The sequence below is a fragment of the Equus przewalskii genome, chromosome 4, assembly GCF_037783145.1.
Source record: "Equus przewalskii isolate Varuska chromosome 4, EquPr2, whole genome shotgun sequence".
NCBI lineage: Eukaryota > Metazoa > Chordata > Mammalia > Perissodactyla > Equidae > Equus > Equus przewalskii.
In genome coordinates, this window is record NC_091834.1 from 15,201,541 (window position 1) to 15,485,443 (window position 283,903).

Sequence of the window (283,903 nt, forward strand, 5' to 3'; positions counted from 1 at the left end):
TGAAATATTTATATGTATGGGTGGTATACGTACCATGCATACACATACATATGTGTATGCATGGTATACATACGCACACTGCATATATACGTGTCTTAAATATCTATCAAAGTATAATCTTCAAAAAGTTAAAAGCCTAACACTCATACAAATATATAATGATCACGTCAAAGATTTTATTCAATTTAATTAACAAAGTAACCAGTGATATGATAAAGCTGATTCAAAGAGCATTTGGAGAAACTGGGTATTTATAGCATTTTGAGGAAACGTTAGCGTAAGATTGTTAGGTTGGATACAAAGCTAGCTGATGTCCTACAGAATAAAACCCTATGTTATCTTTTTTTTCTTTTCTTTTTTGAGGAAGGTTAGTCCTGACCTAACATCTGCTGCCAATCCTCCTCTTTTTGATGAGGAAGACTGGCCCTGAGCTAACATCCATGCCCATCTTCCTCTACTTTATATGTGGGATGCCTACCACAGCATGGCTTGCCAAGCGGTGCCATGTCCAAACCCGGGATCGGGGCCGGTGAACCCCGTGCCACCAAGCAGAATGTGCGCACTTAACCACTGAGCCACCAGGCCAGCCCCTACGTTGTCTTTCCTAATGTATAGAAATAACTTGCATCTCTACTGGACTAAAATCTACGTTACCATATGTCTTCATAGTGTATGGGCTCTAATAAACTGCAAATAAACTCAAACTCAGGTAGATTGCCCTAGAGCAGTGCTTCTGAAACTTTTTGGACTTAGGACCCATTTACACTCTTAAGATTGCAAAGAACTTTTATTTATGTGGGTCGTGCTTATCAATAGTTACAATATTAGAAATTAAAACTGACAAAATTTAAAAATGTCTTTATTCATCTATCATAATCTTAATTAAAAAAGTCTTTATTCATTTTTAAATAACCATAAAAAGCACATTACATGTTAACATTTTTATGAAGAAATGTTCTTCAAAGCAGTAAAAGTTTAGCAAGAAGAGTAGCATGATTTTACATTCTTGCAAATCAAGACAACAAGATTCTCCCACTTGCTGCATTCACTGCATTGTAATATGATGTTTTTTGGTTTTCGTTTTTTGTTTTTTAAAGATTTTATTTTTTCCTTTTTCTCCCCAAAGCTCCCCGGTACATAGTTGTATATTCTTAGTTGTGGGTCCTTCTAGTTGTGGCATGTGGGACGCGTGGTTTGATGAGCAATGCCATGTCTGCGCCCAAGATTCAAACCAACAAAACACTGGGCTGCCTGCAGCGGAGCACACGAACTTAACCACTAGGCCACGGGGCCAGCCCCAAATATGATGTTTTGATTGATGTAGGTGAAGAAACCCAGACTCACACAGACAGTAGTTGGAAATGACAGGAGTGGTTTAATTGTCTTTACAAATAAATGTATTATTCTTTGAAAGTACACCAAAATTCACTACAGATGCTTGTTTCTTAATGGTTAGTTGAAATATGGAATCTGCCACCTTACCAATAAACACGTCCTACTTTGTCATGTTAATCTTCATTGGTCCATCTTGCACTTTGCATGCTCTTTCACACGCGTTATTTTGTAACGCTTTGTGTGGCCATTTGAAAATGTTTGTCCACTGAGTATGCAGTTCTTCCAAATGTTCACTCATTTCATTATACAATACCAACCCCCCCCCAGGATACTTTAATATCATTACTGAGAAGTCTTTAATTATTGGGAGTCTCATAGAGACAGGATGCAGATTTTCAAAAATTCTAATTTTTGCTTGAAGACTTGAACTTTATTATTAGCAATAAATACTGTCAATTGTCTTCCTTGAAGTGACAGGCTCACTTCATTCTCTTAGTTATTCATTCATTAAAAATGGTGTTCCATGGAGCCTGCCCGGTGGCGTAGTGGTTAAGTTTGCTCACTCTGCTTTGGCGGCCCAGGGTTCACAGGTTTGGATCCCAGGCATGGACCTAGTACTGCTCGTCAAGCCATGATGTGGTAGCATCCCACATAAAGTAGAGGAAGATTGTCACACGTTAGCTCAGCGACAATCTTCCACAAGCAAAAAGGAAGATTGGCAACAGATGTTAGCTCAGGGCCAATCTTCCTCACACACACACGCACACACACACAAAATTGGTGCTCCATGAAAAGAGGTTCGGCTATTTCAGCTGGCAACCCAATCACACAAGTGCTGTGCCTCTAGCAGCCATCATACTACAAAAGGAAGTGGAAGTATTTTACGTGTACTTCTCTTTTCATCACACAGAATATTTAAAAGACTTGTTCTCAAGTGTTAAGATACAATAAACTTAATAATTTTAACACTTCATCCGGAACATTCTTAAGTGAAATTGGCTTTTTTTTTTTTTTACTACAAGTATAAGGCTGTGAAGACTACAATGCATACTAGTAAAGATTGACACCTGTCATGGACTGAATTATGTCCCCCCCCAAATTCATATGTAGAAGCCCTAGCTCCCAGTGCGATTGTATTTGGAGATGGGTCTTTAGGGAGGTAATTATGGCTAAATGAGTTCGTAAGAGTGAGGCCCTGAGCTCATAGAACTCCGTCTGTGCCTGTTTATAAAGAGTATAAATAGACACATTTTGTCTGGTCAGTTTTCACCACCAAATGAGTTTGTCCCAAACTTACAAAGGAAAAAAGACAAACAAACTAGGTTTTCAGAGCTTTGAGGATTTGGGAATTCCAAATAATGACTGTGGACCTATGGTAGAAAAAAATTGGGAACAATCTGATTGCTGGGGAATGGATAAAAACAGTGTGTTCATTCATACGATGGAATACCACGAGGCAGTTCAAATGATGGGCTGTACGTGTACCACCATGAACAAATCTAAAAAATGTATGTTGCATAAAAAAAACTCATTTCCAAAGGATAGTCAACTATGATATCATTTATAAAAAATTTCAAAACATGAAATGGTACTATATTTGTTTACATAAACATATGTGTAATTAAAGTTTAAAAACTTGCATGAGGAGGACACACGTCAAATTCAAGAGACAGATCAGGAACAGTTTATACCCATGCCGTCGCATGCCACCTCCATCATAATCATGTGTCCTTATGGTACAATCTGCTCCTGGACTTTCTATTCTTCCTGTTTTTCTATTTGATCTTCAGTGTGCCAAAATCACTCTATTTTTATTCCTGTAGCTTTATAATATCTTGATTTCCAGTAGTCTAAGTCTTCCAATTTTGTTTTTCTTCAAGATTGTCTTGGTTAATTTTGATCTTTTGTCATTCTGTATCAGTTTTTGAATCAGCCTGTCAGTTTCAACAAGAAAATCTGCTGGGATTATGACTGAAATTACATTGAATCTAGAAATCAATTTGGAGAGAGTTGACATCTTTCTAATATAGAGGCTTCAATTCATGAACATGGTATATACCTCCGTTTATTTAGATCATTAATTTCTCTCAATATTATTATTATTATTGTTATTATTATTATTGAGGAAGATTAGCCCTGAGCTAACATCTGCTGCCAATCCTCTTTTTTTTTTCTTTTTTGCTGAGGAAGACTGGCCCTGAGCTAACATCTGTGCCCATCTTCCTCTACTTTATATGTGGGATGCCTGCCACAGCATGGCTTTCTAAGCGGTACCATGTCCGCACCTGGGATCCAAACCAGCAAACCCCAGGCCACCAAAGCGGAACATGCACTCTTAACTGTTGTGCCACCAGGCTGGCCCTCTCTCAATATTATTCTGTAGCTTTTTGTGTAGTTTTACTGCCAGTCTTTTGTGAGATTAATTCTAATCATTTATATGTGGATTCTTTCGGATCTTCTTTACACACAATCATATCATCTGTGAATGATTACAGTTTCATTCATTTATTTCCAATCCCTATAACCTTAATTTTTTTTTTCTTGCCTTATTGCAATAGCTAAGACCTCCAGTACAACATGGAGTAGAAGTGGGCATCCTTGTCTCGTTCTCAATCTCAGAGGAAATGTTTTCACTATTTCAGTATTAAGTATGAGATTTGTTCAAGTCTATAAGGTTATTAAGGCTCTGGCTAAGATTTATTTTAGCTATAATTTTTGTTGTTTTCAGTGGGAGAGTTAGGCCAAATAGCTCAATCAACCATTTCCTCTCTTTGTATATTCTTGATTTTAATCTTTTTCTATAAAACATGTTGCAGATATTTTTCCCAGCCCATCATGTGTCTTTCAACTTTATTCACTATTTTTTTGTTTGTGTTTATGTGTTTAAAGAATTTTTAAGTTTTTATGTAGTCAAATCTTTAGTCTTTCCCTTTATGGGTTCTGGACCTTGTGCTTAGGAAATTTTTCCCACCCCAAGATTATAACATACTCTTCTAGGTTCTCTTCTGACAGCTGGATCGTTTCATTTTTATGTTTAGCTCCTTAATCAATCTGTACCTTTACTTTTGCATATGGTATGAGGTGTAGATAGGACTTTACTTTGATCCAAATGATCCACCAACTGCCCTACACCCTTTATTGAATGGTCTAGCCTTTCTTCTGATTTGAAATGTCACTGTTATCAAAAGCTATTTTGTTAGTCAGATTGATTTGTCTATCCCTGAACATGTGGAGTTTTTGTTTTGTTTTGATTTAGTTTTTTTATTTTATTTTTTTTCCTTTTTCTCCCCAAAGCCCCCGAGTACATAGTTGTATATTCTGTGTTGTGGGTCCTTCTAATTGTGGCATGCGGGACGCTGCCTCAGCGTGGTTTGAAGAGCAGTGCCATGTCCACGCCCAGGATTCAAACCAACAAAACACTGGGCCACCTGCAGCGGAGTGCGTGAACTTAACCACTCGGCCACGGGACCAGCCCACGTGTGGAGTTTTAACCGGGCAACTTATGTGATTTCTCCTCAGCCTCTATTCCCTGGTAATGCTCCCATTTGCCAGACCTGCTGTCTATCCTGGCCAGCCAGTGACCCTCCCAAAGGTGGGCTAATGATGCCTGGTGCATGGGGCTCCTGTGAGGACTGGAGAGGAGATAGTAGGTTCCAGAAATTTCCACCCCATTTTCATGTCCTCTGAGCATACAATGCCACAGCAACTCCTCAGCCAAACTCCACTCAGTGAAAGAATGTACAGAGCCCAGAGGGGAGCTGGGACCCAGAGGGGAGCAGAAAGTTCTTGAGGTCGCTCTGGAATGTCACATTCCTTGACACTTTCATCCACTGTCCCTGCACAGGGCCTTCCTGGGAGCTGGCAGTTTGCACTGTGGGTCCCTCCCTCCCCAAATGCACCCCTGTCTTCTCTGGCAGGTTCTCCAGATATTGCCTACTTCACGGGCTGTTCCCAGAAAGGGAGCATCTGTAGGTCCTACCACTGGCCAGACCCACCAGGCTCTGTGCCTCTTGGTTTGGAGGAAATGGCTCCCCACTCCTCAATGGCAGGGGCCGACAATGGCCTGGCTACTTTCTTGAAAAGGAGGAGGAAAAACCACAAACTAATATCTCCACAAATCACCCTCCCAAACATGTATTATTTGTGTAATTTACAAAAATGATCTTAAGCCCAAAGGCAATTGGAATAGGACATGTGACATAAAACACCATTTCTGTTCAACAGACATTTACTAAGCACCTGTGTGCACAGCACTGAGCAAGGCGCATCCCTCTGCTTCTCCGTGGGGTCTCAGGTGGAGCTAGTTTGAGGCCCTAGCAGGGTGCTCCAGGTGTGGGACAGAGGTGGCAGGGCCAGCCCATCTCCAGGAGCTCACAGCCTTGCAGACGCGGGCAGCCTCTATACTGGTGGCAATAGCCTTAATAATCATTGGACACGGAGGTCAAACTGAATGCCATTTTCCGGGTGGGGTCCATCTCTGACCAGAGTGTTTTCAAGAACGTTCTCCCTGGCTCTTCCCTAGCAGGAACCATGGCTTGGGGAGCTTCTTAGGCAGCTGCCATGCCTCTCCCTGGCCTCGTGTGGTGTCTGTAGCCTGGAGTGGGGATCATGCTCTCTGTTCTCAGGGATACTGAAGAGTGTTAAAGACTTACTGACACTAAATTGGAACTTTTTTGCCGGAATAATTAAAAGAGGGGAAAAGTTGGATAAGAAGTAGGCAGCTATAGAAGAGTTCTGAGTCTAGAACAAATCTGGGAGAGTGTGTCTAATCCTGGAAGCTCCAAGACCCAGGTACCCCAAAGGCGGAGGCAATCACGTGCTGACTAAGGCTTGAATAACTTGGAAATCAAGGACCTGCTGTCGAGGCAGAGGGCCCATCAGGCACCTGGCGGCCAGAGGGTGTCCTGTCGTGGGTATTCCCATGGGGACAGCCTCTCCCAAGCCCTGAGGGGGAAGATGGGTCAAGGAACCCCACAGGGGAACTCCCATGAGCCCTCGGGTCAGGGCCAGTGAGCCCAGATGAGGCTCTGTCTCCATCAGAATTCCTGCCCACTGTGGGGCAGAAAGCCGCTGCCGCCCGCACTCTTGGCAGGAAGTTCAAAGCCATAGTTGACATAGATGCTGCTGACCATGTCCGTTGGGGTGGGGTGCTTGGGGCAGGAGGCTGTCCTAGCCGCAGCTGCCTCCTCTGCCCGCTTCTGCTCCAGCACCAGAGCTGGGTTGACCTCAGGCCCTGCAGAGGGACAGACACAGAGGATCTCAGTCAGGGAGGTGGCGTGCAGGGTAGGAGGTGCAGGCAGGTGGTGCAGCCAAGAAAGGAAGGTCCAGAAAGCAAGAGCTGAGCCCTGAGCCCCCCACGTTCGTCCCTGCACCTCACCACGGCCCTCACTTCACCCTACCCCAAAAAGCCAGCAACCATTCTAGCAGTCACCTATGCTCTCCCCAGCCTGCCCCTGGCAAGTCTGCCTTCCAGAACAGATCTTGAAGGGGAAGTTGCAAGACCCCCCTCAGGCCTGTGAATCTCTCTCTCTCCTTTCTTCCTAGAATGTTCTGTGCCAACACCCACAGCAAGCACTCCTTCCTAAGAGAAGCTGTTCCTCACTCTGTTGACAGACTCAGCACAGGGACGTACACCAGGGGCCTCTGTTCCCACCACCAGCCTTCCTGGGACACTGCCCATGGGGCCCACGCTTCAGGGAGGTTCCAGACCACTCTGCAGGCAGCAGGGCCTGCGAGCTCCTTCCTCCCTCCCTGACACTCTGGGAAGACCCCAGGGGAGGCCACGCCCTGCGGCTCCCTGCTTGGCAGACCTCAATCCCAACACACACATGCTCCTCTTCCAAAGAGGGTGAGGAAATTCCAACAAGACTGAGGTGCCCCAGGTAGGGGCGCTGGAGCTGTGAGGCCTCCAACTCTGCTGTGTTTGACCAACCCTGTGAGGGGGGCAGGAGACTCAGTTTCCTCATCTGTGAAGTGGAGATGAAAATATCACCTGCCCCCAGGGGTGTACAAGGATTAGGTGTACGCGCACTGGAGCAAAAACACACGCTGCTGCACGTGCTCTCTGAGATCACCACGACTGTCAGCACGGCTGGGGGCAAAAGTGAACCGCGCCCCCCTTGCCCACCCTGAGAGGGGGCAACAACCTCATCCTGGGGGCTGGTTAAACCGTCGTGCTCCGCAATGAGGAAACAGAAATGGGCACTTGCCGTGTTGCTGGTAGAAGTTTAAATGGTAAGCTTTGTGGAGGGCGTTAACAACTGGTATGAACAATCAACATCACACGCTGGACTTTCTCCAAACACCAGAGGGTGAGGGCAGAGAGTCAGCCACAAGAGTGGTGACCACAGCACTGACGGTAAGAGTGGGAGGGAGAAAAACTCGAACGTCTAGCAGCTGTTTGCTGGTTAAATGGATCCTGGTTGATCCACATGACAGGAAGGATTTTTCCAACTGTGAGCTGTCACCCATTGATGAGTCATAAAATCAATTTTATAGATAACACCAGCAGTTTAAAAATTAATGATATGGGGCCAGCCCGGTGGCGTAGTGGTTAAGTTCGCGTGTTCTGCTTTGGCGGCCTGGGGTTCCCAGGTTTGGATCCCAGGCACAGACCTACACACTGCTCATCAAGCCATGCTGTGGCGGGGTCTCACAAACAAAATGGAGGAAGATTGACACAGATGTTAGCACACGGACAGTCTTCCTCAAGCAAAAAGAGGAAGATTGGCAACAGATGTTAGCTCAGGGCCAATCTTCTTCACACACACAAAAAAAATTAATGATAGAATAGAACAGAAAACATCAGAGTGCTTCACAGCAGAGCTATTTTGTGAAACGTTTGTTCTACCCTGCACGTCTGTGTCTGTGCCCTTGAGCATCAACTCTCAGTGTGAAATATATGTCTCACTGAAGGTCATGGTTAAACGTTCAACAGCATGCAGTGGAGAACAATATGGCCACCAAAACAGTGTTTGAGACACACTCTGCTGACGAAGAAAGATGTCTTCACATGTTAAGTGAAAAGCAGCAGCTTCCAAACCAGGAAGAACTGTGTGCTCGCAATTTTGGCAGTGGCTGTCCCAGGTGAGCTGGACCAGCATACTCCCTGCACCTTGCCTGTGGCTTGGAGTCCCTGAGTCACCAGAGGTGCCCGCGGAAGGAGCCTGGCTGTGCGGGCAGGGAGCCTGCGCACTCACCCAGGTAGCTGAGGATGACCGGCAGGAAGACCAGGCCGTGCAGCAGGCCCAGCAGAGTGATGAGGAGGTTGAGGCGGAAGAAGAAGATTTGGATGAGCTGCGCACTGGCCAGGCCCAGGACGAGGATGCCCGGTAGGTTGGTCATGGCCACTCCAGCAAACACCTGGGGGTCAGGCAGGCATCAGCCTGAGCACAGGGTGCCCGGTGGCGGGCTGCGTGTGGCGGCCCACCCACTCACCGCACTGCCCATGGAGATGGTGGCCTCCTTGGCCTTCTCCAGCCGGGTGGGCTTGGTGCTGATGGCAAAGGAGCGGGTGATGTGGGACACGAACTCCACAGAGATGCCCACCGCCTGTGGGCAGAGAGGGGTCTTCAGCCAAGAAAAGGCCAGGGTCCGGGGTCTCCACCCAGGCCACTGGACAGCACCTAGACTCTAGAGAGACTGGGAGTGTCCTATGAGGCTGGCGCACCTGCCTGCCACAAAGCCCCGACCCTGCGTGCAGCGGTTACCGTGACCAGGTTGATGAGGGACACGGCATTGTAGCTGATGCCCCACAGGGCCATGAAGCCCACGGTGTCCACAAGGATCATGACAATGGAGAACAGGTTGAGGAGGCTGGAGCGGAGGTCCATGCCCAGCAGGAGGTAGCAGACAGCGAAGGTGGGCACCAGGCAGAGGCTGAGCATGAAGAGGCCCTCAGGGATCACGGTCAGGTACTGCTCGTAGAACACGTTGGTGAGCCTGCCGACGCAGAGCGCTGTCACCTCTCGGGGTGCGTGGCCTCCCTCACCCAGTTCAGGGGAGAACTCAGCTCAGAGAGGGTGTGGGGGCGCACTGGCTGGCAGAATCCCATCCTCACACCATGGCCGCCCTCGCCAGCCCAGTACCTGCCCCCCAGCCCACCTCCGTGTGCCCAGAGCCCAGGGCCTCACGTGTAGGGGAAGACCTCAAAGGCCGGGTCAGTGCCCGGCACCTTCCGCAGGTCGGCAGTGATGTTGGCCGCCAGCACCCGAGCTGCCCGCAGAGCCTCCGTGTAGTCCTGCGAGTTCTTCAGGGGCTTGTGGTAGGCCATGAACCGAGAGGCTGGGCCACAGCCACGATGAAGGGCAAAGGTCAGAGCCCAATCCAGGTACCTCAGGACCCCAGAGGGACGAGGGACAGCACCTGGCTGGGATCCGGGCACTGCCGCCTCCATTTTGGAATTGTTAATAACTTTTCAGCAAGGGACCCTGCATTGCGACTTGGCAGCAGCCCTGCGGACTCTGCAGCTGGTCCTACAGCCATGTGAGACCCAGCCTCTGCCCTGCCTCTGATGAGTGGAGCACAAAGTGATCTCCCAGATAAACCCAAATGCACTCTGTATGGTTTCAAAACATGCACTGGGGTTTTTAAATTAATTTAATTACTTTTCCAATGTGCATATTCCTATAGCAAAGGACCAGAAAGGGAGACAGAAAAATGGAAATGATTGACTTGACAGAGCTGTACTTTAGGGCGGCCGCGGGATAAGTACAATAGTCACTCGTGTAACCAGCTGCCCACAGCCCACATCTGGCTGTGAACTGTGCATGAGAGAAAGGGGTGTGGGTGGCTCCCAAGTGTGGCATCAACCCCTGAAAGAATCCGTGAGTGCCGCACTGACCATGGATTGGGGGGCAGGGTGAAGTGTGAGGACGTGGAGCTGATAACGTGACCTCTGAGGACAGGGCTGGGATGGTTAGAAGGCCCCCGTGAAGCAGGAAGGAGAGAAGATGCGAGATTGAGAGGCCAGTCCCTGCGGCTGCTAGGAGCCCCCCAGAGCAGCTGATTCTGGTCTTCCTCCCCAGGTGAAGCCATACTTACCTAAAACCTGGCCCTCAGGGCCCAAATCCACAGAGGTGCTGTATGCTGCCAGCCCACTGCGAGGAGAAGGCCAGAGCAAAGGCTTAGCCAGGGACCAGGCCCCTCCATCTGCCTGGCTCACAACCGCCCCCTGAGGCCCCGCACAGCCTCCTGCCACTCGTGCTCCCCCTGCGGCACACACACCATCATCCTCCCCTGGGGATGCCCCACCCAGCCTACCCTTTGGGACAGTTGGTGTTGGGCGGGTCATTCAGGAACCAAGGAAGATACTTGTGGAATTGCTCCACCGATGGCCGGATGGGGCCCAGCGTGAAGCTCACACAGTACTTCAGGCAGGCCAGAGCGTCTGCAAAGAGAGCAGGGGCTCCGGGCAGCGGCACCCCCAGAGCTGGCAGCCCCTGCTCCGCCCTTCCTTCCGCTTCTTTTCCATCCCAGTCCCCGAGCACGCCTGTCCCCTGCAACAGGCATGCGGCTGTGTACTCTGGAGGGACTTGCACTTGTCTAACTTTGGGAGGAGCTCCCCTCTCAGTTATGGAAATGGCCGACACCTACGGGCGGGTGAGGAAGGGAAGTTTGAGGCAGAGAAACAGTCCCCATGGGGCCTCCCCACTCCACTGACAAAGGTGGCTACTCCAGGACAGGGTCACATGCCACGCTCAGCTCTCACTCCCAACTGCCACTGCCATAAGCACCAGCGTGCCCAAAGAGTGTGAGCACAAGTCAGGAGGGGCATGAGTGCATGAGTGCCCAGAGGTCCAGCTGAACCGCACATTTCAGCATGGTCATCCATACCTGTGCTCCGAGCCTGGCCCACCCAGACTGACCCTGCATGGAGGGGTGGGAGTGGGGGTGCTAAGAGAGCCTCTCCAGGCCTGTCCTTTCTCTTGCCTCAGTTTCCCCAAGCTGTGGTCGGCCATGAGCCCCAAGAGGCCCTACACTTACTGATAGTTGAGGGGCAGAACTCGTCTTTATTGGGGCCAGAGGTATAAAGGCGGCAACAGGAGGATGGGGTCAGCCAGTCAATGAAGTCGTCCACCCAGGAGGAAGCTGGGATGGCCAGGTAAGACCTGAGGGAGAGAGGGTCACAGGGCAGGGCCAGGCTAGCCACACTGGGCCTCTCCAGGCACATGGCAGGAGGTGGGCATCAGGGCAGGAGAGGGCATCAGGGTGGGCAGAAGGGAGGACTAGAGGGGGTGGAGGGCACAGACAGAGGCAGGCCAGGGCACTCACTGCTCGGGGAACTCAGTGGCGTACTGGATCTTCTGGGTTAAGGAGTAGCTGTCGCAGCCTGCACTGGAGCAGATGGCATTCATACCCGCCTCACTAGAGAAGTTATAGCCCCCAGTGGTGACAAAGTAGACCGGGGCCCCCACCTCAAAGTAGCGGTTCAGAAAGAGGAAATAGTCAAGCAGGTACGAGTCCTGGAACAGAGGACAGTCAGTGAGGCTGGGGCCAGATGCACCCCAACAGGCTTGCTCTGACTCATGCTCACAGAGGTACATGCGCACAGAGGTACACACAAGAGGTAGACACATAGAGGTAGACACACAGAGGTACATGCACAGAGGTACTCACTCACAGAGGTACAGGCACAGAGGTACATGCTCACAGAAGGACACACATGGAGGTACATTCTCAAAGAGGTACACACTCACAGAAGTACATGCTCACAGAGGTACACATTCATAGAGGTATAGGCACAGAGGTACACACAAGAGATACATGCATAGACATACATGCTTACAGAGGTACATGTACAGTTCCATTACAGAGATACACAGCTGGAGGTGTACTCACTCTAAGTTACACACATCCAAGTATAATCACAGGTACATGCACAGAATACACTCATGTAGGTTTAAGCACAGAACAACACATTCCACCCTACATGAACACACTCACACACAGACAAACATGCACATACGTGTAATTTTAGCCCCTCCTGTCATCCAAATTGGCATAGCCACAGTCTAACAAGTTGGTCTGTAACAAAAGCCTACATATGCACGCACATGTAAACATCCATGTGCACACCCTCAGGGCCGTGCACAGGGCATCTTCATGACCTTCTCTTCTCCCACGACATAAAACCTCAGAGTGATGTCAGGGAAGATGGTGGAGTAGGAAGCACCAGGAATCCATCTCCCCACCTACACAACAACTGCACTGGTAGAATCTTTTTTATGTAACTATTTTGGAACTCTGGGGTCTATTGAGGGCTTGAAGCTTCTAGGGAAAGACTTGGATTATAAATTGTAGCTAATTTCAATCAATTTCAGCTCTTAGCATGATAGCAGCTATCCACCCCTTGACCTTCCAGCCCTGTGACAGGCAGACACACATACATTCCAGGAACAGTTTGCACACAGCTTGCAGGATCCAGGGTGGGCTATAAGGACTCCATCCCTTAAATATCAGGGACCTGTGTTCTGATCACTGATTGCTGCTTCTGATCTCAGTGGTGCAGACACAGAGTCAGCCCACCATTATAACCTCCACCACCTCAAGCTCAAGTGACTTCCAAGATATTTAAAGGACAAGTGCCTGATTTATTGTTTTTCCCCCTTCATATTTCCCTTCTTCTCCTTTTGGGAGCCAGACATTTAAGGAATAAGACATTCAAAAGCAACTACACATATGGGAAAATTTAGACAGTCACCATACATACCCAGGGAAACTCATGGGCTTAGAAAAGACCTAATAAGACTTCAACTTTACACCTCAGGATGATCCCCAGGACAGAGACACCAGCAAAAATAAAATTAACAAAAGAAGCAAACCATGGGGAAGGAGAGAAGCTGATCTCTAGCATTATCACAAGATAAGACCCAGCTGCCCATTTTTTAACAAAAAAATCACAATACATACAAAGAATCTGAAAGGTATGACCCATATCGAGGAATAAAAATTAATCAACAGAAACCATCCCCAAGAAAGACCAGATAATGGATGCATTAGATAAAGACTTTAAAAGAACTGTCTTAGAGAAGCTCAAAGAGTTAAAATAAGATATGGACAAAGTCCAGAAAACAATGCATGAGCAAAATGGAAAGGTCAATATAAGAGCAAACATAAAACGGAACCAAAAAGAAACTCTGGAGCTGAAAAGTACAATAACTGAATGAAAAATTCACTATAGGGATTCAAAAGCTTATTTGAGCAGTCAGAAGAAGAGTTAGCAAATATGAAGATAGGACAATTGAAATTATCAAATGGGGAACAGAAAGAAGACAATAAAGACAAGTGACCAGAGCCTAAGGGACCTGTGGGACATCCTCAAGCAGACCAACATACACACCATGGCAATGTCAGAAGGAAAAGAGAAATCGAAGAAATAGTGGCAAAAATTTCCCCAATTTGATGAAAGATATAAAGGTAAACATTCAGGAGCTTAACAAATGCTAAGGAGGATAAACTCAAAGAAACCTACACCATGGCACATTACAATCCAACTATTGAAAAGGAAAGACAAACACAAATTTTTGAAAGCAACAAGAGAGAAGAAACTCATCACATCCAAAGGCTCTCTCGATGAGATTATAACCATATTTCTCATCTGAAACCTTGGAGGCCAGAAGGCAGTGGGTTTGTATATTCAAAATTCTAAAGGGAAAAAAAACCCTGTCAACCAAGAATCCTATTTCTGGCAAAATTGACCTTCAAAAATGAGGGAGAAATTGATACATTCCCAGAGAAGCAAATGCTGAAGCAGTTCATTACCACAAGACCTGCACTGCAAAAATGCTTGAAGGAGTCCTTCAGGTTGAAATGAAAGGAAGCTGGATTATAACTCAAAGCCACATAAAGAAATAAAGATCCCTGATAAAGGTAAATACACTGAAAATTATAAAAGCCAGTATTATTGTAACTTTGGTTTGTAACTCCAGTTTTTTATTTCTATATGATATAAGAGATCAATACATAAAAAATTATTAGTCTATGTTTTGGGGTACACACTGCATAAATATGTAATTTTGTGACAGCAGTAACTGAAAGGAGATGGGATGGAGCTGTAAAGGAGCAATTTTTGTATGTTATTGAAGTTGAGCTGATATAAATTCAAATTAGAGTGTTATGATTTTAGGATATTTAATGTAACCCCCATAGTAACCACAAAGAAAATAGCTATAGAATATCCACAACAGGAAATGATAAGAGGATTTTAAAGTTTCCCTAATAAAAATCAACTAAACATAAAAGATGTCAGTAATAAGGAAATGAGAGTCAAAAAAGGGACAGGGCATATAGAAAATAGCACAATGACAAAAGTCTCTCCTCATCAATAATTACTTTAAATGTAAACAGATTAAGCGCTCCAATCGTAAGACAGGATTGGCAGAATGGATAAAAACACGTGATCTAACTATATGATGTCTACAAGAGACTCACTTGAGATCCAAATATACCCACAACTTGAAAGTGAAAGGATGGGAAAAGATAATCTATGCAACCAGTAACCAAAAGAGAGGAGGGGTGGCTATACTAATATCAGACAAAATGGACTTTAAGTCAAAAGTTTACAAGAAACTAAGAAGGATATTATGTATAAATGAAAGGTTCAATAAGACAAAAATAAGTGTGAATAAACATCTACACACCTAATGACAGGCCATCAGAATCTATCAAGCAAAAATTGACAGAATTGAAGGGAGAAATAGAACATTCTACCATAATAGTAGGAGAGTTCAAGACCCAACTCTCAATAATGCATAGGACACGCAGACAGAAGATGAGTAAGGAAATAGAAGATTTGAACAACACACTAAACCAACTGGATCTAACAGACAAATACAGAACACTCCACCCAACAAGAATGAAATACACCTTCTTCTCAAATACATGTGGGACAATCTCCAGGATAAACCATGTGTTGGGCCATAATTTAAATCCAAACATTTAAAAATAAGTATATCATATGATGTATATTCTCTGACCATAATGGGATGAATTTAGAAATCAATAACAGCAGGAAAACTGGAAAATTCACAAACTTGTGCAAATTATACATCACTCATACAACCAATGGGTCAAAGAACAAATCACAAGGGAAATTAAAAATACTTAGAGGCAAATAAAAATGAAAGCATGACATACAAACTTCTGGGACACAGCAAAAGGGAGGCTAAAGAAGAAATTTATAGCTGTAAATGTTTACATTAAAAAAGGAAATCTCCCCATAAATAGTGTTGGGACAACTGGAGAGCCACATGCAAAGGGATGAAAGTAGACCATTACTTTCACTATACACAAAAATTAACTCAAAATGGATCAAAGACTTGAAGGTAAGACCTGAAACCATAAAACTCTTAGAAGAAAATATAGGCAGTACACTGTTTGACATCGGTGTTAGAAGGATCTTTTTGAATACCATATCTACTCGGACAAGGGAAAGGAAAGAAAAAACAAACAAGTAGGACTTCAACAGACTAAAGAGCTTCCGCAAGGAAAAGGAAACCAGGATCAAAATGAAAAGATAAACCACCAACTGGGAGAAAATATTTGCAAATCTTATACACAACGAGGGGTTAATCTCCATAATATATAAAGAACTCACACACTGAACAACAAAAAAACAAACAACTCAATCAAAAAATGGGCAGAGAATATGAACAGACATTTTTCCAAAGAGGATACACAAATGGCCAATAGGCACATGAAGAGATGTCATCAGGGAAATTCAAATCAAAACTACACTTAGATATCACCTTAAACCCATTAGAATGGCTATAATCACCAAGACAAAAAATAACAAATGTTGAAGACATTGTGGAGAAAAGGGGACCCTAACACACTGCTGGTTGGAATGCAAACTGATGCAGCCACTATGGACAACAGTACGGATATTTCTCAAAAAAATTAAAAATAGAAATACCATATGACTCAGCTATCCCACTACTGGGTATCTATCCAAAGAGCTTGAAATCAATAATTCAAAGAGACTTATGTACCCCTATGTTCATTGCAGCATTATTCACAATAGCCAAAACATGGAAGCAACCCAAGTGCCCATCGACTGATGAATGGATAAAGAAGATGTGACATATATATATACAATGGAATACTACTCAGCCATAAAAAAGACAAAATCGTCCCATTTACAACAACATGGGTGAACCTTGAGGGTATTATGTTAAGCAAAATAAGCCAGACTGAGAAAAACACAGTATGATTTCACTCATATGTGGAAGATAGACAAAGAGAGCAGTTTAGTGGTTACCAGGGGAAAGAGGGTTGGGGATTGGGCACAAGGGGTGAAGGGGAGCACTTATATGGTGACTGAAAAATAATAATGTACAACTGAAATTTCACAATGTTATAAACTATTATGAACTCAATTGAAAAAAGAGATCTCAAATCATCATCCTAACTATACAACTTAAGGAACTGGGGCGGGGGGCGGGGGGGAACTAAACCCAAAGCTAGCAGGAGGAAGGAAATAATAAAGATTAGAACAGAGACAAATAAAATAGAGAATAGGAAAATAATATAGAAAATCAACAAAATCAAGAATTGGTTCTTCACAAAAATTAACAAAATTAACAAACCTTTAGGTGAACTAAGAAAAAAAAAGACTCAGATTACTAAAGTAGGAACATAACTACTGACTCTATAGAAATAAAAAGAACTATAAGTACTACGAACAATTGTACACCAACAAATGGGATAACCTAGACAAAATGGATAAGTTCTTAGAAACACAAAGCCTACCAAGACTGAATCAAGAAGAAATAAAAAATCCAAAGACTGGCCTAGTGGGCGAGTGGTTAAGTTCCTGTGCTCCGCTTCAGCAGCCCAGGGTTTCACGGTTCGGATCCTGGGTGTGGACATGGCACGGCTCATCAAGGCATGCTGAGGCGGCATCCCACACAGCACAACCAGAGGCACTCACAACTAGAATATACAACTATGTACTGAAGAGCTCTGGGGAGAAGAAGAAGAAGAAGAAAAAAAGAAGATTGGCAACAGATGTTAACTCAGGTACCAATCTTAAGAAAATAAAAAAGAAGAAGAAACAGAAAATCTGAATAGACTTATAACTAGTAAGGAGAGTGAATCAGTAATAAAAAAAAAAAATCCCCAACATAGAAAAGCCCTGGTCTTGATGGCTTCACAGGTGAGTTCTACCAAACATTTAAAGAGGAACTAATATCTGGGGCTGGCCCTGTGGCCGAGTGGTTGGGTTCACATGCTCCGCTTCAGTGGCCCAGGGTTTCACCGGTCAGATCCTGGGTGTGGAAATGGCACCACTCATCAGGCCATGCTGAGGCAGCGTCCCACATCCCACAACTAGAGGGACCCCCAACTAAAAATATACAACAATGTCCCGGGGGGCTTTGTGGAGAAAAAGGAAAAATAAAATCTTAAAAATATATAAAAATAAAGAGGAACTAATATCAATACTCCTCAGACTCTTCGAAAAAATCAAAGAGGAGGAAACACTTTTCACTCATTCTATAAGGCCAGCATTGCCCTGATACAAAAGCCAGACAAAAACACTACAAGAAAAGAAAAACTACAGACAAATATCCCTTATGAATATTCATGCAAAAGTCCTCAACAAAATACTAGTAAGTTGGATTCAACAATATATTAAAAGGATCATACAACATGACCAACTGGGATTTACTCCTACAATGCAAGAATGGCTCAACATATGAAAATAATGTGATGCACAAGTTTAATAGAATGAGGGGAAAAATCACACAGTCATCCCAATTGAGGTATAAAAAGCATTTGACAAAATCCCACATCCTTTCATGATTAAAAAAAAAAAAAACTCAGAAAAGTAGAATACAAGAAATTTCCTCCACATGATGAAGTCAGATACGGAAATCCCACAGCTGACATCATACTCACTGGTGAGAGACTGAGAGTTTTTCTTCTAAGATCAGGAACAAGACAAGGATGCCCACTCTCACCACTTCTATTCAACATAGTACTGAAGTCCTAGCCAGAGCAATTAGGCAAGAAAAAGAAATTAAAGGCACCCGAACTGGAAAGGAAGAAGTAAAATGATCTCCGTTTGTAGATTACATGATCTTACGTACATAAAACTCTAAAATTCCAGTAAAAATCTGTTTGAACCAATAAACAAATTCAGCAAAGTTGCAGATTACAAAAGCAACACACAAAAATCAGTTGCAGTTCTATACATGAACAGTGAATAATCCAATAAGGAAATTAAGAAAACAATTCCATTTACAATAGCATCAAAAAGAATAAAATACTTAGAAATTACCCTCGCCAAGGAGGTGAAAGACTGATACACTGAAAACTACCAGACATTGCTGATAGAAATTAAAGAAGACAGAAATAAATGGAAACACATCCCATGTTCACAGGTTAGAAAACAATATTGTTATGATGTCAATATTGCCCAAAGTGATCTATAGATTCAATGCAATCCCTTTCAAAGTCCCAATGACTTGTTTGCAGAAATAGAAAAATCTATCCTAAAATTCATGTTGGAATCTTGAGGGACCCAAATAGCCAAAACAATCTTGACAAAGACAAACAAAGTTGGAGGACTCAAATTTGCTGATTTCAAAATTTGCCACTAAGATACAGTAATCAGAATAGTGTGATACTGACATAAAGACAGAGATATAGACCAGTGGAATAGAATAGAGAGCCCAGAAATAAACCCTCACATACATGGTGAAATGATCTTTGACAGGGTTGCCAAGACTATTCAGTGGGGAAAGGACAGTCTTTTCAACAAACGGTGCTGGGAAAACTGATGTCCACATGCAAAAGTGAAGTTGGACCTTCAAAAATATACATACTTACAAAAAAAAATCAACTCAAAATGGATCAAAGACCTAAACTTAAGAGTTTAGAGTTAAAACTATAAAATTCTTAGAAGAAAACGGGAGAAAAGCTTCAAAACATCGAATTTGGTGATGATTTCTTCTTGAATATGACACCAAGGCACAGTTAACAGAAGGAAAAATTGACAAATTAGACTTTATGAAAAAAAAAAATTTTGTGCATCAAAGGACATTACCAATAGAGTGAAAAGGCAACCAACAGAAATGGAGAAAATACCTGCAAATCATGTATCAGATAAGGGATTAATATGTAGCATATTTAGAGAACTCTTAATACTCAACAACAAAAAAACCCTGATTCAAAAATGAGCAAAAGATTTGAATAGACGTTTCTCCAAAGAAGATAGAGGAATGGCCAATACATGAAAAGATACTCAACATCACTAACCATTAGGGAAATGTAAATCAAAACCACAATGAGATACCACCTCACACCCATTATATGGCTACTATAAAAAACAAAACAGGGGCCAGCTCCGTGGCTGAGTGGTTAAGTTCGTGCGCTCTGCTTGGTTAAGTTCGCGCGCTCTGCTTCAGCAGCCCAGGGTTTCACCAGTTCGAATCCTGGGTGCGGACATGGCACCGTTCATCGGGCCATGCTGAGACGGCATCCCACATGCCACAACCAGAAGGACCCATAACTAAAACTACACAACTATGTACCAGGGGGTTTGGGGAGAAAAAGGAAAGATAAAATCTTTTAAAAAAAATCCAAAACAAAACAAAAAAACCAAAAACAAGTGTTGGCAAGGATTTGGAGAAATTGGAATCCTGTGCACTGTTGGTGGGAATGTAAAATGGTGCAGCTGCTGTGGAAAACAGTGTGGTGGATCCTCAAAAAATTAAAATGAGAATTGCCATATGATTTAGCAACTCCACCTGTGGGTATATACCCAAAAGAATGAAAGCAGGGTCTCAAAGAGATATTTGTACACCCATGTCATAGCAGCATTATTCACAACAGCTAAAACGTGTAAGCAACCCAATTGTCCATGGACAGATGAATGGATAAGCAAAATGTGGTATATACATATTCATATATATATGAATATATATTCATATATATATATATGAATATTATTCAGCCTTAAAAGGAAGGAAATTCTGACACATGCTACAGCATGAACAAACCTTGAGGACATGATACTCAGTGAAACAAGCCAGTCATAGAAAGACAAATACTGTCTGATTCTACTTATATGAGGTACCTAGAGCAGTCAAATTCAGAAACAGAAAGTAGAATGGTGGGTGCCAGGGGCTGGGGGGAGGGGGATGGGAGTTTGTGTTTAATTTTAATGGGGACAGAGTTTCAGTTTTACAGGATGAAAAGAGCTGTGGAGATGGATGGCAGTGATGGTTGCACAACAATGTGAATGTACTTAACGCCACTTAAAACTAGTTAAAATGGTAAATTTTATGAGTATCTTACTAGAATAAAAAAATTGAAAGAAATAAAGTTTTTGAAAGTAATAAGAAACAAACAAATCTCCCCCAAAGAAAAATCAACAAAGGGCATAAACATAAAACCTCGGCTGGGTCTTGCAGCCCAGCAGCTTCCTTCTCACCCCCCCCGGCTTGCCCCTCTTGCCCGCTTCTTGCACCAGATCCCTGATACCCGCTCTGGGGGCCCTGGGAACCCTATTCCCCTCAGTCCTGTGAGCAGCCCCCAGGGCCACCATGGGTGGCAGGATTATTCTGGACTCTTGCTGGCTTTGCCACCTCCTCTTGTTCCCTGTGGTGGCTCAAAGGTGCCGTCCTGGTTGTCCACTCTCTTCCCTCCTCATCTCGCTTCCAAGGCCACCTGCAGATGGCGATCCAGGCTGCTCATTCCAGGCCTGCTGCCAGCACCCAGACCCCCGTCTCTGTCCCCAGAGTGGCCCTGAATGTCTGCGTCCCCAGAATTCTCTTTCTCTCTGGTAGCCCAGGCACACAGACTTTCTTGCCCCAGCCACCAGCTCACGCAGCCTCTGGTTGCACACGCAGAGGAGCAGTGGGTCCCTGGACTCGCAGATGTGTGGTGCCTGTCAACCCCATACACTTGCTGGCCCTGGCCTGGGGGTCAGCACCCTTCCCCCTGGCCTCCAGCTGTGGGGCTTGGTCCACACTCCTCCCACACCCCCACCCATGGTCACTCCCATGCCCAGGAAATGTGCCTTGGCTCCTGCCAGCCTCCCATGGGTCAGTACTGTCACCCTCGCTGCCTCCCTCTGCAAATCCTACACATTCTCGGAACCCCCAAAACCTCTCCTCCACCCAGGAGCCTCTTAGACCCCTCGAGCCCCGGGGGTCTTTCCTTCCCCAGAGCCCACGACCCTCGATGGCTATCAGGGGACCGTTCCATAGCGAGCTGCTGTGCACCCAGGCCTCAGGATGTGGAGCAGCCAGCACAGGGCGGGCGCTGAGCCAGCTTTGGGTCCTTCTGCCTGGACGATCATCTCACATGGCCAGCCCTCCACATGCCTGCCCGGTCATCTCCCTCACACAGCGTGGAGCTGGGCTCCTGAGCTTTTTGCACATCGATGCAACTCCTTTCCCCAGGTCCACACAGTGAGCAGTCCTGGGCCACCGTCTGTGTGCTGCTGAGCCTTCCCGAATCCCAGGGGACTGAGGGCAGGGGAGGGAGGGCACCCACTGGAGGTCACGGGGCACGGCTCACCTTGGGCAGGGCCAGCTCCTGGTCCAGCCCCACGCTGATGTGGCTCGCGAGATAGAGACACCCTCCAAACAGGGCCAGGAACCCGAGCAGCTGAGGAGGAAGCCACCGCGTGAGAGCCGCCCTGCCCAACGCCTCCCCACCTCCTCCCACTTGGGGTCTGGTCAGGGTGTCATGGGAAACAGTCTGCAGTCGGGCAGACCTGAATCCCAGCCGCCCTAGCCCCTCCAACGACAGGCAAAGGAGGATCAAGTCTGCCAGGGACAGCCTCCCCCCGGCCCCACTCACCACGACGGCGCGGGTAACCGGGTGCAGCAGCAGCGGGGCGTAGAACTTTCGGAAGGACCGGAGCAGGAGCCCCTCGCTCTGGGCCGGCGGGGGCAGCTCCCCGGCGCTGCAGCAGCAGCAGAAGTCCAGCCGCAAGGCCTGGGCGGAGGCAGCGCCTCAAGGTGGCCCCAAAGCAGACCCCGGGACCGCCTCCCTCCCGTGGGTGGCTACCTTCCTCAGGTGCCCCTGCCAGCAGCGTGCCATGGGGACACACCAGTGTGCTGTTTTCTTTGCTTTTATTTACTACCTTTATAAAATATCTTTGAATTTTGCACCGTCCCGGAAACAACAGCTCCCTGTCAACCTCCCATTTGTATTTTATTTCGTGACCTCTTGTACTTTAAGAGGTTTCATCATATTCCCCAAAATCACCAAAATGGAATTACTTTTCTATAAGACATTGGGGACCACATAGCTAAATATTCCAGCATGTTGTTGCTGCACCCAGCCCCGCTCTCTGAGCCTCTCTGCAAAGTGGAGGTATCCCACCCCTGCCAAAATGGGGCTGGGGATGGGTGCTCGGTCCTGCCGCTGCCCCTACCTCCTGCCTCCTGCAGTCGAGAGAAAGCAGGGCCACAAAAGCTGACATCTGCAGCAGAAAGTCAAGGATCACCGCGAAACCGGAGGTCAAGGCAAAGGTTCGCACAGCCGGCATGGAGGTCAAGGCCCCTGGGGGGGGCAGGAGTGAACCTCAGGGTGGGAAGCCTGCTCAGAAATGGGTGCAGAGGGAAGGGGGCTGCCCGCACCCAACTACCTCCAAGTGGCACTTGGTGGGGAGGAGCTGCCCAGGCTCACCTAGGAAGAAGCAGATGGCCTCAGAGAGGCTGCACAGCAGCATGCTCGGGCCCACCCTGCCCAGGGCTCGGCCAATGTGGGCCTCCCGTTTCTCCCCGGCCCTCCGGGGCAGTCTCTGTGTGAAGAAAGCAGGGACAGGGTCCAGAGCCTGCCAAGGACTCCGTCCCTCACAGGCCAGCAGAGAGCTGACACGTGCCCTCACTCCCCGAGGCAAGGCCATTGCCCACAGACTCAGCCAGGCCTGAGGAACTAGCCTGACCTTCCCTAGTCTGGAGCGGACCCTGCTAACACTCTGCTCTGCCACGTCTTCCACTTCTCAGGGTCTGACCCAGAGGAACGCTTGGCGTGGTTCAGGATGTGCATGGCATCCTTGCTCCAACACATCACTAGAACCCTAAATGTTCACCAATGGGAGAGGCTAAATCTACTGACTTGGCCTTCCGTGGACTGCTGTGTGTCAGCACAAAGATGGGAGGTGGCTCCAAAGTGCTGCGTGACTCCCTTACCAACAGCATGTGGGGCTGACAGAGACCAAGTTCAGGTGACACACGTGGTATGAACGTATTTATGTGAAAGATAAACGCAAAGCACTGCGTTTTCTGCAGGAATTTTAAACATGAACGTCAATGCCTAAGAAGAGTCTGCAAGAAGCCCAACAGGGTTGTGTCTGGGAGTGGAGGGGTGGCTGGGGGCATGCAGAACTCCTGCCCTCTTACCTGGTACTCAAGAACAAAGATGAAGATGTTGTCAGCCCCTACGGCGAGCACCAGGAAAGGCACCACTTGAAGGATCACCAGCGAGGAGGGGATGTCCAGGTAGGAGAAGAAGCCCATGGCAGCCACAACCGCTCCCAGCACCACAGCCACTCCGCCCAGGCCCAGTGTGGCCTTAGAGTCCACCTGCAATGAGACCAGGCTCAGCCTCCTGGCTGCAGGGCTGCCCAATGTGCCCCCACCCCCAGCTAGAGGAAGGCAGTGGGCAGCAGGCGGGCTTGCTCAGTGCTTCTGTGTTCCAGCCACTCCGCAGAGCAAGGGCAGGCCCACGCGAGCCTGCCACTTTTTTCTTGAGCACACATTGTAGGACATTTTAAATATTAGCTTTGCATTTGCACAAGTCGGGGTGTCAGGGAGCAGAATGAAAGCTCAAATGGCCTTTTGAATCAGAAGACTTCCAAGAATTGTCACCCCTTGGGGGAGCCACTCTGAGTGGTCTGCTTTGCTGTTTCAAGATGCTCTAGTTGGAAAGCTTCTAGACACCCTTATGCGCCATTCCACCCTCGCTGTGCCCCTCCTACTTCTCACCCGCACTCGGCACCAGCTGGAGTAGCTGCCCAGGGCCAGGGAGATGTACAGGAAGATGACTATGTAGCTGACAGCAAAGATGGGCAGGTCCTGGAATGTGGTGCGGTTGATCTCATCCTCCAGGGAGCGCTGTGGACATACACCCGACCAGCCCCACTGACCACGCCAGCTCCAGCCAGCCTGGCTCCCAAGAGCTTCGCCAGTGGGTGCTACATGCGTGGCCCACTGTGAGCCCAGCAAGGCTGCAAGAACATTGTCACATCACTCCGTCCTCCTGAGCAGGCGGCCACTGGCCCAGGGTCACTCAGGAGGGGGGAGGCCAGGACGGGGACACAGGAACCCACCCGAAGACACCTGGGTCATCCCCTGGAGCCGGGGACCCACAGCCCCTACCTCTGCCATGAATGTGACCTGGAACATGCCGGCTGTCCGACGCTGGAAGGCTCGCATCTCCTCTAAGAAGCCCCACTCCCAGAGCTTAGCCTGGGCCAGCCGGGGGTCCCCAGAAGGGTAATTGTTGAGGGAGAAGGTCATTATCAGGGCATCAGCCTCAGAATAGTCCTTCCCTGGGATGAGAAATGCTCAGCCACCCTCCGGCCACACTCCCGCTCCCCCTCCTCCATCCTCACCCCTGCCTCCTCCACCCCCATTCCAGCCTCACTCTGCCTCTCCTCCCTGGCTCCAGCTGCACCCCTGCCTCCCCTCTCCCCACCTCCCTCAACCGAGTCATTGTCTGACCCCCTACACCCCACTTCCCTCTCTCAGCCAAGGGCAAGGCCTTTGGGCCCAGGCACAAGACCAGAGGATCTGAGCAGCACAGGAGAAGATGCAGGAGGTGGCAGAGAAAGGCAGGACAGGCAGGTCTGCAGCCCCCTCAAGCCCACCCCAGGCAGCAGGAAGCCCATCACCACCCCACCTTCCTGTCCATTACTCCTGCCCCATATTCCCCCTTGTTGGCCTCCCCTGGAGCCACTCAGCTTACCTTTGTAGCCCCCTATGGCGAGGAAAGGGAAGACGGGGGCCCCATAGTCAGCCATGCAGCTCAGTGCCAGGGCTGTGCCATCTTTAAAGGTGAGTGGGGCACTAGAAGGAGAGGGAAAGACCATTCCTAGCCCATTCCTGCTCCCATCACCACAGCCCCAGCACCCCGCCCCAGGCCCCCAGCACCATCGCCTGACCCTGTGTCAGAACCATTTCTCCCAATAAAATATCACGCGGCCCAACACAGAGTGGACTGGAGCTCCCCAGAGCAGGGGCTGCCCGAGCTCTCATCTCCCCCTACACCAGCCTGATCCTGCAGGCTCCATCATCATCTCATTCCAGATGATATGGTTGGGTGAGCATCACACACAAGGTCCCCCATGGTGGGGGCCAGGACCTGGGCCCCCAGACTCTGCCACAAGCCCCTGAGTCCTAAACACCGACAAAAGCAGGCAAACCAGGCAGGCCTCAAGTGCCCACAGCCTTCTTCTCCCACTGACCCAGAACCCTCCAGGCCCTGAGTTTGGATTTCTTTTTTTTGTGGACAGTATACCAGCCTGGCAACCTTGGGCAAGTCTCTACACCCTTCAACTGAGCCCTTTCTGGAAGCGCATCACAGGTACCTGGACAAGGCACTCAGAGCAAGTGAGCACACTGGCCACCAGCTCTCCTGGGAGTGCAGGCTGCTGTGTGACCTTGAGCAGCTCACCACGTACACTCCCCCGAGCCTCAGTTTTCCTGCCTCTGAAATGGGGATAATTGGATCACCCAAGAGTTGTTGTGAGCATCTAAAACCGAAATAAAGCCGACGCAAGGACTGGACACATGGGGCCCGACCTGCCTCCCTGACCTGCCAGTTCTGAGAGCCAGCCCGGGGGCCAAGGCTCCCTTGAGGGGTGGGGACTGGGGACAGAGAGCCCTGGCTCTCTCCTCAAAGTGCACCCTGGGGTCCCTGGGAGCCCTGGAGACCCTTTCAAGAGTCTGCAAGGTCAAAACTATTTTCATAATAACACTAAGAGGCTATTTGCCCTTTTCACTCTCGAGTGTATACAGTACAGACAATTCACTGATATGGCTTCAGATTCCACATTGCAGCTAACATTGAAGAAAAGACCACTTGTTGAGTTTTGACGTAGCATCAAAGAAGACCCACAGTTATCTGGAAAGGATATTACAGCCCTCCTCCCCCTTCCGGCTCCATGTGTGTGAGGCCAGGAATTCCCACTATGCTTCAACCAACAGACCGAACAGAGAACCAGATGCCATAACCCAGCCATCACCTATTAAGCAAAACACTAAAGAGATCTGCAAAGATGCAAAACAATGCCATCTTATCACTGATTTTTTTTTTGTTTGGAAAACATTGTTATTTTTCATAAAAATATGCTATTTGCATCAACATGTAATGAACTTATTATTCTTAAAGAATTAATAAATATTTTCTCATTTCTCAGTTTTACTTTCTCACGTGGGAAATGTCGGTAGATAGACCCTCTACCCCAGCTGGAGCTCATCGTCTGAGTGTGAAGGGGCCCTGAGACCAGACATTTGAGGACCTCAGCCCACTCCAACCTCGGACAGCCTCGGCCGCTGCCCGCCCACCCGTTCCCCTCCAGGGAGCGGCAGCTCACGGACCTTCACTCTCGGTCCTGAGGCCCAACGGACTCATTGGCATCCTGTTTGCACCACAGCAGAGTGGAAACAGCAGAGAGCGATCCCTGAATTGTGTGAGGGTTTGTGGCCCAGGCCCTGCCCTGGCCTGAGGGCCCCTCATGGACTACTTATGTGATGATGGCCTGCCCAGGCCCTGCACAGAAGCAAAGAGGAAACGAAGAAGCACAAACATGAGAGTGGGGCCAACAGATTGCTCTGTGACACTTAAAGCAGAACGTGCAAGGCTGCTCCCTGCAGAAAGGCTGAGTGGGCTATGGGCTGGGAAGGCCAGGATGGCCATGTGCAAATCTGTTACAGTGAGCGGGAACTCCACTGAGGGAGTGGGGCCCAAGAAGGAGTGTGGAGAGAAACGGCGTGTTGTGGCCCTGAGACTGAGACACAGAGCACGCAGGGTCCTTGGCCAGGCTGTGTGCCTGGCCTGGGTTCCGGGAGGCCCAGATGGCCCCCCCACCCAGGACAGCCATCAAGGACTCACTTGGCACAGTAGAGAAAGTGGTCCCTCCAGTCCACCAGGGAGGTCTGCCCGGCCAGCATCTGGTTGGCCGTGAGCAGCAGGCGCGTCCGGTTGTTCTGGAAATACTGTAGGAGGCTGTTGACGCAGCAGTCAGAGAGACTGGTGTTGTGCGGGTTGAGGGGGGCGTAGCAGATGTCCTGCAGTGACACATGGCGCTGCTCCTCCGGCGACCACACCTGGAGGTGCCGCAGCTTCTCCTGCAACTCCAGCAGCTCCAGCAGCAGGTCAGGAGCCAGGACCCCACTGAAGTTCTTGGGCCCCAGCAGCAGGGAGTCATACTGGTAGCTGGGCCGGTTAGGAGCTGTCAAGATCACCTGGTTGGTTCGGAAGAAGGGGCCAAAATGCTGGTCATGGAATGCCTTCTCGCTCCGGGCTTGGCTGTTGGGGGCCGACCACAGCTCCACGGGGTCCATGGTCAGTTCCATAAAGCCCAGGCCACTTGCCAAGGCCACCACCACAGCGACAGACACCACCAGGATGGTCACCGGCCACGAGGCCACCCATGTGCCCCAGCCCTGGAAGCACTGACTAAGGAAGGTGTGGGTGGAGAGGCTGAGCCTGTCGAAGAGGCTGGTGCCCACCTTGGGGTCCAGCGTCCTGCCCTTGCCCCCGCAGGAGGCCAGGCGGGGCCGCACGAGGAAGGCAGTCAGCACAGCGAAGAGTGAGCAGAGGATGATGACGACGGCCAGCCAACCCGCCATCCGGCCCAGGCGGAAAGTGGTGTCCAGGGCCTGGGGCTGTGCAATGACCGGGCAGGAAGCAGCACAGTCCTGGCAGGAGCAGGCCGCCGTGCCGTCCCCTTGAGACTCATTGCAATGTGCAGTCTCCCCATTCAGAGGCTGCATCCCGCTCCCTGGGGTCTGGCCAGGCTCCCACAGGTGGAAGGTGATGTCCAGGGGTGCCAGGCCATTCCCTGTGTCCCCCTGGAAATTGAGCCAGCGCTGGGCATTGCAGAGGGCAGAGCCATAGACGCCACACATGGTACTCACGGCCAGTGTGGCGGCAGCGGGGACACGCACCCGGCTGCAGGAGTCGTAGGTCTGCTCAGCAAAGCTGCGCTGGTAGGAGGCCTCATAGGCCACCACAGCCCGGGGCTGGCTGCCCCCCTGCCCGGCCACGCGGGTCACGTTAATGAAGAGGCTCTGGTTAGGGCTACAGGTGTTGTGGCAGTGCAAGTTCACGAAGTTGTCAGAGCAAGCCGGGCAGCGGGTCAAGAGGGCCTTGGTGACCGCCAGGCTGGCCTCCAGGGACACCAGCTGCTGGAGGGAACAGCAGGCGTAGGTGGAGCTAGGGCCAGTGTAGAGGCGGGGGCAGATGTGCTGTAGGAGGGTCAGGTGGTCGCCTGTGACTTGGCGGGCAGGCGTGTTGGACAGACAGGACACATTGGACAGCGTACCCAGGCCTCCGGACAGTTCTGGGTTCTTCCCGCACTCATCATAGAAGGCGCAGTAGCCAGGCTGGTGAATGGGCGTGTACAGCTCACCCTGGGCCTGAGGAGCAGGGCAACATCACCATGGGGCCCAGCACTGGTCAGCACCACCAGGTGGCTGACAAGGCAATAGGCGGCCGGCAGTCAAGGAGGGCATGGGGGGTAGGAAGGATGCAGAGCAGGAGAGGTGAGGAGTGATGCTGGGCAGCTCCATGCTGCCAGGGGACTTAAGGGAGATGGGTGCCAGAACAGCACACAGGACCTCCCTGCAGTGTCTGGTGGTGATGGGTGGATGGGCACACCAGGCCTTCATCCTGAGTGACAGGGTCACTGAAGAGAGGGAGGTGACCTGACAGAGCTACATTTAGCAAAGTCACACCAGACAGTGAGGGGTTGGCCAGGAGACTATTGGAGGCCACTGGGGGGTCCTGCAGAGAAACAGTGGCCCCTGGACAAGTCAGGGGCTGACTCCATCGGGTCAGGTGGGTGCCAGGCCCTGTTGCCATCACAGTTGGCCGAGGTGATGCCCAAGCTGCAGGCCACATCCGGAATCTCGGGGCCCCTCTTGGAGCTCCTGTGCAGAGCTTCCCCTGTCCTCACCTGCTCAGGGCCGAAAGCCTTCACCCACCCTCCCAGACGTGCAAGCAAGTGAGAAACGCAAGAGGCAAGAGCCCCAGATCTCCTCCCAACCCCAGATGCTAAATCCTCCTTAGATGATCATCCCCCTGAACCCATCCCACCAGCACCCCAGGACTGGAGCCTCCCTCGATCTCCCATCAGCCACCTCAGGCCAGGACATTCATGGCAGACTGGGGATGGGAGGCACTCGGTCATATTGGGTGCAGATGCCCCCTCCCCAACACTTGTGTCCATCTAACCCCATGACCTGAAAACTTGGACAACCCAGGACCCCCGACCTGCACCCCTCCTCTGGGGTGCCTGGGATCCCCATCTGTCCAGAGACCGGCCCCCTAGACCCCAGGCCCTCCCTCACTGTTGCCAAGCAGCCTCCTTCCCAGTACCCGCTATGGGAGGCAGCGGGGGCCTGGACACAGGCTCCGGGACTCACCAAGTGCAGGAGCAGGACCCAGAGCAGCCAGCCCCTCAGGTTGGCCTCCGCCATCCTGAAAGGATCAGAGGGGAAGCAGGGCCAGGCTGAGGGGACAGCAGGAACAGCCGAGGGCTGGCTGCAGGGGAGGCACAGCAAGGCAGCCTCCTCACCAGGGACAACCTGGCCTGACTGGGTTGGGGACCAACGGAGCTGACCATGTCACCTCCCAGGGCTCCCAGCTGGTTAATGATCTGCCTCGTTTGTCCCTCCCACCTTTGGCCCCACCCTCTTAGATGAGCCTCCAGGTGGAGGTGCCAGGGTCTCCCCTTCATCCACTTCCCAAAGCAATCGATGACAGAAGGGCTGAGCCAGCCAGAGACCTGCAGTGAGTTCCCATTCAGCCTCTGCTGCAGGAGGTGTGGCAAGGGAGACGTGGATGGGCCCAGGCACTGGCCCCCTAAACTTCCACTTGCCGCCCCCCACCCTACCCCTGGCCTCAGACCCCTCCTCTCCCCAGCCCCCTCTTGGAACTAGGCCAGTTCTGGCTGAGACACACCCTTGCACTGTCATCCTTAGCAACTGTTGTTAATATTAACAGCCTGATAACAGAGGAGACAGTTAGGGGTAGAGTATGCAGTGACACCACTCTCCTCCTCTGGGCGGAGAGAGAAGATCAATTCACTGGGGTCTGACAGTGCACCGAGACCCCAGATGTGACAGCCACGGTCCCCGTCCCCATGTCCCTTGCCCAGGCCTGTCGCCACCAACCCTGGAGGAGCAGAGTGTCACTGGGAGTCCCAGACCATAGGCCCACCCTCCCTGGGCCCAGGTGGGCGGCACTCGCCTTCTGCTCCCTCCTGATAGGGATCTGCGAGGCTTGCCTTGAACTCTCCCTATCACCAGAATGGGCCAGACCTTGGCCCCCACGCCAAGGCTGAGCTGATAAAGGCAGCCTGTGGGGGACACCTCTTGTGTGGCCACCTGCCAGAGGCAGCTGGAAGAGGGAATCTGCTATCTCTCCGTTCTTGTGTTTCATGGACCCTGGCCTGACTCAAAGGGAGCCACCCACTCAACACATGCTGGGGAAGACAGAGGCCAAGGGGAGGGGGACCGGGACGACAAGGGGGGTGCCAGGGCAGGTTCAGGCTGATCCCTAAGCCCTCAGTCAGCCATGGTAGAGAGGAGAGTCAAGGGCCCAGGGCCTGCCCATGTGCAGTGACCTTCATCTGGCACCTTCCAGGCCCTGCCCCAATACACCCAGCCAGATGCTCAGACTCCAGCCCCAACTTAAGGTCTCTGTCCTCTCTCCTGAGTGTCTTCCCAGAGAAGGAGACCCTGGGACAGGGATTCCAGTGCAAATAGTTTATTTGGAAGGTGACTCCAGATGGCATGAGTGGGGGGAGGGGGCGGTGAGCCAGGGGACAGAAGGAAGCAACGAGGGTGCATTAAAGAGGGGCTCCTGTGGGCTCACCAGGGACTTCCAGGAGACAGTGGGGAGCATGCCCCAGAGGGTCCCCTCCAGAGAACAAGGTTGCTTGCCCACTGTTGAAAATACTTCCACAGCTCTAGCCCCAGGATCCTCTGGCATATGTGGAGCTAGTCCCCTCTGCAGGGACCCCTGGCACACCCCATCAGTCCTAGGTTTGTGCCAGGGCAGGCCCAGGGAGACAGCGCAGATGCGTGGTCTCCAGGGTTTTCTGTGAAACACACACGGGGTGAGAGCACCACCATCCGACTCTGAGTAAAAGATGAAAACGCTCACCCACAGTCTCACCACCGGGCTCCCTTCGCACACGGAGTCTCCAAGGTGGCAACCCAGGCACAGATTTAAGTTGTGAGCACAGTATACACACACTCTTGTATCCCACTTTTTCTCTTGACTTTTAACACAAATACTCACCTCAAATGCTTGCCAGCCCAGGTGGTCTAGTGGTTAAGATTCAGTGCTCTCACTCCTGTGACCTAGGTTCGTTTCCCGGTCAGGGAACGACATTACCCATCTGTCAGTTGTCATACTATGGTGGCTGCACATTGCTGTGATGCTGAAAACTCTGCCACTAGGATTTCAAATACCAGCAGGGTCACCCATGGTAGACAGGTTTCAGTGGCGCTTCCAGACTCAGACAGATTAGGAAGAAGGACCTGGCCACCTAAAGACTTGGCCGTGAAAACTCTACGAACAGCAACAGAGCATTGTCTCACACAGTAGCCAGAAAGTGCGAGGATGGTGCAGAATGACCAGACAGGGTGCTGGCCTGTATCAGACTTGATGGCACTAACAGCAAACTCAATGCTTCCTTCACGCTCTGATTAGTTCGCTTATCGCCAGATTGTGTCCCACGGAGCAACGGATCTTCTCTCAAACGTCAGGCTGGTTCCAATATTCATTACTATAAATAAGCTTTTGGTTAATATCTTTGTGTCTATATCCTCTATTTTGCATTTATGTCCTTAAATCAAGATCCCAGAGATGAGATTAGTGTATCAAAGAGTACCATGTTTATTACCCTAAATGCACAGCTTATCAGCTCTTCTCTTGGGCTAATCTAGGCCACATCAAGTAATCATCAGATTCTTACTTGTTGGTGTCTGGTGAAGGGTTCAGATGACAGACACACACTGATTCCCCAAGGGTTGTTTTCACTGACACCAGCAATTCCCAAAGGTGCCCCGTCATTTCACTGGGTGTTATATCTGTTGTCAGACTTCACAAATTTCATAACTGTAAAACGATGCCTCAATTTCAACTATCCTTCATTCCTAGTGAGAATGAATATGGCTCAGCAGACCCAGAGGGAACCGGAGCTGAACACAGTCACTAAGCTCAGGAGGCAGTGGGGAGGGGCCAGCTGCCAGCAGAGGAGCCTCCTGTGGTCAGGTCAGGTGGACGCCTGGCAGAGTCTGCCCCAGGTAAGTCCTGCGCTGATGGGCCTGCAGACTCAGGACCACTCACGGGCTTGCTCTGCTCCCCACGAGCATTCAAAGAGTTTGCAGTCTGGACTGAGAGGTCAGGGTAAGGTGACTTACCTTAAAGTGACTCAGCCAGTCACCAGCCCAGGCCATGGCACCTGGTTAGTGGTGTGTGGTGTGTGCAATGCTCCGACCAGCATGGATGTGAGCAATCTATTGTAACTTCTGGCTCACTGGGGTAACCAGCCTACAGGTTGAGATTTGGGGTCTGGTCACCTAGTGTCACCCTTCATCTTCCTTGTCACCAGAACACTGTTGCTATTTGGTGAAGGATTTTGTCCACATCCCAGGCGAGAGATGCTGCTCCCTGTTCTCCCAGCCTCCTTTGCAGCTAGCCATGGCCCTGTGATCTGGTTCTGGCCTTTTTTTATAACAGACAATTTTTTTTAGCAATCTTATGTTTACGGAAATATTGAGCAGCAAATACAAGAGTTTCCATATACCTCTTCACCTCCTCAGCAGTTTCTCCTATCATTAACACCTTGCATTAGTGTGGAACGTTTGTTGCAATCAATGAGCCAATATTGACACGTTATTAACTAAAGTCCACAGTTTACTTTACAGTTCACTCTTTGTGGTGCCCAGTCTATGGGTTGTTTTTTTTTTAATAGATTTTTTTTTTAAGATTTTATTTTTTTCCTTTTTCTCCCCAAAGCCCCCCAGTACATAGTTGTATATTCTTCGTTGTGGGTCCTTCTAGTTGTGGCATGTGGGATGCTGCCTCAGTGTGGCCTGATGAGCAGTGCCATGTCCGCGCCCAGGATTCGAACCAACGAAACACTGGGCCGCCTGCAGCGGGGCGCACAGACTTAACCACTTGGCCACGGGGCCAGCCCCATGTCTATGGGTTTTGACAAATGTGTAATGACATGTATCCACCATTGAATATCACAAGAACAGTTCCTCTGCCTAAAAACCCCCTGCACTCCACTTATTCATCCCTTCTTCTCCCCAAATGCCTGACAACCACAGCTCTTTGTGCACACATTTTCTGTGTGTGGTAAAATAAGATAATGTAAAATTTACCATCGTAAGCATTTTTAAACATACAGTTCAGTGGCTTTAAGTACATTCACATTGTTTGGCAACCATCAGCACCATCCATTTCTATAACTTTTTTCTTCCTATAAAACTGAAACTCTGTACTCATTAAGCACTAATTCCCCATCCCTCTCCCCCAACCCCCGGCAACCACCATTCTACTTTCTGTGTCTATGAATTTGACTACTCTAGGTATCTCATATAAGTGGAATCATACAGTATTTGTCCTTTTGTGACTGGCTTATTACACTCAGCATAATGTCCTCAAGCTTCATCCACGTTGTAGCATATTCCAGAATTCTTTTTTTTTTTTTTTGAGGAAGATTAGCCAAGAGCTAACATCTGCTGCCAATCTTTCTCTTTTTGCTGAGAAAGACTGGCCCTGAGCTAACACTGTGCCCATCTTCCTCTACTTTATATGTGGACGCCAGCCACAGCATGGCTTGCCAAGCAGTGCCATGTCCGCACCCAGGATCCAAACTGGCAAACCCCAGGCAGCTGAAGTGGAATGTGTGAACTTAAAACACTGAGCCACCAGGCCGGCCCCATCAGAATTCTTTCCTTTTGGAGGCTGAATAATATTCCATTGTATGGATATACCACATTTTGTTTATCCATTCATCTGCCAATGGACACTTGGGTTGCTTATACATTTTAGCTATTGTGAATATTGCTGCTGTGAACATAGGTGTACAAACACCTCTTCAAGACCCTGCCTTCAATTCTTTTGCATCTATACCCAGAATTGGAATTGCTGGATCAAATGGTAATTCTCTGTTTAACTCTTTGAGGAACCGCCATACTGTTTTCCACAGTGGCTGCACCATTTTACATTCCCACCAACAGTGCACAAGGGTTCCAATCTCTCCCCATCCTCACCAACACTTGTGGTTTTCTGGGTTTTTGATAGTAGCCATCCTAATGGGTGTGAGGTGATATCTCATTGTGATTTTGATTTGCATTTCCCTAATGATTAGTGATGTTGAGCATCTTTTCATGTGCTTATTAGTTACTTATAGATCCTTTTTAGAGAAATGTCTATTCAAGTTCTTTGCCCATTTTTTAATCAGACTTTTTGTTTGTTTTTGTATTTTTTTTTACTGTTGAGTTTTAGTTCTCTATATATGCTAAATATTAATTCTTTATCAGATATATGGTTTGCAAATATTTTCTCCCATTCTGTGGGTTGCCTTCTAACTCTGTTAATGGTGACTTTTGATACACAAAATTTTTTAACTTTCATGATCAAATTTGTCTATTTTTCCTTCTGCTAACTGTGTCTTTGAGGTCATATCCAAGATGTCATTGCCAAATCCAATGCCATAAAGATTTTGTCCTATGTTTTCTTTTCTTTCTTTTTTTTTTTTTTTTTTTTGAGGAAGATTGGCCCTGAGCTAACGTCTGCTGCCAATCTTCTTCTTTTTGCTGAGGAAGATTGGCTCTGAGCTAACATCTGTGCCCATCTTCCTCTATTTTATATGTGGGATGCCTGCCACAGCATGGCTTGATAAGTGGTGCTAGGTCTGTGCCCAGGATCCGAACCAGCGAACCCTGGGCTGCTGAAACAGAGTGCACGAACTTAACTGCTACACCACTGGGCTGGCCCCATGTCCTATGTCTTCTTCAAAGAGTTTTATAGTTTTAGCTCTTAAGTCTATGTCTTTGATCCATTTTGAGTTAATTTTTGTATATGGTGTTATTAAGGGTCCAGCTTGATTCTTTTGCACGTGGAGATCCAGTTTTCCCAGCATTTTTTGAAAAGACTGTCCATTCCCAATTGAATGGTCTTGGCACTTTTGTCAAAGGTCATTTCACCATATATGTGAGGGTTTATTTCTGGGCTCTCTGTTCTATTCCATTGGTCTGTAGCTCTGTCTTTATGACAGTACCACACTGTTTTGATTAATGTATCTTTGTGGTAAATTTTGAAATCAGGAAATTTGAGTCCTCTAACTTTGTTCTTTGTCAAGATTGTTTCACCTACTTAGGGTCCCTTGATATTCCAATATAAATTTTAGGTTGGATTTTTGTATTTCTGCAAAAAACATCATTGAGGTTTTGATAGGGATTGCATTGAATCTGTGTATCACTTTGGGTACTACTGACATAATAATATTAAGTCTTTCAATCCAAATGTCTTTCCAATTATTTATGTCTTCTTTAATTTCTTTCAGTAGCATTTTGTAGTTTTTAGTGTACAAGCATTTCACCTACTTGGTGAAATTAACTCCTAAGTATTTTATGCCTTTTGGTGCTATTGTAAGTGAAATGGTTTTCTTAATTTCCTTTTCAGATTGTTCATTGTTTATGTATAGAAATGCAAGTGATTTCTGTGCATTGACTTTGTATTCTGCAACTTTGCTAAATTTGCTTATTAGCTCTAACAGGTATTTTTGTGGAATCTTTAGGGGTTCCACATATAAGATCACATCATCTGCAGAAAGGGATAATTTTACTTCTTCCTTTCCAGTTTAGATGCCTTTTATTTCTTCTTCTTGCCTAATTACTCTGACTAGAACTTTCAATGCTATATTGAATAGAAGTGGTGAAAGCGGACACCCTTGCCTTGATCCTGATCTCAGAGGAAAAGCTTTCAGTCTTTCATCATTGAGGATGATGTTCACTGTGGGTTTTTCATATCCGACTTTTCTTATGTTGAGGTAGCTTCCTTCTATTCCTAGTCTGTTGAGTGTTTTTATCATGAAAGCATGTCGAATTTTGTCAAATGTTTTTCTGCAGCAATTGAAATGATCACGTGGGGTTTTTCCTTTGTTTTATTGTTTTATTGTGGTGTATTATATTCATCAATTTTTGTATGTTGAACCATCCTTGCATTCCAGGAATATCCCATTTGGTCATGGTGTATCATCCTTCTAATACACTGCTGAATTCTGTTTGCTGGTGTTCCATTGAGTTTTGCACCAATGTTCATAAAGGATATTTGTCTGTAGTTTCCTTTTCTCATAGTGTCTTTGTCTGCTTTTGGTTTCAGGATGATGCTGGCCTCACAGAATGAGTTAGGAAGTGTTTCCTCCTCTTCAATTTCTTTGGAAAAGTTTGAGAATAATTGGTGTTAGTTCTTCTGCAAATGTTTGGTAGAATTCACCAGTAAAGCCATCAACCAGGACTCTTCTTTGTGGGGATATTTTTGATTACTGATTCAATCTCCTTACTAGTTATAGGTCTATTCAGATTGTTTATTTCTTCATGATTTAGTCTTGGTAGGTTTTGTGTTTCTAGAAATTTGTCCATTTCATCTAGCTTATCCAATTTTTTTGGCATACAATTGTTCATAGTATTCTAATCCTTTTTATTTCTGTAGAAAGGTAGTAATGTCTCCATTTTCATTTCTGATTTGGTAATTTGAGTCTTCTCTTTTTTTAAAGGTTTGTCAATTTTGTTGATCTTTTCAAAGAAGCAACTTTTGGTCTTATTAATTTTCTCTATTGTTTTCCTATTCTCCATTTATCTCTAATCGAATCTTTATTATTTCCTTTCTCCTGTTAGCTTTGCATTTAGTTTTTCTTATTTTTCTGGTTCCTTATGTTAGTAAGGTTAGGTTGTTGGTTTGAGATTTTTCTTTTTTAATGTAAATGTTTATAGCTATAAATGTCCTCCTTAGCACCCCTTTCACTGTGTTCCATATGTTTGGTATGTTGTGTTTTCATTTTCATTTGTCTCTAAGCATTTTCTAATTTCCCTGTGATTTGTTCGTTGACTCACTTGTTGTGTCAGAATGTGATGTATAATTTCCACAAGTTTGTGAATTTTGCAGCTTTCCTTCTGTTGTTGATTTCTAACTTCATCCCATTGTGGTCAGAGAATATACAACATACAATACCTGTATTTTTAAATGTTGGGACTTAATTTGTGGCCTAATCTGACATGTATTTGAGAAGAATGTGTATGCTGCTGTTGTTGGGTGGAGTGTTCTGTATTTGTGTGTCAGATCTATCTGGTTTATTGTGTTGTTCAAATCCTCTATTTCCTTACTCATCTTCTGTCTGGCTGTCCTATCCATTATTGAGAGTGGGGTCTTGAACTCTCCTACTATTATTGTAAAATTTTCTATTTCTCACTTCAATTCTGTCAATTTTTGCTTCATAGATTTTGATGGTGTGTCATTAGGTGGGTAAATGTTTATACACACTTATTTTTGCTGTATTGAACTTTTTACTAATATATAATGTCCTTCTTTGTCTCTTGTTTGATTTAGAGTCTTTGATTTAGAGTCTAATTTCTCTTAGTATAGCCACTCTTGCTCTCATTTGCTTCTATTTGCATAGGATATCTTTTTCTATCCTTTTACTTTCAACCTATTCATGTTTTGGGATCTCAAGTGAGTCTCTTGTAGACAGCATGTAATTGGATCATGTGTTTTATCCATTCTGCCAATCTCTGCCTTCTGATGGTAGTTTAGTCCATGTATATTTAAAGAATTACTAATATGGAGGGACTTACTTCTCTCATTGTGCTATTTGTTTTCTTTATGCCCTATCACTTTTTTGTCCCTCATTTCCTGTATTTCTGTCTTCTTTTGTATTTAGTTGATTTTTTGTAGTGAAATGTTTAAACTCCTTAATTTTTCCCTTTTGTGTACATTCTATAGATATTTGCTTTGTGGTTGTCATGGAGACTAAATTTAACATCCTAAAATTAAAACATTCTACTTTGAATTTATAGCAGCTTAATTTCAATAACATACAAAAACTCTGCTCCTTTATACTCTGTCTCCATCCCTTTTGGTTGTTGTGATTGCAAAATTACATCTTTATACAGTGTACCCAAAAACATAAACTAATAATTCTTTTAAATGCATCAGTCTCCTAAATCATGTAGAATACAAGATTTAGAGTTACAAATCAAGATACAGTGATACTAGCTTTTATACTAATAATTGTTTTTATCTTTAAATGTATTAGTCTCTTAAATCACGTAGAAAATAAAAAGTGCTGTTACAAACCATTGTTACAATGATACAGCTTTTATAATTGCCTATGTATTTACCTTACAGAGATCTTTATTTCTCCATACACCTTCAAGTTACTGTCTAGTGTCTCTATTTCACCTGCAGGACTTCCTTGAGCATTTCTCACAGAACAGGTCTAGTGGTCAGGAACTCCCTCAGTTTCTGTTTATCCGGGAATGTCTGAATTTCTCCTCCACTTTTGAAGGACAGTTTTGCCAGATATAGGATTCTTGTTGAGAGCTCTTTTTTTCTTTTACCACTTTGACTACATCAGCCCACTACCTTCTGGCCTCCAAGGTTTCTGATGAGAATTTTGATGATAATCTTTTGCAGATCCATTCTCTGTGACAATTTGCTTCTCTCTTGCTGCTTTCAAGATTATCTCTTTGGCTTTTGTAGGTTTGATTATAATGTATCTTGGTATGGGTCTCTTTGAGTTCATCTTACTTGGAGTTCATTGAGCTTCCTGGATGTTTATATTCATATGTTTCATCAAATTTGGGAAGTTTTCAGTTATTATTTCTTCAAATCTTCTCTCTGCCCCTTTCTCTCTCTTCTCCTTCTGGGGTTCCAACAATGCATATGTTGGTCCACTTGATGATGTCCCACAGATCATTTAGGTTCCATTTGCTTTTTTTAAATCTTTCTTCTGTCTTTTCCTCAGCCTCAATAATTTCCATTATCCTATCTTCAAGTTGACTGATTCACTGTTCTGCCCACTCAAATCTGCCTTTAAATCCCTCTAGTGATTTTTTCATTTCAGTTATTGTACTTTTCAGTTCCAAAATTTCTTTGGTTTTTTTTTTCATTTAGGTTTTCTATCTCTTTATTGATATTTCCATTTTGTTCACACAGCATTTCCTTGGCTTTCTCCAAATCTTCCTTTAGTTCTTTCAGCATCTCTAAGACCATTATTTTAAAGTCTTTGTCTAATATATCTTCCCCTAAGTCTTTTTCCAGGGACAGATTCTGTTGTTTTATTTATTTTCCTTTGAATGGGCCATGCTCTCCTGTTTCTTTGTGTGCCTTGTGAGTTTTTTGTTGAACATGGACATTTGAATCTAATAATGTGGTAAATTTGGAAATCAGATTCTCCCCCTTCTCCAGGGTTTCTGTTTTTTGTTATTGTTTTAGTTTTTTAATACTTATAGGCTATCTCTGTGCTGAGGATCAGCCTGAGGCATAAACTTACGGTCTTCTCAGGTCTTTTCTGAGCCTTTCCCTGGGCAAGCACAGTCACTTTCTAATTTTCCCTGTATATGCAGTTGTTTTTGAATGTCCTAGTCTTTAATGTCTGGCTACCAAAGGGAAAAAAGTGAAAAATGAAAGGGGTAAAGGGTATTGGCCTTTTAAATCCCCTTGAAGTCACTTCAGCTGGAGGGGAAGGGGCTTGACACAAGAAGGGGAGGTGTAACAACAATGACTGCCCCCTTCTTTGCAGCTTTGTGACCAGAAGCAGCAATCAGCAATGAGAGAAAATACCCAATACTTGGAGGACAGGGTACTTTTTGCCCACCCTGGCTCTTGCAAACTGTGTGAAAGCTGCTCCAAGATCATGTGAACAGCTGCCTCCCACTTGGCTAGGAGTAGAAGATAGGTAGCTGCTAATATGCTGAGAGCTGAAATTGACCAAAGTTAATTCCAATACACTATCCACGCCTTCCCCCAGAAGTTACAAGCCTTCAACAGACTCTAGAGTTCCAAAATAATTACATCAGGCAGATTCTGTCAGGGCAATTGTTGTCCAGGTAGGGGGACAGATTCCTGGTACATCTACTCCACCATCTTTCCAGAATCCCCTTTCCCCAATGTGAAGGCTTTTTTTCCTCATTAAAGGGGATGTATGCAGCTGGCATGGTACTCTAGCTGTCTTCCCTTTCCACTACCCTCAGTGGGATTTCTGGACATAGATGGGATTGCTGGAGTTGTAGCAACCATCTTGTGGTCCTGAGGCATCAAACAGGAGGAAAAGGGCAAGATTCATTACAATTGCAGAGGGAGTAACATCAGAAAAATGGTGGATTAGGAAGCTGCATGTTGTTTCCTATCCTTGTTTTCCTATCCTTGTTTTCCTATCCTTGTTTTCCCCCACGGAAACACTGAAAAACAAGAAGAACTGTTAGAATCAACTTTGTAGGAGCTCTGAAAAATAGTCAAAGGTCTACAGTAACCAAGCAAATGCTCAATTAAGAAAAAGCCATCTTTGAGACAGGAGGAAACTTTTGAGGTGTTTTTACTCACCCTTGCCCCACCTCCTCCCTGGCACAGTGACGGTTTTGGTTTTGAAGTGATGGTAGCAATTCCTAATTCCTTCCCTCAAACCAGACAGAGCAGAGGCAGCCTGATTTGCAAATCACTGTGTATATTCATTCTAACCTGTCTAGAGGAGAACTAAAGGATGATGTGAGGTGCTCACCTCTCTTTCACCTAACATGGAACTCAGGTGGGCAAAGCAGCAGACACTGTTCATAAGATACCTAATGCAAGGGATTATGGGTGAAGACATACAACAGATCATCTAAGGCCCAGAGGAGAAGCTTGGGAAGTCAGGACATTCAAAAGCAGCTGTGTATAAAGGGGTATTTGGAAGCATGCATGCATAGGAAAAGACATATGCTCAGAAGAGACCTGTAAAGACCTGAAGCTTTCACCCTGGGCTGATGCACAGGCTCAGAGCAAGCCCAGCTAAATGCTAAAAAAGGATCTGAGCACAGAGCCAATCTGAAAATAATGGGAAAGGTGAGGTTTTTTGCTTGTTTTTCTGTTTCTGTGTGTGTGTGTGTGTGTGTGTATGTGTGTGCATGTGTGTGTGTGGTTTGTTTGTTTAGCTCCTGGAATTCAAGGAAATCTCTACCAAAACATTGGCTGATCATGAACTAAAGGAACAGAGACTTCAGGGAGCACACACAAGAAATAGTCTTTGCAAAAACAGTTTGGAAAAGATAACAGACTACCACAGCCTTCAACATTAAAAACAAAAACAAAGTAAATGCTAGGGAAAAGGGATAATCTGACTTCAAGAGTTACCACATTATAATAGCCAAATGCCCAGTTTTCAACAAAAAATGACAATGCATACAATGCATACTGTCAATCTTAAACAAATAGTCAGCTAGTTATTTCTCCAGCAAAACTATGTTTATTTAGGATCAGCAAAGAATTGCAATTCAAGGTCTGCAACCATGGCAAGCCATGTGCAAGCCCTGAGCAGTAAGGGGGGTAGAAACTCTTTTATAGAGGGGAAGAGGAAGTTGGGAGGGATATTGTAAACAAAAAGTCCATTGGAGGAATTGAGAGTTTGATGTGTAGTGCTTTTCATTGGTTGAGCTGTGACTGTCTCTCATTGGCTAAGCTTCTTGCCAATCAAGAAAAGGAAGTCTTTCTTCCTCCTGTTGGACTCTGCTGTTGACATAGGACATGAGAGCTCCCTGTTTTGGCTTCCCAACTTCAATTTAATGAGGTTTTTATTTACTAATTTCCACAATACAAATAAACAAGAAAATATGCCCATTCAAAGGAACAAAAATAAATTGATGAAACCATCCCTGAGAAAGCCCATAGACAAAGACCTTAAAACAACTGTCTAAAATATGCTCAAGGAGGCAAAGAAAAAAAGGTACAAAGAACTAAAGGAAATCAGGAAAACCATATATAAACAAAATGATTTTATCATCAAAGAGATAGGAAACCTAAAAATAAACCAAAAAGAAATTCTAGAGCTGGAAAGTACAATAACTGGAATGAAAAACTCACTAAAGGAGTTCAACAGCACATATGAACAGGCAGAAGAATCAGTGAACATGAAGACAGAACAATTAAAATAATCAAGTCTGAGGAGCAGAAATAAAAGAAGTATAAAAAAAGTGAACAGAGACTAAGAAACTTTAGGACACCACCAAGCAAGGCAACATATACACTATGGGAGTCCAAGAAGGAGAAGAGAGAGAGAAAGGGACAGAAAGATTATTTGAAAAAATAATGACCAAAAACTTCCTAAATTTGATGAAAGTAATAAATCTATAAATCCAAGAACCTCAATGAACTTCAAGTAGAATAAACACAAAGAAATTCACAGCAAGGTACATTATAATCAATTGTCAAAGGTGAAAAATAAACATAATCTTGAAAGCAGCAAGAGAGAAGTGACTCATCACACACAAGTTTGCTTCAATAAGATTATTGGCTAATTTCTCATCATGAACCCTAGAGGCCAGAAGGCAGTGGGCATGATATGTTTAAAAAGTGCTGAAAAAAGTAACACCAAAAATACTATATATGGCAAATTAGCCTTAAAAATAAGGAAGAAATTAAGGAATTCCCAAATGAATTAAAGTTGAGGGAGTTCGTTACCACTAGACCTGCCCTACAAAAAATGCTAAAGGGAGTCCTTCAGGTTCAAATGAAAGGACACGCGACAGTAACTCAAAGCTGTTTGAAGTAATAAAGATCTCGGATCTCCTAAATATGTCAATGTAAAAAGACCTACTGCAAGGCATATAGTAGTGAAACTGGCAAAAGTGAATGACAAAGAAAAAATACTGAGGGCAGCAAGGCAGAAGAAAATAACCTACAAAGGGACCCATATCAGGCTTTCAGCAGATTTCTCTGCAGAAACCTTACAGGCTAGGAGAGACTGGAATGACATATTCACATCTTTGAAGGACAAAAACTTTCAGCCAAGAATACTCTATTCAGTGAAAATATCCTTCAGATATAATGGAAAAATAAAAATTTTCCCAGGGGCTAGCCCGGTGGCACAACAGTTGGGTGCACACGTTCCACTTCAGCAGCCCAGGGTTCTCTGGTTCAGATCCTGGGTGCGGACATGGCGCCGCTTGACAAGCCATGCTGTGGTAGGTGTCCCACATATAAAGTAGAGGAAGATGAGCACAGATGTTAGCTCAAGGCCAGTCTTCCTCAGCGAAAAGAGGAGGATTGGCAGCAGATGTTAGCTCAGGGCTAATCTTAAAAAAAAAAAACAAAAAAAAAACTTTCCCAGGTAAACAAAAGCTAAGGGAGTTTGTAGCAATGAGAACCTCCTACAAGAATCCTCAAGAAGGCCCTCATACCTGAATAAAAAGGGGGAGAAATGGGTTACAAAGCATGGAGTAAGGAGATAAATAGGTAGACAAAATCAGAAAATTGTAGCTATACATCAGAACAAGTTAGCAGATAAATCAAGTATAACATTAAAGATAAAGGGAAGGAAAACACCAAAAACAAAGATAATCTTGTCATTTCAAACACACACTCACAACACAAGATGGAATAAGATGTGAGAAAAGTAACTTAGGAGGGGAAGAGGAAAGGAACTGAATCCATTTACTCTAAGGAAATAAGAGGCCGTCAGAAAATGGACTATCTTATCTACGAGATTTTGAATACAGACCTTATGGTAATCACTAAACAAAAAAGGAGAACAGAGACACAAATAATAAATAAGGAGAAAACAAAGAAACACAACATAAAAAACTACATAACTCAATTGGTAGACCAAAACACATGGGACGAGAAACAAAGGAAATGCAGGAGAACTGGAAAACGAGTGATAAAATGGCAGCATTAAGCCCTCATGTATCAATAATCACCCTAAACATAAACAGACTGAATTCTCCAATAAAAAGACATAGAGTGGTGAGATGGATTAAAGAACAAGACCCAACAATATGCTGCCTCCAGGAAACATATCTCAGCTCCAACAACAAACACAGGCTCAGAGTGAAGGGATGGAAGATGATACTCCAAGCTAATGGCAAACAAAAGAAAGCAGGTGTCACAATACTTATATCAGACTAAGTAGACTTCAATATAAGACAGGAAAGAGAGACAAAGAGGGGCAGTATATAACAATCAAAGGGACACTCCACCAAGAAGACATAACACTTATAAATATCTATGCACCCAACACAGGAGCACCAAAGTACATAAAGTAACTATTAACAAATCTAAAAGGAGATATTAATAACAACACAATAATAGTAGAGGACCTCAACACTCCACTTATATCAATGGACAGATCATCCAGACAGAAAATCTACAAGGAAACAGTGGAATTAAATGAAAAGTTAGACCAGTTGGACTTAACAGACATATATAGAACACTCCATCCAAAAACAGCAGAATACATTCTTCTCAAGCACACATGGAACATTCTCAAGGATAGACCATATGTTGGGAAATAAGGCAAGCCTCAATAAGTTTAAGAAGATTAAAATAATAACAAGCATCTTTTCCAATCACAATGCTATGAAGCTAGAAATTGATTACAAGAAAAAAGCTGAGTAAGGGACAAAGATGTGGAGACTAAACAACATGCTATTGAACAACCAATGGATCATTGAAGAAATTAAAGGAGAAATCAAAAAATATCTGGAGACAAATGAAAATGAAAACATACCATACCAACTCATACAGGATGCAGTAAAAGCAGTACTAAGAGAGAAATTCATCGCACGACAGGCTTACCTTAACAAACCAGAAAAATCCCAAATAAGCAATGTCAAACTACACCTAACTAAAGTAGAAAAAGAAGAACAAACAAAGCCCAAAGTCAGCAGAAGGAGAAAAATAATAAAAATCAGAGCAGAAATAAATGCAATTGACACAAAAAAGACAGTAGTAAGGATCAATGAAACAAAGAGCTGGTTCTTTGAGAAGATAAACAATATTGACAAACCCCTAGCCAGACTTACAAAGAAAAGAAGAGAGAAAGCTCAGATAAATAAAATTAGAACTCAAAGAGGAGACATAACAACGGATACCACAGAAATACAATGGATTATAAGAGAATACTACGAAAAGTTATATGCCAACAAAATGGACAGTCTAGAATAAATGGATGAATTCTTAGATTGTTACAACCTCCCAAAGCTGAATCAAGAAGAAATAGAGAATCTGAATAGACCAATCACAAGTAGAGAGATTGAAACAGTAATGAAAAGCATCCCAAAAAATAAAAGCCCAGGATCAGACGGCTTCCTTGGAGAATTCTACCAAACTTTCAGAGAGGATTTAATACCTTTCCTTCTCAAGCTATTCCAAAAAATCAGGGAAGATGGAACACTTCTTAACACATTCTATGAGGCCAACATCACTCTGATACCAAAGCCTGACAAGGACAACACAAAAAAGGAAAACAAAAGGCCAATATCACTGATAAACATAGATGCAAAAATCCTCAACAAAATATTGGCAACCAGAATACAGCAATACATCAAAAAGATCATACATCATGATCAAGTGGGATTTATTCCAGGGACACAGGGATGGTTCAACATCTGCAAATCAATCAATGTGATACACCACATTAACAAAATGAGAAAGAAAAAACACATGATCATCTCAATAGACACAGAGAAAGCATTTGACAAGATCCAACAGCCATTTATGATAAAAACTGTTAACAAAATGGAGACAGAAGGACATTACCTCAACATAAAAAGGGCCATATATGACAAACCCACAGCCAACATCATACTCAATGGGAATAAACAGAACACAATCCCTCTGAGAACAGGAACATGACAAGGGTGCCCACTATCACTACTCTTATTCAACACAGTACTGGAGGTTTGGGCCAGAGAAATTAGGCAAGAGAAAGGAATAAAAGGAATCCAAATAGAGGCTGAAGAAATGAAACTCTTGATGTTTGCAGACAACATGATCTTATACATAGAAAACTCTAAAGAATCCATTGGAAAACTATTAGAAATAATCAACAACTACAGTAAAGTTGCAAGGAAAAATCAACTTACAAAAATCAGTTGCATTTCTATACTCTAATAATGAACTTACAGAAAGAGAACTCAAGAATACAATTCTATTTACAATCACAACAAAAAGAATAAAATATCTAGGAATAAATTTAACCAAGGAGAGGAAGGACTTATACAATGAGAACTATAAGACATTATTGAAAGAAACAGATGATTACATAAAGAGATGGAAAGAGATTCCATGCACACGGATTGGAAGAATAAATATAGTTAAAACATCCATACTACCCAAAACAATCTACAGATTCAATGCAATCCCAATCAGAATCCCAATGACATTCTTCACAGAAATAGAACAAAGAATCCTAAAATTCATATGGGGCAACCAAAGATCCCAAATTGCTAAAGCAATTCTGAGAAAAAAGAATAAACCTGGAGGCATCACAATCCCTGACTTCAAAATATACTACAGGGGCTGGCCCGGTGGTGCAGCAGTTAAGTTTGCATGCTCCACTTGGGCAGCCTAGGGTTTGCTGGTTCAGATCCTAGGCACAGATCTATGCACCACTCCTCAAGCCATGCTGTGGCAGCATCCCCTAAAGTAGAGGAAGTATATACATCACATAAAGTAGAGGAAGATGGGCACAGACGTTAGCTCAGGGCCAATCTCCCTCAAAAAAAAAAAAGGTACTACAAAGCCATAGTAATCAAAACAGCATGGTGCTGGTAGAAAAACAGGCATACAGATCAATGGAACAGAACTGAAAGCCCAGAAATAAAACTGCACATCTACGGACAGCTAATCTTCGACAAAGGTGCCAAGGACAAACAATGGAGAAAAGACAGTCTCTTCAATAAATGGTTATGGGAAATCTGGACAACCACTAGCAAAAGAATGAAAATAGACCATTATCTCATGCCATACACAAAAATTAACTCAAAATGGATTAAAGACTTGAAGATAAGTCCTGAAACCATGAAACTTCTGGAAGATAATATTGGTAGTACACTCTTTGACTCTGAACTTAAAAGGATCTTTTTGAATACCATGTCTTCTCAGACAAGGTATTCAGACAAGGAAACAAAAGAAAAAATAAACAACCAGGACTTCATCAGACTAAAGAGTTTCTCCAACACAAAAGACTAGGATCAAAACAAAAAGACAATCTACCAATTGGGAGAAAATATTTGCAAATCATATATCCTACAAAGGGTTAATCTCCATAATATATAAGGAACTCACACAACTGAACAACAAAAAAACAAACAGCCCAATCGAAAAATGGGCAGAGGATATGAACAGATATTTTTCCAAAGAAGATATACAGATGACCAATAAACATTTGAAAAGATGTTAAACATTACTAATCATCAGTGAAATGCAAATTGAAACTACACTAAGATACCACCTGACACCTGTTAAAATGGCTAAAATCACTAAAACTAAAAATAAAAAATGTTGGAGAGGGAGAAGGGAACCCTCATACCCTGCTGGTGGGAATGCAAACTGATGCAGCCACTGTGGAAAACAGTATGGAGATTCCTCAGAAAACTAAAAATAGAACTACCATATGACCCAGCTATCCCACTACAGGGTATCTACCCAAACAACTTGAAATCAACAATCCAAAGTAACACATTCGCCCCTATGTTCATTGCAGCACTATTCACAATAGCCAAGACACAGAAACTATCCAAGTGCCCATCAACCAATGATTAGATAAAGAAGATGGAGGGTGTGTGTATACATATATATATATATATATATATACACACACACACACAATGGAATACCATTCAGCCATAAAAAAAGACAAAGTCATCCCATTTGCAACAACATGGAAGGACCTGGAGGGAATTTTGCTAAGTGAAATAAGCCAGACTGAGAAAGACAAACACCGTATGATTTCACTCATATGTGGAATATGAACAAACACATGGACAAAGAAAACAGTTCAGTGGTTACCAGGGGAAGAGGGGTAGGGGGGGTGGGCACAGTGGGTGAAGGGGGGCACTTATGTGTTGACAGACAAGAAATAATATACAAATGAAATTTCACAATGATGTAAACTATTATGAATTGTCGACGAAAATAATCCATATCCAATCTATAAATGAAAATTTGGGCGAGTTTATTCTGAGCTGTAATCTGAGGACCATGGCCCAGGGCCTTTCTTCCCGAAGGAAGAAAGGGCACCAAAGAAGTGAGGTATACAGAGTGGTTATATACCCCCAAACAGGGTGTTTCACATATGATTGAAATGTCTCTCCCACAGTAGTCACAAGATTGCCCTGTCAGCACAGCACTTGATGGACACAGCAGGTAGTGGGTCTGCTATCTCAGAGGGCGTAGCAGGAGGCAAGTCTATTGTCTCGAGCTGGGCAGTCACAGGTGAGCGCAGCAATCAGTTCCTAGCCTAAGGAGAGATGCTTAATCCTTAAGGGAATGCCAGCGTCAGGAGGGGGAGGGAAGTTGCACCTTTATCTCAAGGGCCTTTGTTCTTGCCATAGAGAATATCTAAAGCAGATATACAATGCATGTTCAACGGCCTCAGTCAGGCCCTTTTGGAAAGACAAGGTCAGGCTGAATTAGGTTTACACAAAATGGCTTCCTCATATACCCCAATATATCCTATTACTTGCCATTTTTATTTGTCAGAATGCAACTTAAAAAAAGGATAGCAGGCATAAAAGAAAAATAGTAAGCTTCTTCTCTCTAGGATCTTCTAGGTAGGAATTTTTGAATGCTCAAACTGTCTTTAGTTTCTGGACTATAACAGTGGATGCTTAGTGTCCTAACAATGGTGTAACTGGAGGGATGCATGTGACTTGGAGGAGGTGACCTGGGTGGTGAGAAGTGACAAACTGAAATGGCATGTTGAAATTGAAATGTTCACCGAGACAGCAGACCTACCTGCTGTGTCCCTCAATCGCTATGCCGACAGAGCAGTCTCGCGACTATTGTAAAAGGGACATTTCAATCCTATGTGAAACATCCTCTCTGGGGGTATATAACCACTCTGTGCACCCCACTTCTTCGGTGCCCTTTCTTCCTTCGGGAAGAAAGGCCCCGGGCCATGGTCCTCAGATTACAGCTCAGAATAAACTCTCCCAAATTTTCATTTATAGATTGGTTATGGATTATTTTCATCGACAGAAGAGTTGGCAGGGTGTATAAACTGCCAGACAGGAGAAAAGGGAAAGCTCTTTTCCTATATCAGAAAATGGGGACAAAATTTAGCCTTGAACATCACTAACTCAGGTGGCCCTCGGAACTTATCCAATAAAGGGAACTTAGTACTGGCGAAAATAGTAAATGGGAGCATCCTGATTGTTGACTGCCTGAGAGTTGACCTGGCCTGCGGATGGGGATGCAAAGACCTCTGTAGTCAGCCCACATAAACTGGACACCATTGAGGGGAGGGCATGAGGGAAGTCCCACCTTACAGAGAACCCTGGCCATTTCAAAGGTGCCCACAGTATCCATTTTGGAGGCAAGAATGAGGATCCCAGTGTACCTCTGCTTTGAGTTCCGAAATGAAAAGGATCTTGTGAGATCCACCTGCAGATATAAAGAGGAAACTAAGCATTTCATTTGTTTAAAAAAACTATATAACAGGCCCATAGTGGCCCCCACAAGAGCAAACAAAGACTTAATTACAATTGCAGCCCCTCCCAGGAATGTGACCTTTAAACAGTCAATCTGAAACTTCCTGAGTTGAACTAGATGAGGCAATCTGCATGATAAAACCCGTGCCAGTTCCCTTCCTGCTCCCCAAAGAAGATATCCTGGCCCCAGATATCTCTTTTTTTTCTTTTGTCAACAATTCCCTTGCCCCACCCCTCTTCCTATAATAATCTTTGATTTTTGTACAACCCTTGGAGCTCCCTTCTAGTGGCTACATGGGATGCTGCCCGGTTCACAAAGCATTTAATAAAGTCAATTAGATCTTAAAAAAGAAAGAAAGAAAGAAAGATCTTGGTAAAGGTAAACACAAGAGCAAATATAGAAGCCAGTGTTATTGTAACTTTGGTTTGTAACTCTGTTTTTTAATTTTCTATGTGATTTAAAAGACAAATGCATAAAAATTATAATTTGATGTTACTGGAAAAACAATGAAAAAAGTGTAGGGGCCAGCTTGGTGGCGCAGCGGTGAAGTTTGCATGTTCCACTTCTCGGCGGCCTTGGGTTTGCCAGTTCGGATCCTGGGTGCGGACATGGCACCGCTTGGCACGCCATGCTGTAGTAGGCGTCCCACATATAAAGTAGAAGACGGGCACGATGTTAGCTCAGGGCCAGGCTTCCTCAGCAAAAAGAGGAGGACTGGCAGTAGTTAGCTCAGGGCTAATCTTCCTCAAAAAAAAAAGAAAAAAGTGTAATTTGTGACATCAATAACATAAAGAGGGGAGATAAGGTGTTATAGGAATAGAGTTTTGTATTCTTTGAAGTTAGTATCATTCTAAATAGATAGTTATAATTTTAGGATGCTGGATGTAGTCCCCATGGCAACTACAAAGAAAATAGCTATAGAACAGACACAAAAGAAAATATGAAGGGAATCAAAACACGTAACTACAAAAATATAAACACAAAAGAGGGCAGTAATGAAGGAAATGAGAGGAAAAAAGCTATAAGACAGAAAACAAACAGCAAAATGGAGGAAGTCACTCCTTATCAGTAATTAATTTAAATGGATATGGATTAGGGGCCGGCCTGATGGCACAGCGGTTAAGCATGGACATTCTGCTTCAGCAGCCCAGGGTTTGCCAGTTTGGATCCCAGGTGAAGACACGGCACTGCTTGGCAATCCATGCTGTGGTAGGCAACCCACATATAAAGTAGAGGAAGATGGATGTGGTTGTTAGCTCAGGGCCAGTCTTCCTCAGCAAAAAGAGGAGGATTGGCAGCAGATGTTAGCTCAGGGCTAATCTTCCTCAAAAAATAAAAAATAAAAAAATGAAAAAACAACCCACCAAATGGGAGAAAATATTTGCTAATCATATATCCGATAAGGGGTTAATCTCCATAATATATAAAGAACTCACACAAATGAACTACAAAAAACTAAACAACGCAATCAAAAAGTGGGCAGAGGATAAGAACAGACATCTTTCCAAAGAAGATATACAGATGGCCAATAGGCACATGAAAAGATGCTCAACATCACTAATCATCAGGGAAATGCAAATCAAAACTACACTTAGATATCATCTTATGCGCATTAGAATGGCTTTAATCATCAAGACAAAAAATAATAAATGTTGGAGAAGTTGTGGAAAAAATGGAACCCTCATCCACTGCTGGTGGGAATGCAAACTGGTGCAGCCACTGTGGAAAACAGTATGGAGATTTCTCAAAAAGTTAAAAATAGAAATACCATATAACCCAGCTATCCCACTACTGGGTATTTATCTAAAGAACTTGAAATCAATAATTCAAAGAGACTTATGCATCCCTATGTTCACTGCAGCATTATTTACAATAGCCAAGATGTGGAAGCAACCTAAGTGGCCATCGACTGACGATTGGATAAAGAAGATGTGGTATATATATATAAAATGGAGGGGCCGGCCCCGTGGCCGAGTGGTTAAGTTCACGTGCTCCACTGCAGGTGGCCGTGTTTCGTCGGTTCGAATCCTGGGCGCGGACATGGCACTGCTCATCAAACCACGCAGAGGCGGCATCCCACATGCCACAACTAGAAGGACCCACAACTAACAATATACAACTGCGTACCAGGGTGCTTTGGGGAAAAAAGGGAAAAAAAATAAAATCTTAAAAAGAAAATTTTAAAAAATAAATAAATAAAATGGAATACTACTCAGCCACAAAAAAAAAAGATAAAATCGTCCCATTCGCAACCACATGGATGGACCTTGAGGGTATTATGTTAAGCGAAATAAGCCAGACAGAGAAAGACAAACACCACATAGTTTCATATAATTGTTTATATGTGGAATACAAACAAACTTATGGACGAAGAGAACAAGTTAGTGGTTACCAGGGGGAAGGGGCATGGAGGGTGGGCACAAGGGGTGAAGAGGCACACTTATATGGTATATGACAAATATTAACGTACAATTGAAATTTCACAATGTTATAAGCTGTTATGACCACAGTAAAAAAGAAAAACAACAACACTCAGTAAACTAGGAATAGAAGGAAACTTCCTCAACATGATAAAGGATATCTGTGAAAATCCCACAGCAAGCATCTCACTCAATGGTGAAAGACTGAAAGCTTTTCTTTTAAGATCAGGAACAAGGGTGTCTGCCTTTACCACTGCTATTCAAGATTGTACTGGATGTTCTAACCAGAGCAATTAGGCAAGAAAAAGAAACAGATGGCATCCAAACCGGAAAAGAGGAAGTAAAAAGGGCAAGTATAGGAAATCCCAAAGAACCCAAAAGAAAGCCACAGAAGCTAATAAACGAATTCAGCAAACTTGCAAGATACAAAATCAGTTGCAGAAAAATCAGCTGCATTTCTATACACTATGAACAATCTGAAAAGAAAATTAAGTAAATAATTCCATTTGCAATAGCATCAAAAAGAATGAAATTCTTAGGAATAAATTCAACCAAGGTGCACTGAAAACTACAAAACATTGTTGAAACAAACTAAAGACGACATAAATGGAAAGACATCCCATGTTCATGGACTGGAAGACTGAATATTGTTACGATGTCAATACTACCCAAAGCAACCTGCAGAGTCAATGCAATTCCTATCAAAATCCCCATGATGCTTTTTGCGGAAATTCACGTGGAAACTCAAAGAGCCCTGAATAGCCAAAATAATCTTAACAAAAAATGACAAAGTTGGAAGTCTCACACTTCCTATTTCAAAACTTACTACAAAGTTACAGCTAACAGAACAGTGTGTTACTGGAATAAGGACAGATATATAGACCAGAGACAGTCTTTTCCAACAAATGAGTCTGAGAAAACTGGTTACATGCAAAAGAATAAATTTGGATCTTTGCTTTACACCATGTACAAAAATTAACTCAAAACGGATCAAAAATCTAAATAAAAGAGGTAAAACAATAAAACTCTCAGAAGAAAACTTAGGGGAAAATCTTCACGACATTGAATTTAGCACAAAAGCACAGGCAAAAAAAAAAAGATATATTGGAATTCATCAAAATTGAAATCTTTTGTATATCAAAGGACACTATCAAGAGAGTGCAAAGAATGCACAGAATAGGAGAAAATATTTGCAAAACATACATCTGATAAGGGATTAATATTAACATCCAGATTACATAAAGATCTCATAAAATTTAATAACCAAAAAACCCACCCAATTCAAAAATGGGCAAAGGACTTGAATAAATTTTTCACCAGAGAAGATATACAAATGGGCCAATAAGCACATGAAAAGATGCTCAACATTATTAGTCATTAGGAAAATGCAAACCAAACCATTATGAGATACCACTTCACATCCATTAAGTTGGCTATTAAAAAAAATAGAAAATATCAAGTGTTGTTGACCATGTGGAAAAACTGGAACCCTTGTGCATTGCTGGTGGGAATGTAAAATGGTGTGGCCACTGTGGAACAGTTTGGCAGATCCTCAAAAAGTTAAACATAGAATTACCACATGACCCATCAACTCTACTCCTAGGTACATACCCCAAAGAATTGAAAGCAGGGACTCAGATACTTGGACACCAATGTTCATTGCAGCACTGTTTACCACAGTCCAAAGGTGGAAACAATCTAAGTGTCCATCAACAGATGAACAAATAAAATGTGGTATATACATACCACGGAATATTATTCAGCCACAAAAATGAATGACGTTATGACACATGCTACTCCATGGATGAGTCTTGAGGACATTGTGCTAAGTGAGATAAGCCAGACACAAAAGGACAAACACTATATGATTCTACTTATATGAGGTACCTGGAGTGGCCAAATCCAAAGAGAAAGAAAGTAGAATGGTGGTTGCCAGAGGCTGGTGGAGTGGGGTTGGAAATTATTGTTTAATGGCCACTGAGTTTCAGTTGGAGAAGATGAAAAGTTCTGGATATGGATGGTGTGATGGTCGTACAACAATGTGAATGTACTTAATGCCGCTGAATTTTACACTTAAAACGATTAAGATGGTAAATTTGTGTTACGTATATTTTATCACAATTTTTTAAAAACATTGCAGGGTAGGAAGATGGAAGAGCTTGGATCCCTAATGGTGGTACAGAGATGCTGCTCCATGGCTGCAGCAATCTAGCTCGTTATCATGACACATCAGACAGACAAGAACCCTGTCATGTGGTCTCTTGCTGCAGCTGGGCACACCCCATAAGTGCTGTGCCTGGAAGCCCTTGCTCTCTCCCAGGGGGCTCTCAGCACCCCTCCCTACTGCTGCTCTGCAGGGGGCTCTGCACGTCAGCATGATTGCTCTTCATTGTGGGGGCTACCCTGGGCACTGTGGGATTTCAGCAGTATCCCTGGCTTCTATTCATTAGAAGCCAGTCCCATCCACCCCTCAGATATGACAACCTATACTGTCTCCACTCCTTGCCAGATGCCCCATTGAGGCAAATTGTCCCTGGTTGAGAACTACTGCCCTGTGGAAGCTTTTGCTAAGCCAACTAACCTGCTCACCGCTCTCCACATGCCCTGTGGGTTCCTTCCTCCCAGCTCTGCTGTGGCCCCGCAAAGGCCCCCTCCAGCTATTTCCAAATCCTGTCTGTCCTTGACAGCTCAAGTCAAATTCTCCATCCGTGGTGGGGACTTTACCTACCACCCCCTGCCCAGGCGGTCTCTCCCTGCTCCAGCCATCACGGCATTTGGTCTATCTGTTGCCTTGGGTGTGTGCATTTTGCTCCTGGAGGCTGAGTTCCTGGTTCCTGGGGCAGGGATCCTTGCACATATAAGGGTTCCATCTATACATGTCAGTGAACCTATCAGATTGCTTATCCCTGGAGCTCAGCTGCAGTCAGGACCCACTGGTGCAGAAGCTGGACAGCTCACGGCTGTCTGGTCCTTTGTCCCTATCCCCCATGGGGCAGCCACCCTCCCACTGGGCAGGAGACCAAGCCACCAGCATCTCGGGATCCTGTTTCTCCAGCCTGCTACTGAGGTGGGGAAGGGCTTGTGGAGCCCCCCAGAAAGGATGACTCAGGCCCGAGGCAAGCAGAAGCCAGTCACTTGCTTTACGGAATCTCCAAATGGACCAGATCCGGGATCCTTCCCCAGGGCTCCCTGGAGGGGGAGGGTGGCAGCTCAGACAATCCACCTGACTGCTGCCCCCACAGCACCCCTGGCCCAGCTCCAGGACCTGGCAAAAGGCCTTAGGTCTTAACAGGCCAGGACCTGGGCAGGGCTAAGAACTCAGAAGCCAGACCACCAAGCAGGGACGGTGGGAAATGGCGTTCACACACGCAGGCTGAGTGGAGACGAGGTCTGGGAGGCTGACCTTGATGCTTATTCTCCACAGCATCACGCTGCTTCTCACGTTCACGCCAGCCCTGCGAGCTCGGTGGGTGTCTTCATAATGGGAGCTGCTTTCTATGGCAGTTCCTCTCAGCTGCACCCTCACTGTCTAATCTGGAGCCAATACCTTGGAATCCAAAGGAGCTGGGAGAGGGGCCTGAAACAAGGTTCCCCAGGTGGGGGGACAGCCCTGCCCAGGGACCAGGTGAGGGCGGGCAGGAACAGGGCTCTGCCTTCATCTGATACGCCCAGCTTGGCAATCAGCCCCAGGCTGGGGCAGCCCCATGACCATGGCCTTTAACCTGGGTCAGGGAGGTGACGTGGATGGAACGTCCAGTCCAGCGTCAAGAGGCAGAGTCCAGCCATGCCTGGCACATCCTTTCATTCCTTTTAACTGGAAATAGTCCTCAAGAGCCCCAGGCAGGAGAAGAGGTTGTGAAAAGAGAATGACCCCCAAGGTACCCAGGACACTCTCAAGGGAAAAGCGCTAATGAACCACTGAGTAAGTTCCCACTGGGCCCAGGAACGCACTAACAACCTGGCATGGTCCCCGCCTCCAGGATTCCCAGGCTAGGGTGGAGACAGGCCACAGAGAGGAACCTAACAGGGTCAAGGTAGTAAGAAAGACACAGAGAGAGAAGGGCGAAAGGTCAGGAAGGCTTCCTGGAGGAGCCTGTGCCAGGGCAAGAAAGGTTCCACACTCTAGGGTCGCCAAATTTAGCAAATAAATAGCAGCTACATTTGAATTTCAGATAAACAAGTACTTTTATAGTGTAAGTATATCACATATAGTGTATGGGACATACTTATGCTAAAAAGTTACACCCTTCATCACTGCACCCCCCCCAGATGAAGATCAGGCTCAGAGAAGGGACGGGACAGAGCTGAACCCGGCTCTCTCACCTTGGGTTCCAGAGTGCAGCCCACAGATCTGAGCACTCTCCCACTCTGCCTTAGCTGGTAGTGTTAGGCTGGCTACTTACTCTCTCCAAGTCTCAGTTTCCCAAACTGCAAAATGGAGGGGTGTGCAGACATTAAAGCTTGCCTCTCAAAGGTGGTCTGGAGTCCAGAAGCATCGGCCTCCCCAGGGAGGGATGTTACTAGAAATGCAGACTCTCAGGCCCTGCTCCAGACCCGCCGGATGAGACCTGCATTCGGAGAAGCCTTTGTGATTCAGGTGTACGTTAAAGTTTAGGCGGTGCTGTGTGCACAGCCGCCCCACAGGGCAGCAAGGGACTGGCACAGAGCCAGGGCTGGGGGCTCCCAGGCTGCCTGGCCTCACCGGCATGTCCCATACATAGGCACCTCAGGGGGCATTTCCCCCTCACTTGGCCCAGGGGGCCAAGGGAGGCGCCTCCTGCAACCATGCTGGCACATGACAGGCACCACAAAGGCAGCTCTTAGAGCTGGTACGAAGACCCCCTGACGTGCCCGTCCTCTAGCCTAGCCATGGCCATGCCAACTCACTGCTTCTCAGTGGGCTCATGGGTGGACTCGTAAGCTGTGATGTTTCAGAGGAGTGAGCCAAGTGCCAGGAGTTGGCCCCACCCCTGTAGATAACCACTTCTTCCTTCTCCATGTAGAAACGGCGGTGAAAACCACACGAGAAGTGTCTCACGGCCCCTCCTCGAGGTGAGAGGTCCTAATGCTGCCTTCTGGGACAAAGTGGATGGCATTTTGGCAGGGGTGCCTCTCTGCCTGAATTCCACTAGATCACCATTACCTCCTGGGGACATTGCCCTTGGGGACCAAAGTCTCAAGAACAAGTAATTTCCGAAAAGCTGAGTCGTTGATCCTCAACAGAGGGGGGAGAGTTAGCTGGGACAGGAGATGCACTTGAACAGGTTCCTGCTTTGGGTCCAGATGTTCCTCGGGAGTGTCGAGACAATATGAGTCAGTAAACAGAACACTCAGCAGGGGTCTTGGCACACAGCTGGTATTTAGCACTCAGCCACCAGGCCTCCACCCGGCCCCCTTCTTTGTCCCCAGATGGGGATGCAGCCCAGACCACACTCCTTTGAGAACATCAGTGGGGAAACACAAATTGTCCACTCTCCTGCATCCGGGCTGGTTCTGTGTTATAAGCTCATTGGCAGGGGGCACCTGCAGGTGGCAGTATCAGACAGACAAGAACTGTTCCAGGCCAAGGCTGGTACACCATTTTAGAGCAGGGGGCTTCCTAAACATCCAGGGCTTCTCATGAAGCAGGCGGGATGGTCCAACATGACTGAAGCCCAGCAGCCCATCTCCTTCCACAACAGAGTGACACACGTGAAGCTCGGGTGCTGTTCCAGCAGCCAGCAGATGCTCGTGAAGTTGCTGTCTTTGTTCAGCTCCATTAACTGCTTCTCCTTAACGCCCCTGAGCCATGGTGGACTGCAGGAATTCTGGCTGCATTGCCCTGGCTGGTATGTCACAACATTTGCTGATAATCCCACCTGAGCACCAACGCTACCCCCATCACACAGCCTGGCTCACGGGGAATCCTCAGAACCAGAGCAGGAAATGCGGACACCCCAACCCAAGGCCCTACCACACCCTGACAGCAACCAGAGGCCCCCTCCTCCCGGCCGTGTAGACCAACCTGTGCTGACACCACAGCTTGGTTTTCTTTGTGAAAGAAATACTCAAGCTCTTCTGATTTTCTTTCTTTCTCCCAGTCTCCCTCCCCTACCCTAGGTCTTCTCCTCACCAGCCTGGCCTGGGGAGGCCTGAAAAGCAGGCGATGGTGAAGCTGATAAGCAGGCCAGTGGGCCCATCAAGGGCACAGTCAGCAGTCCCCTCTCCTCCAGACAGCAGGAAAAGCTGGGAGGCCCAGCCTGCAGGCTGAGGAGGTCTGCTGCCGGGGCCTTGCGGCTGAGCGGAGAGCAAAGGAACAGTGCGCATGTGCGCGTCACACCACCACTGGTGCACTTAAAATACTCAAGGTGTGCTGAAGGATCAGAGCAGCTCAGAGAGCTCAGGAGACGGTTGCCCGAGGAGGTGGGAGGCTGAATTTACAATGGGCCCAGATGTAGTCAGGAAGGACTGTCTTCCCTGTGGCGGGACGTCGTTTCTGAGCTTCAGGGGACGGAGGCTGGTTAGCCTGATCCCAGAAAGGAAGGCCACAGGAGCGACAGTGGGCCAGGCCAGAGACCTGGACAAGGGCAGCTGTCTCCCAGGACCCAAAGGCCCCTAGGCTGCAGCGCTGCATGGCTGACCTCTGCTGGCCAAGGAGGCTCCACTCACAGCAGCAGAAAGCCAGGCCCCACCTGCTGGAAGCGGTTTCTGATTCCCAAGGTTTCCAGGATGGTCCCTTCCTACACTCAGGAGGCACAAACCGTGGCAGCTAGAATCTTTATTCTGTTGTTAAGAGTAAAATGCCAGGCTGGCAGTGCCACAGAGCTGCATGGCCTCAGTTCTGACTGCCCTGGAGTCTAGTCCATCCAGGGCAGGAATCCAACTATGTCCAGGCTGGGAAGGGCATGCTCCGTGCTCAGCCCTGTGAGGCCCGGGAAGACGGCAGAGGCTGCCTGGAAGACCTCAGGAGGGCATCGCTGTGGGTCTGCGTTTCTCTCTTCTGTGCTTGAAGCTGCGCAGTGGGTTCTGGGTTTTCGCCTTCTACAGGGGCAAAGTTGCAGGTTAGCTGAAGGTTAGCTGCCCAGACTAAGACAGACAAAGAGAAGTGGGTGGAGTTGCCACTTGGCACAGCCCTGTAGGCCACAAGCCAAGAACAGAAACTGCTGTGGTCACCACAGAGGGCAGCCCCCCACTGCAGCCTGAGGACAGGGAGGGAAGTGGGGACAGAACAGCAAATCTTCCTTTGCACTTAAAGTTGCTTGTGGGCTGCTGAAGGAGAGTCCAGGCCCCCATGACTTTGACCTGGCAGGCAGGAGTCTGGAGCCAGTTCTTGGGGCCTCTCTCCTCCCTCTCAAGGGCAGGGCATGTGCACCTTGGTGACAATGAAACGAGGTAAAAGATGAGCCCTGCAGCTGTCGCCAAGGCCCCAGAGAACATACCTTGGCCTTCTTAGAGGAGGACGGCTTCTTTCGTTTCTTGCGAGGGTGGACAAGGCCACGAAGAGCAGAAGGAACTGGAAGAGACATGTGGCCTCAGCAGCTGCCACCTCGTCCCGTTGTGCCCTGATCCCACCCCCTCTCAGCCCTTGGCACAGTATCAAGTCCAATCTGACCAGGCCACCCGGGTCCCAACAAGCCCCCAAGTACCTGGCCGCCCCACCCTGGCCCCTCAGCCTCCCAGACACACGCTCTTGGCAAATGACCTTGCTCCTCTGTGAAAGAAGATGGAGTCTCGTCCCACCCCTCCTCTCTCTCTCCCTCCTCGTTCCTTGGACCAGGACCCCAGCCGGTGTCCCCTCTAGCTCACTGTCCTTGGGGAACCTGCCCTCACCATTCTTCTCCCTTAATCCATTGCAAGCATTTTCAGCATAAAAGTCACACATGCTCATAACCAAAGATATCACATACAAGATGCAGCCCAGGTGTAACGGCTGCATGAAGGAACCAGCTGGTCGGGCTTTGGCCTTGTCTGCGCCACAGAAACTACTCACAGGGTCCATCCCTGACCTCCCGACTGCAAGCTGGGCATCCCGCTGACACAAGGCTCAGGCAGGTCCTCTCTCTTCCCGTGCCGACTACTCTAGAGACTCCAGCCACCCAGCCCAGCTTCGCCAGGTTACGAGTTCCGAGTCTTCTCCAGCACAAGCACCACTGCCTTGAGCCCACAACCCTCTATCACACCCGGTAACTCCCTTCCATACACAGGTAGCTAAGTGGCCAGTTATGGGCTCATTCTTTCAATGCGCCAGGCTGTGGAGCAAGACCGCTGGCCTTAAGCGCCGGGTCTGCCACTGCATCAGGCACAGGGCCTCTGGACTGACTCAGGTTCCTCGACTCCCCAACAAAGAGAGAAACAGCTACTGGGGGAATTGTGCAGGTGCGTTCAAGCGAGTGATTGTCTGCACATTTGTGTCTGCGACGTGTTTGCTGGCCAGTCTCCACGGTCCTGTGTCAGCCCAGCACACAGACCAGGAAGGATGCCATTCCTGCCCCAGGGCTCCCCCCAGGCTCTGCTCACCCAGGTAGTCGGGGACGTGGCCCAGGTGAGGCTTCACGACGGCGGGGTGCAAGGGCAGGTCATGCCGCAGCAGCTGGAGGTCCCTGGGGTTGTCTTCAAAGTATGTCTGACGGGGGAGAGAAGCAAGCACTGTGGGGTTAGTCTTCCTGGTGCCAGTTCACAGCGGGGTTTTGAGCGGCTAATCTGTGTTTCAGAATTTTGGACTGTCTGTCTTCTCGTTTCCCCTCAGGCGCTCTGCGTCCACATTCACAGCCCTCTTCTGTGAAAACATAGCACACCGCACCCCTCTCCCTGGGTGCCATGCTAGACATCGCTCCGCAGTGTCACACAGACTGCCACCTTGACCTTTCCTGTCTGGGTAATGCTGCACCTGTTTGTTGAGTGCGTCCCTATGTGACACTCAAGCGGTTCCCCTTTGAAATCCTAACAATGCTGTGACAAACACAGGCACATGTGTGATCGCGCACATTCACAACTCTGTCAAGAGCAGAAACTCCAGAAGTCATTGTTCTGATGAACATGGCAACTGTCTACCATGACTGACCTCCAGGAGAGCCGTGGGCTGCCTCACCTGCTCCTGGCCTATTTCCTCCCATCAACCTGATGAAAGCACAGCTCTCTGCCATTTGCTGCCCCTCACCACTCAGAGCTCGGCCAGTCTCCAAGGGCAATCTCCAAAAGTTCCACGCCTCTGCCCCTTCCTTCCTCCCCCCTGACCCCTCTCACCTTGAGCTTCTCTGAGTGCAGAAGCTCCTCCTTGATCTCCTTCAATCTCGCCTCTCGAATGGACTGTTTAGTCACTGAGCGCATGGCGTCCTGGGGGAGACCAAAGGTCAGCACAGTGCAGCTGCACGAATCCTCCGCCATACCCGGCCACTCAGCAGCAAGGGTCGGATCCCCGGCCCAACTACTCCGCTCCCCACCCTGTCCCACTCACCCTGCAGCGGTAGCGGAAGCCCTCAATCTCCTCCATGCGGAACTGGTAGGGAAGCAGGACAGGGGCTGTGCTTTCTGTGGAGAAGGCAGCAGTGAGGGCCCCCTGAAATGGCTCAGCACAGGGTCTACTGGGGGCCTCGCACTCCGAGCCTCCCATACTCCCTGGGGTGAGGCAGTCAGGGACCCAGTCCACACCTTCCCGGGTTTCACGACAGCTCACGAAAGGTGCTCCATGATGCCGTGGCCAGGGCAGCCTGTCGTCCCCAGTCCTGGTGCCCAACACATGCCTCAGCCTCAGGACCTAGTCACCCAACCACCTCCCTCCCCCTCAAGGCTGCTCTGGCTACAAGGACACCATGGCAGCCCAAGGCAGTAAGGACCAGTGGCACCTCATGGTCAGGCACCCTTCTAAGCTGTCGTAGCAGCAGACAGGACTACCCAGCATTCATGACAAACCAGCATCACCCATTCCAGATGAGGGAACCTGGCACAAAGGCAAGGCCCAGTGTCACCTCTGGCTTCCCCACCAAGCGGTACCCGAGTCACCTTCCCCACGAGCCCAGAGGCTTGACACCATCTCAGTGAAATGTATCCTTCCCTGGCCCCCTGCCTCAGGCGTTGAGTGAGGCCCCACAGGAGCCCTGTCTGCACCCCTACCCATAACCTCCTGGGTGGTGGGTAGCCCTGCCCACTCCTCCTCCACCGTCCGCTTCTTGCTGCCTGGAACTGGCTGCCCCAAGTGCAGCACAACCTCGCTGTCTGCACAATCCAGGGCTGGGGCTTGACACAACTTGAGTTAGTGAAGAGCCCCAAGCAGCTCCCTCTCCCAGGGTCGTCTCCTGAGATACCACCAGCCACTTCCCCATCTCCCAGAACTATCTTCCTCCCCTCCCTCGGCCCTTCTGCCCTTTAAGGTAGACAGTAAACATGACTTTGGACTACCTGATGGCTCTAGACGTCAGCTGACTCATCTGCAAAGGGGGACAGTACCCGCCACCCAGGGCAGGACAAGGATGGAATGTGGGACATGGTACACAGCTGTGCCAGGCATGAGAGTGGCTGCTGCTCACACCAGTGTCCCTGCTGCCATCACCATCACTGGGTCTAAGGCATCTCGGGAGAAGCCTGGCCCTGGCACAGGCCAAGGGGAACAGGGTTCTTACCTCCGCCGAGAAGCTCCTCGATCTTGCCCAGGTGGGACTGCTCTGTGGGCAGCACGAAGGTCAATACAATGCCTGGGTTGTTGGCGCGCGCTGTCCTGTAAACATATGGCCCAGACTGTGTCTCCAGCCCGAGTCCTGCAACGTGCCCACTGCCCAGGTACCCAGCCCACCTCGCCCCAGCTCTCCCACCTGCCAGCTCGATGGATGTAAGCCTCAGGGGTTGGGGGTAGATCAAAGTTGAGCACAGCGCACACGTGGTGGAAGTCTATGCCCCGGGCCACACCTGCTTCTGGATCAGAGGCCCTGCAGGGAAATGTCCTAAAATCAGTCTGACCCCTCCTCTTCTCCGGGCAGGTCTTCTCAAGCAAATTCAATCAGCAATACCTCTAAGCAAAGCCCTGTAGGGAACCCCAGGACCCTAATACACATAAGACTCTATTGAGACAACTGTTCCAGGAACGAGGGTAGCAGGGCGGCCAAACTCTTGCCCTGACCTCAGGTCTTCGGCAACAGCGGAACTCACTGGCCCAGAGGGCAATCCAAGAACCACCTCTAGCCAGCCAACCCATAAGAAGACAAACTGGGGACTCCCCTCTCCCCGTCAGAAATATATTCCCCGCAAGTAACAGCCGCACACCCAGTGCAAGCTGGGCCATCTCCCCTCACAGGACGGTGTGGCAACAACTCAGGCGACCTTGCCCTCGATCCTGCCCAAGGAGTACACACAGGCCTGCGCTTCACTCCCCTTCTCCAGACCCAGGCAGCTGAGCAAGGGCTCCGTGGGCTACGCTAGCAGCCAGGCCTGGAATGTCTGGCTCCTGCTCCACTCTGCACTCTGGTTTCAAAGTCTTCTGAAAGGCTGAAAAACAGGTCTCCCTGGGAAGGGCGGGGAAAAGGAGAGAAACGAGGATCACCTGTCTCCCTTGGGCCCTTTGCCCTGACGCTTGCCCTTGACTGGGGCCCCCAGGACTTCGGCATCAGTTGCTATGACACAGTCGTAGAAGCCTTGGTTGAACTGTGAGATGATGTGGCATCTGTGGTCCAAGAGCAGAGGGAGGGTCAGCCCCAAGAGCAAGCTGGAGGCCCCTCTCCCACCCCTAGCACCACTGTAACCATCTCCTTTCTGACTCTTTCCTCTTCTTAAACTCTTCCCCTACTTAATCTTTGTGCTGCAAGTGCCTTAGCTGAAGATGGAATAACAGCATGTAGCTCGAAATTGCTAAGAAATAAAGTCAGTAACTGACAGGCCAGCCCAGAGCCTTGCCTTTACCAAGCGCCTAAGGAACAGGAACATCACTGAGTCTCCCCTTTCCAATCCCCAACTTCAACGGATCAACCAAGACATCGGACGTGGCACACCTGGAGCGCAGTGGGAGCTCTCCATTGAGCACGCAGGTGGGGATGCTGAACTGCTCCAGGAACAGGCGCAGCCGGTAACTCCGCTCTAGAGTGTTGACAAACAGCAGAGACTTGCCCCGAATCAATGACAGCTTGAGCAGGGCATACAGCAACAGAAATTTATCTTCCTCAGTCTCACAGACCACCTGAAACTGCTGTAGCTGCTCTGGCCCTGGCAGCTGAGACTCCTGTAATTTGAGGGTAACCTAGGGGATGACAGGCCTGTGGTCAGGAAAGAAGAGAAGACAGAAGTGCTGCTGCCAGCCGCTGGCTCAACAGCCACAGCACAAACATGTTAGTGCAGCACACCGGGGGCCCCTCAACTGTGTGATGTAAGGACTCAAAGCACCCTAACTGCTGTGGGGTACAGAGGACATAAAACTACACAAAAAGCACTTGGGGCAAAAACAAAGAGGAACACGATACCGAGGATGAAAGCCCTACAGCAGCAACCTTTCTGAAGAGTAAACTTCACATAAGGTGAGAACTCCGGCCTTAGAATTTTGGCCCTGCTGTTCATAGCAGCCTTCTGCCCCTTGGGGGTCCCTGCTCAGGCCTTTAGGCCTGTTTGAAGCCCCCAGTTTGAAGCCCCCAGGGGACATCTGGAACAATGTAGTGACTTTAGATTGGGGGATGGGAAGGTTGACAACTACCAGATTCTAGTGCCTGAGAACCAGGAAAGCTAAACCATTAACACTTGTTCCACCCGAAACACCAGAGGGCTCCTTTGAGTAGCACATGTCAGCAGCTCCAGACACTTCCATGGGGTCCTTACCGGGTTATGTAGTACCAACTCCTTGAGTGCTTGTACATCCTCGTTAAAAGTAGCCGACATCAGAAAAGCCTGGTAAATCCGGGGCAAGTGACTAAAATGAAACAGAGCCCCATGAGACTCCAGCTCTAAGGGCCTCTAATTGTGGCAGCTGAACTTCTGGCCACCTCATTCCAGGCTCTAGTCTCCACTCATACCCTCCAGCCACACACCTCTTCCTTACCAGAGAAGACTCTTGAGTTCTTCCTCAAAGCCAAAGGAGAAAAGAAGATCAGCCTCATCCACCACCAGCAGCTCCAGGGAGTCTCGCAGTTTTAAGCTGTCTTGCTGCAAGTGGTTTAATATGCGAGATGGGGTCCCCACCACCACATCAGGCTTCTCCATCAGCACAGCTCTGCAAGTGGGCAACACCTCAGGATTGGGGAGAAGGTAGCAGTTGGGACCTCACCCTGGACCAGCCCTCTTTCTTGCTGCACACAACCCAACCCCACATCTTTGTGCAGCTTTATTCTCCCGCAGTCCTGTTGTTGTCACCCACCTCTGAGAGGCTGAGTCTTCAGCAGCCGAGACATTGGCCACCCGGATGTCTCGAGCACAGTAGGCAGCCAGTTGCTGAATCATGGACTGGGCCTGCCGGGCCAGTTCCTTGGTGGGCACAAGAACAAGGCCTCTCACAGCCTGCTCTACTGCAGGACCTGTCTGCAAAAGCACGAATTAAAGGCTTCAGCCTGCCAGCTTGTGTCATCGTGGCCACCCGATGCTTTTCTCTACCTCTTCCATGCAATCTATACCAACTGTTGTGACTGCAACACAACAATTTAGTTGTGTTCTGATCAACTCTCCACCTACTTTTACCCACCTTAGAAGGTAGAAAGGATGACTCTTTCCCCAGGCATTGACTCTCACAAAAAATAACTTACTCGATGGTTACGAAGTTACTTAAAATGCGCCAGTTAGGGCACTGGAGTTTCACAGTAATTCCATAAGTAGACGGAGGAGATGTGCCCACTTTTTAGAGTAGGAAAAAGAAGGTGATTTACTCCAGAATACACAAACAACGGTGGTAGCAGAAATTGCACTACAAGCCAGGTAACCTGAGTTCCAGCCCAAAGTGTCTGCCACAACAGCACCAGGTTCTCTCAGGCCAGCCTTCATGGATAAGAGGCCAAAAGAAAGCCTGGTTCTTGGGAAAGACTAGGGAGGGAAAAGGAGGACGACACGGAGTTCCAGGAGGGCAAAGCGGGCAATCAGACGCCTGCATCTCAGTTGCCGGCTTTGGGGGCCCCTCCTGCCACCTACCGCCTTCCTGTGGAGCAGCAGCTGCAGCATGGGGATGGCATAGGCAGCCGTCTTCCCCGAGCCTGTACGGGCCCGAGCCAGGAGGTCCTTCCCCTCCAGGGCCAACGGGATAGCCTTCTCCTGGATCAGCGTGGGGCGTGACCAGCCCAAGTCGGTGACGGCCTAAGAGAGACGAGAGGGGTTAAGGTGGCGGGGTGCCCTGCCGCGGCCGCCCGCCACGTCGGCCCGACTCCTCAGCCCGCGTGGTACCTGCAGGAGCCGGGGATCGAGGCCCATGTGTTCGAAGCCCAACGCTTCTGGCTCCGCCATGCTGCCGGTTTGGAATGACAGCGCGCACACGCGGCAGGGAGACCACGCCACGAGTGGGCGGGTCAAAGCAACTACCAATCAGCTTCGGAGGAACCCTCACCTCCCGGAAGTGCTGGGCGCAGGCTTCCGGTGCTCCGGCGGGCGGGGTTCTGAGGCTGCAACGCCGAGCGGGACCCGGGGGTTTCACGGGAGAGGTGGCGGATGGCCGGGAGTTGGAGGTCGTCTAGGAGCCCCACGGGTCCTCTCCTGTGCCCTGACGTGCTTCCTAACGCCTTGCTGGGTCACGGTCACCTGTGGTAGGGGCCCTACCCACAAGTCCCCTCCGTGCCTGCCTCTGCCCACCTCCACGAGTCAGACAACCCGCAAGTTGGTCCACGTAGTTGTGTGCTAATGGCTTTACTTTAGTTAGTGCTTGTCTCAACAGTGTGGCCCACAGGATTATGCCAGTAGTTATACGTACATTAACAAATACATGAATGATCAGAGAGCTCGTATGTATTCTCCCTAAGAGCAGGCATACCGGCAGTGGTGGCTTACGGCGTTATTTCCCACCGATTGTGGAGTCCCGCGGCTTCTCCTACCCTGATGTATCTAGGGCATCTCTCTGCGGTGTGTCTAAGCACTAAATTCTCTACTACCTACTATGCTCAGAAGTGCACTGGCAGATGTGTTCCAGGGCTGTAATGCCTGTAGCAGTCATGGGGACATAGGAGAATGAATGGGGCTTTGAAAACAGAAAGCAAGTGACACTGGGTGTACCAGCATGTGTAAAGGCCACCGAGTGGCTGGGGTAAGGTTCAGGGCCACAGACAGTACAAAGGACAGGCCACAGCAATTGGATTGTACAAAGAGGAGGATCAGAAGAATGAGTAGCATGAGAGAAAGAGGAAGGTAGGTTGTCTGGGGTTCCCAAATTTGGCTGCCCATCAGCTACCTGCACAGCTTGGTTAAAAAGGATGCTTGGTCCCCACCTGTATTAGTTTCTCATAGCTGCTGTCACGAAGTACCACAAACTTGGTGGCTTAAAACAACACAAATTTGGGCTTGCCCCACGGTTCACCATGCTCTGCTTCAGCGGCCCAGGTTTGGTTCCCAGTCACAGACCTAAACCACAGCCATGCTGTGGTGGCAACCCAAATACAAAACAGAGGAAGATTGGCACAGATGTTAGCTCAGGGTGAATCTTACTCTGAAAAAAACCAAAATTATGGTTCTCTAGGTCAGAAGTCAGATACAGGTCCCACTGGGCTAAAATCGAGATGTTGGCAGGTCTGCGTTCCCTTCTGGAAACTCTAGGATAATTTGTTGCTTGCCTTCCCCAGCTTGGCTTGTGGCCCCCTTCCTCCATCTTCAAAGCCAGCAACAGTGGATTGAGTCCTCACATGGCATCACTGTGACCTTCCTTTGCCTCCCTCTTCCACTTCTAAAGAAACTTGTGATGACATTGGGCCCACCAAGATAATCCAGGATGCTAATCTGACTTTAAAATCAGCGGACAGCAATCTTAATTCCCCTTTGCCATGTTAGGTAACACATTCACAGGTTCCAGGGATTAGGACATGGACATCTTCGGGGGGCCATTATTCTGCCTATTACATCACCCCAAACATAAGTCTACTTAATCGGAGTGGACCCGTTTCCCAGATGACCCTATGCATCTGCTCTGACATGGGCCCAGCAAGAGTACTATAGGTTAGACTCTGGTGGTTGTTATGGTGAGAACAGAGAGCAGTTCATGCACCTCAGGTAAAGTGAGGCTGGGACCAAAGACAGCTGGGGACCACACCAGGACAGAAGGAGTAGAACTGCTCCCTGCTCACCTTTTTTTGTGTGTTAAGGGGGTAGAAGGCTGTATGGTAAGGATGTTATATAGTCTAAGAAAGCAAAAATTTCACAATGGAATCAAGGTAGTATTGGGGGGGAAATCATCAGAATTCCTTGGATGTAGCCAAGCTATTTTCTAAAAAAATTTTCTTAGGCCATAATTTATCTCTGAAAACCACACACCAGTATGGAAATCCTTCTCTCCAGAGCCGCCACTTGTTGGCCCATCCTCTGGCCATCGATATTCCACCTGCCTCATAAGTGTAAAAGTGTAATGCACTGCCACATTTGTCCTTACTCCACCCCCTTTCCTATCAAAAATTCACAAGAGGAGAAATCCAGGACATACTGACCTATTGGCATAATCAAAATGCACTCGATTTCTTCTAATGCTGGACAGACCTGTTGAAGTTACCCCAGCTCTTATCTGTAGTTTTCTGTCCTCATACAGCCCAGGCTCCAGTGTGTGCTTTGCTTGCTGGACTTCTATAACAGCCAGAGCAGAAACGTGTTCTCTTTGTGACATGTCCCATACTCCAAGAGCCTCAGGCCAGAGGTCCCCACAGTTAACTAGTTCCAAGGGCATCTGACTTTCCCTGTGTTAATTCTAACATGAAGAAAACTGAAAGCTATTTTAAGTAGCTAAAGATTTTGAATAAATTATGGCATTTCACTTCATTGGACTGTTACATGGCCATCCAGAATTAGAAATGAGGAATATGTAGAATTTAAAAACTACTTACAGAAATATTAAATGACAAAGCCTATAGAACTAAATTGCATATATTTTTATAAGTAAAAATAGGTACATATATGGGACAGCATAGGACATAAAAAGAAAAACAAGAAGAATTTAGTTCTTTAGGTCAGATAAAGAATAAATAATGTATTTTAAATAAACATGTAATAAATAAAACCATAAAAGAAAATGTCAAGTATGGATAATTAATGGTATTAAGTTTTATACAGCAGACAAGCATGAGGGAAGTGTACTTAGATCTGTTTAAATTTCTGATTCTGGGGGGCTGAGAAACAGGTACTTAATCTCCTCACATGACTCCTTGCTGACAGGTCTGCTTGGCTGACCTCCATGAATGGGTGAGCAACCACCCTGTCCGTTCCCACACCCCTGGAGACTCCTGTCAGGCCAAACCCTGCCTCGGGAGCCACACGTGGGAACCCACTCCAGGTCAGCCACAGAGGGAGTCCCGGCCACGAGCCTTTCCTCCATTTCCCTTTGTGCCTCCCCTCTGCCCACAACCTCTTATTTCATTTCATACATAGTTACTACAACACCTTTTATTTCACTGGAAAAACCTGTATAAAGAACCAAATCTGGTTCCCATGAGGAAAACATTTACAACAGCTTAAATAAAGGTAAAGGGGAGAGGGAGGGTAAGAGTGCCCTGCCCGTGCCAGCTCTGCCACTACCTTGCTTGGACTCTGAGGTCCTGTGTCACGGAAGTCACAGGTGTCTCAGAATTCTCTGCTTGGCCCTCTGATAAGGCCCTGAGAGCAGCAGTGACGTCTGCTATCTGGCCCACACACCGCTGACATCCTGAGAGTTGCCATGGTAGTTATCAAAAATGTGTGTCTAAACAGAATGCAGAGGGGACCGCCCTGATGTTTTCATCTAGTCACACACAGGCAGGAACACTTCAACTAGGAAGGAAAATATATAATTTATCAAAAAATAGTTCTAATACATAGAAAAAACATTTCAATTCTCTGGGGCCAAGACCTGCCCCTTATTTACATTCACAAAGCCACTGAGTGAACCCAGGACTGATACGGAGAGCAATGAGGCGGGGCCTCCTGGGTGGGGCATTTCAGTCGCCTACTGTGTAAGCAGACAGAGGGGGAAGTTAAAGGAGTCGGAGAGATTTTTCATTTGCTCGTTTTGTGACAGGATAGAGGGGAATCCCTGGAGGTGAAAGAAGACTGAGTCCTGGGTCAGTTCCAACTCCGCCCACATCTCAAAACAGATCTTTGAAAGTTTGGACCAATGTCTTGTGTCCTTGAGAACCAGTGTTAACAAGTGGCTGATCTGAATGCTTTGCCACCATGGAACCAGTGTGGCTTATATTCTTTTTTCATTTTTTTCCCTCAAAATCCAGGTGGATAAGGTATTATTGGGTGGGGAAAGTACCAAATAGTTGGAGAGGGAAGGGTCATTCGGAGAGGACACTACACCAGCTTCTTGGCTTCAAAGAAGCTCTTGAGGTGACGCATCTGCCAGATGCCAGTGAGGATGAGGATGACAGTCTGAGCAATGGACCACCACAGGACTCTCTGGTTGGTGCTCTCACTGGTCAGACGGAAGCGTTCTTCACGATACTGTGTGGCATAACAACCCAGGATTAGAAGTGCTGGAGAGATGGTCCCGGCTATTGCAAGGCCCCTCCCTCCCTTGTGACTACTCAACTGCGAGACCAAATGCCTTCTGGAATGCTGCCTGATTCCATTGGGAGTGCCCCAAGAAAGTATGTCAATACTGCCCATCCTCAGGCGTATCTGCTAGACCAGAAATCATGCTCCTACCATTTCAAGCAAGATTCCAAGGTCAATAAGCAGGCAATGGCTATGCTACATTGTGACCTCTCCTCTCCTCACTTTAATTTGCAAAGCTTAAAAATGGCTATCTAGGGCCAGCCCCCATGGCCTAGTGGTTAAATTTGGCATGCTCCACTTCAGCAGCCTAGGTTCAGTTCTGGAGCATAGACCTACAACACTCATCAGCAGCCATGCTGTGGCAGCAGCTCACACAAAAAAACAGGAAGACTGACAACAGATGTTAGCTCAGGGTGAATCTTCCTCAGTGATAAAAAAAACAAACCCCACTATCTACACTGATCTCTCCATTCTATTCCCCTAACAACTGATCTCCCATGCAGAGAAGGCCCCAAGCAGAAACTTCGAGTAGGTGTGGTGGGTAAAAGATCAACTGCCATGTCCAACGACAGTGATATGCCCTTACCCTTTGGTAATCCTGTTCTTTCTGGATCTGTTCCACCTGATCAAGCAACTGGCGGGCTCGGAGCTGCAGCTCTGTCAGTTTATCCTTGGCAGCGATCTCAGGGTAGTTGTTGGCATGCTCCCCAACCTGGATGTCTAGGTGCACACGCTAAAAGGAAACGGGGTTGGAACCCCATAGCAACAAAGTCAGAAACGCTCTGAAGTTACAGTGTCAGAGTGGTGGGGCCTCTGAGTGTCTGTTCCAGGCTATGGAACCCACTCTTGTCCCTGGGTGCTGGGCCAAAGGGCAACATCTGTCTCACTTGTGACTGTGCCACAAAGTGTCACAAATGATGATAGTGGTAAATCAAAACTTTGGAAGCAAGTGAGAGAGTCCCAGTTGTGGCCAAAGAGAAAATTCTCTTACCAGCCTGCCACCAGCGAAGAGAGCCATCCTGGTAGAGTTGGAGTGCAGGCAAATCTGATGTTCACCAGGAGTGTGGGAAGTGAAGGTGAAGCGTCCCTCTGAGCCGTACTGTCGGGAGAGCACCACCTGCAACAGAGCAGTCAGTGAAAGCCCCCACCTGTACTCTGACCTCTCCAACCGCAGCGCATGTCCCGAGCTCTGTACGTCCCAAACGGCTCTGTGAAGGATGCCTGATACAGTCTGCAAGGCGCCCATGCCACAGCGCAGGGTGACCAGCGGTAGCCCTACCTTGCCTTCAGGGTCCTTCACCTCCACGTGCATGCCCAGGCCGGGGGTCGAGGGCAGGAAGACCTCCTTCTGCTTATCCCACATCTGGGTGCGGTAATTCCCTGCGGAGCAGACAGAGCTGTCACAACCCGCCAGCTCTGCCCGGCTCCCACACTCCCGGAGCGCCGGGCAGGGGGCGCTGCTCGACCCGGCGTCCTCCGGGCGCCGCCAGGAGCGGGGAGCCGCAGCCGCGCCGGGGGGACACGCAGGGCCCCGTCCACCCTCGCCCCGCCTGACCGATGACCATGGTCTCGTCGGGGATTTCCTCGATGAAGCAGCGCTTCTCGGTCTCGCCGATATGGAAATAGAGGCCCCGGGCGCCCGCCGCGCACAACGCGAGCAGCAGCAGCACCGGCCAACCCATCACCAACCGTCCTCGGGCCCCGACACCCGCCATCTCACGCCCTTCGCCCGGCGCGCATGCGCGCGCAGGCGCCTCGCTCCCAGGTGACGCAGTACGGCCTGGCGCAGAGCGCGCGTGCGCGGTGACGACCGCCCTGCGTCGGTCTTCTTGGCCACGCAGTACAGCCGAGCGGAGAGTGCGCATGCGCCACACGCCCAGATTGGTGGAGTCGTCCTCCAGCTTCCCGGATGCGTAGTCGCGCCCGACGCTTGCCAGCGGGCGCCTTTCACCTAGGTCGCATGCGCTTGCCTGCGCCCAGCTCTCAGGGGGCGCAGCGCGGGCGCTCGGGGAGTACGCACGCACAGACAGATACCCTCGCCCTGCGTAGCTTCGCCTCATTCCCCTCGCGCCCGGCTTCCAGTCTGGCCCGCGCGGTGGGTGAGGGTCCCGCGGCGCTGAGGGGCGGGCTGACGGTGCCCCGCGCCCCAAATCTGGAAACACGGATCCGCGGAGCGGCCAGGGTCAGGGTTCTCGCACGGCCGGGAGAGATGGAGTCGGGGCACCGACGGGCCCTCACCAAGACCCGGCCAGGCGGGCGCCGGGGTGAGCGCCCTTTTGGGGGTGCAGGAGGGCCATGTGCTGGCTTTGGGGGCCGTAACCGGGGGAGGGGGCGCCTTACGTGGACGGAGATGCAGACCGACCAACACGGACGGGGCGTCTTGATAGTGAGGTGTCGTCGGTTTTGTTGCATGTAATCACGGTATTGCGGTGTGATTTTCTGGCCCTCCCTGTTAGGGGTACACACTGAAGTATTGACCGGTTAAAGTCACCTGGGTGCGCTCAGCGGGGGGAAGAGGTGGGGGACACGGCCCCAATGTCCCATTTTCAGTATTTGCTCTTAAAGCCAGGGCTTGGCAGCGTCTTCGCCTTTGTACCCCAAACCCCTAGCAGTTTGTGTCAACTCGTCAGTCCGCTCACTGTCCCCGCGGTGAAGGTTTGGGACACGCAGTCACGACAACTGGAGCTCATCCACAGTTGGGGGCCCGGGTCTCCGCTGGCCTGCAGTGATTTGGGTCCCAGTGGATAGAGATGTTGAGCAGAACGAAACTGGGCTTGGTGGCTCCGATAGGCCAGTGAGAAGTGTGGGTGGGGTCCCAGTGCTTGCTCTGCCTTCCTTGCTGAACATAGAGAAACCGTGTAACGTCATGCTTACCGTGCTTACTGTCGTATATGCTGTTGTTTATCCTGTAAGAACTGGATTGAACCAGACAAAAATCCTTGAGCATTAAAGAATGAAGTTTTACAAAGCAAGCCTCCCTGAGCAGCAGCAGTTCTGTGGTGAGAACAGAAAGCCTCTTCTTGGAGAACTCGTTTTAAGAAGCTGGATGAACAAATAAAACGAAGGTGGAAATTTGGGTTTTGATATGAAATCTCCGATTTCTAAATATTAGCGTTTGGCTCAACTTTTGTCCAGTGGAATGGACAAGGCACAGTCTTTGCCATATTCAGCAGTCAGTGGAGAGTTTGATCTCCGTCCACATCTGGTGGGGACAGTCTTCAGGTTTAAGTGGCTTGACCTGTCTGCTGTTGCCCACCCTTCCCTTGGCAAGCTTCTCTGCATCATTCTCCTCCCTTCTTCCTTTGAACAAACTGCAACATGAGACTGAAAATCTCGGCTAAGAAAACTGAGGAAAAGAGAAGTAGGAGGAAAACTCAGAATGAGCTGGGTCGTGGGGCATGTTGACGTCCTCTAGTTACAGCACCCATTTTGTGTTACAGAGGACAATGAAAAACAAACCAGAAAGTTAATTATTGTGTCAGTGTCGCAATGCAATGTACACATCAGGATAGATGTGGAGAGGGCTGATGGCCACTCTGAGTTTATTGTAACCAGCGTTCCAATATATACACAGCTTACATCTGTTAAACATACACAGGTGTCCTGGATGAAGTAATTAGCGAATGCCAAGAATTCTTAGTGATTTCTCAAGGAGCCCTCCCTCGGCCTCTGTTTTGATATTATCATGTTACTGCTGTGCTCGTATATTTTTATCTCTGAGCAGGCAGGGTCTCCATCTGTGCCCCCAGGCGACTGTGCCTGTCTTAGGTTGCCTCCCCCGGAGGTCTTACCTGTCATTGGCTGACCGGCCTTCTCACTTCTGGGTCACAGTTTGTTGGCAAGTCATTTCCAGTGATTATTAACCCTTCCTGCATCAGGGGTGGCTACATATTGGACATGACATAGAGCAAAGGGAGGTTGAAACTTTGTTTTTAATTTTTTATTAAGAGAATTTCCAGTCACACCTAAAAGAATAGTTACAATGAACTTTCATATACCCGTCATCCAATTTCAACAATGATCAATTTTTTGCCTTTCTTGTTTCATTTATCTTTCTGCATTGTTTTTCCTGAAGTATATTAAAATCCCAGACATATCATTTCACCTATAAATACTTCAGTGTGTGTCTCTTTTCTTTCAAAGATTGGCACCTGAGCTAACATCTGTTGCCAATCTTTTTTTTTTTCTCCCCAAAGCCCCCTAGCACATAGTTGTATACTCTTTATGTAGGTCCTTCTGGCTCTGCTATGTGGGACGCAACCTCAGCATGGCTTGATGAGTGATGCTAGGTCCTCCCAGGATCCAAACCGGTGAAACCCTGGGCTGCCAAAGTGGAGCGCATGAACTTAACCCTTGGTCATGGGGCTGGCCCCATAGTGTGTGTCTCAAACAGATAAGGACTTTAAAAAATACCATTAGCACACCCAACAAAATTAAACATAACTCTTTAATGTCATCTAATACTTAGTATATATGCAATTTTTCCCCATTGTCTCAAAAACTTTTAGTGTTTAATGAGGGTCCAAGCAAGGTCTACTTGCTGCATTCATTGATGTATCTCCTAGATCTCTTCTAACATACAACAATTCCGCTTCCTTTTTTGTGGTTGATGATGATGATGCCACTTACTGAAGGAACTGGATGGGGTGACCAACAGAATTTTTCACATTCTGGATTTGGCTGATTGTATCTTCATGTGTCATTTTACATGTTCCTGTCCCTGGTATATCCTGTAAACAGTTAAATGTAGAGCCAGAGAGGATTTACAGTAAAACAAAATGTTTCAATCCATTATAATCATTACCCTTTTTTTTAAAGACTATTTTCCCTTTTTCTCTCCAAAGCTCCCCGGTACATAGTTGTGTATTTTTAGTTGTGGGTCCTTCTAGTTGTGGCATGTGGGATGCCGCCACAGCATGGCCCAATGAGTGGTGCCATGTCCAAGCCCAGGATCTGAACCGGTGAAACCCCTAGACACTGAAGCAGAGCGTGCGAACTTAACCACTCAGCCATGGGGCCGGCCCCATCATTACCCTTTTTTTAATGTTCAAATTGTCTCATAAAACATTCAGTTTCTTCTGTGCCCTTTGGCACAATTCTAGTAGTCTTTAGGGGCTTTCTTGCTTTACATTTTGTACATTTCCTGCCCTAGACACAAAATCAGCCATTTATCCAAGGAATCCTAATTCACTTTAGTGAGAAATGGTATTTGTATTTCTAATTTTGTATTTTTTCTTAAAGAGGACCTGAAATTTGTCCTAATTGATGAGTAATCTTAAGGAGATGGCATCCTCACAGTAGAAAACTTGTCTTAGGTCATCTAATCTCTGGGCCAAAACTTTCCCCTTAAAAGTGGTAGGGGCAGTTTCTGCCAACATTTATCTAGGCTGGCTACCCCTTCATTCATTCACTCACCCAATATCTGCTGAGCAGCCATTTGTGCCAGACACTGCTCAAAACTCTGGGAACACACCGGTGAACAAAACACAAAAATGCTTGTCCTCATGGATTTATCTTGATTATTGTTTGTCAATAAGTAAATATGTAGTACGTCAGAAGGAATAAGTGTTAAGGAGGAAAATGTGGCAGGGAAGAGGACGGGAAGGTATAGTGGGTTGAACAGTGGCCAGGCCCAAAATGTCCATGTTCAAGTCCCCAGAACCTGTGAATGTGACCTTACTTGAAGAAAGAGTCTCTGCAAATGTAATTAAGGATCCTGATGAGATAATCCGGGATTATTGAGGTGAGCCCTAAATCCAACAAGTGTCTTTATAAGAAACAAGAGATACCTCACACTCATTAGAATGGCTACTATCAAAAAAAAACAGAAAACAAGTGTTGGTGAGGATGTGGGGAAATTGGAACCCTTGTGAATCACCTGTGGTAATGTAAATTGTTGCAACCACTATGGAAAATAGTATGGAGGTTCCTCAAAAAATTAAAATAGAATTGTCATATGATCTGGCAACTCCACTTCTGGGTAGATCTCTAAAACAAATGAAAGGATTTTCAAAAGATATTTGCACATCCATGTTCATAGCAACACTATTCACAATAGCCAAGAGGTGGAAGCAACCCAAATGTCCATCAATGGATGAAGACACAAGGGATAAACAAAATGTGATACACACATACCATGGAATATTATTCAGCTTAAGGAAGGAAATTCTGTAATATCTACAACATGGATGAACCTTGAGGACATTATGCTGAGTGAGATAAGCATGTCACAAAGGACAAATACTGTATGATTCCATTTATATGAGGTATTTAGAGTAGTCAAAATCATAGAAATAGAAAGTGGAATGGTGGTAGCCATGGACTGCAGGGAGGGAGGAATGGAAAGTTATTGTTTAATGGGTGTGGAGTTTCAGTTTCAGATGATGAGAAAGTCCTGGAGATGTTTCACAATATTGTAAATATACTTAATGCCACTGAACTGTACACTTTAGAGAGCTACCCAGACAAAAGGGGGAGGCTATGTGATCACAAAGGCAGACATTGGAGTGATGCAGCCACAAGCCAATGAATGCCTGGAGCCACCAGAAACTGGAAGAGACAAGCAATGAAATCTCTCCTAGAGTCTCTGGAGGGAGCACAGCCCAGCTGACACCTTAATTTTGGACTTCTGCCCTCTGGAATTGTGACAGAATAAATTTATGTTGTTTTAATCCACCGTGTTTGTGGTAAATTGTTATGGAAACTAACATAGGGAGTGTCTGGTTAGAGGTGGGGTGGGATACAAGAGTGGCCAAGGAAGGCTCACTGAGGTGCCATGTGAAAGGGGCCCTTAAGGGGTAGGTCCTACAAGTACTGGAGGAAAGAGTGAAAGCCCTGAGGCTGGCATGTGTCTGCTGAGTTAAATAAGGGCAAGGAGGCCAGTGTGGCAGGAAAGAGTTGAGGAAAGGAGGCGGAAATGAGATCGTAGGTGGATTAGGAGGGTTAGGTAGCCCTTTTAGACCATTTTAAGGACTTTGGCAAATGAACCCCTTAGGGGATTCTGAGTGAGGAATGACTTGATCTGACTTAAATTTTAAAATTATCATCCTGTCCAGGCAAAAGATGATCAATGTATAACAGAAGGATCATTAATGGGTACAAAATATTTTTTAAGTAATGTTTAACCTGAATCAGGTCTTTTGTCCCATCTTGCAGTTTACTAGAAATTCAGAAGTTAGAGGACATTGTGAGGAAATAATAAGGAAAATCAGACTATGGAACAATTGGTTTCAACCTTTCAAAAACTAAAGGGAGCAAAAAATAAAGTGGGGGAAAGGTACTAATTTAAAAAAGACTAGAGATACATAACACCAAATAAGACATGTGAACCTTGACTGGACCTTGGTGTGGTAGAACAGTGTCAACAATCCCTCCCATCCTTGCATCCACATGATGCTCTTCCCATTGAGGCATGGAATCTATTTCCCTTCCACTGGAATCTAGACTGGCCCTGTGATTTGCTCTGACCAATTCAATGCAGTAGAAGAGAAACTGTATGGCTCTGGAGCCTAGGCCTTAAGAGGCCTTACGGATTCCATTTTCACTGCCTTGGAACCCAGCTGAAATGAGGTCCAGCCCACCCAATAGAGCTGCCAGCCATTGGAATGAAGCCATTTTGGATCCTCCAGTCCCAGAGGAGCTGCCCCAGCCAATATCACAGGGAACAAAGGTGAGTTATCCACACCATAACCACTGTGTCCAATTATGCAACTGGAAAAAATGAGGATGCTCTCTATGAACTAATATAGAAGGATTTCCAGGATAAACTGCTAAGTTTAAAAAGCATGGTGAGAAGAAGAGTACCTAGTAAGCTATCTTTGGTGTTTGTATTTGCACGAAAAACACTAGAAGATATAAGACTCTAGTATAAGTGGTTACTTATAGGTAACGTGGATATTCAGCCAATATACACCAGTATGGTTTCAGATTAAAAAATAGAAATACTTCTGTCCTAGTTGGTAAATGGCCACTCTCCAAGCCCCTGAACTCCCTCCACCTCTGCTCTCACCTCAGGATACCTTATAGCCCCATGACACAACAAATTAAGAGTTGCCTCTGGCAGGGAAGGACTCTGGTAGGCTAGCAGATAATGAGATGGATGGTAACAGGGGTACAAGGGGGACTTTGCAAACTAAACCTTTTAATATCTTTTTGATTTCTGAACCATGTGAATATGTTACCTATTTAATAAAATAAAATTTAAAAAATAAAGCAGGGGCCAGCCTGGTGGCGCAGCGATTAAGTGCACATGTTCTGCTTCGGTGGCCCGGGGCTCACCGGTTCAGATCCTGGGTGCGGCCATGGCACCACTTGGCAAGCCATGCTGTGGCAGGTGTCCCACATATAAAGTAGAGGAAGATGGGCATGGATGTTAGCTCAGGGACAGTCTTCCTCAGCAGGAAAAAAAGAGAGAGAGAGAAAGAGAGAGAGAGAGGAGGATTGGCAGCAGATGTTAGCTCAGGGCTAATCTTCCTAAAAAAGAAGAAAAAACTAAAGCAGTGCTAGTGCCATTCTCTATCACAGTACCCTGTCTTACGGATTTCAAAACATTAATTGCTATCTTGTTGGCTTACCCTAAAATGTAGCTCCATGACAACATAGCTCCTGTCTGTGTTGTGTTCACCTCTGTATCCCCAGCACCTAGAACCAAAGTGGTATAAATATTTGTTGAATGAATGCAGAATGTCTACTTTGATGAAAAAGCATACTGAGCAGGAAATCCACCAAAGCCAGTGCTCAGAGGAAAATTTACAGTTGTAAATGTCTACATTAAAAAAAGAAGAAAGAAATCAAATCAGTAGCCTAACTTTACACTTTGAGGAACTAAACAAGAAAGAAAAAAAAGAGCAAACTAAACCCAAAGCTAGCAGAAGGAAAGAAATAATAAAGATTAAAACAAAGGTAAATAAAACAGAATGGGAAAACAATAGAGTCAATGAAAGTAAAAGTCAATTCTTTGAACAGATCAACAAAATTGACAAACATTTAGCCAGACTGACAAAGAAAAAAAGAGAAGACATAAATCACTAAAATCAAAAATGAAAGTAGAGACATTACTACTGACCTTACAGAAATAAAAAGGATGATAAGAACACTATGAACAATTGCACACCAACAAATAAGATAACTCAGATGAACTGGACAAATTCCTAAAAAAAACACAAGTCACCTAAAATGACACAATAAGGAAAAGTCCAGGAATGGATGGCTTCCCTGGTGAGTTCTACCAAATATTTAAAGAAGAATTAATACCAATCCTACTTAAATTCTTCCAACTAATTGAAGAGGAGGAATACTTCCTAGTTCATTCTATGAGGCCAGGATTACACTGATTTTAAAGCCAAAGACATCACAAGAAAAGAAAATATCTTTTATGAATATAGATTCAAAAACCCTCAACAAAGTACTAGCAAACCAAATCCAACAGCATCTTAAGAGGATTATACATCATGACCAAGTGGGATTTATCCCATGAATGCAAGGGTGGCTCAACATAAGAAAACCAGTCAATGTAATATATCACATTATTAGAATGAGGAGAAAACCTACAATTACCTTAACTTATGCAGAAAAGGCACTTAACAAAACCCAACACCCTTTCATCATCAAAAACACTCAGAAAACTAGGAATGGAAGGAAACTTCCTCAACATGATAAAGGACGTGTGTGGAAATCCCACAGCAAACATCTTAATGGTGAAAGACTGAAAGCTTTTCCCCTAAGATCAGGAAGAAGATAAGGGAGTCTGCTTTCACCAGTGCTATTCAAGATTGTACTGGATGTTCTAATCAAAAGAATTAGGCAAGGAAAAGAAACAGATGGCATTCAAACTGGAAAAGATGGAAGTAGACAAAGTCCCAAAGAATTCAAAAGAAAGCTACAAGAGCTAATAAATTCAGCAAAATTGCAGGATATAAAATCAGTTGCATTTCTACACACTCAAAGTGAACAACCTGAAAAGAAAATTAAGAAAAGAATTCCATTTGCAATAGCATCAAAAAGAATGAAATCATTAGGAACAAATTCAGCCAAGGAGGTGAATGACCTGTGCACTGAAAACTACAAAACAGTTCTCAAAGAAATTAAAGAAGACACTACTAAATGGAAAGACATGGACTGGAAGACTTAGTATTGTTAAGATGTCAATACTACCCAAAGCAACCTGCAGAGTCAACCCAATCCCTATCAAAATTCTAACAGCCTTTTTTTGCAGAGTGGAAAAGCCAATCCTTAAATTTACAGTCATGTGCCACGTAACGACATTTCAGTCAATGACAGGCTGCATATATGACAGTGGTCCCATAAGATTAGTAATACATAGCCTAGGTGTGTAGTAGGTTATACCATCTAGGTTTGTGTAAATATACCCTATGATGTTTGCACAACAAAATTGCCTAACAATGTATTTCTCAGAACACGTCCCTGTCGTTAAGCAATACATGACTCTATATGGAATTGCAAGGGACCCTGAATAGCCAAAACAACCTTGAAAAGAACAGAATTGGAGGGGCCGGCCCCGTGGCAGAGTGGTTAACTTTGCACACTCTGCTTTGGCGGCCCAGGGTTTCACCGGTTCGAATCCTGGGCATGGACATGGCACTGCTCATCAAGCCATGCTGAGGTGGCGTCCCACATGCCACAACTAGAAGGACCCACAACTAAAAATATGCAACTATGTACCAGGGGGCTTTGCGGAGAAAAAGGAAAAATAAAATCTTTAAAAAAAAAAAACAACAAAATTGGAGAACACACACTTCTGGATTTCAAAACTTACTGCAGTAGCTGGCCCAGTGGCATAGTGGTTAACTTTGCACACTCCATTTTGGTGGCCCAGGTTTCACAAGTTCAGATCCTGGGCACAGACCTACATACTGCTCATCAAGCCATGCTGTGTATACCCATATACAAAGTAGAGGAAGACTGGCACAGATGTTAGCTCAATGACCATCTTCCTCAAGCAAACAGAAGATTGGCAACAGATGTTAACTTAGGGCCAATCTTCCTCACACATAAAACAAAACAAAACAAAACAAAAACACTTACTACAATATTACAGTAATGCAAACAGTGTAGTACTGGCAAACAGATAGCATACAGACCAATGGAATAGAATTGAGAGTCCAGAAATAAACTCAACATATACAGTCAATTGATTTTCAAAAAGGGTGCCAAGTCCATTCAATAGGGAAGGAATCATGTCTTCAACAGACGGTGCTGGGACAATTGGAGTTCCACATGCAAAAAGATGAAGTTGGACCCCTACCCCACATCATATATAAAAAACAACTGAAAATAGATAAACAACCTAAATATAAAAGCTAAAACCATAAAATTCTTAGAAGAAACATAAGGGTAAATCTTCATGACCTCGGATTTGGTAATGGATTCTTAGCTATGATATGAGCAATAACAACAAATAAAATGAACTTCATCAAAATTAAACACTGGTTCATCAAAGGAAATTATAAAGTGAAAAGACAACCTACAGAATGGGACAAAATATCTGCAAATCATATATTTGATAAGGGATCAATACCCAGAATATATAAAGAATTCCTCCACCTGGACATTGAGACAGACAACCCAATTCAAAAACAGGCAAAGGACTTGAATAGACTTTTCTCCAAAGAAGATATACAAATGGCCAGTAAGCACATGAAAAGATGTTCGACATCATTAGTTACTAGGGAAATGCAAATCAAGACAACAATGAGATCACCTCACACATACTAAGATGACTATAATAAAATTTAAAGAGAAAATAGGAAGCACTGACAAGGATTTGGAGAAATTGGAAGCCTCCTGCATTGCTGGTGGGAATGTAAAATGATGTGGCCACTAAGAAACAGTTTAGCACTTCCTCAAAAAGCTAGAGATAGCATTACCATCTGACCCACCAATTCCACTTTTAAAGAATTAGAAACAAGTACTCAACGGATACTTGGAAGCCAATGGTCATTGTAGCATTATTCACAATAGCCAAATGGTGGAAATAACTCAAATGTCCATCAGCTGATGAATGGATAGATAAAGTGTGGTATATCCATACAACGGAATATTATTCAGCCATAAAAAGGAAATTCTGACACATGCTACAACATGGATGAACCTTGAAAACATTCTGTTAAGTGAAATATGTGATCCATAAAAGGACAAATACTGTATGATTCCACTTATATGAGGTACCTAGAGTCATAAAATTTATAGAGACATGCAGTATAATAGAGGTTACCAAAGGAGAAGGGAGAGGGAGGGGAATGGGAAGTTATCACTTCATGATTACAGAATTTCTGTTTGAAGTGGTGAAAAGGTTTCAGAAATATAGTGGTGCTGGTTGCACAACATTGTGGATATAATACCAGTGAATTACACACTTTAAAATAGTTAAAATGGGGCCAGCCCCCATGGCCTAGTAGTTAAGTTAAGCCTGTGCCACTTTGGCAGCCCAGGTTTGGTTCCCTGGACGCAGACCTACACCACTCGTCTGTCAATGGCCATACCATGGCAGCAGCTCACATACAAAATAGAGGAAGACTGGCAGCAGATGTTAGCTCAAGGCGAAACTTCCTCAGCAAAAAAAAAAGTTAAAATGACATTTTTTTCGTATATATATTTTACCACAATAAAAAAAAGAGAGAAAAAAAAATACTGAACTTTGTTCCTTGGTTCCTTAACCTTCTCCCAGTCTCCCAGATCCTTATCCCACACATCAGCCCAACTGTGTTCTCACAAGCACTTACACTCTCTACTTAAAAAAAGAAAAACAAAAAACACCTCTTACTTTGCCTTTCCCTTTTAGAAATTTAAAAACTGCTCTAAGTCTGTATCACACCAGTGAGTGGGTGGCATAGCCCTTGGTCTGAATTCGGGCCCACATTCAGATATTTGTGTTCTCTATGACACTATCATGGTCAGATCTCTGTGGTCCGATCACTGCCCCTGGTCACCCCAGTATCCTCTGCTGTGCCTCATGACACAGTCCTTGTCTTCAAGCTGTTGGGAATATATACAGAACAACTCAAGACAGTGTGGAACAGCAATTCCCTAATGTTAGTCATTTGGATGCCACCTCCCCATACTAATATCTAGTTAATATAGTCTTTAAGTGGAACCATTTATTACAAAACTATCATTACTGTAAGTAGAAAAATCAGTATCACTTGCCATAAATATCAAAGATAAACTGTCGCAAATCAGGAAGACAAGGCAGTTTAAGCTTTAGCTTTATATTATTGCCCACCAAAAGTTTTGAGCCTAAGGTCTGACCTCTGTCAAAAAAGGAAAGGAAACCAGTGGAGTTAAACACACATTAGCACGAAATGAGGCTTTCTCCTTGCTGTAATGAAGACTGAAGAATTGCAAGGGACTCACTTTTTCAGTATGTGAGTGACTACAATTTACCTTATTTCCTCAATTCTGAGACACAATTTTTTTTTTAAGTTTTTTTTTTTTATTAATGTTATGGTAGATTACAACCTTGTGAGATTTCAGTTGTACATTTTTGTTAGTCATGTTGTGGGTACACCACTTCCCCCTCTGTGCCCTCCCCCCACCCCCCCTTTTCCCTGGTAACCACCGATCAGATCTCCTTATCAATATACTAACTTCCACCTATGAGTGGAGTCATATAGAGTTCGTCTTTCTCTGACTGGCTTATTTCGCTTAACATAATACCCTCGAGGTCCATCCACGTTGTTGTGAATGGGCCAATTTTGTCTTTTTTTATGGCTGAGTAGTATTCCATTGTGTTATATATACCACATCTTCTTTATCCAATCATCAGTTTCTGGGCATGTAGGCTGGTTCCACATCTTGGCTATTGTAAATAATGCTGCGATGAACATAGGGGTGCAACAGACTCTTGAGATTTCTGATATCTGAGACACAATTTTTGTTTTCACATTTAGAAATAGGGCTGCAACTTACGGTCAAGATGTGCTAGTAAAAGCATCTTTTCTTTCTCTGCAGTAAATAAAACATCGTAAAGCCTAAGGCCTGGGCCCTGCCCAGCAGAGTGGTTAAGTTCCCGCTCTGCTTCCCCGGCTGAGGGTTTCGCCAGTTCTGATCCTGGGCCGGGACCTGGGACTGCTCGTCAGGCCATGCTGAGGTGGCATCCCACATGCCACAACTAGAAGGACCCAAAACCAAAATATACAACTATGTACTGGGGCGCTTTGGGGAGAAGGAAAAATTAAAAAAATAATAAGTTAAAAAAAAAGCCTAGGGCCACTTGTATCCAATAAAATGGCTTGATACACCGTCCACGCATTAGCTGAAGGGACCGGCGTCCTACAGCGATCCCGCTGCCCCTTTGGGAAACCCTCGTGTCCACCACGGCTCCACAAACACTCGGATACGCTGAGGCCCGCGCCGGGGCCTCTTGGTTCTCACTCATCCTGCCCACGGGCCGGCGCAGCGCCCCGAGCGCGCAGCGCTGACCAAGGTTCCTTTCTGTTGGGAAACAATCATCACGTCGGCTCAGCCCTCCCTCAGAGGGTTTCTGACAGCCCACTACAGGAGACACTACTAGGCACGGACGAACCCGCTTTCCACACCCTGCAAGCAGGTCCGTTCGGCCCGACGAAGCCCCACCCGGGGCCGCACCCTCTTCGTCAGCTTGGCGGTCACTAACACCCACCGCGAGCGACGCCGGCGCGTCTCTGTGACGCCACGGCCCCGCCCATGCGGCAGGGGCGGGCCTTCTCCTCCTGGGGCGGGCCTGCGTGCTGACGCCACACGCCAGGGCGGAGCCGAGAGTTTGGTGCCCCGGAGTGGGGTGTCGGCGCCTTATTCGGGTGGAGCTGAACCGGAGACAGGTAAGGGCGCGCTGCTGCCGGGCCTGGCCCGGTATGGGAGGCTCCGTACTCATCGGGTAGGAGGCAGGGATCGCGGCAGGGAGTGAGGCCGCTGCGCCCCTGTTGTCGCTGGCGCCGCGGTGACAGGGAGTGAAGCTGGATGGAGCGGGACTGAAGAGGGAGGTGGGTGGGACGGAGCCTGACGGACAGGTGTGGCAGCTAATGGTGCTGCGGGCGTCGCCGGGCGGGCGGAGATTGGCGGGTGCGGGCGCGCGCGGAGGTCGCGAAGGGCGCGGAGCGGCGCGCCATTGGCTGTGGCGGGCCGGGGGAGGGCCGCGCGGCGGATGTGAGGGAACGGGCGCCGCCGCCAGGGTGACCCCCAAGGTCGAGGAAGCGTCACGTGCGAACCGCCTGGCCGTGTCCTCTGTCCGTGCAGACGACGGAAGGATGGCGCGCCCTTGAAGCGGTTGCGGACTTTGGGCCGTCCTCCCAGCCCAGAGCACTATGCGGGTCGGCTCCTGTCCTGGCTGTCCCTCCCACGGTACTCAGTACCTCACCATACCCATCCTTCTCCCGGCGTGCTCCTGGACTGATGCCCTTGAGGAGCGGAATACCTTGCAGTACCCCCCCATGCCCAGTACCCTACCATACCCGTCCTCCTTCCTGCACTCTGAGGGTGAGCCTTTGAGGAATGTATTACTCCACAGCACCCACAGTACATAGTACCCCACCATACTCAGTACCCCACCATACTCATCCTTTCCCTGTGTGCTCCCGGGCTGATGCCCTTGAGGAGCAGATTATCCCTCAGTGCTCACCCTACTCTGTCCCCACTGTACTCATCGTCTCCGTGCCTGCTTCTGAGCTGATGCCCTTGAGAAGCAGAATACCCCACAGTACCCACCATACTCAGTATCCCACTGTACTCGTTCTCTCCTTGCATACTCCTGGGCTGATGCATTTGAGGAGCAGATTATCCTGCAGTACCCACTGTACTTAGTACCCCACCGTGGTCACTACCCCACCTTACTCATCCTTCCTGCTGTCCTTGGGGTGATGCCCTTGATGAGCATGTTTACCCCTGCAGTACCGCACCATTCATCCTCCTTCTGGAGGTTTGGTAGCCCATGTTCAGATGAAGTGCCTTTTCTGGAGGAACACAGTAGTCGTGTACCTTTTCTCTTTTGCAAAACTACCTGACTTAAGTGTAAGCTGTGCCCTGAGACTTAATAGAAAACCTGTGGCTAGGCACTGACTGAGTAGACGAGAACCTGCTGTCTCTCCACTTCACCCAGCACAAAGGAAAGGTGACTGTGAGGTCGGAGGTGTGGGCTCTGTATTGGCGTTTCTCTGTGCCTTGTTCTGCAGTGCTGTACTTTGAAGCAGGACTGGAGGCTCCCTTCCAGGTACACGCTCTGAGCGGCTTTAGGATGAGTGCCCTGGGATGAAGGCTTGTTTGCACTGTGGCACGAGGTGCCAGTAAAACTCCAGTTTTTTGTGCACACCCGCCCCATGTGAAAATATTTAATACTGTTCTAGCTTTGCAGTTAGCTAAGGACTGGATCTTAGAAAGTTGGAGAAACACCAGAGTATCCTCATTGTTTTTTTGAGAGCACTTTGCACATTTCAATTACTTTTTTTTCTTTAACAGCTTTAGTGAAGTACAATTCATGTACCGTACAATTCAGTTATTTAAAGTATACAGTTAAATGGTTTGTACCATATTCAGGTATGCAACCATTACCACAATTCAGTTACTTTTAAAGATAACTTTAATTTCAAAAACGTGAATTTGTTAGTTTCATTTTAATTTGAATGTGCAGTTTATTAAGTACCAAATATTTACTGTGTTTATTATAGGTATATCACATATACATATATGCTTATTGGATCTGCTTTTAACTGATCTCATCCCTCACTGCCCCGTTTGAAAAAAATACTGTGCTGACTACTTTTTAAATTTTTAGATAATTTTTACTTTGAGATAATTGTTCAATTACTGAGAAATTTATACATGTGAATCTATCATATGCAGTTGTAACAAGTAGTATAGGGAGATCCCAGTGTCCCTTTACCCACTTTCTCCAAATGATAACATTTTGCAAAAACTATAGTAGATGTCACAACCAGATGTTGACATTGATAATAATAGAGATACAGAATATTTCCATCACCACTAGGATCCCTCCTGTTGCCTTTTTATAGCCACACCTGCTTCCCTTCTGCCTCCAAGTCCTCAGCTCCTGGCAACCACTAATCTGTTCTCCATTTCTGTAATTTTGGCATGTCAAGAGTGTTATATAAAGAGAATCACAAAATATGTGACCTTTGGGATTGGCTTTTTCCTCTTAGGGTGATTGTCTGAAGATGCATGCAGGTTGGTGCCTCTGTCAGTAGTTTGTTCCTTTTTATGCCTCCAGGCTATGGATGTAGCCAGTGGATTTAGCTCTTCACCCACTGAAGGACATCTGAGTTGTTTTCATTCTTTGGCTATTATGAATATGGCTACTATAAACATTCATATACAGGCTTTTATGTGAACCTAAGTTTTCATTTCTCTGGGATAAATGCCCAGATGTGCAATCACCAGGTCATATAGTGGTCACGTGTTTAGTTTTTTAAGAAATAGCCAAACTGTTTTCTAGAATGGCCTGTACCATTATTACATTCCCTTCGTTAATGTATTTGTGATCCACTTTCTCTGCATCCTTGCCAGCATTTGTTGATCTTACTATTTTTTTATTTTATCCATTGTAATAGATGTGTATGTAGTGATGTCTTATTGTAGTTTTAATTTCCGTTTCCCTGATGGCTAGTGATATTCGGCATCTTTTCATGTGCTTATTGGCTATCTGTATATCTGTTTCTTTGAAATGCTTGTTCGTATCTTTTGCCCAATTTGTAATTGGATCATTTGCTTTTTTTAATGTCAAGTTTTGAGAATTCCTTATATATTCTAGTCCTTTGTTGGATGTGAGGTTCGCAAATATTTTCTCCTATAGCTTGTGTTTTCATCTTCTTCTTTTTTTTTTTTTAATATACTTTACTTTCTTCCCCTTCTTGTTTTTAAAGATTTTATTTTTTTTCCTTTTTCTCCCCAAAGCCCCCTGGTACATAGTTGTATATTCTTCATTGTGGGTCCTTCTAGTTGTGGCATGTGGGACACCGCCTCAGCGTGGTTTGACAAGCAGTGCCATGTCCACACCCAGGATTCGAACCAACGAAACACTGGGCCACCTGCAGTGGAGCGTGTGAACTTAACCAGTTGGCCATGGAGCCAGCCCCTTCATCTTCTTAACAGGATCTTGCAGAGCAAAAGTTTTTAATTTTGATGAAGTTTAGTTTATCAGTTTTGTCTCTTAGGGATCAGGCTTTTGGTGTCAAGTTTAAGAACTGTTTGCCTAGCTCTAATTCCTGAAGATTTTCTCTCTTTTTCTAAAAGTTTTCTAGTTTTCTGTTGTACATTTAAATCTGTGATCCATTTTGAGTTAATTCCTGTGTAAGGTGTGAAGTCTAGTTTGAGTGGGTTTTGTTTTGTTTTGCCCTATGGATATCCAACCAACACCATTTGTTGAAAGGTCTGTTCTTCCTCCATTGAATTGCTTTTGCACTTTTGTCAGAAATCAGTTGATTGTGCTTGTGTGGTCGGTTTCAGAGTTCTCTGTTTTGTTCCATTGGTCGTTTTGTCTGTCTCACCATTAATACTACACAGCCTTGATTACTGAAGCTTGAAATCTTGAATCTTCCGATAAATCTTAAAATCAGGTAGATTGATTCCTTCCACTTTATTCTTCTTTTTCAAAATTAGTTTAGCTAATCTAGTTCATTGGCCTTCCCATATAAATTTTAGAATAATCTTGCCTATATCTACAAAAAATCTTATCAAGATTTTGATAGGAATTGTGTTATTCATATCTGTATATCAATTTGACCATAGTCAACATCTTTAATATGTTTAATCTTCCAATCCGTGAATACAGCATGTCCTCCATTTATTCACATATTTTCTTTCTTTCGTCAGCATTTTCTAGTTTTCAGCTTATAATCCTGCACGTTTTTTTAGCCTTATACTAAGTATTTACTTTTTTTAAATTTTGGTTTTCATGTGTTCATTGATAGCATATAGAAATACAATTGATTTTTGTATGTTTATGTTCTGTTGTATGACCCTGCTGAATTCACTTATTAGTTCTGTGAGTGTTCTTTTAGATTCCTTGATGTTTTGTACGTAGACAATCATGTCATCTGCAAATAGGAGTTGTTTTATTTCTTGTTTTGTTTTTTGATTCTCTGTTTTCTTTTTCCTGACTTCTTGTGGGTTACTTGAACACATTTTAAAATTCCGTTTTTACTTATATATAGTGTTTTTTAGTATATATCTTTGCATAGTTTTTTTAGTGGCTGTGTATTACATTGTATGTACATTGCTTTTCACAGTCTGCTGGGGTCATTATTTTATCAGCTTGAGTGAAGTATAGAAACATACCTCTGTTTACATCACTTTACCCTCCTCAATTTAAAGTTGTCTTAAATATTTCCTCTACATACGTTTAGAACCACATCAGACATGTCATAATTTTTGCTTTGTCCATCACACAGTTTAGAAGACTCAAGAGGAGAAGGAAATTGTATTTACCATGTATTGTTCTTTCCATTGTTCTTTCTTCATGAAATAGGGTCCCTTCTTGCATCATTTCTTTTCTGTTTAGAGAATTTCGCTTAGCCATTCATTTAGAGTAGTTTTACTGGCAGCAAATTCTCTAATAAGTTTTTCTTCATCTGAGACTGTCTTGATTCCCCTTTCATTCCTGAAGGATATTTTCACTGGATATAGGATTCTGGGTTGAGTTATTCTCCTTCAGCACTTCAAGTGTTGTGCCACTTTCTCTTGGCCTCCACAGTTTCTGATGAGAACTATGCTGTTTAAATTGTTTTCAAAAGTTTGTTTAGGATATGTCTTGGAGTGGTTTTTTTGGGTTTATTCTATTTGGGGTTTGCTCAGCTTCTTGAATCTGTAGGTTTATGTCTTTTGACAAATTTGGGAAGTTTTCAGCCATTATTTCTTTGAATACTTTTTCACCCCTCCCTCTTCTCCTGAGATTTTGATGATGTTCATATTCATCAATAGAACTTTTTTTTTATTGTCCCACATGTCCCTGAGGCCCTGTTCATTTTTTTTTTCTAGTCTGTTTTCTCTGTTGTTCAGATTGGATATTTCTTTTGTTCTGTCTTCAGATTCACTGCATTTCTCCTGTCCCCTCCATTCTGCAGTTTAACCTGTTGAGTTTTTTATTTTGGTTATTGTATTTTCTAGTTCTGAAGCTCCCATTTGGTTCTTTATGTGTTCTGTTTCTTTGCTGAGGCTTTTTATTTTTCATTTGTTTGAAGTGTGTTCATAGTTGCTCATGGAAGCATTTTGACGCTAGCCCCTTTAAAATCTTTGCCAGATAATTCTAGCATCTTTGTCATTTTGGTGTTGATGTCTGTAGATTGTCTTTTTTTGTCTTGGTTGAGATCATCCTTGTTCTTAATGTGATAAGTGGTCTTTGATTGCACCCTGGATGTTTTGGGTATTATGTTATGAGACTCTGGATCTTATTTAAATGTCTGAGCACAGCAGAACAGGCTTCCTCTGACACTGCTGGGGGACTGGGGGTGCTGACTGGTGCTGGGTGGGGCTGGATTCCAGGCTCCCTACCTGCCCTCCTTGGTATCTGTAGGGAGGGACTCCTTGTTAACTGCTTTGTGGGTGTAAATTCCCCATTAGGCCTTTGTGATTCCACCCTGCTTGGGAAGGGTGGGGTGCTGCCCTGTAACTGCTGGGCCGGGGTATCTAGGCTCGTTCCTGGCCACTATGGACATTGTTGGGGGCGGGGTTCATTGTCACTTGTTGGGGTGGAAGTTCCTGATCTCCTCTGACACCACCAGATGGGGTGGGAGTTGGCCACAGTATTTTCTGTGGGGTTGGCTGCGGTAGAGCGGTTATTGACTATAAATGTTCTGTCCTGCTGGGCAGCCCTGTTCCTGGTCCTCTGGCCAGAGAGAGCAAGATTTTGTTGCAGCTTTTTTCATCAACATTAGTTGGCATTTCTGGGTTTTTAGCTTCTTCAACACTGAGTCTGGGATATAGGAAGCAGAAAGAAAACTGAGAACTCAGTGTTTTGTTTTCTTGTGCCTGAGGTCCCTTCCCAGTCTGTCTCCTCCTCTCCACTTTTCAGGGTCTTATGTTTTGTTTTATTTTAAATGTGAAGTCTCATGTTTTTAGCTATGTTTAGTGGGAAACCAAAGTCCTGAATGTGCTTTTAGATTTTTAATAAATATTGACAAATGGCCCTGCTTTCCATAAAGATTTAGTAATTTATACTCTAACTGACACCTTTGAGAAGTGCCTATTTACCTACACCCTTGAGTGCTGCAGTCAGGGCATCTACAGTCGCACAGTTTGGGTCTGGAGGAGGATGGCTCTGCCTTCAGACCCTTGCACTAAAGCTTGTTTAGAGTTCTGACTTTGGAGGTGGAAGCCCCTCCCAGCCATCTGGTCAGCCACCAACTCCAAATTCACTTGTATGTAGGTTTACCTAGGGAACTTCAGCTTTTTAAGAGATATTATTAGATGGTCTTTTTTTCCTGGTAAATTGTAATTCTTGAGTCATAGAAACACTTTTAAAGTGTCCAAGGTACTTTCATGTTTGTATCATAATTACGAAAAACATTGTGAGGGAGCAGGAGTGATTTCTCCCTTCGCTTTACAGGGTGGGAAACTGAACTCAGATCAAGTGACATGTTTAAGGCTCACGTAGCAAGGTAGAATCACGCTGCCTGTCTGCCCTGCAGGCTCAGCCATCATCTCCATCTAGTAATGGCAAAATACTTCTGCGGTTTTAAAGTAATCCTCACTACCTCCCTGTTACTTAGTTTATGTTTGATGAGACATCACAAGCAAAAGACGTCAAACTCTATGACGGTCTCAGCCAGTAAGGGAGAATAGGTATTTGTGCTCTCTCTACATACGTTCTTTGTATCACTGCTAAAACTAAAATAATTACAGGCATGGAGTAACAGCCATGGGTATGTAGCAAACATCATCTTCTTGATTCATCATAAGAATCTTAATGAGTCTGAAACAACAAAAAAAAGAAAATGGAAAATATTTTCAAGATGAGTTTTTGTTCTTTTAAGATGGTTGTCAGGCAACATACGTGTAACAATCACTTAGTGATGAGTGCTCTTTTCGCTCAAATACTCATTTCCTGAGAAACTGTACCCAGACTGTTTTTGCTAGTCATTACCGCAGACTAGCCAACATGATGTTGATAGGTGTTAGGAGTCAGTTTATTTCTTTGTTCTGTGTATGGGGCAGTGGCCTTGGGTGAGGTGTGTCCTGTTTCACTGGGGAAGGTCCCAGCACAGATAAAGTCTTATTTGATTACAGCATATAGTTTGCTAAGGGCAGGGCACTACACTCTTTTTTGGGGGGAGAAGATTAGCCCTGAGCTAACTACTGCCAGTCCTCCTCTTTTTACTGAGGAAGACTGGCCCTGAGCTAACATCCATGCCCATCTTCCTCTACTTTATACGTGGGGTGCCTACCACAGCATGGCTTTTACCAAGCAGTGCCATATCTGCACCCGGGATCTGAACCGGTGAACCCTGGGCCACCGAAAAGAGAAACGTGCAAACTTAAGCACTGTACCACTGGGCTGGCCCCCTAAACTCTTAAAAACAAATTTTGCTTTGGTTTTTGCTTTTTTTTAATGTTATTTTTCTTAAATGTTATAGATTTATGCTTGGTCTTGAAATTAATGGGTTACAAATAGTGTCATTTTGTGTACTTTATTGATAATTGATGGGTCAGTTTTTTTCTTAGACTTCTTTTTTTTAAACAATTTTATTGAGAAGTAATTCACACACCATACAATTCACCTATTTAAGTTGTACAATTGAATGTTTTTCAGTATATTAGAAGGTTCTCCAACCATCAGCATAATCTAGTTTTAGAGCATTTTCATCCCCCCTAAAAAAAAAAACAACCATACCCATTAGTAATCACATTTTATCCCTGACTCCCTCTGCCCCTAGCCTTGGGCAACCACCACTGGACTTTCTGTCTGTATAGATTTGCCTGTTCTGAACATTTCATATAAATGAAGTCATACAATATGTTGGTTTTTTTGTGAATGACTTTTTTCACTCAATATTTTTAAGGTTCATCTGTATTGCAGCATGTATCAGTATTTCATTCCTTTTTATTGCCTAATACTGTTACATTCCGTGACTGAACTTCATTCTGTATACCCATTCGTCTGTTGATGGGCATTTGAATTGTTTCCACTTTTTGCCTAGTATGAATAATGCTATGAGCATTTGTGTACAAGTTTCTGGGTGAACATATGTTTTCATCTGTCTCGGTTTATATACCTAGGAGTGGAATTGCTGAGTTATGTGGTAACTCTCTGTTTAACTTTTTGAGGAACTGCCAAACTGCTTTCCAAAGTGGCTGCAGCAGCTTACTTCTACCAGAGCTGAACAAGGCTTTCAATTTCTCCTCGTCCTCTCCAACACTTGTTTCCTCTTTGATTGTATCTAGTCTGGTGGCATGAAGTGGTATCTTGTGATTTTGATTTGCATTTCCCTGATGACTAATGATATTGAGCATCTTTTAAGGTGCCTATTGGCCGTTTGTGTATCTTCTTTAGAGAAATGTCTAGCATATCCTTTGCCTATTATTTGATTGGGTTATTTTCCTGTTTATTATTGAGTTATAAGAGTTCTTTATATATTCCGTGCACAAGTCCCTTATTAGTTATAAGATTTGCAGATATTTTCTCTGATTGTGTCTTTTTTCGATGGTGCCCTTTGAAGCACAAAAGTTTTTATTTTGATGAAGTCCAATTTATCTATTTTTTTCTTTTGTTGTTTGTGCTATTGGTGTCCTAACTAAGAATCTGTTACCTGACTCAAGGCCACGAATGTTTACTCCATTTTAACTTGTAAGATGTAAAACTTCTAGAGTCTTATAATTTTAGCTGTTACATTTAGATCTTTGATCCACTTTGAGTTAATTTTGTATGTGATGTGAGGTAGGGGGTCCAACGTCATTCTTTTACATGTGGAACTCCAGTTGTCCCCGCACCATCTTTTGAAAAGACTATTCTTTCCCCATTGGATTTTTTTGTTGTCCTTGTCAAATAGAAATATTCTTCTAAACCAAAAATCAGAACTCTTGGACTTTTTGGGCAACTCAGAGCTTTCATGAAAGTGTTTGAACAATTGAATGTCTCTACCAAATGATGCGCTTTTCTTGAAGTTAACTCTGGAATTGGAAGGATGGAATCTGAATCTATCAAAATCTGAAATGTAAACCTATTTGCTCTGTGTGTCCGTCAGACTGTGGACAGAGAACAGCTATTCCTGGTCATCTCTGGGTGGAAGCAGGATGTTGAGCCATCTGCTGAAGAGCAACTTTCTTGATGAGTCATCTTAAAGGAAGTTTGAAAATGGCTAGCTATCCTGGTAACTGTGCTGGGCAGCACCGAATTTGTCTGATTCTTTGGCTGCAGATAGCTGGATAACATGGCTTATTTACAGTGTCATATTGGAGGACTGCTTTGGGAAGAAGAGATGAAATGAGCAGTTTTGTGATTGTTAGTGTAGTGCTTATTAATTGAGTGTTACACCAACTGAATAGTGACAGACAAGTAATGGAGGTGATACTGCGGTTTTTGTTCTAGGAGAAGAACTCAACTCAGAGGCAATTGAGTGTTTCAAGCTGCCTAGATAATAATGACATTGGAGGAAAAAAAGGAGTATTTTCCTTTAGCCCTGAAGAATAATAAGTAAAAATTAGCATTGAAAGCAGCAGTGGTAGTATTTTTGCCATCAGTGTCTTTGATGGCTCTTTGTCTCCATTAAATTTATTAGTGGAAAAAATTGGAGCATAGTTGGAGGTAGGAAGAACTGCCGAAGTAACTTAAACTTCTGACTTCTAAGGTGAAAAACCCACCAGTTATGATTGCATTGTATAGCTATATCCAAAATGTACTGCTTGTCTAGCTTTATGTATTTATTTACTTTTTTGAGGAAGATGAGCCCTGCGCTAACATCCCCCACCAATCCTCCTCTTTTTACTGAGGAAGACTGGCCTTGAGCTAACATCCGTGCCCATCTTCCTCTATTTTATATGTGGGACGCCTTCCACAGGATAGCTTGATAAGCAGTACGTAGGTCAGTGCCTGGGCTCTGAACCAGCGAACCCTGGGCCACCAAAGTGGAGCGCGATAACTTAACCGCTGCACCACTGGGCTGGCCCCTGTCTATCTGTAATTTTTAAGGAGCAAGTTTTTGTTTGTTGTTTAGTTTCTTTTTAAAGCACGTGTTCTGCTCTTCTCTTTTGCTGATGTCTTTTCCAAGCAGCAGAGCAGTCCAGATGCTGTCTCCATCAGTGTCCCTTATGTGTATTCTGATCATATTTGGATCAAGAGGAAGGGTTCTTATAAACAGTATAGAGAATAGTTTATGCAACATTTATTTCTGGATAATTCTCAGCATGTTTCAAAGCTTGGATTCCTTTCTAGTAGATGTGGAGATAAGTGTAATTCCAACTTACAGTCAGAGCACTTGCTTTGAGGCAAATTCATGAGCAACCACACGTTAGGCCAGTAGCTCGTATCCCGGGGCAGAGGGCCCCAGCGGAGCAGGTGGTGGTGAGCCCTGCGCCCTGCCCTGAGGCTCCCCTCCTCTCTCTGGGCCCCTTTTGCTGTGATTGGAAGGTGCCCCTAGGTGACTGGGATTCTTGGGAGGAAAGGAGCAGCCCAGTGTCCTTGTCCCCTCCTAACAGGGTCCCCATCCAGAGGCATGCTGGATTCTTAAATGTGGTTGAAAATGGTTCAAGACACTCTGGGAACAGTCTAAGCTCTTTCATGGTCTTGTGGGTGCCTCAGCCTCTTTTATAAAATGGCTGGGGTTTTTTTGTTTTTTTTTTTTTAGGTTGGCACCTGAGCGAACATTGTTGCCAATCTTTTTTTTTCTTCTCCTCCTGCTCCTCAAAGCCCCCCAGTATATAGTTGTTTATTCTAGTTGTGCCTCTGCTTGTGCTCTGTGGGACACCGCCTCAGCATGACCTGATGAGTGGTGCTAGGTCTGTGCCCAGGATCCGAACCAATGAAACCCTGGCGAAGTGGAGCGCACAAAGCTTACTGCTCAGCCGCAGGGCTGGCCCACAAAATGGCTAGTTATATTCAAGAGTTATACAGTAGATTTAGTAAAACTTCAACCATCAAGCACAAGATCCATTCAGAGCAAAACCAATAAGTAGATCCATCTCATCCTCCTCCCTCCTTGAGCCCAGGTCTCTCTCCTGCTCTCGTCTGGTCCAGGCCGTCCTTCCCTCTTGTCTTGGCCTCTCGCTCCCTCTCCAGCTTATGGATGCCGTCACTGAAGGGCCAGGCAGAATAGAGACTTTGCTCCTGATGGGGCTTGGATCCTGGCTCTGCTGTTAATGGCCCTGTGTGACCTTGGGGAAAACAAAGAAACTGAAACTCAGAAAGGTGATCTATAAAATGGACGAGCTAGTACCAGCCTTCTGGGAGTTTGTGGGGCTCATGAAGAGTCCTAACATGTCAAGGTGCTGAGTGTATAGTGGCCCCGGGCAGGTAGAAGTTTCTTTAGTGATCACTGCATGTACATTCCTTTTGAACCTTTGGAAAGCCCACTCACTTCCTTGTCAGACCTTCTCTAGCTCCCCAGTGCTTAGGAAATGTGGCATCGGGACCCTGCGGCCCTGTCTAGCACCATTCACTCTTGCTCTTCCCCTGCGTTCTTTCACTTTTCCATCTCTCTGTCTTTCCTCCTACCATCTCTTCCGTTTAGAATGCCTGCTCTTTCCCCTCCCCTTCACAGCTAAATCCTTCCTGCGCTCCCAGGCCCAGTCTTAAAAACACAGCCTTCTCAAAGGTTTTCCTGGGCTCCTCCTCCCTCCCCACTGGAAGGAGCAAGTCCTGCTCTGGAGTTTGGTTGGCATTTTCTATGCCTCTCAAGCACTCAGTGCATTCTCTGTAGTGTTTTTTTATATTTTTTTCTCTTCTGCTCAAAGATAAATTATTTGAGAGTGAGCAAAATATTTTCCCAATGTCTCTGTATTCTCTAGAATGCTGTGAGTCCAGCAGACGCTCAGTAGTTTCCACGTAGATTAGAAAATCTATCTCATTTTGCAGTTAATCCTATTCTAATCCTTAGTTAAACTTTGTTGCCTTTTCTATAATTGTTTTTACACAATATACAAACTTAAAGAATGTCACGTTTATCATTGTATTATAAGTTGTCTCCTGTCTCTCAAACAAGATTTAAACTTGCAGGTGAAGACCATAACCTCTGCAACTGTGCTCTCGCCTCCCCATGTTGAGCACACAGGTCCTGTACATAGACGGTTGGTTTGGGTTGACTGCTCTTGCCCTATCATCGTCTCTGAACACAGACTTGGGCACTGAAGCAGAGCACACTGCCACAAATGCCTTTACAAAGTCTTTCTCCTCCTGCCGGGGTCTGAGCTTTTGTTCCAGTAGCCTTAGCTGCTAAAATGCTCTTTCTAACTTTTCTTTCCTCTTGTGCAGGCAGTCGTGAGAGCCTTCAGGACAAGAATGTTTCACTTAAGGACTTGTGCTGCTAAGTTGAGGCCGTTGACGGCCTCCCAGACTGTGAAGACATTTTCACAAAACAGACCAGCAGCAGCTAGGACGTTTGGGCAGATTCGGAGCTATACTGCCCCCGTTGCTGCAGAGCCCTTCCTCAGCGGGACTAGTTCGAACTATGTGGAGGAAATGTACTATGCTTGGTTGGAAAACCCCAAAAGTGTACACAAGGTAAGGCTTGTAGGAGAAGGTGTCTTCATGTGTTTGGTGTCTTAGCCTATTGACTGGCCGTCCAGGTAAGTGCTTGCATCCCGAGGAGCCTTCAGGACGGAAGGCAGGCAGGCAGATGGCTGGAAGCCCCACCGACCCAAGTTCTCCATGTCAGCCCAGCTTGGCCATCAGCCCAGGCCCAACAGGAACCATCTTCTCTGGAGAGGCATTCCCTCTTGCTTGACATGCGGCGCGCTCAAGACCTTGCTCCATGGAACAGACAACATGTTTAACCTGCAAGGATGTAAAGAAGCGCTGGCACCGCTTGCAGCTTCTCACTAAGGCTGCTGTAGGATGGAGACACTCAAGAAAGCAAATGGAAGGAATGACCCTGCAGGACCCTCCTCCATCCCACTGTCCTAAGAATGGCTGCAAATCACCTCGTGTAATTTCTGTATAAATGACATTTTAGATGAGTATGCTCATTTTTCTCCTGTATTTGAAAGTAAATTCTGGGAAGGCTTCCTTCTAATTTCTCTGTGTTACCTCTTAGGCATTTCCTTCTTAGAGCTGCTCTCTCCATGAATTTGCTTGATACAGGGCATACCTGGCAGCAGAATTTCTTTTTTTTTCCTTTTCCCCACAGCCCCCCAGTACATAGTTGTATATTCTAATTGTAGGTCCTTCTAGTTCTGCTATGTGGGACGCTGCTGTAGCATGGCTTGATGAGCGGTGCTAGGTCCACGCCCAGGATCTGAACCAGTGAAACCCTGGGACACCAAAGCGGAGTGTGCAAACTTAACCACTTAGCCACGGGCCCAGCCCCAGAATTTCTTGATAGTGTTTTGGGCAGTGATATTTATGGGGTTTGATAAGCATTTTCTGGTTTTTTAGGTCAGGCAGCTGGCCCAGTGCAGGAGCTAGAGGCTGGGTCCCTGAGTTGCTCACGCTCCTTGTGCCTTGTTTGCAGGGTGTGGGGGGATTTGGAGGAGACAGTATACGTGAGGTGCTCAGTGTCTGCACAGAGGTGCCCAGTGGAGGCTGGCTGTCATCATTGTTGATTTGGCCTTTTTTTTAACTCTTGAATCTTGGGGTCTTGTCATCAAAAGGCAGCCTGCTTCTGTTGGGCCCCTGAGAACAAGCGTTACCCTGATGTGTTAGTGACTTTTAAGATTAGAGACATTCGTGTGACTGCTGGAGCCACCAACCCTGTTCCATCAGGAATGCCACCTCTTGGTCAGAACTTCATCTCAGCAAAGGAGGGCATCTAGCGGGATCTTTTCCTGTTTCTATGGCAACCTGGAAGCCACCTTGCTCCCTGAGCAAAGTGAGACCTGGTTTCCTGTGAGAGGGGATCTGGAGACTGCCCAGAAAGAAATGCCCTGTGAAAGTGGCCTTGCATGTGATGGTGGATATCAGAGGTTTCCGAAGACAGTTACTGCAAGGTTATCTCTAGAATAAACTTAGCCCACAAGTTTTGGAATCAGACTGTCATCTCACGCACAGGCATGTCCCTTGCCTGCCTTTTCCAAAACATACATCTTTGTGGAACCAATTAAGTCTTCTTAAATTGTATTTGGTTTTAGAGAGATTAGCACCTGAGTGTGACCACGCCTTGTTGTATGCAGAGTACTAGAGATCTTGGCTCAGGACGTCTGTGCGGGAAGCCTGGCATCGTGGGAATGGGTGGGTAGAAAAGCACACTGGCTCTGTGGTGCAGAGCTCGGGAAAGTGGGGCTGAAACTGTCACAGCGGCTCCTGCTGGAAGCTTTTTGAAGAGATTTTTTTTTTTTTTATGGGGACATAATCTTAGACTGGTCATAAATGGTGCTGATTTTCCTTGAAAAGTTTTTTTTTTCCCATTCCTTAGGTTTATCATTATTCTTATTTGTATTATCATTATCATTATTATTGCTTTTATTATTATTATTATTAAGACTTATTCTGTAGAGCCGTTTTAGGTTCACAGCAAAATTGAGGGGAGGTACAGAGATTTCCCATATACCTCCTGCCCTACACATGCAGTCTCCCCACCATCAACATCCTCCATGAAAGATGGTGCAACATTTGTTATAACTGATGAACCTACACTGACACGTCATCATCACCCAAAGCCCATAGTCTACATAGGGTCCACTCCTGGTGTTGTACAATCTGTGGTTTGGGACAAATGTTTAATGACATGTATCACCATTATACTGTCATACAGAGTATTTTCACTGCCCTAAAAATCCTCTGTGCTCTGCCTGTTCTTCAAAAATATTTTTACCACATGGTATCAAGGAAGGTGACACATGATGACCAGGAGGCACTGGGAGGTTCTTGGGCTGGGGGGTGGGGGACAGTCACAGTGTCCATCCATCCTGGGGGTGGGACAGCACAATGAAAGGTCTACTGACAGGCACAGATGCAGCCTGCTGGGGAAGAATCCAGGGTGAAGATTGGGCCCTTGGGCGCTGGGGGTCAGAATCTCATTGAGAGATTCTGCAGGGAGTATGCATGGAGAATCTCAAAAAGGGACCTGTAGTTTAATAAGAGAATACATGCAACTTGGCATCTTTGGGCCAGATTTTATGTGCTGGTTTCTATTGCCCAAATTCTCCAGGGGACACAGCATCTTCTAGAGGGAGAGGGATGGGATGATGTAAATCAGTGGACATGCATTAGTCCCCCTCCTCTGCCATCCCAGAAAAGTGGAATTGATCCCCTCTCCAAGTTGAATTAGGCCTAATACATGATATATGCTTGTTTTTCAAGGGACGTGATACAGAGCTTTCATCAGATTTTCAAAGACATTTGTGACCCACAAAAGACCTTAGAAGTAGTTGACTTAAGAATGCTTCATTTGCACTCTTGTTTTAGAACAAATAGTTTAGGTAGAAATAATAAAGTAGGTTTTAAGAATTAGATTGGTCATCTTTCTGATCTCCCATTTCTGCATCAGATAAGAGATGTCGAGCTCCTGGTCCTCAGGGCTGATGCTGTCATCATTCTCTCCCCCCCATTTACAGAGAGCTTGTGGAGAACTGCTGGGACTGAACTTCATATCTGGCAGAAACAGAACAAATTTAGCATCTCCCTCTCCCTGCCTTATGCACTCTGCTTTCCTGTTAGTACTTTTTAAACTTTTTACGATATTTTCAAACATACAGTAGAGAGAAGAGTATACAAGGAACCTCCATGAGGAGACCCATCACCCAACTTCAGCAGGTCTCTACAGTTTGCCAGTCTGAGCATCTATTCCTTTCCTCACTCACTCTTCTGATTGTTGTTTTGTTTTGGGTGGGGGCCCACTGGAGTAATTTACGGCAAATCCTAGCCCTGAGTCATTTCTGCCATAACTGTATTAATGTGTCTCTAATTAACAACGGAATGTGTTCTTAACCACACCCAACAAATTTAACAAGATAATTCTGTGTTATAATCTTAGTCTATATTCAGCTATTTGTGGTTATGTTAAAGCTGCCTTTTCACATTTGGCTTTATAATTTACAGCTGGTTGTTAGATCCATCTTTTTAAAGAAAACTTATTTTTAAATGTTTAATTGTGAAAACTATGTTTGCAGTAAAGTAATCAAACAATTCAGAGCTGCAAGCCCTCAAGTGCTCTGGGTGCCCCTGTGTCCTTGCCTGCTGCCCAGTTAACTGGCCGGCTCAGGGTCCTCCTCTGCACCGTCTTGCCTTTGCTTCTGTAGTGTGGTCCTCCTAGACCGTTGTCTCTTCTGCATTCTTTCCTCCAGTCTGGCCTCTGCACTCCAGTCCTAAACACCTTGTCGAGCGCAGCTTGCCACTTGACCTGTTTAGGAACCTTCAGCCAGGGCCTGTCCTGTCAGCATGCAAAGCCCTCCCTCAGGGTCTCAGCCATGTTGGGGACAAGTCAGATGGCGGTACTTTATTTTTATTTACATCTTAAAAACACTTAGAACCAAAGTCAGATTGCCCCTGTTAGTGTTTAAAACAAACAGGTAATTGAGAACTGCTGAGTCCTCGTGGGGCTGCCTTTGGGTGCTGGAGGCAGGTGCCCACCCACAGGCGTAGCTTGGTGTCAGCCCTGCCAGGGAGGACCCAGGGTTGGTCCCAGCACTGGAGCTGGTGGAAGAGCTCTCTGTCCTCCTCTGCCCTGCAGTGCCCTCTTTGCCCGTGGTCATTGGGCTTTCCTGGCCATCCTCAGTGCCGTGGAGCTCACTTCCCCTGCCTAGGCCTTCTGAGTGACGTCTGCCCACTTCCTAAAGCTTGTCTTCCTCTTGTTAACCACATCCATTTCTTCTCGTGCCTTTCTCGGGCCAGCTCCTAAGTGTAATAACAGCTCTCTGGTCCAGCATGGCCGCCGCAGGAACACCCTGTATAGCACTCGAGGCAGAGATTCCAGACTCTCAGCCCCACCTTGTTGAGCTTGGCCATGCTACCCTTCTGGCCCAGGCAGTTCTGCTTTTTCCTTCTATGCTCATGAAACACAATCCTGTTTGTTTTTCTGTTAAGTGAACCAGGTAAGTGGAGGAAAAACAGACACGCATCATCCCCAGTAGGGGGTGACATGTGTGTTTTCTCTCTGCAGCTTTGAAACTGCCTTGGCTGCACTTTGAAAACTCAGCTGCCGTTTGGCCCGGTTCTGTGCTAACCTTGGGGTGAGGGAAAGAAACATACATATATTTAAGGCCCATGGTATACTTACTGGGATTTCAATGGTCAAGGCTGCTACACAGCATTCTGAAGTAACCCCTCGATGATACTCAGCTCTCTACATCAGGAGGAATTTCAACCATGGTGCCTCTTCTGTTAAATCAACTACACAAGCCAAGAGCATCTTCCCTAACTTCGGTACAATATTTTACTCTTTTTTTTAAAGTATCAATTGGGTTTTTTTTTTCCTTTTTCTCCCCAAAGCCCACCAGTACATAGTTGTGTATTCTTCTTTGTGGGTCCTTCTAGTTGTGGCATGTGGGACACTGCCTCAGCATGGTTTGATGAGCAGTGCCATGTCCGCGCCCAGGATTCGAACCAACGAAACAGTGGGCCGCCTGCAGCAGAGCGCACGAATTTAACCACTCAGCCACGGGGCCAGCCCCCAATATTTTACTCTTAAAGGGTTGTGTTCATACAGTTCAGTTAGCGAGATAAAATTAATACCTTTGAAAAGTATAAGAAACGTGAAGCAGCACCTTCACTGTCCTTATGTAGCAGTTTGCAGCTCATGACAGTTTTGTTGGAGGACTGTTGAGAGGCTGCCAGGAGATGTGCCGCATGCAGGGCCCCTGAGCACACAGGCCAGTGGAAAATTAGATGAGCTGAACAACAGCTAAGTACAGAGAGAACCGACTAGCTTCGGAAGGGTCAGGAAGGAGCCTGACATGGGACAGGGTGTCTGTGTAAAGATACAGATGCAAGGGCCCAGGAGGGTTGGGGAAGGATTTGGTGGGTAATTTTGGAGGCTTGTTGGGGGCCAGAAGCCAGAGGCAGCAAGTGAACACCAAAAGTTTGGGCTTGGACATAAATGGAGAGGTTCCAAGATCAAGCCAAGGGGCATTTGTTTATTCGTGAGATGCTATGGGAGCATGGACCCCCTCCACGGTTAGAGAGTTTGAGGGCCCAGGTAGAGGGGCCCTGGCACTGATGAAGGGCTAACTGCACCTGCAATGAGGAGAGGCGAGCTTAGCATAAAGGAGGGCTGCACCTTTGGGAGTGTGGGTTTTAAATAATTATCCTTTGTGCTGTTGTAAAGGATTCCTGGACCTACTACCTGTGCGTGTGTGCGTGTGTGTGCACATGCGTGTGCATGCTTCCTCACACTGACAAGGAATTCTTGGATGCCAGTAGGACTCTGAGAATTCAACTCAGTTCTGACACGATCTATCTAGAGATAGAATCAGATTCCACAGGTAAAGGGCTCAATCCCACAAGACCACCCTTGGTTCAATTAATTTGTTAGAATGACTCACAGAACTCAAAAAAACCCATTTACTCACTAGATTTTCGATTTATTACAAAGGATATTAAAGGATACTAATCAACAGCCAAATGAAGAGATACATAGGGCAAGGTCCTGAACAAAGGACCTTCTGTCCTCCTGTAGCTTGGGGCCCAGCTTGGTGGCATGTGGAAGTGTTCTGCTTCCCCAGTGTGAGACCTCTCTGAAAAGAGCTATTGAGGTATCCCTTTGGGTTTTTATGGAGGCTTCATTACATAATCATAATTGACTCAGTCATTGGCCATTGATTACACCTCAAACACCTCCCCCCCCCCCGCACCCCCCCCCCCCCCGGAAATGGGGTGGGGCTGCCCAGTCCTCTGATCACATGGCCTGTTCTCCTGGCATCTAGTCCCCACCCTTGGCTGAGGTCCAAAGTCACCTCATTAACGTAACAAAAGGCAATTTTATGGCTCTTGTCGCTTAGGAAATTGAAATTCCAGGAGTTGGGGGAGCTGTGAACCAGGAACTGTGGACTAAGACCATATATATATATGAGAAATATATATTTTGGTCATCTTATAAATCAAAATATTGCAACTGTATTTTAAGCAAAAATTTTCTTTAAAATGATGTCAGAGGTTAAAGGACTAGAGAGAGAGATCAGAATGACCTTAAGGAGAAGGTGGACCCAAGAGTGAAAAGGAGCTTTCCATGGGTGGATTGTGAGACTGGGGCCTTCTCTCAAAGTGGTCATGACTTGCAGACCCAGAATTCTCTCTGAATTTGCAGCAGTGGCTTTGTGAAGCTGGGCTGGGGTCCTCCAGGTAGGGCTGCACGCTAGGGCTTGGAGGTCAGGGACACCAGATGCCCAGATGCCCACTGTGGTTCGTCACAGCCTCCCTCAAGAGTTGCTATTCTGAGTCGATGGAGCACCCTGTTGGGTACGACCTGCTGGGCAGAGGGTGAGTGCTCTCACTTCCTGACCGATGCCAAAAAGACTGCTTTTGAGTGCAGTCATAGGTGTCCTGGATGTAATCTTTTCATGCAGTAGAAGCTTGCTTCTGTGAGCGTTTGTTTAACAAACCACCCCAAAACTTGGTGACTTGAAACACCAGCAGTGTAGTCTTTCTTAGGATTCCTGGCTCTCATGTAGATGAGGCTTAGCCGGGCTGCAGCTTCATGATTGCCCCCCTCACATCTGGCGCTTGGTGCCAGCTGTTCACCAGGCCCTACCATCCTGCTGGGGGGCTGAAGCGACCCCCTCACAAAGCCTCAAGTTAGCTCCGAGAGGCAAGGCAAGGCGAGGCCGAGGGCGAGGGCTTTGGATGCCGGCCCAGAGCTCACACACTGCCGCTGTCATCTCTGGTCTTGGTCAGAGCAGTCTCAGGCCAGCCCAAAGGGCTCAGCTCTGATGGAGAAGCCGCACAGCCACTGCAAGGGATGTTCGTGCAGGTGTGGGAGGACATGTGGTTTGGTTTCTATATGGTCTGTTGGGGCCACCACCTTTAGTTTGGACCAGAGACCCAGGGAGTATCGTTCCTCTATCAGCAGATTCCATAGGGCAGAGCTGAGGCAGCTTGTCTTTGCTAATCTTAGGTGTTTATTAACATTCGACTTGCACACCAATCCAGAGAGAAGAGATTAGAGGTTCCTTGGAGATGTTCTCTTACCTGTGCTACACTGTGCTTTACAAACAACGGCATCACTCTGATCAAGCATAAATTCATTTGCTTTCCCTAACTGAGGAGTGCCCAAGTAGAATCCCCAATTTTAATTGCTTCCGGTACAAATAGTTCTGTGGTGACAAGTCAGGCAGACCTGATCCTAGTGCCTCCTAGACTCCGTTGTGGGCAGCACTCTGAGTTGGGCCTGCGCGAGGCCCTGCCTGTGCTCAGCTGGGGACAGTTTGAGCAAGGCCCTGCTAGTGGATGGAGGGGTCTGAAGTCCAGTGCTGCATGTCCTGTGGCACTGTCTTTCAAGAGCACTTAGCCCTAAAGCAGTAATCTTTTATGAAGATTCAGGCACGGGCGGTGGGGGCAGTCAACTGCAGACCTCCCTGACCTGGGCATCCCGTTAGGACACTGGGACTGTCACACACACTGTTTTCAAGAAAGTTTCAGGGGCCGGCCTGGTGGCGTAGCAGTTAAGTTCGCATGTTCCACTTCGGCGGCCCAGGGTTTGCTGGTTCAGATCCTGGGTGCAGACGTGGCACTGCTTGGCAAGCCATGCTGTGGCAGGCGTCCCACATAGAAAGTAGAGAAGATGAGCACAGATGTTAGCTCAGGGCCAGTCTTCCTCAGCACATGTTAGCTCAGGGCTAATCTTCCTCAAAAAAAAAAAAAGAAAGGCTCAGGGCCCAGCACTTGGCACACATAGGGTGCTTTGGAAAGGTTGTAGAGATGTCTTAGTGCAGCCTTTTCATGCACAGCAGAGACATGAATTACTCAGCACTACACCATAGCTGGGCCAGTGAGCACAGTAACCTGGTTAGGAAATAACCAGCATTTGCCGGTGCACTTTCTGAGCCAGAAGAGCCCCTGTGCAGGGTGGCTGGGAAGACATGCCAGCTTGCCTCCAGGGAACTAGGGTGCTCAGGGAGCAGCGCCTGTGGGCCAGCAGGTCACTGGTGACCGTTCTTGGCTCTGGGAGCTGCTGCCTGTCTTATTTGTTTGACTGAATTAATATGAACCAGCCAAACCCTTGTTTCAGGATGGCCATGCATCCATTTTCGTTGGTCATTTGTTGCCCTGAATTTCAGTTAAAAAGCATTGTTAATATCAGAACCTAATAATACGGTTGTTTGTGACAATGCTGAGATCTGAAGCCTGGACTGGTAGGCATTAGTTTATCAGCTGTGTGATGGCCTTTGAGCCTGGGGTTTGGTCCTTTCAAGAGGTGGCTAGAAGCTGCCCCACCCATTCCGCAGGGTGGTTTTACGTCAGTGTCCTTGGCAGGGCACTGGCAGAGGGGAGTGGTGGCCATCAGATGATGTCATGTTCCAGGCCAGGGTGCATATCGTGAGAGGGTGGGGCTTATTCCACTGCTAACGTGGAGACGGCAGGGTGGCAAAGAGCAGCATCTGAAGGGGACTTTGGACAAAAGGAAGTGGTCTGGTCAATTCAGAACAACCCAAAGTCATAGAATTTGACAGCTAGAATAAGCATTATTAACCCCCAGCTTAAGTTTGATCATCAACTTCTTGAACAAATACGAGTATACCTGCAGGTGCTTCTTAAATTGTGAAAAGCTATGCAGATACATGGGTGTCCTCCTAAGTAGCCTGTGCTCCCTGCTCTTGTAGGCAAAGAATCAGGCACAGAGCGCTGAAGTGACTTCCCTGGCCTCGCTCAGCCCACGGAAGGCAGGACTGGGGCTCCCAACCCCGTGAGCTGGCAGCAGGCAGGCCCACTGCAGTGGGCGCAGTCCTGTGCATGGCCCTTTTGTCACACACCTGTTCTGGCCAATGTATCTGACACAGTGGGGGCCTTTGAGACAGGCGAAGGGACACTAGGTGACATATTTGCTGCCCCTCAGAAGCTGAAACCTCTGTGAACAGTCTCTGTTGTGAACTTCATAGCCAGGAACTTGGCCCTGAGACGCTTGCAGTCTACTGACAATAAACAGGGCAAAGTCTGCTTACCTCATTCCCTGGTGAGAGTCCCACACCTGCCGAGGGCAGCAGCTTTTCTGAGGGGAGGTGGAGCCTCTGGACTCTGGACCCTCCAGGTTCCTATAGCTGATGCCATACCTAGCACCACACCTAGCAGTACACCTGACATCCCACGTAGCACTGCAGCTGGCAGCACACCTGACGTATCATCAGACATCACTCCTGTCAGGCTGTTTGCCTCATGAAGGAGTCCAAACCCGTCTAATTTTAGCTCAGCAGGCGCGGTGAGCACCTACTATGGAGCAAAGCACTGGACTAGCTTCCGTCAGACATTACAGAGGAAAAGGGACGTGTCTGCAGCCTTTGAAGAACTTCCTTTAACTGGGGAGAAGAGTGTGATGACTGCAGGGAAAGTCCACCAGGGTTGTTGGAAGTCTGGGAGGCTTGTGGGGAGCATAGGAGGAGTGATGGCTTTGAAAACACCTTCATGTACTGCAGTTGATGCTGTTAGTTATCTAAAATTAAAAGTAAGAATTCTGGTTTCACTCCAACCAGAATGTTACACTTATTTACACTTGAAATCTATCATGTTTTGGATGAATCATTTCAGTAACAAGCTGATGGCCTTAAACTCACTCATGGGAGGTGGGCAGCAGGTGCACACCTATGCCGGCTGGCCTGCCCATGAGCCACTCCACCCTCCTGCTCACCCTAGCCTGGCTCAGGCTCTGCTCCTAGGCATGGGTAACTACTTCCTCAGAAGGAGCACCGAAACCCCGGCTAGTCGGATTACTTCTCACTGCCAGGCCGCCTGAGACCTGGCCCCAGCCCACCTTCCCATTCTTGTCTCTACCAGCTCACACACATGCCTTCCCTGTGGCCATGTGATGCGTCTCTCTCCTCAGGCTCCTCATACCCAGCTGTGCTGCAGGGCTCAGACCACCATCATCTCCTCTGAGCACCATCCTTCCCTTTATTTCCTGGTACTTGTCCCTCCTCTGAAGTTACATGTTCACTCGTCTGTCCTGCCATTCCTGAGAGAGGAGCTCATCGTGGTGGTTTTCCTGTCCCCGGACCTCAGTGCATGCTGTGTATAGGCAGCCTCGGTGATATTCGTGGACCTGAAGTTTTAAGTAACAGTGCTCACCTTTTCATGCAGTACATCCTGCATGCCTTTGGGAAGACCATTCATGTGTGGTGGAACCCTCTAGTCCTGCCAGACAGAGGAGCTGGCTTTCTGTGGCAGATGCCTTTCCTCGTCCTCTTTGAGCTGAGATCCTGACTTCTTCAGGCCACTGCTCCCTTTCACCTCTGGTGAACAGAGGACTGAGTGTCTATGTCTGGCCATTGTATGTTCATGGTCAGGCAGGAGGACAGAGAGTTTCCTTACTGAGTTATTTATACAACAGAGGCATGAAGAAGTTGGAGGCTGTGATGTTGGCAATTGGGTGCCCTGATACTCAGTGGGAGTTTGTGGTGGCTGCGTGGCAGATTAGTAGTTAAATCTGCCTTGTGATACATGTGAAGGAGGAAAACCAGCACACTGCCCTGTGGTGGGGCTGGGACTCCTACCTGGCTTAGTCTGACACAGAAGGCCACACTCTGGGCCAAGACCACACCCCCACACAGAAGCCAGAGTCTGACTTTGTCTTGTTTCTCATGAGTGAAAAACCATTCCTGTTCAGGAAAATGTTGTCAGCGGTTTTGATGTACCATGCTGTTAGATTACTGTGCTGTTAAGTCGCATTCCCCCCCGACCAGCCACCTACTGTGCTTTCTCATCCTCGCTTCTGCCTTGTCACTTGAGATATTTCTGGAGGTAGAAGTTACCACCCCTGCCCACATCGGGCCTTTGGTTCAGGGCATCCACACAAGAGCAAGGGATAGTTAGGAGTGAGTTTGGCTCAGAGAAAGAGAGAACTCCGCTCAGCTGGCTTCATGGATAGGGTTTGTTTTTCTCACTCAACAAGACACCTGGGGCCGCGCGCCTCCAGATACAGAGAGCAGGTGAGACAGGCACAGGTGTCATCTTCTTAAAGTTTTCTCTTCATTTGGAGAGGGGCTTCACTCTGACCAGCTTCGTGGTCACGTATCCTGGGAGTAGGGAATCTGCCATCAGGGAGAGAACCAGAACTGGCAGCAGGTAAACACACAAGTAAATAAAACCTCAAGCTGAGAATCAACGAACGAGGGCTGCAGTTATCAGGAGGGGAACCCTCACCAGGCAGTGACAACACCAAGCGTTAAAGATGACTTGGGCCAGCATGTGGAGAGCAGTGACAGGGAGGGCTTTGCGGGCCCCACGAACTGAAAGCAGAAGCCAGTTCAGGTGTAGGGAGAGGCGGGGAGGAGGGGCGGACATCTCTGGAGAAATGAGACGGCCACAAGGGAGGAGGGAGAGAGAGTCAGGCTCGGCGTCTGTGGGGTGGTGAGACCCGCAAGCCTGAAAGGACCTTCACTCTCAGAGCCTTTTTTTTAATCAACTTTTTTGAGGTCTGACTTATATTAAAACATACCCATTTTAAGTTGCAGTACGAGCGGTTTCGCCAAGTGTAGGCAGTGGCTCCAGTCTACAGAACTGTCACCCAAGTGTGAAGACCTTTCGGGTCATGGTGGAAGAGGGCTTGCTGTTGTAGGAGTGGGCTCCTTGTCTGAGGGCAGGCAAGCGCTTACCAGAGTGCAGAGGCCCACACCTTCCTAGAAAGAGTGAGAGGGCCTGGCCGAGCTGCGGGAGAGCAAGCTGGTGGTGTGTGCTTGCTGTGGGGGGTGAATTACAGGAAAGCCCGAAGCTGCATTCCTGGCATATTCTTTCCCAGGGGTTCCCAGCTCTCTGCAATACTGGTATGAACCAGTTTTTTCTGACTGCCTCCAGTTGAAGCAGAATTTCCGTCTGTGCAGTTGTCCTCAGCCACTTGAAAATCACCTGGAGTTTTATTCCAAGCACACAAAAAAGGTCAGAGAGAGGGGGCCGGATGATGGCAATTCCTGCTTCCACCCCCCTTCACCCCCAGCCCCGGGCCTTCCTCAAAGGGGCCCTGCAGCCTTTGTCTCCCTGGAAGTTCCTTTCATTTTCTTGTCCGCTGGCTTTGGCATGGATAAGCCAGGATGAGAGATGGTGTTAATGTGAGAGCTACCCTGCTCCCTGAAATTCACTTGACCTGATCACTATCCCTGCCTCATGTCCCCTGTGTGTAAATCCCACCTGACCCTCTCCCAGGGAGAGTGTGGTTGGTTTTCCAGGTGCTCAGAGCATCAGGACAGTAGCTAGCCCCACCTCTGCTGCTGTGCTGTTGTTCCCTGTTACTCAAAGCTGATTTTTCCAAAGAGGAGAACTTGGGATTTTTGCTATGCCTTTTGGCTCTATATACATAAGCAGCTGGTATCCATCAGGATGAGGGGTCGGTGTGCTGCCAGTGGTCCTTGAATCCAAGGCCTTGCTGTTGGGCGACTGCCACTGCATATCTGGACACATCTTCATACCTTTTGTGTGGCAGAAGAAAGACCGTCTGCTTTAAGGTTTGAAAGTTTGGATCGTGTGTGTTGCCTACAGCGGCTACTCGGTTTCAGGGTCATGCCCAGCCTTTAAGCCTCTTCGCAGGCCCAGGGACACAGGTGAGGGTAGAGATGCCAGCTTTGGAGCGGGATTGGGATAAAGAAGAAACTTGATTAGGTTTTACGTGGTAGGAGCAGCGTGCTCTTGGTTCTTGCCGTGCAAGTCTGGGCTGACTCCTGCCCCATTCGCTGTTGAATCAGAAGCGCTCCTTTTAGGTCAGGCCTTCAGTTACTGGCAGCCTGGATGGAGGCCAGGAAGAGCCCTCGGCCAGAGCTACTTTCACCATGCAGGGAGCTTGCGTGAGCCTGATGGAAAAGCTCCATGAAGTCAGAAGTGTTTGGGTGTGTCCACTGTGTCAGCTCCCATGTCCTTGTAAGGAGCCAGGTGGATGCCAAGCATGGAGGCAGCCTTCCCAGCCCCTAGGGACTTGGTACTGAGGCGTCCTCTCCTTTCTCACAAGAGTAAGTCAGTTGCTTTCTCTGGTGGACTTACCACCTTTTACCGTGTTAGAGGAAGACTCAGGGTGCTGGTGGGAACCAGTTTGATGGAGGGAGAGTGAGAAAATGGTCTTGGGGGTTCCAAGTCCTGGATTGTAGAGGAATGCTTGGACGTCAGGTTACATGGTACACAGTGCCTTACAGTTGGTGTTATGGCTGGTGCCAGAAGAGAACCCTAAATCTGTTCTGCCATCAGGTGACACACTGAAAATTAACCAGGAAGGTGAAAACAGTAAAACCTTGAATAGATTTGTTAAAACATTTTAAAATTGTTATTGAGATGTATTTTACATGAAAAGTATACAACTCAGTGGTTTTTTGTGTATTCACCATGTTGTACACTCATCCTCCTAATAGTTTGATTTTTGAAAGTTAATTTTTCTAAATACAGAAGAAATATGTTCTTCTTGTAGAATAATTTAAACATTCTGCAAAGTTCCTCTCAAAAGCAGTTTTAATGAGAAGCCAGACTGCCCTGTGTGAGCCGGGTGTTCTGGGCCTGCACTTGTCACAGTGACTAGTTTGTGATCAGTGGCAGCATGCAGTGGTCTCTCGGGGGGAACCATCAGAGTCAGGTACGTCTGTGCCTCGGACAGCATTGAAAAGAGCCCACCTGAAAAGCCAGGAGACCTTAAGGACCCATCTCTGGTTTCTGTCCAGACAGGGACAAACCCATTCAGTACCTGTCTGAGCCCCAGCGAGCACATCTGCATAGCATCTTGGTAGCACTTACTAGGAAGGCGAACACAGAAATCTAGTGAAGTTTCTCCTCTCCAGATTTTTCAAGAAGTCTAATCAGTTTATTGATGGAAGAATCTTGGAAACTGGAAAATGTATGGCAGAGAAGAAAGACAATGTTTTTATATTTCTAAACTTTCTGGTTTTGAGTTTTGGTGGATTTTTTTTTTGCAGAGGAATCTTATTTTTCTGACCTTCAAAATATCTTTTAAAAAAAACTCATCTTTGTATGGGATGAATAAACTATTGTAGCCTCATGGTGTCTATAAAAATTATAAATTGAGGGGCCGGCCCGGTGGCACAGCAGTTAAGTTCGCACTTTCAACTTTGGCAGCCCAAGGTTCGCCCATTGGGATCCTGGGTGCGGACGTGGCACCGTTTGTCAAGCCATGCTGTGGTAGGCGTCCCACATATAAAGTAGAAGAAGATGGGCATGGATGTTAGCTCAGGGCCAGTCTTCCTCAGCAAAAAGAGGAGAATTGGCGGCAGATGTTAGCTCAGGGCTAATCTTCCTCAAAAAAAAAAAATTATATGTTGAACCAAACATGAAATAACCAAAAAGAGTAGGAAAAGAAGTAAATGAGTTAGTTCACATTAGCACAAAGGAGATTGAAACCAATAGTAGTGCCAATCGAATTCTTATTGCCTACCCAATGGTGTGCTGAGTGCCCTTCACTACATGATTTAGTCTTTCCCACAGACCTATGAAGAATATAGAATTGAGTCCTCATCTTACAGATGAAAAAACTGAGCACAGGAGGTGAAGTAACTTGCCAAGATCTCAGAGCTCCGATTCAAAGTCCTGCCTCACCACACACCCTGAGCCCTTAGCTCCCAGTCGCCCTCCTGAGGTGCAGACGAGACTATAGCTGTGCCTCGCTTACGAGGACATGTTCTGAGAAATGCGTCATTAGGTGATCTCATTGTGCGAACATCACAGAGTGTACTTACACAAATCTAGGTGGTACAGCCTACTACACACCCAGGCTCTATGGTACTAATTTCATGGGACCTCCTTCCTCTATGTGGTCTGTCCTTGACCAGTATGTTGTTCTGTGACACAGGACTGTATTTCTCTTGAGGTCGGTAGGGAACGCTTCATACTTCACAGGTCCAAGCCCAGAACTGCCTCTTACACAAAGGCCCCGCTCTGGCTTTCTGTCCAGGGAGGAAGAGCATGCACAAGGCAGGCCTGGGCCCAAAGGCTGTGCTGAGCCTCTTGGGTCTTAAGAGAGGCTCTGGGTCCACTCAGTACCCCTTAGGCAGGGTTTGAGGATCTGGGGTGGCTGCAGACCTGTAGACAGGAAAGCCAAGATAACCAGGCCGGGAGACAGATAGGAGAGGAAAACTTCTGTTCCCCTGCCTCCTGGGCTGCCCGCCGTGGAAGCAGTCAGCATATGGAAGTGCCTCAGAGCTGCTTGGCCTTGTGCTTTTGGGGTTTTAATGGAAGGGCTGCCACAGGGCATCTGCATCATAGGAGTGGAGGTAAGAAGGCGCATCCTGAAAGAATAATGGAAGCAGGGGCTCCACTTTGGGAGACCCACTCTTTGGAGGTCGAAGTGGGCTGTCCAGAGTAGGAGGAAGTCAGCCCAACCAGCCTGCTGGTAGACAAATATAACCGACGTGACTTGCCTGCCAAGAACAGTTCTTTTGGCTAAAAAATAAGTCCTAGGCCCTAGGTGAGCAGTGCAGTAACACGTGTGTTCCTTCTTTGCCTTCAGTCATGGGACATTTTTTTCCGAAACACCAATGCCGGAGCACCCCCGGGCACCGCCTACCAGAGCCCACTCCCCCTGAGCCCAGGCTCCCTGTCTGCCTTGGCCCGAGCGCAGCCCCTGGTGGGAGCCCAGCCCAATGTGGACAAGCTGGTGGAGGATCACTTGGCGGTGCAGTCTCTCATCAGGGCCTACCAGGTAAGGCGGTGGCGGCAGCAGCTGGCAGTCCAGCCGTGAGAGCTGGTGCCACACTGACTGGCCTCCTGAGTGAATGCTGTCTCACCTCCCCCCACCCAAGCACGAGGCGCTCTCTCCCTGCCCTGGGTCCTAGGGAGGCAAAAAGGAAATTTGACAAGAGAAAAGGAGCCAGGACAGTCGCACCCTGTTTGAGCAAATCCTGTGCTACCTTTAGTACCTGCTCTGGAAATAGCTCCTTGTTTCATTCCATAAGTTGGCATGAAAGATGTGTGGGCAAGGAAAGGCAGTCAGCACCTGGGCATCAGGGGAAGTGCTAGTGACGGGGAGGGGCGTGCTGCTCCCTGAAGCACTGTTACCTTATCAGTTGCTTACGCCCAAATACAATAAGAAAAAATGAACCTTTAGAGTTTGGGGACAGAAGCAGAGCCCACGGAAACAGGAGGAGGCAAGGGAGGGGCAGCTGAGCCTTAGAGGGGTGAGAGGCAGGGGCAGTCTCTCCAAGAGCATTCCAGTTAGTGGTCAGCCCCATCAGAGAAGGGTTGGACAGAACGGGGCTCCCCCAGCCTTTCTCAGAGCCCAGAAGCCTCTCCCAGGATGTGCACCTGGCATGGGGAAGAGCCCAAAATTCAGACCTTAACACCTGGTCTGTGAGTAGTTCTGGGGAGAAGAGGAGAAATCAGGCCTGGAGCATTGCTTCTGGCAGCCCTGGGGATCTAGGTTCCCCTGCTGCCTCTTCTTGCATCACTGCTACATGGCAGGGGAATCACACCCAGTTCTCCTCTCTCTAACACTTTGTTTCCTGGAGAGGCCGTGCAGGCCAGGCGCCACAGCTGTTGGGATAGGTAGCATAGGGAGGGTGGTGGGTCCGTCCTGCCGGAGCCTGGCAAGTCAGGCTCTCCCCCCAAGGCAAATGAAAGGAGACACATGGAGCTGTGTTAAGTAACAGGGCCGTGTGCTCTCAAGTGCTGTTCACAGTGGACTTTTCTGGAGGAAAGAGGCACAGGGAGTATGTTCTGACCATTGCCCACACTCATTCAGCCTCAGTAACATCAGCTGGTCTTTCACTGACCTCTTAGCAGCCATTCCCCTTCTCAAATTGCTAGCAAGAGATTGTCAATAAAATATCCAAGACTGAAAAAGACTTAAAATTGGTAGGGATTTCTTTCTGTTTTTGTTTTTTAAACAGTTCAGACCCCATGCTGACGTCCCTGTTGTAGCTGTCTTTTGTTCTGCCCACTGGGCCCTGACCACTTAGCAGGACAGCCCTGTGGATAAGATGGCATATCTCCGCCCCACCCCATACCTGCGCCAACACTGGCACCTTCCCTTCTTCTCAGGGACAGTTTATGTTCACGCTGGAGTGAGAGTCCCAAGCATATCCCAAACTGTGTAAGGATCCCAAGAAATGGATCCTTGTAGACTGCGAAGTTTATCATAACCTAATAAGTTTTTCCCTTTTTTTATAAAAGTGCACTTATGCATGATAGTGCTTTTAAAATAAAATATTCCAAGGCTTTTTAAAACTAATTTTGTTATTTGGGTTCATTGGTGTTCTCAGGGAAAAGTCTGACCAAGTGTAATTTTTACCCCCTGCCCCCCACAGCCTGCGGAACCTGCTTAACAATTGCTTGTATTATTGCTTCCAGGTCAGGGGTCACCACATTGCAAAACTTGATCCTCTCGGAATTAGTTGTGTAAATTTTGATGATGCTCCAGTAACTGTTTCTTCAAACGTGGGTGAGAATTAATCTGTAAACAGTAATTTTAATGTAATTTTACTTTTTTTTACCCCTTCCCTCTTTTTTTTCTCCTGTCCTTTTGTGTGTGTCCTTCCCTCTCCATCGCTGGCCCATTCGTAGATACGAGGGCACCATGTAGCACAGCTGGACCCCCTGGGAATTTTGGATGCTGATCTGGACTCCTCCGTGCCCGCTGATATTATCTCATCCACAGACAAACTTGGTGAGGGTCTGAGAGCTGTCAGCGCTGCGCTACTTAGCTCCTCTCTGTGTCACAGCTTGTGATAGCCAGGATGTCCACAGACGGAAGGGAAAGACTCTTAAGTTTCCTTCGTTCTGATCACTTGAAATTTATCGGTAATGCAGCCTTAGTGTGGTTTGGACAAGTTATTTTTATCCCAGCTTTTCAGCCAGATTGTATGAGCTCAATTCTCTAAGTCTCAAAATTGGAAAGTAAAATTTGGGGCAGAAAAGGTCTGTGGCACAGAGAAAAAGATGACCTACCTGGGCAGGCGGGTCAGAAGATATTCCAGAAACTAGCTCTTCTGGCTTCATTTCCAAATCTCAGTGCAGTGCTGCCTCTGCCCAGATGAGGCCTTGCTCAAAACTGTTGTCACACGCTGTCCTCTCTGAAGCACGGTGTGCCCTGCCATTGACAGGGTGAATTCCAGAGCAAGTTGTGCAGTTGGGTGTCTGGATTGTTAAATGCCCGTGATCACACTGAGGAAACTTTGGAAGGCGTCCCTGGCGTGCAGGGAGGCGCATGTGCAGCGCCCAGGCAGTTGTTGTCACACTTGCCTGCACCCCTCCGCTGCTGTCATGAGGCGCAGGGCGTGGCTGGGCTCGCACCTACAGCTGCGCTCTCTAGTTAATCTGCTCTAAGTGACCGTGCTGCTAACCTTGCTAAAGAGATGATGATGTGACTAATTTTGAAATGGCCACATTGTTCACAAGAAACCCTATGCATGCTAACAAAACTGATGATCACCTACCTGCCTAATTCTGCTCTTTGAGAGGGGACAAAATTTGCCTCCTCTAAATAACGGTCTCTAACGCTCTGTAATACCCACATGCCCTTAAGGGCATTACCAGAGTATGACATGGAGGGTCAGACACTAGTCGGGTAAGGCTAGTTTTCAAACACTGTTGGTTCTGGGACCATTGTTAGCAGTTTGTCATTGCTCTGTCTTCACTTCAGAAATGCTTGTAGATAATACAGAGTTTCCTCCACTTTGTACCCGCCCTTTAGCAGTTTTAAGAAGAAAGATTCGAGAAACCCTCCTGGATATGATTGAATAGAGCCAATTCAGATTGTAGACAAGGCTTCAGTTAAATCCTGCTACTTTATTCGGTGGTGACAACTCTGTGCTCTGAAGAAGTAGGCTTCTCTTTGCAGTGTCTCCAGGGCACTTGGAGCCTCTTTCCTGTTCTTCCCCCCTTAGCCCCTGTAGCACCCAGGCCCAACGACACAGCCTGTGCTCACCTGTCCTGAAGCCCCCTCAGCACCCTGAGTCCTCCTTAGGAGAGGGGCTCAGGGCCCGCACCCCTGCAGGGAGTCCCCTCCAGGAGCTTTAGGGCAAGATGGCCCACCTGGGAGACCTGCATGCCTGGGGCCATCTATCCAGAGAAGGTCGCTGACTGCCAAGCCATCCCAGGCACGGGCCTCAGAGGTTTGTGTTCCATAGTGCGCTAGAAGAAAGGCGCACAGGAGGTGAGGATCCCCCTGTCTTGCCCGAAACTGCTTCTCCCCAGTTCCTCTCCCAGTGGCATCCATGGTGGCCAGTTTCTTGATATCAAAACAGACCTTTTTTGGTGGTTCTCAGCTCTCATACCTGGGAGGCCTAAGGCTCTCTTCTGTCCTGCTTGAGGCTGGTCAGGTCAGGACAGAGCCGCAGCCAAGGTTTCTTGGAAGTCCACCAGGCAGTCCCAACCCAGCTAGTCTGTGAAGGGTGAGAAATCCCAGGCCTGTTGACACTGCCCAGCTCCTCATTCACAGCTCTCGTCAGAGGCAGAGGCAGGGCCTCCATTGTTGTTTCTAGTTGTTTCTAGGCCCTGTCAGCCTTGTCTTACATTCCACTCTGGAGTAGTGTCCCCAAGTGTTTGTGCGTCTGTGAGGTTTAGCATCAACATGGTGAGGGTGAGCAAGCAAGAGGACATGATAAACCAGGAGACACACACAGAGGAGCTCAGAGCTTCCTACACTCATCTGAGAAAGAGACGCTGCCTCCTCTGACTAGGGGCCCTTCAGAACCACTAGGAGAAAGTCAGGGAGCAGCCCCCCTTTTGTGGCAAAAAGTGCATTTTCATCTGGAGGATTTGAGATAGTGTGGCATAAAAGTCGTGGTAAGTTCTTTCTTTAGAAAGAGAGAATGGAAATAGTGTAAACCATGTATATTTGAATCTGTAGGAAATTGGTCATGAATTTGATGTGTGCAGGTCTTCAAAACACAGCTAGTCTGACGTCACCACTTTGTTCCTGGACAATGGACAGTTCCTAGAGCACTCTTATACCCATCTTCTCATCCTAACCTCAGGGCCTGGTCTCTGGAGCCGGCTCCCTAGGTGGGAGTCCCAGCTCTGCCAGAACTAGCTGTGTGCTTCCATCACCTCATCTGTAAGGTTGTTTTCAAAGTTATATGAACTTCTTAGAATAGTGCCTGGAGCTTACTCAGCTCCATGAAGGTGCGAGCTAGTGTGATGATTATCAATCTTTTGAGATAAGTAGCTGTGGGACTCTATGGTAGTGAGATAAATTCAAAACTGAGAGATTGAGCAAATAGTCCAGGGTCACACAGGAGTTAGGTGGTGGTGAAGACTGGTCAGCAACCCAAGTGATGAGGAAGCATTGTAGCTCTGGTGCAGGAACCTGCCAAAGCAGGATGGACTGTGTGGCCGCGTGTAGGTCTGGGCTAAGTGACTAACTGTAGTGGTATTCTGAGTCACACAGCAGCCTTCCCCAAGCTTGGGTCCCTCTAATGCCTCCTCTGAGCTGCCCTTCCCCTTTCCCTGCAGATACAGGCACAGCTTCTCCATTCTCTTGTGGGGAAACGGACGCTCAGGGGATGCTCATACCCATACCTTTGAGAGCACATTCTGCTGTTGTTAGAGAAGCACAAGGGGTGGAAGGGCAGTGCTGGGTAGGTGCCAGCCATGAGTGAGGGCAGGAAGCTGTTCCCAAGGGTGGCTGATGCTAGTCTGCAGTGTGAACAGGGCTATGTCCACCCAGAATTGGTTAAATAAAGTGGAATATGTGAAATAGTTTCTGCTGAGTTCTTGATCTTTCTGACCAACTTTGAGAAGGCCAGGAAATGTTGCCTAGAGCCTCTATCCTAACATCGCAGTTCTCCTGGCCCCTGGAGTAACAGATGGAGGGATAATTAACAGGTACACTCTTACCTGTCACAGCAGACTCGGCAGACACACAGAGCTCCTGGATACTCCTGGGACATCAGGATTACTGTCAGACATTGTGTACACATGGAACATACTGTGAATGTAGCAGGAGTATTGTTGAGATGGGGGCGTTAGTGATTATCTTAATTAAAACTTTAACGTTGGGACAGTTTCTCAATTAGATGTGGGTTATGTTCCATAAGTGTGTGGGTGATTGCTAGGAACTGGATACCATTTCCCAGGACGTGTTATGTCTGGGGCCAGGTTCCAGGTGGACCCCAGAAGCGCATCTTAGTTTGTGCCAGGTTGTACTATCAACCCCACCTCCCATGGAGGAGGGTTGGGAGCTCCAGCATGAGATGCCTGGGCACACGTTCCACCACATGTCCCTGGGAAGGCCGGACTCTGGTCTCAGGACTGGATCAGGTTTCCTAGCAAGGCCTTTCCTGGTTGGCCCGAAAGAAGGTTCAAGGTGTGGCTACTGACAGAAAGGTCCAGATAGAGAGACCCATGGGGTCATTGCCATCTTAACTAGAACCAACTTGACAGCAGACGTAGCTGAGTCTGGGCGCTGTTTTGCCTTGGGGCCAGTGTTCTGTGCTGGCATCCAGGTCTTACTCTGTTGGGGTAGGGAGAGGGCACTGGGCAGTCTCTTCTTTCTGGCCCAAGCTGAGCTGCCCTTGACTGATTTGGTGACTTGGAGAAAGTTCCCATTAACTCTTGTCCTCAGTTTTCCTGTTGTCTTTCAAGTGCAGCGTTTGAATTAGATTCCAATTTTAAAATGTCATCATCTGTGGTTTCTGTATAAATTCTATAGTATAACTGCCCACAGTGACAAAAATGATTGAAGTTTACTTCAAACATAATTAAAGGAGAACTCAAAACGTAAATTCTAAAAATAGAAGGGAGGAAAGCGTGAAACTTCTCCTGTTTATCATTGGTGTTTGGTGTTTGCAAATTGTCAGTCTTATGAAATGAACTTGAGTTAAGTAGTTAAAAAGCCAATTCAAAAGTCCAAAATTATGACAGAATTTTAGCTATTTAAATGAATTTGTTCATTCCCAGCACAGTAAGGGATGAAGTCTCACCGCCCCTCCTCCTGACCGCCAGAGCACTCTGGGTCTGCCCGGTCAAGTTTTGCTGCCTTGATAGCTGGGAAGAATGAGCTAAAAATAGAGTTGATTTTTAATCAACTTTCATAATTTCAGAGCGATAGAGAGCAGTTCATTTAACATTTATTGGCTGCTGTGTGTGGCGTGTGGTGCCACCAGACAACTGAGTGAAGAGTTGGGATCAGGTTCCTTTCCCTAAGTGACTCAGGAGGGTGGGCCGAGCTCAGGTCATGGTGGGTCTGTCTCCTGCAGGAGGTGTCCTCCCTCCTGGCTGCCCAGGAACTGGGAGACCGAGGCACACCCAGGCCTAGCATCTCGTCCCTGCTTCTTGCCACCTATGCTTCGCTTGGAAGCACCATGGCCAGATCCCACCCACTCTTTGTCTCTCCAGCAGAGCATCTTGTACTCATCAAGCAGTAATTTTTTTAAATGTTTTAAAGCGCTCGGGTGCTGGTGTGTGCTTTCTGTAAGTGATAACCAGAATACCTTCTGTTCTCTTTTCACTCTCCTTTGGTTTGTGTCTTTCGTTCACATTTTATTTTAGAAATGTAGAAAAATACAGATAAAAGCATCACATACCTAGTAGTCAAAATGAACAAATGTAAACATTTTATTGTATTGCCTTTAGATTTTTTTAACAGAGGTGGTACGTTTGCAGCTCCCATTGAGGCTAGGAGGAGCTCCACAGGCAGCGCCGATGGCCACTTATTGTGGTCCTATGTCTTGATTCTGAGGATTTTCTGAGGAGAAAAGTGATGATTCTTTATCCTTGCTTTAAGCAAAGCATCCACACTTTTGTGCAGAACGTGGATATTCTGTTGTCTTAAGAGCCACTGGCTCTAAGGTCTTTTGTATGTGCTGTGTCCCCAAGGTTAGGAAGAGAGCTTAACCCCCAGAGCAGGAGTCCCTGTGTCCTCTCTGAGTCAGAGTTCTTGCCATCAACTTCCAAGGAAGTATCGGCTGGCCTTCCTCTGCTTTCCCTGCACAGGGAGTGGCCACAGTGACGGTGACCGTGCTCTGACCACTCGGCCATTGGCACTTGTGCACCCAGTTACTGTGAACCTCCCTGACCCTCTTCCCCAGCCCCACACACCCAGGCGACCAGAGTCAGGAGAAGGCATTTTGTGTGTCCAGATTAACATCTTCCAGATGTGGTGCAGTGAAAAGCTCGTGGGCAGAAGGATTATGCGGCTGTGCATGTGATTCTTGGGTTGTGTTCTCAGCAGCTGAGCTCCTCCATTGTAGTTCTGCCTTCTTGTGTTGGGAGACCAAGACCCACCTTCCATTCTTTAGAATCCGTCAGAATCTTCAGATTTAGGGTCTGGTCCACCAGTTCTGAGGAATGGTACACTAAAAATTAGGCTTTTTCATTTTCTTTTCCCATTTTTTCATCCCAGAGTAGTCTCAATTGGGTGGATTGGTCTTCCCAGGAGAGCTGTGTGTCAGCCACTTCTTTGGGATGGGGAAGTGAGGAGGTCTCAGACGCTGCCACCCACTGGCTTCTCTGAGTGTCGGGCAGTGGCCTTTCCCTCCTTTAGATTCACTCTATTCCAGCTGTTTATGAGCAGTTTCCATGTTTACCAAAGTAACTCTCAGACCACGTAACCCACCCTGTTCTCCTTCAGTGTCTGTGTCTGTGTGACAGTGTTTGTGCTACCCATCACTGCGGTAACGGTGTAGGGTTTTGGGTGTTCGGGGTTTTTTTTAAACTAACTCTCACCTGTCTTTTTCCTCTGCGCTCACCCATGCCACCCCACTCTGCCTCTCAGATCTTGCAGTTTTCAAGGAACGACTTCGAATGCTAACAGTAGGAGGTATGGAAATATCGGGCCTTTCACTTTTCTGGAGCTGAGGACTTCATTTGAACAGGATGTGCAACTTTTCCTAGCATGCAGTTTGGGGAAAGTTGACACAACTCTGTTAAGTGGTTTGTTAATTGTTTTGAAATACCTTTTTCCTGTCATTTAGTTATTAACCAACAGGAAGCGCTACTTAGCGTGTCATTTCTGTCTCTGCCCATTTTGTGTTCTGAAGAGCATTGTCACCTTCACCTGTGTCTCACCATCGCTTTGCTGGGCTCCCGTCTTTAGTGTAGGCCGTCTCCAGCTCCTGCTGTAGGCAGCAGGGACCTCAGGCCACACTACATTCTGCATGTTGGCCCATCCTTTCCTCCACATTCTGCGCTGTGCCTTCAGCTGGACTCTGGATTCTTTCAGATTCTGCTTCCTGGGCATTTTTTCCAAGATTTCCCTTTTGATCTTTCCATGTTTGAAAGACAATTGAAATGTTGATAAAAACTTATTTAATGAAGTAAGGAATATTAATGACCCTTGGTTCTGGGCAGAGCACCTTTGAGGAATCCAGAGTGGGGTGCTGGGGGTCATCTGCCTGTTGTCACTCTCCCCAGCAACCAGTCTCCTTCCATGCCAGGCATCTCTCAGAAGTTCTGTTTTTCCTCCATCTTACGCATAATATCTGTGAGACTCTAGTTTTGATTAAACTTTTTATTTTGAGGTAATTGTAGATTCATATACAGTTATAAGAAATAATAGAGGTCCTGTGTACCTTTCAGCCAGCTCCCCCCAGTGGTAACATCTTGTAAACAGTGCGTTGCCCCAGGGTCCTTCCTGCTGCTCTTCTGCAGCACACCCACTTCCCCTCCACCCTACCCCTGGCAATCACTGTCCTGTTCTCCATTTCTAATTTTGTCATTTCAAGAATGTTGTACAAATGGAATCACAATATGGAATGTCTTGAAATTGGCGTTTTTCTTTTTTTTTTTCCTGCTTTATCTCCCCAAACCCCCCCGTACACAGTTGTATATCTTAGCTGCACGTCCTTCTAATTGTGGGATGTGGGACGCTGCCTCAACGTGGCCTGATGAGCGGTGCCATGTCCACGCCCAGGATCCGAACCCTGGGCCGCCGCAGCGGAGCGTGTGAACTTAACCACTCGGCCACAGAGCCGCCCCCCGAAATTGGCGTTTTTCAATCAGCATGATTTTCTAGAGTTTCATCCAGCCGTTTGTAACAATAGTTTGTTTTTATTACTGAGTAGCGTTCTTTCCTTGGGTGTCCCACAGTTGTTTTAACCATTCACTCATTGAAGGATCTTTGGGTTGTTTGTGTTCTTTGGTTAATAGGGGTCTTGGGCAGAACAAATTTTAAATTCTGATTAACTACAACATCAGTTTTCCCTTTTATGGATCTTGCTTTCAGTGTCAAGTCAAAACTTTCCTTAGCTGTAGGTCCTGAAAATTTTCTCCTATGTATTTTTCTAAAGGTTTTATAGTTTTGCATTTTTACATTTAAATCTATGATCCATTTTTTTTTCTGCTTTTTCTCCCCAAATCCTCCCAGTACATAGTTTTATATTTTTGTTGTGGGTCCTTCTAGTTGTGGCACATGGGACGCCGCCTCAACATGGCCTAATGAGTGGTGCCATGTCCGCGCCCAGGATCCGGACTGGTGAAACCCTGGGCTGCCAAAGCAGAGTGTGCAAACTTAACCACTTGGCCACAGGGCCAGCCCTATGATCCATTTTGAGTTAATCTCTGTATAAGATATGAAGTTTAAGTCAAAGTTCTTTTTTTTTTTGGTCAAAAATCAATTGGACTTATTCATGTGGGTCTATTTCTGGGCTCCATGTTCTTTTCCTTGAATCTATGTCTGGTAGGGTCTGTCCCCCCACCAGTACCACAATCTTGATTACTGTAGCTGCTGAACTTTATTTTCCTTTTTCAGAATTGTTTTGGCTGTTCCAGGGCCTTTTTCTTTCTAAGTTTTAGAATAAGTTTGTCTATGTTTATAAAAAACCTGACCGACATTTTTGGTAGGAGTTGTGTTAAAACTATAGATCAATTTAGAATGAATTGACGTCTTTACTATATTGCCTTCCAATCCATGAATTTGGTATGTCTCCCCATTTTTTTAGATCTTCTTTGATTTCATTAACTTTTTGTAGTTTTCATCACACAGGTTCTGTACACATTTGGTTAGATTTACACATAAGTATTTCTTCCTTTTTTTAATTTTACTGTCCACATATTCATCACTAATACCTAGAAATATGATTGATTTTTGTTTTTATGTTGTATCCTGTGACCTTGCTGAGCTCACTTATTCTAGGACTTTTTTTTTTGTATATTCCTTAGGATTTTTATGTAGACAATCATTTCATCTGAAAACAGGAACAATTATTTCCTCCTTTCCAATCTGTGTGCCTTTTATTTCCTTTTTTGTCTCATTGCCCTCACTGGAACTTCCAGCACTATGTTGAATAAGAGCATTAGGAATGGACATCTCTGCCTTGTTCCTAATCTTAAGGAGAAAGCATTCAGTCTCTCACCATTAAGTATAATATTAGCTATAGATTTTTTTTGCAGATGTTCTTTATCAAATTGAGGAAGTTCCCCCATTCCTATTTTTTTGATAGTTTTTATTATGAATAGGTGTTAAATTTTGTCAGATAGTTTTTCTGCATCTATTGATATGATGATGATATTTCTTATTTAACCTGGTAGTATGTTGGATTATATTGATCGATTGTCAAATACTGAACCAACTTTGTATTACTGGAATACACCTCACTTGGTCATGGTATATAATTCGTTTTTATACATTGCTGCATCTATATACAGATTTCCCCTACTATCGGAAAGTAGAGTGTTCCTATGAAATCGTTTTTAAGCCAAAATGGTGTAAAATGAAGGAGCAATTACCACTAACTTATATAAAAATCAGTTACCATTAATTTATCTGCATTCTCAGACCCAGAAAATAACCTACCAAAATAAATTGAGATAAAGCACAGATCCTCACAGATGGTTCAAAGCTATGGCAGCTTGATGCTGAGTGTAGTTCCTGGGAAAGGAGCTTGGCAGGACCACTCTCACTGCTCGGGCTCTGTGCTACCTCTCTAACAGCTCACTGCAAAACAAACATTGAATGCTATTTTTGCTTTTCACCTTTTTTTAATAAAGGCAGAAATCCTCTTTGGATTTCTTTCAGTTAACGAGAACAGGTACTAATGTAGGTCTTTTGTAAAAGCCAAGTAGTCTAGAGCAAACTTTCAGATAGCAGGGGAAACCTGTATATACTTTTGCATCTGTGTTCATGAGGAATATTTGTCTGCTCTTGGTATCAAGGTAATACTGGCTTCATAAGATGTGTTGAGAAGTTTCCCTCCTATTCTATTTGCTGGAAGAGATTGTGGAGAATTGTTGTTAACGTGTAAACATGGGGTAGAATTTTCCAGCGAAACCATCTGGGTTTGAAGATTTCTTTTTCAGAAGCTTTTTATTTATTAATTCAATTTCCCTACTAGTCATAAGGTATTCAAGTTATCTGTTTGACACTGGCTGAGTAGTGGCAGTTTGTGTTGTTGTAGGGATGGTTCATTTCATTTGAGTTGTCAACGTATGTGTTTAGAGTTGTCCCTAGTATTCTCTGTCTTTTTACATCTGCAAGGTCTATACTGTTTCATTCCTGATACTGATAATTTGTGTCTTCTTTGTTAGTCTTGTTAGAGGTTTGTCAGTGTTACTGAACCTTTCAAAGAACCAGCGCCTTGTTTATTGGTTTACTTTCTTGTTTTGCTGTTTTAATTTCATTGATTTCTGCTCTTTAGTCTTTCCTTCTGGTTTCTTTGTATTTGGTTTTCTCCTCCCTCCTTTTTCTAGGTTCTTGTAGTTGGAGCTTAGATTACTGATTAGAGACTTTCTCTTTTCTGACTGCATTTACTGCTCTAAATTTCTTCCTCAGAACTGCTTTAGCTGTCCCACAAACTTTGATATGTTGTATTTTCATTTTCATTCAGTTCAGTCTATTTTTTTATATCCTTTGATGTTTCCTCTTTAACCCATGGATTATTTAAAAGTTTGTTGTTTCGTTTCTGAGAATTTTCCTTTTATCTTTCTGTCATTGATTTCTTGTTTGATTCCATTGTGGTCACAGAATGTGTTCTGTATGATTTCAATTCTCCTAAATTTGTTGAGGTTTTTGTTATGATCCAGTGTATTATCTGTCTTGGCATATGTTCCATGGACGTTTGGAAAGAATGTGTTCCTTCTCTCTCCTTGCTGATTTTCCGTTTACTTTTTCAATCGGTTATTAAGAGAAAGGTGTTGAAGTCTCCAACTATAATTTTGGGTTTGTCTGTTTCTCCTTTCCATTTTCAGGTTTTGGTTCACATAGTTTGCAGCTCTTGTTTGGTACACACACATTTCAGCTTGCTGTGTCTTCTGGGTGGATCAACCTTCATCATGATTTAATGCCGGTCTTTGCCTCTGGTAGTTTCCTTTGCTCTGGTGTCCACCTTATCTGATGATAACAATAGCCCTCCTGCTTTAGTCTGATTGTGTTGACATGATGTATGTTATTCCATCCTTTTATTTTCAGGCTACCTATTTCATTATATTTGAAGTGAGTTTTTTGTAGATGAGCATATAGTTGGGTCCTGTTTTTTTAATCCACTCTGACAATCTGTCTTCTGATTGGAGTATTTAAATCATTTATATTTAATGTAATTGTTGATATATTAAGACTTAAGTCTACTGTTTTATTCTTTGTCCTCTTTTTCATTTTTCTGCTTTCTGTTTCCTGATTTTCTCTGAGCTTTTAAGCCTACATTAAAATTCCATTTTTATTTATTTATAGTATTTTTTCATCATAGCTCTTTGTGTTTTTAGCCTTTTTAGTGGTTGTCTAGGTATGACATTATATACACATAACTTATCACAAACTACTGGTGTCATCGTTTTACCAGTTCAAGTGAAGTGCAGAAACATACCTCCTTTTACATTCCTTCACCCTCTCCATTTACAGTATAATTGTCTCAAATATTTCCTCTACATATGTTTAGAACCACATCAGACAGTGTTGTTACGGTGCTTCAGTTCATCAAACGTAATGCAGAATATTCAAGAGAAGAAGGAAAGTCTGTTTTATTTACCCATATTTTTGCTTTCTATGTCATTTCTTCCTTCCTAATGTCTAAGATTCCTTCCGATATCATTTCCTTTCTGTTTAGAGAACTTTCCTTAGCCATTTATTTAGGGTGACATACTCTCTTAGTTCCCTTCATCTGAGAATGTGTCGACTTCCCCTTCCTTCCCAGAGGATATTGTCGCTGGATGTAAGATTCTGGGAAGACAGAGCTTTTCTTTCAGCTCATAAAGTGTGGTGCCACTTCCGTCTGGCCTCATGGTTTCTGATGAGAAGTCCACTGTCGCTCAACTTGTTTTTCCCTCTAGGTAAGGGGTCATTTTACTCTGGTTGCTTTCAAGATTTTGTCTTTGTCTTTGATTTCCAGAAGTTTAATTATGATGTGTTTTGGCATGGATTTCTTTGGGTTTATTCTGTGAATTCAGTCAGTTTCTTCAATCTGTGAGTTGGGTCTTTCGCCATGTCTGGGAAGTTTTCTGCTGTTATTTTCCAAGTCCTTTTTCAGCTGTCTGCCTTCTCTCCTGGGATTCATTGACAGAACTGTGAAATCTTTTGTTATAGCATCACGTTTCCAAGGTTCTCGTCATTTTTTTCCAGTCTTTTTTCTCTCTTTTCTTCACATTGGGTAATTTCTATTGTTCTGTTTTCAAGTTCACTCATCTTCTGTCCTCTGATTCTGCCATTGACCCCATCCACTGAGTTTTAATTTTGGTGTATTTTGCACTTTGAAAATTTTCTGTATAGCCCTTCTTTGTATCTTCAATTTTTTGCCGAGACTTTCTATTTCTTTGCTGAAACTTAATTTTTTTTTCATTTGTTTCTGTTATGTTCTAATTGCATACTGAAATTATTCGATGATGACTCCTTGAAAATCTTAAGCAGATAATTCTAATGTGTCATTTTGGTGTGGGTATCTATTGATTATCTTTTTTCATTTAATCTGAGATCTTTCTGGTTCTTGTTATGAGTGACTTTTTTTTATTGAAACCAGGACATTTTGGTTATTATGAGACTTGGAATCTTATTTAAATCTCTGTCATAGAAGGTCTCCTCTGAACACTGTTCTGGTAGGGAGGGGCCTACCTAGTTATTCCCAGGTAAGGATGGATGTCATAGTCCCCTGAAGTCTCCACTGACATTGAAGTGGGGAGTGGGCTGGCACATGACCTCTCATAGTCTGGATGAGAGTTTGGATTCCCTCTTGGGTCTTCTCTGAAACCTTGGGGTGGGGATTGGAGGTCAGAGCATGTTGCATCCCGGTGAGGGTGTGGTTGGGGCTGCAGCGTGATCTGTGTGTTTGGGTGGAAAAGAGCAGTTATTGTCTAAAAGTTTTCTGCCCTGCTAAGCTGCCCCTCTCCTGGATCTTTAGAGAGAGCAGCTTTTGTTGGGGCTTGTTTTGTCTGCACCTGTGGGAGTTTCTGGGTTGCTGGTTCTTCTCTCCAAGCCTGGTATATGGGAGGGCCAAAGGAAACCCAGGGACCTTCCAGGCTGGGGTCTGCCTTCTTCTCCACCTTTTGGAGTCATCTTATTTGTTTTGCATCTGATGTCCTGGGTTTTAGTTGCACATAGTAGGGGAATAGGGAGGAATATGTCTACGCTCCCTTCACAGAAGCAGGCATCTATAGATTTAATTTCTTAGATGACTGAAGAACTCCGAAGCAGGACCAGCGGGTTTCTTTTTCTTTTTCTTTTTTTTTTTTTTTTGGAGGAAGATTAGCCCTGAGCTAACATCTGCCAATACTCCTCTTTTTGGTGAGGAAGACTGGCCCTGAGCTAACATCTATGCCCATCTTCCTCTAATTTATATGTGGGATGCCTACCTTATCATGGCTTGTCAAGCTGTGCTGTGTCCACACCTCGGATCTGAACCACGAACCACTGACTGCCGAAGCAGAGTGTGCACACTTAACCGCTGTGCCACCAGGCCGGCCCTAGAACCATCAGTTTTGGCGTTCAGCAGGAAAGCCCAAAAATGATCAGTTCAGGGTGATCGGTTCAGGAAGCAAAGAACCTCACATAGGGTAGGCCAAGGGCTCTTCGTGCTGAAAGGTTGCAGCAAGCTCAGGTTCTCCTCTGGTGGACGCCCCTCCCTGGTCGTCTTCCTGATCCAAATGTTCCCAACAGAGTGTGCCCTCTGGATACTCTGGTTCCTTGAGCCCCCTTGCTGAATGTTTTCATCAATTAGGAAACATGCCCCCCAGATGATTGTGGTTTTCCTCCATAAACACCGTAAGCTAGGCTGTGAATGGCCAGGATCATGAGCTTCACCAGGCCCATGGGGTGACCTGTTCTCATTCTTGATAGAATAACAGCAGGAAACAGATGCGTAGGCATAACCAAGCCACTACTGCCATCACTGCCCCCAAGTAAACAAAGCCAGGTTGCACTTGCATTTGGTTTTTAGTTTTTTTCTTGAGGAAGATTGGCTCTGAGCTAACATCTGTTGCCAATCTTCTCTATTTTATGTGGGACACCGCCACAGTGTGGCTTGATGAGTGGTATGTGGGTCTGTGCCTGGGATCCAAACCTGTGAACCCTGGGCTGCCTAAGCAGAGTGCATGAACTTAACCACCATACCACAAGGCTGGCCTCTGCCTTTGTTTTAATAAAACAAAAAATGGCTTGAAAAACATAGAATTTGCTTTTAAGACTTAAAAAAAAAGTATTCTTAAGCACTAGATAAATAAAGGCTGTCAGAATAGGCACACCCAGGGAGATTCTGGGCCCTCCATGACTGGTTGAGTCAGTTCTAGGGTGGGAGCCTGGAAATGTGCATTTTTACAAATCTCCCAGAGATTCAGATGCACTGAACACAGTTGTCTTTGCAAGCGACTGCTTGAGTCCTGTACTGGGCCCTTATGTCTTATTTACACTTAATTAGACCAGGAAACAAGGAGAGTATGTGATCTTGCACAGCCAGGTGTTGGAGACTGTGCCATGCTCATTGAGTTTCACTTTTTTCTTTAAAGATTTTATTTTTCCTTTTTCTCCCCAAAGCTCCCTGGTACATAGTTGTATATTTTAGTTGTGGGTCCTTGTAGTTGTGGCGTGTGGGATGCTACCTCAGCGTGGCCTGATGAGCAGTGCCATGTCTGCGCCCAGGATCCAAACCAGTGAAACCCTGGGCCACTGAAGCGGAGCACATGAACCTAACCACTTGGCCATGGGGCCAGCCCCTCAGTTTCACTTTTCATCCTGGTGTCTGGGATGTTGGTGTGAAGTGATTCTGAACTCCACCTTTGCTGGTCTCCAGCTGGCATTTTGTTTCAGGGTATGTGGGAGCCTAACCTACAGTTTTCCTCCAAGTCTCTCTTCTCCTTTAATACTTACAGTCATGCATCACTTAACAACAGGGACGTGTTCTGAGAAATGCATCGTCAGGCAGTCTCGTCATTGTGTGAACATCATAGAGTGTACTTCAACAAACCTAGATGGTACAGCCTACTACACTCCTAGGCTATATGGTACTAATCTTATGGGACCACCATCCTATATGTGGTCCGTCTTTGACCGAAGCGTCGTTATGTGGCTCATGACTGTACTGTGATATGAAACAAGTGTATAATGCCTGAGAAAGGGCCTTTCCATCATGTTTTATCAATTTGAAATATGCTTTCAGATGAGGAGGTACCTTGCCTATAGTCAGTGTTCCAGGAAATGTTAGTGAGTAGTCAGATAATGATTAGTCGATTAGTTAGTGATTAGTCGGTAAATATGTGTTAGTACTGGCTTGGGGAGAGTGAGAATTAGATCTGTGACTGCCAAGAACTGTCCAGGGCATTGGTCTAGAATGTGTGGTTTGGAGTACTTCCAGAAGGGCGCTGTCCTTCAGAATTTGGCTGTGTGAGCCTTGGCCCTGCTCCCACCAGCTTTCCTGCAGACCACTCAGCTTCTTGGTGACTGTCCCTCACTTCTCAGTCTCCCAGCTTCCTGTCACTCACCACATACAAATGTTACTACCATCTAATATGTATATGACTTATTCTACACAACTGCTCATTTTCTACCTGAATTCCCTCCTTAACTATTTTTCATTTGCTTTCTGATTTACTTACCCAGTGCCTTTTCAAACCCAAATTGGTTTGTGTTTTTGGGACCTTGAAATACATTTTTCTCTAAATTATGAATATTTGATGCACTGGACTAATATACACATAATATGAATTTTATTCTCACTTACCTGTGATGCCCAGTAATATTCTCAGCTTCCATTTGTTGCTGAAGTTTGTGTTTCTGGCTGTAAAATATTATTTATTCTCATATATATCAGAGGTTTTTATGATTTTTCTCTTCTCTTTTCTCTCCCCTGGGGAGTCCCTTCCCCTTTCCATAAACTGTGGCCCCCGTGTGGCTGTGCCCGTGTCTCCTCACCCCGCAGGGTTCTATGGCCTGGATGAGTCTGACCTGGACAAGGTCTTCCACCTGCCCACCACCACGTTCATCGGGGGCCAGGAGTCGGCGCTTCCTCTGCGCGAGATCATCCGGCGGCTGGAGGTAAAGAAACGCAAGCTCAGTTTCCAGGAAAATTTAGTGGGCTTGCTAAAAGCCTGTGTTGGCAGGAGGCCCACGGATTAGGTTGTTTTTTTCTTGGTTCTGTATTTTTAAAAATTTAGGGGAAAGAGAAGAGAACTTTCTTGCTATTTTGTAGATAGAAATCCATGGTCTTGTTGTTTTTTGTTTTTTGTTTGTAAAGATTTTATTTTTCCTTTTTCTCCCAAAGCCCCCCGGTACATAGTTGTGTATTTTTAGTTGTGGGTTCTTCTAGTTGTGGCATGTGGGACGCTGCCTCGGCCTGGCTTGATGAGTGGTGCCATGTCTGCACCCGGGATTCGAACTGGCAAAACCCTGGGCCACCGAAGCAGAGCACGCGAACTTAACCACTCGGCAACAGGGCCAGCCCCTGAAATCCGTGTTTTTACAATCAGCCATACAAAAGAGAAAACATTTCTCTGCATTCCAATCCCAGTGGAAATTTATTTCAGATATGTGAGGTCCCCAGCTTGGACTAGCTGCCAGGGTGCCCAGACATAGGTCTGCGTGCTTGCTCATCCTCTCTGCCCCTCCATTCCCCATATCCTTCTAGAGTTTTCTTTCTTCTCCTCCTCCTCTCTGGACTTAGTCAACACTAGCCTGCCAGGGCCCTCCTCCACACACGCCTGCACAGCAGCTGTGTGTCAGCATCTCAGCTTGGGGCTCCCTTCCTTCATCACTTCTAGGCTTGTGGGGAAAGGAAAGTGTGGAAACCTGGTGACCTAGTGCCAACATCAAGAGGGAGTAGACACTGGGGGAGTGGGCATCAGGGAGGGGTGGGCAGGGTCAGCAGAGGGGATTGACCTTTCCCTGGTTTGCAGCCAGCCTCACCACCTTGACTGTAATATCTGGACCTGCTCTGTCCAAACAGTAGTCATTAGCCACATGTGACTGCTGAGCCCTGGAAATGTACTGAGTATCTGAATAACTTTTTAAATATTGACAAGATAATGTGTCAATATATTGGATCAAATACAATATGAGAATTAATTCATCTCTTTCTACTAGAAAACTTTAAATTACATGTGTGACTCACGCCGTATTTCTGTTGAACAGTGCTGATGTAGGAGTTCTGCTATCGTCTAGACCCCAGAAACATCACCCCGTATAGATAAGTCATTTGTCAGACTTATAGCCTGAGGCTTGTGTGTCTCACCCCATTCACTCAGTTATTTCAGATTTATCTGTTTATCTGGAAAGTGGTGTGATTAAACTGGTCTGTACTAAGACATTAAACAAGTCTCCTTCACTTCACGCAGATGCTCGCCAGTGGGAGCTCAGCCCTCGTAGTTAAGCCCTCCTCTCTAATTGCAAAGCCTTCCAGGAGGATACTGTCCCCACAGCAAGCCACAGATGTCCCTCCTCCTCTTAGGTTCACCCTTCAGCACCTCTCCTTCCTGGAGTGCCCCCCGTGGTTACCTGTCTCTGAATCTTGAGTCCTAGAATTTGAAGGGAGCAGAGAGCCCCTGGCTCTCACTTTCAGCTATGCCAACACTGGAGCCCAGGCATAGGGCTCTTACTGTATGAGACAGTTGGACCTGGGCTCCAGGGGTCCCGGCCATAGCACCTCCTGTCCCCAGAGCGCCCCAGGTCCAGGGCTTTTCCAAGAGAGCCTCCAATTCTGGTTCTCCCAACTTAGAACACTCCATTCTCACAGTTTACAGATATTTGGGTAAACTTGCCTGTGGATGGCGCGTTACTTACACTTATATATGATTTGGGCGTGCACTAGATTGCTGCTGGGATCTAAGCTTAAAGCGTTTTGTTGGTCCTACAACATAAGGAATAACTTGCAGCTCTTTGAAAACTTGAAGCAAGTGTGACTTTTCGGCTTCCTAACATTTGCCCTGCTAAAGGGAGAAGCTAAGAATCAGCCCCTAAAACTCACTGCCCATTTCTCCTGGGGATTAAGCCAACAGGGACCTGGCATCAGGTCCATGCCCACCACTGGAATCCCGGGAACATCCTCACCTTGTGCTGTGCCAGCCGGCTTTCATGCCTGGTGTGAAAACCAAAGAGGCTCTGGATGGAACTGCCAAGCACAACCCAGCGCTCATGAGTGCTTGCAGTGTGGCTACTGCGAAGACCTTTAAAGGCATTTTTCGGGGTGTCTAAAATCTGTTGCCATGCTGGGGCATTTCCTTCTTTAACTCCAGAGCTGATTCAGGGTTTGCTGTTGGCCCCTTGTTCTGACCCCAAGATGGCTGGCAGGTGGAGGAAGAAGAGGAGCCTTGGTCACTTGGCTCAGGAAGCCCATGGGCCCCTGCACAAGGCTGCCTGGCATGTTCCCAGGGAGGGGTTTCCAGAGAGCTGTCCACCCTGAGTCTTCGCTCTCCTCTGGCCTTCCTCTTCTCTCTCTTGCTCTCATTTCCTTTCCCACCAAGCTCCACCCATCTCTGGGCTCCTGCCTGTGCAGAGCTGGCCTGCACACTGCCCAGGTCGCCCTTGGTTTTCTGCAGGATGCACAGCTTCCTTCCCAGCAGTGAGGTGAGAGTGGTGGTGTGGGAAGTGCCTTCTCTGTTCAGGACCCTTTGCTTTGTAGTATGTCCAGTCATGCTTCTATAGGACCTGACATTCCCAATAGGAGTCAGGAATTAAAAGTGGAATTTGAGGGGCCAGCCCCATGGCATAGTGGTTCAGTTCAGTGTGCTCTGCTCCAGCATCCTGGGTTCAGATCCTGGGCACAGACCTACACCATTCATCAGCCATGCTGTGGCCGCAACCCACATATAAAGTAAAGGAAGATTGGCACAGATGTTAGCTCAGGGCTAATCTTCCTCAGCAAAAATAAAAGAGTTTAAAATCAAAAGCCTGTGACTTTTTTTTTTTTTAAAGATTGGCACCTGAGCTAACAACTATTGCCAATTTTCTTTTTTTTAATTCTTCTCCCCAAAGCCCCCCAGTACATACTTATATACTCTAGTTGCGAATGCCTCTGCTTGAGCTGTGTGGGACGCCGCCTCAGCCTGGCTTGATGAGAGGTGCCGTGTCCACACCCAGGATCCGAACCGGTGAAACCCTCGGCTGCCAAAGCTGAGAGCGTGAACTTAACCTCTCGGCCACGGGGGCCGGCCCCAAAAGCCTGTGACTCTTAAGTAGCCATTGAGCCGTGTTATCCCCTGGCAGCATGGGGCCTGCCTTTCTCACGGTGCTGGGCAGAGTCTGATCTTATTCCCCAGCTGGCACATCTGTGCTCCTGCCATGAAGGGCTCATGCCTTGGTTCACCGGTTCTCCCTGTCCTCCCTGCTCATTGGGCTGTGCACCCTGAGTCCCTGGAGGCAGTGTTGGGAGTAAGAGGAGGTAGCTGGCCCAGGCCTGGTGCTGTGCTCCGTCTCTGCCCCGGTCACAGCTAGCTCTGGTGTGCTTGAAAGGGAGGCCACCTGTCCCCCCTAGCCTTCTGGGTGAACATCCCCTTGGTTGTGTGTGTCTGTGTGTGTGTGAAACAGATGGCCTACTGTCAGCACATTGGGGTGGAGTTCATGTTCATCAACGACCTGGAGCAGTGCCAGTGGATCCGGCAGAAATTTGAGACGCCCGGGATCATGCAGTTCACCAATGAGGAGAAGCGGACCCTGCTGGCCAGGCTCGTGCGGTCCACCAGGTGTGGGGCTGTGCTCAGGGTGGGGTGTGGAACATGCTGGTCCTATCTGTGTGGCTTGGCCTGTCGACCGGAGTAGGGTGTGGCTGCAGCCCTATGTGAGTGGCATTGACCCTGCAGACATAGTTCTTTAAGGTGGCTTGGTTCCCATCCAGGTTTGAGGAGTTCCTGCAGCGGAAGTGGTCGTCCGAGAAGCGCTTTGGTCTGGAAGGCTGCGAGGTGCTGATCCCTGCTCTGAAGACCATCATCGACAAGTCAAGTGAGAATGGAGTGGACTACGTGATCATGGGGATGCCCCACAGGTAACTGCCTGGCCCTACCTGGCAGCCTTGCACACAAAGCATGGGGCAGGGCACTGAGCAAGCAGTGAATGGAGCTGGCCTGGCACATAGTTGCACCCCTGCCCCAGGATGACTGTCACCACAGCGTCCCCCTCAATCTGCAGTCACTGCCACCCCGAAGGCCACAAATGGCTTCACACAGGTGTCTTGGTCTTGTGCTGAGTCTTATAAAAATTAAACCTGAATGCCCTTGTAGGGGTCACAGCAGAGGGAGGTTAACGTGGAGGAAAGGCTGCTTGGTGACATGGAGAGGAGGCCACAGCTTGGGGGAGGCTGCAGAGGGCAAGGACGAGCAGAGGCTGGGTGTCCCACGTCAGCTGTGGTCTCAGCTCTTCTCGACTGCAACCCGAGGCACTGCTGTGTCCTGCGAGGCAAGGAGCAGGTGGAACAGCCTTACTTGCTGCCTAGGGCGCCACGTTTGGGCCCTGCTCACCTCCCATGTGTCCCAGGGGGCGGCTGAACGTGCTTGCGAACGTCATCAGGAAGGAGCTGGAGCAGATTTTCTGTCAGTTCGATTCAAAACTGGAGGCAGCTGACGAGGTGAGGCACCTGATTTCTTTTAGAAACTTGCAGCATGGCTCCAACCCACACGAGACCCCCCTGGTTCCACTTTTTTCTTGGGAAAGACTTACCAGAGGCTGAGATCTTCCATACCATTCCCAAAGGAGGTGGCCAGTGGCCGTCCTCTCAGAGAAAAGAAGGTTGGCCACCAGGTCAGGGGCCTGGCAACCCCCACAGTCTTCCCTGTTGTGGGCAAGGACCTGCACCTCTGGCCAAAGGACCGTCTCTCTGTGCTCTGGGCGGGAGACGTCCTGGGACAAACCTTTCCCACCCTTTCGGGAATGGGGATTCTCGGAGTAGAAGTAACAAAGAACAGGGCTGTCGTGTCCCACCCAGGATAAAGACTCAGTGTTTGTGCTGTCAGGGTTCTGGGGACGTGAAATACCACCTGGGCATGTATCACCGGCGGATCAACCGTGTGACCGACAGGAACATCACCCTGTCTCTGGTGGCGAACCCTTCCCACCTCGAGGCTGCCGACCCCGTGGTGATGGGCAAGACAAAAGCCGAGCAGTTTTACTGTGGGGACACAGAGGGGAAGAAGGTAAGGCCACAGGGGCCAGACAGTCCAGGGCGGGCTCACAACCCTGGGCACATCTCAGACCTCACGTTTCTGGAATTTAACAAAATACTCTGAACAGACTTTGAAAGTGTAGCAGTAGTATAGTACTCCTGCTCACAGCTAGGCTGTCTCCCACGTTATGACCCCCAGAGCTGGGTGAGGAGTGGTTTACCTTCATCAACATCATAGCTGTCGAGAAGCCAGTCTTGCAAACTAGCATAATAGACAAAGAGGCATTTTCACTAAACTGGAGGAGAGAGTCTTCAGGAAAAGGTGCGGGTAAGCCTGAAAGAGGAATCGTAAAACTGACAGATGTGAGGAGAGAGGGTCACGTTGATACCAGGGTGGCACCATTTATAGCTGGAACACAGCTCGTGGTCCTGGTGGCCCTGGTGCCAGCATTATCCAGGGGTGTGGTGGTGAATGCTGAATATTGGTTGGCCAGCCTGGTTGTGTATGGAAATCCTCAATGGATTCTAACTGTTTGTCCTGTTTAATCTCAAGATAGAAGTCGGTCTGTGACAAATTGTATCATTGTTATTACTTAACGATGACCTCAGAGCCAAGCAATCAGAAAATCGAGTGTTTATAAATGTCTGCATGTGTGTTCTGGGGAGTATCCAGTCAGTGTCACCACCTGCTCCCAAGCATCTCTTGTTCTTTCTAGAAATAAGGTCATAGGTAAGGAAGCTAATGGAACATGCACAGTGGGACACAAGTGAACTGGTCAGGAGCTTCAGAAGAGGGATATGTCACTGTGCACTGGAATTGGAAGTGGAGTGAAAGACAGTCAAACCTCATTGACAGAGCAGGCAGGTGTTATATTTAATTGAAGAAACAGCAGGATTGAGGTAGGCAGGATGGAAAGAATGTTCTCTGGAGATGAGAGATGAGGCAAAGATAGAGGTGGGTTGGAGGGCAGAGTGGGGAAGAGGCTGGGGTGGGGATGCCCTGGAGAGGGTCACACCTTTTAGAGATGAAACCAAGTATGTTCACTGGGTTCTGTAACGTTAAATACTGTAAGTCTACTAGTAGTATGCTTGGAGAATGAGAAGAAGAGAAATTGCCATCGGGGTGATGGGGTCCGGGCCAGGGGTGGCATTGGGAACAGGAAGTGGCTCCTGCGTTGATGGACACCCACCATAGAGAAAGAATGTGGCCGTGGGAGGATGTTGGGACGTGGAGGTTACTCCTATGGGCTTGGGGGCCTGCACAGTGCCACAGAAGCTCCAAGTAGATGGAAAAGGGCCTCCTGTGCAGCCCCTAAGACCACCAGTGACACAGAGGCTGGATAAGCGTAGGGAGGAGACCAGCATCGCTGACTAGTGCCTCTAGCATCTCCACTTTCCTTGGCAGAACATTTGCGGCCGCATAGGGGAACAAGAGCACAGAAAACTTTGTGTGACATCCACATTCATAAATTACAGACTAAAAGCCACTCAAGCCGTGCTCACTTGGAATGCTGGAAATGTGCCGAAAAGGAATGAAATCACTAGAGAGAAGCAGTGGAGGACATTTAAAATGCTTCAAATGATTGGACGAATTGTTCCTGTCATGAGATGTGAGGCTGGGGAGGCTGGTTAGCCCTGGGTGGTGGCCAGGCACTTGTTCTGGAGCATGTGCCCTTGCCCAGTGCAGACAACCCATTGCTCAAGACCCCCAGCCCACAGCTCTCTCGGAGCCACCCGACCCCTGCCCATGCTCAGCACCGGGTCCAGACTCCACCAGTGCTTCACACCTACTCTCCTTGCTACTCTTCCAAAAAGCCCCAGGCAATTATCTGATTTCTCTTAAATCCAGAATTCAAGGAGCAGGAGTATGTGTTACGTAGTCTTCAGCATTTAAGAAAAACTACATGATTTCTGTAACTGTGGCTGAGGTGTTCCATAACCTGGTGCAAAACTGAACCCGACCCGATTTGGCTTAGGGCTGATGTGGGTTTTGGAGTATCTGTGTGGGAAAGCAGCTCCCCAGTACACAGGGTGACCTGCCACGAATGGAGCTGCTCCTCCCAAGGTCCAGATCAGGCCACTGGGGCTCCGTCAGACGCAAGGAGCGCAGGGTGGCAATTGCAACAGCCAGCACCATGCCAAGAGAACCACAGGAATAGCCATGCAGCTTGACCCTGCGTGAGTACGGCTTCACCAGAAGATCAAGAGAATTACCTCTATGAGAGGGGGGACTAGGCCTGAGGTGTGCCGATGGAGAAGGCCAAGGTCGTACAAGAGGCTCTGCAGGAAGAAACACGCTTGAAGGCCATCAACACGAAAGTCTCCCAGTGACTTTCCCACCCAGCAGGGTGCCCATCTGGGACCTGGCAAAGCTGCACTCGTCTAAGGAGGTCCATGTGCAAACCCAACACTGTGTCCACCATCCACCTGAGCTCATGAGCATCCCTGCGTCCACCAAAACAGGACATGTGGAGTTCTGTTAAAATCTAGATTTTGTCCCTGAAAAGTACATTGTGGACCTTCTTTTCCTGGTGTGGAGGGCTCAGTGTGCTGAGGATCAGGGTGGTGATGGGAGCTAGGGAGGCCCAGGACATACAGCAAGCGGGGTGGATGGGGTACTGAGCCAGCCTTGCTTTCCTGGTGGGAGGGTCATGTGTGGCACGTTCAGAGGTGGTGGGCATCGGCCCTGCAGCAGACGGCAGGATGACCAGTGTGCAGATGTGGAGCAGACATACCCAGCTGCTAGCAAGTGAAAGTCTGGGGAGGCTGAGGGGTCTTTGTGCTCTCCTGCCACTTTCTTTCTAAGTTTGAAATGGTCTCAAAAAACATAATTTTTGAAAAGCATATTCTGACTTAATCTCCAGAGCACCTTGTGGACGTGGTGGTCAGGACCGTGTTGAATTTGGAGTCTCCTTTGTGTGTCTGCAGGTCATGTCCATCCTTCTGCATGGGGACGCCGCGTTTGCTGGCCAGGGCATCGTGTATGAGACCTTCCACCTGAGCGACCTCCCTTCCTACACGACTCATGGCACCGTGCACGTGGTTGTCAACAACCAGGTAACCCAGGCCCTGGGCTCCGAGCCCTGGGCAGGCTCCAGGGTCTTTGTGGCGGAGGAGTTTCTGATCAGGTTTCTGATCAGACTTTCTCCTGAGGGTTCTATGCTCACATCAGTCTTACTCAGAATGACATCTCTTAGTTATTTAGAACCTTTGTTGTTTTCTGATTATAAAAATATGTCTATTATAAAAAATTGGGACAGCACAGAAAACTTTTTTTTAAAGTGAAGAGATTTTAATTACACTATTTAAGATAGTGATGTTATTTTAGAATATTTTCTTCTAGACCCACAAACATACAACTAGCTTTTCTTTTTTAGGAAACTGGGGTTCAGTATACACGGTTTTATATCCATTTCTTTTTTACCACATTATTTTCTCATGTTATTATGTACTCTTAAAATATTAATTTTAATGGAAATATCCATTATAAGTTTTTTCATAAAATATACATTGTCATGTCGTTAGACTTTTAGGATAGTCATTTTTCACTGTTTGAAATAATGCTGTGATGAACATTGTGACTATTTCTGCCCAACTCCGATACGTATCACTGTTACAGCTGTTGCTTCCTCCACCAGCCATATCCGAGGATGCGTCTCCCCAACTCATGTGAACTTTCTTATAACATATATTTGAGTGCCTCTCACTACAGGCACCATGCTAGGTACCAGGCAGAGAAAGGGCGAGCTCCCCACCCTCATGGAACTTCTAGTTCAGTGCAGGAGCAGGGGACCTACCAGGTGTGGGCTTAGTCAGCAGATGTTTCTCTGAGGGTTGACCTTTAAGTGGAGATCAACGGTGAAGTAGGCAAGTGTTGGGGAGCAGTGGATCAAGGCAGGGAAAGGGTCCCTGGGTCCAAGGAAGGGGATGAAGCCATCACAACTGAAGTTTGGTTAGTGCAAGAGAGAGCAGACAGTGGCCAGCTTCTGCAAGGCCCCCAAGGAAAGGACTCTTACTCCAGATGCACTGGCAGGCCACTGGAGGAACGGAAGCAAGGATGTGACAAGATACGGTCTGATTTATAAACATGATTTGTTGCTACATGCAGAATGAGTTAGAGGAGGACAGAGAAACAGTTGCAGCTGCCCCAGCAAGGAATAGAGAGGAAGAGGGGAAAGTTTAAACTTTAAGGTAAGTGGTCGGTATGTAGTACAGGCTGAGGAGCACAAAATGTCAAAGGTCAGACACAAAAAGAGACGAGGAATGTTACCAAGTATGAATATAACACACAATATGATAACAACTACTGTTTATTAAGTGCCTGCTATGTGTCAGACACTGAATTAGGCTCTTCGTGTGCATTAACTTAGTCCCTACTGTCGTTACCCTGCAGAGGGCGGTGTCATCCCATTGTACAGAAGAGAAAACTGAGCAGAGTGAATAGTTGGCTTGAGAGCCAATATTTGATCTGCTTTCTTTCAAAGAACAGTATTAGGAAGAATTTTTTTAAAATGCCAAGGGAAAGAAAGGTCTAAAAAACCCATCATTGAACTGTGTTTTAAATAGGTGACCAAGAACAGTGGACTCACTCCTTGTGAGTAGGGGCTGAAATGTCAACAGGAGAATGGTCTTCAATCTGGAGAAAGTACAGCAAAGATCATTCACAGGGACTGGAAGCCCAAGACACAGGATAGTTTTTTAAAAAAGAAAAATACTTTTCCGTGAGTAGTCCCCAAACTTACGTGAATTCCATCCCAGGAGATTTAAAATGATAATTTACTCAGATGGCAGAACCTACTTGGTAATCTCTTATGGATCTTGGAAATAGGAAAGGTACCAAAGACTTTTAAATGTTTGTTTTAAGGAATAAAAAGGATAGATTCTGTTCCCTGGAAGAGGATCTGAATAGATTCTCGGCCTAGATGAGAGCCCTTCCCTGTCATGGAATGCCACCCAGGCCCTTGGTCAAGTCTTTCATTACATCTTTGTGCACACGGTTGAAAAATATGATATGGACAGTGGTGTAGCCGTGTCTTCTTAGCTAATTTCAGCACGCCTCCTGGAGAGCTCTGCTTAATGGGTCGGTGGCAGCAGCACGCAGTTCTCCCTGCAGCCCTGACAGGTTCAGCACTTTATGAGTGACAGGTGGAGAACAGAGAAAGCTGACGCAGAGCTTAGGAGAAGAGCTGTTGCACTTCGGAATCAGAATCGGATTCAGAACTCTTCAAGTTCAGAATGTTGAGGCACAATCAACAAGATTAAGTCTAGAGACAAGTATTAAATCAAACATTAGGGGCTGGCCTGGTGGAGCAGCAGTAAAGTGTGCACGTTCTACTTCGGCGGCCCCGGTTTCGCCAGTTCGGATCCCGGGTGCGGACATGGCACCGCTTGGCAAGCCATGCTGTGGTTAGGTGTCCCACATATAAAGTGGAGGAAGATGGGCTCAGATGTTAGCTCAGGGCCAGGCTTCCTCAGTAAAAAGAGGGGGATTGGCAACAGATGTTAGCTCAGGGCTAATCTTGCTCAAAAAAAAAATCTTTACTAGTTTTTTTATTATAATTTACATGTGGTAGAATGCACCTATTTTGCTGTGTAGTTCTCTGAGTTTTGACAAATGCTTATAGTCATGTAACCATCAAGATAGGAAAGTCTAATTACTCCAGAAAAGACTCTTTTTCAAACCCTATGATTTTGCCTTTTCCAGAATGTCTAATAAACGGAGACCTGCGGTCTGTGGCCTTTTGAGTCAGGCAGCTCCCCTTCAGCATGACCCACTTGGCATTCATCTGTGTTCTTGAGGGTGGCCATGGCTTGTTCCTTCAGTTGCTGCATAGCACTTGGTTGCATGGTTGTACCACAGTTTGTCCAGTCCCCATTAAAGGGAATTTGGATTCTTTTCAGCTTTTGGCAGTTAGAATTAAAGCCACTGTAAACATTCACATACAGATTTTGGTGTGTACATCAGTTTTTCTTTTCCTTTGTAAATACCTAGAAGTGGAATTACGGTGGATCATATATTAAGTGTATGTTATACTTTATAAAAAACTGCTGAACTATTTTCCAAGACGTCTGTACTATTTTGCAGTGAATGAGTTCCACTTGCTCCACGTCCTTGCTAGCTCAAAGTATTGTCAGTATTTTTGTATTTTAGCCATTCTGATAAGTCTGTAGTATCTCTTGTGGTTTACTCTGCATTTCCCTCAAGACGGAAGATGTTGAACACCTTTTCCTACACAAACCAGCCCTCACTGTATCTTCTTTGGTAAAGGATTTGATCAGTATTTTGCCCATTTGGTAGGGGAGGCTGTTTGCTTTATTGTTTGAGAGTTCTTATATATTCTGGATACAAGTCCCTTATCACAGATGTGTTTTACAAAGATTTTCTTCCACTCTGTGGCTTGTCTTCATTCTCCTACCAGTATCTTTCATGGAGCAAAAGCTTTTTATTTGATAAAGTCCAATTTATGAATTTTCTCTTTTATGGATCATATTTTTGGTTTGGATATAAGAAAACTTTGCCTTACCAAGATCACAAAGATTTTCCCCCGCCTTACTAGAAGTTTTATAATTTTATATTTAAGTCTATGATATATTTTGAGTTTTGAAGTTTTTTTCTTGCTTATCAGTGTCCAATTGTTCCAATACAATTTATTGAAAGGATTATCCTTTGTTGAAAATGAATTGTCCATGTATATGTGGGTCTATTCTGATTCTTTGTTCTTTTCCATTGATCTGTGTGTCTGTCCTTTTGCCAACATCACACTGTTTTGATACTGGAGATTTATTGTCAGTCATAAAATTGGGTTGTATGAGTCCTCCAACTTGGTTATCTTTCAAAATTGTTTTAGCTATTCTAAGTTGTTTGCTTTTTCATATAAATTTTAGAATCAGCTTGTCAGTTTGCACACAGAAAAAATAGTATTTTTTTTATGGACATTTGGATTGTTTCCACTTTCTGGCAATTGTGAATAATACTGCTGTGAACATTTGTGTGTAAGTTTTTGTGTGGACATATATTTTCATTTTTCTCAGGTACACGCCTGGGAGTAGATTTGCTGGGTCATGTGGTCTTTCTGTGTTTAACTTTTTTTGTTTTTTTTGAGTTCATAATAGTTTACATCAATGTGAGATTTCAGTTGTACATTATTTCTTTTCTTTTTTTTTTTTTTAAGACTTTAAAGGGCTGGCCCCATGGCCTAGTGGTTAAGTTCGCGCTCTCTGCTGCAGGCGGCCCAGTGTTTCATTGGTTCGAATCCTGGGTGCGGACATGGCACTGCTCGTCAAACCACGCTGAGGCAGCGTCCCACATGCCATGGCTAGAAGGACCCACAACAAAGAATATACAACTATGTACCGGGGGGCTTTGGGGAGAAAAAGGAAAAAAAGAAAATCTTTAAAAAAAGAAAAAAGACTTTATTTTTCCTCTTTCTCCCCAAAGCCCCCTGGTACATAGTTGTATATTTTTTAGTTGTGGGTCCTTCTAGTTGTGGCATGTGGGATGCCACCTCAGCATGGCCTGATGAGCAGTGCCACGTCCATGCCCAGGATCCAAACCGGTGAAACCCTGGGCCACCAAAGCAGAGCACGCAAACTTAACCACTTGGCCACGGGGCTGGCCCCCAGTTGTACATTGTTTCTTGACTATCACCACATAAGTGCTCCCCTTCACCCCCTGTGTCCCCCCAACCCCCTTCCCCTGGTAACCACTGACCTATTTTCTTTGTCTATGTGTTTATTCATATTCCACATATGAGTGAAATCATATGGTGTTTGTCTTTCTCAGTTTGGCTTATTTTGCTTAGCATAATTCCCTCCAGGTCCTTCTATGTTGTTGCAAATAGGATGAATTTATCTTTTTTTATAGCCAAGTAGTATTCCATTGTATATATATATATACCACATCTTCTTTATCCAATCCTCAGTCAGTGGGCACTTGGATAGTTTCCATGTCTTGGCTATTGTGAAAAGTGCTGCAATGAACATGGGGCGAATATGTTACTTTGGATTGTTGATTTCAAGTTGTTTGGATAGATACCCAGTAGTGGGATAGCTGGGTCATATGGTAGTTCTATTTTTAGTTTTTTGAGGAATCTCCATACTGTTTTCCACAGTGGCTGCACCAGTTTGCATTCCTACCAGCAGTGTCTGAAGGTTCCCTTTTCTCCACAGCATCTCCAACATTTGTTATTTTTGGTGGTGATGATTATAGCCATTTTAACAGACGTAAGGTAGTATCTTAGTGTAGTTCTGATTTGCATTTCCCTGATGATTAGTGATGTTGAACATCTTTTCATGTGTTTATTGGTCATCTGTGTATCTTCTTTGGAAAAATGTCTGTTCGTATCCTCTGCTCATTTACAAAAAAATAGTATTTGATTAGGAATGTGTTAAATCAATAGATTAGTTTGTGAAGAATCACAACCTTGACAATATTGAGTCTTCTAATCTGGGAGGACAGTAAATCTCTCCATATATTTAGATTTTCTTTTATTTCCTTCATAGGTAGTTTGTAGTTCTCAGCATACAGATCCTGCTCGATTGTTAGATTTATACGTAAATATTTCATTATTTTGAAACTATTGTAAATGGTACTTTTTTAAATTTTGATTTCCAATTATTTGTTAGTAGGATATAGAAATACAATTTATGTTTGTATTTTGTACGTTTTATTTTTTGTGTCCCACAACCTTACTAAATTCACCTTTAGTAGGTTTTTTGAGGATTCTTAGGAGTTTTCTTTATAGACAATCATGAGATCTCAAATAGAGATGGTCTTAGTTCTTCCTTTCCAAGCCTTGTATTTCTTTTTCTTACCTTATTGCCCTGGCTAGGACCTCAAGACAATGTTGAAATGGTGAGAATGGCCATCTTTCCTTGTTCCAACTTTAGGAAGAAAGCTTTCAGTCTTTGATTATTAAATATGGTGCTATCTGTAGGTTTTTGTAGAGGTCCTTTATCAAGCTAAGGAAGCTCCCTTCTCTTCCTAATTTGTGTACAGTACCATGAATGGATGTTGATTTTTGTCAAATGTTTTCTGTATCTATTGACATGATCATATGGTTTGCTAATGGTGAATTCTGTTAATTGATTTTTGAAAGTGGAATTCTCGTGTCTGTTCATGAAGGATGTCAGTCTGTAGTTTTCTTGTGATGTCTGTCTGGTTTGGGTATCAGGGGAATGCTGGCCTCATAAAATAAGTTGGGAAGTGTTTCCTTCTCTTCTATTTTCTGCAAGAGCTTGTGTAGGATTGATATATTTCCTCTGTAAGTGTTTGGTAGGATTTGCCAGTAAAACACTTCTGGGCCCAGAGTTTTCTTCATGGGAAGATTTTTTTCCCTTTGCCCTCAGTTTTCAGAAGTTCGACTATGATATGTCTTGACATGGATTTCTTTGGGTTTATTATGTTTGGGTTTGCTCACCCTTTTTTTTTTTTTTTTTTTTTTGACAGCTTGACTATCATTCACATACCACACAATTTGCCCACTTAAAGTCTACAATTCACTGGTTTTTAGTGTGTTCACACAGTGCTACTATCACCACAGTCAATTTTAGAACATTTTCATCATCTCAAGAAATTCTGTATCCTTTAGCTATCACAGCCCTATCCCCCCAGTCTCCCCAGCCCTAAGCAATCACTGATCTACTTTCCGTCTCTATAGGTTTACCTATTCTGGATATTTCATATTAATCAAATCATATAATACATGGTCCTTTGTGACTGGCCTCTTTCACTTTGTGTAATGTTTTCAAGGTTCACCCACATTGTAGCATGTCAGGTCTTCTATTTAGGATTCTATTACGTGGCCAAATATAATTTTATTTACCCATTTATCAGTTGAGGGACATTTGGATTGTTTCTGTTTTTTGGCTATTAAAAATAATGCAGCTGTGGGGCCAGCCCTGTGGCCGAGTCATTAAGTTCACGCACTCTGCTTCGGTGGCCCAGAGTTTCGCCGTTTTGGATCCTGGGTGTGGACCTAGCACCACTGATCAGGCCATATTGAGGCAGCATCCCACGTGCCACAACTAGAAAGACCCACAACTAAAAAGTATGTATATATACAACTGTGTGCTGGGGGGGTGGGGGGGGGCGGGTTGGGGAGAAGAAGGAGAAATGGAATCTTTTAAAAATAATGCTGCTGTGAACTTCCATGTACAAGTTTTTGTGTGGACACACATTTCTCTTGGATCTATACCTAAAAGTAGAATTGCTGGGTCACATGGTGACTCTATAGTTAACCTTTTGAGGAGCTGCCACACTATTCCCAAGCAGCTGTACCATTTTACAATCCCACCAGCAGTGGATGAGAATTTTAATTTTTTCACCTCTTCACTAACACTTGTTATTGTCTTTTTTTATTCTAGCCATCAAAATGGGTGTGTTTCATTGTAGTTTTGATTTACATTTCCCTGATGACTGATGATGTTAAGCATCTTTTCATGTGTTTATTGGCCATTTGTGTATCTTCTTTGGAGAAATCTTCAGATCCTTTGCCTATTTTTAAATTGGATTGTCTTTTTATTTGAAGAATTCTTTATATATATATCTTCTGGATACAATCCCTTCATCAGATATATGATTTGCAAATATTTTCTCCCATTCTGTGGGTTTTTCACTTTCTTGATGTTGTCTTTTGAAGCACAGAAATTGTTTTTGTTTGTTTTGTTTTGTTTTTACTCCTATATTTTCCTCTGAGAGCTTTATAGTTTTAGTTCTTACATCTGTGATCTATTTTGAGTTAACTTTTGTGTGTGGTGCAAGGAAGGGGCCCCACTTTATTCTTTTGCACATGGATACTTGTTCCTACATCATTTGTCGAAAAGACTATCTTTCTCCATTGACATGACTTGGCATCATTCAGCTTTTGTCAATCTGTAGATTTGTATCTTGACAAATTGGGGGAATTTTCAGACAGTCTTTTTTTTTTTTTTTAACTATCCTTACCCCTTTTGGTCATCCTGTACTCCCCCTCACCAGTAACCACCAATCTGTTATCTGTATCTATGAGCTTAAGCTTTTGTTGTTGTTGTTTTAGACTCCACAAACGAGATCGTACAGTATTTGTCTTTCTCTGTCTGACTTATTTTACTTAACATAATGATCTCAAGGTTCATCCACGTTGTTGCAAATGGCAGGATTTCCTTCTTTTTTATGGCTGAATACTATTCCATTATGTATATATGCAACAATTTCTTTATCCATTCATCCATTGGTGGACACTTAGATTGTTTCCTCAGTCTTGTCTAGGCTATTGCAAACAACGCTGCGTGAACATGGGGGCACAGATATCTTTAAGAGTTAGTGTGTTTGTTTTCTTCAGATAAATACTCAGAATTGGAATAGCTGGATCATATGGTAGTTCTATTTTTAATTTTTTGAGGAACCTCCATCCTGTTTCCCATAGTGGCTGCACCAATTTACATTCCCACCAACAGTGCACAAGAGTTCCCTTTTTTCCACATCCTCACCACTACTTGTTATCTCTTGTCTTTTTGTTGACAGCCATTCTAACAGGTGTGAGGTGGTAGCTCATTGTGGTTTTGATTTGCATTTCCCTGATGATTAGTGGTGCTGAACATCTTTTCATGTACCTGTTGGCAATTTGTATGTCTTTTTCAGAAAAATGTCTATTCAGGTCCTCTGCCCATTTTTTAATTGGATTGTTTAGTTTTTTGCTATTGAGTTGTATAAGTTCTATGTGTATTTTACATATTAACCCCTTATCAGATACATAACTTGCAGATATTTTCTCCTGTCCTGTAAGTTGCCTTTTCGTTTTGTTGATGGTTTCTCTTGCTGTGCAGAAGCTTTTTAGTTTGATGTACTCCCACTTGTTTATTTTTGCTTTTGTTGCCTTTGCTTTTGGTGTCAAATACAGAAAATCATTGCCAAGACTGATGTCAAGGAGCTTTACCACTTGTGTTTTCTTCTAGAAGTTTTATGGTTTCAGGTCTTATGTTCAAGTCTTTATTCCATTTTTTGTTAATTTTTGTGTATGGTGTAAGATAGTGGTCTGATTTCATTCTTTGCACATGGCTGTCTGGTTTTCCCAGCACCATTAATTGAAGAGACTATCCTTTCCCCATTGTATATACTTGGCTCCTTTGTCATAAAGTAATTGACCATACATGCATGGGTTTATTTCTGGGCTCTTTCTTCTGTTCCATTGATCTGTGTGTCTGTTTCTATGCCAACATCATACTGTTTTGATTACTGTAGCTTTTTAATGAAGTTTGAAATCGGGGAACATGGTGCCTCCAGCTTCGTTCTTCTTTCTCAAGATTGCTTTGGCTATTCAGTGGCTTTTCTGGTTCCATACAAATTTTGTTCTATTTCTGTGAAAAATGCCATTGGAATTTTGATGGGGATTGCATTAAATCTGTGGATTGCTTTGGGTAGTATGGACGTTTTAACAATATTAACTCTTCCAATCATGAGCATGGAATGTCTTTCTATCTATTTGTGTCTTCTTCAGTTTCCTTCATCAGTGTCTTGTGGTTTTCAGTGTACAAGTCTCTCATCTCGTTGGTTAGATTTATTCTACTGACCTTGTTTCTTATTTCAGATATTATTTATGCAGCCCCATCCTCTCTCTCCTCCTAGGACCCCAATGACACAAATGTTAGACCTTTTGTTATGGTCCCACAGGTCCCCAAGGCTGTGTTCATGTTTGTTTTTTTCAGTCTCTTCATTTATTTAGATTGGGTAATTTCTATCTTTAAGTTCACTGATTCTTTACTTTCTCGCCTCCATTCTGCTGTAGAGCACCTCCATTCAGTTGTTTTCCCCAGTTTTTTATTTTTTATTTGTAAAATTTCCATTTGGTTCTTTTTAGATCTTTGTCTTTGCTGAGAGTTTGTTTTTTCATGTGTTTCAGACATGTTCATAGTTTTCACTGAAGCATTCTTACAATGGCTGCCTTAAAGTCTTTGTCAGATAATTCCAACATTTGTGTCTCCTCTGCATTGGCTTCTAATGATTGTTTTTTCTCAGTCAAGCTGAGATTTTTCTGGTTGTCAGTATGACAAGTGATTTTCAAATGAAACTGGGACGTCTTGGGCATTATGTTATGCAACTCAGAATCTTATTTAAATCTTCTGTTATAGCAAACTTCCTCTGGACCTCTCAAGTTGGGGTCGGGGCACTTGTTACTGCCGGGTCAGGGCTGGGAGTGCAGGTTCCCCACCCACTTCTGTTGATACCCAGGGAGGGGAGGGCAGGCAGGGTGGGACAGGGATGCTTTGCTGCTGCTCCCCATGTGGCCTCCACTGACACTAGGGTGAGGGGACACCTAATTACCATCAGTCTAGGCTCCCTCTTGGGCCTTTGCTGGGAAGGGTGAAGGTGGGGCCACCATGTTTTCTGTGGGGTTGGCTGCAGCAGGGTGGTTAATTGTCTAAAAATGTTGTGTCCGGCTAGGCAGCCCCTACCTGGTCTTCTGGCCAGAGAGAGCCACCTTTCCTTGGGACTTCTTTTTGTCTGTGCCTGTTGGCATTTCAGGATTGCCTGCTTCTCTGGCACTCAGTCTGGAATATAGGAGGGACTGAGACATTCCTGGGAACTATCACCAAGTTGTTCTTCAGGACCTGAGGTCCCTGGCTGGTCTGCCACCTTCTGTTTACCTTCCAAGTTTTATGTTTGCTCTATGTGTGATGTCCTGGGTTCTTAGCTGTACTTAGCAGGAGGAATAAGGAACGGCACATCTACTCCATCTCCCAAAAGTGGAAGCTTCTCTAAGAATGTTGGGGTTTGGGGCCAGCCCTGTGGCCGAGTGGTTAAGTTCACACACTCTGCTTCGGCAGCCCTGGGTGTCACCAGTTTAGATCCTGGGTGTGGACATAGCACCACTCATCAGGCCACGCTGAGGCGGCGTCCCATACAGCACAACCAGAAGGACCTACAGCTAGAATATACAACTATATACCGGGGGCCTTGGGGAGAAAAAGAAGAAGAAAAAGAAAAAAAGAAGATTGGCAACAGATGTTAGCTCAGGTGCCAATCTTTAAAAAAAAAAAAAAAAAGAATGTTGGGGTTTTTTTAAGTAAGCTCTGGTAATTTCTGTCTTTCATGGAATTTGTCCATTTCATTTAAGTTGTAGAATTTATGACCGGAAGTTTGTAATGTTCTCTTATTAGGATCTGCAGTGGGATCCCCTCTCTCGTGCCTGATATTGGTGGTTTGTGTCTTGTCTCTTTTTTTATTGGGCAGTCTACTAGGCTATAGATTTGTTGTTGTTTTCAAAGGAACAGCTGTGGTTTCACTGCATTTTCTCTGTTGTTTTCCTGCTTTATATTTCACTGATTTCTGCTCTTTGTTATTTCTTTCCTACTACTTGCTTTGGGGTTAATTTAGTCTTCTTTTTCTAGTTTCTTAGATCGTTGATTTGAAACCTTCCTTCTTTGCAATATAAACATTTAATAGTGTTTCAATTTAAGAATCACATTACACAAACACAGCACAGGTAAACCTTGGGTTTGTCAAACTTGTTATGACAGAAAATCTGGCCTTCTGATTGAACATCAGTGAGACCATGTCCAGAGGAGAGTGTCTTAGGATGGCCCAGTGTCTGGACAATACCCTATAAAGAATGACCCAGGAAGCTAGGCCCATGTGACCCAGAAGATTGATGACTCCTGGAGGCATGAGAGCTCTTTTCAGATAAGTGAATGATTCACGTAGCAAAGAGTGCGACAGGAGAGTCGGCACCAGTGAGTAGCAATTACCAGGAAGCAGGTTTCAGTTGAATGAAAGGAAGAACTTCCAGCAGTCACACCTGTTCCAGCCAGGGACAAGCCACGGGGTTGAAGTAGACAGGGCTCCAACCAGGAGTGAGATGATAAATCATTCGGCTCTAAGGTCCCTTCTGGCTCTCAAGTCAGCAGTTCTACGTAGTGGGATTTTCCTACTAGTACACTCACTCCTATATGTCTGCTAAGAGATGTGTTTAAGATACCACTGCAGCAGCAAGACCAGAAATCAAAATTTCCATCTCTAGATTGGTAGGGAGCTGGTTAAATAGTTTATGATGATATGTCCATACATGTGTTACAAGGCTTAAAGGAGTTAATCCATGTAAAGTAATGTATATAAAATGCACAGAATAGTGCCTGGCCTATAAATAAGCACCGTGTAACTGTGATCATTAATACAATTCATAAAACTATTTGAAAGACTGGGATCTGTATATACTGTTGAAATGATCCACAAGATATATTAAGTGGGGAAGAGCAGTATAGAGCAGTATAGGGAGTACACCTGCGTCTGCATGTGCACACGTGTCTGTGCGTGCATACGTGAGTGTGTGTGTGTGCGCGTGCACCCACACATACATGCTTGAAGAAACAGAAGCCAGTGCCAGTGGTGGCTACTGGGGAGGGAGGCTGAGGGACTGAGGTCTCAACATTTCGAAGCAGCTTACTTTGCTTACTTTCTATGAGGTTCTAGATGTAAGGTGCATTATGATCATTTCCCTCAGTGGGGCACCCAGATGGGTGATGAGATTGTTCAAGGTCTCTGTAAGTGTTCATCAGAATTCTTCCTGGTACATCACTTTTTAGTGTTCTCATCAGTTTCTGACTATTTCTAATCTTTTCTTTAGTTAGTGTGATAAGGGAGATTATGTAAAAGCAATTTGTCATAAATGAATAAAGAATTCTCAGACCTCCGTAAGAGCTACGGCTTTGGTAATGTTACTGCTTTTGACATCATTTGTATGACCTGATGTGGGGTCAGTAAGATCTGCGGCGGAGAGGAAGTGGCTGCTTTGCCTAGGCTCTGTTTCTTTAAGAACATACCTAGGATTTCCCCTTCTAGAATTCTCTCGTAAGGAAACCATCAGATGCTAAATATTTTTGTATAAGAATGTCAAAACCATATTTATACTAGAAAATTAGGAAATAAGCTATCCATTCAACAAAGAAGAGTCTTTGCATAAATTTTGGCAAAGCCATAGGAAGTGGTATTATATAATCATTAAAATATTTAATATTCTGGAGAAATAGTCACAATATCATAAGCAGCAATGCAGGGTATTCCTATGCTGCTAGTAGGGTAAGTGTGCAACCACTTGGGAGAGCAGTTTGGTGGTATTTAGAAAGTCTGTGATGCTGTACCCTGCGGCTTAGTTTTCCCTTCTTAGGGGTATTCTGCAGATAAACTCTGTTTGCTGGAGAAAACCTGTGTAAGGCCGGCCCTGTGGCACAGCGGTTAAGTGCGCATGTTCCGCTTTGGCGGCCCAGGGTTCGCCGGTTCGGATCACGGCTGTGCGCATGGCACCACTTGGCAAGCCATGCTGTGGTAGGCGTCCCACATATAAAGTAGAGGAAGATGGGCATGGATGTTAGCTCAGGGCCAGTCTTCTTCAGCAAAAAGAGGAGTATTAGCAGCAGATGTTAGCTCAGGGCTAATCTTCCTCAAAAAATAAAAGAAAAAAAAAGAACATGTAGAGTAAGAGTGTGTTGACTACAAGTTGGAGACAATTAAATGCCCACCAACAGGAGAGTAGATAAAAGGACTGTTGTGTCCACTGCTCAGCACTTAGATGCCACTCTGAAGCTCTGCTACAGGAGGCAGAGTACCTGCTTCAACCTGGATGAACCATAAATACACATGTTGAACAGAAAGCAAATTGCAAAGGATTTGCACAACATATAGAGTATGATGCCATACATGGGTACATAGAGTGTATATCTACATGGTTTAAAGATACTGAAATACTCTTCAAAAATTTCAGTGCCATGAAAGACCAAGAAAGGCAGGGAAGCCTTCCAGCTGAAGGGAGACGGGAGAGGTGATAGCTAATGCAGATGATGTGCTGAGTTGGATACTGGACTGAGGGAAGAAAGACTGGACATCTTAGGGCAATTGATGGAATGCGTGTAGAGACTGTGGGTTAGATAACAATATTCTGTAATGTCCACTTGCCTGGGCTGGGGCCTACACTCTACCTAGTAAGGGGCCGTCCTCACTTCAGGGAAGAGGAACGGTCTGCAACCTACCCCGAAATAGTTCAGGAAAAGGTGTGTGAGCGTGTGCGTAATGGAAAGAACATGAATAATAAAGGAGCAAAATGGAAACAAGTGATGAATCTGAGTAAACACTGGGAGTTCTTTGCATTATTCTTTCAACTTTTTCATAAGTTTGAAATTATATCAAAGTTTTAAAGTTACCAACAAGCCTAAGAATATACTATATATTGTTTATGGATGTATGAAATACGTATAGCATCACGTGGAAACGATGCGCTCCCTGTGTGAGGGCCAGCTATAGCAGAAATGTGCTATTTTATTCTAAGGAATAAGAAAGGTCCTGAAACTGTTAAGATTTGTTCATGTTGGGTTATGAGTTTATGGGTGATCATTACAGTATTATCATACTTTCTATATGTTTGAAGTATTTCATAAAAATAAATTTTAAATGCTTAATAAAATTATGAATATATAGTTAATTAAGTTTTAGTACAGCTAAGTGGTGAGTACTTTGAAGGCTTTAAATTTTCTTTTCAAAGAAAAAGAGCTCATAATGTTGAATGAACAAAGTGCAGAATTATAGAAGTAATAGGATCCAAAATTTTAAGTATATATTGCATGTATATACATGCAAAGAAAATTGTCTGGAAAGGAAAACATCAAAATATTTACACTGTAGCTGGTGGAATTGTAGGTAACTTTAATTCTTTATACTGTCTATCTTCCAAATTCCTCATGTTGAACATGTATGAATTTTATCTGAATAGGAAAACACAAAACAATTTTTTTAAAAAAACCTAAATAGGGCCGGCCCAGTGGCACAGCAGTTACATTCGCACGTTCCACTTCTGTGGCCCGGGGTTCGCCAGTTCGGATCCCAGGTACAGACATGGCACCACTTGGCAAGCCATGCTGTTGCAGGCGTCCCACATATAAAACAGAGGAAGATGGGCACAGATGTTAGCTCAGGGCCAGTCTTCCTCAGCAAAAAGAGGAGGATTGGCAGCAGATGTTAGCTCAGGGCTAATCTTCCTCAAAAAAAAAAACCTGAATAGCCATTTGGGGACTTCCTCAGAGTAGGCCAAGTGCAGCCAAATGACACACACACACCTGGCAAATGGCCCCCAGCCCCACCCTGCCTGCCCTTAGCCCTGCCCTCAGCCTTGCCCACACCCTTGGCTCTGCCCTCAGCCCCACTCCGGCCCAGCAGGCCCCGTGCCCACTGGCCAGACTGATGTCCCTTGCAGATCGGCTTCACCACGGACCCACGAATGGCCCGCTCCTCGCCCTACCCCACCGATGTGGCCCGAGTCGTGAATGCCCCCATTTTCCATGTGAATTCGGATGACCCAGAGGCCGTCATGTACGTGTGCAAGGTGGCAGCTGAGTGGAGGAGTACCTTCCACAAGGATGTGGTGGTAGACCTGGTGAGTGACCCTGCCCATTTCCTGGAGAGAGGGCTCAGGACTCCTTGGTGCAGACTCACCCTACTGCCCCTCTTGAGCCTCCAACCTGGGTGAGCTATGCTAGGGAACAAGGTTTTTGGGGTCCTGTCCCAGGATATTCCTAGGTCACTGTGGTTTCGTCTCATGTGACAGTCAAAGCGACTCTAGTGTGTGAAGGAGAGAGATATAGAACTCTTAATTCTAGAGGAGGTAAACTGAGGCATCACATGGGAGAGGTGGGGCAGGTCCTTGTGGGTCCCAAGTCCCAGCTGACATGGTCCCTGATGCTGGTGTCTCCTGGCCATGCCCAGGTGTGTTACCGACGCAACGGCCACAATGAGATGGATGAGCCCATGTTCACGCAGCCGCTCATGTACAAGCAGATCCGCAAGCAGAAGCCCGTGCTGCAGAAGTACGCCGAGTTGCTGGTGTCGCAGGGTGTGGTCAACCAGCCCGAGTACGAGGTGGGTCCCCCGGCTCTGATCCTGGCAGGCCTTTCCAGAGCTGGGGAGGGAAAGAGAAGGCCAGCTGCAGGGCCAGTTGTTGCTTTTGCAGAGTTATCAGGATCCAAGTGAGAATATATGAAATATTTACAACATTTCAGTGCTGAAGTTCTTGGAGGGTCCTGGCCGCTGAGGGGTTCCATGAAGGAGGTGGGACCTGAGAGCACTTTGGCATGAGGCAGTAGCCACCCAGGCTTTCTCTGCTGACAGAGTGCAGGCTGCAGGCTGCAGGCTGAGAGGCAGATGAAGGATCCAGCTCCTTAAAGGCTGCTGTGATCTCCTGGGTTCTGGCTGGTGACCAGTGGGAAGGCCCATGCAGGTTGCCCAGCGTCGGACAAGGGCGACAAGGGCTACTTACCAGCATGGCGAGTCGGAAGTCTGGGAGTGGAGGCGGTGCTGAAATCAGGGCAAGCATGGAGATGGCACTTTGGGGTTCAATCGTCCTGGGGCTGCGCAAGGAGCCCTGAGAACTAGACCACTTCATAAGAATAATATGGGGGAGGCAGCCGGCAAATGTGGAGAAGAAACCGCTGGCAATGAGAACAGTAAAGTGTTGTAGGCTTCTCACAGATCTCAGAGAGGTTGTGTGTGTTGGGAAGAGAAGGCCCAGAGGCTAGTGGAGTCAGGTGCTCTGGGGAGTGCAGGTGCACTCAGGAAGTGCGACATGCAGCGGCTGTGGGCCCACGGTGCCCTGAGCAGAGCGCCCCTGAGCTGTGCTGACCCTGCAGGAGGAGATCTCCAAGTATGACAAGATCTGTGAGGAGGCCTTTGCTAGGTCCAAGGACGAGAAGATCTTGCACATCAAGCACTGGCTGGACTCCCCCTGGCCTGGTGAGTGAGGGACGTCACCGATGAACCCCTCCAGCCCCACAACACCCCTTGTGGGCCCTGGAATCAACCCCCAACTACCGCTCTCATGGGGAACATGGTCCACGCCACATTGAGTCTTACTCACCTCTCCACGGCATCTCGTGTGGCCACGGTTTGGTTCCTGGAAAAGTAGTGGCCATGCGTCAGCTTGTCCCTCCTCTCCTAGGTTTCTTCACCCTGGATGGACAGCCCAGGAGCATGTCCTGCCCCTCCACGGGCCTGACAGAGGATATTCTCGCACACATTGGGAACGTGGCGAGCTCCGTGCCTGTGGAGAACTTCACCATTCATGGAGGTAACAAGGCTGCACTAAGTCCAATGCTGAGTCCAGTGACGGCCTCTCTCTCACCATGCGCCTGGGCCCCGGCCGCCTAGGGCCCCACCCACCTCGTTGAAGGCCAGGTGCTTGGGTGAGGGAAGCCCTCTCCCACCTCACTCCTGATCTCCACCGGGCTGCCTTCCCTACTCGCCCAGAAGCTGGGACTGAAGAAGGCTCTGCTCTTGTCACAAGAGGGCGTGCGGGGTGACTGGTGAGCACCCTGTCTCTGCAGGGCTGAGCCGGATCTTGAAAACCCGTGGGGAGCTGGTGAAGAACAGGACTGTGGACTGGGCTCTGGCGGAGTACATGGCCTTCGGCTCTCTCCTGAAGGAGGGCATCCATATCCGGCTCAGCGGCCAGGATGTGGAGCGGGGCACTTTCAGGTGATGCTCTCGGCGTTCTTGTGGGCCCTTCGAAGTGAGGAGAAGACTCGAGGGAGGGCTCGGGTTTCTCTTCCAGCAGAGTCACTGCAGGAGCCAGGCGCTGGGTCCCAGCCTCAGGCCCAAGCACCCTGTCCCTGCTCTGATTTGGACACTTCTGTTAAGACCTGGGCTTTGTGCGCTCTCTGGCCATCTATGTGGGGTCTGCTGGTCAGGCTCCCACCTACTCACCTGTGCTGTTCTGCCTCAGCCATCGCCACCACGTGCTGCACGACCAGAACGTGGACAAGAGAACCTGCATTCCCATGAACCACCTCTGGCCCAACCAGGCCCCCTACACCGTGTGCAACAGCTCGCTGTCCGAGTACGGGGTCCTGGGTGAGTGCCCACCAACCGCCTGCCTGTCCACCACTGAGGCCCTCCCTGCCACCGCCCCCCCCCCAACCAGGCCCTCTCCCCTCCCCCTTCCCCACTCCCCCAGCCGCCCCTTCTCCCTCACTGCCTTCTTCCCTGCTCCTTTTCCCCTCTCCTCTTCCCCTCTCCTCCCTGCTGCCTCCTCCCTCTTCCCCCGCTTCTCACAGCCCGTTCCCTGCCTACCAGCTTAAAGCTCATGGTGGTTTTCTCCCTCCATCCTGCTCTGTAGGCTTTGAGCTGGGTTTTGCCATGGCCAGTCCTAATGCCCTCGTCCTCTGGGAGGCTCAGTTTGGTGACTTCCACAACACAGCCCAGTGCATCATTGACCAGTTCATCTGCCCAGGACAAGCCAAGTGGGTGCGGCAGAATGGCATTGTCCTGCTGCTGCCCCATGGCATGGAGGGCATGGTAAGCCCCAGCCTACCTTCCCTACCAGACTTAGGACATGGGAGGGGCTTCCCAGGACCCTGACCCCAGAGACGGGCACAATGCAGGCTCTGCTGGTAGCCACTCCACCTTGGAAGACAAGAGGTCTTGCTTTGCCTTTAATGAGAAGGGGATGGTTGGTGCTGGTGTGGACCACCCAGGCTCAGGCAGTCCCTGCCCACCTCCCTTCCCTTCCCCCCGGGGCCCTGTGGGGGTCTGTCACACCACAGAGGCCCCCAAGTGATAACAATCTTAAGACTCAGGCTTGAAAACCACAAGGAGCCAGAAATGCTGGACCCTGTCCTGACATGGAAATGCATCCTCTGCGTTTGTGGGTGGGGGAGGGGAGGAATTGAACTGCCGGCAGAAAAACAGATAATTTGGCGTTTTTCAGAACAGAAATGAGCAAGTTGGTTAAGGAAGAGAAGTAGTGAATGCACCTGTCAACACGTGTGAAGCTCCCGAACTGTAACTTATCTGTCTGGTTCCAGGGCCCAGAACATTCCTCCGCCAGGCCTGAGCGGTTCCTACAGATGTGCAATGATGACCCAGACGTCCTGCCGGTGAGTAGAGTGACCACCCAGTTGTCGGTCTGCAAGCACTCTGAAGGCACTGCTGCCCTGTCCTTCTCAGGAGGCGCCAGGGGAGGGTGATGGGTGAGCCCTGTGCTTGCTGTCTCCCCACAATGAGAGGCTTCCTCAGGACACAGAAGAAAGAGTGTGCCTGCCTGCCTCTGTCGCCTCCTGCTGCTGCCAAAAGCAGAGAAACAGTGTGAAAGCTGCAGCAGAAGCTTTCAGAGTCATACTGTCTGTATTTTGATTCAGGCAAACATTTTAGAGAAAGGAACTTTGGGTGATTTTAGTGAAACTTCAGGAGCTGAAAGGAAACTGTTGGGACTCAGTTTCTGAGGAAAATAAGAATTGGCTTTAGATGGAACCTGTGTCTGTCCCAGGCCAGGCTGTGTTTTCAGAGAAATGGGAGGGATTAAATAGGAGCAAGAATCCTGTTCAGAGCATGAGCCCAGCTGGATTAGCTCTTGTCAGTGTCCCCTTGTGTGTGCGTCTCTGGGGGAGTGTGGCACCCCGAGGCTGGAGCCATGGGCATCTGCTGAGGCCCTCTACCCCAACATCTCCCACGTTAGAGTGCTCAGCGCCACCTGGCGTCTCCCCGTTTCCTTCCTTGCTTCAGAACCTTGAGGAGGCCAACTTTGACATAAACCAGCTGTACGATTGCAACTGGGTCGTTGTCAACTGCTCCACCCCCGGCAACTTCTTCCATGTGCTGCGTCGCCAGATTCTCCTGCCCTTCCGGAAGCCGGTCAGTTGGGGGTGTCCCTGCTCAGAGAGGCCTGGCCTGAGGCGTACAGGACCCCAGCCCACTGGGAGGATGGACATGTGAACGGGTGGTCGTAGGTGCTGTACTTAGCTTAGAAGAGAGATGAGCCCCAGCAGGGGCCCAGGGAATGGTTGAGCCCCCTAGAAGCAGGCTCCTAGGCCTGCTTAAAGGGTGAGTGGGAGTGTGTGTAAATGGTCCAGGAGTAGAACGTCCCCTGCTGCAGTTCAAGGTGCAGGGCTGGGGCTCAGCAGCCTGCAGGCCCACAGGATGGGACAGCCCTGGCCATGGGCAGGGACACCCAGGAGAGGCTCCCAGCTGTTTCCCGGGTACAGGGCACGGGATGCCTAGGGCTCAGAGCAGGTGGGGCGGGCCTTGGAGGAGTGGATGCTCAGTTGAGCAGGGCCCAGCCTCTCCAGGCAGAGGAGAGGTGGGCAAGAGGAGACAGCATCCTCCCGTTTTCTCCTCTTTCCTTCTCTAACCTGCAGCTCCTCCTGGCCGCAGAGCCAGAAGGGCAGCACCAGGTGCCCTGTCCTGAAGATGAGGCCTGGTCAGCCCCTTGCTGTTGAGCCTCCTTCTCGAATCCTTAGAACCTGATCCATTATGAGTCTGTGGTTCTGTGTTTCAGTTAATCATCTTCACCCCCAAGTCCCTGCTGCGTCACCCCGAGGCCAGAACCAGCTTCGACGAGATGCTTCCAGGTGTGTGTGAGGGGTACGGGCATTTCAGGGGATTTCAGCTGCTGCTCCGTGGGGCTAGGGGACTTACCCTTGTGAGTCTCACTGTGGCCCTTGCCACATTTTTGGTCATTGGGTAAAGACCGCGAAACATTGGCAGCCTGGAAGTGGGAGCTTGCATGCAGGTTGGTCAAAGGCAGGTCTCACATCCTGCCCGGGTCTGCAGCCTTCATGTGGGTGCCCATGACTCCTCTAGAGGTGATGAAGTGAGTCCGAGCTTAGAGTGCACCCCACTGTCTAGGACTGTGCTTGGAGGCTGGTGGCAACTCAGCAGACAAAGGAAAGACACCAGTTGGTGGGGCCTGCCGAGTAACAAGACTCCACCTAGAATGGATAGACCACATTTTGTTAATCCATTCATCCATTCGTGGACATTTGGGTGGCTTCCACATTTTAGCTGTTGTAGATAATGCTACTGTGAACACGGGTGTGCACATAGCTCTTTGAGACCCTGCTTTCAGTTCTTTTGCGTATATACCAAGAAACAGAATTGCTGGGTCATATGGTAATTCTATGTTTGAATTTTTGAGAAACCTCTGAACTGTTTTCCGCAACAGCCGTACCATTTTACATTCCCATCAACAATGCAAAAGGGCTTCCTCCACACCCTCACCGACACTTGTCTTGTTTTTTGTTTTGTTTTGTTTATAGCAGCCATCCTGATGGATGTGAGGTGGTATCCCATCGTGGTTTGGTTTGCATTGCCCTAACAATGAGTGACGTTGAGCTTCTTTTCATGTGCTTTTTGTCTATTGGTATATCATCTTCTTTGGAGAAATGACTGTTCAAGTCCTTTGCCGGTTTTTGAACCGGGGTGTTTGTTTTGTTGAGTTTTAGGAGTTCTCTCTATATGCTAGATAATAATCCTTTATCAAATACATGACTTGCAAAAGTTTTCTCCCATTCTGTGGATTGTCCTTTGATGCACAAAACTTTTTAATTTTCATGAAGTCCAGTTTGTGTACTTTTTCTTTTGTCACCTGTGCCTTTGGTGTCATATCCAAGGAATCATCACCAAATCCAATGTCGTGAAGTGTTTCTCCTGTTTTCTTATAGGAATTTTAGCATTTCAGATTTTATGTTGAGGTCTTTGATCCATCTAGGGTTAATTTTCATATATCTTATAAGGGTCCAGCTTCATTTGCACGGGGAGGTCCAGTTGAAGAGACTGTCCTGTCCCCATTAAATGGACTTGGCACCCTTGTCAAAGGGCATTTCACCATATACGTGGGGGTTATTTCTGGGCTCTCTGTTCTGTTCCATTGGTCTATCTCTGTCTTTATGATAGTACCACACTGTTTTGATTACTGTAGCTTTGTGGTAAGTTTGAAATCAGGAAATGTGAGTCCTCCGGTTTTCTTCTTTTTCAAGATTGTTTTTGCTGTTTGGGATCTTGTGAGATTCCATGAATTTTATGATGGATTTTTCTATTTCTGCAAAAAATATCATTGGGATTTTCATAGGGATTGCATTCAATCTGTAGATTGCTTTGAGTGCTATTGACATCATAACAATATTAAGTCTTTCAATCTAAATGCCTTTCCGTTTATTTATGTCTTCTTTAATTTCTTTCAGCAATGTTTTATACTCTTCAGTGTACAGGTCTTTCACCACCTTGGTTAAGTTTCTCCCTAAGTATTTTATTCTTTTTGATGCTATTGTAAATGGAATTGTTTTCTTAATTTCTTTTTTGGATTGTTAGTGTATAGAAATGCAACTGATTTCTGAGTGTTGATTTTCTACCCTATGACTTGGTTGAATTTGTTTACTGGTTCTAACAGGTTTTTTGTGGATCTTTAGGATTTTCTACATGTAAGATCATACCATCTGTAAACAGAGATAATTTTACTTCTTCCTTTCCAATTTGGATGCCCTTTATTTCTCTTTCTTGCCTAATTGCTCCGGCTAGGATTTCAGTACTATGTTGAATAAAAGCGGCAAAAGTAGGCACCCTTGTCTTGTACCTGGTCTTAGAGGAAAAGCTCTCAGTCTTTCATCATTGACTGTGATATTCACTGTGGGATTTTCATATCCAGGCTTTATCAGGTGGAGGTAATTTCCTTTTAATCCTAACGTTGCATGTGTAGCATGAACGCGAGCCCCTCATCTTGGATGCAGCTTCCTGGAGTTGGCTTGTTCCACAGCCACAGTCCAAGCGCTGAGCATCTGAATACTTGCTCCAGTTGTGTGGAAAGTTTTAGTATTGTAAATTTGTGAGGAGTCTGAGCAGAGTGGTCATGGGATGCTTTACTAGACGTAGATGCCCCTGAAGTCTGACACAGGTCTGTTCTGAAGGGTGCACTGGTGTCACTTGTTATCCAAGGGTGGCCTTGCCTGCTGGGCCTGTTACCTGCGACGTGCTTCTCAAGGCTCTCTCGGTCAGAATAAATTCAACGGCATCAGAAGCTCGTGGAGGGGGAGCATCTGTAACCCTTGGAAACTGCGTGTCCTGGCCTCAGCCCATGGCACAGCCCTGCCCCTGTTCATACACAGCAGCAGTGGCAGGGCTCTGGGCATCCTCAGCCAAGTCCTGAGAGACCCCCGGCCGTGGGGATTCTCTTGTAGGAACCCATTTCCAGCGAGTGATCCCAGAGGATGGCCCTGCAGCCCACAACCCAGAAAACGTCAAGAGACTTCTCTTCTGTACGGGCAAGGTATACTATGACCTCACCCGAGAGCGCAAAGCGCGGAGCATGGTGGAGCAGGTGGCCATCACGAGGATTGAGCAGGTGAGGTGCTACAGCCGGTGCTGGTGTCCTTCCTCGGGGTGTTGGGGCCCCAGAGCCTTCCCAGAGCTTCCGGGACATCCTGGATGGGTCACTGAGCTTCCCACCTGAGACACTGTTCCCTCTGGTGCCGGCCTGGCCCGCTGCTCTGACAGGAGCCCCTCACTCTCTCCCCAGCTGTCGCCGTTCCCCTTCGACCTCCTGCTGCAGGAGGTGCAGAAGTATCCCGGTGCCGAGCTTGCCTGGTGCCAGGAGGAGCACAAGAACCAGGGTTACTATGATTACGTGAAGCCCCGGCTGCGGACCACCATCAGCCGCGCCAAGCCTGTGTGGTAAGGCCGCGGGTGCTTAGCTGGGGACCAGGGAGGGCAGTGAGGTTCAGTCCCCTCAGTGGCCTTTGCTGTCACCACTCACTGTCACTTCCGTCAGGTATGCCGGCCGAGACCCAGCAGCAGCTCCAGCCACCGGCAACAAGAAGACTCACCTCACAGAGCTGCAGCGCCTCCTGGACACAGCCTTCGACCTGGACGCCTTCAAGAACTTCTCGTAGATGCTGCCTGGGCTACTGCCCTCCACGTCCACGACTGCCCCTCGCTTCTCAACTAAAGAATAGTGCCTCAGTGCTGCCCACACTTCTGCCCGTCCGCTGCACCGCACACTCCCCCCTCGCTTGCTTACCGATTAGGCTACTGTCCCCCTCATGTGCTTGGCTGTCCCCCAAGCCAGATGCTTCCCACGCTCTGTGACTTCTCTCCGGCTGAGCAGCCTTCATGGAGGCAGTGGGGAGTGGGAAGGGGAGAGGGAGCCCCCACAGGTGTCCTGGGAGGGTTAGCTCTGCCTCCACCCCGGCTTCATTCCGCAGGACTCGCCTCATGTGGCTTTCCCACATGCTGGCAGTGCTTGTCACACAGCAAGAGGGCTCCTGTACCTGGACTAGGTGACTTTGTCTTCCCAGACTGAGCCCCAGACCCCTTGGAGGAGCCATTGCTGTCAGAGGCTTGCGGGGTGGTGGGGGCTCCGGGAGGACCCTCATGGCAGGGTGACCTGGGGGCGCTGCTGAGGGGCGGCTGGCAGGAGGTGGCCTGAGCCTGAGTTGGCACAGAGAGGGCAGGTCCACTTTCTGCAGTGTCCACTTCCTCCCCTTGAGAGGGTCCTGGGCTGTGCATGGGGGCCATGCATGCTCCACCTGCCAGCACCTGGAACCCACAGGGTATGTGTGGCCAGGAGGTATGGCTTGGGATCTGGGTCTGCTCTGTGTCACATCCGCCTCTGCCTCCCTGCTCAGCCCACTTCTCTGTCCTGTTTCTCCTTAACACGACAGAGACTCTGAAGCCTTCTCTCTGCTCTGCCAAAGCTGGTCAGACGGGGGAGAGGAGGGGTCCTGGTGAGGGGCAGCGTGAGGCCGAGGGGCCAGCTCCCCTCACCTGTCACAGGGACAGATCTGATTTATTTATTTTGGTTAAAAAAAAAAAGAACAAAAACAACTTTGCATTGCATTTGGCTTGACCCATAAACTAAGTTATCCACGGGCTGTCTGCGTGTCATTCTTTCTGCTCTGCCTTCACCGAGAAGAGGCTGGCCCAGGCCTCGCCCCTCCGTTTGGAAAGCAGACCCTCCCCACTGCCCAGAGCATAAGCACGAGGCAGCCAAGCTTCCTTCCAGCCCAGCTCCCTGTCATTGGTGCAGGTGCAGGCTGTGTCTGGTGCACCCTGCTTTCTCAACCTCCCCTGCTCCTGGGTCCCTCTCCCGACTTCCCCTAAGCAGCACTCCATGGTCTGTGCTTCTGTATGGAGCCCACATGCCAGGTGGGTTTGGCCCTAGGAGGCTTTTTTGAGTTGGCTGAGTTAGTGTCCCCAGAACCCAAGCAGCTCGTTGGACCTCTGGAGGGGAGCCAACCACACCAGCAGGGCCCTGAGGCCCAGTGTCCCCTCTGGCCTACAGCCCCACCGTATTGAGCCCACAACATGCCAGCCTTGGCCTCCCAGCACTGAGGGAGAACTCAGGGAAAGGCTTGGGTGTGGACGTGGGGTACCCTCCAGCAAGGGGCCCCTACTGTGGATGGTTACCCCGTTTTCTAGGCCACACCCAGGCACCTTGTCCTTGGAGCCTCTTCAGAATCTCTTCATTTTGTCCTGCATGCTATGTGCAGCTTGCTGAGTGTCCTCCCATCCTGGTGTGACAGCAGCCTGAGTGTGGGGGTTGGGAAGAGCTGCCACCTGCCCCAGTGCTCCTGTGTGCTCCATGACCACACACCTCCCCTGCATCTGATGTGGTCAGCCAGGTGGATTGGAGCTCAAAGAGGCAAAAATTAAGGCCGGACACCCTTCCTTCCCTGGAAAGACTCCTGGCTCTCTGCCAGGCAACTGTCCATGTCCTGCACTCTGTGCAGTGGAATAGGGTTCCGCTTTCACCCCAGTCCAGAGCTTCTGTGGCGTGAGATGTGAGAGAGAAGCTTGAGTCTTGCTTCTCACCGCTTCCAGTCTGGTCAGGGGACAGCGTGAGTCTAAGCGATGTGCTCTGGAGAGCAGATCCAGGTAGGTCTGAGGGATCTGGGCACTTCCTGGAGGGGCACCCGAGAGAGTTGAGGGCACAGAGGAGTAGCTGCCAGAGGCCCTTCCATGGGGGTTTGGGTTACAGGGATGAGGCGGGGGGTCTCAGAAGGCCTTTCCACTCCCACAGCTTAGCGTGGGTTCACAGCCCTGCCCAGATCCAGGGAGAGCAGGCTCAAGGCTCTGGAAAGGAGGGATGAGCAGACCACACTGGGCCAAGTGCAGTACAAAGGCTTCTCTGTTAGCTCTGTTCTACTTCAGTGTTCAGTTGTCCTTTAACTAAAATTGGCAAAGAGCAATTATGAGAAGGAAGAGACACCACAGTCTAGGAGAGCATCCTGCTTGCTTAGACGGGACCTCAATGGACCGGTCCAGTGTGTGCATCATGCATGTGCATGAATGTGTGAACAAGTATAGGTGTGCAGGTGCACTGCATGTATGTGTGAGGGTGAGCGCAAGTGTGTGCGTCCGAGAGTGCACAAGCCTGATGTGGTCCCCTGGGCCTTTCTGGATGTAAAAGCCCTTTTGACATTAGCCTATCAAATTCGTATATTTGACCTGCCCCCTCCCCCCCCCCCGCCCCGCCCCGCAAATTCATATGTTGAAGCCCGAAGCCCAGTGTGACTGTATTTGGAGATGGGGCCTTTAGGGAGGTAATGAAGGTGAAATGAGGTCGTAAGGGTGGGGCCCTGAGCTGATAGGACCAGTGTCCTTAGAAGAGGAAGAAACACCAGAGCTCTGAGTCCTCTCTCTGCAGTTGCACAAAAGAAAGACCATGTGAGGACACAGTGAGAAGGCAGCTGTCTACAAACCAGAGAGTCTCACCAGAAACCAACCCTGAGGGCATCTTGATCTTGAACTTCTAGCCTCCAAAAATGTGGGAAAATAAGTTTCTGTTGTTTCAGCCATCCAGTCTGTGGTACTTTGCTGTGGCAGCCCCAGCAGACTAAGATGTGTATCAGTACTGGTTCATCACTTGTAACAAGTGTATCACACTAATGCAAGACGTTAGTAAGGGAAACTGTAGAGGAGGGGAGTACATGGGAACTCTGTACTTTCTGCTCAATTTCTCTGTAAACCTAGAACTATTCTAGAAAAAATAAAGCCTATTACTTTAAAAAATGTTTTAGCCATTATAGTTCCTTTCTCTCTATATAAATTTTAGAATAATCTTATCTCTGTCTACAAAAACCTTTTCTAGGATTTGGTAGAAATTGCATTAAACCTGTCTATCAGTATGGAGAACTGACATCATTACTATATTGAGTCTTCCAATTCGTGGACATATATACACACACATATATATGTATATTATTGAGAGAGAGGTGTTGAAGTCTCCAACTATAATTGTGGATTAGTTTATTTCTCCTTTCAGTCTTGTCAGTTTTGAAATTGACCTAAAGATTCAACATAATCCCTATCAAAATCTCAGATTTTTTGATAGAAATTGGCAAACTGATCCTAAAATTCATATGGAAATTCAAAGGACCCAGAATATCCAAAACAATCTTGAAAAAAGAGAACAAAGTTGGAGGGCTCCCAATTCCCAATTTTAAAGCTTACTACAAGGGTACAGTAATCAAGACTCTGTGGTACTGGCATAAGAATAGACATATCAATCAATGAACTAGAACTGAGAGTCCAGAAATAAACCACTTTATGGTCAAGTGATTTTTGACAAGGCTGTCAAAATCATTCAGTGGGGAAAGAATAGTCTTAACAAATGGCGCTGGGACAGCCAGATATCCCTGTGAAAAGAAGAGGGGCCGGCCCCGTGGCCGAGTGGTTAAATTCGCGTGCTCTGCTTCAGCAGCCCAGGGTTTCGCCGGTTCAAGTCCTGGGAGTGGACATGGCACTGCTCATCAGGCCATGCTGAGGCGACGTCCCACATGCCGCAACTGGAAGGACCCACAACTAGAATATACAACTATGTACTGGGGGGCTTTGGGGAGAAAAAGGAAAAAAATTTTTTTTAAATCTTTAAAAAAAAGAGGAAGTTAGACCCATAGCTTATGCTGTATATACAAAAATAAACTCATTGAATCAAAGACCTAAATGTAAGAGCTAAAATTATAAAATTGTTAGAGGAAAGCAGGTATAAAAATTTGTAACCCTGGGTTAGACAATGGTTTCTTATATATGACATGAAAAGCATATGTAACAAATGGAATATAGATAAATTAGACTTAATAAAAGTTTAAAACATTGTGAGTCAAAAGACACCATCAAAAAAGTGAAAAGACAATCCACAGAATGAGAGAAAATATTTCCAAATCACACATCTGACAAGGGACTTGTGTCTAGAATACATAAAGAATTCCTACAGCTTAATAATAAAAAGACAACCCAGTTAAAATATACAAATGGCTAATAGGCACGTGAAAAGATGCTCAACATCATTAGTCATCAGGGAAATGCAAGTCAAAACCACAATGAGATACCATTGCACATTCACTAGCATAATTATAATCAAAAAGACACCGGATGTGGAAAAACATTGGAACCCTTGTGCACTGTTGGTGAAAACGTAAAATAGTGCAGCTGCTGTGGAAAACAGTCTGGCAGCTCCTCAAAGGTTAAACATAGAATTATCATATGACCCAGCAACTCCACTTTTAGGTATATACCCAGAGGAATTAGAACATATGTCCACACAGAAACTCATTCACGGACATTCATAGCACCATTATTCATAATAGCCAAAAAGTGGAAACAACCCATGTGTCCATTAACTGATGAATAGATAAACAGACTGAAGTCCATCCATATAACGGAATATTATTCCACCAGAAAAAAGGAATGAAGTACTGACACGTTACAACATGGATGAACCTTGAAAACATACAGTGAAGGCAGCTAGATACAAAAGACCACATATTGTATGGTTCCATATATATGAAATATCCAGACTAGGGAATCCATAGGGTCAGAAAGTAGATGATTGTTGGCTGCCAGGGGCTGGGGGAGGGAATGGGGAGTGATTGCTAATGGGTACAGTATTTCTCTTGTGGGTGATAAAAATGTTCTCAAATTGATTGTGGTGATGGTTACACAACTCTGAATAAATGTTACACCATTGAATTTTACACTTCATATGGGTGAATTGTAAGGAATGTGAATTGATCTCAAGTAAGATGTTTTTAAGAACAAAAAAGAGCTGGCAGGGCTGGGGCCAGCGTGGCAGCGATCAAGTGGTGAGAAGGGTTTGGATTTGGATCGTGGTGGGTGCAACGTGGAGGGTGGCGTTCCAGAGCTGCCAGCACAGAGCCACGGATCGCTGCAGAGGAGGACTGCAGGAGGAGCGGGTGCAGCAGGCCGGGACGGAATGCAGAGTCCCACTGTGGACGTGTTGAGATTAGCGTCAGGAAGAGGAGTGGACACCAGGTAAGCCCGGGTTCAGGGAGGTGAGGATGGCTGGTGACATGCAAGAGAGAGTCCTTTTCACACAGACAAAGTTACAGGGCCACGTGAGCCACTGTGGAGTGCGTGTGGGGACGAGGATGGCTCTGAGGACTGAGCCTGGGGCTGGCCACCATCTCCACTCGGAGCAGGCGCCACTGAGCTGATGGTCAGTCACCACTGCCCTTGGCAAGCGCAGGCTGAGTGGGGGTGTCCAGGGAGGAGGGAGGAGGGATGGCGAGTCCAGAGAGAAGGGAGATGGCTTCAGGAAGTCAGGCTGTCCTGGAAGGGTGGTCTGGTCACCAGTGTTACATGGGAAGCGCTCCTCTCCTGATGCAGGAGAGGACCACAACCTGGGGAGCTTAAAACGACAGAAATTCATTCTCTCATGGTCTACGGGCCAAAGTCTGAAACCAAGGTGTCAGCAGGTCTGTGCTGCCTCTGCAGGCTCTGAGGCAGGATCTTTCCTTGGACTCCAGCGTCCTGTGCTGGTGGCTGCATCACTCCAGTCTCTGCTCCGCTGTCACATGGTGTGTGTCTGCCTCTAAACTCCCCCTGCCTCTGTCTGATGCTTTCAGGGCCCACCTGGACAACCCGGGATAAACTCCTCCTCTCACAGTCCTTGACTGAGTTATGCATATGACATGATATTCACAGGCTCTGGGGATTAGGACGTGAATATATCTTTAGAGACCACCACTCAGTCCACTGCATGGAGCAACGTCAGGGGACAGGAAGGGGGACCCAGGCCCCAGACAGGAGCAGAACAGGCTGAGTGCCTGGGTGCAGGTGCAGCTTAGTGGTGGACGTGGTCGTGGGCACCTGTAGAAGTTCTCTTCTCTTACTTCCAAACGAGAAGCAACGCCAGTGTAGAGAGTGAGGAAGAGGTGGGGACAGTGGTCAGTGTCTCGAAGAGAAAGGTGAGTTGTCCAAGAAGGTGTGGCACTGTGGAAGGTACCCAGGGCCACCTGAGGCAAGTGGTCAGAAAGGTAAACTGAGACGAGGTGGCAGGTGTCTGCATATGAAGGAGGTTTAGAGGGCCTGGGAGCAGACACTTAGAAATGATGGGAATGTCACATGGAAATAGGCAACAGGTTTCCACCGGTGGCTCCACCTTGGTAGGAGTGTCGTGTGTTACAGGCATTTTGGGGACTGAGCAAGTGTGGACAATGCCCCTTTGCTCCCCAACAGCCCACCCGCACCTGCTGAGCCAGTGCTCAGGGACGACTAGGCTGAATAGTGCCACCCTGTGGCGTGGGAGTCCAGGGGCCAGCGGGAGATGATCCTTCCATGACCACCAGCAGGATCTGGGACGCAGCTGACTTTTGTCCTCACCTTCCAGATGTCGGCTCCTTGCCTGACCCCAGGGGTTGGTTAGGGGCTTTGGAAGCATCTGGAGATCTGGGCAATGGGAAGGTCCTGTTGGTCCTAGGCCAGCAGGTGAAGAGGTGGAGGGTCCCCCAGGAGAGGCGCCTGTTAGGCTGATGGAGCAGGCTTGCGGACCCCCTGAGAAAGCTCGGGGGTTGGTGGAGGTGGGGCAAGTGACCCTGGGTGACCCAAGTGACCTCAGCTGGAGGCAGAAGCAGGTGACCCCAGGTGAACCAGGTGGAGGTGGGGGTGGGTGACCCTGGGTGACCCGGGTGGAGGTGGGAGTGGGTGACTCTGGGTGGCCCCAGGTGACCCCAGGTGGAGATGGGAGTCAACGACCCTGGATGGAGGCAGGAGTCAGGATGGTGCTGGCCCAACTCCATTTATATAAATACATGCATTGGCATCTGTTGCTGTTGGAGTGAGAATTACACACGTAACACCAAAAGGACATATGCTAAAAATAGTTCTTTCTAGTAGGCGAGATGGCAGCAAATTTTATTTTATTCTACTTGCTTATATTTATTTTTTACAATAAATATATATTACTTTTGTGACAAAGAAAAAACAATGTTATTTTTAAACTGATACAATTTGTTAAGACTGGGGTGGGGCCTGGGTGGGGCCTGGGTGGAGCCTGGGGGTGGGGTTGGAGATCTTTCATAAACAACTTTGAGAACATATCTAGGATCCTTGCAACAAAGAAAACGAAACTATGTCCAGGGGACCCACTCCACCCTCCCAACTTGGCTCATCACAATGACCCTGCTGCAACGGTGCCAGGACTGGTCAGCCCAACCCCAGCCCACCCCCACCTCCTTGATGGCCAGGTAGACCCTCCTGAAAAGGCAGCCCCTGGGGACCATCCCAGCTCTATCCTCTGCCCCCAAGCGGCCTGCTAGTAACCACGTTTCAGTGTGGCTGGGAGACATGCATCCTCCCACAGCCCACCTAGGCAGCTTCATGTCACCCCAAGTGTCTGAGTGTGGTCCCCTCACTCCAGTGAGTCAGTACTCCCGAAACCCAACGTGCGCCTTCCTGCTGCCTGCAGTCGTAATCATGTTACTCTGAAAGACAAAGTAGGCAGTCACCAGAGTATTTTAAAGAACTTTAAACCGATTTTACCCAATCTACAAATAATGCACCCTATTCATGTTTTGGTGCATTTCCTTCCTGTCATTTTTAGATTCTTCCACTACTACTTTACCACATTTTTAAATTTTTCTCTACACACACTTCGTTGTTTTGGTTTACTGTCCGGGCCTTAGTTGCTGACCTCATGACCTTTCACCCTTGACTACGTCTGCTTGACAGTCTCCTAAGACAAGGGCATTCTCCGAAGCCCACAGTGTGGCCACCACACTGGGCAAGGTCACAGCCATCCACTGCTTTTATCTCATCTCTGGCCCGTGTTCAGATTTCCCCCAGTGTCCCAACGATGTCTCTTCCCCCATCCAGAGCCCTGTCGAGGATGCCGGCATTGGCTCCACTTCTCCGTCCCTCTGCTCTCCTCTGATCTAGACCATCTCCCCAGGCCTGACGTTCTCTGAGAGTCCAGGCTGACTCCTGTGTGGATTTGTCCAGGGGTTTTCTCATAGTTCGATTCAGGCTGGACATTTCGGGCTGGAACTTCCATGTAGGGATTAATGTGTCCTTTCTCCCAGCATCTGAAAAGGGCACAGAATGTCGGCTGGTCCCATGTTCGGTGCTGCTGACTTGGTCTTTTGGTTAAGATGGTATGCAAGGTACCTTTCTCCACTCGTATTGAACTAGTGGCCCATGGGAATACCATCTGGTCTATAAAGCCTTTTTTAGAAACCATGTTGGCAGCACACAACTTTATATCCTGTTTTTCACTTAGCAAATTGTGAATATCTTCTTATACCATTAAACGTTCTTCAAACGTGATTTGGGGTGCTGCATAAATTCCGACCTATGGGTGTGTTCTCTTAACTATTACCTACAAGAATTAAACTATTAGCTTACCCATGGAAGCTTCACAACAGGGGAATTTGTGTTTGTTTAGCTCACTACCGTATTTCCAACACTGAGAACAGTGTCTGGCAGATAATAGAAGCTCAACCACACTGTGCAAGTGAACAATGCAGCTGGTGTCTCGATTTCCAATATCATAGAGGATGCCACCGCAAACATCCTTGGACATAAATCTTCACAACATTTATTTTATGAGTCACAGATAATATTTATAAGACGGGAAATGTTTGTTAGTAGAGTAGAAAAATAAGCATGCAAAAATCACATATATGCCATAATCTCCAAACCGTAAAGATACCCAAAGAGAACCATTTGGGAGAAAATAGACCAAAAAATTAACAGAGATTATTTCTGAACATTTGGATGGTAGAAGATTTTGATTTATTGTGCAAATTTCTCTGAATTTTCTACAATTAGAATATATTACTTGTATGCAAAGAAGCAGCAGGTTTCTTCTTTTGGAAGTTAGTTTTTTAAGTCAAGAATAAGTCAAACTATGTGTGCTTAGCAGCCATTGATAATAACTGAGGGTCCCTGCGTAAAAACCAAATTCAGGTTTAGGCCACATTAACCGCAGGAGAGAGTGGACTCAGAGAAGCCCCGAGATGCTGTACGAGGCAGGTCACATTTAGAGTACTGTGTTCCTTTCTTTGTGTCATATTTTAAAAAGGATACTGTCTAACTGTCGTGCACGTGAAGGAGAGTGGCCAATCGGTATGGGGTCTGGAAATCATGTGGCCATTAACACTTAAGGAACCAGCTGTGTTTGTCCTCCCCCAGAGGATTTGAGAGGAATGAGAAGTTTCTTCTAATACTTGAAGTGCTGTCAGATACCAAAGTGAGGCTTCTCATTTTATGCAGTTACAGAAGGAAGGTTTTAGGGAAGCAGATTTTTTCCAATAAATAAGGAAGACTTTTCTAACTACCCATATAGTCAAAGATGAAAACACTATCTAGAAGGGATGGCAAGGATGCACCAAATGGCATCTCCCAGGGGCACTGGAGCAGGCGCTGGACTGGGGAAGTGACAGAGCTGCCTGCAAGGCTCAGACTTGGACCCCGGTGCAGCCACTTCTGGCCTCCTCCAGGAAGCTGCCTGCAATTCCCTCATACTCAGAGCCTCCTGGAGGCAGAAGAGGGCCAGGGTCCCGTGCTCCCACCTCCTCCTTACGTGAGTCTCTTGTCGGGACCGGCTCTCCAAAAAATCTTCTCCCGTTCCCCATCAATCCCCATCCTCTGGTCTTACTTTATTTTTCTTCCTAACCCTCCTCCTAATGGACACATTGTTACCGGGTGAGTCATTTCCTTCTTTTCGTCCCTCTGTTGTAGGTGGAGAGGGCTTACTGTCATAGTCACTGGGAACAGACCAGTGTTTAGAGCCCAGACCAGTGCCTGGCACACAGCAGGCTGACTATATTTGTTCAATGAACTAATGGTGCTCAAAAGAAGCAGAGCACAGGATTCAGACAGCCTTGAGGGGAAGAATTTCAGCAATATTAAAAATTAATTGTGGTGTGTCCATCAACGGACGAATGATAAACAAAATGTGGTTGCTAGTAAAATGGAATATTATTAAGCCCTAAAAAGGAAGAAATTCTGACGCACACTACAACGTGGATGAACCTTGAGGACATAATGCTCAGTGAAATATGCTCACCACGAAAGGACAAATACTGCACGCTTCCACTTATGTGACGTCCCTTGTGTGGTCAGATTCATAGAGACAAAAAGGAGAACATGGGTGCCAGGGGCTGGGGGAGGGGAACGGGGCATTAGTGTGTAACGGGAACAGAGTTTCAGTTTGGGAAGATGAAAAGAGTTCTGGGGATGGATGGTGGTGTTGTTGCACAACAATGTGAATACACAAACTGGACACTTAAAAACGTTTAAGGTGGGGGCCGCCCTGATGGCGGAGCGGTTAAGTTCACACGTCCCGCTTCGGCAGCCTGGGGTTCGTTGGTTCGGATCCTGGGTGAGGACATGGCACCGCTTGGCAAGCCATGCTGTGATAGGCATCCTGCATATAAAGTGGAGGAAGATGGGCACGCATGTTAGCTCAGGGACAGGCTTCCTTAGCAAAAAGAGGAGGATTAGCAGCAGATGTTAGCTCAGGGCTAATCTTCCTCAAGAAACAAACAAAAAAATTTTAAGATGGTAAATTTTGTCAGGTGTATTCTGGGACACATGAAAAAACTAACCATGGAGAATCAGGAGAACATGGTCTTCCTAAACGGAGAGTAGGAAAAAGTCGAGAATAACAATGTGTGATAACATTTGAAAGGTGCCACTGATTTCAAAGAAAGGCTGTGGGGCCAGCCCAGCGGTGGAGTGGTTAAGTTCACATGCTCCCCTTCAGCGGGCTAGGCTTCGCAGGGTGAATCCCAGGCGGACCTACACATCACTCATCAAGCCATGCTGTGACAGGCGTCCCACATATAAAATAGAGGAAGATGGGCACGGATGTTAGCTCAGAGCCAATATTCCTCAAAAAAAAAAAAAAACGAGAGAGGCTACTTCATCCGGCTAGAACTCCGGAGCGACTTTAAGACCGTTCCACGGGCTGCTCTGGAAGGAGGGAAGAGCAGCCAGGGAAGGGACTTGTTTGGTTCAGCGTGCTCTTCCCTACAAGACTCCTCCCAGAAGAGACCCCCAGACATCTTGTCATCTCCGCCTACCCTCCCCGGCCCCGCCCCTCCAGCAGCCCCCGCTCCGCCCCGGCCTCGCCCCTCCAGTAGCTCCCCCCACCCCGCACCCCGCCCCGGCCCCGCCTCCCATGCCCTGGCCCCACCCCCTTCGCCAGGGCCTCGCCCTCTGCCCGGCCCCGCCTCCTCCGCCCCGGCAGGCCCCGCCCTCTCGCCGGCCCCCGCCCCTGCACCGTGACCCCGCCCTCTGCCGGCGGAGAGCGAGCAGGAAGCGCAGGTGGCTCCGCGGACGCCGCGTTCGGAAAGGTGTGGAGCGACCGGGGGACGCCCGTGACCTGTCCGCCCGCCCTCCCTACCCGCCGGCCTGGGCCTGGCCCGGCCGGCCGCCGTGCTCCGCGAAGGCCTGTGGCCGCCCCCGCCCGAGCGCTGGCTCGGGGCTCCACTGCTCTGGCCTGGGGGCGGGGCCGGCGCACGGCGTCATGCATATGCATGAGCGGCGCGCGGCTCCATTGTGCCCTCGGAGCGGGCGGCGGCGCGATGGCGCGGGCGGCGGCGGCGGCCCCGGGGCGGCGCGCTACGCGGAGGGTGGGCTGAGCGCATGGAGCGGCGCGGGCCGGGGGCCACGGCGGCGAGGGCCGGGCCGGGCCGGACGGAGGTGAGCGGGCCGGGGGGCGCGGGCGGCGGGGGCGGCAGGTGCGGCAGGTGCGGGCGGCGGGCAGGTGCGCGCCCCCGGGCCCGGCGCTGCGGCTCCTCGGCGGGGCCCGGGTGGGCTGGAGCCGGCCCTGCCGCCCACCTGCCGCGCGTGCGTCGTGGTCCTGGGCTGACCGGCCCGGTGCGCGCCGGGCGACCCCTCACCTGCGCCTTTGTTGGGCTGGCCGGAAGCCGGCCACGGGCCCGAGGGGTGTGCGCGGCCTCGGCGTCCTTCTGGGCGCGAGGCTGACCCGGGCCCTTGCCCGACCTGGTCCCGCCGCCTCCACTCCGTGCTGTGGCCGGCGGGCTCACCTTCCGGGCCGTGCGCGCCTGCCGGTACGGTGATGTGGGTACCGCAGAGGTCCGCTCCGGGGCCGGCGACGCTTACCCCTCAGCCCCGCCGTGGTTTCGGTGGGGCTATCCGTTTCCAAACGGGACATACTGATTCTCAGGCAGGAGGGTGTCTGCCCTAGTCTCTCTATCCTGTTCCCCCTACCTGCTCCCCACATCAGCCCCCGCTCTGACCTCCCCCATCCAGCTCCTCGCATCCTGCTCTCCCTTCTTGCTCCCCTCTGACCTGCTCCCCCAATCCTACTCTCTTCCCCTCCCCCCTCCAGCTCCACCCTTTCCTACTTCCCCCAGCCCGCTCCCCCATCCTGCTGCCCCCACTCCCGACCTGCTCCCCTATCCCATTCCCCCGCCCTGCCCCTCTTCCCCATGCTGTCTTCCCTGTAGTTGCAGAACACCCATGGTGATGTCTTTAAGTCATTTCTGTTATCCCAGAAGATTTCACAGGGACACACACAGAACATGTGACTCGATGTATAAGACAGTGATGGATACGGATAGGGTGGGCACAGACTCACCCACCAAATCCTGGCATGCTAGACCAGAGGGCCTTCCTTGAAGAAGCTTGAGAGGTAACAGTTTAAGTGAGCGAATGTTAACCTCACCCAGGGGGTACTAGCCTTGGGGACTTGTCATGCCCAGAGGGTGGTTACAAGCTGGAAATAGAAATCTGGGAAGAGGAAGGTGAGATAATGAATGACAGATTCAGAGCAACTCCTGAAGGATAGGCAGGATATGCCTGGGGAGGACTCCTGATCATCAGATTGCTCTCCAGGGGCAGCCAGGCCTCCCCGTGGAGTGTCCACTAGCACCTGCATCCAGGACAGGAGCGAGGGCGGATGATGTAAGGTGATTATGTCTCCTCCCCTTTCCTCGGTCCTAGGGTGGCCACCATGTAGCCATTTTACACATGGTAAACTGAGGCCCAGGGTAGCGAAATCCTTGAGTGGTTCTTTGAAATGTCCCATACCGGGGTCATTCATAAACGCTCGTTCCTGGGTGTTTTGGGTGAGCTCTAGCACTTAAGCCAGTTTGGTGTTGTGGCCTGTGGGTAGTGGCCTAGGACTTCCAGTTACCTGAGCATGTGAGCCCCGACCTTTGTGTCCTCCTGCCCTACTCAAGCTGTCGTTTCTCTCTTCTCTGAGCCCGTTTGACTCCAGTGTCCGTCTGGTTGGGGCCTCTCCCTGGAACCCTGGGCTCCCTGCTGCTCTGTGATTGTGGAGCAGGGCTCTCCTCCTGAGGTTGGGTGGCATGTTATGGGATGTGCTGCTCCTGCATGACCACGCAGAGGGGACAGAGTTGAGGTAGAAGAAGGGTGACCCACATTAACATCTGCCTTTGGCTGGCACGCAGGAGATTGGGGTGCAGCTGCTCGGAGTCCCAGGGAAGAGGGGTCTGGGCAGAGAGTTGTCTGTAGCTCTTTTTCTGGAGGCACATGTGACCTGACCCCTAGAACGCCTGTGGCTTCTAGACTAACCTCATCCCAGGGCAGTTATGCTGAGGGTTCCTGGCTTCCAGCTGGAGTTGGTGTACAGGGAGAACCCCCGGGGAAGGAAAGCACCAAAGGCCGCACTGGCCTTGCACATTCCTCTGTTCCTTCCCAACTCTGCCTCCGGGGCCAGGAGGAGGGTGGAGGGTCTGCATTCACAGCTTGCCCCTCCCTTTGTCAGGAGCAGAGGGTCATACTCCGCCTGGAGAGTGCAGGATCTTCTCAGGGAGGAGGTCAGACTTAGTTCAGGAGCTGAGCAGGAAGTCAGGAAGTCACCGCCCTCGCAGTAAGCTCGTGGGGAACTGGAAATGTCTGTGGTCTCGTCCACAGCAAAGAAATCGCAGGGGTGGAATTCCCCAGACCCATGTGATGTAGGAGGCTGCCTCGGGCCCCAGACCAGCAGCCTCCACAGAGGCCCTTGCCCTGTCTGCCAACTCCTCCCCAGCTCCCCGAGGCTTTCAAACTGTGCACTGGGCAGCAGCATCACCTACAAACTTGTTAGAAATGCAAGTCTTAGGCCCCACCTCATCATCCTGACTCGGGGGTGGGGCTGAGCAGTCTTGTCCCCAGTCTTCCAGGTGATTCTGGTGTGCTGGCCCTGGAGAGGCACTGGTCCTGGAGAGGCGGCAGTTCTGAACGGACGCCGTCTGCCCTGGAACTCCTCTCCCTCCTGATCTCCCCTGCCCTTTCCTTCTGGGACGGCAGAGTGGGCTCGGCCAACCCAACCAGCTTTGGGGTGGGAAAGGATTGCCATGGGCATCTCTGGGGAGAGAAGGCTGCTGGGGGAGGTTTTTTTAACTAAGTTTTTTTTTTGAGAGAGAGAATTATGGATTCATATGCAGTTGTAAGAAATAACATGTAACACAGAGAGCCCTTGTGTCCTTTACCTGGTTTCCCCCATGGTAACATCTTGCAAAACTGTGGTAGAGGATCACACCAGACGGTACATCAGTTCAGTCGAGATACAGATATTTCCATCTCCGATTTCTTATGTTCACACCCGCTTCCCTCCTCCCCACGTTTAACCCCTGGCAACCACTAGTCTGCTCTCCATTTCGGTAATTTCATCATCTCAAGAATGTTGTGTAAAGGAGTCATACGGTCTGTAACCTTCGGGGACTGGCATTTTCCACGCAGCGTGATTTCTCTGGAGCTTCCTGCAGGTTGGCGCCTGTATCAGGAGCTCTCCCTTTTTATGCCTCCAGACTGTGGACGCACCACATTGGTTAACTCGTCACCGCTGGAGGACATCTGGGTTTCCACTCTTTGGCTCTTAGGAGCAAAGCTGCTATAAACATTCGCATACAGATTTTTCTGTGAACATAAGTTTACATTTCTCTGAGATAAATGTTGAGGAGTGCGGTTGCTGGGTCGCCTGGTAGCTGCATACTTAGTTTAACGAGAAGCTGCCAAACTATTTTCCAGAGTAGCTGCACCATTTTACATTCCCACCAGCAGAGTGTGAGAGATCCAGTTTCTCCTCGCCAGCGTTTGGTGGTGTCACTATTTTTTATTTTAGCCGTTCTAGTAGGTGTACAGTGATGTCTTGGTGTGGTTTTAATTTGCGTTTTCCTGATGGCCAGTGAGGTTGAACATCTTTTCATGGGCTTATTTGCCATCTGTACGTCTTCTTTGGTGAAATGTCTCTTTGTGCCTTTTGCTTATGTTCTAATTGGATTTTTTTTTTCACTTTTGAGTTCTGAGAATTCTTTATATATTCCAGATACTAGTCCTTTGTCAGATATGTGGCTCGCACATATCACACGTATTCCTGCCTGTAGCTTTTCTTTTCATCCTCTTAGCAGGGTCCTTCTCAGAGCAAAAGTTTTCCATTCTTCCTTTTATGGATCGTGCTTTTGGTGCCATATCTAAGAACTCTTTCCATAGCCCCAGATCCTGAAGATTTTCTCCTATGTATTTTCCTACAAGTTTTATAGTTTTGTGTTGTATATTTAAATCTCTGGCCCATTTCAGGTTGATTTTTGTATGAGATGTGAAGTTTAGATCCTTTTTTTTTTTCCTTGCTTGTGGATGTCCAGCTGCTCCAGCACCATTTCTTGAAAATGCCGTTCTTCCTCCAACACATAGTTTTTGCACCTTTGTCAGAAATCAGCTAGGCGTATTTGTGTGGGTCTGTTTCAGGCTCTCTAGTCTGTTCCATTGACCTGTGAGTCTGTCCCTGTGCCAACGCCACAGTCGGGATTAGCTTACCTGTATTTATTCTAAGTCCTGAAAATCCTGCATGTTGCTCCGGGCCCCCCCAGGCAGAACTGGGGAGCAGTTTCTGGCTGTTGGCAGGTCCCCCCAAGTGTCAGCTTCCCAGAGTCGGGCAGTGGAGACTGGGGATGCTAGCTTTTCTTTGCCTCCAGGCCCACCTCTGCCCGGAGTCCAGGTGACCCTGAGCCTTCTGGAGCCACTGGCCCCCTGCTTTGTCTAGCCTCTGCCACCTAGGTGGGACCTGGTCCGGGGGAGGAAGGAAAGAAAGCTGGGGCCTGATTCCTCTGGGAGGGGTGTCACCATATGGAAGTAGACAGGCACACTGCCTCTTTCTCACCTGCCGCACCACCTTCCCTCCCAGTCCTGGGTCTGCCGCGACTCCCGGCCCCCTTACCTCAGTCCTCTGTCAGGGGAAGGGCCAGTAAGGTCCACAAGCTTTGTAGGCAGGCTCGTGGCAGGTCGGTGGGCCCAAGTTGCAGCCCCCACTGTAGCCCTTACTTGTGGAGGGGCTCATCCCCTGCATCTCTGAGGCTGTATTTGCAGTAGATGTGATGGTGATCTTGCCTCCTTTGAGCTACCCTGGCGGTGAGGTCCCTGGTCAGCACTGAGGAATGTGAGCCTTGCTGGGGCAGCAGGATTGGACCACCAGAGGTTAGCGTGCCCCAGGGTGTGTCTGTGTTTGTGAGGCCTTGCAGCCAGAGCAGAGACTCCCAGGGCACCTCCTGAGAGCTGTAGCGGGCGTACCTCTGGTTAGACCAGGTAGAGGTGGACGTGGAAGGTGGCCCTGGGGTGCCAGCAAGGGCCCTGGGCCCCGTCGGTGAAGGGCCTGCTTGTGTGGGTGTCGGGACATTGGTAGCAGCCAGCCCTGTCACTTGTTTTCCGAGATACACAGTAAGAGGAAGCCCCCATCAGCACTCGGGTGCCACGAGCATTCACCAGCCACTGCTGCGTGTCCCTCTTGGCCCCTTGCCTTGTCTGTGGACACCCGCCAACCCTCTGCCCGCTGCACTGTGTGCATCCCTGCCCTGTTGGGAACTCTTTGTGGGTGTCACTGCAGCCTGTGGGGGTCAGGTCTCCCTGCCTGGCCCCTATACCCACATCAGTCCCAGGCAGCCCCCTTGGCCTTGGAGCATGGGAATGCGTGCATGCCCCCCCTTTTGGTCCCCAGAGGAGGGGCCCTTTGGGGAGCTGCCAGTCAGGGATGGGCTGCTGGCCCCACTGTGTGTCCAGCAGGCGTCCTGCACACCCCTCTCCCAGCCCAGGCTGGAAGGTGGCTCACCTTGCTGGCCCCTGAGCAGACAGTGCCCCTGGGCTGGCTCTCCGTCCTCCCCTGTCTCTGGCCTTGGCTTCCACCCAGGGCCTTCTAGGGGGTTCTGGCAATCGGGTTCTGGATGTTCCCTGGCTTTTATGGATGTTCCCTTTGTGTGTGTGTGTCAGGGGGGAGTGTAGAAAGTATTTGGAATCAGGAAGCCTGCTTCCAGAGCCATTCCAGGGGCATGGCCTGGCCAGAAAGGGTTAATGCTGGTTTCTGGGCTGGGTTTAGGGGTTGGGGAGGACAGAGGTTTGCCAGGGTGGGCAGTGCAGGGTGGGGCTCATGCCAGACTGCCCTGAGCCCCCTGTCTGGGCCCTGGGATCCCACTGTCACCCTGCCTTGTCCTGCCCTCCATCAGTCGGAGCAGAAGGGTGGGACCTGGTGCTCAGGGCTCCCTCTGCCCTGCACTAGCTGACAGGGTCTCCCAGCGGCATCTCCACTGACATCCTTCCTTCCTGTCCCGGCAGCCAGAGCAGCTGAGTCCCACGTAAGCACCAGTGAGGGCCGCTTCCTGCCACCTGCAGACCTGGCCTTTAGGCTGTTCAGAAGCCAATGAACCCCACAAACCCCATGAAACCTGCCTTGCCCCCCGTGCCACATGGGTGAGTGGGGGTTCCTGCTGCCCTCCCCTCTTAGGCCCCTTGGTCCTCGATGGGGTGGTGGAATGGGTCCCCTCTGCTCCCAGCCTTCAGTTCTTCCCAGGTGGGCACCTGTGTCAGCACCTGTGGCCTTCCTGACCTCAGTCTCTCCACTCGCCTCACTTCTTGCAGTGATGGTCCATTTGCTTATGAGGCGGTGCCTTGGCAACAAAGTGCCACTCAACCAGCAGGATCGCTGTCCGTGGTCACAACTGTGTGGGGCGTTGGCAACGCGGCCCAGAGCCAGGTGAGCCCACACCTGGCCCCCACCTGACAGCCACCAGTGCCCACCTCAGATCCAAGAGAAATGGAGCCAGGGCTTCCTGGGACTCCGACATCCTTGGAGACTAATTCTCTTTCCACTCGTGGCGTGGGGTTTTCTCCTATTTTCACCTGGCGTCCACACACAACACCTGTGAGCAGCCACTCCCCCCGCCATACCTCCACTCCACTCCTCTCCTCCCCCCATCCTCGCCTCTGGCCCCCACCTCCTCACCTGCCAGGCCTCTCCTTTCTGGCACTTTAAAGCCACTGTATGAGGCGATTTTTTGGGTGATTCGCTTTGGTGATTCTTGCATCCTCGTAGGTTTTGGGGAACCCCATGGGCCCTGCAGGGAGCCCTCCCGGCAGCTCCATGATGCCTGGCATGGCAGGTGGCAGCTCTGCTCTGAACTCCCCGCAGTGCCTCGGACAGCAGGCATTTGGTGAGGCTGGCGCCAGCAAGGGCTACATACAGCCAGGGGTGTATGGCCGTGGGGCTTACCCCGGGGCCCCAAGCTTCACTACCGGGTAAGCAGGACCCCCTCACCTAGTAGGTGTGCTAGGAGCCATCTGGGGGTGATGCTTCTAACTTGACAGGTGTCTAGGAACCATATGATGCCGATTTGTTGAATGTTGCATCTCTGTACCTCACCTGCTGGTTCCCACAGCTAAGGAGGGAGTGTCTGGAAAAGAATGGGGCTCCCCGTAGGTGTTTTATGTCCCCAGGGTGACAGGCAGGGAAGCGCTTCTGAGCTGAGCCATCTATGTCTCTTGCAGGTATGCAGGTGGCCCGGGGGCGCCCGGGGGCCTGGGCCTCCCCTCACATGCCACGCGACCCTCCACCGACTTCACCCAAGCAGCAGCTGCTGCTGCTGTGGCTGCTGCTGCTGCCACTGCCACAGCCACGGCCACGGCCACCGTGGCCGCCCTCCAGGAGAAGCAGAGCCAGGAGCTGAGCCAGTACGGAGCGGTGAGGTCCAGCAGCTCCTCCCGTGTGGGCTCGCGTGCACTGGTCTAGAAAGCAGGGACCAGTTGGGCGGCCGGGGCCAGGGACCTGCATGTAATGTGCTGGGCTCCTGAAGATGAGGCCAGTGAGAGGGAGATGGGCGGGAAAGGAGCGAGGAGCTGAGGGAAGAAGACCTGGAGGGCAACCTGCAAGGGGTGGGCACAGGGCCAGCGCCCATACTGGTGGGTGGGGCCCGGATGGTTCCTCTCTTCTCTTCCCAGATGGGGGCCGGACAGTCTTTTAACAGCCAGTTCCTACAGCACGGAGGTCCCCGGGGTCCCAGCGTCCCCAGCAGCATGAACCCTGCCAGCGTGGGAGGGCTGATGGGCCCCTCCGGCATGAGCCCCATGGGCATGAACCCCCCGCGGGCAGCAGGCATAGCGCCCCTGTACGCAGGGCAGCGCCTGCCCCAGCATGGATACCCTGGGCCTCCCCAGGCCCAGCCACTGCCCCGCCAGGGGGTCAAGAGAGCCTACTCCAGTGAGGTGAGTGTCCGGGCCTCCTCACCCTGAGTGCCATCCCAGCTGTGGTGAGATTGGGCATCTGTATGTGAGAGAGAACTGGTTGTGCTTGACGGGCGGCACTGTTGTCCCTTCTGGGGAAATGGCTTCCCCAACACCTGTTCTTCCCCTGGGCATTTTGCCTCTTTCTTCTTTCAGATATATCCAGGGCAGCAGTACCTGCCAGGCAGCCAGTACACACCCAGCGCCACCCAGTATGCACCTGGCCCCGGGCAGCCCCCTGCCCCTTCCTCCTTCCCCGGGCACCGGCTGCCCCTGCAGCAGGGTGTGGGCCAGCCCCTGTCCACCTCTGGCCCCTCGGGACTGCACTACAAGGTAGGGCTGGCTCCTCTCGGGCCTGCTGCTGCCCTTTCTGGGCCCTGGGCCAGGTGCTGTGGGACACAGATGGACCTCGAGCAGCCTAGGCTGGCTTGGGAGTGGGGCTGCGTGCGCTTAGGGTGATTCAGTGGCCAAGAGCTTCACAGGGGTCCTGACCAGTGCAGGGCAGCTCACGGGAGGGGATCCAGTTCTGAAAGGACCCTCTGTGAGATTCATGTATCTCAGTAGAAATTTGGTGTAGGGAGCAGTGGGCAGGTACCCAAGCTACTCAAATCTCCTTTATGGAAGTGTGCCCATTCTCTCTACTTGCTGCAGAGAAGCCCAGTGAGAGGACAGGCCCCTTGGGGGCGTGTGGGGGGAGAGCCTGGGCAATGGCAGTGCCGCTGGAGTTGGGAGAGGAGGAGGTGTGTGTACCTGTGTCCTTTCAGCCTCTCTGTGGCTTCCCCATAAACTTCTCCGATGTGTGGGGTCACCTCTTTTTCTGTAGTAGTAATTTTTTAAATTATGAAATCAGTAAGTGCTCCCTATAGATTATTTGGGAAACATGAAAAATATATAAGGAAGAAAATAAAGGCCAGGCCTGTGTGTGTGGTGGGCTCCCTGCCCCCAGCCCTCTCATAGGGTTAAGTCCAGGGGCCCGGCTGCGGGGCAGGCTGGAGCCCCAGGCGCATGCGGTTTTCTCTCCCGCAGCCCACAGAGCAGTTCAACGGGCAGGGCGCCAGCTTCAACGGGGGGAGCGTCAGCTACAGCCAGCCTGGCCTGAGTGGGGTACGGGCAGCCGGGCAGAGGGGTGGGAGGCTCACTGGGTGGGCATGTGGAGAGAGGGCACCCAGGCAGGAAGAACTGTGGGCGCCCAGCCAGACACCCCTGGGGCTCCCCCCTGCCCCTTTCTGTGACCGTTCCCAGCGGGGGCTCCAAGACAGACTCCATCCCCGCACCCTTCTGCCCTGATTGTTTGCTCAACCCCACAGCCAACCCGTTCCATCCCTGGCTACCCCAGCTCCCCACTGCCGGGGAGCCCCACGCCTCCCATGACCCCCAGCAGCAGCGTCCCCTACATGTCCACCAGCCAGGATGTCAAGTCTCCTTTCCTGCCCGACCTCAAGCCTAGCGTGAGCTCCTTGCACTCGTCGCCCCCCGGTGAGTGTCATCTGCTCCCGGGACAGGTGGGCGGCAGTCCCGGGCTCCAGAGGGTCCTGCAGGGAACATGGGGAGCAGGGAGCCTTCGCCTTTATCTTCTGTTCATGTACCTCTTTGCAAATCTGTTCAAGGTGTGGATCTTTTCTCTAGAAAAATATCCATGCACACAAAATTTTGTCTATAATTTCAGGGGATTTATGAGCCCCCTGAAGCCCACTCCTGGTTCAGAAGCCCTGCTTTGGGGGAGACCATCGCAGTAGAAGTTGGGGTCCTAAAACCCTAGTTTGAGGGCCAGGGTGATGGCAGATGGCCCATTCACACTTCCTTGGCCTCCCACCCCCTCTGAAAGTACCAGAAGCATCTTCTTTCTAGGTTGGGGGCATGTTCTCTGGTCATAACATAGGGGACACTGGGCCAGGAAACAGAGGCAGGACCGAAGGGTGGGACACCAAGATCCTGTTACCTTTGGAGGGGACAGCTGAGCCCAGGGTCCCAGGAGAGATGCTGCCCAAACCCCAGCCCCATGGAAGGGGAGCAGGGGCCGTGCTCCCCTCACACTATCCCTGGGATGGGGGTGAGGGCAGGCCTCGCCCTGGTGGCCCTTGGCACGAGCTGCTCTGGAGCACACCACCTGCTCACACTGGCGTGGCCTGCTCCCAGGCAGTGGCCCCTGTGACGAGCTGCGGCTGACCTTCCCCGTGCGGGATGGGGTGGTCCTGGAGCCCTTCCGCCTGCAGCACAACCTGGCTGTGAGCAACCACGCCTTCCAGCTCCGTGACTCTGTCTACAAGACCCTGATGCTAAGGTGAGCAGGTGCCTGCCCCCATTGTGTACCCCCTCGCTCCACCGCCTCACTCTCAGTGTCCATCCTCCCTGTGCAGGCCTGACCTGGAGCTGCAGTTCAAGTGCTACCACCACGAGGACCGGCAGATGAACACCAACTGGCCAGCCTCGGTGCAGGTCAGCGTCAACGCCACCCCACTCACCATCGAGCGCGGCGACAACAAGACCTCCCACAAGCCCCTGTACCTGAAGCACGTGTGCCAGCCAGGCCGCAACACCATCCAGATCACTGTCACGGCCTGCTGCTGCGTGAGTGCCCGGGGCATCATCTTTGGAGAGAAAGGCATTGGTTCTGCTCATTCCCACCAGTAGGTTACTGTTCAGTCTGTTCTCCTGGCCCTTTAAGAGAAGGGACCCAGTTAAATACACCCTCGCTCCTTCCAGTTAGGTTTCATTAACTGGATTTGACGGTCTCCTTAATCATGTAAGAGAAACCAAGCTGAGCCCGCGTCTTTCTGGGAGGAAGCTCACGGAGTCCCAAGTTCCCAGCTGGCCTTGAATCCTCGTTAAGGAGTCACTGGATCTCAGCAGGCCCAGGGCCCATGCAGAGTTGAACTGGAAGAGGCAGATGTGTTGATCAGCCTGGGTGTGAGGGAGCCGAGACGGCTGCTGTGATGCAGTTCTGCAGGCTTAGGAGGTCTTAGTTCAGACCCAGCGTGGATGATGGTGGATGCTGCAGCCAGGGCACGGGCAGGGGCTCTCCAGTGACTGTGTTAACAGAGAGGCGATGGTTGAACAACTGGTTCGGGATACGCATTGAACTCTACAGAAAGGCTTAGCCGTGGGCCAGGGCGTGCCTGCCAGGGCCACCTGGGCTCCCTGGGAGAGAGGAGGACAGGCTCCCCAAGGAGCACAGCCAGCCTGACCTTTGCCTCCCTGGCCTGTGTCCCACTGACCAGTGTCCTCCCGTTGCAGTCCCACCTCTTCGTGCTGCAGCTGGTGCACCGGCCCTCCGTCCGCTCAGTGCTGCAGGGTCTCCTCAAGAAGCGCCTCCTGCCCGCCGAGCATTGCATCACCAAGAGTGAGTGGCCCTTGTGTTCTCTGGCCACTCGGCGGCCAGCCTGCGCCTCTGCTGGGGCTGCTGCTCCCTGTGGCACGTCCCATGTCAGACAAGGCTTTCTCCTCTGGGGTGGGAACTCTGCACAGGGGGCAGCGGTCAGCTCCAGATGGCCCCTTGGAGCTGTTAAGCCAGCAGTGACAGGTCCTGGTTGGCAGCCTCTCACTCAAATCCTTTCCTTTGTTGACGTCAGTAAAGCGGAACTTCAGCAGTGGCACCATCCCCGGCACCCCTGGGCCCAACGGAGAGGATGGGGTGGAGCAGACGGCCATCAAGGTGTCTCTCAAGTGCCCCATCACCTTCCGCAGGATCCAGCTCCCTGCCAGAGGTCACGACTGTCGCCACATACAGGTAGGTGGTCACCACAGAGCTTTGCTGGAACTTCCACTGTTAACTATCTTTAGCAGACTTGAACTCTGAGCACCTTGGCCGGCAGCTGACAGGACAGACTGGCCAACGGGCGGGCGGCCTGGTTCCCCTGCTCTCCTCAGACTGGGCTTTCGTTTCTTCTGTGTGTGGCAACCGTTTTACTGCATTCGTGGTGCTCTGATTTTAATGCAGTCTTCTTCCTGCCCACTCCTGGGAGCGACGCCTCAGTTTCTGTCTCTGCAGAAACACTATGCATGTGGACGAGTCTGTGTGCACCCTTCCGCCTTTGTGGTTACCTGAGTGGCATGCACTGCTCTGTACCGTATTTTTTCTTTCAACACCATGTCCCAGAGGTAGCTCCTCATCAGCACAGCTGCCTGATTCTTGCTTTGCCAGCATGCCATTCCAGTCCCAGTGAGGGCTGCGTGTGCTGTCTCCAGTCTCAGTCTATTAGAACGATGCTGCTGTGAAAACCTCGTACACGTGGCTTCTCAAACACGCAAGGCAGTAAGTCCTGCGTTCCTGAAGCCGCACAGCTGGATCATAGGATGTGACCAGATTGCCCTGGCCCTGGTGTGAGAAACTGTCTCTCCTCCTCTCCGCAGTGCTTCGACCTGGAGTCGTACCTACAGCTCAACTGTGAGCGGGGGACCTGGAGGTGCCCCGTGTGCAAGTGAGTGTCCCAGAGGCTGTCCTCACGGTGTATGCTGGGGGCATTGGTGGCGCTCCTCCAGAGGCTGCCTTGGGGTGTTTCTTTCCAATGGCGTCAAAAAATACCCAAGCCAGGTGTTGGGGTCCCAGCATAAACTAAGATGATGCAGCTCACGCAGAGATGTCACCTGGTTGCCTGGTATAGTCAGTTCACAGAGGGCCACCTCACACAGGGTCACCTTGTATAGTCACTTCATACAGGGCCACCTCGTACAGTCACCTCATACAGAGTTACTTGCCACAGGGTCACCTCACACTGGGCAGCCTTGTGCAGGGTGACAGCTGAGAAATGAGAGCCTGTGTCCAGACTGAGCCATGTCCCCTTTGTTTTCTATAGCAAGACGGCATTGTTGGAGGGCCTCGAGGTGGACCAGTACATGCTGGGCATCCTCATTTACATTCAGAAGTAAGTCTCCTCTTCCTGCCACCCCAGAGTCTGTCCTGGGACAGGTGGGGAGATTCCCTGTGCCGAGCCACCATGGAGCAGGCTCAACTCCAGGCCGTGGGTGGAATCCATATCTGACTCAGGCCTAGCATCTCAGGGCACATGGAATGTGCTGGGTGAGCACACGCATTTGAATAGAAGGTCTGCCTAGAAACTGTCCCAGGGCCAGGAGAGGCGCTGACTAGCCCCTGTGTGTCCCCACCCAGCTCCGACTATGAGGAGATCACCATCGACCCCACGTGCAGCTGGAAGCCAGTGCCAGTGAAGCCCGATCTGCACGTCAAAGAGGAGCCGGACGGGCCGGTGCTGAAGCGCTGCCGCACCGTGAGCCCCGCCCATGTGCTCATGCCCAGCGTGATGGAGATGATAGCTGCCCTGGGTCCTGGTGCCGCCCCCTTCGCCCCCCTGCAGCCCCCCTCGGCCCCTGCCCCCGGCGACTACCCCAGCCAGGGTGAGTACAGCAGACCTGGCCTGGAAACTCGGATGTCCCTGGGCAAATGATCCGTCTTCTCCAGACCAGTCTGCTACCTGTGAAGGTGTTGCTGTGCGGGCCACATGCCTGGGGGGCTGCTTGGGGACATGGTGGTGTACGCATGTCCTCAGCAGTGCCAGTGGGGATGGGCAGCAAGGCCTCCAGCTGTAGCTGCACCCACCCTCCGCAGTGGTTTGGAACAAGGGCCTGTCGGCTGGCACACGTCCACAGACTGGCCCATCTGACGCTGCATGTGGGTGTGTCTGGGTGTGGTGGGTCCCATTCCTTTCTCCTCACGGCCTCCTAGTAGTGTCATGAGGCCACTTTCCCTGGCAGCGATGGGAAGAAATGCTCTTTTCCGAGTAGTGACATCCATAAATTCCGATGTTCTCTGTGGGTGAACGCTGCACGTCCTGCCTGTACTGGAGCCAGCCTGCCCTCCTGGCTGCTCTGCCAGCGTGAGCACCCCTGGCCTTCACCAGGACCTGGCTCTCTTCTCTCAGGTTCCGGCTTCCTGGGACCCGGGACCTTCCCCGACTCCTTCCCACCCACCACACCCAGCACCCCAACCCTTCCTGAGTTCACCCCAGGGCCGCCTCCCATCTCCTACCAGTCCGACATTCCCAGCAGCCTCCTGACACCAGAGAAGTCTGTCCCCTGTCTCCCAGGCCAGGTCAGTGCCAAGCTGAGGGGCTAATGGGCAGTCCCCCAGGGAGTCCCTGGGCTATTTTACCAGATTCTTCTCTCCTTCCTCAGATGGCACCAGCAGGTCACCTGGACCCAGCCCACAACCCCGGGCCACCGGGGCTGCATGCCCCCAACCTTGGAGGTCCCCCAGGGCCCCAGCTGCACCATCCAAACCCTCCCCCAGCATCCCGACAGCCCCTGGGCCCAGTGAGCTCGGGTCCCGTCGGTGAGCTGGCCTTCACCACTGCCACAGGCGTGATGGGGCCCCCCATGTCTGGTGCAGGGGAGGCCCCGGAACCGGCCCTGGATGTGAGTACCAGGCCCCATGCTGAGGAGTGTGTGGGAGCCGGGGCTGGGGGCAGCTTGTCCGTCATCCCCAGAGTCCATATGCTTCATAGAAGGGAGGACACTGACACCTCACTGACTTCCAGACAAAGCGGGAGCTGGTCAGCTGTCAGCTCTTTTGTTGACAAGTGTCTGGTACCTGGAGTAGCCATGAGGTAATTGTGTCCAGGTGCCTGACTCTGGGGACCTGGACGCCATGGTGGCATGTGCAGAGTCCCCAAGAAGACTGGGCTTGCAGCTGACACCTGGCCTTAGGGTCTGATTTGACCTATCTGACCTGTTAGCGCGAAAAGGTGGTATGTGAGCCAAAATGAGTGTGTAAAAGACAGGTGACTGTCCCTCAACCATAATAAATGAAACACGAAGTTCAACATGAAAGAAATTAGAGCAGCTCAAAGCAGAAAATCCTAGGGACTGAGAATTCCACCTCCTGCATTCACCCTGTTCACATGGGGGGGATCTCCAAGCAGCTCAGCCACTTGGGGCAGGTGCTGCATGTTGCATGGCCTGCTTGGACAGCTTGTCGCGAGTGATTCCTGGTCATGGGGCAGTCTTCCGCAGGGAGAACCCCTGTGTGGTCTTGAAGGGCTCAGGTGCCAGGCCTGTGTGGGGGAGGGGGCGCTCCATATCCCTGCTGGGCTTGGGGACCTGGCTGCAGTGTGGCTGAGCGGCCATGCAAGGGTGTGGCAGGTCCCAGGCCAGAGCTGCTGACGGGTTTGCTTTGTCCTCAGCTGCTCCCAGAACTGACCAACCCTGATGAGCTGCTGTCCTACCTGGGCCCGCCCGACCTCCCCACAAACAGCAGTGATGATCTGCTCTCTCTGTTTGAGAACAACTGATCCCGGTGCCCCTGCCCGCTGGTGGGGACATGCCCACAGATGTCACACGCCCTGTCCCTCCAGCCCAGCTCCACCTGACACCAGTGGCCCTCCCCTGTTCCTCCCCGCCCCGTCATCTGGAGCCGGGGCCTGCCCAGCTCCCTGGCTCCTGAAGCTGGAGGCAGTCCTGTGCTCAGACGGGGTGGGAGGGTGGACCGGGCAGTGGCCCTGCCCCGCCCCAGTGGCTGCTGCCAAGGATTTTTGATGAGATGCCCAGCCCCGCCCCACCCCATTGGAGCCCAGCTTCACTCCGGCCCCGAACAGCCCAGTCCACGCACACCTGGAGGCTCGCCCCTGGTCCTCCCCTCCCTGCCTGCTCCCACCCCCTGTGTTTTGTCTCTCATGGACACTTCTGTTTCCACAATCCCTCGGGCTGTGGGCCAGTGAGGAGCTGGGCTGCTCTGTCCTGGGGACTGAGCCGTCAGGCCTGCCATGTGGGGTCTCCTCCCACCTGGGGCACCGGCTGCGGCTGTCGGGTGGGGGCTCCAAAGCACAACGATGTACATAGTGTAGAAACACTAAGGCTGTGGGCGCCAGTCCCCCATGCAGCCAGGGCCCCCACCCTGTGAGGACAGCTCGGGGAGGGCTGTGGGGCCAGCAGCCTCAGCCCACCTGGGGCTCAGACCCAGCTCTGTGTGCAGATTCTCTGGCGGGCCGCTCCCCCAAGGCCGTTGTCCGTGAAAGTGAAGAATTACTCCTACCGTGTTTTTTAAACCATGTCTCCCATGTCTACCCCGGGTCACTGCACCCGTCGGCCCCAGCGAGTCGTGTCCCCTGTCTGCCCATCTATTAAAGGACTTCCCTGAGACAGGCCTAGCGAGTCCCTCCTTCATGCTCCCTGAGTCCCCATCCCGCCCCCCTGCCCTGGGCGGGGCTCCCTGGTCCTAGCCAGGCCAGCTGCTCCCGCTCTGCTGTGAATTTCCTTGTCCCTGGAATTTTCCAAGTTGGCTTTGGCTGGAGAGCTATTGTGTGAAGTGTCGCCAGGGCCGGGAGGCACATCTGCCACCATGTCACCTTGTGTGGGCGTGCCTGGGGTGGGGAGCTAGCTGTCTGGGCCAGGGGCCCTCTGAGAGGCTGGGATGAAAGCCTAGCTGGCTCCGGACCCGCCTGGGAAGCCCGTGGGAGGCAGTCCTAGGCTGCAGCATTTTCCCTGCCCGCTCCACCATCTGCACACTGGCCACTGGCCCCAAGGGTCTGTTCATCCTGTGGGAGAGACTTAGGAGTTCCTTGAGGGGGCTGCCGGAAGCAGGGGGTGGGAGGCATCCAGTGTGGGCAGGCCCTGGGTGCTTCTGAGTTGCCCATTGACATTTCAGAACCCTAGAGGTGGACCTTCTTGTCCTTCTGCAGTCTGTGTTCCAAGTTTTTCTGCCCAGTGGAACAGAAACAGAAAAGCTTAGGGAGCAGCCACACACCTGGTGCTGCAGGGGGCAAGGAGGCCCAGGGTGCAGGCCTCCAGGGTTTGCCCAGGGATGAGCAGTTGGCTGAGCCTGGGCACAAGCCCAGCAGAGTGCTCTTCCCCATCCACAGCCTGTCCAGGATGGGTCCTCCTTTCTGGAGGGATGGGAGGCTTAACTGGGAGTTCCATCCAATGGTGTGGTCTCCCTGGGCATCAGGGAGTGCACCTCAGCCTGTTACAAGTCCGGGAGCTTCTGGGTGGAATGGGGAAATCGAGATGGAGATAAGCAAAAGGTTGCAAGCTACTCAGAAGTCCACCAGCAGAAGGATGGATAAAGGTCTGAGGGGTGGCTGTGCTGCAGTGTCGGGGCAGTGGGACAGGGACCACAGCCCTGACGTCACCATGGATTCCTCTTGAAGAATGTGGGATAACAGAGCAAGACAGGTCCAGGCAATATGATGCCACTTTTAGGAAACAACAGCAAATGTATTTTATGAGATTCGTGTTTGTGCTGAAATTAGGAAGAAAAGCAAGGGAGTCAACAAAGTAACCCCAATGCTTCCCCATGGCTCTGGCACAGGGCACGTCTGGGTAAGAGGGAGAGTGTTGGTGATGTGATCCTCAAGGGCAGTGGTGGCTTCATGGGTTTTCACCTTATGATACTTTGTATGTCATGTATTCTTATGTATGTGCCAAATATTACACAATTTAAGAAAGAAAAAGCCAACTAGACCTAACAGAACGCTCCACCTGACGGCGGCAGGATACACATTCTTCTCAAGTGTACACGGGATGTTCTCCAGGAGAGATCACATGTTAGGCCACAAAGCAAGTCTCAATAAATTAAAAAGATTGAAATCATACAAAAATATCTTCTCTGACCACAGTGGAATGAAGCTAGATGTCAATAAGAGGAGAAAAACTGAAAAGATCACAAATATGTGTAAATTAAACAATACTCTTTAACAGCCAAAAGGTGAAAGAAAAAATTACAAGATACTTTGAGGTCAATGAAAGCAAAAACACAACATACCAAAACTTAAGAGATGCAGCGAAAGCAGTGGTAAGAGGGAAATTTCCAGCAGTAAATGTCTATGTTTACAAGAGGAGAGAGGGATGGGGCTGGCCCTGTGGCATAGTGGTTAAGTTCTTGTACTCCATTCCAGCAGTCTGGGGTTTGCGGGTTCAGATCCCAGGTGCAGACCCACACCACTCATCAAGCCATGCTCTGGTGGCATCCCACATACAAAACGGAGGAAGATTGGCACAGATGTTAGGTCAGGGACAATCTTGGTCAAGCAAAAAGAGGAAGATTGGCAACAGATGTTAGCTCAGGGCTGGTCTTACTCACCAAACAATGAAAGTAAATAAATAAGACAAGATCTCAAGTTAATAACCTAACCCTACACCTGAAGGAACTAGAAAAAGAACAAATGAAACCCAAAGCTAGCAGAAGGAAGGAAATAAGATTAGGGCAACAGAATGAACAAAGCGTTAGTTAAATTGACTAAGGAAAAGAAGAGAGAACGCAAATAACCAAAATCAGAAATGAACCTGGGGAAATTATTACCCACCTTAGAGAAGTAAAATGGATGGTAAGAGAATACTACGAACAGCTGTGCGCCAACAAGTTAGATAACCCAAGTGAAATTAACAAATTCCTAGAAACACTCCTCTTACAAAAACTGACCCAAGACAAAATAGAAAATCTGAACAGACCTACAATGAGTAAGGAGATTGAATCAGTATTCAAAAAACCCCTCAACACAGAAAGGGCCAGGACCAAATGGCTTCCTGGGTGAATTCTACCAAACATTTAAGGAATTACACCAATCCTTCTCACTCTTCCAAACCCTGAAGAGGAGTGAACACTTCCTGACTCATTTTCATGGCAGCTCCCTGCCCTCACTGCCACATTCCTGGGCTGCTCCTCCCTCTGAGCTCCACCTGTGGCCCTCTCCCTGCAGGGAGGGCTCCCACTGCAGCCGTCTCCTCCTCACCACCCCTCCAAGCTTGGGTGGCCATTGAGACGGCCTCCAAGAGGACTGGTCAGGATGGTCCTTCACCCCAGGTAGGTTCAATGAGAGAAGCCGGGGATGTCAGGGCCATCACTGGAGGGGCAAGTCTCTAGACAGGATCAAGGGAATACGTAAACAACCCAGGGACTGTTGACACCTTTTTTCTTTATTTTTTGTTTGTTTACAACTTATCTTTTGCATCGAGAATCTTGGCCACTTGCCTGATGCAGTTTTTAGAGTTGAGGTAGAGTGAAATGCACAGATGTTAAGTGCAATGAGTTCTGTAAGGTCACACACCACAGACATTTCCATCCCTCTGCTCTCCCCCGGCAGTCGTCACTGTTCTGGCCCCTATCCACAGAGATTAATTTAGCCTGGTCTTGAACCTTACATAAGTGGAATCTTAGTTCTGCCCGCCTCTGTTAACTGACGCTTATTAAAGCTCATGTTTTTATTTTCATTTAATGTAAGTTGTTCATGTTTACTCATCCTCAGTTGTTATGGGGTGGGAGTGCAGATGTAACTGACACCCCCCCCCCCGCAACTCTTTTCTGGTAGGGTGCTTCTCTGCTCAAACCCTTTTCAGGGTGTGTTAGCCACAACTGAGATTACAAGTAACAACGACAGACTCAGGACCAGCTTGGGAGGGAAGGGCTCAAAACAACCGTCCTGAAAGAGCCACCAAGGGCCTTGGGGACAGTGGACACCGGCAAGCACACCTCCAGAAGGAACTTTCCCCTCTCTCTGAGAGCTTCATTGTTCAGACCAGCTGCTTCTGGAGAATGGAGACCTGAGTTGCAAGCCTCACTCTCGTTGACTCACCCAGAAAGGCACCTACTCTCTGCATGCTTTCCGGTCCCAAGTTGAAATCCCTAGGACAGGCCAAGCTCCATTGGCTTAGCTGGAGCCCTTCCCCCCCCCCACGACTAGAATGGGGTCAGGGGCTGGCCCCGTGGCTGAGTGGTTAAGTTCGCGCGCTCCGCTGCAGATGGCCCAGTGTTTCGTTGGTTCGAATCCTGGGCGTGGACATGGCACTGCTTGTCAAACCACGCTGAGGCAGCGTCCCACATGCCACAACTAGAAGGACCCACAACGAAGAACATACAACTATGTACCAGGGGGCTTTGGGGAGAAAAAGAAAAAAAAATAAAATCTTTAAAAAAAAAAAGAATGGGGTCATATGCACTTCCCGAGAGAAGGAACAGTTATCAGAAGGAGGTTGCAAGCGGCCCTCAGGGCCTCTAGGATAAAGTCCACATTCCTTACCCAGCCCCAGGCCAGCGTGGCCCGGTGCCCCGTGTCCCTGCCACACAGGCCGGCCTCATCTGGAGATTTCCAGGTTCCTCAGCATCTTACCCTAGTTCAGCCTTTGGCTGACCTGCCCCTTCCCCGGGGAGGCTTCTGCTCCCAGAATAAGTTGAGACCTCCTGCCATGGCCTCCGTGCACCCTTTGAGCTGGCTTGGTGGTCCCTGTCATAGCTGATCAATTGCAGACAATTAAATAATGGGGTGATTTTTTTTCTCCAGTTTTTATTTTTAAAAAGTTCAACCTTTGTAAAGTTAAAAAATAGCACAGTGAGCTCCCCCACAGCCTTTGGGTCCCAGTTGTCAACACTGCCACATTGCTTCACTGCTCCCTCTGTCGTCCCATGCATCCGTATTTTTGTATACACATGCTCACTTTTTAGTTCTTGCCAACTTTAGAATTAAACTGCAGACAAACGCTTCATCTCTAAATACTTCAGCAGGCATCCTAGAAACACAAGAACGTTCTCTTATATAAGCCCAACACCATTAGCACACCTAAGAAAATGAACAGGAATTCCATAGCATCATCTATTGTATGCAAATGTCCCGATTGTCCTAACATGCCTTTTATCACCCATTTTTTCAATCTGGGATTCAATCAAGGTTCACATTTTGTATCTGGTTGTTGTGTCTCTTTAGCCTCTTATAATCTAGAACAGTTCCTAGCCTTTTTTTCCCTGACATTGATTTTGAACAGTTCAGGGGAGTGGTCTTATAGAAAGTCCCACATTCACCTGCACACATTGTCTCCTTTACGCCCTGTGTGTCCCGTCACCATCAAGGGTGCTCTAGAGCTGGATTAGACATTCTTGGTCAGAGGAGAGTGTTATTTTTTATGTTTTCCCTACAAGACTGGGAGCTCCATGGGGGCAGTGACTAGATCTCTTGTGTCCTAATTTCCACCTGTGTGTCTTACACCTGCTGAGCGTTGCAGCGGGCTGGGCTCCCTCTGTCTCAGCCCACCCACCTGGGGCTTTGGAGGAAGAAGGAAGGTGTGCAGCTCATGGATCTCTTTACTGAATGGACAGAGGCTTGGCCACGTGGGGACAAATCTACCAAGAGGACGACCCTTCCCTCCGCCTGACACCCTTCTCCCCAGCCTGCCAGGCCACCCATGCTGTCTGCCCAGAGTGAAGCTTCATGGTTGGGGAGTGGGTCCCCAATAGCTGTTTTAATTTGCAAATGGACATGAGTGTGGGGTTTTGGATTCACCTCAGCGAGACCCTGTGTTGGTCCCCAGTGGGAGTGGGATAGGACTAAGGAGGGAAGGGACCCGTGGAGATTCTGGCTGAAACGAGGAGAAACCCCCTAGGGACGGCAACCCTAGGCTTTGAGCTAGCCCAAGACAGTGAAGAGCGCCCTCTTGACTCGGTCATGGTTCTGGAGAGGTCTGGCTGGACACAGCAGGCAGGCAGAGCCCAGGAGCCCCAGGCCAAGGAGAGGGAAGGACAGAGGCACTTCGGTTAAGTTTGTGAGTCCAGTGGCAGGTAAGACAGACAGAAGTCATCAGTCAAACCTCAATGAATGCATCAAATGAAGTGGCAGGTGGGAGACCTGGGCAGGCAGGAAATGAACGCCAGGCCAGGCAACTGTATCTACACCCCGACCCCAGCCTGCAGGAGTAGCTGGGCTCGAAGGACATCCCTTGAGGCTCGTCTAGGCTGGGTATGTGGCCCCTCTGGAGTTCTGAATGCAACTCAGATGCAGTCAGAGGGTTCTCAGTTCTGGGTCAGGTTTTAACAGGTGTCGCCCACCCACTCAGACATGCGTGCCTCCCCATGGAGAACAGTCCGGCCTCCCCAGGGAACAGCAGCTCTGTTTCCTAAGGATCATGCCAACTGCAGATCAATGCGCCCGCTCGCCTTTCTGAACATCTTGAAGACCACTGCCACAGGGCAGCCCGGCCTGCAGCAGCACCTCATGGGTGCTCACAGAGGGTTCCCTTCTGGAGGGTGGCCTCCAGCCTCCGAGACCCTTTCCAGGCTTGTCTTTTTTATTATTGACGTAAAATGTACATAGTATACCATTAATCATTTTAACCATTTTTAAGTGTACAATGCAGCGGCGTTAACTACTTTCACAATGTGTGTAACCATCACCACTATCTATACCCCAAAACTGTCATCATCCCCAACAGAAACTGCACCCATTAAACACTAACTCCCCCTTGCCCACTTCTCTCCCCAGCCCCTGGCAATCTCTGATCTACTTCCAGTCTCCGAATTAGCCTATTCTAGATATTTCATCTAAGTGGAATCAGACAGTATTTGTCCTTTGTGTCTGGCTTATTTCACTTAGCATAATGGCTTCAAGGTTCATCCACACTGTAGCATATATCAAAATTTTGTCTGTTTTTCAGGCTAAATAGTATTCCATTGTGTGTCTAGACAACATTTTCTTTATCCATTTATCTGTTGGTGGACACTTGAGCTGCTTCCACGTTTGCTATTGTGAGTAGGGCTGCTGTGAACATGGGTGTACAACTGTCTCTTCGAGTCCTTGCTTTCAGTTCTTTCAATTCTTTTTCAATTCTTTTGGGTATATACCTAGAAGTAAAATTGCTGGACTAAATGGTAATTCTATGTTTCTCTAACTTTTTGAGGAACTGCCATGCTGTTTTCCACAGCAGCTGCACCATTTTACATTCCCACCAACGGTGCGCAAGAGTTCCAGTTTCTCCACCTCCACGCTAACACTTGCTCTTTTCTGCTTTGTTTCGTTTTAATTCTAGCCATGCTAATGGGTGGGAGGCGGTATTTCACTGTGGTTTTGATTTTCATTTCCCTAATGACTAACGATGTTGAGCTTCTTTACATGTGCTTTTGGCCATTTGTATATCTTCTTTGAAGAGATGTCTGTTTACCAAACTTGTCTTTTGAAGTTGCCAACCGTGGTCAGGCAACAGCTCCTTTGCTCACTCTGCGCTGCACAGTGGCCATGGGCTGGATATGTTCAACTTCACTAAAAGCCAAAGAAATACAAGATAGTGTGACACTCAAGTACGATATCCATTGTTATATTGCAAACCATGTCTCACTTAATAAATTAGCAAAAGGGGTAAAGAAATCATTGTCCCTAATGCAGCTAGGATTGTGCCTTCAGCTATTTCTGGTGGCAACACTTACGTCTCCTTAGGAGTACCACTTAGAAAATGCTTTGGTATTTTAGTCATGAATTTAAACTCTGTAAATTTATCCAAAATAGGAGAAAAATTATATGTGCAGAAATCTCATCACATACTTCTATTTTTGTGTTTTTTTTGAGGAAGATTAGCCCTGAGCTAACATCTGCTGCCAATCCTCCTCTTTTTGCTGAGGAAGCCTGGCCCTGAGCTAACATCCATGCCCATCTTCCTCCACTTTATATGTGGGATGCCTGCCACAGCATGGCTTGACAAGTGGTGCCATGTCCGCACCCGGGATCTGAACTGGCGAACCCCAGGCCACTGAAGTGGAACATGCGCACTTAACCGCTGCACCACTGGGCCGGCCCCCACATACTTCTATTTTTAATTGGGACAAAATCTAATGCCCCCTGTTTATTTTAGTTTCACACCTACAGAAAAGGTGGAAGAGTGGTTCAATAATCACCCAGACCCCTCACCTAGATTCACCAGTTACTAACATTTTGCATCACTTGCTTTATCTTTCTCCCTGTGTATTTTTTTTCTGAGCCATTTGAAAAGTAAGTAGCAGATATTATGTTGCTTTACTCCTAAATGCTGTGGCATGTATCTCTTAAGAACACAGATCTACTCCTATAACCACAAGAAGTTTATCTTACCCACAAACACTAATGTCTATGCAGTTATATTATCTGATATGTAGTCCATATTTAAATGTCTTCAAATGTCCTTTACAACCAGTTTTTAAAATCTAGAACCAGGGTGCCGGCCTGGTGGCGTAGTGGTTAAGTTCATATGCTCCACTTTGGTGGCCTGCAGTCCAAGGGTTCGGATCCCAGGCATGGACCTATGCACTGCTCATCAAGCCACGCTGTGGTGGCATCCCACATACAAAATAGAGGAAGATTCGCAACAGATGTTAACTCAGGACCAATCTTCCTCACCAAAAAAAAATCTAGAACCAGAGCAACCATCACTAGTTGTATTTGATTGACATGTCTCCTTAGTCTCCTTTAATCTACAATATTCCCTGGCCTTTTTTTCCCTTTTGCCTCCCTTTGATATTTTTGAAGAGGTCAGACCAGGTGTCTGGTAGAATGCCCCAGACTCTGGTTTCATCTGACTGTGTCCTCCTGGTGAGAGGTCAAAAATTTTTGTCAAGACTCTGTCTAGGAGGCGTGTGTACTTCTCATTGCGTTGGAATGTCAGCTGGTCCCATCCTTGGCCGTGTTCAGCTAGACCACCTGGCTCAGTTGTAGCTAGTCACCTTCTGTGGGGAAGGGGCCTCTCGCCCTTTGTATTTATAAGCAGGCCTCAGAGTGAGCACATCCAGCATCATCTCAACGTGGCTTTAGCCTCCATTGAGGGTCCTCGGCGATATCCATTGTTATATCGCAAACCATGATTTTCCTCCATCCATCTTTCCTTCTACACGTATTGCCTGGAATTCTGTGCAGCGTCCTCCACCCAAAACACACACTTTCAGTAGTCAGGATCACCACGACTTGAACTTGTTTCTGTTAAATGTGTTATAATTACTACTTGTCATTATTCTTCTTGATACTTAAATTGACGCAAGTGTGACTGGTGGCACACTAGGGTTGGAACACTCTCTTGCTCTCTGACATGAGCTGCTCTGGGTTCACCTTGACCTTTCCCAGCTTCTGACCTTCGGTCAGGCATCTTCCCAGGGATTCCTGGTTTCCTTTCATGAGAAAACCACATACCTATTTATAAAGGTAAAAAAGCTGAGGAGAGAGAAATGCTCAGCAATAAAGGAGCTAACCAGGTTCTGGAATCTCTGCTCCACGGAACATCATCCGATCGTGTAAAAAAGCGCATCGAGGAAATTGGAACTAAACTCAATGCTCGTGATAGAAGATTCAGTTGAAAAATGAGGCAATAAGACTGTACACACATGATCCAGACTTAAAAAGAAGAGAAAGAAGGGAGAAGCTCAAGACTAGGAAGGGCCATCAGTATACAGAACAGTCCACCCTGGCGAGATTGTAGTGGAAAGGACTGTGTTCTTTTAGGGGTCTGACGGTTCCGCTCACGCATTGTCATTGGAGAGAAAAACAAGTGCTGTGAGTTCAGGTCCCATTTGTATGTGGTGCGGACCTGGGCAAAGTCTGGCTCGAGTGTCTCAGCCCCCCCGGCCTCTGGGGCTCAGTGCACGACAGAGGCTGACTCCCCACAAGCTCTGGGGCCCCCAGAGGGCAGGGCAGGCTGCACCACTACAGCCAGATCAGAGTCAGTTAACGTCACTGCCTCTTTCCACTCTGACTTGCCCGTCATCTCACTTCTCCTGTTGAGTGGGGCTGGAGTTGCCACAGACATATGTGGGATCCAGCTCAGGGGAAACTGAGTCAGGGATCCATTTAGTGTGGGTTTAGTCACTTTTACATGTTGTGCTGCTGTAGGAGTGACAGCCAGGAGGACGCCCCTGCCCAAAGTCAAGCCTAGGAATGTACCCTAGAGGCCTGTACCGGAAGTTTGCACAGTGGGGAAGAAACGGACGGAGCCAGAAGCCTGTCTGCGGGAAATTATTCCAACTATCCCAGTGTAGACTTGCAAGCAAAAGACTCAGTCTTCATTTTTATCTTGTTAGAAATATACTCTAGGGGCTGGCCCCGTGGCCGAGTGGTTAAGTTCGCACGCTCCGCTGCAGACGGCCCAGTGTTTCGTTGGTTCGAATCCTGGGCGTGGACATGGCACTGCTCATCAAACCACGCTGAGGCAGCGTCCCACATGCCACAACTAGAAGGACCCACAACGAAGAATATACAACTATGTACCAGGGGGCTTTGGGGACAAAAAGTAAAATAAAATAAAATCATTTAAAAAAAAAGAAATATACTCTATCAAACAGCATATACAATTGTAAATGCAATACATATATGTTTAGAGGTTTTTTTAATGAGAATCTTGTGAAATAGAATTTATCAGGATTCCTCTGTTCTAGGACACAAACCAGGAGTAATCTGCGTGTGAGTTGGATGTTATACATCCCGACTGTGAATATTGAAAAAACAAATTTCCATCAACCATGCTAAAAGAAAGACAAAATTATCTTTCTATTCTTTCTGCAGCAAGCGATATTATAAAATCAATCAAACAAAGAAGCAAAGAGTTTTCACTCCAAAAAATGTACAAAAAAACACATTATAGAGGTATGTCAGGCAGTTAATTAATAAAAATATTGTTATTTTTCTGAATTTGTGTGATATTGCTGCTGTTAGATTTTTTTGAATTTGCAACTTGTGATTTATCGTCCTATTCTAAAGAACAACTTTTGCCCTAAAGTTGACTTTGTAACTTTTTCTCCTTTTTTTCAAGAGGGTTTTCCAAATTGTGGGGGGTGGGGCTGCTTGGCGACAGTGAGAGAGGGCATGCGCCGGTCTCTGGACAGATGTGGGATCTCAGACACCCCACTGTAGGGGTGCGGGTCAGGGGTCCTGGGCTGTCCAATGCCAGAGTCTCTGCTTCCAGGGCCAAGAGGTGGGAGGATGGGGAGGAGGCCCACGCAGGGAGGCAGGGGGACCAAGCAGTGTCATCTTCTTCAGAGGAGGGAGGAGGGGCAGAGGCAGCATCCTGGAGGTTCCAGAAAGGACCTCACAGTTCCTGCTCTTTTCCCCTCATTGAAGTCGAGTGATGGCTTCCGAGGAGCGGGAGAAGCCTCTACCTGAGAGATGTCGATAGGGGCCACCTTTACCTGGAGCTAGTGGGCCCATCCTCGCCTCCACTGCCGGAGCCACCCCTGTCCAGCCCAACCATCACTTTATTTCCTCCTTTTCCTTCCAGATGCTGCTCAAATTTCACCTCTCTGACCTCTCACTTTTCTTAGTTAACTGCTTTCGCGAAGTTCTCGCTTCTCAGTTACTTCACTCTTTGAGAAGTTCCATTTGTACTAGAACTCTATTTCTATTTTTCATGATATATGTAAGCAGTGCCTGGCACATAATAGGCACTAAATAAGTATTGGTTAAACTGACCAAACTGAATCAGTGTAAAAAGTTCTAATAATACTGAGAAAATAAAAGTCCCCTTTAACTCTCACTTCCTCCCCCACTCCTGCCCAGAGAGAGCTCCTGTTAAAAGGTTGATTTACATTCTTTTAGATTCTATATAAACACACATACTTTACATAAATAAGATCATGCTATATTTCCTTCCACATACTCCTCTTTCTCTCCTTTAAAAATAGATCTTGTGTAGCTTTCCCATCATAAAGATCTTCCTTATTTTTTGACAGTGGCATAATATTCCATTGTGCATGTGGCCCAAGGCTCACTAACCAACCTGATGTTAACAGACATTCGGGTTATTTCCAGCTGTTTGTTCTTATAAACAAGAGTACAAGGAACGGCTGCAAACGTTCATATCTACATGCAAATAGATATTTATAAAGGTGTTCCACTATTTTATCAGGATAATTTCTAGAAGGCATTGTTTGATGAAACACCACATATGTCTCAAACAATGATGTCTTCCAAATTACCGCCCTGGCAGGGAAGACCGGATTCTCCCTTCCAGGCCAGATCTGGGCAATATTTCTTTTCTCTTTCTTTTTTTAAACTGCTTTATTGAGGTATGATTGGCATACAAAGAACTGTGCATATTTAATGTATTCAACTTGAGGAGGCTGGAGATCAGTACGGGCATTATTTCTTGTTTTAATCTTTGCCACAATGGACAGTGTGGATGATCTTGTTGGTAGGATTTGCATTTCTTTGATTATTAGAAGGATAAATCCTCTTTTTTATATTTATTGTAAATTACTTGTTCATTTCTTTGGGTTTTCTTCTGTAGTGTTAATTTTATTCTAATTAAAAGGACACTTCAAATAGTAAGGATATTAACCTTCTGTCTGTTGTGCACGTATATCATTTATCTTAACTTTGTTTATATTCTTTGCTAAAGCAGTTTTTAATTTTATTATTGCTAACCTTTAATCTTGTCCTTCATGACTTCCGGCCTTCAAGTCACGCCTGTAAAGTCCTCAAGACCATAAAAATAGTACCTCATACTTTACTTCTACTTCTTTTTAAATTTAATTTAAAAAATTTGAACTCCATATTTTGGGGTTGTGTGAGGTAGACCTGTAGCTTCAGGAAGTGCGCCCACTTTCAGCAGTGGTGGACTACGGCATTTGGAGCAACCTTCTTGCTAAAGTAAGAAAAAAACTTAATAAAATATTCTTAAAAGCACCTAAAAGCTAAAGGACAGTGCGGAGTTATCAAAACTGAGGAGAAGGCAAGAAGAACTCAGAGAGGTCAATCTAGAATCATAGCTGTTTTCTCCCTAAGGCATCTGCCAGTTCCTATAACAGTTGCAAAACTGAGTGGATGTTTGCTGGCCTTTGGGGGAACAGGCCAAGGCTCAAGGCCCAGCCACAGCAGGGAATGTGACATCCTCCTGTGACCAAGATCATGAAGCTGGGACCCTAAGGGCCACACCTCCAGCAGAAGGGGAACCAGAAGTGAACCAGCTCTGCAAGGCCTGACAGCCTGGAGGCTCTCCCCCTGGGCGTCTGGTGAGCTAAAGCAGCCCTGCGTCGATACTGCTCCTGGTACCTGGAAGACAGCAACAGAAACCCTCTTTCGAGGAAGGTACCTTTAGCCTCGGCCTCAGTTTCTACAGATAAAATTTTAAATACAGTTTCAGCACTCATGCAAAGACAACCAGGCACATGAGAACCAACCAAAATAGAAAACAGAAACAGAGATGAAATATTGAAATGATCAGATACATATTACAAAATAACTATGTTTATTATGTTTCAAGAATGACAATCAAGCTTGAAAAACAGCTGCAGGAAGCAGGACATTATAAAAAGTGACACCACAGGTTTGAAAACGAACTTAATAGAACTTCGAGAATTGAAAAATAAGTAGCTGGAATTCAGATCAATTTGACAGCAGAATACTCTATATTCACTTAAAATTGGCATGTACCTAAGAACATGGCCTAAAAATACATACAGCACAAGCTGACAGATCTAAACAGAAAAATAAACAAACTGATAGTAATAATAGGATACTTTTACATACTTCTTTCAGTAATTGATGGAAAAAGGAGGGGGAAAAAAGCCAAAGAAAATTTAAACTATTTACTTGTTTAAATACCATTAGCTGAGCAGTCCACTCTCCTTTCCGTTTGTCTGCTTTTTCCCTCAGCTTTAAACTTTAAGAATGTCTTTCCACTGTCTCTGGCCTCCATGGTTTCTGATGAGAAGTTAGCAGTTTCTTATCCATTTCTCCTCCTTTCTTTCATTCTCTTACCATAATATTTTCAAGATTTTCTCTTTATCTTTGGTATCCAGACTTTGACCATGATGTGGCCAGGTATAGTTTTGTTTTTTTTTTTTAAGATTTTTTAAAAATTTTATTCCTTTTTCTCCCCAAAGCCCCCCGGTACATAGTTGTATATTCTTTGTTGTGGGTCCTTCTAGTTGTGGCATGCGGGACGCTGCCTCAGCGTGGTTTGATGAGCAGTGCCATGTCTGTGCCCAGGATTCGAACCAACGAAAAACTGGGCCGCCTGCCACAGAGCGCACGAACTTAACCACTCGGCCACGGGGCCAGCCCCAGGTATAGTTTTTTTATTTGTTTGTTTTTAATCCTCTTTTGGGATTGCTGAGCTTCTTGGATCAGTTGATACTTTCCATGAATTTAGAAAATTCTTGATCATTATCTATTTAGATTTTTCTTCTGCCCCATTCTCTCCCTCTTGTCCTTCTGGGACTCCAATTACATGTATGTCAGACTGTTCTATATTGTCTTACAGATCTTGAATGCTCTGTTTTCACACACACACCCCCCCCCCCCCACCGATTCTTCTTCCTCTTTGTCATTCAGATCAGATCATTTCTATTGACCTGTTGTCTTAGTCAGCTCAGTCTGCCATAAAAAATACCACAGGTGGGGTAGCTTAAACAACAATCATTGATTTTCTCCTGGTCTGGAGGCTGGAACTCCAAGATCAAGGTTTTGACTGATTTGGTTTCTGGTGAGAGCTCTCTTTCTGACTTGCAGATGGCAGCCTTCTCATGTACATGGCCTTTCCTCCTGTGTGTGCATGGAGAGAGAGAGAGAGCACGTTAGCTCTCTGGCGTCTCTTCTTTTTTTTTTAAGATTTGCACCTGAGCTAACAACTGTTGCCAATCTTTTTTTTTTTTCTGCTTTTTCTCCCCAAATCCCCCCAGTACATAGTTGTATATATTTCAGTTGTGGTATGTGGGACGCCACCTCAACATGGCCCGATGAGTGGTGCCATGTCTGTGCCCAGGATCTGAACCAGCAAAACCCTGGGCCACCGAAGTGGAGGGCACGAACTTAACCACTCGGCCACAAGGCTGGCCCCCTAGTGTCTCTTCTTATAAGGACACTAAGCCTATTGGATCAAGGCCCTGTCCTATGACCTCGTTTAACCTTAATTACTTCCTTCGAAGCTCCATCTCCAAATAAAGTCACACTAAGGGTTTGGGCTTCAACATATGAATTTGAGGAGGGGACACAAACATTCTGTCCATGAAGCTTGTCTTCAGATTCACTGTCTCTTTCCTCTGCTGGGTCCAGCCTGTTGTAAGTCCATAAAAGAAAGCTTCATCTCTGGTGTTACATTTTCTTCTGATTTCATTTTCTTTTGCAGCATTCCCATTTGGTCCTTCTTTATTGTTTCTGTCTCTCTGCTGAAATCCCCATCTGTTCATGTGTGTCATCCACCCTTTGCACTACATCCTGTTACATATTTACCACAGTTAAAGTCTCAGACTTGTAACACAGGCCATCTCTGGGTCTAGTCCTATTGACTATTGCTTCTCTGGTTGATGGGTCGCATTATCTTGCTTTTTTGGGTGTCTGTACTAGTCAGAGTTCTCCAGAGAAACAGATTCTCCTACTGGTTCATATATATACATATATATATATATAAAATATATGATTTATTATGAGGAATTAACTCACATGATTATGGAAGCTGTCAAGTCCCAAGATCTGCAGGGTGAAGTGACCAGCCTGAGGACAGGGACAGCAAAGTCCCTGGGGCCCCTGTTCAGGTGATTTGGGCCCTGTGGCTTTTTTTTTTTTTTTTTAAGGAAGATTAGCTCTGAGCTAACTACTGCCAATCCTCCTCTTTTTTCTGAGGAAGACTGGCCCTGAGCTAACATCCATGCCCATCTTCCTCTACTTTATATGTGGGACGCCTACCACAGCATGGCATTTGCCAAGTGGTGCCATGTCCACACCCGGGAACTGAACCAGTGAACCCCGGGCCGCTGAGAAGCGGAACATGTGAACTTAACCACTGTGCCACCTGGCCGGCACCCCCGCGGCTTTTTTGTGTAGAAAGACTATTCAGGGATTATTTTGCTATAATTTAACAACTGATATTTAATTTATTAAAGTCACCATTTTAAAACCTAGTTCTTCAGCGTACACATCATATTTCTTCACACATCATATTTGTCTCTTTATAAGTATAGCAGATTTGAACTCTTTTAACAATCTTCAAACATTTAAATTGCATTTATAAACATCATACATTTGGTTTCCTTTTAAAGTATTTAATTGTCCAAATTAACAAAGAAAACCTCTCTGAGCGTTAAATACTTCTAATAAGCTTTTAAATATGTTGAACCTCAAGTTCTCTGAAATGTTAAAATAAAATACATAAACTTTGTAATATTTCAATTTGAAACCAGAGGTCTAAATCAATTTTTAACTACACAATTTTAAAAGCAGTTATTGGGCAGGAACAGGCAGTTACTAAAAATAAGTACACGGTTCTTTTCGGGGTGAGGGAAATGTTCTAAAATTAGATCGTGAAGAAATTTGCACAGCTCCGGATTTACTAAAAATCGTTGAATTATATGCTTAAAATGAGTGGATTTATGGTGTGTAAACTATATCTCAACAAAGCCGTTAAAAAAGAAAATGCATACGTAAGTCAAAGAGAGGGAAAAAACTACTGTGTATTTTAACACCTAACTGAGGTAGATAATGGTCAGACCGGTCTGGCTGTGGACTGGAGCCTTTTGGCCACCCCCCATGCCTGCACGGAGACCCTGTTCTCAGGACTGGACAGCACACTGTCTGCATGCCGCCCCCTGCCTCCAGCCCTCGCTGGTGGAGTGTGCACCTCTGGCTTCGTAGTATGTATTTTTGCTTCGTTTTTGTTTTTTTGAGGAAGATTAGCCCTGAGCTAACATTGACTGCCAATCTTTCTCTTTTTGCTTAAGACTGGCACTGAGCTAACATCTCTATATGTGGGATGCCTACCACAGCATGGCATGCCAAGCAGTGCCATTTCCGCACCTGGGATCCAAACCGGCGAACCCTGGGCCACCAAGAAGTGGAACGTGCAAACTTAACCGTGGTGCCACCAGGCCAGCCCCTATTTTTGCTTCTTCCACCAAACATCTTTAAGTCTGATGGAATCCTCAGACACAGAAATGTCTTTTCTGTCCGTATCTGACCATCTCTGCACTTGACAGACATTCGGAACTTCTTCATATACTTCCCAGGCCCACAGAGCTCTTAGGCATGGGAAAATATCCTACTGGAATTTTGGTTATTGCACACAGCTTTTCTGACTTCTGACCACGGCTCAGTAGGCCCATTCTACTGAGAGCACCTTTGAGCTGCACCCTGCCCTGGATTTTTAGTGTATAAACAAAGTCCTGCCCCAGCCACTGCTGATGGCAGTTTCTCCCTCTCGCTGCTGAAGGCATTCTGAGCCTGGGTTACTGCAGCTTAGAGCTGAGAACCTCATGTCATCAAGGGGGTAAATGTCAGTGGTCATTGAGGCCAGCCCTGTGGCCGAGTGGTTAAGTTTGCGCGCTCCGCTTCGGCGGCCCAGGGTTTCACCAGTTCGAGTCCTGGGCGCAGACATGGCACCGCTCATCACGCCATGCTGAGGCGGTGTCCCACATATCACAAATGGAGGGGCCCACAACTAAAAACACACAACTATGTACCAGGGGGCTTTGGGAGAAAAAGGAAAAAAAAAAATCTTTAAAAAAAAATGTCAGTGATCATCAAGCAAAGGAGTCCATTGGGTTTGTAAATCAGAGGTCCCTGGAGGAAAGAGTGAGCGGTCAGGACAACAGTGTAGACTATTCTTGCAAGTGAGTTAGTTAAAAGTGAAGAGAAGGTGGCAGAGGAGCTGCTTCCAAGGCTGGGGGATGGAGAGGATTTGGTCAGCCGCAGGGAGAGATGCTGAAAGGAGGGGAAGGAAGAACAGCAGTGGGGCCTGGATAGACTGTGCACAGGAGAGAGGCCGGATGGGGGAAGGAAGTGAGGGTGCCGGCAGGCATCAGCAGCCGTGTAGCTGTGGGGGCAGCGGCTGAAGTGAAGCTGCCTGATCACCTGGACCTTTTCACGCCCCACTAAATGTCAAGAGGCAGGAGTACCCACTGCCGCCCAAACGGAGTACAGAGTCGCACAGTCTGGGGAGCGTGTGCGAATAATAACCACCCCATGGGAGACGCACTCCAGGGCCAGGTTTTGTTGGGCCTTTCATCACGTGCATGCGAGGCTATTGACCTCAGTTATGCATATTCATTCAACACACTTTTACTGAGTTTTGATATTGCAGGGTGTGGCCTGCAGATGAGAGAAGGCTCTGGGAGAGCTAAGGAAGGCTTCCCATGGGGACCACAGGGCCGAGCTCTGCTGGTGGAGAGGAGAGGGGCACTGCACAGGTGAAGGATGAGCCCTGGATGGGCCGGGCTGGGGGCAGAGTGGTTGAGTTCACGCCCTCTGCTTTGGCGGCCTGGGGTTCATGGGTTTGGATTCCAGGTGTGGACCTACACGCAGCTCATCAAGCCATGCTGTGGTGGTGTCCCACAAACAAAAAATAGAGCACAGATGTTAGCTCAGGGACAACCTTCCTCACAATAAATAAATAAATAAATAATAAAAAGGACGAGCCCTGGAAATGCAGGGTGGGGCATGGTAATGAGTTCAGCGTGGCAGGAGAAATGTCAGCCACGAGACTGGAAAGCAAGCCAGTTGGGGACAGTCTGTGAAGGGGCTGGTCACATTCTATCCCGTGGGTGACCAGAGGCCTCAGAGGAGGTTTTAGAACATGGGACTTACAATATCAGCTGATTTTCAGAATGACCATTCCGGAAGCACCAGGAAGAAGAGAGGTAAAGTAACTACTTAGGAGGCTGATTGGAAAGGCCAAGCAAGAGCTGTAGCAGGGGAGAAGGAGGAGGGGGTCTGGGGATGAGTAAAGCCTGGAGAGGAGCGGGGAAGACTAGAGATGGGAGGGGAGGGGAGGCGGCAGAGCTCCGTCTGAGGGGTTCATCCATGAGGAGAGACCCAGTAGGAAGGGAGGATCCATCTGGAGCTCTGGAGTGAGCTCGGGGCTAGAGTTCGGTTTAGAAGTCACCTGAGAGTCTGAGCCACAGGAATGGATGAGGTTGACCACGGCAGGCGGGTAAGGAACAAAACAAGACCAAATGTGTAGCTCTGATTGGAGAAACCTGTGACAGAGTTCAAGGGGGAAGGGTCAGAGTTGGAGAAATGGGAGAGAAAGTGCAGGCTATCAAGGAAGCTGCAGAAGCAGGAGGAGGTGAACATGCCTGGCAGAGGGCAGTGTCAGAGAAGATGCAGCCTCGAAAAAGCCCTGGATTTGCAGAAATCACTGGTGGTCCCAGCAGGGGCCACTTCCACTCAGCACTGACAGCAGAAGCAGGATGGCAGAAGTACCAAGCCAGGCCCTGGGCAAGGAGCACACACAAGACAAGTTACCCTCTTCCAAAGTAGTCTGTCTTTACAGTTTTGAATAACCTGATTTTTTTTCCTGTTACATTCTCTTTTGTGCAGAGACATTTTTGAGAAAAGCATTTGTTTATAATATGCTACATGACCAAAGTCACAGTTCTGCTTGCTGGTACAGAACACCTCTGGCTAGCCAGATTGGGACACTGTTGAATTTGGATGGATTTGCTTCTGGTCTGAATCATCCAAATAAGGCACAGACGGCCCACATTCCTGAGGTTCTGTGCCTGCTGATAGCTTACTCAGTTAGGAAGTCCAGTTCAACAGATAATGCTAAGACAGGATCCCCTACAATACTGGCTCCCCGCTTAACAAACAAGACATGTGCACATTTATTTTCTTGAGTGTACATACTGCATGCCTGTGTGGATGAAGACCTAGAACCCTGCTGTGACAATGCTGATGGCGAAGAGAAGGCAGGGCTTTAAATGGTAGTGTGAGGGAAGTCATAAAGGATGATTTTATTATTCGTGCATGCACTCATTTATTTCCCAGCTGCTCTAAGGTTCAGCGTGGAGAAAAGCTGAAGGCGTTTAGGCCTGAGGGCCATTTTTTTCAGTGTCAGATGAGGACAAGTAGCTTCCTCAAGGTCACAAAGCACCAGGTGATGTCAAATCAGCACAAAAGGCAGTTTCCAATTCTGGCTTTGCTAACACTCATAAACGGGTTACTCTGAGCAAGATATTTAACCTCGAGGATACTTACTTTCCACATCTGTAAATGGGGATAAGGAGGTGGCTGTGAAAACAAAATCACTCTCTCAATCCTAGCACACGTAGGCTCATGATGCCATCATTAATAACGATGGCAAGATGCCAGACCCAGGACTTTACCTATCAAAAGAATTCTCATTTGATTCTCACAACTCTATCCCGGTTTTGCAAATGAAGAAACTTTTGAGTTTTACAGATCTTAAATAATATTCTGAATATTGCAACTAAATGACAGAGGACATAGAAATTCCCTCTGCAAGGTTTTCTGAACCAAAGACTAGGGTCACAGAAGTGCATTTAGTACTAGTAATAAAAGTATGATTAATGTCTTTGCCTGAAAGAACTCACTTTTAGATTGTTGCTTTGTCTTTCATCCAGAAGTCAGAGCACAATTCTGCCTCTGAAAGTCGGGAGACGGGGAGCAGAGATTTTTAAAAGAGGGCAAAAACGTGCAAAGTGTGTCTTCACAGGTAAGAGCTTGCGCCTGGCTCTTGTCTTAATACCTTTCTCCTGGAGAAAATTCAAGCAGTGTGTGCAAGATATTTTCGGAAAGTAGGGCATTTTGTAAAGATTTCATAACCTCTCAGACGGGGGCGGCTGCGCCTCATCTGCAGTTTGAGAAAATGGTGATGCCTAAGGCCACCTGGTCTCCCCAAGCGTCGCGGGGCGGGGACCCCGAGCGACCTTGGCGGGCGGCGCGACCTTGAGGCCTGCGTTCGCCTCAGTTGCCCCCTCTGCTTAATGGGGAGACGCCCTGCCCGTGGGGCCGGGTGGACGCGCCCTCTGCGCCCCCCTGGGGCTCCCACTGGTCCACTCAGTTCACCCGGGTCGTCCCCATGCCCGGGACCTGTCCTCGTCCCCGTCCTCGCCCCCGCGCCTGCTCGATCCCACGCCGCAGCGCCGCGACGGAGCCCCCGGGCGGGAACCTCCTGCGTCCGCCAGCGCGCACGCGTGCCTCCCGTCCCGCCCTTCTGGCGCCGTCTCCGCTCATGGGCCAGCAGCACCATCACTCCGAGAGACCCGCGGTCGCGATTGGCCATGGCTGAGGCTCGCGACCGGCTGTGGGCGGGGCCCGGACCGGCTATAAAGGAGGCGGGCGGCGCGACTCGTGCCGCTTTGCAGACGCCGCCGCCCAAGAGCTGCCCGTGCCGCTTAGCCATGGTTAACCCTACCGTGTTCTTCGACATAGCCGTCGACGGCGAGCCCTTGGGCCGCGTCTGCTTCGAGGTCGGGTCGGGCGGCGGCGCGGGCGGGTTCGAGCGGGCGGCGGGTGGCGGGGCCGGCCGAGGGGCCCGGGTCGGGCGCCCCGCCTGAGGAAAGCGGGCGGCGCGGCGCCATTTCCTGACGAGGGGCCATTTTGGAGGCCGGGGGCGGCGGGCAGACAAAGGCGGGGCGGGCGGGGGAGGGGCGGCCGCGCCCTTCCGGCCGCGCACGTGCTCGGACTGCAGGCGGTTGGCCGCAGCGCGTGCTCGCGGGCTTTTGGGGGTCTGCAGCGCCCCACATGGAAGCGGGGTGCCGGCCCCGGCAGCGGCCCTCCCAGGGTTGCCCTCGAGGGCGCGGGAGCCTCGCCTCCGGCCCCGACGCGGCGCTCGCGGGCGGTGTTGGCGCAGCCTACCCCGGCTCCCGGAGGCAGCGTGCCCGTCCGGGCTGTGAGGAGGGCGCGGGCCGACTGTGGCTTCGCTCGAGGGCTTCGGCTGGTCTGAGGTGGTGGGGTCTTAGGACTCGGCTCCCGGCGCCCCTCCCCGCGCGAGCGGAAACGTGCAGGCGGCCTTCCCTCCGTCTTCCGCCGCGGTGACGACGCCGGGGGAGGCGCCCGGCCCCTCCCGGGCGTCCCCGCACAGAAGGGCGAGTCGCGACTGGCGGCGCCGCAAACCTCTTCCTCCCGGGGTGGGTGCTTTCCTAACTAGTTCCGAGATGCGGGGCGTGCTTGCCGATCGGCTTGCAGTCACAGCAGTGTGTGCCCTGAAAACGATGGCTGCGGTTCCGTTCTGGTTCGCCCGATATGGCAGGTCTCGGCGTGTGTGTAACGCTGAGCGGTTTTATTTTCTTGGGCGGCTTCTCAAAGATCCTGCAGTGATGGGGTTTTAGGATTCCGAGAATAGGTTTGCCCGCATGTGGGGGATGAGGCCGGGGCGTGGGGGTTCCTGCCATTTTGCTTGTTCAGTCTTCAGTGTCTGGTACGTAGTAGGCGTTTAAAGGCTTGTTAGAGAAACGTTAAGTCCTAGTCACTCTGCACCTAGTTTTTATCTGTAGTCAGAGGTGGTAATTGACAAGGGCCCACGTGGAAACTTGGCCTGACCCTAAAAACTCGGAGAAGTATTACATTCTATGGGATCTACACCCTGGTTTTACCCGTAGACAGTTAACTGACTGGGGTCCACGTGGAAACTTGGCCTTAGCCTAAAGCTTTGTAGCTTGTCAGTCTCGGGTTAGCCAGAGGGCTTAATGGAAATGAGATAGGAGCCGCGGGGGAGCCCTTGGTGAGAACGCTGGTGGGACTGCCAGTAAGGGCTTTGACTTCAGTAAGAGTCTAAAAGGGAGGTTGTAATAAATTAAGGAGGACAGAGCTCTGAGAAAAGTTAATACAAAGAGACCATATATTTTAGGTGCACATACTTAAAAAGCTAAATAACAAGATTTTTCTAAGGAGAATGTGCACGTATTTAGTAGGTGATTTAGTCACAGATCTCTGGAATAGTTCATAAAATGCTTCTTAAAAAGCTGTTTAAATGAAAAGGCTTGTAAATGTTTTTAACAGTGTTTAAGCTGTTTCTCAAGCCAAAATGTTTTATACATGTAGGAGAGGTTAAAGCAGATGCGCTAGAAACCAATCTTTATTTTTTACCCCATTACTAGGTAAGGGACCTGGAAACCAAGAAGTGACTGCTCATCTAATCCATAAAGCTATGTTAACAGAATGGAGGTAGTAGCATTTTCATTACCAGTGACTAAAATAACAGCTATTGACTCCCCTGATGGTGCAGAAGTACTTGCTGTTCCTGAAAATCTTGTCCTTAGGTTCCAGCTGAAGTTGGGGGAGGTGATGAACATTTGAGAAGCCATATATCTGTTTAGAAGTAGGTGTGATAATACCTAAAACTTCTAAGTCACTTTTTAGAAGCCTCACACTATTTAAGTCATTACCGGTTCTGGATTTTTGGCATGTCTTTGGGTTTCAGGTTGCTTAACCCAACCCCACAGGGCCTTAAGGTTGTCAGGAGCAGTTCTTATTTGGGATCCAAAGTAATTACTGAAGAAGCATTCTATTCTAGTGAGAAAACGATGTTATGATTCAGAAGCCCCTAAAGACACGGGTACTAAGCAACAAAATATGTAAGCAGATGTTAATCAACTGTCATTTTCTTTTACAGCTGTTTGCAGACAAAGTTCCAAAGACAGCAGGTTAGTTTTCTTTTGCTTTTCAAGTTTAAGAGGTATTCTGGTTTTACTTGCTGTGTGTGTATAAATACATATATAATTTTTTTAACAGAAAACTTTCGTGCTCTGAGCACTGGGGAGAAAGGATTTGGTTATAAAGGTTCCTGCTTTCATAGAATTATTCCAGGATTTATGTGTCAGGTATGAAGTTTACTGATTCTGCTTTGGGGTTCAGTTTGGGGTTGAGCCAAAAGATTGGGATTGATGAAGTTTGAACCTTGCAGACTTGGCATGTTTTCCGATTATGTTGCCAAAAGTGATAGGTTCCTCTCACGTTCACAGGGTGGTGACTTCACACGCCATAATGGCACTGGCGGCAAGTCCATCTATGGGGAGAAATTTGATGATGAGAATTTCATCCTGAAACACACCGGTCCTGGCATCTTGTCCATGGCGAATGCTGGACCCAACACAAATGGTTCCCAGTTCTTCATCTGCACTGCCAAGACTGAGTGGTAAGGGCAGAGCGCAGCAAAGGCAACCAAGGAACACTAATTACTTGCTTCAACGTTTCCCTGCTATTTCTATCTTTGAGGTTATATGAATAACTACAGGTTTTAATAGTGTCCTGTAGAAAGCAAGATACTATAAAAGCAAAACAGCATTTAGCTGGGTACTTTAATTAGTGTGTGATTTGTTGGCCCTTTTTTAGGGGTCCATTGTAAACTTAAGATTAACAGCAATTGGAGAATCTTAAGCCACGTTTTTGATAACTGGCTCGTTGTTAATCCAGGGTGTTGCCATTTCTTTTAGATAAACGGATAAGATAATGTTTTCAGTATTTAGCCTAGTCAACATTAACTGGTAGTGAAGCTGGATAAGCCACCCTTCTGGTGTTCTCTTGGGTATGCTACATTGATTTGTGGAGCAGTGTTGTCTTCAGGGACAGTGCAGGCTGCTTATTTATCTCTGGTCACTGGTGGTTGTGATGGTTCTTCTGTTTCCAGGTTGGATGGCAAGCATGTGGTCTTTGGCAAGGTGAAAGAGGGCATGAATATCGTGGAAGCCATGGAGCGCTTTGGGTCCAGGAATGGCAAGACCAGCAAGAAGATCACCATTGCTGACTGTGGACAAATCTAATAAATTTGACTTGTCTTATCTTAACCACCAGACCATTCCTTCTGTAGCTCAGGAGAGCACCCCCTCACCCCCATCTGCTTGAAATATCCTATAATCTTGGTGCTCTCGCTGCAGTTCTTTGGGTTCCATATTTTCCTTATCTCCCTCCAAGTCTAGCTGGATTGCAGAGTTAAGTTTATGATTATGAAATAAAAACTAAACAACAGTTGTCTGTCCTTGTTTGGGTTAGGGTATTGATGTAGGTTTCATTTTAAGCAGCAGTAAGTTACCTCTAAGACAACACTTGCTATGTTTGCTTAATTCCACAGAGTACTTTGTTTTTTGTTTCCCTGATCCAAGAATTAAATGACGCTGGGAGTCTCCCCAAGGTAAGCTGTGAGTGGAATACTGAAGTTGTAGGAAGGGGCAGGGAAAAAACAAGTTAAAACTTAACGGGATTGTGAGTAGGTTGGACCGCTGCTGCTTTAAGGGTGACGGTGGGAAATTCCCACTGGTCACATTTAGAGGTATTCAGTGTTATAACCAGAGTTGTAACATGGAAAATGATGGCTCATTTTAACGAGGCTTAATTCCACCATATTGTATGGTGGTGTTCCTTTGAAGCATCGGGCTTTAGACTCAGGAGAAGGATCTTTGGACCATGTTCCTGAAATATTTGGAGCTATTTCAGGTTGAGAACGTAGATGAAGGGTAACAGGTTTATAATAGAGCTTAATTAACGTGGGAAATTGTTGGCAATGTTGACTGATAGAGAAGGGCAGTGCAGGCCAGCTTCCTGGTGATGTCTTGGCTGCAGAAGGGGTTTGGCTGTGTGTGACCCCACTACAGCTGTAGTGGCCAGTTAACTTCCTCTAGAGTAGGGCGCCTCTTCCCAGTTTGGGTTGTAGAGACTCCCCCCCCCCCCCCAAGGTCTTCTGAGGTCTTGCACTTCCTCCATAGTCTAAACCTGACCAGGCCGAGCTGTAAGATGGAGCTGAGCGAGGCCCTTCTGCACTCCATGAACTTGTTTTCCCTTAAGATGAAGTGTGTGTGTGCAGTGAGAAATTAGCTGCATAGGCGGAAGGAAACCTGTTAGGACAATCTTGTAACAGGTGCAAGCTGAGAATACTTTTCAGCTACCTTGCTGATTCTGGGGCTGCTAATTGACCTAAAAACCACTTCATTTGTCGTAGTGGTGTGAGGTCCGCTAGACCGCTTAATGGTTTGTCGCTGTAGTCGGGCTTCTGGCTGATTGCTTGTGCCCTAAAGGCTGGTTCCTGCTTAGGTGTGCATTTCAGTTCTCTGCATCTTAGTGTCCTCTGGGGAACTAAGCAAGCACTGGCAATGTCTGGATGACAAGGTCCCCAGGTGGAGATAGACATGGTCTCCTCAGTCCAGTCTTGCTCCCTTAGTTAATAAACCGGCCCTCATTAACCATACCTAGTCTAACCATATCTACCTGTGGATGAGTTTCTTACTCATCCACAAAGTATCTGTCAGAGAGAGATGCCAATGCATTGTGCTGGGTATTGGAAAAGATGGGTAACCAAAGTCCTTCCTTAGAGACCTTTCCAAGGGAAGAGGCTCCAGATGCCAGTAGTTGATAGTAATTCTTGTTACATATGGTGCTAACTTATGAAGTAAGATGATCTAGTGAGAAATATCCCAAATAGCTTTCCTGAAGAGTTAGCCAGGTGAAGAGGAAAAGATTCAAGCAGAGGGACCTGTATGCAAAGGCCCAGTGTTCTGTTGCTAGGCTCTCGTGGATACCTGTACACAAGAATTCTTAAGCTAAGACCCGGGCCGGGGGTGGGCCTGGGTTTGTTCACCCCATGCTTTCAGAAACAAGTGTACAATATAATCTCTTAGTGAGTACTTGGCTTCATGGGATTGTAAGAATTAAACAGATGAAGCACTTGTGAGTACCTTGCAGGCAGTTTGTGTTAACGGTTTTTAAGCGTGAACCCCTGTGGCTTTGTCCAGCTTGTTCAGTGAATCCTAGTGCCTAAGGTAGTGCTTGGCCCAGAGGAGGCTCACAAATAACGAATGAATTGAGTGAAATGAATATAGATCCTGTTCTTACATTGTTCCAGAATTATGAACTTAAGGATTTTGTGTGTTTGTGAGAATTGTATGTACAGAAGCATATTGTATTGGGTATCTTTTGCTGTGTCTTAAATTATCCCAAAACTTAATGACTTTAAACAACGTATCGGTTCCTGTGGGTCAGGAGGTTGAGCATGGCTCTGTTGGGTCTTCTGCAGGCAAGGTGCAAGCCAGGGCTGTAGTCAGCTCAGGCTCCAGGGGGAAGGATCTGCTTCCTTGCACGCTCACACGGGGGACGGCAGGGTTCTGTTCTCGCTTTGAAGGCTGGCCAAGTTGGTAGCTTGCTTCTTGAGACAGAGTCCAGCAAGATGGAAGTCACAGTCTTACAGCCTAGTCATGGAAATAACATCCCATCACTTTTGCTGTGTTCTGGTAGAAGCAAGTCACTGGGTGCAGCCAATACTCAAGGGGAGGTGATTACACAAAGGTGTGTGTACTAGGGAGTGGGGATCATTGGGTGTCATTAAACATTGGTGACCATGAGTACGTAAAACATTGTACGGTTTAAAGACCAGAAATAAAAACACCAGCATATCATTTCCAGCAACCCAGAAGTCCTCTTGGGAGTCCCTGGTTGGATACTCTTTCTGCGTTCCCAGAGAGAACTGTGATTCTGGTTTTTGTGTTCATCACTCTCTGGCACTTAGATGTGTCCTTAAAAATGTGTGTTTAGTTTTGAAAAAGAGAGGCAAGCTCAAATCCAGTTCTGCAGAGAAAGGGTACATTTCCGTTATGTGATGAGGGCCCCCAGAAGTCAAGATGAATAGAATCTGCCTTAACAGTGTGGCCTCAGTGTCCATCAGAGCCTAAGAGCCACTTCCAGGGAAGTCAGCCAGGTGTCCATCCTCGAAGGCAGGACTCACCCAGTGCCTTTATCATGCCTCAGGAAAGAAGCAAAATCCATAAAATCTACAGTATCTGGTCCGTATTCAGATTTCTCCCATTGATGCTAGACGTTTTTAAAATTAGCTTTATTAAGGTATAATTTATATACAATTAGAATGTCTTCTGTAACACCTTCTTCTCCCCGTGTCCCCCACCCCCAGAATCCAACCTAGGTTCATGTGTTGTGTTTGTTACATGTCTTTAGTCTTCTCAATCTAGAACAGTCCTTCCACTTTTTTTTTTTAACATAATGTAATTTCTATTTATTAACTTAAAAAAACTGCTAATGAGATTATAATTTATACATCATAAAATTCATCCTTTTTATGGGTGTACAATAATTTGTGGGTACAATCATTATGGGTGTACAATAATTGCAAGAAGAATACAGTGATTTGGGGTCCGGCCCCGTGGTTTAGTGGTTAACTTTGGCACACACTGCTTTGGCGGCCTGGGTTCGCAGGTTCAGATCCCTGGCATGGACCTACACCACTCGTCAGCCATGCTGTGGTGGTGGCCTACATATAAAGTGAAGGAAGATCGGCACAGATGTTCGCTCAGGGCTAATCTTCCTCAGCGAAAAGCAGAAAACAAACTGATTTTTAGTGAATTAACTGAGTTGTGCAACTATCGCCATACTCCATCACCCGAGGAAACCCCACTGGAAAGGTATTTTATACTCTTTCTAGCAAGCAGGCAATCTGAGGGGCGATGCTTTGTGTCTGTGTGGAGATCCAGTTCCAGACTTTTCACCTAACTGTTTTAGCATCAATGAATGATCTTTGCCTGAATCAATTATTCTGTAGTTGCAAAAATAATCATCTAATCTCTCACTCTGTCCCTCCTTCCTCCTGTCACTGGACTCATGGACTCTTAGTTAACATGTTACCAGCAATTGCACTCATTATTTTTTTTGAGGAAGATTAGCCCTGAGCTAACTACCACCAATCCTCCTCTTTTTGTTGAGGAGGCCTGGCCCTGAGCTAACATGTGTGCTCATCTTCCTCTACTTTGTATGTGGGACGCCTACCACAGCATGGCTTGCCAGGCGGTGCCACGTCTGCACCCAGGATCTGAACCGGGAACCCTGGGCTGCTGAGAAGCGGAACTTGCGAACTTAACTGCTGCACCACTTGGCTGGCCCCACACTCATTATTTTTGATGCTCAAGTCATCCCAAAATTAGGGGGGTTGTCTGCCCCTCTAAACTGACTTTGGTGTCTTTGACACAATTCCAGTAGCCTTTGAGCCCTTCCTAGTTTCATTATTGCAATTTTAACTGGGTTTTGGGAAAAAGAAAAAGTAGGTAGATGCATTCAGTTCTCCACTCAACCCAGGTGTATATATTCTTGTTTTTTACGGACTCATATACTTCATTGGTAATTTCCCGGGTTGTATTTACTTCATTCACTGTTCAGCGTGGTTTGTGTAAAACAGAAATACTTGAAGAACCGATCTGCTTTTGTATTTTTGCCATCTTGCACCAAATCTTGTTTCATCTATTTGGTGATCTATTCAATATTTGGTTCATCTGTTGCAGTATTTGTTTCATCACTGGGCCGGCCCTGCCTTCTATTTTAAAAGGATCACTTTGCCAGCTGTACTGAGTAGACTGTGGGGCAGCGTGTTCTCTGGAGGTTGCCGTGTCATCCAGGTGTGCAGGATGCAGCCTGGACTGGCGGCGCAATGTTGGTGGTGAAAGTTAAGTACATTTGCTTGAATGGCAGATTGCTTTTTAAATGCATGAGGATATGAGATTGGTTATCTTTATAACTTTGAATTCTGAAATGTTACCTATTTCTGGTCCATGTTTAAGTTTTCCTTGCTTTGTCTGAATTGATGGCTTTGTATGAATGCAATGTTCGGGAACGAAAGCAAATAAATAGCATTGAAAAACTGGAAATAGTGTACATATCCATCATAGGGCACTAGTTAAGTGGATTACAGGAACTCACTAATTTATAGTACCCTTTCATATCCAATCCCCCTTTATAACAATATCCATTAACTATCCTGAACTCATATTATAGATAGAACTTTCTTACATGATTTTAAAAAATTGGTCGAGGGGCCACCCCAGTGGCGCAGCAGTTAAGTTTGCATGTTCCACTTCTCGGTGGCCCGGGGTTCACCAGATCAGATCCCAGATGCGGACATGGCACTGCTTGACAAAAGCCATGCTGTGGTGGGCATCCCACGTATAAAGTAGAGGAAGATGGACGTGGATGTTAGCTCAGGGCCAGTCTTCCTCAGCAAAAAGAGGAGGATTGGCAGTAGTTAGCTCAGGGCTAATCTTCCTCAAAAAAAAAAGAAATAATAATAATTGGTTGAGTCCTAGTGCACAATGAGGAGAAAGGAAAGAGCAATGACTTATAATGAAATAACGTTTCCACTCTAAATGCTGGGGTCCGTCTGACCACTCATGGGGGTACCATAAGAGGGTCAGGGTGCACTCCATTAACTGCACACAAAAACACGAGTGCACTTTAGGTGTCTTCAATATCATGGGTGATATAGGACTTTCAGAAACAGTGAACAACTCTCAACAAAGTTCCAAGCGACAAAGTTCATGCTTCCGTCCGCTGACGTGGCAGTGGCAGGCCTGGGAAATGCCAGAGATGTTAAAATTTTCAACAACCAAACCAAACCCTTTGTGTTTATATGTAAAATGGAGTTCTAGACTTAGATAGTTAGAAATGAGTTTTTCCTGTACATGAACGTCTGGCCGGATGTTTGAAAGTCAGTGAGGCAGTCTCATGCTTTACAAGATGTCCAGTATCACCCCCGCCCCCTCTCAGAGGCACACAAATTTCCAAAGTGCCTCGTGGCTGAAAATCACTGATACAATGAGAAAGGATGTAGCTGTTAAAAGAACAAGGTGGCACATCGCCAAAATAGTCTCTGATAGACTTTTAGATGAAAAGAATCAAAGAGCAATAGAACAGAATATCCCATATGCTACGATTTTTGTAAAAAGGAGAATTGTATTTGTGTGCCTGTACGTGCCTAGAATACCCTTGGGAGGAAACAGAGAAATGTTTCCCAGGATGCTCAGGGGAGGCGGGAGAGGACTCATTTTCAATGCATACCCTTTTTACCTGTATTACATATTAAAAATTACAAAAACATACATTCTCAAATGAATCAGAAGTATTTGGTCCACTTCAAAATGTTTAAAATAAAGAAAGATATTGCTCAAAAAAATTAGATTTTTCCTGTCATTATTACTTTCAGTAATTATTAGGCAGTTTTCCAAAATAAAGCTAGAAGTCATTCCTGATTATAGACTTCAAATAGCACATATTATAATGTTATTCACTTACCCCCCTGTTCATGCTGGTCACCCTTTCAGTGAGACAGTCTGTCTGCAGGGCCAGCGGCAGGGGCAGCTGTTGGCTCATTTACACAGCAGACGTCTCTCCGGACTGTTAGGCTCCAAGGTGGTGAATTGAAAAGTACTGGTTAAAAAACCCTGACACTTTTATATCTTAACATATTATTTCGACTTTTATTTATTTATTTATTTATTTAAAGATTTTATTTTTCCTTTTTCTCCCAAAGTCCCCCAGTACAGAGTTGTGTATTTTTAGTTGTGGCATGTGGGACGCCACCTCAGCATGGCCTGACGAGCGGTGCCATGTTTACACCCAGGATTCGAACTGGCAAAACCCTGGGGCGCTGAAGCAGAGCGCCAGAACTTAACCACTCGGCCTCGGGGTCGGCCTCGTGACTTTTAAAAGACTCAGATTTGGCTACTGTTTTCATGTAAGGCCATGTTTCTTTGGTGTTTAGGGTATCTTTCATGATGCAGAATCCTCGTAAACTTCTAGCACCTTCCCCCAGATCTTTTCTGTCTGCCACAGGAGCTCATTTCTTCAAAAGGAATTTGTGTTTGTCTACTCTTTCCAAACCTACTTTTGATAGAAATAACTCTTTTTTCACACTTATTTCATAATAGATTTACATAGTTGTTAACTAAATTACATACTTTAAATAGTTAAGATTTACATAAACAGATCTGGGAAGAAAGAATTGATTCTTGGTAAACACATGAGGGAGCAGAACGGTGCTCGTGAACTAGGTGATTGTTTTTCAATTGTAATCCCTAGAAAGAAATGTATTTTACGTTGCGGCATGGTATATATATATATATTTCATATATCTGAAATATATCGTGGAGCAATGCTCTTACCAAATGCACTGCACTGTGATATTTCCTATTCTATTTCTTAAAAAAAAGGTGGGTGGTAACCCAGTAGTTTATCTCATAACGCAGGTCATGGCCTGCAGCTGGGAGCCTCCATCCTGGAGCAAGACTGACCAGCTCAGACCCCAGCGACCAGGCCATCGGCAGGTATGCGTTACAGTGGGAACAGGAAGCTGTGACTGTAATTTTCCAATCTGCCTGAAATCCTACAACTTGCAATTTACCATGAAAAACGTGACTATTGTTCAGCTACACATTCAATTTCCTGAGTTTCAGTATTTTTCAGGAAATACTTGGGCAAATGGTAATCACTGGACATCCCAAACATTGTGGACATTTATTTTGGATTTCTCAAAACTTCTAGCGATGACATGAAATTTTCAGGTTGAGTCATCTTTTTATCGTTCATCCTAAGGTCGGCCCTCTGACCCTGATGACAGCTGTCACCCCCAGCACTGGCTGAGTCTGCAGGAGGATGAGACAGGCGTTTGAGAGCCCCTGCCCCATCACATGCTCTGGGGCCTGGCTTCAGGGGCACGGTCGTTTCAAGGGCCTTCAGGGCCCTTGGTGCTGTCTCGCTGCCTTCGAGCCATTCTCCACTCTGACAGAGCTCAGTGAGGCTGGCCTTGAGTCCACTTCCACCACGACTGCTGGGACCTTGGGACAGTGATTTATGTCGTGCTCCGTTTCCTCATCTGTAGAAGGGGTGTAATTATAGCACCTACTTCCTCTGGCACGGCCTGTTTTCAGTCATTGTTTCTCTGTGTAAAGTACACTGGGTATTTGACAACCTAGTTTCTCCCTTTCCATATAGGACAAATGTTTTTCTTTCCTCCTCTAAGCTTTTTAACTGGAGTTATTAAGCAGTCTTGACTCTCAGCGGAGAAGTCTTCACGTATAGGCAAAGCCTGTCTGAACTTTCTTGATGGAGGCAAAATGAACTTCTCCCGCCTCTGTGTTTCTGTAGCATGTGTTACAATCTGTGCTATTGAAGCATCTACACTTTGTTGTACAGTTACTTGTTTGCATGAGGCAAGTGATAGGAGGAATTTGATTTTTGTGTGTGTGTGTGACGATTGGCCCTGAGCTAACATCTGTTGCCAATCTTCCTCTTTTTGCTTGAGGAAGCTTGTCCCTGAGCTAACATCTGTGCCAGTCTTCCTCTATTTTGTATGTGGGACGCCACCACAGCATGGCTGGATGAGTGGTGTGTAGGTCTGGCTCGGGATCCGAGCCTGCGAACCCTGGGCTGCTGAAGCGGAGCATGCGAACTTAACCACTGTGCCACCAGGCCAGCCCCTGGAATTTGACTTTTATCTTTATATCACTGGTACCTACTGGAGGGCTGGGCTTTTGGTGGACCTCACGCTTTTTCCATGGCAGGAAGGGAGCGAGGGAGGGAGGGTGTATGGTGAGGAAGGTGTACAGCAAGAGAGGAATACCGTTCTGGGGAAAGGCCGAGGCGCTGTGATAGGAAGAGGAGAGGGAGACTCAGGGAGGACTCCTTTGTCCTGCCACTGAGCTGGGCGGCAGGACACCATCCAAGTTCCTGCTCCCGATGGGCACAGTGCTCTGGCACATAATACTTCCCACTGACGAAACACTTGAGACAGTGTTTTGGGCTGTGAGGTTCTCCACTTGGGCCCCTGATATCACACACTAGCCGGGTGCAGCAGTGTCGCTGGCGGTGGAAGCACACAGGCCACGAGGGAAACCCAGTCCTGAAGCTCAGCTAACGTCCAGATTTTCCACCTATTGTGGATCAGTGACCTTGTAGAAGGACAGATCAGTGACCTTGCAGAAGGATAGATCAATCACCATGTAGAGGATAGATCAATGACCTTGTAGAAAGGTGGGTCAATGTTGAGTGCCCATTTCGGGCTAGGCTGGAGAAACAGGAAACACCTTCATGCCAAAGGAAGGATGAAGGTGTCTGTCAGAAGACAGGAACTGACTGGGGTTTATCCCAAGAACAACTTGTGAGTTTTAGATGACTCCTTCTGCCCTCTGGCAGCAAGCATTTTAGACCGGGGCGGCCATTACTCTGGTAACCTCCCACTGGGCCAAGGCTCAGGGCCCAGAGTCCTCTCAAAGCGGTGGCCCCTCGGGCTGTAGCATTCCCTGGTTTGAGAAAATTGTTCTAATGCTGTTTCCTTCAAGAGGTTCTTCCGCGGGGCCCCTTCTCCTTGGCGTGCTGGCGCAGGCTGCCGTGTTTCTCTGGAGTAGGATACTCTGGAGAGTATCCAGTGTCTATACAGACGTGCCCATGTCTAATCAAGAGCCGGTATCTTCATTCTCCGGTTGTCTGTCCTAAACGCTCCTCCCCTTCACCTCGTCCTCCATGCAGTCAGGAGGCTCGCCTGAGACTCTCAGACCACGTCTTCCCCGTTAAGGAAGGGTCACCGTGTGCACGTGGAAACACTGTGGAGGCAGAAGGTTGAGGAACAAAATTTACAAAATTCAATCTCTTAGCTTGTTACTCCCTTCCAGGCAGTCTTCACTCCCCACCGCTCTGCATAGGGCATCTCCTGCAGCCCCTTAGCATGCCTCTGCACTCACCCAATCCTGGAGTGCCTGCCTGCCTGCTCCCCGTCCCTTGGTCCCCCTTCCCCGGACCCAGTTCCCCCTGCTCCAAGGGCCTCTCTCTCACTTGGTGAAACTCTCCAGGAACATTCCAGCCCCTCAGCAGAGCTCTCCTCTGAACGCTGAGGTGTTTTTATATTTGGACACTTTAAACACTTCAAAACACCTTTTTTCTTTTGAACACTTTTAAAAAACCTTAATAGGATAGGTGTTACTTGAAAAAACAATCTGTGGACAGTGGGAAGGAACTGCCCGCCCCTGGGCGCCCTGTCACCTGCAGCCTCAGATTTGGAAGCTTCTGGGCGCCCATCTCTCACCCCTCCACTTAGTTATGAGCTGCTTGACTGTGGCAGCCTGAGAGCAGCGGTCTTTACGTCTCCAATAAACCTGCTGCCATGGCGCGTGGCAGACTTTCAATACAACAAAGAACCAGAGATGGAAAGGAAGTCACACCCGATGGTGAAGAAAAGCCGAATTTGGTGGCAGAGGACCAGTAACGGAAGAAGCTTTGAGGTGTTCAGAGTCAGCCTGTGAGCAGGGTTTGCCACACTAAACGGGACACATTTTGGGGACATTAATCTGGTCATGGTGTGCAAAATGGGTTAAAATGGGAGACTGGTGAGAGGTGACCATCATGGCCTAGGTAGGGAGTGGGAGGGGGCAGGATCTGAGGAGTTCTGAGGAGGAGTTGTCAGAACGGAAGATCAGAACGTGTGCCCTGGGAAGTATGAATATAGTGTGAATATACTCTAGGACGTGTATTTGAAACTGGACTCTCTGAAAAATTTGGGAAGTCTGGTGGCTGTGCTCACAGCTGAGGAAGAAGACAGGAAGGAAGTGGGCAGAGGGAGAAAAAGTGGAATGCGAATTGAGGCATTGATGCCACTGACAGATAGGAGAAAAAGGAAGCTCGCCTGGTGGTACGTGCAGGAGACAAGGAACAAGCCTTTTGGCAGGATAACAACTGTCACATCTGATTATGCTGCTAACTTTCACCAAGACCGCCATGGGGTAGAGTTCCTCATCCAGGGTCCCCAGGCACCACAGCCACCCACTGAGGGCGGGAGCCTGTAGAGTCACAGGGCTGCGGGCGATTCCCCCTGGCGGTGCTGGGAAATGCGAGGCTGCTGGAGACTAGCAAGCCTGTGTGCAGGGAGCGGCAGCTGACGGCACTTTCCGCTGACATGCCCTGCTTCCAGGCTTCATTCTCAAAGGGAGCCACGGCTTCTGTCCACCAGGAGCTAGGCGTGTCTCGTTTGTACATATTAGAGGACTCCTGCAACCCACAAGATCAATGGGCACAAAATCATCTGAGCTTATGAGGCCACTTGGCTCTAAGTGTGAGACATTAGAATGAGAACTTTATAGTTACTTCCAGACCTGTGTTAATCACATTCTCTAAATGAAGCTTCAAGCAAACCAGAACAATGTGTGGCACATCCACGGGTGGTGGCAGACCCCCGTTGCATATCATCGTGTCCTTTGCACTGACAGAGCCTGCAGCTGGCAGTCAGGCTGATCCGAGTTCAAATTCCAGCTATGCCGCCAGCTGGAGCCAGCTATCTAACATCTATGATTCTGAATTTCTTTGTCTGTAGCTAAGGCTGGTATTTATTTCCCAGATATATTCAGGGGATTAAATGAGATAAATCCACATAGGGCATGTGGTAGGTTTTCAAAGAAAATGTTTAGTGACCTTCCCCAACTATAGAAAAAATTCTAAGTCTTGGAGCTAAACAGACCAGATTCTCAGCTCTGTCCCCCTTTTAGATATGTGACCCCTGGATGTTGAATCATCTTCCTATGCCTGCATTTCGCCAGCCTCATCCCATGGTTGCAGTGGAGGTGGGACACTGGGAGGAGGCCAGCAGGTCCCTCTGCTGAGGGCTAGGTCAGCCCCGCTTGAACACCTTCAATGACAGGAATTCATTGTCTCCTACTTTTTTTTTTTTTTGAGGAAGATTAGCCCTGAGCTAACACCTGCTGCCAATCCTCCTCTTTTTGCTGAGGAAGCCTGGCCCTGAGCTAACATCTGTGCCCATATTCCTCTAGTTTATATGTGGGACGCCTACCACAGCATGGCATGCCAAGCAGTGCCATGTCCGCACCCGGGATCCGAACTGGTGAACCCCGGGCGGCTGAGAAGCGGAACGTGCACAACTAACCGCTGCACTACCAGGCCGGCCCCTGTCTCCTACTTTTTTTATTTTTAAAGATTTTATTTTTTCCTTTTTCTCCCCAAAGCCCCCCGGTACATAGTTGTATATTCTTTGTTGTGGGTCCTTCTAGTTGTGGCATGCGGGATGCCGCCTCAGCGTGGTTTGATGAGCAGTGCCATGTCCGCGCCCAGGATTCGAACCAATAAAACACTGGGCCGCCTGCAGCGGAGCGCGCGAACCTAACCACTCCGCCACGGGGCCAGCCCCTGTCTCCTACTTTTTAAAGCGGAAAGGGATCTTCCAGAGATTACTCAGTCCAGCCCAACTCTTTTACACAGAATGTATTTAATTCCATCATATAAACTAGGAACAACTTTACCAAGAGAAAATGTGACAATAAGGTAAATACAATAAAAGATCAAAGCAAGCACACATATCCACAGAAAAACCACACCAATTACAAGAATATGCTCAGCACTTCCATTAATATTGGTAGGCTACTTTTTCATTTTTTGCTGATAAGCGATATAGGAAAAATTTAAGAAAAACTTAAAATTGACAAGACAATCAACTGGCTTGTTTTTTCTGTCAGTTGGAAAAGGACTACCTTTGCTCAATTTTATTATGTAATACACTCATCCGGGTAATGAAACATCCATGAACAAATATTTGGGAACCACCATCAGTGGCCAACTCTAATCTCGTCTGTTCATAAAGATTTATCTCTGTTATACTCAAATGCAGACATTCAAAGTTAGAAAGGAATACAATTCAAATAGCGAAAGGTCTTAACTATAGAAAGAGTTTAAGGAGAGGCAATCTTATTTTCAAAAGTACATCCCAAGCCCAGACTAGGCGAATTTTTGGAATAACTCGTAGCATAGCGTTGTTCCTAACTCTCCAAGCAAGCTGCATTTGCAGAGGCAGCTCCTAAATGTCCCAAGAACAGGAAACAGCCCCGAGCACAGGGCTCACGATGAAAAGCAGGTGGGAGCGAGGAGCGGGCCTGCGTCCTCTTAGTGAAGGAGGATCGGGGTAAGGAGCTTTTAGGCCAAACTGGGCTTCCCTGAAAAATCTGGGCCAAACTGGGAGAAACTAGCTTCACTCCTGCGCTCAATTCCAATGCGTGGGGTTTTCCTCACACCACTGAGCAACTCTGACACCAGCCGGGTGTCCTAGAATTCAACTCAATTCTGACTCTACCTGGAGATAGTGTCAGATCCCACAGGTTAAGAGCTCAGTCCTGTGAGCCAGCCCTCCTCTTTAGGTGCCAACTGCAGGTCTAGGTTATCACCTGTACTTCTGACCCAATGGCTGTACATCAGAGGTCCCCCGGCTCCCTTGGGTTCAATTTGTTAGCGGCTCACCAAACTCAGAAAACCCGTTACTCACTAGATTACCCATTTATTACAAAGGACATTGAAGGATACAAAACAACAGCCAGGTGAAGAGATACGTAGGGTGAGTTCCCGAAGCAAAAAGCTTCTGTCCCCGTGGAGTTTGGGGCCCAGCACATGGATGCATTCTGGTTCACAACCTGGAAGCTCTCTGAACCCCCGTCCTTTTGGGTTTTTATAGAGGCTTCATTACAGAGGCAGCATTGATTAAATCATTGGCCATTGGCAATTGATTCAACCTCCAGTCCATCTCCCCTCTCTAGAGGTCAGGGGTAGCACTGAAAGTTCCAACCTTCTAATCGCATGGTTGGTTCTCCTGGCAACCAGGTCCCATCCTTAGGTGCTTCCAAAGTCACCTCATTAACATAAACCTAGTTGGGGTGGCAAGGGGCTTGTTATGAATAACAAGACACCATTTCACCTTTATGACTCTGAAGCATCTTCAGGAAATGAGGACAAGAGACCAAATATTATGACAAAAGATGCTCCCATTGCTCTTAGCACTCAGGAAATCCCAAGGGTTTTGGGACCTGTGAGCCAGGAACGATGGATGAAGACCAAAATATGTATTTATTATAAATCACACTATCACACTAGCCCAACCTTGGATGTTGAGATTTTAGCTGTACAGTGGCTGTACAATTTCGGAGTTTACTTACAGAATTAGAATGATCTTTAAAAAAAATCTAGAGCAGTCTTTTGTGTAATTATCAATCAGAGATGATATTCACAGATTCTGATAAAAATACGACTCTCCAACTAATGTGACCATGTCTACAGGCAACAGCGCCGGCAGCCGGGGAGTGCTGATTTGTAAGGATGTGGCCATGGAACTCCTGGGCCCTGCTGTCACATACAAAGTACATAGATCTTTGGCATGCAAAGATTTCCTGGTCTTGGTTTCACTAAGTTTCATGTATCTATTCAAAGATCCATGACACACATTGTAATTTACAATTTTCAAGGGGCATTGTTCCAGTCTCGGGTACTTGCAGCTAGGAGACGAGAAGACCAGAGCCAATGGTAGGGCACTCCTCCTTTTTTTTTTTTTTTGGTGAGCAAGATTGGCCCTGAGCTAATATCTGTGCCACTCTTCCTCTATTTTGTATGTGGGATGCCACATGGCTTGATGAGTGGTGTGTAGGCCCACGCCTGGGATCTGAACCCATGAACCCTGAGCCGCTGAAGTGGAGCACGTGAACTTAACTACTACGCCACCAGGCCAGCTCCTGGGAACTCCTATTTTAATGTAGCTATTTTCTTAGTTCACATATTACCAGTAACTGAGATGCTCTTTGAAAGTTTCATGAAACTATGCACTGTGACAGGACTGCCAATTTGGGGATACAGAAGGTACTCAGATACGTCTCTCCAGAACGTCATGGGTTGACTTATCAACATCCTAATAATTTGCACATTTCTTTATCAGCACTCATTCTTAATGTTGACCTTGGAACTTTCTGCAGTAGTCCTCGAAGTGACTGGCCTGGGAGTCCTTGTTTAACGTTCTGAATTGAGTTTGATGTGTCCATGTTCTTGTTGAGCCTCTGGTAAAAAAAGGCTCTGCTTAAACCTGCTGACTGGAAAGAGACGGTCCGGCGCTTTAGGGACTCTCGGAGTTCTCTGGGCAGCAGGCACTGAGCTAAGCACCTTGTGAATGTTCTCTCACTCGGGTCGGTATGTGAGGAGGTGAAGGAGGCACTGTTATCACCTCCACTCCTGGGAGGGAGAGAGGCCACCCAGTCTGGGACCAGCCAGTAAGATTTGAACCCAGGTGTACCCGACTCCACAATTGTTAGGCGTAGATCACCTTTGGAAGAACTGCAACCCCAATCTTTCTTGCTCTCTGCTTGTAAGAAGTCATAAATCAATACCCATCAGGAGCCTGACACTTGCAAACCTTACATGTATTCCTCTATTTGTTTGCAATCGCTGCTGGAACAAATTACCACAAATGCAGTGGCTTTAAACAACCGTTCCTGCAGGTCAGAGGTCTACTGTGGCATGGCAGACCCTTTACACAGGGGGTCAGCCGCTAAAATCAGGGTGCTGGCCAGGGCTGCAGTTCTCATCTGTGCTTCAAGGCCCTCTTCCGGGACTGCTGGTTGGTGGCAGAATTCATTTCCTTCTCCAGTCTTCCATGCGGCCCTCTCTACCTTCAAGCCAGCAGTGTCACCTCGAGTCCTTGGAACCTGCCGCCAGCTTCCTCTTCCACTTTTAAGGGCTCGAGATTACACCGGACCCACCCAGATATCCGTATTTCAGAAACCTAAATTACATCTGCAAAGTCCCTTTTGCCATGTAATGTAAACTATTCACAGGCAGAACAGCAGGGGACAGAAGGTTGGAAGGTCATGGGGGCCCAAATTCTGTCTCTTAGAACCTCGCGTACTACGGACCCCGAAACAAAACACCCCTCCCTTCAGAAGCACATCACCTACTCTGCCAGGTGTTCAAGCAGTTACGGCGGTTAGACCGGGCCTCACGTGAACATGGATTAACTCCATATTTGAACATTAAGAAACGCTAGTTAACTAACTGGTAGATTACGCAAAGGCCGATTTTAAAAGGGGTGGGTGGTCTTTAACTTTGACACAGTTCATGTTGACCTCCTCACTTACGAAACAAAAACCATGAAATGGATGCTTATTACACCCCTTCCACCCACCATGTTCTCACCCTTCCAGTGTCTGGAAGTCCCCAGACTCACTACACCTTCACTCAGGGGTGGCGGTGTGGACCGACACTGCAGCAATGTGGTTTACCCAAAGGGACAAATAGAATGTGCACAAAAAAGTGCTCTGAAATTACTTTTAATCAAAGCTCCTCTTAAATAGATGAAGAATCTTGCTTAAAATCTGAGAAAAAAAAGTCCTTATTCAGCACATTCAGCCTTGATTCAATTTAGCACATATCCTAGTGACATCTTGTTTCACTAGATCATCAGAATCTCTCAATCACTTAATATAATGACACGATTTGGTCTAGGAACACCTTCTCTTCTCTAAGAAGAAACAACAGGACAAATAGAGGGAAAAAACCAGCAGGCAAATTAGGGCCATCCCATAGATGAATAAATTATGTGATAAAACAGAGTAAAATATTAATTGTAGAATCTAGGTGGTAGGTATAAGAATTATTCACTGTATAATTAACTTTTTTGCATGTTAAAAACTTTTCATGGGCTGGGGCCAGCCCAGCGGCGTAGTGGTTAAGCTCACGTGCTCGGCTTCAGCAGCCCGGGGTTTGTGGGTTTAGATCCTGGGTGCAGACCTACACACTGCTCATCGTCATGCTGTGGCAGCATCCCACATACAAAACAGAGGAAGATCAGCACAGATATTAGCTTAGGGCCAATCTTCCTCACACATACAAATAATAATTTTCATGGGGCCAGCCCTGTGGCCTAGTGGTTAAGTTTGGTGCACTCTGCTTTGGTGACCTGGGTTCTTCCCAGGCATGGACCTACACTACTTGTCAGCAGCCATGCTGTGGCAGTGACCCACATACAAAATAGCGGCAGACTGGCACAGATGTTAGCTCAGGGCCAATCTTCCTCAGAAAAAAAATTTTTTTTTCATAATAAAATATCAAAAAAGAACCATCACACCATCAACAAAATGAAAAGGCAACGTACAGAATAGGAGGAAATATTTGTAAATCATCTATGTGAAAAGGGGTTAACATCCAAAATATACAAAGAACTTCTACAACTCAACAGCCAAAAAAAAAAAAAAAAAAAAACCCCCAAAAAACCAACAAATTAAAAAATGGGCAGAAGATCTGAATAGACTTTTTTTTCAAAGAAGACATACAGAAGGTCAACAGGTGGTACATGAAAAGATGCTCGACATCACTAAGCATCAGGGAAATGCCAATCAAAACCACAAGGAGACAGATATCACCTCACACCTGTTAGAACAGCTATCATCAAGACAACAGATAACAAGTCGTGGTGAGGATGTGGAGAAAAGGGAACCCTTGTGTACTGTTGGTGGGAAGGTAAATTGGTGCAGCCCCACTAAGGAAAAAAGTATGGAGGTTCCTCAGAAAGTCAAAAATAGAACGGCCATATGATCCAGCAAATCCACTTCTGGGTATTTATCCAAAGAAAATGCAAACACTCACTCTCAAAGATATTTGCACCCCCATGTTCACTGCAGCATTATTCACAGTAGCCAAGACATGGAAACAACTTAAGTGTCCACTGACGGATGAATGGATAAAGAAAATGTGGTATATATAATGGAATAAAAAAAGAATGAAATCTTGTCATTCGTGACAACATGAATGGACCTGAGGGCATTATGTTAATTACTGCCAATCCTCCTCTTTTTTGCTGAGGAAGCCTGGCCCTGAGCTAACATCCGTGCCCATCTGCCTCTACTTTTATATGTGGGACACCTACCACAGCATGGCTTTTTGCCAAGAGGTACCATGTCTGCACCCGAGATCCGACTGGTGAACCCCAGGCTGCCAAGAAGCGGAACCTGTGAACTTAACTGCTGCGCCACTGGGCCAGCCCTGCTACATTGGTTTCTAAAAACTACTAAAACTTCACACAGGGGTAACTGTGGGTCCTCTCAATATGAAACTTCAAAGTGTGTGCAGAGATAACTCAATCAAAATTTGAAATTTTCTTCTTATCTTGCTTTGTAAACCGAAGAGCAAAAGTTCTTTATAGAATTCCAGATGCAGAAGGAATGATAGGATATCACCCATTGGCAACCCTTAATGGACTCTCAGATCTGGGCAACGATAGCTAATGATCATTAGTTTTAGCTTATGACAGGTAAAACTCTTAGAGGAAAAGCTGACAGAGAACTTGATAAGGGATGGAGTGGGCTGGCAGCATCCAAACCTACCATCAGTCTTAACTCTACAAGATGAGAGACAGGCAGGCATTAGGCGCTCCCCGACAGGGAGTATAGAATATCACCTATGAATTATTATTATGAAAAAGCCAAATGGAACAAAAACCACTCCTCTAGACCTGTCGGCATAAAGGAAATATAAGGGACAGAGAAAAAATGTTAAATACCATTAGGATGCATTCTGTAAAATCCACATTTAGAGAGAATTCTATAGGACAAATAGCTCAGTTTCTTCAAATATTAAATTACAAGAAAAACAAAGAGAAGAGAAACTTCTAGATTAAAAAGAAACTTATGAGATATCAACAAAATGTAAGATATAGATCTTCTCTGGATCCTGATTCCAACAAATCAACTGTAAAGACCTAAGAGACAGGGGCCAGCCCTGTGGCCAAGTGGCTAAGTTCACGTGCTCTGCTTCAGCGGCCCAGAGTTTCACAAGTTCGGATCCTGGGCACAGACACAGCACCGCTCATCAAGCCATGCTGAGGTGGCGTCCCACATGCCACAACTAGAAGGACCCACAACTAAAAATACACAACTATGTACCTGGGGCTTCGGGGAGAAAAAGGAAAAATAAAATCTTTAAAAACAAAACCCCAAAAACAAAGAGACAATCAGGGAAACTTGAATACTGATTGGATATTTGATATTTATAAAACGTGTCAGCTGTCTTAAAACAATGGTATTGTGGTTATGTCTAAAAAGTGTCCCATCTTTAGAGAGACACACTGAAGTAAGGAGACATGAAAACAATTCATACCTATAACAGGATTCAAACCAATCCACTGGGAGGAGGGCTCAGGTGGGGATACAGATAAAACAAAACTGACCACAGGATAACTGCTGAAGTTGGAGGATGAGTACACAGGGGTTCATTATACTATTCTCTTTATTTTTGTGTATTTTTGAAAATTTCCATAATAAAATAAGTTTTTAAAATGAGAGTTTTGTTTTGATAGTATTGTATTATAAAACATTAAAAGCTTTCCTTTTTTAATGAAGACTTCCAGGCAGAAAAATATAATTTTCTGATGGACCATTAATGAGTACATTAACTTAAATCTTACAATAGTTACTTAGAAACTGACAAAGAAAATAACTTTTAAATTATTGTACAAATTACTGAATATTACTGTATCAATAATACCAATAAAAGTTGGAATTTTAAGCCAAAAGAAGAAAACTGATGAATTTAACTTCAATTCTATATAGAGTGTGGGCTCTGGAGTCAGCCAAATCTAGGTTTGTATTCTAGCACTGCCATTTTCTATCGACTAGATAAATGTTTTCTGGCAAACCATTTACCCTCTCTGAGCCTCAGGTTCCACATCTTTAAAGTGGGGGTAATAAAATTTCTTGATCAGTAAAACACTTAGCACAGGGCTTGCCACACAGTAAGTACTCATTAAATAACTAAAATAATTCTGCTATCCTATTTCATCAATTCTAAATGCACACATTTTCATATTCTAACATCTCTAAAATCAGGATGCATATCATAAGTGATGGCGTATCATGGTTTAATTGGCAGAGTTTTTCTTTCTTTTGTGGTATGTAAAATACTGACGCATACTACAAATAGATAGCATCTGAGATTCAGTACACTATGGTAACCATCATGGTAAAGCCATATTCCCAATTTCTGCTTTAAGATTGTTCTGAATATATGATAACCAATTTGAAATTTAAAAAATTTCAAAGGATGAGCAAAATATTTCCAACACATCACAAACAGAACAGTTTTGAGACAAATTATTTTTGTAAAAAATGGTTTATCAATTCCATTTTTGTATAAAACACATGGGAGAAATCTAGCCAATCAACACACAGCTGTTGCCACATGAAAAGGTACTTTTATCAAACTTCGAGTCTAAGAACGTACAAATGTTTCTTTTATGATGTCTACAGTAATTGTCTATGCTTTTCCATTTAACTGTTTTAAAAATTCCACATATCCCCATTATTTCTTCTGTCTCAGTTACAGTACAATGACGGGGAGGAAGAGGGTTGGTTAAAACAACTCTCTAAGCAGTTTTCTGCTGTCCCTTCTTTCCAATTAGAGACTTGTGGATGTGAGGGATCACACCTAGAATGAAATGAAAAGAAAGAGTATTATTAAAAAAACCTTTAAGCTGGCCATATCTTATACTTCAGTGCCTCAACCAAAAAGAGCAATTATACAAAGAATGAAATTTACTTAAGTCCTCTTTCACATTCTGATCCTGTTAAAAAGTATTTACATCAGGACTCCCCTCTCTTTAGAGGGGTTTGGGAACCCCTCTAAAACTGTATGTAAAATGGTATGATTTAATGTTTTTTGGAGAGGAGTAATCATAGCTTTCAAGAGGTTCTCCAAAGGTGATCCAAAAAGGATTAAGAGCCACCAACTTATATCCCATCTTCACCGATCTGGACTCATCTGACTTTCAACATTAATCAATTTCTCAAGATCATTTTTCAAACATAGTTTACAGGGTATGGGAAATATCTTAAACACCAGGTTTTAAATATCATATATGAAATTTAAATAAAGAACTTACTAAAATAAAAATAGCACTGTATATGGCTACAAGGAGAAGAAATATTTATGAATCATAATGAAAAGAAGCCTAGATGTGTAATAGATTTAACACTTAAGGAATTTAAGTTTATGTTTTATAATTGGCTATTCAAATGCATTAAATCACTGATCCGAATTATATTTTAGTTAGAAAGGCCAACAGCAATCTAGGTTGAAGAGGTAATTAATACATACCACCCCCAGCTATGGTAGCCTTGATAAGAGAATCCAACTCTTCATCACCGCGGATCGCAAGCTGCAAGTGACGCGGAGTGATCCGCTTTACTTTAAGATCCTTGGAAGCATTACCTGCCAGCTCCAGCACCTACAAGGCATCCGTGAGAGCACATCAAACAAAGAGTGAATGTTTAAGGATTCGGTGTAGACTTGCAATCATAGCTAAAAAGATCACTATAGACTCTGTACATAAAACACACAAAATACATAAACCAATAATACATTTTTCTTTTTCATATTTCTATAATGCCTTTATAGAACTCTCATTACTTCATTTGACCCTTTCATATTCATTGTCTGCAAGAGCACTAGAGACTTGAGAAAAAAACCTGAAAACCTACCTCTACAGAAAGGACAAGGGATAATACTATCCTTTAGCCAAGATTCTAAATGTGAACATCTAGAAAAATCATGTATTTTTTTTTTCTTTTTCTTTTGAGGCAGATTAACCCTGAGCTAACATCTGCCACCAATCTTCCTCTTTTTGCTGAGGAAGACTGGCCCTGAGCCAACATGCGTGCCCATCTCCCTCCACTTTATACGTGGGATGCCCACCACAGCATGTCTTGCCAAGCAGTGCCACGTCCGCACCCAGGATCCAAACTGACGAACCCCGGGCCGCAGAGAAGCAGAACGTGTGAACTTAAGTGCTGGGCCACCGGACTGGCCCCTATGAGAGTTTATTTTTGCACTGCCCTTAATGGTTGGAATTTATCTTAGTACTGGTAGCAAGTTTAAAAATATAATTAAAATAATTTCTTATTCAGAGTTTTTAACATCACTGAGCCCTATAATCTGTAGGCAATAAGCTAAAAGCCCTACTGGGAATTTTCAATTAGAGGAATCTCAAAGTCCCAGCTGGCCATAAAACTGCATTTTTAATTTATTTTTTGCCTCCATAGTTGAGACTGTCCATAATTCAATGTTAAATCTCCAATGGGACACAAATGACTTAGTGAGGCTAATGAAATGACAGCAATGATAATTAACATACAGGTTACACCTATATCTTTCAGCCTAGCTCTCAACCATATCTTTCCTGAGTGAGAACTCTTCCTTTGTTTCTGCTAGGTTGGCTATCTCTACTACTAGACTTGCTTACTATCAAATTACTTCTCTGGCTTGGAATGTAGCTGAAGGAGTTTCATGGCTTTCCATTTGTTTTCCTTAAGAGGGGCTGGGATGGAGGAAGTGATGGTCCATGACCTAAGAATTACAAACTCGTACTCAATTAACTTATCTTCCTGAAATGTCAAACTGAACAGATACAGCATTTTACACATACAACCATGCAGAGAACCAGAAGGACTGATTGTCTTTTACCAAATTTCATATCATCATATTTGTGATTTTTTTTACATATCATCATACTGGCAAAACCTTATCCCACCCCAACTCTTCATTCACTAAGAAGTTATGTTGTAACTTCACAAATATCACATTCATTACATACATACTTCAGAGTTAATTAGTAGTACAGTATTTAAATTATTTTACACTCCTTTGTCATGTCACTTAAATATATGGATTGTTGACTCTTGCTTAACTTTAAAACGAGTACACCAAGGTTCTTTTTGACATTGGTACTAGGTAATAGGCTGATAAGATACATCTAAAACTGCTATTAAGGAAGCCAATGAGCATATGCGTCTTTTTTGTTTCAAACCCATATTCCAAGGGTTTCAGCCATTTACAGTCTAGGTCACCTTTTAGATTCCCATAGATGACAGACATTTTCCCCACAAACCTCAGCAGTGAGGTACTCCAGAATTGCAGCACTGTACACTGCAGCAGTGGCACCGACCCTTCCGTGGCTTGTGGTACGAGTCTTCAAATGTCTGTGGATGCGGCCCACGGGAAACTGAAAGAGACATCACCCAAACGGGGAAGCATGAAGAGTCTTAACACTGCATTACTGAGTGTAATCAAAGGTTGCATAATGAGTAAAGCATGAAATAAAAAATTTGGTTACAGATATTAGAAGCCAAACTTATTTGGCAATTAAGAGTTTCCAGGGCCTGTGTGTTATGCCCTAGTAATCAGCCTAATATCTTCATGCCTTTTATCCTGCTAAGCAGAGAATAAAAGTTTAAAAAACAAGAACCACCACAGGGTTTTATGAATTAATTTCTGCATAATATGGAATGTCATTATAAAATGAAGAGAAACTATGCTGTGCAGCCATCAACTGCATATCCCACATGGCCTAATAACTGTATTGTATCTAATTAATTCCTTCACATAACAGCCTCATGTGACTTTGAACCTCCACCACCTTCCTTGGGCCCCAACTCTATTCTTCTTTCCTCAGTTTCAAGAGGTGACCTGATAGCTAAGAAAAACCAACAACTATTCTCTCATTATGACTCTTTCTCCTTTCTGAGAAGAAGTACTTGCTCACTTCCAAGGTATCCTAATCCTCCTTGTCTGTGCCCTTGACTGTCCCCCATCAACTTTCTTACAGACCTTCCTCACCCTGTTACTGCTCCAGCATTTCAACAGCTCCAATTATTACTTCCTTTCCACTGGCTCCTTTCCTTCTGCACACTTCACTTAAAATTTCTCCACATGTCTATGGCAACTGCTTCCAGTTACAGTCCAGATATCTCCTTTCCAGCACAAAACTTAAAAGCAAATCCTGAAACCCTTATTGTCACCCATTTTCTCCTAATCCAAACTTAGCTTCTGTTAAACACCATTCTTAAAGGCCAGTGGTGACATTTTAATTATGGAACCTATTAAACACTTCTAGATTGCATCCTTAAGGAGAAAAGGCACAACTTTTGTTGCTGTTGTTTATACTCCTTCCCTAAGTAATTCTGAGCTCCCTAAGAGCAGGATCCATGCCTTACTCCCCCTCAGCATGCTCAGTGACTGGCATGTTGTCTGACACAAAGAAGGACCTCAAAAACCATTTCTTCTTAGACTGCAGAGATTACATAGAATTCTAATAGTAACTCTGATTCCTTTTCAGTCTTTCCTTTCTCTGACTCAAATACCATGTGTTTCTGAGGCATCCACCAATGTCTTTGTGTTTCTTTCTCATGCTCTACTTAGGAAACTCATCCATAGCATGAACTGCCAATTTTATATAAACGATCTTAAACTTGTAATTCTTTCAATCACCTCTCTTGGAAAGCTGGACTCAAATCTACAACTTTTGGACATTTTTACACAGATATTTTGGTGGAACTTCAAAATGACTCCACTGAAATTTATTCTCTCATAACTTGCCTCTACTACAAACTCCTCTGTCCTTCAGGTTCTAAGCCTTAGAGAAACCTTTCTTTGACTTTCCTCTCAACCCTATATCTCTCCTCCCACTTTCTGGGAGCACACACACACCTTCTATTCTTTTCATCCCACTCCGGTTCAAGTATGTATCTTATTCCTAAACACCGCAATAGCCTCCATCTGTCTTCTATCTCCTACTTCAAATTAAGGACATTTCAAATAAACTCTAATTAAGATTTACATGATGTTCTAAAATATAGAATGTACCCATAGAAGGTAAGTTGCTGTCCCCCTTCTTTCAGTACCACCTGGATCATATCATCCTATTACTCAAAAACTTTCAATGGTTCACCACTGCCAAGAGGATAAAATCCAAACCCTACAGCCTGGCCTTTAAACTTTCCTGTTTAAAAAGTGTCTCTTATACGTAGGGAATAATTTTTACTCAGCCAGAAAATTTTGAGTTTGTGGTTTAAATTTGCAAATATATGAAATTTGAAAATATTTAGTGTTTTGAGCATATCACTCAGTCTAAAACTGAAGCGACTGGGGAAATAATCAATGGTTAGTTCATTATTCTATCCAAAATTCTATCTCACCCTGTAAGTTAACATACTACTACCAATACCTCTTCAAAACAAAAACCACAGCATACTCACTTTGATATGATACAATGTATAAAAGAAACAGGAACACAATTATAATCTAGAAATAACAGATTTTAAGAGAGCAAAATCACCAAATTAATTTAAGATCTTTCCATAACGTGTTCTCATTTGGAAGAAGAGAATACAAATTAAAAGACAGATGCTTTATGATTTAAATTTTGACCAACTAATCTCATTATTAAAGGTCAATAGTACAAGTACATTTTTGCAATTAATGGAACATCTATGGATCATGAATTACAACAGTAAAGAAAATAATTTAATAGTGAATTATGACAGCATGGATACATCACCTGTAGCCCAGCTCTCTGTGAGCGAGACACTGCCTTAGCTTTGGCCTTCCCACTGTCCTTTCCAGCTTTGCCTCCAGCCTAAGTGAAAAAAAGCTCCAGATGAAGAGTTGAAAATGCTATTTCAAAAATATTCAGAAAACAAAATTTCTTCTAGTTTTATGTTAGGTGTTAAAAAAAACAATCTGGGTGATCTCCTTCCTCAATTTTAAATATATGTGTGTTATACTAACATTTGCTAATTTATACAAAAATCAGGTTGGAGTCTGGCCTGGTAGCGTAGTGGCTCCACCTCAGAGGCTTGGGGTTTGCCGGTTCGGATTCTGGGCACGGACCTCCACACTGCTCATCAAGCCATGCTGTGGTGACATCCCACATAGAAGAACTACAAGGACCTACAACTAGGATATACAACTATGTACTGGGACTTTGAGGTGGGGGGTGGGGGAAGAGGAAGATTGGCAACAGATGTTAGCATGTTAGCTCAGGGCCAATCTTCCCCACACACACAAGAAACAAGCTTAAAAAAAATGAGGTCAAGGGGCCAGCCCCATGGCTGAGTGGTTGAGCTCCTGCGCTCCGCTGCAGGCGGCCCAGGGTTTCATCGGTTCGAATCCTGGGCGCGGACATGGCACCACTCATCGAGCCATGCTGAGGCAGCATCCCACATACCACAGCTCGAAGGACCCACAAGTAAGAATACACAACTATGTACCTGGGGGCTTTGGGGAGAAAAAGGAAAAAAATAAAATCTTTAAATACAGTCACCACCTGATGTACTTGGAGTTAGGATTTAAAAAAAAAAGAAAAAAAATGAGGTCAAACCTTAAATACTTATTTAAAATGAGATTTAAAAAGAAAATTTGAACATATTTCTCAAATTTTAGACTGAAGAATCTTCATTGAGTCAACATAACTTTTATGCTGGAAATATTACGTAATGAAATAATTTTTTTGGGTGTGAGGAAGACTGTCACTGAGCTAATATCTGTGGCCTTCTTCCTCTATTTTGTATGTGGGATGCCACCACAGCATGGCTTGATGAGTGATGTGTAGGTCTGCACCTGGGATCCAAACCCATGAACCCCAGGCTGCCAAAGTGGAAGATGCGAATTTAACCTCTATGCCACTGGGCTGGCCCCTAAAATAATTTTTTACAATGTCAACATATATAATTTCCACAGAAATATTCAGAACTTTGCTCTCTGGGAGGAAAAAAAAGCACCTTAAAAAAAATTTAAACATAGAATTATCATATGCTCCAGCAATTCCACTTCTAGGTATATACCTAAAGAACTGAAAGAAGGGACTCAAAGAGATGTTTGTACACCCATGTTCATAACAGTATTAATCATAATAGCTAAAAGATGGAAATAGCTCAAATGTCCATTGTGTATAAATGGATAAACAAAACGTGGTGTATACGTGCAATAGAATAGTATTGAGCTGTAAAAAGGAAGGAAATTCTTGATACATGCAACAGCACGGATAAACCTTGAAGACATCATGCTAAGTGAAATAAGCCTGTCAAAGAACAACAAATATTGTATGATTCCACTTACATGACATTACGTAGTTAAAATCACAGAGACAGAAAGTAGAATTGTGGTTGCCAGAGGCTGGGGAGAGGGGTGGAACGGAGAGTTATTGTTTAATGAGTACAGAGTTTAACTTTGGGAAGATGAAAAAGTTCTGGACACACTGGAAGTGATGGTTGCAAAACAATATTAATGTACTTAATGCCACTGAATTGTATGCTTAAAAATGGCCAAAATGGGGGCCAGCCCAGTGGCCCAGCGGTTAAGTGCGCATGCTCCGCTTCCGCGGCCTGAGGTTTGCCAGTTCGGATCCCAGGTGCTGGCGTGGCACCGCTTGGCAAGCCATGCTGTGGCAGGTACCCCACATATAAAGTAGAGGAAGATGGGCACGGATATTAGCTCAGGGCCAGGCTTCCTCAGCAAAAAGAGGAGGATTGGCAGCAGGTGTTAGCTCAGGGCTAATCTTCCTCAAACAAACAAACAAAGGCCAAAATAGTAAATTTTATGTATATTTTATAATTAAAAAAAAAAGACCTTCAAACTTACACTAATGGGGTTAAACGAATACGATTTCAAGTCATAGAAAATAAATACTTCTCAAATAATCTTAACATTTACTAATAGGATATGGTATATAAATGCAATGGAATATTATGCAGCCATTTCAGCAAATGAGGTACAGATATGTGCTGATAAAGAACAATCCACAAAACACATTTCTTCGTGAAAAAGGCAAGGTATACGCAAGCGGAGTGAGCCTTTGTTTATGTAAAATGGGGTATTACAGAGTGTGTGTACACACACATTTCTAGAAGGTGACACAATAAGGTAGACAAGTTATTTGCCTCTAGGGAGGGAACACTGAAGATCTGTATTGAGAGGGAAACCAATGTTCTCTTTTGGACTCTTTTGGTTCTCTGTCTGATTTTACCATTTAAATCTATTATTTCTTCACTGAAAAAAAAACAACAAAGAAATTAGTTTACAAGAATGGCTAGCTGTGTGAAGGTCTATATTTTTGAAGTAGAGGGTAAGATATGCAACGGCACATCCCCTTTGTAACACTTTTCTTAAAATTTTTTTTAAGTTAAAAGTCAACTGTACATAGTCTCTTAATTGTCTCTCTCAGTTGACTTAATGTTCCTCTCTCAAAACCACATTAAAAAAAAATTAAAGGCCTTGGCAGGCATTAGAAGCAGGAAAAAAAAGCCTAAGAACTAATTCGTATCTCTTTCTTACCTTTAATAATTTAGCAAGAGAGACTGATTTAACACAGAGAACTGAGAATCTCTAGATTTCCACCAGGATGCCCCATATATTTTAAGAATTTCTGACCATATTGCTACAGAAAAAAAGATACTGCATAATTTTTTGATATCTGAGGTCAGCTCGAGTAACAATATATTCCCACTTATTCCTCAAATAAAGCAATCTTTTCAGCTGTATTTGCTCTGGTATAAAACTTTTAAAACTTCTCAACTGGTGTATGAGTCTAAAACTATCATCCTGATGTGTCTCTATGACTGCATTATAAAATAAGAACTAGTTATCAATTAAAAGCCATCAACTGCAAAACTCACTAGGCTTCCCAATTTGCTCTTCTTAGGCAATTTTATCCTTACTCTTTCAAATCCATATTTGTTCTTTTATCTATTTGCTTTTTAAGGACAGAGACATGAAATCAGCTTTTAAAAACCTCAACATATTAAATGACTATATCCAAGGTTTTTGAGACTCCAGACACATTACTTACACTTAACAAACTTCTATGGTGTCAAACCTGTATGAGTATAAAACTATACAGTAAATGAGTATTTTCTTTTCATAACTCCCTCAAAACTGCGCACAGGCTCCCAACCTGCACATTCATTTTAGTATATCTGATGGCTGATTGAGAAAAAAAATACAAGCGCTACAAAATTTTTCATTCTAAGAACTGGTATTAACTAAGAATTTATTTATTCTAAGAACTGGCGTTAACCTGGTCCAAAATATATCTATAGAGAGAACTGGAGCACATTTCATACACAACAACCTGAAAACTGGATACCAAGATACTTTCATACTAGCCTAACAGACACAGGCTCACTTCCCCTCAAGTTTAAAATCTTAAAAACAAGAATGACAACTCGACGCCTCCTACCTTTCTAGCTTACTCGAACGCCTACGTATTTTCAGCTCCTGGTACAGGGAGACCCCGTATGCAACATGTCGCTGCAGAGTAAACGCGCGACACCTTAAAACCAGCAAGGATCACGCAAATCGTCAGCTCGAGAAGCCAGGCTCCAGAGTCGCTGTCACCGGTGCCTCGGTACGGGCACTGCACAGTGATCGCACTCCAGGTCACAGGGACCGACGCGCTCGTCCCTAAGCGCTGGCCCCGCTCTGAGCCTCGAGACTGTCACACATCCACCCGCTCTGCGCGGCTCGGGCTGGGCCCCGCGCGACGCCACCCCACACTCGGGCGCCCTCTCCTCCTCTCAACTTTCCAAGGGGCCGAGCTCGCGCTCTCACGTTTCGGAAACGCCGCACTTTTCTTCCCGAGCTCTGCCTCAGGACCAAACCCCGCACAATTCAGGACTCAAAGTCGGTCGCACGGGGCGCGGAGGTGCTGCCGCGCCGCCAGGGCCGCCCCGGCCTCGGCCCGCTCCCCTCGCTTCGCCCGGGCGCCACGGAGAGCAAAGCTGGGACCGCGGCAGTCCCGCCGTCACCGCTGCCATCACCGCCTGACGCGCGCCCGCCTGACGCCCGCCCCGCCGTCACCGTCGCGCCTCACGCCCGCCGCCCCTCACACCCGCCGCCTCAACAGGTAGCGGCGTCGCCCAGCTATCGCCGCCCGCCCACCCCGGCCGCCCAGGCACCCTCACCATGGTCTTGGCTGCTCCCGCCCTCGCTCCCGCCGAGCCGCTGCCGCCGCTGCTGCCGCTGCCGCCGCTCCCGGAGCACCGACCGCCGCCGCCGGAGCCGGGACAATAACCGGGACCCGCCTCGCGCCGCCCCGACCAATGCCTGCTCGCCTTGCTCGTTTGAACCCCGGCGGCCGCCCAATCGGACGCCTCCTTCTAGCCAGACCCCGCCCCTTGGCACCTCCTCCCTAACGGCTGTTTGTTTTTGCACACGGCACGCGGAGGCGGGGCCTCCAGCCCCAACACGGCCGCGCCTGTGCGCGAGCAGGGGCGGGGCCACGCTCCGCTCTCTGCCAGTCTCCACGGCCCGAGTCTGACGAACGGAGGGACTGACCAATGAGGGAAGACGGCTGGCGGAAATCAGCCAATGAGAACATCGCCCGCGAGCCAGGGAGGCGGGCCTCCGGGAACGACAGCGGGATTAGTCAATGGTGAGGCGATTGGCGGTGGCGGTAGCTTTCCCGCTAGTTCTCGGCGTTGGCTCTCGGGGTTCTGAGAGCTGTTTGGGAGGAAACGGTTGTGGGGTGGCTTTTCGCGGCGGGTTTTCACAGACTTCGAGGGTTTTTTTCGTGCTAGCTGGGACTCGTCTCGTGGCGGGCACTCTTCCCGGGCAGCGGCCCTTTTCCTCAGCGCTTTCCCGCCGGCGTTAGGTTAGCCGTGAGGACGCGCAACGAAAAGGGAGAGAAGCTCTGAAATGGGGTCAGCGTCCCCGCGGCCGCTGCGAAGCGGAGGGACTGCGCGAAGGCGGGCGTGGCCGGCTCTCCCGCGGGCTGGCCCGGCAGGGTCCCCGCGGCGCCCACCCCACGGCTGGGACAGCCCGTCAGCCCCTGGACCGCACGGCCAGCGCTCGCCGGCGCCCAGGCCCGGGTTCCCGGGTCTTCCGACCCGTTGCAGCTTTCTGCCTTTCCCTCTTTCCCCGGTTTCGTCCACTGTCCGCGCCAGGCCGCGTTCGGGGTGCCAGGAGCCGGCAGTCCACGCGGGGGTTGCGAGCTAGCGGGGTTTTCCCAGGCTGGCATTTCACAAATGTGTCACCAGCTGGGCAGATCCTGTCCCAAAGTGTGAATTGTTTTCTTTCTGACACGGAGGAAGCAACGCGGGGGATGTGAGTTTGAGGAGAGGAAGGGGGCGAGCTTCCAAATAAGAGTTTGGGAAAATGAGAGTGAAGGTGTAGACGGGTGTGAGGAAGGAGGGGCCGGTGAGATTGGAGGCGTGGAGCAGTGTGCCCAGATTAATGGAAAACCTGGCAACGAGGGAGAGGAGTTATGAGTTAATTGAGGATGCAATGACCATTGTGAGTTCCTGCCCCTCCTTTCGTGTTTCTGGCCTTAGTGAACGAAGTCTAAGAGACCTACCAAGGCATCTACCCGTGGATTTTTCCCTCGGCAAATCACCGGGCGCCTGCTGTTTGCAGGCACTGTCTTAGGTACTGGCGATTCAGGGGTTAGCAAAATAGACCTGTCCTTGCCCTAACCATCCTCTGCAGCAGGGGTCAGATGTTAACATGCAAAGGGTGAATTATTAATAAATACAAGTGTGTGGAAGGAAAGGAGCAGGGTGCTTTGAGAGAGCAGCAGAGGGAACTTAATTTAGATAGGGCGGGCAGCGGTCTAGGAAGAAAGAGCAAGTACAGAGGTCTGTGAAATGAGAAAGGCTTGTCACTATGAAGGGACTGAAAGAAGGCTAGTGTGGGTGCTCAAATTCTGACCAGATCCTTCTTACCACCTCTACTTCCTGAATATCTCAAATCTGGCTTTTTTTGGGCCATGTCCCCATTGTCCTACCTCCCGTGACTGGTGGATGTGGGATGACAGTGCCCAGCTCTTTTGCCTTAATTTGGGACATCTCTGAAGGGCCAGTCCAACTCCAGAGTTTCCTTGTGATTGACACCGATTTGCTCCAACTACCTTCTACCTCTACTCAGTCCTGCTTCCTTCCTTTTCTCATAGTGATATTGCAAAGAGCATTCCTCACTAAACTTCTTGAAGGTACATCCCTGTGTTAGAATCTGTTTCCTGGGTAACCTGACCTACGACGATGGCTTTCCTCCGCAAAAATTTAGTCAATTTTTGAATGGGCAATATATTCACGTGTACAAAATTTTAAAGGTACTAAGAGTGTACAGTGAAAAGACTTCCCATCCCTGCCCCACTTTCCATTTTAGCTCTGCACAGGCAACCAGTGTTGCCAGTGTTTTAGCCTTTTGGAGAGGAGAGCCTTACTGATTACTGTACATAGATTCCAGGTGTTTTTATGCCTGTGTTCAGTTTTAAATTCCCTTTTAACGTTACAATACTTCAAAATATAAAGCCTTTAAGATACAGATCTTTTGGCCACTCTTGGAAAGGACAGCCAAATTCTTTATTTTTTTTAAAACATCCCTGGAGGTTTAGGCCAGATCCCAGTAGCAGGGCAGCTACTTCTGTGAGCCAGAACCTGCCTGGTTCTAATGAGGGCAATCAGGATGCAGTATCCAGCTACCTACACACAGCTTTGTGATGCTGAGGCTGGAACTCTGCAAACATTTCTGCTTTGCCTTCTGCTTCCCTGCTAGGCTTTGCCAATAAGGGGCACTAGAGGGAAACTGCAAGACTGAAGGAGAGAGAAGGGACGTAATCTGTTCTGTCTGCTTTCTGTTCCTCTGAGCATCATCCAAGCAATGCTGCTTTACTCTGGCGGCAGCAGTTCCTTCAGGAGCAGCAGCTGAGTCAGTTTTTCCAACACTTGCAAAACCAGCCTCCTTACTCACTCCCTCCCGCCTCAGCAGCACCAGCCAGCTCCTTCCTCAGAGGTTTGAGTTCCTCTAAGTTTTTAAGAATTTCCCCTTGTTTCCTCAAGGTAGCTGCTAGGTGTTAACCTCCATGACACCTTAGACTTCTCTTTTTATCCTTTAGCAGCTACCAATTTTATATCTGGTTAACAATACCTTATAGTAATTCTCTTTGTGTAGATAACTGGTGTGTTTTCTGGAAGCTTAATGGACCTTGAGGATAAGAATAGGATACATATATTTCTAACTTTTTATTATGGAAAGTTTTAAACATATACAAAGGTAAAGAGAATAGTACAATGAATCTGACGTACCCCTCACACAACTACAGTGATCATCAACTCATGGCCACTTTTGTTTTATTTTATATTCACATTTCCATCTGCCCTACCCCAACTGGATTACACTGAAGCAAATCCAAAGTAAAGGGAAAGGGGCAAGAGATGTTTTTACAGGAAAATAGTTTCCTCACAAAAACCTTGGGTCATCTTGAATTTGTACAATGTGTGTTTACCTATTTAAACAATAAAACAAAAAGAGCAAACTAAAAGCAAGCAGAAGGAAAAAACTAAAGAATAGAGAGGAAATAAATGAAATAGAGAAAAAGAAAAATAATAGAAAAAAACCCAATGAAACCAAAAGTTAGTTCTTTGTAAAGATGAACAATGACGAACCTTTAGCTAGACTAAATAAGAAAAGAAGATTCGAATTACTAAGATCAGGATCACTACTGACCTTAAACAGAAATAAAAGGACTATCAGGGAATACTTTTGAACAACTGTGTGCAAGCAATTAAAATAACCTAGACGAAGTGGGCAAATTCCTGGAAAGATAGTCAAAATCGACTCAAGAGGGGCTGGCCCTGTGGCTGAGTGGTTAAGTTCTCGTGCTCTGCTTGGGCGGCCCAGGGTTTTGCCGGTTTGAATCCTGGGCGGGGGCGTGGCGCTGCTCATCAGGCCATGCTGAGGCGGTGTCCCACATGCCACGACTAGAAGGACCCACAACTAAAAATACACAACTGTGTACTGTGGGGCTTTGGGGAGAAAAAGGAAAAATAGAATCTTAAAAAAAAAAAAAAGAAAGAAATAGAAAATCTGAATAGACCTATGACAAGTAAAGAAATTGAATTAGTAATTAAAAATCGTCCTATAAGGAAAGCCCAGTCTTCATTGTTGAATTCTATCAAATGTTTAAAGAATTAATACCAAGCCATCACAAACACTTCCAAAAAATAGAAGTGGAAAGAACACTTCCCTATTCATTATATGATGCTAGTATTACCCTGATACAAAAATCAGACAGAGATTAACAGAAAAAACAAAAAACCCCACAGACCAATATCCCTTATAAATATAGAAACAAAAATCCTCAACAAAAACTAACAAAAATGATTCAGCAACGTATAAAAGGGGTTACACACCATAACCAAGTGTGATTTATCCCCGGAATGCAAAGTTAGTTCAATACAGGAAAATCAGTGTACTACACCATATTAATAAAGGACAAAAATTACACGGTCATCTCAATAGAGGCAGAAAAATTAACTAAATCCCACACTCTTTTATCATAAAAACGCTGAACTAGGATTAGAAGGGAACTTCTTCAACCTGATAAAGGCCATCTATGAAAAAACTCACAGTTAATATCATGCTTAATGGTAAAAGACTGAATATTTTCTCCCCAGATCAGGAACAAGATGAGGATGTCTACTCTTGCCACTTTTATTCAGCATCGTGCTGGAGCTTATAGTAAGGGGAATTAGGCAACAAAGAAATAAAAGGCAACCAAATTGGAGAGGGAAAGTAAAGCTATCTTTATTCACAGATGACATGATCCTGTATATGGAAAATCTTGAGGAATCCACTAAAAAACTATTAAAACTGATAGGTGCAGCAAGGTTGCAGGATACAAGATCAATATACAAAAATCAATTGTATTCTATACACTAGCGATGAAAAAACTGAAAATGAAATTAAGAAAACACTTCCATTTACAATAGCATCTAAAAGAATAAAATACTTGGGAATAAATCCCACCAAAGCACAAGGCTTGCACTCTGAAAACTACAAAACATTGGTGAAAAAAAATTAAAGATCTAATCGGAATCCCAGCTTACTTCTTTGTAGAAATGGACAAGACCATCCTACAATGCATAGGGAAATGTAAGAGAGCAGAATAGCCAAAATAATCTTGAAAAAGAATGAAGTCGAAGGACTCACACTTCTCGATTTCAACTCTTGCTACAAAGCTGCAGCAATCAAGGCGATGTGGTGCTGACATAAGGGTAGACATAGATCAATGGGATAGGGAGAGTCCATTTATGGTCAGTTGTGTCTTGATGCAAGGGTGTCAAGACAATTCAGTGGGCAAAGCATAGTCTTTTCAACACATGGTGCCAGAATCTCTGCTTAAAGAGAATTTTCTTTTTTTTCATTCATTCACTCACATAGAAAATGGATTGCCAGGAAATGCATTAACACCTAACAATGAAATATTTAGGGTGATGAGGTTATTTGTACATTTTGGTTTTTTAATACTTTTTGATATTTTCTAAATTGTCTTCTTTGGCTATGTGTCAGCTCTACAAATACTTTAGAAAAATGGTATTTAAAAATATTTCAATTTTACAAGTGGAAGAAGTAAAATGTAGAATTAATGTGATAATAGAATAGATGATTACATTTTTCAACAATTTAAACTCATTCATCCTTAAAATTTGTGGGCCTACTATATGCTAGACATTGTGTTAAGTACTTAACTGCTTTTCATACATACTTTTTAATCCTTGTAACAGAATGCAAAGTAGACTCTATTATCTTCATTTTATAGAGGAGAAAACAGATTCAGAAAGGTTATGCGAGTTATTTTGAGTCACATGGCTGGTAGGTGACAGAACTGGGAGTGAATTGCGGTTCTGTCTAGGTATAGGCCCATGATATTCCCACCTCCTGCCTTGAAAGCTACACACAGATATAGACGTGCTTTTGTACACTTGAGCTTCCAAATGTGGTAATCTTTTGTACTATCATGCTTCTAAACATCTAGTTATCCTTTATACCTTTTATACCATTTACCATCCTTTATACCATTCACTTCCAGTTTATTCACGATAAAATGAGAGTCCTGGGAGATTAAATAAATTTTGGTGTACCCATATTATGGAACATTATGCAACTTGTTAAAATGAATGAGCTTGACTTAAATACACTAAGACGTCAAAGATAAACCGTTTCGTGAAAAAAAAACCAAGTTGTGGAATAATGCATATAGTATAATTCAATTTATACTTAAATAGATAAACTCCAGATGATAGGTATGAATGTACTTCTGTGAATGCTTAGAAAAAGGACTTAAAGGCTTTACATTAGGCTGCTGACAGTAACTACCTCCAAGAAGAGGAGTAGGGATGAGAGGATAAAAAGGATGTTCACATTCTGCTCTGTGTTCTTGGCTGAATATTTTACAATAAGAATGTTTTATGTAATATTTGTGTTGTAAAGTGCAAGAGACTGAAAGTGTGGTGTCTAAACCAGTCTGACTATTTTTCTTATTGAATATAGAACAAAACACTATCCATAGGGAATCTAGCAACATATCAAAAGTTATATATGCATTTACATTTTGATGCCCAAGTCCCTACTTCTGCAAATCTATCCTATAGCTATACCTTTTATCCATATGAAATGATACATGTACAAGGTTATTTTGGGGGGCTTTGTTATCGATAACAAAACTGGAAACGATCCAAGTGTCTGTCAGTGGTTCAATAATCCAGTGTATATACTCAATGGAATATCATCCAGCTATAAAAAGAAATGAGAAAAATATCTATATGTCGATGTAAAAATATCTTCAGGATATATTAAGTGAAAAAAGTGTTGAATATTACATACAGTTAGATTTTGTGTAAGAAGGGGAGAAATAAAAATGTACACTTATTTTTCTTAAATTTGCTTAAAGAAAGATAAACAAGAAATTAATAAAAATGGTTTACTAAGGGTAATGTGACTATATAATTTATCTTCTAAACTAGGACACTTGTGAAAGTCAAAGGGGGAGCTAAATATAAATAAATTTATATAATTTTTGAAGTATTTGTTGATAAGTTTGAGGATTCTATAACATTTATATACATTCAAACAAAAATTTAAAAAACATTTAGTTCTCTGAATAATTATTTTTGGTACTCATTGACATATTTTAAGTAGTTTCTTAGCCATCTCTGTCTCTAATATCGCGGAGTTGGTATTTTTTTCTGAAGAAATGTAACTGTTAAGTGGTCTTACTTTTATGTTTTCCATAAAATTGCCTGCAATCTTCTTTAAAGTTGCATTCTATGGTTAATACATTTGAAGTTGTTGACACCTTTGATTGGCTCTCAGTGTAGACTGTAATTTTTTTTTTCTTTTGCTGAGGAAGATTCACCCTGAGCTAATATCCATTGCCAATCATCCTCTTTTTGTATGTGACCCACTGCAACAGGATGGCCACTGACAGACGAGTGGAGTAGGTCAACTCCCGGGAACTGAGCCTGGGCCACCAATGTGGAGTGTGCCAAACTTAAACTCTGGGCCACCGGGCCTGGCCTAGACTGTACAATTTTTGATTGAGCAAATACTTTCTTTAGAGAGGCATCTTAAAAGAGGAAGTTCTGCTACATGACAGATATTTTCAATTCTCAATTCTAATTATTTTCATATTGAAATGTATAAACACTTCAGCCCAAATCTTTTCACAGTCACAATCTTTTGGCTTTCCTTCAGAGTACCTTTCTTTTTTTCATATGGATGGCCACAGAATTTTTACTTCTTTTTTTATTATTTGGGTAACATTTATTATTATTATAACATTATATACATTTCAGGTGTACATCATTATATTTTGATTTCTGTGTAGATTACATCATGTTCACCACCCAAAGACTAATTACCATCCATCAGCATACACATGTGCCTAATCACCACTTTCACCCTCCTCCTTCCCACGCTTGCCCTCTGGTAACCACCAATCCAATCTCTGTCTCTATGTCTTTGTTCGTTGTTGTTTTTATCATCTATTTATGAGTGAGACCATACGGTATTTGGCTTTCTCCCTCTGACTTATTTCACTTAGCATAATACCCTTGAGGTCCATTCATGTTGTCACAAATGGCCAGCTTTTACCCTTTTTTATGGCTAAGTAGTATTCCATTGTATATATATACCACATCTTCTTTATCCATTCATCCCTTGATGGGCACCTAGGTTGCTTCCAAGTTTTGGATATTGTGAATAAAGCTGCGATGAACATAGTGGTGCATGTATCTTTATGCATTTGTGTTTTCATGTTCTTTGGATAAATATCCAGCATGGAACAGCTGGATAGTATGGTAGTTCTATTCTTAATTTTTTGAGGAATCTCCATACTGTTTTCCATAGTGGCTGCACCAGTCTGCATTCCCACTAGCAGTGTTTGAGAGCTCCCTTTTCTCTACATCCTCTCCAACACTTGTTATTTCCTGTCTTGCTAAATATAGCCATGCTGATGGGGGTGAGGTAATATCTCATTGAAGTTTTGATTTGCATTTCCCTGATAATTAGTGAAGTTGAAAATCTTTTCATGTGCCTGTTTGCTGTCTGTATATCTTCTTTGGAGAAATGTCTGTTCAGATCTTTTGCCCATTTAAAGATAGGGTTGTTAGTTTTGTTGTTGTTGAGATGCATGAGTTCTTTGTACATTTTGGATATTAACCCCTTATCAGATACGTGGTTTGCAAATATCATCTCCAAATTGTTAGGTTGTTTTGTTTGTTGATAGTTTGCTGTGCAGAAGCTTTTTAGTTTGATGTAGTCCCATGTGTTTATTTTTCCTATTGTCTCCCTTGCCTGGTCAGACATGGTACTTGAAAACATGTTGTGAAGACTTATGTTGAAGAGCACCCTGCCTAAGTTTTCTTTTAGAAGTTTCTTGGTTTCAGTATTACATCCAAGTCTTTAATCTATTTTGAGTTAGTTTTTGTGTATGGTGTAAGATAATGGTCTACTTTCATTTTTTTGCATGTGGCTGTCCAGTTTCTCCAACACCATTTATTTTGAAGAGACTTTCCTGTTTCCATTGTATGTTCTTGGCTCCCTTGTTGAAAATTAGCTGTCCATAGATGTGTGTGTTTATTTCTGGGCTCTCGATTCTGTTCCATTGATCTGTGTGTTGAACCATCTCTGCATCCCTGGAATAAAACCCACTTGATCATGATGTATGATCTTTTTTTTATTTTTATTTTATTTTTATTTTTTTTATTTTGTATAATTTTTAAATTTTTATTTATTTATTTTTTATTAATGTTATGATAGATTACAACCTTGTGAGATTTCAGTTGTACATTTTTGTTAGTCATGTTGTGGGTACACCACTTCCCCCTTTGTGCCCTCCCCCCAACCCCCCCTTTTCCCTGGTAACCACGGATCAGATCTCCTTATCAATATACTAACTTCCACCTATGAGTGGAGTCATATAGAGTTCGTCTTTCTCTGACTGGCTTATTTCGCTTAACATAATACCCTCGAGGTCCATCCACATTGCTGTGAATGGGCCAATTTTGTCTTTTTTTATGGCTGAGTAGTATTCCATTGTGTATATATACCACATCTTCTTTATCCAATCATCAGTTTCTGGGCATGTAGGTTGGTTCCACGTCTTGGCTATTGTAAATAATGCAGCGATGAACATAGGGGTGCAACGGACTCTTGAGATTTCTGATTTCAGTTTCTTAGGATAGATACCCAGTAATGGGATGGCTGGGTCATAGGGTATTTCTATTTTTAACTTTTTGAGAAATCTCCATAAGGTTTTCCATAGTGGCTGTACCAGTTTGCATTCCCACCAACAGTGTATGAGGGTTCCTCTTTCTCCACAACCTCTCCAACATTTGTCGTTCTTGGTTTTGGATGTTTTTGCCAATCTAACGGGTGTAAGGTGATATCTTAGTGTAGTTTTGATTTGCATTTCCCTGATGATTAGCGATGATGAACATCTTTTCATGTGTCTATTGGCCATATTCATATCTTCTTTTGAGAAATGTCTGTTCATGTCCTCTGCCCATTTTTTGATCGGGTTGTTTGTTTTTTTGTTGTTAAGCAGTGTGAGTTCTTTGTATATTATGGAGATTAACCCTTTGTCAGATAAGTGGCTTGTAAATATTTTTTCCCAATTAGTGAGCTGTTTTTTTGTTTCAATCCTGTTTTCCCTTGCCTTGAAGAAGCTCTTTAGTCTGATGAAGTCCCATTTGTTTATTCTTTCTATTGTTTCCCTCAACTGAGGAGTTATAGTGTCCGAAAAGATTCTTTTGAAACTGATGTCAAAGAGTGTACTGCCTATATTCTCTTCCAAAATACTTATTGTCTCAGGCCTAATCTTTAGGTCTTTGATCCATTTTGAGTTTATTTTGGTGTGTGGTGAAAAAGAATGGTCAATTTTCAGTCTTTTGCATGTGGCTGTCCACTTTTCCCAGCACCATTTGTTGAAGAGACTTTCTTTTCTCCATTGTAGGCCCTCTGCTCCTTTGTCGAAGATTAGCTGTCCATAGATGTGTGGTTTTATCTCTGGGCTTTCAATTCTGTTCCATTGATCTGTGGACCTGTTTTTGTACCAGTACCATGCTGTTTTGATCACTGTAGCTTTGTAGTATGTTTTGAAATCGGGGATTGTGATTCCGCTGGCTTTGTTTTTCTTGCTCAGGATTGCTTTAGCAATTCGCGGTCTTTTGTTGCCCCATATGAATTTTAGGATTGTTTGTTCAATTTCTGTGAAGAATGTTCTTGGGATTCTGATTGGGATAGCATTGAATCTGTAGATTGCTTTAGGTAGTATGGACATTTTAACTATGTTTATTCTTCCAATCCATGTGCATGGAATGTCTTTCCATCTCTTTATGTCATCGTCAATTTCTTTCAAGAAAGTCTTGTAGTTTTCATTGTATAGATCCTTCACTTCCTTGGTTAAGTTTATCCCAAGGTATTTTATTCTTTTCGTTGCGATTGTGAATGGGATTGAGTTCTTGAGTTCTTTTTCTGTTAGTTCATTGTTAGTGTATAGAAATGCTACTGATTTATGCACGTTAATTTTATACCCTGCTACTTTGCTGTAGTTGTTGATTATTTCTAAGTTTTTCTATGGATTCTTTGGGGTTTTCTATATATAAGATCATGTCGTCTGCAAACAGCGAGAGTTTTACTTCTTCGTTACCTATTTGGATTCCTTTTATTTCTTTTTCCTGCCGAATTGCTCTGGCCAGCACCTCCAGTACTATGTTGAATAGGAGTGGTGAAAGTGGGCACCCTTGTCTTGTTCCTGTCCTCAGAGGGATGGCTTTCAGTTTTTGTCCATTGAGTATGATGTTGGCTGTGGGTCTGTCATTTATGGCCTTTATTATGTTGAGGTACTTTCCTTCTATACCCATTTTATTGAGGGTTTTTATCATAAATGGGTATTGGATCTTGTCAAATGCTTTCTCTGCATCTATTGAGATGATCATGTGGTTTTTGTTTTTCATTTTGTTGATGTAGTGTATCACGTTGATTGACTTGCGGATGTTGAACCATCCCTGTGTCCCTGGTATAAATCCCACTTGATCATGGTGTATAATCTTTTTGATGTATTGCTGTATTCAGTTTGCCAAAATTTTGTTGAGGATTTTTGCATCTATGTTCATCAGTGATATCGGCCTGTAGTTCTCTTTCTTTGTGTTGTCCTTGTCAGGTTTGGAGATCAGAGTGATGTTGGCTTCATAGAATGTGTTAGGGAGTTCTCCATCTTTCTCAATTTTCTGGAACAGCTTGAGAAGAATAGTATTAAGTCTTCTTTGAATGTTTGGTAGAATTCTCCAGAGAAGCCGTCTGGTCCTGGACTCTTATTTTTGGGGAGGTTTTTGATTACCGTTTCTATTTCCTTACTTGTGATTGGCCTATTCAGATTCTCCATTTCTTCCTGATTCAGTTTGGGGAGATTGTAGGAGTCTAGGAATTTGTCCATTTCTTCCAGGTTGTTCAATTTGTTGGCATATAGTTTTTCATAGTATTCTCTTATGATCTCTTGTATTTCATTGGTATCTGTTGTGATTTCTCCTCTCTCATTCCTAATTTTATTTATTTGCGATTTCTCTCTTCTTTTCTTGGTGAGTCTGGCTAAAGGTTTGTCAATTTTGTTAATTCTTTCGAAGAACCAACTCTTTGTTTCATTGATCCTTTCTATTGTTGTATTCAATTTGCTAGTATTTTGTTGAGGATTTTTGCATTGATGTTCATCAGTGATATTGGCTTGTAATTTTCTTTTTTTGTGTTGTCTGGTTTTGGTATCAGGGTAATGTTGGCTTCATAGAATGAGTTAGAAAGCCTCCCCTCCTTTTCAAATTTTTTTTTGAGGAAGATTAGCCCTACGCTAACTACTGCCAATCCTTCTCTTTTTGCTGAGTAAGACTGGCCCTGAGCTAACATCCATGCCCATCTTCCTCTACTTTTTATGGGGGACACCTACCGCAGCATGGCTTTTGCCAAGTGGTGCTATGTCCACACCCGGGATCTGAATTGGCAAACCCTGGGCCACTGAGACGTGTAACGTGTGCACTTAACCACTGCGCCACCGCGCCAGCCCCTGCTTTTCAAATTTTTGGAATAGTTTGAGAAGGATAGGTATTAAGTCTTCTTTGAATGTTTGGTGGAATTCACCAGGGAAGCCATCTGGTCCTGGACTTGTATTTTTTGTGAGGTTTTTGATTACTGTTTTGATCTCCTTACTGGTGATTGGTCTATTCATTTCTCTATTTCTTCTTGATTAAGTTTTGGAAGGTTGTATGATTCTAAGAATTTATCCATTTCTTCTAGATTATCCAATTTGTTGGTGTATAGCTTTTTCATAGTATTCTCTTATAATCTTTTGTATTTCTGAGGTGTTTGTTGTAATTTCTCCTCTTTCATTTCTTTTCTTTTTTTTTTTTTTAAAGATTGGCACCTGAGGTAACATCTGTTGCCAATATATATTTTTTCTTCTTCTCCCCAAAGCCCCCCAGTACATAGTTGTATATTCTAGTTGTAGGTCCTTCTGGCTCTGCTGTGTGGGACACCACCTCAGCATGGCTTGATGAGTGGTACTAGGTCTGTGTCCAGGATCTGAACCAGTGAAACCCTGGGCCACCAAGGCGGAGTGTGTGAACTTAACTACTCAGCCATGGGGCTGGCCCTTCCTCTTTCATTTCTGATTTTATTTATTTGAGCCTTCTCTCTTTTTTTCTTGGTGAGTCTAGCTAAAGGTTTGTCAAGTTTATCTTTTCAAAGAACCAGCTCTTAGTTTCATTGATTTTTTTCTATATTTTTTAGTCTATTTCATTTGTTTCTGCTCTAATTTTTATTATTTCCTTCCTTCTACTGATTTAGGGCTTTGTTTGATCTTCTTTTTCCAGTTCCTTCATGTGCACTCTTAGACTGCTTATTTGAGGTTTTTCTTGTTTGTTGAGGTAGGCCTGTATTGCTATAAATTTCCCTCTTCAAACTGCTTTTGCTGTACCCTATACATTTTGGCATGTTGTATTTTAATTTTCATTTGTCTCCAGATATTTTTTGATTTTTCCTTTAATTTCTTTATTGACCCAGTCGTTGTTCAGTAGCATTTTGTTTAATCTCTACATATTTGTAGCTTTTCTGATTTTCTTCCTGTAGTTGATTTCTAGTTTCATACTGTTGTGGTCAGAAAAGATTCATGGTATTCTTTCTTATCTTTTCTTTTTTTTTTTTAAAGTTTGGCTAACTTTAACCTGAGCTAACATCTGTTACCAATCCTTTTTTTTTTTTTCCTTCTTCTTCTCCTGAAAGCCCCCCAATACAGAGTGGCATATTCTAGTTGTGAGTGCCTCTGGTTGTGCTATATGGGATGCCACCTCAGCATGGCCTGATGAGTGGTGCCATGTCCACACCTAGGATCTGAACCAGTGAAACCCCAGGCTTCCAAAGTGGAGCATCCAAACTTAACCCACTCAGCCATGAGGCCGGCCCCCTCTTGGTATTATTTCAGTCTTCTTAAATTTATTGAGACTTGTTTGTTGGCCTAATATGTGATCTATCCTGGAGAATGTTCCATGTGCATTTGAAAAGAATGTGTATTCTGCAGTTTTTGGATGGAATGTTCTGTATATATCTGCTAAGTCCATCTGGTCTAATGTGACATTTAAGGCCAATGTTCCCTTATTGATCTTCTGTTTGGATGATCTACCCATTGGTGTAAGTGGAGGGTTAAAGTCCCCTACTATTGTTGTGTTGCTGTCTATTTCTCCTTTTATGTCTGTCAATAATTGCTTTATATATTTAGGTTCTCCTATATTGGGTGCATAGATATTTACAAGTGTTATATCCTCTTGTTGGATTGTTCTCTTTATCATTATGTAGTGCCCTTCTTCGTCTCTTGTTACAGTTTTTGTTTTAAAGTCTATTTTGTCTAAGTATTGCTATCCCAACTTTCTTTTCTTTGCCATATGCATGGAATATCTTTTCCCATCTCTTCACTTTCAGTTTGTGAGTGTCTTTAGGCCTTAATTTTGTCTCCTGTATGCAGCACAAATATGGGTCTTGTTTTTTTTTTTTTATCCAGTCAGCCACCCTATGCCTTTTGATTGGAGCATTTAGTCCATTGACATATAAAGCAGCTATTGATGAGAATGTTCTTATTGCCATTTTGTTACTTTTTTTCTGGGTGTTTTAGTAGTTCTTCTCTGTTCCTTCTTCTCTTGCTCTCTTTCCTTGTGGTTTGATGGTTTTCTTTAGTATTATGTTTGGATTCCTTTCTCTTCATTTTTTTTTGTATTTATTATAGGTTTCTGGTTTGTCATTACCATGAGGTTCATATAAAATAACTTATGTATATAGCAATCTGTATTGATTGTCTGTTTAGTTTGACCTCTTGCTAAAAGCTCTACTCTTTTACTCTCCTCCTTCAACATTTTATGTTGTTGATATTGTATCTAACCTCTTTTTTTGTGCATGTGTGTCCATTACCCTCTTATCATAGAAATAAATAATTTTAGTACTTTTGTCTTTTGACTTTAATATTAGTTTCATAGGTGGTTGATCTCCTACCTTTACTGTATATTTGCCTTTACCAGTGATTTTATTGCTTTTTTTTTGGTGATAATTTGCTTATTCCTATTTGTGGTCTTCTCTTTTCCACTTGAATAAGTCTCTTTTGCATTTCTTGTAAGGCTGGTGTTTTGGTGATAACGCCCTTAGTTTTTGCTTGTCTGGGAAACTCTTATTTCTCCTTTCATTCTGAATGATAATGTTGCCAGGTAGAGCATTATTGGCTGTAGGTGTTTTTCATTTCAGCAATTTAAATATATTGTGCCACTCCCTCTTAGCCTGTAAAGGTTTCTGCTGAGAGTCAGCTGATAACTTTATGGGGTTTCCTTTGTATGTAACTTATTGCCTTTCTCTTGTGGCTTTTAGGATCCTCTCTTTATCTTTACTTCTTGACATTTTAATTATAATGTTTCTTGGCGTGGGCCTCTTTGGGTTCATCTTGTTTGGGGCTCTCTGTGCTTCCTGTACTTGGATGTCTGTTTCCTTCCTTAGGTTAGGAAAGTTTTCAGCTATTATTTCTTCAAATAGATTCTCTGCCCCTTTGTCTCTCTCTTTTACTTCTGGGATACCTATAATACAGATGTAAGTGCACTTGATGTTGTCCCAAAGGTCCCTTAGACTGCCATTATTCCTTTAAATTCTTTTTTCTTTTATCTGTTCAGCTTGGGTGAGTCCCTCTAGTCTTTCATCCAGCTTGCTGCTGCATTCTTCTGTATCATCTACTCTGCTCTTGAGTCCCTCTAGTGAATTTTTCACTTCCAGTATTGTATTCTTCATTTCTGGTTGGTTCTTTTATATATTTTCCAGTTCTTTGTTGAAGTTCTCACTGAGTTCATCCATTCTTCTCCCAAGATCATTGAGCAGCCTTATGACTCTTAGTTTGTACTCTTTGTCAGGTAGATTGTTTATCTCTGTTTTGTTTAGTTCTTTTTCTGTGGTTTTGTCCTGTTCCCTTACTCGGAATGTATTCCTTTGTCTCCTCATTTTGCCCTTTTCTCTGTGCTTATATCTATGTATTAGGTAGGTCAGCTATGTCTCCTGATCTTGGAGAGGTGGCCTTATGTAAGAGATGCCTTATGAGGCCCAGCAGTGTGCTTCCCTCTTGATATCAGTTCCAAATATTCCAGAGGTACCTGTGTGGGCTACATGTGACCTTCTGTTGCTGCAGGGTTGTTCTTGCTGCAGGTGCCTGGGGAGGCTAGCCTGTCCCCCTGGCCAGCTGGTTGTAATATTCAGCTGTGTATGGCTGCTCTGGACCCTTCAGACATTTTATCAGGCATGAAAAGCCCCAGAACAGTTGGCTGCAAGGTCTAATAGCACATTCCTGTTGCACTTTTTCTGTTAAGTGAGTGAGCCCCCAGTGTGTCTGGTTGCTAGGCTCAGGGCCTTAGAATTGCTGTAGGCCTCTGGCCTGTAAGGCTGTTGTCAGCTCTCTTAGGATTGCAGCTGAGTGGGGCCAGCCCCAGGCCTGGGAGCACCCAGTTGTTTCAGGCTTTGGAAGGGGGGCCAACCCCCTACGTGGGTGTTTGAAAAGCACAAATCTGCTGCAGCTGACAAGCCCCACCACCTAGCTGGGCCACACATCCTGTCAACACAGTCCTGCCCCATGCACAAGCACCAACCCCCTGAAGCAAACCCACTCACCCCACTGTAGAGGGCCCACACAATCCACCAATGCAAGCCTGCCCCTCGCCCATGCCCTGCCCTGCAGAGACACACGCACTGCCTGGGTGCAGAGGATCCAGGCACCCTGCTTATGGGGCCCACAAGTTAACTGAGGTCTTGCTTTCAGGTGAGGCCAGCCCCTAGGGCAGGCTGGTTGCCTTGGCTGAGCTGGATTAAATTGATACTCTCCTGGGTGGGGCAGACCCCTGGGCTAACAGGGCAGGGGAAGAACTGCAACAGCATCTGCCAGTGTCTGTGTCAGCACGCCTGTACTAGGTCACAATAATGGCTGCTGCCAATGTCTCAGTCCCTGGGGAGGTCTCACCTCTCACTGAGATGCACCCCGAGCCTATCAGGTGAGTCTCTTTTCACCAAAGGACTGTGCACCTTTCTTTCTGGTGATTTTAGGTTGCTTTCCCAAATGGGTGAATTTGTGCATGGGCCCTTTAAGACCAGGCTTTTCTCCCCCTTATGTCTAATAGCTTTTCTGGGGGTATTCCCTGTTGTAGTTAATAGCCAGCAAAGCCAGATATTATGACCCTTGTCTTGGTTGTGCTGAGTCCAAAAGTTTCTTATTGTGGTAACACTCCCCCACCCAGATCCCCTACTCCTCCAGGGAAGGCTTTCTACCTTAAGATTGTTCCTGGCTGGCTGTGAGGCACTGCAGCTCGAAGGTGGCTTTTTTCTCTCCAGAAAGGAATTTCTGCCTCTACCTCAGTCAGCACCATCCCTTGTTGTGGGGGTTCTTTTTATCCAGATTTCAGTTCTCTCTCAGGGGTAATTGTTCCAAGAGTAGTTGTAAATTTGTCATGTCCACGGGAAGAGGTGAGTTCAGAGTCAAACTATGCTGCCATCTTGACACCATCCCGATTCCATTTTAAATGATGTTTCTGTTTATTAGTTTTCACACACAATACTAAACCATGTCAAACTAAGAGTCCACTAAACTCATATCTGCTTTTTTTTTTTTTTTTTTTTAAGATTTGCACCTGGGCTAACAACTGTTGCCAATCTTTTTTTTTTTTTCTGTTTTATCTCCCCAAACCCCCCCGTACACAGTTGTATATCTTAGTTGCAGGTCCTTCTAGTTGTGGGATGTGGGACGCCGCCTCAATGTGGCCTGATGAGCGGTGCCATGTCCGCGCCCAGGATCTGAACTCTGGACCGCCACAGCAGAGCGCATGAACTTAACCACTCGGCCACAGAGCCAGCCCCCTCTGCTTGTTTTAATAAAAGTAGAAATATTAACTTGTAAAAACGGAAAAATCCTGGACAAGTGCTAAACTGGATGAGATGCTGAGACAACAGACAAAATGGGACTGGGCAGGCTAATGCTACCCATGGGAAGGATGGGGATGGATGGAGACAGGAACAAAACTTCTTGATTTCCTTTTTACCTAGTTTTGATTTTGAAACGTGAACATATTGTCTATTTTAAAAAGTTAGACTAAAGAAAGAAGAAAGCAACATGTAAAAGTGTAAAGAATGCTAACCTCTGTTTATTAAAAAAACACCCTACCTGGGCAAGGCTGGTGGTGTAATGAGTGATTAAGTCTGCACACTCCACTTCAGCAGCCTGAGGTTCGTGGGTTCGGATCCTGGGTGTGGATCTACACTCCAAGTCATGCTGTGGCAGTGTCCCATGTACAAAGCAGAGGAAGATTGGCAACAGATATTAGCTCAGGGCCAATCTTCCTCATCAAAAAACAAACGAAAAATCACCAAAAAAACCCAAACAGAACCCACCCCACCTGCTTATAATTTCTTCTTAAACAATGTTCTGAGGCTCCTCAAATTTGACTTGTAGTCAGTGAAAAGACAAAAAAATAAGGAAATTCTTTTGTTATGCCAACTAAAACATTGCTCAGCTTAACCGTAAATGAAAAGGTTAGGATTACAGTATACTTATAATAGTTCAAAACAGACATTTGGCCAAAAATGAAAAACAAAGTAAATGTTATGGCCATAAGAATTCACCTTGCAGACTTTCACTAAGGAAGCAAAATGACCAAGGGCCCCAGCTGCTGTGCATTATTCACACTGTTGTCAATATGTCTTTTGAGTAGATTTCCAGAAGTGGGATTGCTGAATCAAAGGGTAACTTAGATAATTTTGCTAGATATTGCCAAATCCTTTCACAGGAGATGGTGCATTCCCATAGCAATATATAAAAGTGCCTGTTTATCCACAGAATTGCCAGTGGAGTTTGCTATCAGACTGTTTTCTTTGCTGATCTGGTAGGTAAGAAATAGAATCTCTGTAGTTTTAATTTGCATTTCACTTATGAGATTAAACATATTTTCATGTAATTATGGATCATTCGTATTACTTTTTTCTATTAATTGTCTGTACCTATTTCTTATACATTTGCAATTTGCTTCTACCTTTATGTATCCAGCATCTCCAGGATCCAAATAAAGTATCCAGAAACTGCCATGGTAGAATATTCATATTATTTTGTTTTGTTTTGTTTTGTGGAAGATTAGCCTGAGCTAACATCTGCAGCCAATCCTCCTCTTTTTGCTGAGGAAGACTGGCCCTGAACTAATATCCGTGCCCAGCTTCCTCTACTGTATATGTAGGACGCCTGCCACAGCGTGGCATACGTCCGCACCTGGGATCCAAACCGGTGAACCTCAGGCTGCCGAAGCAAAGTGTACAAACTTAACCACTGTGCCACCGGGCCGGCCACAGAATATTCATATTCTTAACTGTTGCTGCTCTTCAGCCATGAGTCAATCTAGAATGCCACAAAGTGGTTCTAGCACAGGGCACTGAATCATTGCCAGTTATGGAGAGTAGTTCAGCTCTTCTTCTGGGAGCCTGGATCAGTCTGAAGAGTTGTAATTGGAATATCCCCTTTGTCAGTAATCTATTAGTATTTATGGAAATTTAACAACGGAAATTTAGCACCTTCTCCTGAGCAGAGATTAAATGTGCCTCCTTGTTTCAAAGTAACTGCAGTGAAAACATTCCACTTCCTAGTTCCTGAATCCTGGGAAGACCAGGTCTGTGGGCTTGATGGGTGTTTGGAAAGGCCCGCTGTTAGGCTTAATAACCCAAAGAAAGACCGCTGCCTCCAGCCCTGCTCTAGAAGAAACCCCCGTAATGATATCAGTCCTGGTCCTTAGAGGGTAGGTGAGAACAACTCTTAGGGAAAATAGAAGAGCTGGCTCCCTCAAACTGTGGCCTTTGAAGGCTAAATGGTAGGTACAGAGTAGAAACAGCAACGAAAACCCCAAAAACTTCTCACAAACTTGTTTCTATCCTAAGTCTTGTCCACAAAAGAGGAAACCCTGATATGACAAAGGTTTGGGAGAGTTAGCAGTTGTATCCAAAAGAAAGCTTGCGGTCTCCCCAGAAAAGGTGTGGTGTCAGATGAGGAGCAGACAAATAAGATCCCATTGCCCTGAAGAGTCACTCACCTGAGTGACGTCACCAGCTGCTGGACTAGAACATTCCATATTGCTGACAACAGCAGCTCTCCTTCCCTCAGAAGACTGTTTTCTGCCATTCTTCCTGAGACCCTAACATGCTTTCTCTTTTTATATTATTTATACTAGAGGGTAGGGACCCCCCTTTATGTTCTGAACTATGTGTTGCAGGGGACACAATACATATTCATAAAGGCTCTTTCTGAATTCTAAGCCAAAGCTTCAAGATGAGAAGCAGCTAGATGTAGGTATGATCAGGAATTATTTTAAACAGAGAGAAAAACTCAGCGTAGGTCATATAACAAATAAAAAAACCCCAAAATTTTCTTATTCCTAAATTGAAAAATAGTCTCATAACACAAAAGATAAGGGTAACTGGATCCTTGTACCTAATTGAATGACTTCTAAGCAGAGAATCACTTCATCTAGTGACATTAATTTTAAATGCAAGTTGTTTACCTGAAAGGGAAATACACACAGAGTGGAAGAGATCTATGAAACGCAATCAGCAAATGCTCCATTTGTCCATTTATGCTTTATTTCCTCATGAAATAAAGACATTTTCCTCTAAGTTCTGGAAGCCCAAGAGTTTTTGTTTTACTACTAGAGGATGTATATTTGCCTGTGCCTTATTGAATAGAACCTCAAATAATGAATAATTAAATTACTTTTCAACCAAATTTCTGCATGAGTTGTTGGCTTTGTGGCGCAGTTAATAATAAGATATGTACATTAGAAAATACCACGGAAATAGCCATTAATGTACCTAAAATGAAATCCTTATCAGTTAACCTATTGAGGTAATATAACATTTTGTCAATATTTATCAATATATACAAAAATATGATGGCCACTTAACACTGTTGAGATTTTTAAAATTATCAAAAGTTTTCAGAGGGATGCATGCTGAATTGTTTAACAGTAGTTACCTTTAAGGAGTGGGTTTGGAGAAGGAGAGCACATTCAGTTTGTTTCTTTACAGTGATTCTCTACTGTTCACACCAAGTTTGGAGATTATAACTACCAAAACGATGCCCGCCAATCATGAGGAGTACTGAATAAATGAGGCAAAGGATAGGACAATTTTGAGGGTGGCACAGTCTAGGAGTCCCTAGAGGGCTTCCTAGTCGAGTCCTGAAAGTGAGAAGATGGGAAGCCTGTGTGATAGTTGTGTCTGGGTCAGCCCTGTACCCATAGGCTCAGCCCATCCCCCCAGCCTCTGTTCTGTAAACTCCCCCTGGGAATCCTGACCAATAGTTGAATAAATGGACCACTGCTGATTCTTTTTTATTAACTTGGCTGTTTCTTGTTTTGACACCTAGGACGGGGAAAATATAACCTAGCATATAAGGGGCTATTTCAGGTCCACATTGCTCTGTATCACTGACTTTGTACAGAGTACCTTTCTGGTTCCAGTCCCCTCCTGCAATGTGACTTTGGAAGTTTTTGTGTTCTGGGAGGGAAAACATGATTGTAACATACAGCGGGTGCCATTGGTACTTATAATTGAGTTGGGTATCCTAAGCTGTTCACCCTGATAGAACACTATAGCATTTTATTTCTTGGTCAATGATACAAATGAACCAAATCGGCATGTTTTTCTTTTTTCTTTTTTTTAAGTTTGGGGAATTATTTTGATTTTGTTCTCAGATACCATATCCTGAAAACATGGATGAGTGTGACCCACAGTTTCTACGTATGACAACCTTTCTGCAGAAACCATACAAGGTTTTGCAGAGCTTTGTGGAGTATCTCTGGATCCATCATGTGTCATCTCAGGCTCCTGGCATGGGAGTGTTGTCCTTTCTGCGGCAGCGTGTTATAGCAGATAAGAGAACAGGGTGAGATGTGTGTTCGCTCTTGCCACTAATGAGTTTGCAGACCTTAATTGGGCCCACTGAGAGGCCTACTTAAATACCTTGTAAGTGGAAGAGAAGTTACACCTTGCATGGGGAATATTTTCTTTTATAGTTTTAATGGTGCTGTCTCCTATAAGGAGTAAAGGCCTGGGTCAGGAATGATGTTGCAAACCAAATTCTTTATTGCTTGGATTGAGGTCTGGTTATTACCTAGGGAGACTGGTTTACTCAGATCCTGTTAGGAATCACTGTCACCCCACTTGAGGGAAGCATGGGCAAGGAGAAGGAGTACCTACTGGACCTGTCAAAGTCCAGGGCTACTGCTCACTAGCTGTGAGAGCGTGGGGCACATGCCCAGGCAATGGGGCCTCACCCCTCCCAGATTCTAACTGTTTGATGAGTGATGCCAGAGGAAAAATGGAAAGAACACAGACCAGGGCTCAGAGCCAATTCTCCCACTCCTTCCTCCCTCTGTCCACCTACGCTGGGCCCACTTCCTCCCTGGGGTCTGGGGAAGTGGCTTCTCAGGATTTGAGACTGCATAGAGGCATTTTACTGAGGAGGGAGATGCATCTAGCAAATTTGAGCTGTACCCATCCTAGCCTCCTGGAGACCTGGGGTCACATAAACCAGAACTTTTGAGCCCTAAATATACCTTAGTCCAATGTACCTTAGTTCCTCCTAGTTCTTCCTAAAAGCTTTCTGCTGTTCTTTCTCCCAACCATTTGACCATGGACCGTATCTTCTACACCTACTGTAATACCTTGCATATGGTAGCTACGAAATAATGAATGGATGAAGTTACAAATGATGTGACCTCACAATGGTTATTAAATAGATTTCAGTACTGACCACCAGGTGGCTCTCATTTCCCTAAGTCCTAATGGCTTCTCCGGGAAACTAGACACTGTTGTAGAACCTTAAGGACTTTTATGTGTTAAAGATACTTGCCTGGAGTCACACTATTAGTTTATGACAGAGCCAGGGATAGAACCTAGCTCATAACATCCAAAATACCCAAACTATGAAGTAATAGCCTTATTCCTTGAGGCGCTGGCTCCAACAGAGCTCTTTAGGCTACAACCTTTAGTCATCAAACTTGTGCAGCGACAACTTCACATCAAGCTAAAAATTCAGCAGGGCTATGGCTGAACCAAAGCATCAGTGTAAATGCTTCTTGAAACCTCTGTCAGTTGGCGATAACTGAACTAATTTTTCCTGAACTTTTGTGATTTCTGCAGTGAGTCTCAAAGTGTGGTCCCCACCAGCAGCATCAGCATCCCCTGGGAATTTGTTAGAAATCCAGCTTCTCACGTTCCACCCAGACCTGCTGAATCAGAAGCTTGGGGGGTACGGTGGGGCTCAGTCATCAGCCCTAGTGACTCCAATGCACACTAAATAGGGTTCTTTAAGCTAGAAAAACTCCCAGGTCTCCCCAGTGAGGGCACTACTGACACAGTGCTCGACGATTCCATTTGCAAACTTTTCTCAATGTAAATTATTCCGAGGTTTAAGTGGTGGTGTGGGTAATGTAGGCACAACAGCCACAAGGTGGAAGCCATTTTCTCAAGGATGCTCTACAATCTCGAGTTTCTTTTGTTTTCCTTTAGCAGATTCCTAGCCCTTCCTCTTCTTTATACCCCAAGATCCCACAGACCACTGGTTCTCGTTCCTGCCTAGAATCACTTGGGGGAGCTTAAAAGTGTAGAGCCCAACACAAAACACCCTATGTCTACGTCCCAAAGATTCTGACCCAGTTGGTCTGGGGTGGTGCCTGGGCATCAGTATTTGAGGCTCTCCAAGTGGTTCTGTAGTCAGCATTGAGAACCACCGCGACTGTAGAAGTGGACAGTCACAGGAAACTTAACTGTGTGTGCAAGGGGGGTGGTGGTAGAGGGAGTAATTATTTTACAGCAAGATCCTCTAATATAAAGAAACCATGAGGAGAACTAAAGGATTAAGCTATCTTAATCTTCTCCAACCCCATCTCTCATCTTCACCTAATTTACACACCACTCTAGTTCAGTGGTTCTTAAAGGGTGATCCAGAACCCCCGAGGTCCCCAAGACTTTCAGGGAGTGCAGAAGTCAAAACACTTTCCTAACATTATTTGTCTTGTTCACTTTCATTCTCTCATAAGTTTATTGTTTTCCAAAGGCTGTAACGACATGATGTCATTGCTCTGATAGTGGATCGAATGTGTGCTTATTTTTGCCTTAAAAATGGTTCAATTTCTAATGATAGGTATCCAGTGATATAGCCCTGAAAGATTAAAGCTCCTTGGGGGGTCTTCAGTAAATTTTAAGAGTGTAAATGGGTTCCTGAGATAAAATTGTCTGAGAACCATGGCTGGGATCTATGGATATAACCAATTTTTCCTTTAACATTGGGCTAAGAGATGACTTGGACTAATCTACTTCCTGAGCAGTCAGTTATGATGATAAACGACGAAGGAACAGTTTCTTTACATCCATTGAAAATGAGAGGGCCCGAGAGCCAGTAGAAAATGATGAAATTAGGGGAAGCAACAAGTACAAAGATAGGAACCAAAGCATGAAACTAATTTGCAACTCTGATTTTCTCCAGATTGCTTACTAACTAGAAAAGGTTATGGGAATCCTGAAGCTCTTGAACTAACAGGCTCTACTTCAGATAAAATGTGCAATGGCTTTTAAGTCATTCCGAGTAGGAACTCACCCAATTCCAGACCCACTTATGAACCCCAGCAGATGGTGTGTGGTATTTCCCTCCCCGGCACCATGTAATTCCCTAAATTAGACACCATCACAAGACTGTCATTCACTTTTCCGCATACTTTATTTGTTACAAACATACAATTTTTTAAATATAGACTGTAAAACTCCATTTGCAAAAGTCTGCTATTGTAAGGAGTACACACCAGCAGTAAGGATTCTTAAACGTTTTTCTCTATGAGTTTTTCTGTCAGTTTTGCTAGTTAGTGGTAAATATGGGACCTGCCATTTTACAGACCTGTCTGAAGCTTCTGGCTGTATTCACATTGCTCTTTCGAAGCAGCCCTGCTAGTCTTGAAATTGACTGGAATCTGAGCTTCAACCTCCAGGCAGTGAGATCAACAGCCCGTGTAGACTCTGCTTTTGAACGGTTTCCAGGAAGTGTGACTTCTGAATGGGTACTGCACTTCACGGATTTGTGTGAATTGCCCATGCAGCTGTGTTTGTTAAAGTGCATTCTTCTTTTAAAAAATAAGAGGAATAATCTTTACTCTTTAGCCAAGGTACTTAAAAAAATGAACTTTTTGGTCTCTCAGCAGATATTCCCAAATTGATTCTATCACTACAAATTTTAGTGTTCTATTTACAAATATTTATATGGTTACAGGTGGAGGGAGCCTTATAAAGTTAAAGGTGCGGCTTCTCTTGAAGCAGAAATCAGTTCTACAAATTCATACACAGGAATACACACTTGGTTTACAATGCACAAGCATGTGGGTATTTACAGAGACTGAAGACATCCTCCCCAAACCCCTTTTAAAGTAACTTGCAACCTAAACTCTAGTTGTACATCTAGATCAGGAAGCTCTGTCTCCTGCTATCAAGATTTGGTTTTAATTAATTCAAATTAATTCTGTAGATTCTCTACTTCCAGGACATCAGTCCCAACTCTGGAGTGAAGAATCTAGTGTAAGGAAGCCCCTGGTAGATATGACTGGCAGTGAAGGTTCCCATAGAATGCAAAGTGTTATCTGGAAATGGATCAGAAGACGGATGGACTTTTAAAAACGATCTTGGAAAAAGACCTGCATGAAGGTGCAAAAGGAAGAATAAATCCCTAATAATTGTTCTAGAACTTTAGGAAAAAAGAAGTCAGAATACACTGATAATCTTAATTATTCAAATATTGATAATCATTGGAAAAAACTCAAATATAGTTGCCTGCTACCATAACATGCAAAACTAGACTCTTTCTAAGTATGCTATATACTGATTTAAAATCAGTTTCTCAACTTTTGCCCAATCTATTAACTTCTAGGAATCCAGAGACGTTTGTACACAGAAGTGATGTGTAGGCTGAGAGAACAGGGCTTATGCTTCATATCTGAAGAGTTTAAAATGCAACTCCCAAATTCCTACAACACAAATGTGCTTAGTAATACAATCCTGTTTTTCAATTTCTTGGGACTCTACCTGCACTTATATGTCCCTGAAAAAGGAATTTAAAAAGGGAAGAAATATACTACTTGCCATTCTATTTCCAAATATCGAGATTTTTTGAACCAGCCTGATCTTGCAACACAGGGTAAGTCTGGGGACGAAAGTTTGCCTTTAAGAAATAAGAGGTGGTCTAAATCAATTTTTTTTAAAGAGTTAGCCAATGAAGTTATTGAAGGTAGGAAAATAAAAACAAACTCATGTCTCCTGCAATATTCAGGTGGACAATGAACTTGACTAGGTCTACTGCTTTCTCTCTTAAATTCTGGGCCCACATTTCATCATATCAAAGATATAATCAGCCCTCTCTTGTCCATGTCAATTGATACTTTACATATACCACAAAGAAAATGAAATTTGCTCCTAGACTCAAAATCTCGTTAAGAGCAGTCATACACTTATCAAAACATTTGTTAGAATCACCTATGAAAAAAAAACACTTTAGCTTCGAATAAAGGTCTGCCCTCCCTTTATTAGGAGTCCTACTGAGCAGTGAAACTAACACTATGACATTTGCTGTTGTTTTAACATGGCTTACCTATCCAAACTGGAATGTCTAATACAAGAGGCATGAGTTAGATTTTCAAATGAAAAGTAAAAGATTGTGAATAAAGGTGATTACACTGACAGCATATTTCCTATTTCATTAGGAAATATAAAATACATTCACAAAGGTCTTACTTAGATCAGGGGCACCACTATCAATTGGAAATTGCTAGAGTAATAAGTCTTCATGATGCAATTGTATTTTTTCATTTTCCCAAATTCAATTTTGGTAGACAAGTGGACCATATTTGTTGAACTAAGAGTCTGTTAAATCTATCAGTAAGGAAACTACGTTTTAGGACTGAGAGCTGGGAACAGTGAGTTTAAATAAAAAGCAAAGTTAGACATATTAAGAGAACTCACCACTCAAGAGTCTGCTACTCTTGAAACTTCTGGGGGCTAACATTTGAAAATTAATGACTTTGCTTTCTAGATTAAAAACAGGGGAAATGAATTTATAAAGTGCCATTTCCACCTTATGTCTGGAATTTCAAACAGGGCATTGACATGCACTTTTTTCTTTTTTGTCTATATTTTTCTTAAGGTAAACGTGGTTCTTTTTTTCTTTTTTCTTTTCTACAAACCAACTCCCCCCCTCCCCAACCCTCCCTACACACCCATTATCCAGTTTATTCAATGGGAATAGTTAACTTTAGGAAGACAGCTAATTGACATACAGTACTCTAAAACCAACCTGAAAACTGATAATCTCATTCATTTATGATCACTTCAGTGCTACTGTTGACAGAAAAAAAAAAAGTTACCTTAAGGCTCAAGGGAAAGTAACTTATTAAATTGTGAATGCAGCATTGTTTACTCTCCCGTCCATTGGAAGCTAGCAAAATGCATTCTGGATCAATAATACAAACTTTCTAACATTAGCAAAGATTTCTACTCTTCTTACACAGAGTTAGAACAATATTCATAAGCAGATTATCTACGGGAGCCTGAGAAATCATGATCCACATCACATAAAGATTCCATGTATTTCATGATAAAAAAGTGCTTTATCTTTGAGAGACAGTCAGGGTTAAAATGGAAATATACAATGTAAAATTACTCGACACTTTCTCAAGCGACGTACAAAGTGGAAAAGGAGCAAAAAAATGGAGGCTCTGCTCTCTGAACAGGCCTTATGCGTGTGACTTTCAGGGTGTACTAAATGAAAATTGTTTTAAGAGTTAACGTTGGGATTTTACATCACTATATATATTCTAAAACCTGAGATTGGACATCAAAGCAGTCAACTTTGTTACTTATCAGAGCAATTCTGATACTTCCTAAAAATAGAAGACAACTCAATTGAATTAATAACCCCAGGGTCAAAAACATTACCTTCCCCAATCAAAAAGGAGACCGGTCACAAATGCATTAGATACTAAGAGTGCTACAGAACGACTCTCAGCAAACGAGTCATTTTTACACAAGCAAAAAGTCATTTCTCTCCTTCCCCTTCGCACTGATCAAGGCCACACTATTTTCAAATGAATATCTACTGAGAGATCAGTTGTGCATTGGACAAAGTACCATAAGTGGGTTAAAAATGAAAACAAAATTTACAGTGAAGAATACTTATGTGCATGGCTTACACACTCAAGCTACTCCTTAATTTCATCCACCTCAAGAGCAAGGTAGACGCAAATGAACAGTCACCTTTTAATACCTTGTGTAGATAACATTCTACCCCTCTTTAAAGGTCACATTTAACAAAGCATCCTCAGCAACTCTAGTGCCTGAAGTGTGCAGCCATTTACAGACCACTCAATATGAGGGCATTATTATAACCAGCCTCTTTAGCCCACAACCCTGCATTTTCAGATAAGACAGGATAATTGTTTTGTTTTGAGAAAAACTGAAGCTTGACTTAGAAGACCTGCAATTTATTGCAAAGTGTTCGAGAGGTAACAAAGGAAGCAGGAGGTGAACGGCTGCCTGCACCTAAAGCCTCTCAATCATTTTGCAGTAAATAATTATGGAAAGTGACTTGACAAGTAGCCATGTGTGTATCACAGCTACAGTCATTTATACCACCTACATACCTCCCATAGTAACATAGGGTGTCTGGGTTTTTGGTTTGGTTCTCACTTTGATTTTTGGTGCCATACAGACTTACATTTTGTTCTGTGCAGCATATGCACTGAGAAGTTTCTCTGCTGCCTAGAACTGCTGTTCTACTTGAATGACAGGAAGGGACAATAGAAACCAGAAGGGAATAGTAGGATCTCATCAGAGTTTTGCTTTTTTGATCCTGTTTCTAAAATTTGACTTCTCACATCTGTACTGCAGTAGTTTGAGAAACAAACATTCTACCAATTATCTCTAAAGTGATTTTAGTTACCTACTTCTCAGGAATATGACTATTTTGAACATGTGATTAGCTGGGATGTTTGCCAAAGTTAAAAAACAAGCCCTAAATCACTGTTCATAGTAGTGGTTGAAAAACAAAACAAAAGACATTGGTTGTTTCCCATAGTCTGCACAATGCCATTTTCTGACTGGATTTATCAGAAAACATTTGCTTTAATAAGCAATATTTATAAACGAGCTCTGAAAGATGGCCCATTAATATTGCCTTGTTTAACAAACCACACATCAGAAGTGTAGTCTCGGCGCTTTGCAGATTTCTATTGTCCCAAGTGACTGGAATGAGGATCAGTGAAATGCTACAATTAATCCACATCCTTCTGTAATCTTCCTGCAGTGGGAAGAGAGGCCATGAACCAGCCCCTGCAGGAGAACAAACCTTTGAGATTGGTTAAGACTTAAAAACCCACCACTATGACATTTACCACTTAATCTTTACATAGGCAGGTCAAAATTTTAATATAAATTACTTTTTTCAACACATAGCTTATGCATTCTTTGCTCCTTTTTTTGGAGGATTCTCAAATTGATATCTAAAGATTTACATATGATATATTACTGTTATATGGTCTAATGACTAAGAAAATTTCTCTGGTAACCAAAGCTGATGCCATATATGGTAGTGTTCTTGGCATATACTCTATATGCCTCAGACCACTTCCACATTCTTTCTATTCAGCTAATTATAGCTTAGTAGCCACCGGTGAAGGATTGTGAAGACCCTGTCATTTCTACAGGATAGAAAGGCAGGGCTAGTTACTGCAATTCAGCCAAATGAAAAGAAAACAGAATAAACCAACCCCTTAAAAAGGAGAGGTACTGCACCTTTGCAAAATTGAACTGGCTCACTGCAGCTGAGCAACAGAATCACCACTGAAACAAGAAAACAAGTTGGTCTATACAGGAATTGTACATGGTTTGAAAATGAAAAAGTTACAGCAATCAACTAATAGCTGCAACCTTAATTTTCATTGCTGCCTCAGAGTTTGAAACTTAAAACAGTTTTTGCAAACCTAATGCTAGCTTCTCAGCTCCTTTACTAAAACTACTTAGGGATTTGTTCTCCGCAGCAAAGAAAGAAACACTCAAAACACATAGGTAAATACAGCAGGACATTATTGAAAACAGCTGCCTTGTAGTACAAAATACAGTACAAGTATACGGATGTCATTAAAACATCAAAAATACTATTGCTCCCATACAATTTAGGAAACATTCTTTGCAACGGAGAAAAATTTAAAAAAAAAGAAAAGCTCTAAAAAAAATCTGTTTAAAAAGTCTACTGTGGATGATGAGAGTAGAGAAATAGTCTGAAAAGGGCACCAATGTCTGTGGCTCTTCCACTTTTGTTAAAAATCTAAGATCAACAATATTCTGAATCATAGTCTAATTTTTAAAAAAGCCTAATTTTATTTACACAATTATTTCCCTCTCTCAGCCACAATGCATGAAAACGACCTTTTTGTATATTACTTATTCCCAATAAATACAAAAAGATTGTAGAGGTTGAATAATACCAAAATAAGATAAAAAGGGTATGCAATAAATTAAAAGGCAGCTCAAATAAAGGGCAGGCATGCAGTTAAAAAACAAAATACTAAGATTGTGGAGGTGGGGTTACTTGCCTCCCGGTTGAGAAGGTGTCGCACAAAGAATACCTGAAAACTTTGGAAAGAACATTAGCTCCCATTCAATTTGAAGTTACCTAGATCTACGACATCTCTAGGAATACCTTTTGATGGGTTGGGATTAACTTGATTAGTAAAAATCATTTTTATGGAAAATCCATTTAAAATATAGAAGAGGCGATCCTTGAAAACCCCAACTTTTATTCTTGAAAGACAGCTGGATAAACTAGCAAAAGCCAGTTTGTTGAAATTTTAAGATGGTATAAAAATGCTTCCAGGATATAGTCAGCATATTCATGTTCACTTCAGCTCCATTCAGATGGATTTCAGCTTCCAAAGGGCATGCTGCTTGAATCACTCATCCATCATTTGCCAACTTTGATTGTGAGGTACTGAAACAATGGATCAAGTTCTTAAAAATTTATTTTAAAAGAATAAACGATGCTGGAATTCTGGACCTGAGGATCTTTAGTATTTGAACAAATCCACAGATTAAACTGAAGGTAGATGAAGACTTCAGTTTTGGTTATTTCCAACTTCTCTGTGAGGACGTATATTCCATTAAAGCTCAGGCTTGTAGCCACAACTGTACCTTTTGTAGATATCTTCAAGTTTTACGGTTTAAAATCCAGCCATCCAGTGGCTGAAACGGCCAAATTAGCCATAATTCACTGGCTCACCCGGTGGAGCCACAGGGATCTGGCTCTCATTCACACCTAAGCCATTTCTTGGTAATGACCTCCATATTTGGAGATCAGGGGAAGAACTTTAGTGAGCAGCAACCAATCCACTCAAACAGTTTTCCTTGTGCTTTGTGCCTGATTTCTTTTTGTGCCTACCTCAGCAACCCCCAATGTAAAACTGCTCTTTTATCTTTGAAAAATTTTTGCCAACTTTTACAATATTTTAGTAACAGATTCTAGTTGAAGGATTGACATCTGAACCCATTTGCATCCCAGAAAACAATTCTGCAAAGAAAAGACACAGACCTTGATCCAGGTTCCATGCAAAACCATTTTAAACAAAATGGATCCAATTTGTTTCTGTATTCCCCGGTGGCTTCTTGAATTCTTATTTTGCTCTGTCCATGATTATTTAGAGTTGCATTCCTTTTCATGAAACTTATACCCTCAACTGGGTAACTGCAAAGGCCTCTCTCTTCTCAAGATTCCTATGAAGACCTAGATCCAAAATGCTGATTTCAATGGAGGTGGAGGGACAGACACTTTAACAGCAAGGTCTGGAGAGACCTTTAGTCCAGGTTACCCAGATAGAATGCAAATTCAGCTGTTACCAACAGGTTCGGGTAACTCGAGTGTTCCTTGGCCCACGATGTGCGAGGATCTATCCCTTCCAGGGTTAACCTAAAGAGTTTAGGAACCTCAGTTGGGAAAACAACAGAAGCTGAGACTATTTCGCTCAGTTGAGGAGAAGCTGTTGTCCTTTCTTTGCGGGTTGCTGTCAGTTCTTGGAAATTTACTGCTGTTCTCTAATTGTCCGTGACTGTTCTCTTATGGTTATTTCTCCTAATTAACTATTTTATTTTAAACGTTGTTTTCTCCCTCTGGGCCTCCCTTGCTCCCACTCCACTAGCTCACTGGGGACGAGCAGGAAGGGGAGCTCTCTAGCCAAGGGGACGCTGGTGGGGTGGGGAGGCCCATAGGGGATGCTGCGCGTTTCAATCCTCATCCACCTCCTCTCCCTCGGACTCGTCTCCGCCGCGTCGCTCATAAAGTTTATCCCTCTGCCGCTCCTGGATCTCTTTCATCTCATCCGCATACCGACAAAAAGCGCCCCCGAACTTGCCCCAGGCCTTAAAGGGGACGGTGATGGCGTTGCGGTAGGACGGCTTCACCTCGCTCACACGCAGGAACACCCCATACTTGTTGCACCCCACGTCGAAGAAAAAGCGCTTCGAGTCCACCGTGATGGAGGTGCCTTCCGGGAGCTCCCCGTACAGGCCGCCCCCGGGGCCCCCGCCACCGCCCGGGCCCCCCGCCAGCTCGTCATCCTCGCCACCGTAGTCGTCGATGAGCTTGGCCAGGGCATCGCGGAACTCGATGAGGCCCTGGGCGGGCAGGGCGATGGTCTGTCCGCTCTGCAGGCCGCCGGGCCCGGGGCCGCCGCCGCGGTTGACTGTCTGGCGGATGCGCAGGAAGCGGCCGCGCTGGTTCTCCTTAAGGTCCAGGTAGTACTTGCGGTTCTCGCGCACCAGGAACTCGCTCTTGAGTGCGCGCCGCGGCCCGCCGCCCTCCTCAGCACCTGCCGCCGCCGCCACCTGCTCGGGGCTGCTGGGGCCCAGCTGCGCGTAGTGCTCGATGAAGTCGCCCAGGTAGTCGCGGAACTCGGCGGCCACCGCCATGGACAGCGTGAGGCGGCTCTTGGAGCCGCCCGCGCCCACCTCGGCGATCTTGAGGAAGCGGCCCTTGGCGTTCTGCTTCACGTCCAGGTAGAAGCGCTTGTTCTGGATGTCCAGCCGCTTCGAGGCCAGCTCCTGCGTCTCCTGCTCGCCGCCGCTGCCGCGGGACGCGGGCTGGAAGCCGCCGGGCCCGCCGCCGCCGCGCTCGCTGCCGCTGTCGCCGTCCGCCATCTTCTCGGCCGCCGCGCCCTGGCCGCTGCCGCTGCGCCCTGGCCGCCGCCCGCCGCCTGGAGCGCTGGCGCCCCCGCCCTCCGCCCTGCGGCTCGCTCTCCGGGGCCCCCCAGCCTCGCCCGCCGGCCCGCTCACGCGCTCCCGCCGCTCATCGCCAGCCTCTGCCGCCGCCCCCCATCGCCTCCGCGCCCCGCCCCACCACTTCCGCCCGGCCCGCGCCCGCTTCCGGCGCGCTCCCTCATGACGCCATCCTACCCCGCCCATCACGTCCTCGCGGCCGGAAGCGCCGAGCGGTGTGGCGGCCGGGCGCGGAGCAATGACGACACGGGCCCAGGGCGGGCTGTAGGCGGTTCGCTGTGGTGGCGGTGGCTTGGGGACCTCGGTGGTGTGGGACGCAGGGGAACCGAGGGAGAACGAAAAGAGTCTCGTCTTGCTTGTGGTGTTGGTTTCACAGAAGTGCCACAATTCACTGAAACGTACGCTTTAAATAGATGCAATTTACTGTAGAGAAATTATACCTCAATATAGTTGTTATTAAAGAGAGAGGAATTAAAGGAGGGAGGATGTTGGGGTCATCTGCACTCAAAACAAAACAAAACTAGCCTTATAGGATTGTTGGGTAATAATCCATGAAAAATGTTTAGTATAATACTCGTTACAGTGAGTGCTCAATAAATGTGGACTCAGCTTTAGCTGGTAGAATACCTTACGTAATGCCGGGAGCACACAGCATAACAGCGTCATCATCATCATCACTACAACGATATAAGAAAAATGTGATGAAGGCCTGCACCACGCAGTCCTGATGGGGACGCAGAGCTTAGGCAAGGAGATAACTTTTATGGAACACCTCCTATGTACAGGCACTGACGACCATTTTACATGTTAGCTCGGAAGGATACATGTTTCATGTGCTACGTTGTGTGGTGAGACGCAAATGGATTAAAGCAGTAGAAAGTATGGCTTTCCGGGGAGGAGATGTGTGCTAAGAGTCACTCTGCCTGGGTGTGAATCCCATGCTAGCTGTGTGATCTTGGGCAGTTCAGTTAATCTCTCAGTCTCAATTCCTCCACCTGTTAAACGGGAATAATAGTACCCATCTCTTGGGGTTGTTATAAGTATTAAATGAGATAATGCAGATAAAACATGTAACCTGGCACAAAGGAAGCACTCCCTAAGTGTTAGTCACCTCTTCTGTTTCATAAAAAAGAGCCAGTCAAACAAAGTTAGAATAATAGCTATCAGCCAAACACAGGAGGGTCCAGGGAAAGATGTCAGATTTTAGGCCTTGAACACGTCAATCTTGGAGAGAGTTTAGACATTTCACTTCCCTAGGGAAGGAATGTGATGTCAGGCATCACTTGGCTTTCATGAAAGATATCCATGTTGCTCCTTTTCTAATTTCTTGCTAACCAAACCACTTCCCTACACAGGGGACCCCAACATTCAGCTCATGAGAAGGATTCTCTACCCCTCTGTCTGTTTGTCAGTTTGGTTTTAATGAGTCAGGTTCTATTTAATGAGTTAGATCTATAGCTTTGTTTCCTTTGAAATTTCGTTCTTTGCTTTTAAGCTTAGGTCTTCCACCTTTTCATGTATTTGGTAATCACATATTTTTGCAGACTTTCTACAGTTTTATTATTTAATATATGTGATTATATCAACTGTTTGTATTATATATTTAACGCTGGTTTGTCTGGAATACATTTTGGTATAGAGTATGAAGAATCTAAAAAATTACTTTCAAATGGCCAATTGTCCCAGTACTATTTATTGAATAACCCTTCAAGGACAGATCTCGACAGGTGGAGATGGATGTAGGTTATTTTGGGAAGAGGGAACATGTGTTCCCAGATGGCGAGAAGTCTGGTTTGGCTGAAGCCCAGGGTCTGTGAGGAGGGGGTGGTGAACAACAGAGTCTGAGGCAGCTAAACCTGGGCCCACGGGGGAGGCCTTCACTTACAGGCAGGAGCTTGGCCTTGAGTCAAGTGGGAGCCCCCAGAGCTGTGTGACGCTTCCCCTCTGTGCTTCGAGGAGGTGACCCATGGCAGAGGACAGCATAGGTGTGCTTCGTTAGGAGGCAATGACCTTATTGCAGATGTGAGAAGACTAAAGGATGATTTTACGGTGGGGCTCTGAGTGACTAGTGCCTGAGCCTGTTCAGGAAGGATGAGCTCTTGTTGGAGATGATAGTGAGAGCTGAGTTGAGACCTCAGAGGCCCCAATAATGCAAATGTTAGGTGCTTCTCCCCCACATAACTCACAATAAATGGGACGCAACAGGACAAGCTGCTTCGATGCATTTTTTGAATATCAAATTCTTCCCCAGAAGCTTATTACTTCTTGGTGGCCTTAAGCACCTGCTGTGACTGCCTTTTGGCAAATCTAGCATGAATGAGAGTGGGTCTCAGGGTCGGCATGTTAAATTTGAGGAGCTGGCTGGATGCCTGAGGGTAGATGTCCAAGCAGCTGTGGGAACCAGACAAGCAGAGTTGAGAAGAGGGGCAGCAACGGAGATGCAGGTTTGGGAGCTGCCAGCAGACGGGGTGGATTTGATGTCAGCTCCCAGGAGGCTGCATGGAGAAATCAGGGACAGGTGAAGAAGGGGAGAGAGAAAGGTGAGGGTCGGATGTTACAGTTCATATTGAACCTGCATGTACACTACCCACGTGTCCTGGAAACATGCAGAGAGTCACACAGCTCTGAAGAGGTGGAGCAGAGACTGTGGCTCAAGTCTCCAATTCAAAATCCTGTCTTTGACACTGCCACTTTGGGGGGAGCATGGAAGCCAGATGTCACAGTGCTAACGAATGAACACGTGAGCAGGAGTATGGGTTGAGGAGCTACCCAGGTGACAGAGGGCAGAGAAGGATAGTAGCTGGCAAAGGGAAGCATGAGGCTGCCTTGCCCAGAGAGACTCAAGCTAGCTCCAAGACCGGGAGGTGGGCACTGAGGGGAAGTCATTATTGAGTGAGGGCCTAGAGTGGGCTAGCAGATGGGCACATAGGGAGAGGGGCTGGGCCCTGGGAGGCAAGAAGGCATCTTTTTTCTCATGAGACCAGGGAGAATGGAGGAGAGACACAGGAGCTTCTGGTGGAGAGGAGAGAAATTGGAGCCGTTCTTGCCGAAAGGCTCTATCTGCTCCAGCGTCTGAGGGTGAGGCCATGTGCTCAGTAGAAGGCTGCAAAAACCTGTGGGGCTTACGTGGGACTAGAATCCCCCTAAGCAGCCCAATCTGGCTAATGCTGGGGCAGAAGCACTGTGCTTCCTTCAGCCACTGTGAGCAGCTTGGAGGCTGGGCAGGAGGTGGCAGATGGGAGCAGGCCTTGCCAGGGCTGGGGAGACCTGGAAGGGAGTGGGGACTGGGACAGTGGCCTCAGATGGCCGGTCCCTTCTCCTGAATCTGGGCCAGGAGAAGGAGGAAGGGTTCAGACATTGCAGGGTACGTTTTTATTTTCCTGTTACTTTTCCTATTAAACTTAAAATTGAAATTGAAATTCACGGAACAGTTCAGGAACAGTACTCTTCACCCCGATTCCCCAAATGTTAATATTTACCACGTTTGCTTCATTGTGTCTCTCTTTGTATACACGGTCATGCATCGCTTCACCATGGGGACACATTCTGAGAAATGTGACATTAGGTGATCTTGTCGTACGAACATCATAGAGTGTATTTACACAAACCTAGATGGTATAGCCTACTGCACACCGAGGCTATATGGTACTAATCTTACGGGACCACCGTCATATTTGTGGTCTGTCATTGACCAAAATGTCATGTGTTGCATGACTATATATTTTTTCTTCCTCTTGAGCCATTTGAGAATAAGTTTCAGACAAGATGCTCCTTTACCCTTAAATACTTCAGTGTCTCTTTTTTAAAACATGAGCATTCTCTTGCCTAACCAGAGCACAGTGATCAAAATCAAGAAATTAACCCAGATCTGATACTATTATCTAATCAACAGACTTGATTCAGATTTTGCCAAGTGTCCCACTTATGTCATTTGTAGCAACAGAAGATCTTGTTTCCTTCGCTGGGCTGCCTCCTTCCCCTCTCTGGTCTGGAAACATTCCTCCCTCAGTCTGTCTGTGTCTTTCCTGTTGTTGACATAGCTCAGGGGTAAAGACCACTAGTTTTGTAGACTGTCTCTGACTTAGGGTTTGGAGAAACTTCTTGACCTTGGTCTGAAAACCCCTCCCGCCCTGGCTGGCTCAACTCTCCACAGTGAGGGAAATGCTGCCCGCCACCCAGATCACCCTGGTGCTGGAGCAGGGAGGAAGATGAGGTGGTAGAAGCTTCTGGAGTCAGCAGCGCAGGGGTGGCGGGAGAGCCTGGGGTGGGGGGGGCGATGTCAAAATGTGTTTTTGAGTAGATCAGTAGTGGAAACTGTTGGCGCACTCTCCTGCCGTGTGCTGCTCAGAAGCTGCGTGACCTCCTTGTCTGTTCTGCCCTTTTCCCATCTGGGAGGAAATTGTACGGAAGGGAAGAAGGCAGGATGGTGGCTTAGGAGAAATGGGTGTTGAGGGGTACCACCCGCATGGCGCTGGCACCAAGACCCCCAGGCCAGGCATCCTGTGCTGTAGATGCATCTCAGCTTGACGCTCTGGGCCCAACCC

The 283,903-nt window shown here is 46.4% G+C and overlaps 8 protein-coding genes and 5 long non-coding RNA genes across 33 annotated transcripts in view; 6 read left to right on the forward strand and 7 right to left on the reverse strand.

Annotated features, from left to right (window-relative positions):
• Positions 1–5,445: 5,445 nt before the first annotated feature.
• NPC1L1 (NPC1 like intracellular cholesterol transporter 1) lies at positions 5,446–30,181 on the reverse strand. 2 transcript variants are annotated; one of them, XM_070617259.1, is made up of 20 exons: positions 29,952–30,154; positions 28,850–28,943; positions 27,415–28,709; positions 25,267–25,367; positions 24,678–24,850; positions 24,285–24,413; positions 23,700–23,882; positions 22,984–23,098; positions 22,730–22,857; positions 22,150–22,287; positions 21,865–21,954; positions 11,608–11,798; positions 11,320–11,444; positions 10,597–10,723; positions 10,378–10,433; positions 9,468–9,618; positions 9,045–9,276; positions 8,773–8,886; positions 8,535–8,697; positions 5,446–6,568 (listed from the first exon to the last, which is right to left on the reverse strand). In XM_070617259.1, the coding sequence occupies exons 2-20, from the start codon at positions 28,889–28,891 to the stop codon at positions 6,372–6,374; spliced, it is 3,750 nt and encodes a 1,249-aa protein (XP_070473360.1). In that variant the 5' UTR covers positions 28,892–28,943; positions 29,952–30,154; the 3' UTR covers positions 5,446–6,371. The 2 variants fall into 2 exon arrangements, with proteins under 2 accessions (XP_070473360.1, XP_070473359.1); XM_070617258.1 differs by having other exon boundaries at positions 27,415–28,943; positions 29,952–30,181.
• Positions 30,182–59,400: 29,219 nt separating this feature from the next.
• DDX56 (DEAD-box helicase 56) lies at positions 59,401–69,341 on the reverse strand. Of its 4 annotated transcripts, none has more exons than XM_070617268.1 (14): positions 67,132–69,341; positions 66,723–66,884; positions 65,962–66,122; positions 65,647–65,817; positions 65,427–65,517; positions 64,613–64,857; positions 64,168–64,287; positions 63,443–63,556; positions 63,254–63,348; positions 62,092–62,165; positions 61,881–61,970; positions 61,155–61,260; positions 60,077–60,150; positions 59,401–59,678 (listed from the first exon to the last, which is right to left on the reverse strand). In XM_070617268.1, exons 2-14 carry the CDS (start codon positions 66,750–66,752, stop codon positions 59,601–59,603), a joined length of 1,449 nt encoding a protein of 482 aa, XP_070473369.1. In that variant the 5' UTR covers positions 66,753–66,884; positions 67,132–69,341; the 3' UTR covers positions 59,401–59,600. The 4 variants fall into 4 exon arrangements, with proteins under 4 accessions (XP_070473369.1, XP_070473367.1, XP_070473368.1 ...); XM_070617266.1 differs by lacking the exon at positions 67,132–69,341 and adding an exon at positions 66,972–67,109; XM_070617267.1 differs by lacking the exons at positions 64,168–64,287; positions 67,132–69,341 and adding an exon at positions 66,972–67,109.
• A 798-nt stretch (positions 69,342–70,139) lies between these two features.
• On the reverse strand, positions 70,140–73,140 carry TMED4 (transmembrane p24 trafficking protein 4). Of its 2 annotated transcripts, XM_070617270.1 has the most exons (6): positions 72,802–73,033; positions 72,526–72,626; positions 72,238–72,363; positions 71,833–71,979; positions 71,005–71,192; positions 70,140–70,517 (listed from the first exon to the last, which is right to left on the reverse strand). In XM_070617270.1, exons 1-5 carry the CDS (start codon positions 72,959–72,961, stop codon positions 71,043–71,045), a joined length of 684 nt encoding a protein of 227 aa, XP_070473371.1. In that variant the 5' UTR covers positions 72,962–73,033; the 3' UTR covers positions 70,140–70,517; positions 71,005–71,042. The 2 variants fall into 2 exon arrangements, with proteins under 2 accessions (XP_070473371.1, XP_008524477.2); XM_008526255.2 differs by having other exon boundaries at positions 70,140–71,192; positions 72,802–73,140.
• Positions 73,141–73,372: 232 nt separating this feature from the next.
• On the forward strand, positions 73,373–74,318 carry LOC139082998 (uncharacterized). Its single transcript, XR_011539432.1, has 2 exons — positions 73,373–73,510; positions 74,160–74,318. It is a non-coding gene; the product is annotated as an uncharacterized lncRNA (long non-coding RNA).
• Positions 74,319–75,674: 1,356 nt separating this feature from the next.
• On the reverse strand, positions 75,675–85,894 carry LOC139082997 (uncharacterized). 2 transcript variants are annotated; one of them, XR_011539430.1, is made up of 3 exons: positions 85,789–85,894; positions 79,820–79,886; positions 75,675–75,976 (listed from the first exon to the last, which is right to left on the reverse strand). It is a non-coding gene; the product is annotated as an uncharacterized lncRNA (long non-coding RNA). The 2 variants fall into 2 exon arrangements; XR_011539431.1 differs by having other exon boundaries at positions 75,676–75,976; positions 85,802–85,890.
• OGDH (oxoglutarate dehydrogenase) lies at positions 85,659–165,479 on the forward strand. Of its 9 annotated transcripts, none has more exons than XM_070617262.1 (24): positions 85,659–86,062; positions 98,650–98,898; positions 114,905–115,096; positions 116,743–116,833; positions 123,110–123,154; positions 132,663–132,778; positions 136,262–136,416; positions 136,569–136,715; positions 137,204–137,294; positions 137,680–137,859; positions 140,757–140,885; positions 156,044–156,223; positions 156,553–156,705; positions 157,473–157,575; positions 157,781–157,909; positions 158,166–158,316; positions 158,564–158,691; positions 158,957–159,135; positions 159,645–159,716; positions 160,342–160,470; positions 161,114–161,186; positions 163,788–163,951; positions 164,126–164,292; positions 164,378–165,479. In XM_070617262.1, exons 2-23 carry the CDS (start codon positions 98,677–98,679, stop codon positions 164,282–164,284), a joined length of 2,988 nt encoding a protein of 995 aa, XP_070473363.1. In that variant the 5' UTR covers positions 85,659–86,062; positions 98,650–98,676; the 3' UTR covers positions 164,285–164,292; positions 164,378–165,479. The 9 variants fall into 9 exon arrangements, with proteins under 9 accessions (XP_070473363.1, XP_008524480.1, XP_070473362.1 ...); XM_008526258.2 differs by having other exon boundaries at positions 164,126–164,280; XM_070617261.1 differs by lacking the exon at positions 116,743–116,833 and adding an exon at positions 116,956–117,058.
• A 10,530-nt stretch (positions 165,480–176,009) lies between these two features.
• On the forward strand, positions 176,010–192,461 carry ZMIZ2 (zinc finger MIZ-type containing 2). Of its 6 annotated transcripts, none has more exons than XM_070615515.1 (19): positions 176,010–176,207; positions 182,425–182,559; positions 182,728–182,842; positions 183,182–183,384; positions 183,634–183,826; positions 184,084–184,347; positions 184,522–184,698; positions 185,392–185,469; positions 185,673–185,841; positions 186,502–186,646; positions 186,723–186,933; positions 187,600–187,705; positions 187,935–188,092; positions 188,716–188,783; positions 189,159–189,227; positions 189,473–189,717; positions 190,242–190,411; positions 190,495–190,734; positions 191,502–192,461. In XM_070615515.1, the coding sequence occupies exons 2-19, from the start codon at positions 182,510–182,512 to the stop codon at positions 191,607–191,609; spliced, it is 2,769 nt and encodes a 922-aa protein (XP_070471616.1). In that variant the 5' UTR covers positions 176,010–176,207; positions 182,425–182,509; the 3' UTR covers positions 191,610–192,461. The 6 variants fall into 6 exon arrangements, with proteins under 6 accessions (XP_070471616.1, XP_070471619.1, XP_070471617.1 ...); XM_070615516.1 differs by having other exon boundaries at positions 176,125–176,207; positions 182,728–183,010; XM_070615513.1 differs by lacking the exon at positions 176,010–176,207 and adding an exon at positions 176,417–176,556.
• Positions 192,462–198,345: 5,884 nt separating this feature from the next.
• LOC103554949 (uncharacterized) lies at positions 198,346–212,509 on the reverse strand. Its single transcript, XR_545855.2, has 2 exons — positions 212,348–212,509; positions 198,346–199,331 (listed from the first exon to the last, which is right to left on the reverse strand). It is a non-coding gene; the product is annotated as an uncharacterized lncRNA (long non-coding RNA).
• Positions 212,510–213,126: 617 nt separating this feature from the next.
• PPIA (peptidylprolyl isomerase A) lies at positions 213,127–216,722 on the forward strand. Of its 2 annotated transcripts, XM_070615519.1 has the most exons (6): positions 213,404–213,886; positions 214,856–214,922; positions 215,371–215,401; positions 215,490–215,578; positions 215,720–215,892; positions 216,385–216,722. In XM_070615519.1, exons 2-6 carry the CDS (start codon positions 214,917–214,919, stop codon positions 216,515–216,517), a joined length of 432 nt encoding a protein of 143 aa, XP_070471620.1. In that variant the 5' UTR covers positions 213,404–213,886; positions 214,856–214,916; the 3' UTR covers positions 216,518–216,722. The 2 variants fall into 2 exon arrangements, with proteins under 2 accessions (XP_008524484.1, XP_070471620.1); XM_008526262.2 differs by lacking the exons at positions 213,404–213,886; positions 214,856–214,922 and adding an exon at positions 213,127–213,226.
• Positions 216,723–219,696: 2,974 nt separating this feature from the next.
• Positions 219,697–220,082, forward strand: LOC139082766 (uncharacterized). Its single transcript, XR_011538979.1, has 2 exons — positions 219,697–219,835; positions 219,869–220,082. It is a non-coding gene; the product is annotated as an uncharacterized lncRNA (long non-coding RNA).
• Positions 220,083–236,461: 16,379 nt separating this feature from the next.
• On the reverse strand, positions 236,462–246,231 carry H2AZ2 (H2A.Z variant histone 2). The gene is made up of 5 exons (XM_070615520.1): positions 246,104–246,231; positions 241,702–241,779; positions 239,254–239,367; positions 237,465–237,594; positions 236,462–236,795 (listed from the first exon to the last, which is right to left on the reverse strand). The coding sequence occupies exons 1-5, from the start codon at positions 246,104–246,106 to the stop codon at positions 236,734–236,736; spliced, it is 387 nt and encodes a 128-aa protein (XP_070471621.1). The 5' UTR covers positions 246,107–246,231; the 3' UTR covers positions 236,462–236,733.
• A 113-nt stretch (positions 246,232–246,344) lies between these two features.
• The window catches only part of LOC139082767 (uncharacterized), a 40,700-nt gene continuing 3,141 nt past the window's right edge, over positions 246,345–283,903 (forward strand). The window contains exon 1 of the long non-coding RNA XR_011538980.1: positions 246,345–246,573. This is a non-coding gene — a long non-coding RNA (uncharacterized lncRNA). The remainder of the gene's footprint in view (positions 246,574–283,903) is intronic.
• On the reverse strand, positions 270,762–279,486 carry PURB (purine rich element binding protein B). Its single transcript, XM_008527735.2, has one exon. The coding sequence runs from the start codon at positions 279,279–279,281 to the stop codon at positions 278,370–278,372; it is 912 nt and encodes a 303-aa protein (XP_008525957.2). The 5' UTR covers positions 279,282–279,486; the 3' UTR covers positions 270,762–278,369.

Excerpts from the sequence above, each read along its gene's own strand:
- NPC1L1 (XM_070617258.1), bottom strand. The coding sequence starts at position 30,005 with ATGGCGGAGGCCAACCTGAGGGGCTGGCTGCTCTGGGTCCTGCTCCTG. Across the intron at positions 11,799-21,864 it reads AGGAGCTGGCCCTGCCCAAG|GACTCGTACCTGCTTGACTA; the intron begins GTGAGCCGTGCC and ends CCTCTGTTCCAG. Across the intron at positions 8,887-9,044 it reads CCCTCATCAACCTGGTCACG|GCGGTGGGCATCTCTGTGGA; the intron begins GTAACCGCTGCA and ends CTCTGCCCACAG.
- TMED4 (XM_008526255.2), bottom strand. The coding sequence starts at position 73,111 with ATGCGCACTCTCCGCTCGGCTGTACTGCGTGGCCAAGAAGACCGACGC. Across the intron at positions 71,980-72,237 it reads TCTTCGCTGGTGGCAGGCTG|CGTGTGCACCTAGACATCCA; the intron begins GTAAGAGAATTT and ends GTTTCCTTTTAG. Across the intron at positions 71,193-71,832 it reads AAGAACAGGATTACCAAAGG|TATCGTGAAGAACGCTTCCG; the intron begins GTAAGGGCATAT and ends TATGCCACACAG.
- DDX56 (XM_070617266.1), bottom strand. The coding sequence starts at position 67,031 with ATGGCGGAGCCAGAAGCGTTGGGCTTCGAACACATGGGCCTCGATCCC. Across the intron at positions 65,518-65,646 it reads GAACTCAAGAGTCTTCTCTG|TCACTTGCCCCGGATTTACC; the intron begins GTAAGGAAGAGG and ends GTTTCATTTTAG. Across the intron at positions 61,971-62,091 it reads GCTTCCGCTACCGCTGCAGG|GACGCCATGCGCTCAGTGAC; the intron begins GTGAGTGGGACA and ends GGTCTCCCCCAG.
- H2AZ2 (XM_070615520.1), bottom strand. Across the intron at positions 239,368-241,701 it reads CACAGAGAGCTGGGCTACAG|TTTCCCGTGGGCCGCATCCA; the intron begins GTGATGTATCCA and ends TGTCTCTTTCAG. Across the intron at positions 236,796-237,464 it reads GGCTACCATAGCTGGGGGTG|GTGTGATCCCTCACATCCAC; the intron begins GTATGTATTAAT and ends ATTTCATTCTAG.
- OGDH (XM_008526257.2), top strand. The coding sequence starts at position 98,677 with ATGTTTCACTTAAGGACTTGTGCTGCTAAGTTGAGGCCGTTGACGGCC. Across the intron at positions 161,187-163,787 it reads CTTCGACGAGATGCTTCCAG|GAACCCATTTCCAGCGAGTG; the intron begins GTGTGTGTGAGG and ends ATTCTCTTGTAG. Across the intron at positions 164,281-164,377 it reads AGCCGCGCCAAGCCTGTGTG|GTATGCCGGCCGAGACCCAG; the intron begins GTAAGGCCGCGG and ends CACTTCCGTCAG.
- PURB (XM_008527735.2), bottom strand. The coding sequence starts at position 279,281 with ATGGCGGACGGCGACAGCGGCAGCGAGCGCGGCGGCGGCGGGCCCGGC.
- ZMIZ2 (XM_070615515.1), top strand. The coding sequence starts at position 182,510 with ATGAACCCCACAAACCCCATGAAACCTGCCTTGCCCCCCGTGCCACAT. Across the intron at positions 185,842-186,501 it reads CTTGCACTCGTCGCCCCCCG|GCAGTGGCCCCTGTGACGAG; the intron begins GTGAGTGTCATC and ends GCCTGCTCCCAG. Across the intron at positions 186,647-186,722 it reads TACAAGACCCTGATGCTAAG|GCCTGACCTGGAGCTGCAGT; the intron begins GTGAGCAGGTGC and ends CTCCCTGTGCAG.
- PPIA (XM_008526262.2), top strand. The coding sequence starts at position 213,158 with ATGGTTAACCCTACCGTGTTCTTCGACATAGCCGTCGACGGCGAGCCC. Across the intron at positions 215,402-215,489 it reads CAAAGTTCCAAAGACAGCAG|AAAACTTTCGTGCTCTGAGC; the intron begins GTTAGTTTTCTT and ends TTTTTTTAACAG. Across the intron at positions 215,893-216,384 it reads TGCACTGCCAAGACTGAGTG|GTTGGATGGCAAGCATGTGG; the intron begins GTAAGGGCAGAG and ends TTCTGTTTCCAG.